This window comes from Heptranchias perlo, chromosome 29 (assembly GCF_035084215.1).
Source record: "Heptranchias perlo isolate sHepPer1 chromosome 29, sHepPer1.hap1, whole genome shotgun sequence".
Lineage (NCBI taxonomy): Eukaryota > Metazoa > Chordata > Chondrichthyes > Hexanchiformes > Hexanchidae > Heptranchias > Heptranchias perlo.
Window position 1 is genome coordinate 17,343,590 of NC_090353.1, and position 288,358 is coordinate 17,631,947.

The 288,358-nt window shown below is 46.1% G+C and overlaps 1 protein-coding gene and 1 pseudogene across 1 annotated transcript; one reads left to right on the forward strand and one right to left on the reverse strand.

Annotated features, from left to right (window-relative positions):
- The first annotated feature begins 1,874 nt into the window (after positions 1-1,874).
- Positions 1,875-32,817, forward strand: LOC137299575 (solute carrier family 12 member 2-like; annotated as a pseudogene).
- A 4,657-nt stretch (positions 32,818-37,474) lies between these two features.
- fbn2b (fibrillin 2b) lies at positions 37,475-233,819 on the reverse strand. The gene is made up of 65 exons (XM_067968183.1): positions 233,580-233,819; positions 221,630-221,712; positions 220,169-220,267; positions 213,893-213,988; positions 210,138-210,233; positions 181,249-181,446; positions 180,066-180,191; positions 168,833-168,958; positions 154,026-154,178; positions 152,064-152,297; positions 150,880-151,023; positions 141,864-141,983; positions 140,011-140,136; positions 135,755-135,877; positions 133,933-134,055; positions 132,677-132,829; positions 131,025-131,078; positions 130,322-130,447; positions 129,054-129,179; positions 128,010-128,129; positions 125,119-125,256; positions 124,020-124,070; positions 122,993-123,118; positions 121,488-121,715; positions 119,220-119,345; positions 118,689-118,817; positions 109,827-109,952; positions 106,978-107,103; positions 104,832-104,954; positions 103,915-104,040; positions 98,002-98,127; positions 96,276-96,398; positions 95,162-95,284; positions 92,728-92,853; positions 92,088-92,210; positions 91,164-91,286; positions 89,709-89,870; positions 88,764-88,832; positions 88,556-88,681; positions 86,621-86,746; positions 85,367-85,516; positions 83,515-83,586; positions 82,445-82,570; positions 82,197-82,322; positions 78,003-78,128; positions 77,402-77,518; positions 73,797-73,925; positions 70,553-70,672; positions 69,124-69,249; positions 64,731-64,883; positions 63,747-63,812; positions 62,464-62,589; positions 60,553-60,672; positions 60,184-60,306; positions 59,023-59,154; positions 56,305-56,430; positions 54,420-54,626; positions 53,718-53,843; positions 51,179-51,301; positions 48,394-48,510; positions 47,731-47,859; positions 45,608-45,727; positions 44,423-44,654; positions 42,442-42,613; positions 37,475-41,538 (listed from the first exon to the last, which is right to left on the reverse strand). The coding sequence occupies exons 1-65, from the start codon at positions 233,753-233,755 to the stop codon at positions 41,164-41,166; spliced, it is 8,667 nt and encodes a 2,888-aa protein (XP_067824284.1). The 5' UTR covers positions 233,756-233,819; the 3' UTR covers positions 37,475-41,163.
- Between the last annotated feature and the right edge of the window lie 54,539 nt (positions 233,820-288,358).

Consider the following 288,358-nt stretch of genomic DNA (forward strand, 5'->3'; position numbering starts at 1 on the left):
GAGTAATGTTGGGAAAATACTGCAATATTACTGGGGTAACACTGGGACAATTCTGGGATAAGGTAGACTCTACTGGGGAACGACAGGGAAAGTGCTGGGCCATACTAGGGTGACGCTGGGTAACACTTGGGCAATACGGAGCTATCAGGAAGTAGTGGCTTAATACATGGGTAACACTGGGTGTTGAGTTGAGTTAATGTTGAGTTAACTCAACAATTACTGGGGCAATACCAGGCAAACAGGTAACACAGTGTCAGCTGTGGCTCAGTGGTAGCACTCTCACCTACTGAGTCAGAAGGTTGTGGATTCAAGTCCCACTCCAGAGACTTGAGTACAAAATCCAGGCGGACACTCCAGCGCAGTACTGAGGGAGTGCTTCACCGTCGGAGGTGCTATCTTTTGGATGAGCCGTTAAACCGTCTGCCCTCTCAGGTGGATGTAAAAGATACCATTGAATTACATCGAGTATACAGCACAGAAACAGGCCATTCGGCCCGACTGGTCTATGCCGCCATTTATGCTCCACACAAGCCTCCTCCCTCCCTATATCATCTAAACCAATCAGCAAACCCTTCTATTCCTTTCTCCCTTGTGTGCTTATCTAGCTTCCCTTTAAATGCATCTATGCTATTTGCTTAAACTACTCCTTATGATAACATGTTCCACATTCTTACCACTCTTTGAGTAAAGAAGTTTCTCCTGAATTCCCTATTGGATTTATTAGCGATTATCTTATATTTATAACCTCTAGTTTTGGACTCCCCCACGAGTGGAAACATTTTCTCTATGTCTACCCTATCAAACCCTTTCATTATCTTAAAGACCTCTATCAGGTCACCCCTCAGCCTTCGCTTTTCTAAAGAAAAGAGCCCCAGTCTGTTCAGCCTTTCCTGATAAGTATATCCTCTCAGTTCTGGTATCATCCTTGTGAATCTTTTTTGCACTTTGTCCAATGCCTCTAAAACCTTCCTATAATTTGGAGACCAGGACTGTGCACAGTGCTCCTAGTGTGGTCTAACCAAGGTTCTATACAATTCTAAGATAAACGGGCTCAATTTTGAAATGGTGGTGGGTTGGGAGTGGGGGGGGGGAGGGGTGAAGGTGCGCGTGGCAAACCGGAATAAACAGCCCTTATCGTTTCCGACGCGATCGCATCGTAATTAATGGGGATTAACTTGCTCGCTGGGTTCCGTGCCCGGCAGCCAGCCTGATTGCCGGGGTGGGGTGGGGGGGAAGTTGGGGGGTGAAGAGGGGGAGAGGGGAAAATTGGGGAGAGGGGAGTGAAGAGGGGGAGATCGGGGTTTTAAAAAAATTCGTTCATGGGATGTGGGCGTTGCTGGCGAGGCCGGCATTTATTGCCCATCCCTAATTGCCCTTGAGAAGGTGGTGGTGAGCCGCCTTCTTGAACCGCTGCAGTCCGTGTGGTGATGGTTCTCCCACAGTGCTGTTAGGAAGGGAGTTCCAGGATTTTGACCCAGCGACGACGAAGGAACGGCGATATATTTCCAAGTCGGGATGGTGTGTGACTTGGAGGGGAACGTGCAGGTGGTGTTGTTCCCATGTGCCTGCTGCCCTTGTCCTTCTAGGTGGTAGAGGTCGCGGGTTCGGGAGGTGCTGTCGAAGAAACCTTGGCGAGTTGCTGCAGTGCATCCTGTGGATGGTGCACACTGCAGCCACAGTGCGCCGGTGGTGAAGGGAGTGAATGTTTAGGGTGGTGGATGAGATGCCAATCAAGGGGTGAAGAGGGGGAGATCGGAGAGGGAGACATCGGACATCAGGGCAGGGTGGAAAGTTAGGTTGATTTTGTGTTTTAACTTCATGCAATGGTTTTTTATGTAATTTATTTTGTTTCTTTTTGCCTGATCCGGCCTATCATGTCTGGTTTCACCAGGCGTGAATCAGAAACCATGGGAAAGCCGCCCAGGTAAGTTAAAAATCGTTCTAAGTACGTAATCTGTCACAAATAAAGTGCGTTAAGTACCTCAATGAGGTACATTTGGCTCTTTAACTAAATTTAACTTTAATTAAAGCCGGCGGGACTTCCGTATTCGGGACGCCCGCGCGCACACAGGTGCGTCGGTGGGGAACTTGGAAGTCGGAAGTCGGCGGGTTGGAGCCGGGCTCTGAACCCGAATGGGATTTCTGCGATTTTCAGAGCCCCCCTGCCCCCACGCACCCGCATTTTCCCGGTAAAATCGAGCCCAACTTCTCTGCTTTTCAATTCTATCTCTCTAGAAATCAATCCCAGTGCCTGGTTTTCTTTTTTTATGGTCTTATTAACTTGCGTCACTACTTCTAGTGATTTGTGTATCTGTACCCTGAGATCCCTTTGCTCCTCTACCCCATTTAGACTTATTATCCAAGCAGTATGTGGCCTCCTTATTCTTATGACCAAAATACAACACCTCACACTTATCTGTATTGAAATCACACTTATCTATATTGAAATCACACTTATCTGTATTGAAATCACACTTATCTATATTGAAATCACACTTATCTGTATTGAAATCACACTTATCTATATTGAAATCACACTTATCTATATTGAAATCACGCTTATCTGTATTGAATTGCTATTCAAAAAAGAGCAGGGGAGTTCTCCCCAGTGTCCTGGCTAATATTTATCCCTTAACCAACATCACTAAAATAGATTATCTGGTCATTATCACGTTGCTGTTTGTGGGACCTTGCTGTGTGCAAATTGGCTGCTATGTTTCCCACATTACAAAAATGACTACACTTCAAAAGTACTTCATTAACTGCAAAGTGCTTTGGGCTTTACACAAGGCGGGGTTCATGAGGTGAACAGGAAGGGAAAAATAAGAAGGCTGACACAAATCAGCCAAGAATATTACTGACAAAAGACTGAATCAAGTTGCCTGCCAGAATTCTAGTCAAGAACGCAGCAAGGCACTCATTTATGGTTTTCACAGAATAATGGACAGAGTCGTGGAATTTGATCCTCAAAGTACTGGTACAAACCCTGGAATAACCTAATAAAAACGGAATTCAGTAACTGTAAATTAGTGGCCTGATAATACACTGTACGTTACCCGGTCTATCACCCCTATTGTTATAAAATAGTGTATCCTTCAACTCAACACAAGGGAGATCTGCTGGTAATATAGAAATAATAAATGCACATTAGACAATTCCAGTTGGAGGCCACTAGATGGCAGAAGAAACCAACTTCTGTGCAATTGGGTTTTATGCCTCACGGTCAGTGGTTTAGAACAACTAAACTACTGAGATCAGAAAGCTAGAAAGACACATTTACTAAGTCTTCGGGCGCATGTTCCAGGTACGCTGCCCACTTCACCCTAGTTTCCGGCGCTAGACCAATTTCTCCGCCAATGATTTCTGGGATGTTGGGGCTGTGGCAGTTGTTTTTGTGGCAGACACAGTCCAGGGCTGAATTATGGAGATGTGAGGGTGAAGGGATATTCTGGACATTTGCTTGATTCCCTTTGGGGATCAGGTAGTATTTATATGGAACTTTCCAATGGGAGATTAAATAGGTGGGGGGAATTTCATGATAAGGTATCGTATACATGAGCCTATGGAAGGAGATTAAATGGATGGGGTAGAGTCTATGATAGGGTAGAGTGTCCAGGAGGTATGGAAGGGGGTTTAATGGGTCAGGTGGTGTCCGTGGGTTTTGGAAGGAGTGGGTTGTTAGGATCAATCACCTTCTCTCACTGTAAGATCTACATTCTTCTTTTGGTTCCAAACTTCTCGAGGTTTGGTTTTGTGGTGTGTGACATCGTCCTCGGGCACCCCTCCCCCGATGTTGGCAATGTGCCAGAGTTTCTGGCAGCAGGGGGCAGTCAGGAGCCTGGGAGATGCCCGCCAATCCCTTGCAAATGAGGAGCCCTCCCACTGACTCCGCAAAGCCCAGCAGGGTCAGCGCTGCATGGTCAGTGCTGGTGGGCACCAGCGGGCATGATCCACACGTTACTGGCGCTATGGGGGCCCGTACAGTTTTGGAGCTGTCATATCTGTCTCTATCATGCCCTCTCTCCTTGCTTTTTCAGACAAATGAAGTGAGAGAGAAAGCAAAAGGCAAAAGATCACTTTAAGGACACAGAGGATCGATGAGTGCATCTCCTATTCATGTTTGTTAAATAAACAGTTAAACCGGTGCAGAATCTAAAATTGAATAACCTAGTCACAGGGACAGCCTGGGTTTCAGTCCAATGGGCAGTGACTGTCACATAGGAAGGGATCAGTCTCACGGGTGCAGAGAGTCTAACTCATCCTCTTCATCCACTAAGACAAGGCTGTGGAGGGCTTGATGTGCTGTTAGCCAGTTTCCCTCTCCTTTAATTCCATCCAACCGTTCAGAGCGTGAAATAGGATTAATCCCCTCCCTTTAGTACTAATTGGACCCTGCTCCAGCCATCTGGTGTTTAAGAATAGAAGAGATTGAGAAGGGAAAGTTGTGATTGGTTTGTTTGACATGTCAATCAGAGAGGAGCCCAGGGAGCCCTGATAGTGCAATTGACATCCATTAGTGAGTGGCCGGGCCCAGAGTCGAGGGAGCTGCAGGCAGTGGAGGCAGCTTGATCTGGCCCAGGCAGGGGGCACTTTCTTTGTGATGGAAACTCTTGCATCGGTAAATAAACAGATCCTTTTACTGTGGGTTTCCAGTCACTATGCAGCGGCAGAGCCTTGCTGATGTGCAGCTGCAACCTGTTGGCAAGACTGGAGCAGCGATCTGCAGGGGGACGATGCACAGCAGGTTCCAGGTAGACGCGGTGGAGGAAACTGCCAGCCCCTGGGATCAGCCGGATGTGGGATCGCAGGGCAGATTCCGTCTCAATTTCCTGGGTTCCTGCAACCGGACAGCGCCTGCCAGAACGGAGACACCCTTCTGAGCACCCAGAGCACGGGGCACCTCGACACTCACCCCAGCACCTGCTACACGAGAAACCTCTGGGCACAACACCGTCGATGCGGTGCCGAGCATCGACTTCTACCGGAATAGCGTCAGCGGCATTGGTGAGAAGCTGCTGAGACCCAGCCTGGCCCAACTACACCTTGGATCGGAGAAGGTAGCAGCAGTGGCTCGGGCTGAACTTAGGCACTGGGATTTACTGCGGCTGTTTGTCCAGGGTCAGTCATCTTAACACTAAAAAGAAAGAACTTGCATTTATATAGCGCCTTTCACAGCCTCAGGACGTCCCAAAGCGCTTTACAGTCAATGAAGTACTTTTGAAGTGTAGACACAGTTGTAATGTGGGAAAAGTGGCAGCTAATTTGCGCACAGCAAGATCCCACAAACGGCAACGTGATAATGACCAGATCATCTGTTTTAGGTGTCGGGTTGTCAAGTTTATATAAGGTGGTTTGATACTATTTAATCTGTTTGTATAAATTTGCTCAGACCCCTTCGTATAAACTGGCACACATTAATCTTTGCTTAGTTCGATTGTAGTCAGAATTTACTCCTTGTGCAATGTTAAGGTAATGATGGTGAAATGAGAAGCCATCCTCTGTGAAATCCATCCTGTTAAGTTTGCAGCATACTCTTGGCGAGGATAACCTTTCCATACAGGAATTTAAAAAAAAAATGAGGGAGTATTTCTTTTCCAGAAGTGTTCCCTCTTCCTGCTCTTAAACATTCACAATCTGTTTCTGAAATAGTTCCAGACTGACTCAGATCCCAACTGAGGGGGGCTGCATCTTTCTGGTGTGAAGGATGTGATGCTTCCAATGTAAATCTCTTGTAATTCCCAACGAACTGTTTTCAGAAATGGAGCGTTGTCAAAGAGGGGAGACGCAAGGGCTCTAAAAGAAAACTGATAGTTTTGGAGCCAGCCTCAGTCCCGCTCAAAAAAAAACAAATCCCCAGATCAGTGTCACGCTTTACGTTATAAAGATCACGAGAGTCGAGTCACAATCCTGTCCACAGTTGCACCTACTTTAATTTCTCTGGCGCTCGTCCTGCTCAGCTCAGAAACTCCCCATTCCTCAAAAAACTTTACAGGGTGGAGGGAAAAGGTGGAATCTGGGCAAAAAGAAAAATGAAACAGAAACTGGGGGCCAGGGTCGAAGGGAAGGGATTTTTGGAGGATTTTGTAAGCAGGGAGCTGCGGAGCTGGGGAGGGAGTTTTGAGTTGAGGGGGGGTGTCAGGGACTTAGTGACTGACAGAGCGGTTGTTGACTGAGGAGCAGAGGGAGTGGGGAACGAGGAGTAAGACGGTGTCAGAGGGAGTGCCTCTGCTCTCTTCTGTTTATATAATGTCCAGTGCCTCTGTTTTCTCCTGTTTATATACTGTCCAGTGCCTCTGCTCTCTCCTGTTTATATACTGTCCAATGCCTCTGCTCTCTCCTGTTTATATACTGTCCAGTGCCTCTGCTCTCTCCTGTTTATATACTGTCCAATGCCTCTGCTCTCTCCTGTTTATATACTGTCCAGTGCCTCTGCTCTCTCCCGTTTATATACTGTCCAGTGCCTCTGCTCTCTCCTGTTTATATTCTGTCCAGTGCCTCTGCTCTCTCCTGTTTATATACTGTCCAGTGCCTCTGCTCTCCCCTGTTTATATACTGTGCAGTGCCTCTGCTCTCTCCTGTTTATATTCTGTCCAGTGCCTCTGCTCTCTCCTGTTTATATACTGTCCAGTGCCTCTGCTCTCCCCTGTTTATATACTGTGCAGTGCCTCTGCTCTCTCCTGTTTATATTCTGTCCAGTGCCTCTGCTCTCTCCTGTTTATATACTGTCCAGTGCCTCTGCTCTCCCCTGTTTATATACTGTCCAGTGCCTCTGCTCTCCCCTGTTTATATACTGTCCAGTGCCTCTGCTCTCCCCTGTTTATATACTGTCCAGTGCCTCTGCTCTCCCCTGTTTATATACTGTCCAGTGCCTCTGCTCTCCCCTGTTTATATTCTGTCCAGTGCCTCTGCTCTCTCCTGTTTATATACTGTCCAGTGCCTCTGCTCTCCCCTGTTTATATACTGTCCAGTGCCTCTGCTCTCCCCTGTTTATATACTGTCCAGTGCCCCTGCTCTCCCCTGTTTATATACTGTCCAGTGCCTCTGCTCTCCCCTGTTTATATTCTGTCCAGTGCCTCTGCTCTCTCCTGTTTATATACTGTCCAGTGCCTCTGCTCTCCCCTGTTTATATACTGTCCAGTGCCTCTGCTCTCCCCTGTGTATATACTGTCCAGTGCCTCTGCTCTCCCCTGTTTATATACTGTCCAGTGCCTCTGCTCTCCCCTGTTTATATACTGTCCAGTGCCTCTGCTCTCCCCTGTTTATATACTGTCCAGTGCTTCTGCTCTCTGTTTATATATTGTCCAGTGCCTCTGCTCTCCCCTGTTTATATACTGTCCAGTGCTTCTGCTCTCTGTTTATATACTGTCCAGTGCCTCTGCTCTCTCCTGTTTATATACTGTCCAGTGCCCCTGCTCTCCCCTGTTTATATTCTGTCCAGTGCTTCTGCTCTCTGTTTATATACTGTCCAGTGCCTCGGCTCTCCCCTGTTTATATACTGTCCAGTGCCTCTGCTCTCCCCTGTTTATATTCTGTCCAGTGCTTCTGCTCTCTCTGTTTACATATTGTCCAGTGCCTCTGCTCTCCCCTGTTTATGTACTGTCCAGTGCCTCTGCTCTCCCCTGTGTATATACTGTCCCGTGTCTCCCTGTACAGACTGTATCATGTATTGATGAACAGAGGCTGCTCTCCCTGTACAGACTGTATCAGGTGTTCGTTTCCCAGTGAGGAGAGGTGGGGGATTTTATTGCGGTGTCAGTGCCAATCACAATCGCTCCCCAAATGAAGCCTGATTTATTTGTCTATTTGGAAGCACAACTTGATGATACCTTTGAAATTTAAAAAAGGGGAAAATTCAAAGTTTGTTGATTTGGTTTCACACAGATAGCAGTGGGAGCATCAGACTGCTGATGTTAGAAAAACCAGTGCCAGTTAGAGCCACTATGAACAGTGGGTCCACCGCTGGTAAATGACACAGTGTCAGCATAGGGTGTCAGCAGGAAGTAGGTGTCTGATAACAGGAAGCAGTGTCATGAATTGTCCTTCATCTCGTTTTGTTTCCTTTGTTTAATTGTTTCCAGGATCCACAGGTTGCTATTCCCAAGGGGACAATGCTGGCGATTCCCATTACATCCGTAACATACCTGGGAGTGGCTTTTGCTGCAGGTACATTATCTGTAATAACTTTTCATGGTTTAACAACAACAACAGCAAAGTGCATTTATATAGTGCCTTTAATGTATGTCCCAAGGCGCTTCACTGGAGCATAATCAAATAAAATTGGACACCGAGCCACATAAGGAGATATTAGGACAGGTGACCAAAAGCTTGGTCAAAGAGATAGGTTTTAAGGAGCATCTTAAAGGAGGAGAGAGAGGTAGAGAGGAGGAGAGGTTTTGGAAGGGAATTCCAGAGCCTAGGGCCTAGACAGCTGAAGGCACGGCTGCCAATGGTGGAGCGATTAAAATCAGGGATATATTTTCCCAGTTTCCAACACCCCCACATTTTGTCCCTCCATGTAGGCCCCACCCCACATGCCGTCCTTTATCCAATTGGGTGGGGTTTCAAGTGGCAGAGTTCTCCAGGACCTTGGTGGTGGCAGTCATGGTTGGGCAGGTTGACTTGAAGAGGCCTCCTTGAGTAACTGTACACGTATATGATCAAGGTTGCTGGGTATAAGATCACTGGAGATCCTTGGGGTTACAGCCACACCTGCAGATCATGAATTCAGCCCCGTAACTTGTCGTGCTCCCAGCTCATTCTTTATTTATCTCTTTGTTTTTCCTCTATTCTGCTCTCCCTGAAGGCTGCATGTACTCCTTCAGATCTCCAGGATCTGTTCTTCTTGCCTCTGATATAACCAGCAATAGTCATGGGAGACATTCTGGGGAGGGCACTTGGAAGAAACACAGAGAGAGAGAGAGAGAGAGATTGAGAGATAGATACAGACGCTGAAGGGGAGAGAGAGAGAACAGGTAATTTTTAAGTCAATGGAAATAAAAATCGGGAGAGATGTAAAACAGGCTGTTGATTCACAATCACCCATCGCACAAAGTCAAAATTACCCCCAGAGAGAGACAGAGAGAGAGAGAGAGAGAGACAGAGAGACTGAGAGAGAGAGACAGGGAGAGAGAGACAGGGAGAGAGAGACTGAGAGAGAGCGACAGAGAGAGAGAGGGAGAGAGACAGAGAGAGAGAGAGAGAGACTGAGAGAGAGAGAGAGAGACTGAGAGAGAGAGAGAGAGAGACAGAGAGAGAGAGAGTGAGAGAGAGAGAGAGACTGAGAGAGAGAGAGACAGAGAGAGAGAGAGAGAGACTGTGAGAGAGAGAGAGACAGAGAAAGAGAGAGAGCGAGACAGAGAGACTGAGACAGAGAGACTGAGAGAGAGCGACAGAGAGAGAGAGAGAGACAGAGAGACTGAGAGAGAGAGACTGAGAGAGAGAGAGACTGAGAGAGAGAGAGACTGAGAGAGAGAGAGACTGAGAGAGAGAGAGACTGAGAGAGAGAGAGACTGAGAGAGAGAGAGACTGAGAGAGAGAGAGACTGAGAGAGAGAGAGACTGAGAGAGAGAGAGACTGAGAGAGAGAGAGACTGAGAGAGAGAGAGAGAGAGAGCGATAGAGAGAGAGAGAGACTGAGAGAGAGAGACTGAGAGAGACTGAGAGAGAGAGAGAGAGAGAGACAGAGAGAGAGAGAGAGACAGAGAGAGAGAGAGCGACAGAGAGAGAGAGAGAGAGACTGAGAGAGAGAGAGACTGAGAGAGAGAGAGAGACTGTGAGAGAGAGAGAGACTGAGACAGAGAGAGAGAGACTGAGAGAGAGAGAGACAGAGAGAGAGAGTGACAGAGAGAGAGAGAGACAGGGAGAGAGACAGAGACAGAAAGAGAGAGACTGAGAGAGAGACAGAGAGAGAGACAGAGAGAGAGACAGAGAGAGAGAGAGAGAGACAGAGAGAGAGAGAGACAGAGAGAGAGAGTGACAGAGAGACAGACAGAGAGAGAGACAGACTGAGAGAGAGAGAGAGAGAGAGAGACAGGCAGAGAATCATTGTCTCTTTTTAAAAAATAAACTTTGGAACAGATGTTGGTCTTTAGTGCTCCTTGTGCAGAATGCTGCGTGCTAGGATCGCACATCTCGAATTTGGGCACGGGACCCTATGATTTTCTGTGTATTCATTTTAATGGGCATAAAATCATGGGGGGGGGGGGGGTGGAGTTTCTCAAATTCCTGGTTTGTGCTCCTGACAATGGGAGCGCTGAAGTGGAAAGATTACCCCTCCGACCATTTAAAATTGTTTATTGTTTAAACATTAACGTGTATTTTAAAGTTATTCATACTCCCTTTTCACGTTACATTTTTTATCAGCCTCCTGCATTGTGCGTGTTGCTACAGGGAACCAGACTGTTACACTGACTCCTGGTGCAGGGATTGACTGTTACACTGACTCCTGGTGCAGGGATTGATTGTTACACTGACTCCTGGTGCAGGGAACCAGACTGATACACTGACTCCTGGTGCAGGGATTGACTGTTACACTGACTCCTGGTGCAGGGATTGACTGTTACACTGACTCCTGGTGCAGGGATTGACTGATACACTGACTCCTGGTGCAGGGATTGACTGTTACACTGACTCCTGGTGCAGGGATTGACTGATACACTGACTCCTGGTGCAGGGATTGACTGTTACACTGACTCCTGGTGCAGGGATTGACTGATACACTGACTCCTGGTGCAGGGATTGACTGTTACACTGACTCCTGGTGCAGGGATTGACTGATACACTGACTCCTGGTGCAGGGATTGACTGTTACACTGACTCCTGGTGCAGGGATTGACTGATACACTGACTCCTGGTGCAGGGATTGACTGTTACACTGACTCCTGGTGCAGGGATTGACTGATACACTGACTCCTGGTGCAGGGATTGACTGTTACACTGACTCCTGGTGCAGGGATTGACTGATACACTGACTCCTGGTGCAGGGATTGACTGTTACACTGCAGCCTGCACTCTCGGGTTTAACTTTACTCCCTGTGCAGAGGGAAGGTGTGAGTATGGTCTCGTCAACAACTTTCAGGTGAGTGACCAGATAGAATTTATTAATGAATCTTTTAAAGGAGCAGGAGCTCTGTTTGTGTGTGCGTGCGCACGCGTGCACGTGTGTGTGTGTACTTGTGTGTGCTTGTGTATAGGTGTGTGTGCACGTGCGCACACGTGCAGGTGTGTGTGTGTGTACATGTGTGTGTGTGTGTGTACAAAGTGCCCAGCCAGTACATACCTTTCACAGTTCACATGTTTCTGAATTGGTATGCAGGCTGTTCCTACATCAGTCTGTGTGGCTCCCTAACCTAGCATGGTGGAGTAACTGAGCTGAGTAACCTGGGTGAGAGGGAAAGGGTACAGACAACAAAAGGGAGAACTGTTACAAAAGAAACATTTCAATTTTCAGATTGTATAGCCAGTGATCCTCCACAGGTTCAATGTGGGATGTACTCTACCTGTAAACAGTTACCAATAGTTACCTTGTGCGTTAAGGCTGGCACTGGGGGTCGAGTGGTGCCATGAATTAGACACTGACCTTTCACCTCTGAGACAGGAGTTCAAATCCAGGCCAGACTGAGGGGATGGAACTCTCCTCTGTTTGTTCGAGTGTCTCAACACAGTTTCCTGTTGGTACGGAACAAATCTGTGATGCTAAATTTGCAGTCTCACTCAGAGGCAATAGAAGGACTGGTGTGGGAAATGTAAAAACATTAGACTGGTTCAGTACAGGGTGCTCTTCTGAGGTTAGGGCTGAGGTACATTGATAGATCAGAGTAGAGGGAGCTTTACTCTGCATCTCACCTGCTCTGTACCTGACCTGAGACAGTGCTCTGTATCTAACCTATGTTGCACTTGATGGGGTAGTGTAGAGGGAGCTTTGCTCTGTATCTTAACTCATACTATACTTGACCTGGGAGGGTTTAACGGGACGGTGTAGAGGGAGCTTTACTCTGTATCTAACCCATACAGTACCTGCCCTGGGAGTGTTTGATGGGACAGTGTAGAGGGGGCTATGGTCTGTATCTTAACTTGTGCTGTACGTGCCATGGGAGTGCTTGATGGGGACACTTTAGGTTTCTGAAATGGAGAGTGTTCTATCCCCCAGCACTATAATCTTTCACCTTAACGAGCACAAAATTCACAAACAAAAGTAAAGTAGACTTTACTAGGTACTGAACAATTCTCAGATAGGTTTGTGCACGCATGATAAAACTTTAATAATTGAGGTTTGTGTGTCCATGTGTAATTAACATCACTGTTTATTGAATGTGTTCACAACATTTTCCAGATGCTTTTTGTTTATGGGTTTTGAAAACTTTGAAACAATCCCTGTCCACAATGACACCCTCAGATGCCAATATTTCATTTCTCTAATTAATTTCTCTCACTTTTTGTTCCAAATGAGGTTATGACGATGTTTTCTGGATTTGGACCCCTCATCACCGCAGGCATTTTCTCGGCCACCCTATCCTCAGCATTGACGTCTCTTGTCAGTGTGCCAAAGGTCTTTCAGGTGACCAAAACAGGCAGAATGTGGATCTGGCCCAGCTGATGGCTTCCTGGCATTCCCGTGTTTGGCACGCTCGCAATGAATGGCACGCTCGCAATGAATGGCACGCTCGCAATGAATGGCATGCTCGCAATGAGATTGACATGCATGTAGTGATTGTGTTTAAGAACTGCACAGATTTTATTTTCAGATACAATATATATTATTTTGTTTTGTGCCCATATCTTGAGAAATCGAACCCTTTTTTCCATTTTGCACTGTGCAGTATGGAGAGCTCCTTACCTGGGTTAGAATCCTCGGGGGCAACAATCTCGGGGAGTTTTTATGGTTTCTTTATCCAGGAGGATCTTGATTAACTCCTTCCCACACTTGATGGCAGTAGTAATTCACAAACAGATGTGTCCATTTTGCCTTTGAATGGGTTAAGACTTCCGAAACTCATTTCACTTTGAGCCCAGGCAGCCATTGGAGGGCACAGCTCCTGATTGCTGAATATGTTTGAGGTGTGCTGTTTAAACCTGTTTGTTTTCGTCCTTGGCACTGTGTAAGTTCGAGATTTACCCTCGACTCCATTTCTTTTCAGTTCGTTATGGGGAGAATAAGGAACCTTTGAGAGGCTATCTTCTAACATTCTTCATCGCACTGGGATTCATTCTGATTGGCGTGTCAGACCCTCAGTGGCTTATATTGTTTGGACTGACCCCCTCAGGTCACAATGTGATAGCATATGGTCGCTGCTATGCATACTGCCATACAAGTCTGGAAAATCCCAAAATCCCACATCATGTTCCTCCGATGATCAAATCACTAATTACAAGAAACAAACTGTCTGGTTGGGTAAGGAACAAGTTTCAGATTGGTTGGTTTAGAGGAGACTGATCTAGCAAATGGAGAGAAAATGCCTTCAGATCCTTTTGAGAATCTGCTGGCTGGACTTAATCATCTAAAAATCAGATCAGCGTCCTTGTGTAGGAGGGAAGATGTGGTAGATCAGGAAGTAGGTCATTAAGTGATATCAAACTTGGGTTTTAAAAGCCTCCAGATCGTAGGAGGAAGGGAAGACTGAGGGAGGTGAGGAGTTCCACAGTTTTGAGGTCCTGGGAAGGAGTAAGTTAGAATTAGAATAGGTGGGAGCCAGTGAGGATGCAGGGAGAAGGAATGCTCCTCTTACTTCATTTTCTGAGGTAAATTATAACCCGCACTCAGTGAGGTCACACTGGTTTGCATGAAGGAAATTCATTTCTACAGACAGGACTGGAAATCAGATCTCTCGTTAACTGATCATTAATTAATCCTCATTCTGTGCGTAATTACCCTTTTGTCCCACAGGAGGTCTGTTGCTGTTTACTGACATAAGCTGATAACCTGAATCTTTTCTTTCCTCTGTTTTTAGCCGAACTGAACACAATCGCTCCCATAATTTCCAACTTTTTCCTGGCATCTTATGCCCTGATTAACTTCTCCCGTTTTCATGCTTCGATGGCCAACTCGCCAGGTATGGACTGTTGACTCAACTACAGTTAATGGCAAATATTGTTCCTATTTTTTCATAGAATCATAGAAATTTACGGCACAGAAGGAGGCCATTCAGCCCATCGTGTCTGTGCCGGCCAAAAAAAGAGCCATCCAGCCTAATCCCACTTTCCAGCTCTTGGTCTGTAGTCTTGTAGATTACGACACTTCAATTGCACATCCAAGTAATTTTTAAATGGGATGAGAGTTTCTGCCTCTACCACCCTTTCAGGCAGTGAGTTCCAGACCCCCCTCTGGCTGAAAAGATTTCTCCTCAGCTCCCCTCTAATCCTTCTATCAATTACTTTAAATCTATGCCCCCTGGATTTTGACCTCTCTGCTAAGGGAAACATGTCCTTCCTATCCACTATATCTAGGCCCCTCATAATTTTATGTACCTCAATTAAATCTCCCCTCAGCCTGCTTTGTTCTAAAGAAAACAACCCCAGCCTATCCAATCTTTCCTCATAGCTAAAATTCTCCAGTCCTGACAACATCCTCGTAAATCTCCTCTGTACCCTCTTTAGAGCAATCACATCTTTCCTGTAATGTGGTGACCAGAACTGTACGCAATACACTAGCTGTGGCTAACTAGTATTTTATACAGTTCTAGCATAATCTCCCTGCTCTTACATTCTATGCCTCGGCTAATAAAGGAAAGTATCCCGTATGCCTTCTTAACCACCTTATCTCCCTGTCCTCTACCTTCAGCGATCTGCGGACATGCACTCCAAGGTCCCTCTGCTCCTCTGCAATTCTCAGTATCCTCCCATTTATTGTGTATTCCCTTGCCTTGTTTGCCCTCCCTAAATGCATTACCTCACACGTCTCACACTTATTGGTCACATCATTTTGAAAAAAGCTAACCAGAATGTCGGACGATTGTGAAAGGTTCTTGAGTGCCTTCAGACAACCGCCGGGAGGCTGAGGCCGGGATGGGACAGAGAAGCACTGTTAGGAGGCCAGGCCCTTAGCCACAGGCAGTAAGTGTAGTCTACATCTGACTCACACACTTCTTGGAGGCAGGAAGCAGCAACCTACAAGCCCTTTCAGTCAAGGCTCAGTGGGTGTAAAACAAGTGTAGTTAGTGTGTAATGAGGAGTACTGGAAAAGAATATCTGATAAGAGTAAGTGAGTTGCTGTTCTTTGATCTTCCTAATGACGTGAATTCTACCAAATATTTTGGTGCAATTTCCTACAGTTGTAACTAGTAAACTCTCACAGCGGTGCTGTTTCTTCAGAATTTATTCACTTCTTGAATCTTTGTTCAAATCCCAGGGATACAAATTAAAACTGAGCAAGTTAGGAGTAAGAACGGAAGTCAGCCAAAGGGTAATCGAGTTTTAAATAGGTTACCAGGGACAGATATTGAGTAGGACGATATAAATGGTGTCAAAAGACAATTAGATGTGTTTCTTGAGAGAGAAGGGATGAGAAGACAGGTACATAAGTCAGGGGCAAGAAAGGACCATCAGGCCCATCAAAGCTTCTCCCTCTGGTATACTAACTCTTCCATTAAAGTTAACATTAAAGCCCATCCCTCTAGTACTCTAACTGTTCCATTAAAGCTAACCTCTCCTATTGAAGCCCATCCCTCTAGTACTCTAACTGTTCCATTAAAGCTAACCTCTCCTATTGAAGCCTATCCCTCAAGTGCCCATTATAACACCTGCTGCATTTTAAATGTCTCAATCTCCTAGACTCTATTATCCTCTCTGGCAGATTGTTCCCAACAGTCCTCTTTGAGCAAAGAAGTTCTTCCTGATATCTGTTTTAAATTTACTCTTCTCTAATTTGAATTCATCTCCTCTACATCTACTTTCCTGGTTTATTTTGCAGTAATGTTCTGGGTTTCCTTTAACTATTCCACAGATCACCCTTTTATACTTGAGGTCAGCCTTGTTGCTATTCTCTGCATCCTCTCCAGTGTCCTTATGTGTTTTGTGAGGTCCAAGAGCTGACCTCTACAGGTCTCCACTCACCACCTCCCCTAGTCTGACACTTACACCTCTCCTACGCATTCCTATTTTTTTAACCGGTTTCTTACTTCAAATTGCTGTGTTATTTAGTTTAATTAAAAATCTTCATGTGGAACTTAGTTAAAAGTTTTATTAAAGTTCAAAAAAAATATTATTTCCACTTTATCAGTAACATTTAAAAGGAGTCGAGGAGATTTGTTGGCTGGATCTTTTCATTCTAAACCCATGCTGGCTGTTTCTTGTTATTGCAATACGGGGTCTCCACTGATATTTTTTATTCGTTCATGGGATGTGGGCCTGGCAGGTTATTCCGAACATTTCTCCTAATATTTGTCTTAAATTTACTTTTCGTTAATTTAAATTTGTCCTCTGGTCTCACTCACCTGACTGAACTGCAATAATATTCTGCACCTACCTGATCTGTTTGAATGGGTCCTTCACTGTTACAATGTGGAGTAAGAGTGAGGAAGAAAGGACTCTAGTTGGTGGGAAAGAAAGACTTTATGCAATGGAGGCTGAGGTATAGGAGCTGATCAAATATAGAGAACTGAAGAGAGGGGGAGTGAAAACCAGCAAAACTCCAGAGGAAACAGTGAGTTGATGAAGTGAAAGGGCATCAGTTAATGATGCTGACTGTCCGTTTATATTAAACTTACCAATAGTGATTGCAATTTAAAAAGTAATTCATTGGACATAAAGCACTTTGGAATATTTCTGAAAGATGTGAGAAGGTGCTGTGTGTAAATGAAGATGCATCCACACACTCACACTCGCTCACTCACTCACACTCACACTCGCTCTCACTCACACTCGCTCACTCACACTCGTACTTGTTTACTCATGCTCAGCCACTCATTCACACGCTCACTCCACACACATTCACACTCACCCTCATTCACTCATTCCACTCACACACTCACATACATATGCTCTCATTTGGTTACCCGCTCACTTGCTCACTTTTAGGGCACAGCCCATAAACAATCACATCTAACGTGAGAGCTCCCACTGGTTGTGGATTTCTATGATGTGACTTGGATGCTTGTGTGAGTGGTCCCCCAACCCCTGCTCCTGAATATAGCAACTAGTACAATTCTATCACGCTGACAGTGAGTAGCTCACACTGATTCTCTCATATACACAGATGTGAACTGGGGCTCGCCCACCCAGGCCATGACTTATCTGAATGCGCTGCAGCATTCCATTCGCCTGTATGGAGTCGAAGATCTCAAGAACTTCAGGTACTCACACTTCTCAAGGAAGGGTTCAACGAGGAGCGAGTGTGCTCACACCAGTCTAATGTACTGTGTGTTACTGTACAAAGAGAGACAATACCAGGAGGATTTCAGGACTGATTAACCTAGCACCTCATGCTGTCTAGCCTGACAGTTTTAAACTGTTCACACTTCATATCCAAAACAAACTACTGCCAACACCATTCAGAATTTAACACAATGTTAAATAGAATTGCAGAAGTTTGCAGCCACTCAGTCCATCATGTCTGTGCTGGCTCTTTACTAGAACAATCCAAGCTGCTCTGCTTTCTCCTCATAACTATAGTTTCCCATGCCTGACATCATCCTGGTGAATCTCTGCTGTACACCCTCTGGCTTTAACAGTCCTTTCCATAATGGGACATCCATGATTGCACACAGCGCTCTAACTGTGGCCTAATCAGTGTTGTTGGAGGTGCTGTCTTTTCGGATGAGACATTAAATCGAAGCCCCGCCTGCCCTCTCAGGTGGACCTAAAAGATCCCATGGCACTATTTCGAAGAAGAGCAGGGGAGTTATCCCCGGTGTCCTGGTCAATATTTATCCCTCAATCAACATCACTGAAACAGGTTACCTGGTCATCATTTCATTGCTGTTTGTGGGACCTTGCTGTGCGCAAATTGGCTGCCATGTTTCCTACATTACAACAATGACTATACTTTAAAAGCACCTCATTGGTTCTAAAATGCTTTGGGATGTCCTGAGGTTGTAAAAGGCGCTATATAAATGCAAGTCTTTCTTTCTTTTTGTATAAATCTATTGCTGTTTCTTAACTTTTATACTCTACGTTCCTATTTATAGAACCAAGATGCCGTTGATCTTTTTTATGGCTTCATCTACTTGCACTCACACTTTTAGGGAATTAAATATTGGAACCCCTTGGTCTCTCTGTTCATTCACATCCTTCAGTGTCTTTCCATCGTGCACATACTCCCCTGCCTTGTTTTTTCTCCCAAAATGTATTACCTCTCACTTATCATATTAAATTGCATCTGCCACCAGTCTGCCTATTCTGCTAAACTATCTTTGTCTTCCCGAAGTCTTCTACAATCCTATTTTGGAGTTTGCCAAACCCCCAACGTCTGTATCATCAGTAATTACAGAGGGTGAGTTGGGGTTAATAGTAATTACTGAGAGTGGGTTGGGGTTATCAGTAATTACAGAGGGTGGGTTGAGTTTTCATATCAGTTTTTGGTTAATTATAAATCGGGTTTTACATTACAACTCAAATCTTTGTGATACTTGGAGGGCATAATTGTTCTAATATTGGGGAAATAGAAATTAATTATGGTAATTAGATCTGATTTGCATACACAAGTCTATTTGCAAATGGTTCAGTGTTATTATAAAAGTATTTTCCTGACTGGACAGTTTAATTGCATGGAGGTGCAGGGGCCATGGCGCGGAGGTGCAGTGGGCCGTGTCGCGGAGGTGCAGTGGGCCGTGTCGCGGAGGTGCAGTGGGCCGTGTCGCGGAGGTGCAGTGGGCCGTGTCGCGGAGGTGCAGTGGGCCGTGTCGCGGAGGTGCAGTGGGCCGTGTCGCGGAGGTGCAGTGGGCCGTGTCGAGGAGGTGCAGTGGGCCGTGTCGCAGAGGTACAGGTGCGGTTCTGCAATATTTATGTAGAATTTTCTTTCAGGAAATTCAGTGGGCGAGGTAGAGTCCATGATAGGGTAGAGTGTACATGGGCTGTGGAAGGAATGAGGTAGATGGGCTGAATGGCCTTTCTTACTGCAAGGTTTCTATGCTTCTGTTTTCTGCAGCCACATCTCGCCTGGTTACACTGTGGTAGTGTATCTATTTAGCTGTAGGTTCCAGAAGTTTCCATTTTGTTGGTCGGATGTTGTAATCTCTATGTCCTTCTCTAATGCAGGCCGCAGTGCCTTGTCCTGATGGGACCACCACCATCATGTCCAGCCCTGGTTGACATCACTTGCGCTTTTACAAAAAAGGTCGGCCTCATGATCTGTGGACACATTCATAAGGTACGTGCAAACTTCCTGCCTTTCTTATCCTTTATTTACCTTAATTCTCATTCGCACCTCACACATTGTTAAAGAAGGTGTGACAAAGAAAAGATTTTACACAATTGTCCCACCCAATAGGAATCCCGAAGACAGGCCCTAAAGGAAATGCTCGGAAACCAGGTGAAATACCAGTGGTAGCTGGTACACTGCAAGATGAAGGGCTTTTATTCCCCAGTCATTGCTTAAGACCTTCGACAGGGAGCACTTTGCCTACCCCAGGTGAGACGCAGCCAAATACCCCGACCCTTCCACACCCAAATGCTTGAACCTATATTCACTCTTCGACACCCAATTCAAACTGTCCTACACCCTATTTGAACTGTCCTACACCCTATTTGAACTGTCCTACACCCTATTTGAACTGTCCTACACCCAATTCGAACTGTCCTACACCCTATTTGAACTGTCCTACACCCAATTCGAACTGTCCTACACCCTATTTGAACTGTACTACACCCAATTCGAACTGTCCTACACCCTATTCTAACCAGTCTACACCCAACTTGAACCATTCTCTCCTCCTCTCCTGAAGACATTGACTCATGCTGGGGCCCAGGTTCCGTGTGCATTGGGCTGTGGTACGTTGCCTGTCTCTGTGCCCAGACAGTGGGTGGTGGCAGGATATTTGACCGTATGGTGCATCGCACCAAGCCCAATCCTGTCTTCACCCAACATTCTCTCTCACACACACACTTTCCAGCAGTAGTCACTGGATAATGATCAAGAGCAGGAATTCTGGTTGATTTTCCCCCTTTCTAACCCAAGGGCACTTATGCCAATTGTTGCATCCCAACCCCTACCTGGGCTGAACCTGCCACCTTCTTGCTATGTATGGCTTAATACCACACTGGAAGGGACATTTACCCAATGAGAATTGGGGTGCCGGTGATTATCGACCCTATCATCGTTGGCATTAGTGAAGGTTAATGGAGAGGGGGAGGCAGTTACAAAATAACAAATGATTGTGACTGTCAGCAGCTAACAAAGGTTTAACTGAGCTGGAACACACTCTCTGTTCTACAGGTCTCAGGAGGATGAGGCCCAACACTCTGGTTCTGGGCTTCAAGAAGAACTGGAGCTCGATCAGCATTAATGAATTGGACTGTTACATCAACATTATTCAGTGGGTACTGGCAGTCATTGATGGGATTAATATAAACCATTTGTTTCCGCACAAAGACAAACCTACTGTAACTCAGAATGGCGATGAACAGCTGAACCTTTAGTGAGTCTGATTGTTGGATCAGTGTGTGAGACCCTGCACTAATGCACCTGGGACTCTTTTCCTGTGCCTTGCATGCAGTATTATCAAACATGTGACAGGAGTGTGAGGCTGTGTGGGAGTGCAAGGCCATGGTGCATCAGTCTGCACCACCTTCTCGAGGGCAATTAGGGATGGGCAATAAATGCCGGCCTCGCCAGCGACGCCCACATCCCATGAACGAATAAAAAAAAAATGAGGCTGCAGTGCACCAGGTTACTGATAGAAATGTCACCTAGCAGTGAGTGTCAGCTGTGTGATAGCTTGCTTTGGTTGGCAGCACTCTCGTTTTTGAAGGTTCAAGCCCCACTCCAGGACTTGAGTGCAAAATCTAGGCTGACACTTAATATTGAGGGAGTGCTGCATTGTTGGTAGTGTCGTCTTTTGGATGAGACATTAAACCTACTTGATCAGATGGATGTAAAAGATTCTACGGCACTATTGGAATGTTCTGAGGATGTGAAAGGTGCTATATAAATGCAAGTTGTTTCTTTTAGAAATGCTTAACTTGGCAGACCCTAAACTATTGAAGGGGTGAGGTTCACGAACATTCAGAGTTGGGTAAGTGTTAGTGTTCAGATTAGTGATAAGGTTCAGGTTAGTGTCAGTATTTGGTTTAGTGCATTTGGGTAAGTGCTAGTGTCCAGGTTAGCGTTGGAATTCGGATTAGCGTAGTATTTAGGTTGGTATTAGCGTTCGGGTCAGATTCAGTATTTGAGTTAGTGTTAGTGTTGGCATTTGTTTAAGTGTTAGTGTTCAGGTTAGTATTAACAATTAGCTTAGCATTCAGGTTAGCACTAATGATCAGGTTAGCGTTAGTATTCGGGTTATCTTTAGTGTTCGAGTTAGTGTTAAGGTTTGCGTTAGTACATGTGTTTAGGTTAGCATTACTGTTCAAGTTATTGTTCGGGTTAACAATCAAGTTCATTTTACTATTTGGGTTAGCATTCAGGTTAGTGTTGACGTTCAGGGTAGTGTCAGTGTTAGTGTTTGGGCAAGTGTTCAGGTTAGCCTTAGTGTTAGCATTAGGGGTTGGGTTAACATTAGTTTCAATATTAACGTTTGGTCTAGCATTCAGTTAGTGTTAATGTTCAGACTCAGTTTAGCATTTGCGGTTGGGTTAGTGTTAATGTGTGAGCTGGTATTCATGTTAGCATTAGTGTTAGTGCGTGGTTTAGCATTCAGGATGGCATTAGTGACCAGGGTAACGTTAGTGTTCATTTTCAGGTTAGTGTTAGTGTCAATGTTTGAGTTGGCATTAACGTTAGTGTTAACTCTCAGGTTAGTGTTCGGGTTAGTGTTAGTGTTTGGATTGCCATTACCGTTCGTATTCAGATTAGCATTAGTGTTAGTATTAGCGTTTGGGTTGGTATTAGTGTTAGTGTTGGGTTGGTGTTGGTGTTAACATTAGTGTTGGGGTTTGGGTTCGTGTCAGTGTTAGTATTAGTGTTAATGTTTGGGTTAATAGTATCAACATTCAGTTAGCATTGGCATTCGGTTTACGATTCAGGTTGGCGTTAACATTAGAGTTCAGGTTATATTAGTGTTAGGGTTGGTGTTAGGGTTAGTATTTGGGTAAGTGTTAGTGTTCGGATTGGTGTTAGTGTTTTGAGCTAGTGTTGGTGTTTGGATTGGTGTTAGTGTTTTGAGTTAGCATTACTGTTCGTATTGGTGTTATTGTTTTGAGCTAATGTTACTGTTCGTATTGGTGTTAGTGTTTTGAGTTATTGATAGTGTTCAGCACTGTTCCTAGACTACTTTAATATTCATTTTAAATGTATTAATTCCTCCAGTAAAATAACTGATAAAATAATTTCTACAAACAGGGAAGGCGTTCGGTAATGTCACACAGTACTATTTCAAGGTTCAAGTGACCTGTCTCATTATTTTACATAAGAACAATAAGAACATAAGAAATAGGAGCAGGAGTAGGTCAATCGGCCCCTCGAGCCTGCTCTGCCATTCAATAAGATCATGGCTGATCTGATCCTAACCTCAAATCTAAATTCATGTCCAATTTCCTGCCCGCTCCCCGTAACCCCTAATTCCCTTTACTTCTAGGAAACTGTCTATTTCAGTTTTAAATTTATTCAATGATGTAGCTTCCACAGCTTCCTGGGGCAGCAAATTCCACGGACCTACTACCCTCTGAGTGAAGAAGTTTCTCCTCATCTTAGTTTTGAAAGAGCAGCCCCTTATTCTAAGATTATGCCCCCTGGTTCTAGTTTCACCCATCCTTGGGAACATCCTTACCGCATCCACCCGATCAAGCCCCTTCACAATCTTATATGTTTCAATAAGATCGCCTCTCATTCTTCTGAACTCCAATGAGTAGAGTCCCAATCTACTCAACCTCTCCTCATATGTCCACCCCCTCATCCCCGGGATTAACCGAGTGAACCTTCTTTGTACTGCCTCGAGAGCAAGTATGTCTTTTCTTAAGTATGGACACCAAAACTGTATGCAGTATTCCAGGTGCGGTCTCACCAATACCTTATATAACTGCAGCACTACCTCCCTGTTTTTATATTCTCTCCCCCTAGCAATAAAAGCCAACATTCCGTTGGCCTTCTTGATCACCTGCTGCACCTGCATACTAACTTTTTTGATTTTCTTGCACTAGGACCCCCAGATCCCTTTGTACTGCAGTACTTTCCAGTTTCACGCCATTAAGATAATAACTTGCTCTCTGATTTTTCCTGCCAAAGTGCATAACCTCACATTTTCCAATATTGTATTGCATCTGCCAAACCTCCGCCCACTCACCCAGCCTGTCTATATCCCCCTGTAGGTTTTTTATGTCCTCCTCACTCTCCACTTTCCCTCCTTCCTCAGTGATGCCTTTGACTTTCATTATGGAATAGTAATTGTTTGAATTTAAGGAGGACTGGACATTTCTCAGTCTCAGGAACAGGGTATAACTTAAAAAAAAAAATTAGGTGGGAACTATGATGTTTGTGCTTCTCAGGGACAAGAACAATCAGTACTGGGGGACTGAACGTCAGAGTGACAATATGGAGGGACTGAACGTCAGTAAGTGTGGGGGAGACTCACATCCATCACTGTGGTGCAGAATTGCTGAGACTGATGTTTGAGCAGGGTGTTGGTTAAGATTGGGACCCTCAATTAAAAAGTTTGTGAAGCGCAAAATCTTAATTTATAACTTGGTGCCTCTCAAAAAAAACTTAGTGATTCTGATATGAAGTGTGTGATCTTAACTTACAACTTTTTAAAAAAAAGAAATACGTGTCTCTCCGGACAAAGACACACCCAGCATGGGACAAGATAACCTGGAGTCTAAGGCAGAAAGGGGCACTACCTCCTCCTTATCCCGTACGGAAAAAGAAGGCAGCAGCTTCGGGCCCTCCCAGTATGGTAGTGGTGAGACTCTGTGGCCCCGATATTTAAGGGGAGATGGGGAGGGAGTGGGGGCGACTTGTAACGGCCGGGAAACCTGGAAGTACGGGGAATGCTGAGGTCCTGCCGAATTTTCTCCGTTTCCTGGCTGGCAGCCGGCCAGATTGAGAGGCTGGCTGTTGGGTGGGAAGGCCTGCGTTGGAATGCCGCAGCTGGGGAACGGAGGGAGGGAGAGATGGCAGGTGGGGGGAGATATCAGGGGTGGGGGGAAGGGGTCGTGAGCCGGCATCGGATAGCGGAGTTGTCGGCCTGGAGATCGCAGGGGGTTGTTGGAACGCGGGGAGGGAGGCCGATCACGGCAAGTTTGCTTGGGTGGCTGGGGGAAGCACTCCTGGCCCACAAGCAGTGCTATAAAAAGCACATACCTGCTGGATCTGGCAATTCCCGCCTTCCTTCAGCTGCCGAGTTTCCCGAGCTTTGGGAAACCTGGCCCGCAGCTGTTAAATCTAAACGGCTGATAAATCTGAGGCAGGCAGCCTCATTAACACATTTAATTTACTGACCCGCCTCTCTAGAACAGGTTACTCGCCCGCCCTCCCTCAAACCAGAATTAGGCACGTTCGCTGCGGGTTGGGGTCGGGTTTCAGATTTTTAAGAATTTATCCCCCACCCCGCCCCTTTTCCGTCCGTCCTGGGGGTTTAAAATCCTCCCCCCCCCACCCCGTCAGTCTGCAATTAAAGGGGAGATACTATCACACCGTAATTAAAGAAGGGGACACTAACTGCAATTGAAGAGGTGGGGGGAGATACTGTCACTGCTGTTAAAGGGGATTGTAAACAATTTTACAGCACCAAGTTATAGTCCAATGATTTTATTTGAAATCTACAAGCTTTCGGAGGCTTCCTCCTTCCTCAGGTAAATATTAAAGGGGAGACCTGATAACTCTGCAATTAAAGGAGAGACACTAACTTTGCAATTAAAACAAATTAAATGCATTAATAAGATTGCCTTGCACTAGGAAGTGAGGTGCAGTACGTTAGCACTGACCTTATCTCACAAGTAGATTTTTCTTTAATCCACAGAAAACCAGATGGAGGCCAGTTATATGAAAAGTCCACGATCACAGCTGCTCCTGGACAGAGGGACCAGATTTTACAACATTTCAAAAATTATTTTCTTAAGATACTGAGTTGAACTTGTAGTCTGACCCACTCTCTGACATTTGTCTGTTATGTAGGTTCAGGATAACATTGAAGCAGATTTTTCAATTATAAACATAACCAGTGATGTAATCAACAGTAAGAACACATTTTACTCCCTGGTCTGTTATCTATCAAAAAGGATCGGGCTTGCTGGGCCTAACTGCCTTTTCCTGCTGCTAGAATTGCTTCCTCTGCAGTGTAACTTTCACCTTCTCATACTCCAGTTACAATTCCCTGTTGTTCTCTGTGGCTGTTGGGCTGTGAGTGCACCTCCCTCCGACACAGACTGTAGCTGGGAAATCTTCATTGTGAGGAAGGTGCTGTTATGTCGTTAGAATTTTGCAGTTGAATAAAGGGACTGCAGCTGGAGGAAGGGTAGAGAGTTGACCCAGGCTGAGCCTGTTAGTACCTCTGCAGAGGTGATGATTAATCCAGGATCGCCTGCTCAGCATTTCCCAGACTAGGGGTGGGCCTGGGCATTTCCAAGATAGGGGGCAGGCAGGGCTCATTGCTGTTCTAACCCGTCCTGGGAATGTTTGATGGGACTGTATAGAGGGAGCTTTACTCTGTGTCTAACCTGGGCTGTATCTGTCCTGGGATTTGTTGATAGGACTGTATAGAGGGAGCTTTACTCTGTCTGTAACCTGGGCCTTTTCTGTCTTGGGAGTGTTTGATGGGACTGTGTAGAGGAAGCTTTACTTTGTATCTAACCTGGGCTGTACCTGCCCTGGGAGTGTTTGATGGGACTGTATAGAGGGAATTACTCGGTATCTAGCCTAGGCTGTATCTGTCCTGGGATTTCTTAATGTGACTGTGTAGAGGGAGCTTTACTCTGTAGCTAACCTGGGCTGTACCTGCCCTGGGAATGTTTGGTGGGACTGTACAGAGGGAGCTTTACTCTGTATCTATCCTGGACTGTACCTTTCCTGGGAGGACTTGATGCTGACACGGGGTGTCTGGTACAAACTTTCCATATCTTGATAAGTGCAAAGTTCTCTTCAAAACTTAACAAAGAGTTGGAACAAATCTGCATCTTGATTTTTTTTGTTCTGCTAACCATGGAGAATTGTTAGAGGTGTTCAAAATCATGAAGGGTTTTGATAAAGTAAATAAAGAGAAACTGTTTCCAGTTGCAGAAGGTTCGGTCACCAGAGGACACAGACTTAAGGTAATTGGCAAAAAGAACCAGAGGTGACATGAGGAAACATTTTTTACGCAGCGAGTTGTTACGATCTGGAATGCGCTGCCTGAAAGGGCCGTGGAAGCAGATTCAATAATAACTTTCAAATGGGAATTGGATAAATACTTGAAGGGGGAAAATTTGCAGGGCTATGGGGAAAGAGCAGGGGAGTGGGACTAATTGGATAGCTCTTTCAAAGAGCTAGCACAGGCACGATGGGCCAGATGGCGTCCTTCTGTGTGGTTAACATTCTATGATTGCCCTCAACCACTGTCAATGATCGAGTTGTAAAGGGGGTCAAGTGGGTTCAACAAAAAATTGTTTTGTTTATTTAACTCAAAACAAATGTACTCCTGATGAATTTATATCAAATATACATCATCAGCCCTGTGTTACAATGAGACACAATTCACATTAGATTACACTCCGGTTTTGCTCAGCGCACTCCATGGGGTATTGTGGAGTGGCCCTTGTATTTAATTGACCACAACTAGGAAATTCACTGCAGGATGCTGAGATGAAAGCTCTTGAGTTTGAGTTCCCAACAGGGAGCCGCACCCTCCATTGGCCTGTAGTATATCTGTGTGAGGTGCACAGGTCAATGGAAGAATAATGTAATCCCACCCCTACTTTCTTCATTTTATTGGCATGTCCTACGGCAGGTACCGATTCTCGATGCTTCAGGACCTTCTCTAGAATCCACCCAAACTTACCGGAGATTGAATCATCGTTTCAAAAGGGCAAAGGAATCATTGATGTTTGGTGGCTTTTTGATGATGGAGGTAGGAGGGAGAGATTTAAGGTGTATTTTATATTCTCTGTTATGTCCCTTTGCATTTTTCAGAATCCAACTATTTACGCTCTGATTTACCACAGTGGCAGCTGCCTCTGAACTGGTTGAAATATGCTCTACAAAAAGAGACACTGTTTAAAGGACCGTCAGGGAAAAGCAGAACATTTGAATAAGTTGGAAGGGGTATGATATTTACTAAAGGGTTAATATTCCAATTATTTGATTCATGTCAAAATGCCATCTCCATCCTACCATTTCTATCCAGCACTTCAGGACTTTCCACAAGATGGCCCCCAAAATGGTTGGACTCAAAATGAGTGAAGGATATCTCCATCATCTCCACCATCTCCACCGACCCGTAGGTCTCTTCTAATGTCTGGTGGAACACTGACCTCCTACAAGTACTGACTCAGGGCTCAGTTTTTGGCATGGAGCCTGAATTAACGCCTGCAACTTGCAGTTTGACACTAACAGTCAATGGGATGGCATTTTCGCCCTAAAGATGTTGATTCCCCCTCCTTAATTAAAGATGCTTCTCTTCTCAGACCTCTTGATTGTAGAAAGTGAATCTGAACCCATTGAAACGGAGGTATTGGGGCGGTGTTCAGGTTCCAGCCCCACGGCCCAGAAAATCCAGCCCCCGTGCCCAGGAAATCCAGCCCCCGTGCCCAGGAAATCCAGCCCCCGAGCCCAGGAAATCTAGCCCCCGGGGCCCAGGAAATCTAGCCCCCGGGGCCCAGGAAATCCAGACCCTGGGCCCAGGAAATCCAACCCCCCCCAGCCCAGGAAATCCAACCCCCCCCGGCCCAGGAAATACAACCCCCGGCCCAGGAAATACAACCCCCCCGGCCCAGGAAATCCACCCCCGGCCCAGGAAATCCAGCCCCCGAGGTCAGACAACCCGTTTGTATTTGTACCAATAATTTTTATTCACTGGTTTGTCTTGTTTGAATTTTGTGGGTCTGCAGGTTTGGAATGGTCTGTTCTTAGCGCTGTTACCTCATTGGTGGATGAATCCTAAATCGGAACAAAAGATCTGCTAGTATCTAATAGCTTTAGATATCTGCAAATTAAGGAGATCATGGATTTAAACGTGGAACCCCAAGGCTCTATGATATACACCTATGCCCCACGGAGACACAAATCTTAGAGATGGATTTTTTGACAAAGATGTACGTGTCACACTGTCCAGGCCCCTGACTGGCTGATCATCTACTTTCTTAATATTGTCAGATGTTTCACTGTTGCCATTGATCACATTTTGTGGGTGCCCGGTTTGAGTGTCCATCACTGTTAGGAGATTGTTCTCGTCAGACCTGCGTTGAGCTGTCACTGATTGGTGCTCTGTGTTACAGGATGATGAAACTACTCAGCAAATTCTGCATTGACTTTTCAGACATAGTGATTAGTGGGGAAATAAATACTAAACCTAGTGCTGGAAGATAAGGGCACAGTGCGGGGAGGTGAGGGCACAGTGCGGGGAGGTGAGGGCACAGTGCGGGGAGGTGAGGGCACAGTGCGGGGAGGTAAGGGCGCAGTGCGGGGAGGTGAGGGCACAGTGCGGGGAGGTGAGGGCACAGTGCGGGGAGGTGAGGGCACAGTGCGGGGAGGTGAGGGCACAGTGCGGGGAGGTAAGGGCGCAGTGCGGAGAGGTGAGGGCGCAGTGCGGGGAGGTGAGGGCGCAGTGCGGGGAGGTGAGGGCACAGTGCGGGGAGATAAGGGCACAGTGCGGGGAGGTAAGGGCGCAGTGCGGGGAGGTAAGGGCGCAGTGCGGGGAGGTAAGGGCACAGTGCGGGGAGGTAAGGGCACAGTGCGGGGAGGTAAGGGCACAGTGCGGGGAGGTAAGGGCACAGTGCGGGGAGGTAAGGGCACAGTGCGGGGAGGTAAGGGCACAGTGCGGGGAGGTAAGGGCACAGTGCGGGGAGGGGAGGGCGCAGTGCGGGGAGGTAAGGGCGCAGTGCGGGGAGGTAAGGGCGCAGTGCGGGGAGGTAAGGGCACAGTGCGGGGAGGGGAGGGCACAGTGCGGGGAGGTAAGGGCGCAGTGCGGGGAGGTAAGGGCACAGTGCGGGGAGGTAAGGGCACAGTGCGGGGAGGTAAGGGCACAGTGCGGGGAGGTGAGGGCACAGTTCGGGGAGGTAAGGGCACAGTGCGGAGAGGGGAGGGCACAGTGCGGGGAGGTGAGGGCACAGTGCGGGGAGGTAAGGGCACAGTGCGGGGAGGTGAGGGCGCAGTGCGGGGAGGTGAGGGCACAGTGCGGAGAGGGGAGGGCACAGTGCGGAGAGGGGAGGGCACAGTGCGGAGAGGTGAGGGCACAGTGCGGAGAGGTGAGGGCACAGTGCGGAGAGGTGAGGGCACAGTGCGGGGAGGTAAGGGCACAGTGCGGGGAGGTAAGGGCACAGTGTGGGGAGGTAAGGGCACAGTGTGGGGAGGTAAGGGCACAGTGTGGGGAGGTAAGGGAACAGTGCGGGGAGGTGAGGGCACAGTGCGGGGAGGTGAGGGCACAGTGCGGGGAGGTAAGGGCACAGTGCGGGGAGGTGAGGGCACAGTGTGGGGAGGTGAGGGCACAGTGCGGGGAGGTGAGGGCACAGTGCGGGGAGGTAAGGGCACAGTGCGGGGAGGTGAGGGCACAGTGTGGGGAGGTGAGGGCACAGTGTGGGGAGGTAAGGGCACAGTGTGGGGAGGTAAGGGCACAGTGTGGGGAGGTAAGGGCACAGTGTGGGGAGGTAAGGGCACAGTGTGGGGAGGTAAGGGCACAGTGTGGGGAGGTAAGGGCACAGTGTGGGGAGGTAAGGGAACAGTGCGGGGAGGTAAGGGCACAGTGTGGGGAGGTGAGGGCACAGTGTGGGGAGGTAAGGGCACAGTGTGGGGAGGTAAGGGCACAGTGTGGGGAGGTAAGGGAACAGTGCGGGGAGGTAAGGGCACAGTGTGGGGAGGTGAGGGCACAGTGTGGGGAGGTAAGGGCACAGTGTGGGGAGGTAAGGGCACAGTGTGGGGAGGTAAGGGCACAGTGTGGGGAGGTAAGGGCACAGTGTGGGGAGGTAAGGGCACAGTGTGGGGAGGTGAGGGCACAGTGCGGGGAGGTGAGGGCACAGTGCGGGGAGGTGAGGGCACAGTGCGGAGAGGTGAGGGCACAGTGCGGGGAGGTGAGGGCACAGTGCGGGGAGGTGAGGGCACAGTGCGGGGAGGTGAGGGCACAGTGCGGGGAGGTGAGGGCACAGTGCGGGGAGGTGAGGGCACAGTGCGGGGAGGTGAGGGCACAGTGCGGGGAGGTGAGGGCACAGTGCGGGGAGGTGAGGGCACAGTGCGGGGAGGTGAGGGCACAGTGCGGGGAGGTGAGGGCACAGTGCGGAGAGGTGAGGGCGCAGTGCGGGGAGGTAAAGATTTGTCACTGATGTTTGGTCTGCTCTAGATTCACTGTTGCTCGGCTCTGCTTCTTTCCTCAGTCTCACAGATTTTAATGAGCTGTTTGAGCTGTACAGGTTCCATGACGAGGATTGGGATAAGAAAACAGCAACAAAGATCAAAACCGATGTCCTGTGGCAAATTTCAGACAATGAACTGGAAATGTTCCGGGAGAAGTCTGAGCTTGCATTATCATTCCATTAATTTCTCGCTTGTTTCTTATTTTCCAATAATAATCTCACTGTTCTGACCTGTTTATTTTGAATCTCAGACCCAGCGTCAGATATGTTTGAACGAACTCTTGCAGGAACATTCCGGCTCTGCTAACCTCATAGTGATGTAAATTCCCAGATCCCGAGAGACCAGCAGCTCCTTCAGTTTTATTCATGTTTTTGGCAAAATTAGAAGCACTTGGAGAGATGCATCTCCCTTTAGAGTTGGGACGGGGCCGCAGAGGGGACAATAACAAGATTTGGTACAAGGCGGGCAAGGAGGACATAACCAATGTCAAAAAGTTTAGGGGGGACATGTCCCCTCATCCATTCCTCTCCCTAATGGTTGTAGAACTGAGAACTCATTAGAGTTCACTGCTCATTCAAACTAAATGCTACAAGAATCAAATGCTCCTGTCGGCCCAGTGAGTTACACAGAGTGCGAGTGCACAGTCCACTGTGCTACTGAGTTACACAGAGCGGGAGTGTGCAGTCCAGTGTGGTACTGAGTTACACAGAGCGCGAGTGCATTGCTGGTGTGGTACTGAGTTACATCGAGCAGGAGTGCATTGCTGGTGTGGTACTGAGTTACATCGAGCAGGAGTGCATTGCTGGTGTGGTACTGAGTTACATCGAGCAGGAGTGCATTGCTGGTGTGGTACTAAGTTACATCGAGCAGGAGTGCATTGCTGGTGTGGTACTGAGTTACACAGAGCAGGAGTGCACAGTCCAGTGTGGTACTGAGTTACACAGAGCAGGAGTGCACAGTCCAGTGTGGTACTGAGTTACACAGAGCGGGAGTGCACAGTCCAGTGTGGTACTGAGTTACACAGAGCAGGAGTGCACAGTCCAGTGTGGTACTGAGTTACACAGAGCGCGAGTGCACAGTCCAGTGTGGTACTGAGTTACACAGAGTAGGAGTGCACAGTCCAGTGTGGTACTGAGTTACACAGAGCGCGAGTGCACAGTCCAGTGTGGTACTGAGTTACACAGAGCGCGAGTGCACAGTCCAGTGTGGTACTGAGTTACACAGAGCGCGAGTGCACAGACCACTGTGGTACTGAGTCACATACAACAGGAGTGCACTGCTGGTGTGGTACTGAGCCTCACAGAACAGGAAAGTCCCAGGTTCCATTCCTAGTCTGTGCTGAATGATCTGATCTCGGCCAGGGAGGCAAGGTCACTACAATTTGCCTCTGTGTTCCTGGATTCGGGATGATGAAAACAAAATCAGCCAGGATTCCTGCTCCTGATCACTGTGGCACCTGCTGGAAAGTGTGTATCTGGATCAAGCTCAGCTGTGATACCCCCTCCAGTTAAATACCCCGCCAACACGCCTCGTCTAGCCTCACACATGAAGAATAGCTACTTTGGTAAGGTACTGGAGGATGGCCAGCACCTGAATAACCCGTACACCAGACAGCCAGAGTTTGCGGGAGAGAAAATGGAGAGAAGGAGGGTGGAAGAAGCATAGGTTTTAGAGACAGACAGATAACCTGAGTCTTGCAGTAACAGCCCAAATTATACCAGTTCTAAATTGGCAAGTTGAATTTTGGTAATGCCAACAATTTGTTGCCTCTCTTGTAGGGATGAGGCCTTACAACTCAATAACTGGGTTAATTCTCTGCCCCAGTTGCACATGCTTCCTTTGTGCGTACCCCTGTTACACATACTTTCTTTGCGCATAACCCTGTTACAAAAGCCTCCTTTGTGCGTACCCCTATTACACAAACTTCCTTTGTGCGTACCCTATTACACATACCTCCCTTGTGCGTATCCCCATTGCGTATTCTCCCTTTCCACATACTCCTGTTTGTTATCAAAGTCTGTGCTTCATTGTCTCCAATATTTTCTTTCCCTTTTCCTCAGGAGCCTGCCCATCGCACGGAAAGGGACTGTGAGCATTGCGCTCTACATGGCCCGGCTAGTGATCCTTTCCAGGAATCTGCCAACAGTCCTGCTCATCCGAGGCAACCATCAGCGTGTCCTCACCTTCTACTCCCAACGCAGTCTTGGCAAGGCTTCCAACCTGAAGCCTCATGCACCAGGCAAATCTTGCACAACATAACGGGTTATGAAAACCTCAAATAATATACAGAAGAAAAAATCGAACCGTTATGGGAGAACTGAAATCTAGCTTCTAGTCTCGATGCTGGTGTTGGTGGAATTCTGCTCGCTGTGCATGGTTCTATTTGGCTTTGTAGTATCTTCTCAAGCCAGATTCTACGCTGTTACCTTGGAGGGTTGGGAGAGCCATGCTACGGTTGTGAGTGAGGACAGGAAGTCCCTGTTCTGAGCACTTCTTTCCTGGGGATAGACAGCCCATAACGAGGGGGAATTGGTCACAACAGAACATGCCCTCCCCTCACACGTTTCCACCCACTGTTCCCCTACAACCGTTTCCAGTGTACTCTTCAGAAGTTATTTCCGAGAGTTGTGAAATAGTCTCGCACAGTCCATAGAGGGGCCAGTATGATTTCTGGGTTTATAACGGGGAACTTCTTGTTGCTAGGTTGACGGTCACTCCTGCTGTGGGCCCCCTCTGACTGACCTCAGTAAGCGGTGTGGCAATTGGCCTCAATGCCCCTGGGTTAGGAGAGAAACTCAGCTCTTGATCACCACCGAGCGTTCTCTGCTGGTAAATGCACCTGTGTGGACATTGGATGAAGATAGGATTGGGCTTCCCTGTGATGGCCATGGCAGTTGAATAGCTTGGCAACACTCCCCGTCCAGGCTCACGCCATGAAGAATGGCCACTTGGGTGAGGTACTGAAGAGCTGTTGGTGTCTGTGGAGCCTGTACCCCTGCGCAGGTCAGCACCCTCAGGAGGTGAAAGAAGATTGGGGTGGGGGAAGGGAAAGCTGGAAACTTTTATGAATCAGACTGCAACTGAAAGCTGACCTGAAATAATCAGCACACAGCAGAGGTTGGATCACATCCATTGTGCCTCACACCAAATTCTTAAACTAGAAATGGTGGCTTTCTCGCCAGTTTTCTTAACGAGCCTGGTATATTTTCCTATAAATCCCAGTGTAGAACCTATGGGTTCAACTTTTTGTATTTTTCATTTTAGGTTTTTGTTGATTGATAAAGCAATGGTCACAAATTAAGAATTTAAGGGAATTAACATCCAACTCCCCTGGCGGATGGTGTTCAGAGATCTCTAAATTAGATAATTAATTATTTTAAATAATGAAATAAAACCTCCTGAGATAACCTATCAAACCTTCAAATGGAGATAAATGTGGTGAAATGAGCCGAATTAAATCCTGCCAATGACCCCCCTGTAACGGTGTGTGTTTTTGGTTTAATTGCCCATTCTGACCCTCTACAGAATGGGTTCCAGCAGCCGTGAACCTTGAGTTGAATCCACTGATTGTGAAGACACTCACAGCCTGTAAAATAATTAACTAGATTTGTACCTGCGCAGTTACCGTGTCTGATGTTCTCCTCCAGTCTCGGGTTCTGATCACGATTTGCACTTTCAGACGGTTCAGGACAAACCTTCAGACAAATACTTCTTAATCTTTGAAGCTGATTGCTGACTGAGGTTCACTCGCCTGTCAGCATTATCTGAGAATACTTAACACGTGACTACTTGCTATTTTATTCAGGTCCTCTATAGGTGATAATGTCAAGGAGACTTTCCTCTAGGATACCAAAAGTTGCATTAAATCTTTATTGACACATTTAGTGCTGAGTTTGAAATATTCTGGATGTGTTACTATCATAGTTGACAACCTTACTGCAGATTATTGGATATTTTTGTACTTTTAAACTTTACTTGCCCTAAATGGCCACAGATATTGCTTTTTCTTTAAATTATTGTGTTTGATAGTGAACTGCCTGGTTTCCACCCTTAGCTCCCTAGGCCACAAATCAACAGGAATGGGTAGGCTGCGCTGACAGCTGTGAGGGGAGAAGGAGGAAAGTGAGGAGAGAGGCAGGAGCGCGAGGGTGGTGGAGGGGGGGGGGTGGTGGGGGTCGGGGGTGAGGGCAGGGTGGGGGGAGGGGTCGGGAGTGAGGGCGGGGGCCTGGACCCAACACTTCACCTGATTTTCCGCTCCAGTGGGAAGATCTTGCAGAGGCACAACCACGGGAGGAGGAGTATGGGTTGTGTCTTCGGATGCCCCCCCCCTCCAGATCCTGGAGTTCCAGGTCATGCCTTGGCTCCACCTTCCGCCCACCATCTCCTCAGCACTGGGAACTCGTCAGCTGTGGGGTTGACCCGTGTCCCACTTCAATCTGAGACGCCGTGTGTTACTGAACTACCTTGGCTGCCAAAACAAAGAGCAGCGCTGGGCACTGGGTGTGTACATAAAAACCAATCTAAAACAATAATTGCATCAATGAGGTGAAGCAGGGTCGTGAGGCTCTCAGGCAGATGGCGAGAGGCCTCTGGGAGCTTTTAATATTGTTTTACCTGTTCTCAGAGCAGCGGCATGGAATGACTATAACAACGGGCTCCTGGATTGGTTTCATTTTCTATTTTATTTTTTGGGTAATCCTTTCCCCCTTCAAAAGCCCGGCTTGCCATCTGGAACCAAGCTCCAGGCTGCCAGCCTGCCAGGCCACTGTACCCAGCTTTCGGGCAGCCAGTAGGCACTGGGCCGGTGTGATCTCCCCTCCAATTGTTTCTTTATTCATTGGGAGCTCGGTGGACCAAGTTTAGATTCAACATCGGTCGATGATTGCTCTGTGCCTCCACTGATCAGAGTTAGACCGTACTGTTCACCATGCAAGATCTCACAATCACATCCAGCCAGGATCTACTGTCTTCACCCCCACACATAATTTAATTAACACGTCTGCAAAATAAGTGAAAGTTTTAAGAGACTAAATCAGGCAGAATGAGCCTGACCAGAACTGAAGTCTTCATTTTTATTTGAACCCAAGGCCTAGGCAGAGAGAAAATTTATTAAAGTTTGCCGAACCCAATGGGGAGATTGGAATCTTAGAGTGAAGTGTCACCGAGTGCCTAAACAATCCGGATAATGAGGATTTTGTGTAAACCTCATTAATATGATTAAAATATGTTTTTAGTTGTGGCGTTTTCCTGGTTCTGTTATTTTCTGTTGTCTAGGACGCTATTTATTAAACTGATGTAGTTCTACATCCTAGATGCAGATCAATTACTGGTCCAGGAGTACAGTGATCTACACTGTGAGGCCGGAGGTGGGGGTGGGCTTCATATGTTGCCTTCAATATCAGTAACTGAAGCCAAATTTTTAAAAACCTGCGGATTTTATTACTGTCTCTTCCATATTGTCATCTTGCCGTCTTTATTTTACATCAATATTTGAATATAGTAGTGTCAGATGGCACATATTCTTATATTATAGCAGGGAATGCAGGCTTGTTGAATCAGAGAGAGGGAGAATATAAAAACAAGACTGGCAGAAAAAGGGTTGACTTAAAAGAGAGAACAGTTGAAAGGACTGTACCATCATTTAATAAAAAGGGAAGCAGTACAAGTCCTGCATTTAAACATGGTCCATAAACAAGACCTGTTTGGTATCAAACAGGTCTTGTTTATGGACCAGGTCTAAATCCTGTTGCAGAGATACCTGGTAAAGAAGGAAAGCTGCAGCAGAGTTTGATTTTTGTTTTGAGTATTGGGTTATTGGTTCGCACTGTAAACTCACCTTGTAGTCCGATAGAATGATCTGCTTGATGAGTGTAGTGTGTTTACTCAATTAAATCACTTCAATAGCGAATAGAAGTTGTATTTGACCACACTGGGCTGACTCCTGTTCCAAACTGAGAGTGACTATGGTGGAAGGAAAGGTGACAAATGATGAAGCATGAGGCAGAGTATCCATCAGATCCATAAGTGCCTCATCCCTCTTGTGATACCTGATTTCAGCCAGAGCAGCAATAAGGGCATTAAAATTGGCCTCAACAGCCTTAGACTCGCCAGAGTTCATGTCCTGATCACCATCCAATGAACCCATGTTGGAAAGTGCATATCCACTGGCCAAGGACACAATCAGGCTTAGTTGTCATGACCTCAGGGTCGAGTATATTGCCCACACTCACTGTTAAGGTTCACGTGTGAATTATGGCCATTTGGGTAAGCTGCCAGAGAGCACCTGGTGCTTTTGGAATAAAAGTCAACAATTTCCAGTGCGGTGGGGAGAAAACAGGCCGATAAAGGAAGAGGTTCCTCATTTGTATTGGACAAACATTGTACATCTGCCCAAAATGCCTCACACTAAAAGTTGTGAGAGTAGACATAGGGAGATTTGCTGCAGTGATTGGGACTCGTCAAGGTGGACTACTGGTGTGCAAACTCAGACAAAATTGGTTACGTAGGAACAGGAGTAGGCCATTCAGCCACTCGAGCCTGATACGCCATTTACTTAGACCATGGCTGATCTCCATCTTAACTCCATCTACTCGCCTTGGCTCCGTAACCCTTAACACCATGGCGAAATGAAGAGAAACCCAGCCCACAGGAGCCTGTTAGTGAGAATCAGCCCCAGGCCCTTTGGATGAAGCCACCATCTTGTTGCCTTAGAGTAAAAACTTCACCTGTCTCAGCTCCAGGGGAAATCACAGTGGAGACAGAGAATGTAACCCAAAATAATCCATTTTATTGCTGAGAATGTTTCTCAATACAAATCTAATTTCCCAGGTAGATGTTGTTATGCGCTGTATTCCCCCCTCCCACCCCATGCACCAAATGACGACACCAGAACACAGAGGAGAGGCTGACTTGGGCCTGTAGTATAACAGTACTTCATTATTTGGCAGTCCGGGCTTAACATCGTTAATACAAAATTCATCTTAAAAATTCAGGATGGTCAATCAACAGATGGCGAGGGTCCAGTGTTTAGGCAGAATTATTATATTCACAACCCTCTTTTCTTTGCAGTAGAAAAATCTGTATACAGTATTACAAGTTTACAATAAAAAAAATTGTTTTTCAAGTTTCTCACTAGATGATTACAGTATAAACACGTCCTCTATTTTACATGAAGTGGCAGTTTACAAAAAAAAAAGCTACAAGGTATGAACTCACAAAAAAATATTTTGACAAACAGTACAAAATGTTGGTTATACATAAATATAAAATGGGATGGACAGTGCAGGAACCCTGAATTTCGATACTAGCACCATTGTATAGGTCAATTGCACTACTGAACAACAGGACTTCAGGTAGTCTGAGGTTGAACATGTAAATCCTTTAACATTAGCACCTTTATGAAACAGTAACTTGCCTGCACTGTGCAATCTCCATGTGGAATCATTTAAAGAGGATAAGACAAACCCAATTGTTTTATCTACGGCTGAGAAAGGCAAAATAGGGGGTGGTGGAGGAAGGGGTTGGAGGCTGAACGATTCTTCTGGTCGCTGTGTCGTAACACTGTAATTGTGTTTGAGGGGATTTCCTCAGCTTGCGACTTCAAACTCATTTACGTTTTAACGTTTTTTCCAATTTTGCCGCACACAGCAACCAGAAGAAATCTTCCTCCACGATCTTTTAACTCAAATTGGAAAAGCTACCGAGGAGTGTACTTCTTGCTGTAACCGCTAAAGAAAAGAGCCAGCACAGGCACCATGGGCCGAATGGCCTTCCTCTGTGCTGTATCATTCTATGAAAGCGGGCACATTTCAAACATGGAAGAGCTGCATTATTTGTTACCTGAAAGGTTCCCCGTCGAGGGCTTTACTCCCAGACAGGACACTTCTTCGATTCAGGTCATTAAAAATAAAATCAACTAAGAGGTGTACGTGTTAAACACCCTCCAGAAACAGTAAACATAACACAAGGCTGCAAGAGCACAATCCACTGAGACTTGTACCGGTCTTTTTAAATTTAAAAGCCAGTACTGAATATTTTTTGGTTTACCTGCTGTTACTTGGAAGCAAAGACAGGAGAAGGTGAGTGAGGCAGATTGTTTACCAGCCCTGAATCTGTAGGTGAGTGATGGGGTGTCAGTAAGTGCGAGGATCGCACAACCTCAACAGTCCTGCCCAGTGAGAGCTGGCTCCAGATCCCTGCTTGTGTCTCAGTCCTTCATAGTTAAATGAGACTTTACCAAAGATGGAGAGAAACAGGAACTTCCTGTGGTTCCCCTTTAAAAGGCCCTGAATGTTTAGTGCAGTGTTATAACTGAGGATGCGGGGCTGATGAGTTATCTTTCTGTATGAACTGCTTTGCAGAAAAGCTGCATGTGACTCTCACAATCAGCTGGGTGAATGTATCAGCTACAGTACATACTCCAGTGATCATGTCTCACACAGTGTTTTATGTGATACCTGAAGCACTGAGAACCAGTTTTACCTTACATCTGTTGTGTGCATGAGCAGGTCAGGATGCACTTAATTCCAGAGATAATATTCCATGTGCTTCTCACTGATAGATCAGGGCAGGAGACAATCCTATTGGGCAGTAGGACCAGGGGGCCAATCTGGTCACTACTGGGCAGTAGGACCAGGGGGCCAATCCGGTCACTACTGGGCAGTAGGACCAGGGGGCCAATCCGGTCACTACTGGGCAGTAGGACCAGGGGGCCAATACGGTCACTATTGGGCAGTAGGACCAGGGGGCCAATACGGTCACTATTGGGCAGTAGGACCAGGGGGCCAATCCGGTCACTATTGGGCAGTAGGACCAGGGGGCCAATACGGTCACTATTGGGCAGTAGGACTGGGGGCCAATCCGGTCACTATTGGGCAGTAGGACTGGGGGCCAATCTCGTTGAGCTTCCAATTAAACAGCATGCTTAATTTTAAAAAAAATTATTTAGCCTTGTGTAAAAAGCTCTTTCTCCCTCTCACTAACCCACACACATATCCCACAGAGTTAGTGGGCTCTGCATTGAAGTCTACAGGTCTGAGAGGGTCACAGGTGAGGGAGGGGGACATGGCAGCATCCACGACTGAAATATGTGCCCTAGAATTAGGATAATGCCTTTGTCCCAGTGTTCACAGAAAAGAGCAAATTTCACTCAAGCAGGAAGCATATCTGGCTCCAGCTGAACACATCCCAGCCAAACTCCAACAATGCACATGGAGTTTGATCCAATTGGCGCAGTACAGAGAGAGCCTCAACTTTCTGAGATCCACATGGAATATTCATCATGAGTCACCCAGAACCACCAGCAAACAAGCACATGGAGAGTGACAGCTGGGATTCCTTAATCAGTTAGCTGTGGCAATTTCTGAAGATTCCTTTTATTACTGATGCTGTTTATAGGATGCGGGTTTCTCATTTGTTTGCAACCAAAAAGTGGATAGCGTTAGATACTGAGAGAAAGATGCTGGGATATAGTGCCATGCTTGCTCAACAAGTGCTTCCATATATTGGGCAGTTGGACAAACTCCTGCGGTTACGCACAGTCGCTATTAACCCCTGACAATCCAGTGATCTATAATCATTAATCCTAACTCACTGAAGCATAATAAACACCACCAGCTCCCTGCATAACAGGTTTATTATTGACTCCTTATCTTATTGAAGAGGAACATGCTTTAAGAAGATGCTGCCTTTCATTTCCTTAGTGACACCTACATGCTGTTCTAAACTGAGTTGCAGAGAATTGAGCTGGAAATTCCTCACTTACTTCCTGTTTTCACTGGTCAGATTTCTAAGTAATAGTTTATTCAAAGGTCTTCATTACAAAATGGCAGCCTATGCTCTGACTCCCATGACATTTTTGCAACTGATTTGATCTCGACAGAGATCCCTGATTAAATAAATGGTTTCAGAATCAGAAGTGAAAGATTCAGACAAATGCCAATTATACAAACTGGATTTCTCCACAACGCAACAGCACTCAGATCAGAACAGCTGATAGCAGGGTGTGCCTGAGAATACTGACAGGCCAGTCCTTGAGAGAGGACTGAATTACTTCAAAGAAAATCAGATTCCCTAATTTTTAGGATTCTTCTTTCAATTCAATTACTAATGACATTAATTATTAAAATGATGCAGAAATATAATTTATTCCTCTCCAAATACAAAGCAAATTCCTCTCCATCTTCGACTCAACAGTGTTCTTTCCCTCATATCCACTAACACCCTTGATCTCACTGACCCTCCAATCCCAATGCTGTGTGTTTATTTTGCTCCAGTATGGTTGACTCCTTCATTAAACATGTTCTAATTTAGATCACTGTACTACAAAGGAAAACTGGTCCAGCACCTTAACTTTAAATATTAATTGGTTCTTCTCAATTTGTGTCCGATCATCTGCTGTACGTGTGAAAACTGTGGCACACTCCAGAAGATGTCGTTCAGTCCCCAGTACATAGCGTGTGTGAAGAGGATTGTTGTGTAAAGACTTTGTTGAGCTCACACAGCCCACTATCCCATCATCAAGTTTAGTGTTGAGAGGTTGGTGCTGAGGTGCTAATTAAAATGGCGGGAGTTTTTTTCCGCACCAAGGGTGACAAGACGAGAACATTAAAGAAGATGAATTTGAAGCTTCATTCGGAGGGCCTCGCCGATATCACCCACGAGGTAGTCAACGTCATTCTCATCTTCCAGCTTCAGGAGATCCTTCTTCCTGTACAGAGGCATACTGGAAATCTCCAGTGTGTACTTTCCTCGCGTGGCCTTTTTGCGGCTTAGATGGAGGTAACTGAGTCCATTTTTCTGGTGGATTCGGAAGAAGCTGGCTTCATTCCCACTGGAGATGATGTAACGCACATGGTTTTCCAGGGGCTCAATGGCTGGCAGGAATTCCATGATATGGTCGTGGGTTCTCATGTCCGAGATATTCACATTCAACGAGATTGGTGCATTGATATCCAAGCTAGCCAAACTAATCTTGTGATCCTGTTATTAAAGAAAAATTAGCTCAATAAATTTGCTTTCAGGGGAATGCTTTTGTCATTTCCAAGAAATTGTTGTTTAATTATAACCTGTCAGGCCCAAAAGTCTGTTGCATTTTAATAGATCAATTCTACCTATACACCTTCTCATCATATTCCTCAACCTCACCTACCCATTTTCCCACTGCATCTCTCAATCCCTTCCCTCTTTAGAAACACATCTGATTGTCTTTTGTTCCCATCGATACTGTCCACTTGAATGATCTTCCTTGGTAACTTATTCCACAACTTGATTACCCTTTGAGTGAAAAAGTTCCCCTGATTTCCCTTCTTACTCCTAGTTTCCTCATTTTTAAGTTGTGTTCCCTGGGATTTGAACCCTTCATCATAGCGATCAATATTCTAAATTCCCTTTGTAATCTTGAAAACTACAATTAAAGAATTTTGAAATCTGCTTTCCAAAGAAAACAAGACCGACTTCCTTATTCATTCTTCCCAATTTTGGTTCCCCTGATCTCCAGAATAATTCTGCCCCAACTAATGGAGGTTGATTGACTCAGGGATCTCCTCAGTTGGAAGTTCATGCCACACTGGGGTCACCCGAGATGAGACAGTAAACCTGCTCAGGTGGATGTAAAAGATCCCATGACACTATTCGAAGACGACTAAGGAGAGCTCACAGTGTCCAGGCCAACATTCCTTCTTCAAACAGTGCCATCAAAAGGCTGATTAACAAGCCATTCATCTCATTTACTATTTTAGGGATCTTGTAATGCACAAAATGCATATGCCTACATAACAATAACTGCAATTCAAAATAGGTCATTGTATGTGAAGTGTTGAGATGCTTCTGAGAGACAAGATATGTAAACACTCTTTTTTGGTTCTGGGTCTTCCCTAAAATTACCTCATGAAATTCAGTGCCGTTTGTGCTTCTCCTGTGCCTGCCTCTCTTAGGATATCCATTGATCTTGCATTCATAGCACGTCTCAGGGGACAGCACATTCTCCTCATCCACCTCTTCCTCCTCCACGGGCAGGTAGTGACCATTCCCGAATCCCATTCCGGATATACAGTGTCTGAACAGGGAATCAACAGTAGCACAAAAAAACATTTAGTACAAATTCTAATCATATCAATTACTGTACTATAATTGTATAGAAGTATTTTGGGTAGATCGTTCTGTATTTGACATGTAACCCCCCTTCTCCTGAAGATGTTCACTGGGGTACAGTTCTGTGGGCAATCGTCACCCCCTCCAGTACCTCACCCTCTCATCCCTCTGGTACCCTAACCATCCCATTAAAGCCCATCCCTCTAGTGCCCTCATTCTCCCATTATAACATCCGTAATTTAAATTCATGTGCTCTAATTCTGGCTGTAATATTCTGGGTTTCCCTTCTCTATAATTACAATCACAGGGGATGTTCATTTGTGACTTTGAACAAGGAATTTCAGGACAGAGGGACATGGAGCAGGAGGCAATTACACACTCAAGGACCTTAGAGAGGAAAGGGAGGTTGGAGAGAATGGATCTGATGATGGTGGTTTTGAAGGGAAGAGGTGCCTGACAAAAGGGAATAATTTGCCATGTCAACTAGCATGGGGGCAGAATGGAGAGTTCAGTGGGGAGTAGATAAAATGAGCTTTAAAAGGGCAGAGTGGGAGATAGGCGAGGATTGCAAAAAGTTGGGGTGTAGTGTTTCACATTAAAGGCACTTTATTAACGCAAGTTGTTCCTGTTGCTAAGGTGAAAATAAACTCTATTGTAGGGAACTCCACTCTACCTGTAATATCCTCAAAGGAGTCAAAAAGGTCTGTCAGGCAGGATCTTCTCGTTCCAAATCCAGGCTGTTTCTTACTAGATTATTACTACCTACTCCAACCAACTCAGGACTAATTTCCATTATTTTACCCATATTGATTTTAGGCTAATAGCAACAACAACAACAACTTGCATTTATATAGCACCTTAGTAAAACATCCCATGGGGCTTCACAGGAGCGTAATCAGACAAAAAAAAACTGACACTGAGCCAAAGAAGGAGACATTGGGACAGGTGGCCAAACGCTTGGTCAAAGAGGTAGGTTTTAAGGAGCGGCTTAAAGGAGGTGAGAGAAGTGGAGAGGCGCAGGTTTGAGGAGGGAATTCCAGAGCCCAGGGCCTAGATGGCTAATGGGTCTGTAGTTACCTAGCTCAGATATGTTGCCTTTTTTAAATATAGGCACTACTTCTCCAATCATTAGTGCCTCGATGTTAGCCAAAGCTCTGCACATCTCCGTCCTGTGTATCCCCCAGCTCCTTTGATGCGGGGTATGTGCTACCTGGCTAGGTCATTTATAAGTACCTCTGCCATTTCTGTACTTTGATTCTGATAACCGCTGCCTGAATTTTGTGAGGACAAAGTAGGGAGCAGGGTGCACAGGGACATGGAGTTGAGTTGTTTGCAAAGAATGAGACTCGAAGAAACATGTTTAAGTTTGTCTCACTCTGCAAACACTCCCCATAAAGGAATTCACAATCTCTCCTCAAGTCAGTGATGGCCTCAACTTGAGATTCTCCCTTTGGTGCCTCCTACTAATAATAAAATGGGTGTTGGTGCTGGAGGAAGAGAGGGAGAAGTGTTATGTCTGTGCAGTCATGGACAGGACAGTGCTAGCAACACTTAAAGAGTAACGGCCCAAAGAATTTGGTTAAATCTCAATTTATTTTCAGTTTTTGAGAATCCTATTTGGCTGCCTAATCTTCCTCCCTTTTATATTCAAATCTCAGATTGGAATTTGTTCAACTATTCAAGTTTCGAACCTTATTATCCAACATGACCACAGTACCTCAGCTCTCCCTCCCCTCCCCCCACCCCCGAGGCAGGTCGTTGACTTGTTACTTACCCTTGGCCCACCCTGAAGTAGCCCCCAGGGCAGCCGCAGAGGTAGCCACCGTCTGTGTTTGAGCAGCCGTAGGAGCAGGGGTTTCCGGAGACCGAGCACTCATTCACATCCTGACATCCCCCAGCGTATTGGTCAAAATCAAATCCAGATGGGCAGAGACATTTGTAGCTGCCCAGAGTGTTATAACAGGATGCTGCGCCACAGGCTGTGGGATTGCTGCATTCATTCTCATCTGAAAAACAGTCAAAGAGAGATTATCGAGACAGTGTCTTCAATAATAATCTTCATCTTCCTCCTCTCCTGACAGCACTGACACTTGCTGGGGTATGGTTCCACAGGCACAGCCATCCTCTGCTACTTCACCTGTGACCATTATTTGTGTTTCGGCCTAAGCAGCCAGCACCCTTAGCCTATTCAATTGTGGGGAGACAATATCCACATAGATGGATTTTCGAGCAAGGGTCATTAGATAATGATCAAGAGTGGGAATCCCAGCTGAACTTCACTCTCCCCTAGCCCAGGGACACTGAGGCCAATTGCAACGTTCCTATTGCTGGCTTGGCTGAGGCCAGCTAACTCAGCACAGGCTGAGGGAACTTCCTGAATGGCTCACTATCACATTGGGTACAGCATTTCCCACTTGGCCCTTGGGGAAGTATCTTTCTGTGTATTGGTTTAAAGGGTTAAATCCTGAACTTCATTTCAATGATAGATGAAGATGTTTCCGAATCTAAATGGTCCTGTTAAGGGACCAGCAACATTTAAAAAGAATTGCAACTTGGATCAATTCATTTTCAAATTATTTATTTCCAATTTTTACCTCTAACTTTTTCCCCTCCCTCTTCTATCCTCCCTACTCCACACGGCACTCTGAGGCTGAAGGGGCAGGAAGGTAACCTGCTTACAGCAACTCACCCTCAGACATTACACTGCTTCATTTCCCCAAGATTGGCGAGTCACTGTTTGGGCGATAGTGGGCACCAACCCACAAGCTACCAACTCATTACAGTGCTGCCCATCAACCAACACTTTAGATGTCACAAAGTGCTATCTCTATGCCAAGTTTGCCCAACCTATACTATTGGCAATGAGCAGGTTAAGATGAAGTTGCCCTGACTCCCTCAGTTCCAATAACACTGATGAAGTCGTCCTGACCTCCTCAGTCCCAAGAGCTCTAATACTTACCCACACACTGGTTCCACTGGTAGTGCTGCATATAGCCTTGAGGGCAGCTGCATCTGTATCCACCTAACATGTTCTGGCAGCCGTGCTGGCAGCGGTGGTTTCCGTCGCATTCATCAACATCTGCGGGTTGGAGAATAAGGAAAGCAACCAGAGTCAGTGAGATGTTAAGTGACATCTGACATTGAGCCAGGATGAAGCAAGAGCTGCATATGAACCAGTGAGCTTTAGTTACAAACAGGGACCAAACATGACCATTAGAAACCTAAAGACTGGGGACTTGGGCCTTAACCAGAAACCCATATCATCCATTCAACATAAAATGGTCAGGTGTGGTCTTTAACCCAAGTGACAGTCCAAAATGGGAGCAATGGACTTCTATAGACCCTGACACCACTATTCACATGTCACTTTCATTTGCACACTAGTTTAAGAAAAGATTCCTCTTGGATTCATGAATACGATTCATTGGTATTGTTGTTGTTTATCCAATGGTGCTTTAATAGTCCTGTAAACAATATCATTTGAACAATACAAGCTTTGGAGTTTTGAATCTGGCATTTCTAAGTTCGGAACAGTTTGTAGCTAGTAAATTGCAAGCATCCTTGGGCTGTTAAAGTTATTTTGACATGGATATAGTGTCATCTGAAAGGGGGAGGAATTCAGGGCAGAACCCCTTGCCACCAAGTTTCCACCCTCCTGACCTGTGATAAATTGTATAGAGTTGGGAAGAGGCTGATGAGCTTGTCCTGACCTGAAGGTGGAACTGGTGGGATGGACCTGGGATTTGGGACAGGATCCGGATGAGGATAGAAGGGTGGGTAGAAGTCCAACCCACCACACTCTCAGTGGCGAAGTGGGGCTTCCAGAATTTCTAGGCCAGAAAAAAATATCCAAGGCACAGGAACACAAACAAACATCAAACAAATCTACAAGTCATACACTTTGTAAATAAGACCGTAGAAACTCTTCACTCAAGAAAAGCAATGAAAGGGACAATTAAGACAGTGAACTCTCTAACTTCCCAAGGAGACTTTTAATTTTTTCTCCATGTGGACTTTAAATTGACCCCAGTTTGGGTTGGGCCAGTAATGCTGACTTTCTGCCTTTGATTCTACCTGCAGCAAGATTCAACTTTCGGTGCTTGAAGCTAAATTTTCATGTTTTCATCTCCTATTCATGCTGTCGCTGTGTGTCACTGCATCCTTGGCCAGGTGTAAGCACAAGCTCATAGTTATCAGGGTCTGTCCTGGTTGCTCCACAACCAGTTGCCAGGTGCCTTGGGTGACTCTTCTGGCCTGTGGTGAAGGACGAAGCATCCACAGAGCCTCCCTCACAATAGGAGGTTGGAAACTGGAATGCAGTCATCCTGCTCTGCCTGCCATCTATCCCAGGGGCCCTGTTCCCCCCGCTCTGCCTGCCATCTATCCCAGGGGCCCTGTTCCCCCCGCTCTGCCTGCCATCTATCCCGGGGGCCCTGTTCCCCCCGCTCTGCCTGCCATCTATCCCTGGGGCCCTGTTTCCTCCACTCTGCCTGCCATCTATCCCAGGGGCCCTGTTCCCCCCGCTCTGCCTGCCATCTATCCCGGGGGCCCTGTTCACCCCGCTCTGCCTGCCATCTATCCCAGGGGCCCTGTTTCCTCCACTCTGCCTGCCATTTATCCCGGGGGCCATGTTATCTCCACTCTGTCTGCCATCTACCCCAGGGACTGGCAGCTCCTCCCACTCTGCTTGCCATCGACTCCAGGGATCTAGTCCTCCCAATCGGTCTGCCATCTATCCAGGGATGTCTCCCGCTCACTCTGCCTGTCTTAGACCCCAGGGATCCAGTCCCTCCATGATCCCTACCATTTATCTCCGGGACACCAACCCCAAACTCCCCCTATCACTGACCCCAGGGACCCTAACCCCTCCTTCTGCCATCTACCAAACTTAAACTCATCGAGATGCTCTTTATTTTACAAACCTCTTAAAAGGGTGAGGCACAGAGACGTGCCACCCATTTAAACATTAACAGTGGATCAAGGACACTGTCCATTCCATAATTAAACTCTTTTTTCAGGCTCTCTGAAATAAAATACTTCCTGTCCAGTACTCTGTCCTACAAACATTTCCAATCTTTGTACCTTCACAGTTGATACCAGTGCCATCCAAAGAGAATCCTTTCTGGCAATCGCAGCTGAAGCTTCCTGGCGTATTCTGGCATGAGCCCTTTGAACCACAGACCGAGGACTGACCCATGCATTCATTATTGTCTGTTAACAAGAGAAAGAAAAAATTACACTACTAAAAGGGCCTCGCTGACTGACTTAATTACATCAGGTGCATTCTACATTGTGGGGGGTGGGGGTAAAGCTGAGCCTGAACCTGTCCCCAACCACTGTCCACACACACGTGTATTTCCAGCAGCAGCCAATGGGTAGTGATTGGGAAAAGGAACCATGATTAATATTTCCCTAGGGACCGATCGCTGTCCCAGCTTGGATCAGCTAACTCAGCACAGCCCAGGAATCTTACCCGGGACCGTCCTGCTCTGTGTGGGTCCGTGCCACACTGGGCAGGGCATTTACCTACCAAATCAATGTGGAGCTCCACTCTGTTTATGGAGGGTAACCCACATTCCGAACTGGAATTCTTGGTGGTTTTACATGGAGTGGTTCAGAACTGCTCTGAACTGATCCAACCAGGCAAGTAAGGGATAACTCTGAACAGTTGTAACTGACTCAAACATGAATCAATCCAGATTTGGAGAAGGTGACTGTCCTTTGCAATTGCTCACGTTTACTCACCGATGCATGACGTGTGGTGTTGTGTAAAACCAGGCGGACACTTGCACGTGAAGGATCCAATAGTGTTAACACACAGGAACTGGCAGTTGTGCTGTTTAGTCGAACATTCATCAAGATCTATGGAGGAAATAAAGGAGAAAAAAATAAGAATATACCCCAGGGGATGTGCAAGAGGAATCTACTCTGGGGGGTAGGGGGGCAGGTGTGAAAAGCACATTTCCTGAATAAACATTGTGACACGCCTGTCCTAGGATGAGTTTCAATGCCTCAGTCCTTCAGTATGAGAAGGATTTTCACTATTGGTCGAGTTCTGGGTTCAGACAACTGCTGGGCTTTGAGGTTCAAAGATCCAAATCTTTTAAAATGATGAAAAGTATAGATGAGGTTAAACAAACGATTTAACGTAGTGAGCCAAGGACTGGAGGAACAAATTTACAAGGGCAAGGTTATAGATTACAAAAACAGTTCATCCCCTACTGTATAATGGAAATGGAACAGACTCCCGGAGAAGGGAATTGATTTACGGGCAATTTAAAGGGTGATCGATCGAAATCTGTTGAGAAACTGAATTGAAGATGCGAAATATATTAACAGCAGTGTTTGATTTTTTTGTCAGGAGAGATGGGAGAATGAAATTGCTGTTCCCTAAAGTAGGGGATTAACAGGTGTGGGAGGGGAGAGGGACGTTCATGATAAGAATAATCAGACAGGGGGTCCGGATGGGGGGAGTGGGGTCGAGGGGCTCCGGATGGGGGGGGGGGGGGAAGAGTGGGAGTGGGGTCGAGGGGCTCCGGATGGGGGGGGGGAAGTGGGGTCGAGGGGCTCCGGATTCTATGCTCTTCGGGGCTGATTTTCCTTCCACCTCAATGTAAGTCAGGCAGTGTCCAGCGGCACTGCGCCTGACTAGGTCACAGCTGAGCACTGATGAATTTCTGGGTTCAGCTCATTGAAGTGGTCTGGCCTTAAACTGGGGGTGAAAACAGTCCTGGAATGGGTAAGAACCTGTTCACTGCCTGACAGGCCTGCAGCAGTACAAATCCTGCCAGTTCCTGGGCCTCTAGACTCACCAATCCTTCTTGCCCCAGATGAACAGGTGCAGAAAATAATCAATAAGGCTAATGGAATGCTGGCCTTCATATATAGAGGGTTGGAGTACAAGGGGGCATAAGTTATGCTGCAGCTATACAAAACCCTGGTTAGATCGCACCTGGAGTATTGTGAGCAGTTCTGGGCACCGCACCTTTGGAAGGACATATTAGCCTTGGAGGGAGTGCAGCGTAGGTTTACTAGAATGATACCCGGACTTCAAGGGTTAAGTTATGAGGAGAGATTACACAAATTGGGGTTGTATTCTCGAGAGTTTAGAAGGTTAAGGGGTGATCTGATCGAAGTTTATAAGATATTAAGGGGAACAGATAGGGTGGATAGAGAGAAACTTTTTCTGCTGGTTGGGGATTTTAGGAGTAGGGGGCACAGTCAAAAAATTAGAGCCAGACCTTTCAGGAGTGAGATTAGAAAACATTTCTACACACAAAGGCTGGTAGAAGTTTGGAACTCTCTTCCGCAAACGGCAATTGATGCTAACTCAATTGCTAAATTTAAATGTGAGATAGATAGCTTTTTGGCAACCAAAGGCATTAAGGGATATGGACCAAAGGCAGGTATATGGAGTTAGATCACAGATCAGCCATGATCTTATCAAATGGCGGAGCAGGCACGAGGGGCTGAATGGCCTACTCCTGTTCCTATGCTGGCAGCCCCCCTCTGCCCAGTTTCCTTGGGGATACCAAGGGAATCCCCAGAAATGACGAGAGTTATGATGTCACTCTTGCATTATTTGCATACAATATACACCTGCTTCACGCGGGAGTTTCCCGTCTCTGCTGGGGATGCCCTAGGAAATGCCCCTCAAGCACAAAAAGGGGTGGAGATCTGCTATTACAGGTCTCTGCTCCAATTTCCTCTGCCCAACACTCCAGAGCCAGGTGCTGATGTATTGTTAAGCAGAGGAAAATCGCCCCCAAGATGTTTGGTACTGGCGCTGCATCCTGCTAGGATGAGGCCATTCCAATACCCACTATTGCTACAACAGCGTATTAATGAATATTAAGTTTCCTTCTATTGTAGATAGCTGTGGCATTTGAGGAGGCAGGGGGCAGATAGGAGTGTGTTAACAGTGTGGGAGACTGCGTTACCCCGTAGAGTCAACTCTCAATAAGGACACAGCTTCCAGCTCATGCTGGTTATCAGTGTGTGAAAAGAAAGAAAGTTTTGCATTTATACAGCGCCTTTCACAACCTCAGGACGTCCCAAACCATTTTACAGCCAAATAACTTTTTTTTTGGAAGTGTAGTCACTGTTGTGATGTAAGAAACACGGCAGCCAATTTGCGCAAAGCAAGGTCCCACAAACAACAATGTAATAATGACCAGATCATCTGGGTTTTTTGTTATTTTGTATGAGGGAACATCAGGGAGAGCTCCCCTGCTCTTCTTCGAATTAGTGCCGTGGGATCTTTTACGTCCACCTGAGAGGGCAAACCGGGCGTCGGTTTAACGTCTCATCCGAAAGACGGCACCTCTGACAGTGCGGCACTCCCTCAGTACAGCACCGGCATGTCGGCCTAGAGTTTGTGCTCAAGTCTCTGGAGCGGGGCTTGAATCCACAAGCTTTTGACTCAAGAGGAGAGAGTGCTACCAACTCAGCCACGGCTGACAGCCTTAGGTGTTCTGCATTGTCCCAACAAACAGAATGCGTGCGACGCTGCAGAGCCTCAGCCCCCCACCTCTACACGTCTTGCCGTCTTCCTGCAGGATGTAGCCTCGCGGACACGAGCACTGGTAGCTGCCTTCTGTGTTCTTGCAGATGAAGTTGCACGGTTTGGGTGACTGTGTGCACTCGTCGAGGTCTGTAAGGAAGCGATGAGGAAGAAGGTGTTAATGTTCTGAATTACTCTTGGTGGACCCAGTCTCATCAGAACCAGCATAAGAGTGGGGAACAATCCCAGCGTGCACAGTCCCAGACTGTCACTGCGAGTCCTGTCCTCCCTCTCTGATGGTCTATATGTTTAATCCCTGATTTGTTGGAGTTTAGGAGGAACGATAGGGTTCAGAGGAGCACTGAAGACACAATTGAATCAATTCTTCATTCACACCTTTCTCGCTGGGAATACCAAATAGTAATGGACTGATGGTACTGCATCTGGACAGTGAGTGCTGGCAGGCTATTCAACTTTGGGAGCATCAGAGTTGCGCCCGATCCTGTCCTCACTCGATGTCCATGTGTGCGCACATTTTCTAGCAGTGCTCACTGGATAGTGATAAGCAGCAGGATCACTGGAGGATTTTTCTTCCCTCCCTAATGCAGGGCACTGAGTCCAACTGCACCCTATAGTTAAGACCAGCTAATACAGCACAGATTGGGGATGGACACAGGGATCACCTTGCTCTGTGTGTTCCCTTGGTTACACACCTGGCAGTGGATTTACCCAGTGAGCCAGGTGGCAAAAATTCCATTTTCCATTCTTTAAATCTATCCCCGTGATTCCAAACCTCCAGCTAGCAATGGGAGCTGGACGCTCCTGCATAGTTCCAGTGACTCTGCTGTTCTGCAGGAAACAGCTGGGCCCAGATTCATAAACTGTGAAGGATCACCGTCTCAAACACAGTGAAACAGCCATAATTTCCAGTCACAGCAACATGTTTTAAACACAGGCAAACAAAACAGTAACTGGAATTGTGGGTCCCAGCTCCCCAAAGACTGCTTGAAACGAGCATAAGAGACTCACCATTAACTCACACATGACCGACTTCATCCTCACTTTTAGATTATGGCGATCTCAGTATTTGTCCATTTTCTAAACTATCGCTGATTTAATTTCTGCAGCTTCCTGTGCTTCTTGTTGTTGGTGCTGAACAATGAAAGGCTCCCTGTTCAGTAACCATCATTCTGTCGGCCAACCATAGTCTCACAGGAAGCAATTAACCCGACGTACTGGTCTCAATTAAAATTTAGTCTTGGGATCCCTTCTCCATCCAAAGTCTCTATAATTTCCCCTAACAATTGTCAATTCTCCATGGAGGTAAATCCCACTCAATTTTTAAATCCTAGTCCCATATCTGGAGAGGCTCCTTCCAAATGCCTCAACAGGACACAAGTAAATGTTTCTCGTGTGATAGGGATCCCTCTCTCACCTCCAGCATCTTGCTCTCACCACAGCTGGTCTTGTCTCTCTATTTTAATGACACTGCTATGGTCAGTGCTCCTCAGAACTTCCCTCTCTTGTTCCTCCTAAGCTTCAAATGCCCCATCCAACAGCACACTTCCTCCTCCCTGCATCCTCACTGTATTGAAATCAAGACTTGTCGCACTGTCTCAAACTCTAACCTAGAGCAGGTCAGAGGCTGGGTATTCTGCGGTGAGTGACTCACCTCCCGACTCCCCGAAACCTTTCCACCATCTACAAGGCACAAGTCAGGAGTGTGATGGAATACTCTCCACTTGCCTGGATGAGTGCAGCTCCAACAACACTCAAGAAGCTCGACACCATCCAGGACAAAGCCGCCTGCTTGATTGGCACCCCTTCCACCACCCTAAACATTCACTCCCTTCACCACCAGCGCACTGTGGCTGCAGTGTGTACCATCCACAGGATGCACTGCAGCAACTCGCCAAGGCTTCTTTGACAGCACCTCCCAAACCCGCGACCTCTACCGCCTAGAAGGACAAGAGCAGCAGGCACATGGGAACAACACCACCTGCACGTTCCCCCCAAGTCACACACCATCCCGACTTGGAAATATATCGCCGTTCCTTCATCGTCGCTGGGTCAAAATCCTGGAACTCCCTTCCTTACAGCACAGTGGGAGAACCTTCACCACACGGACTGCAGCGGTTCAAGAAGGCGGCTCACCACCACCTTCTCAAGGGCAATTAGGGATGGGCAATAAATGCTGGCCTCGCCTGCGACGCCCACATCCCATGAACTAATAAAAAAAAATTCTTTCCTAGGATCGGAAAATTGTGGAATGCCTCACCTCCCCTCAGCCTTCTATCCATCAAAATCTGCAGGCTTTTGAAACCCAAGCTTGGATCACCTGACTTGCCTTATCTTCTTTCCTACTCTTTCCAATATTAGTGACGTCCGGCACTTTTGGCCTTGGGCCGTCACTTGGGTTTCTCAATATAAAAAAAGAATGTACCTCTCTTTAAACAACTGCCTGAATCGGGATAACACAAAGTAATATTCAGATATAAGAAGCTTGCCTGCAAGATTGCTGTGTATCACACACTCAGTTTGTACTAGACAAGGGTGACATTCTTACCAACACAGGAGGTGCCTGTTAAATCAGTGGTGTATCCGATATTACAGAAACAGCGGAAGGAGCCCATGTTGTTGATGCACTGTCCATTCCTACACAAGTTCGGCATCACTCTACATTCATCGATATCTGTAATATATAATATATAACATCTGTAATAGTTTTGTATTTGCAATCCAGTAAATCCAAGCCACAGTGCTCTTGAATTGCACGGGTTCTGAAAGAAGAACAAGGCTGACTGGAGCTCGATTGGGACTCAACTTTGAAACAAGCTTTGTGTGAATCTTTAGTGGAGACTAGATTTTAACGGAGCATCACCTTCATGAGAAAGTGCGCAGCAAAGGTAAATCACTCGACATTCATCATTGTGGTCACAGTGCAGCAATATAATGATACTGATTCTCGGCCCTACTGGGGAGAGTGAGGAGGCTGCAAACAGGGCACTTCGTACCTAACCAGCTGTCGTTAAACAGATGGCAGTTCACTGACCCAACTGATACACATACTTTACCGGCCAGGAGCCTCGCCCACCAAGAGCGCACTTTGGAAATTCCGGCACATGGTTTTCTGACCATTATTTTACTTTAAATGGTTGGAATCCATGCGCATCACGTACTGGAATTCCCAGTGGGCTCTCAGTTGCAAAATTATTCGCGGGATGTCCACTTACAACCGAATGAGAAGACCTGCACAAATCTGCCTTACCTCTACCATCTGTGGCATAGCCAGGTCCATGCGGGCACATTTTCTTGTAGCGGGCAGTGCCAGGCAGTGGGCACAGCTCACACTGGTTGCCCCAGCCCCTGCCTCCATTGCAGCAGCACTCAGATTTGGTGACCAGGTTACGGCTGGTGGATGACATCTGGCACATGGTCTGCAAAACTTCGATGAAACAGAACCCTTGGCGATTATCTGGGATAAGAGAGGACAAAGGGTAGGATTAGAGGATTAGAGAGGCCATTCGCAGACAGCAAAAACAGGCACTATTTCATTGTTAAAAAACATAGAATAATTGCTAAATGTGTGAAAAACGATTCTGTGATCATGTCATTTTATTTCATTTATTCCGCTCTCTGATATTATAACTTTTAAAACTCCTTGAGAGTCTGGAGACTCAGTGTGTAAAATGCACCATCTGGTGTAGGACTGAGTTATACAGACCCTAGTGAAGGTCAGCGCCCGGGGCACTGTGCCCCGCCAAGGGTCAGCGCCCGGGGCACTGTGCCCCGCCAAGGGTCAGCGCCCGGGGCACTGTGCCCAGCCAAGGGTCAGCGCCCGGGGCACTGTGCCCAGCCAAGGGTCAGCGCCCGGGGCACTGTGCCCAGCCAAGGGTCAGCGCCCGGGGCACTGTGCCCAGCCAAGGGTCAGCGCCCGGGGCACTGTACCCCGCCAAGGGTCAGCGCCCGGGGCACTGTACCCCGCCAAGGGTCAGCGCCCGGGGCACTGTACCCCGCCAAGGGTCAGCGCCCGGGGCACTGTACCCCGCCAAGGGTCAGCGCCCGGGGCACTGTACCCCGCCAAGGGTCAGCGCCCGGGGCACTGTACCCCGCCAAGGGTCAGCGCCCGGGGCACTGTACCCCGCCAAGGGTCAGCGCCCGGGGCACTGTACCCCGCCAAGGGTCAGCGCCCGGGGCACTGTACCCCGCCAAGGGTCAGCGCCCGGGGCACTGTACCCCGCCAAGGGTCAGCGCCCGGGGCACTGTACCCCGCCAAGGGTCAGCGCCCGGGGCACTGTACCCCGCCAAGGGTCAGCGCCCGGGGCACTGTACCCCGCCAAGGGTCAGCGCCCGGGGCACTGTACCCCGCCAAGGGTCAGCGCCCGGGGCACTGTACCCCGCCAAGGGTCAGCGCCCGGGGCACTGTACCCCGCCAAGGGTCAGCGCCCGGGGCACTGTACCCCGCCAAGGGTCAGCGCCCGGGGCACTGTACCCCGCCAAGGGTCAGCGCCCGGCGCACTGTACCCCGCCAAGGGTCAGCGCCCAGGGCACTGTACCCCCAGCCCCCACAACACACACCCACAGTAGCCCCCAGCCCCCACAACACATACCCACAGTAGCCCCCAGCCCCCACAACACACACCAACAGTAACCCAGTATGTTGAGTGTCTATGGGATGGATAGAGTCAGTGAACTGTGGTTTCACAGGTTGATTTCTGCTCCAGATGAAACTTGGTCAATGGGAATTAAATCCGATCATTCAATATTTAACGACATTATCCATTAGCTGAATGATATAATTAGCGTTTATAAGGAGCCGACAGAGGGATAGGGTTCGAGTGATTCAGCTCTTAATTTCTGACATGTTGTTTGGAAAGCTGCACTGTTGCTGCTCGATTGCTTGACTTGGGAGGTGCCACCCAGCAGAATAAACCAGAAAAATCTAGATTATAATGAAGATCTCCAAAACTTGGATGGGGAACCACAATATAAACTGGGGAATCACTGCTCTCTCTGTTTAGTAATTGATCATGTGACACCCTTGTCTCTCTCATTACTTCTGACAATTCTCCGGTATATTTCTGAGACAATCTGATTTAATTGGCAAGAGTTTCCCAGCGGCTCCCGTAGACATTACGAGGTTTCCAACTCACCCAGACATTCTGTAGATGATGGACTTTCCAAGAATCCTTCGTTGCAATCACACCGGTAGCTGCCGACTGTGTTGATACACCGTCCGTTCTGACATATCCCCGGTTTAGTACGACACTCGTTTTCATCTGGAAATGTTCCAATAGAATTTTAACCAGTGTGTGAGAACAAAAGACCCGTATTCATAAACCGCGCTTTATCCCGTCTCTCAGCAATGCCTCACATACAATGAAATAACGTAAGGAGTCGCACAACACCAGGTTATAGTCCAACAGCTTTATTTGAAATCACAAGCTTTCGGAGATTTGCTCCTACCACTCAGAGGGTGGTAGGTCTGTGGAATTTGCTGCCCCAGGAAGCTGTGGAAGCTACATCATTAGATAAATTTAAAACAGAAATAGACAGTTTCCTAGAAGTAAAGGGAATTAGGGGTTATGGGGAGCGGGCAGGAAATTGGACATGAAGCTGAGTTCGGATCGGTCAATGCCCTGTGGGTGGCGGAGAGGGCCCAGGGGCTATGTGGCCGGGTCCTGCTCCGACTTCTTGTGTTCTTTAGATTTGTGGTTGGGATCAGATCAGCCATGATCTTATTGAATGGCGGAGCAGGCTCGAGGGGCCGATTGGCCTACTCCTGCTCCAATTTCTTATGTTCTTATGTTCTTATGTCAGGTGAAGTGAAGAGTTGCATAAAGGCACAGCATATATAGTCGGAGAACAATGCCTGGTGATTACAGATAATCTTTCTAACTGCCCTTCATCACATCTCGGCAGACAGATAATCACAACAATCAAAGGAGTGTTCAAACAGGTTAGTCAGGGAAACCTTGCATCCAAGAATACTGAGGTGGGGTCACAAGGGGACAAATGTAGCAAATGCTGGGGTTTGTATTAAAAACAGATAACTTTTTTTTGCTGGAAATCGCAGCAGGTCCGGCCGCATCTGTGTATGGAGAACAAGCCAACTATGACTTGAGTCTGGGTGACTCAGGTGGGGTTACACGTAGCGTGACATGAACCCAAGATCCCGGTTGAGGCCGTCCTCATGGATGCGGAACTTGGATGCAATGTTTCCCTGACCAACCTGTTTGAACACCATTCACTCCTTTGATTGCTGTGATTGTCTCTCTGCCGAGGTGTGATAAAGGGCAGTTAGAAAGATTATCTGTAATCACCAGGCATTGTTCTCCGACTATATATGCTGTGCCTATATGCATCTCTTCACTTCACCTGACGAAGGAGCAAAGCTCTGAAAGCTTGTGATTTCAAATAAAGCTGTTGGACTATAACCTGGTGTTGTGCGACTCCTTACATTTGTCCACCCCAGTCCATCACCAGCATCTCCACATCATACAATGAAATAATTTAACATGTAGTCATTGTTGTTATGTTGGCCATTTTACACACAGCAAAGTCCCACAATCAGCAATGAGATTAATGACCAATTAATTAATTTTGGTGGTGTTGCTTAAGGGAGGAATGTTGGCCAGGACACCAGGAGAACTCACTGCTCTCCTTTGAATACAGCCAGGAGACCTTTTATGTCCACCTGAGAGACAGACGGGGCCCCAGTTTAATGTCTAATCTAAGATACACGTCCGACAATACAGCACTCCATCGGTATTGCAATGAAGTGTCAGTCTAGATTATGTGCAAAATTCCTTGAGTGGGGCTCGAACCCACAAACTTCTGAGTCAGAGGCAAGAGTCCTACAATTGAGTGAAGCTGATAATTCGGATATTCAAGTGCAGTGTTCCTTAATGTTTAACCTGGATGTGAACTTACTCTATGATGAGTTTAGGTCAAAGATCAAATGAATGGAAACACTTCCTCTGTCGAAGAGTTCTATTCAGTCACTCAAACCTTTAATAGATCAAATTTTTGGAGGGGTAACAAATTGGCACCCCGTTTGGTGCAAAATCATTCACCACTAACCCCAGGCTTCACGCTTATCTGAATGTCAGAACATTCCTGAATTAGGCACTAACTCATAATCAATCAATTTTTTCAACAAAGCTTATCATCAATTAAATCAGAGATATGCAAAACAGATTAGACATGGTGATTTTCGATAATTAGAACTGGCTCACATTTCGCAGGTCACAAGTCTTTAATCTTCAAGTACAGAATCATTGGTCTGGATTTGCCTGCGTTAACTATTCCCAAATTGGACAGCGAGGTCTGTTGCTGCACTTCTGCCCCAGCTGGAAGGCTGCTGGCCCCCCATTCACTGCTCGCCTCAGGTAAATGAAGGAGGGGAGGCGGCGACCAGGCAGTCTGCCTGATTTTCCTTCTTGCTGCCACCGATACTCCCCCAACCCTGGGAACCGCAAGGAGAGGGGTGGCAGTAGTCCTGGGGGAGAGGGCCTATCAGTGGCCTCCTCCCCCTCCATAATAGCCCCAAATACTAATCTGCTGAAGCCCTCAGTCCAGTCGGAGGCCTTCAGTAAAAAAAAAACGTAGGGAGGTATTCGCGGCGCCCCTTTAATTGTGGCTCCCTCTTCTGGTGTTGCGGTGAGTGTCCCACTGCATTTTCCTCATTGGTGGCGGCAGGCTCCCTCTTGCTGGTGGCGATCCCAACCCGACCATCCACCAGCAGGAGGAAAATCCAAGTCATTATCTCCGAAGAGGATATAAACTTTCTGAATCCATGTGCACTGACCATAGACAGAGAACAGACAGCAGACAGGCACACAGACAGACAGACAGACAGGAAGATGTACCCATGCAGCCCTCTCCGTCTGGTCTTCGCATCATTCCAGGTGGGCAGATACACATGAAGGTGCCAATCAGGTTCTTGCACATCATCCCTCGGGACTCACAGTCGTGTAATCCTTCCGAACACTCATCCAAATCTGCAATCAGGGATAAGCACTAGTCAGCAATGCATAAACCCGCCTCACAGCCACTCGACATCTGCTCCTGCACGACCCTCCCACCTGATGACTATAATTCATACTCACTCATGGTTGAAGTACTGTGCAGTGCATCAGCCGTATCTAGCTAGTATTTTATCAAAAACTGCAAAGGGTTCTGGAAAATATAGAGGCATATCTTGCTCCCAGTGTTAGTGACTAAACCGGTGAGCAACGCAGGAATGGAAATGAATCAATAAAATACCTGAAGTTCTCGCACACTCCATTGTGCGAACATACAGGCACAAGTTCAGTCATCGGATGTATCATTCATATCTGAATGCTAACAATTATAAATTCATCATCTCTATTTGTCTGGCCTCTCCATATTAAGAAAGCCCCACTCGCCTGATGTAGTTTCTTTCAATTGAGTGTGTGAGCTGCCATCAGGAGTCGGGTCAGGTTTGCAAAATTTTTGTTGTGCCATTTGAATTGAATTCACAGCTGGATCTGGGCACACCACAGCTGGAATTGATCGTTCCACAGCTGGATCTGGTCACCCCACAGCTGGATCTGGTCACCCCACAGCTGGATCTGGACACCCCACAGCTGGATTGAAGACATGTGTGTCTGTTTTCCTGGTTAATGCCAATAGAACTGCCTGAGCGTGAGAATGCAGCACTGTTTTATGGCAGTTGTGAGTGGCCAGTTTACCTGTATCACAATTTAACAAATTCAGCAGGAAGAAAATTACAACCAGCTGTCATTTTGACTGGCTGGTGTTAAAATAATCGACCTAATCAAAGAAAATCTTTTCTTTCCAGTCTTTCATAACAAATCTCTATGAACAAACGCATTTTAATTATTAATGTGCTGGCAAATCTGTTAAATCACTGATATTTTATTTAAAAATTGCATTTCTGATCAGATTATCAAGACGGTTTACAGAAAGCTGTTAAATGGCACGTGGTCAGTGCTGCACTGGGCTGTACCGGGGATCATCGCCTCTGCTGCCGTTCCTTCAATTACCTTTGCACATCTTGCGGTCGTCTCTCAGAGTATAACCTCTAGGGCAAGTGCACTCGTATGAACCATATGTGTTGATGCAGCGGAATGCACACAGCAGGGGATTGAGGGAACACTCGTTGATATCTAAAAACAAAAACAAAATATTATACAACACACAGTCAGATAATCTCCCTGAAACTTTTTAAGCCAGTTCTTGCACAGGGTTACATTATCCAGGAGCCCCCTTATTACAGGTCATGTATTGTAAGGAGGAGGAAATTCTACTTTCTGTTTCAAAATCAAACATTATCAGTTCCCGCTACAAAATCAACAGCATCAATCTCACCTTAGAACAGTTGCGAAATTGAGTCATTACAGTGTTTGGCCTACCTTCACACGTCATCATCGGACCAGGTTCAAATCCTTCGTCGCATGCGCACTCAAAGCCTCCGATAACATTGCTGCAAGTTCCATTACCACACGGATTACCAATGGTGCATTCATCGGTATCTAGACACAACACAGATGCCACACTCAGATTTTGTAACAAATTTCATGGATGATTTTGTTCTTGTTTGACGGGCAAGGCTCTCTGCAATCTGGCGTATGTTGCAATTCCTGATCCAAAGTTTCTTCCAAAAAGAGCTCTGTGATGCTGTAATGTGGTTTGATATCCTTCTGGGATGGGCGAAGAAATAGGGAGCGAGGAAATAGAGAGACCAGCAGAGTGGGGAAATGGGGAGAGACCAGCAGAGTGAGGAAATAGGAAGAGACCAGCAGAGTGAGGAAATAGGGAGAGACCAGCAGAATGAGGAAATAGGGAGAGACCAGCAGAGTGAGGAAATAGGGAGAGACCAGCAGAATGAGGAAATAGGGAGAGACCAGCAGAGTGAGGAAACAGGGAGAGACCAGCAGAGTGAGGAAACAGGGAGAGACCAGCAGAGTGAGGAAACAGGGAGAGACCAGCAGAGTGAGGAAACAGGGAGAGACCAGCAGAATGAGGAAATTAGGGAGAAACCAGCCATGAGGAAATAGGGAGAGACCAGCAGAGTGAGGAAATAGGGAGAGACCGGCAGAGTGAGGAAATAGGGAGAGACCGGCAGAGTGAGGAAATAGGGAGAGACCGGCAGAGTGAGGAAATAGGGAGAGACCGGCAGAGTGAGGAAATAGGGAGAGACCGGCAGAGTGAGGAAATAGGGAGAGACCGGCAGAGTGAGGAAATAGGGAGAGACCGGCAGAGTGAGGAAATAGGGAGAGACCAGCAGAGTGAGGAAATAGGGAGAGACCGGCAGAGTGAGGAAATAGGGAGAGACCAGCAGAATGAGGAAATAGGGAGAGACCAGCAGAATGAGGAAATTAGGGAGAAACCAGCCATGAGGAAATAGGGAGAGATCAGCAGAGTGAGGAAATAGAGAGAGACTCCAGCTGATGCCTTCTACAGCTGGCGTTCCCACCCGGCAGAGGCCAGCCTTCAATCTGGCCAGCTGCTGGTTGGGAAACAGAGTAAAAAAATTCTATTGAGGTCCCGCCGTTAAATGCAGTATTTCTGGGTTTCCCAGCCGCTGACATGTGCCCCTGCTCCCTCCCCGCCTCCCTGTAAATATTGGGGTCCATATGTTTAAAGTCAGATAATAATAGGTTAAATAAATCTTTTGTTTTCTGCCCCTCAATTTCCATACAAACATTCTTCTACTGTCACCCAGCTTTCTACAGACAGCCGGGGCAGGCAGTCTGGGCTACAGACTCTACGTGACAGGTGATCTTGTGTCTGCGAGAGATTACACCTCAATGTTACTTAGCAACCTGCCCAGGAGTTTTTGAGGATTACACTCAACAACATCAGATGGCCAGGTGTTATGGACAGGCTGGGGATATTTGACACCTCTTGCAATCCAGCCACTATTGACGATCTCAGTGCTGTCCAAGGTATTGAGGTGAGTCCTGAGGCTGAGAATTCCTGACGTTCTTATTTATCACAGAATCATGGCGAATTCAGCACAGCGGAAGCCTATTTTACCTTTGCCAGTGTTAGCTCCACATCGGAGATATCTACTTTCATTCTATTTCCCTACTTTTTCCTGGTACCCTTTTTTCCTCTTCAAGTTTATCTAATTTTCTCTTAAATATTGTGATTGTCTTGACTTCAGTGAACCCCAGTGGTAATGGATTCTATATTCTAATAACCCTTTGTGTGAAAACATTCCTCCGTATCCCCACTTTGTGTTTCAAGCCCTAATCCTCAGTTCAAGCTCCTTTACACGGCTTTTGTTCAAATGAGACATGTCACATGAAGCAACTCACCAACGCAGTTGACTCCAGTGAAATCCAGGTTATATCCGAACGGACATTCACATCGGAAGGAACCATCAGTGTTTATACAATGCCCGTTAACACAGATTCCGGGATTCTCTACGCACTCGTTCATATCTTAAAGAGGCAAAAAAAACCAACTGTGATATCAGGAGTTCCACCATAAGCCCAGCCCGTTAGTTCGATGCAACATTTTGTCTTTGTATGTCTAATGAAAAATTACCCAGTTTCGGGAATAAACAAATCTAAGGATCAGTAGAACCTGGGATGTTGTACCTAGTCTCACTGTACAGATAGGGATTGGAGAATGATTTGAGCACTTTCTAACCATGGTGAGGTAGAGGTGGCTTGTTTGCAATCTCAAGCAAAATCAGAACTGCATTGTAACCTAGTAACACAGCAATGTGGTGGGCAGGAGATGATCACTTGTCCATCTAGCCTAATCTTCTAAACCTCCCATCAGGTTCTTTACAGTGATTCTGGAACCAAAAGCCCTGTCCCCATTCCCTGATATGAATTTATCCAGTTTAAAATAATGTCTATAAAATGACTGACTCAAAGATGAGATGTCATCTTTCTGCAGTGTTTGTAATATCACACACTCACAGAGCAGAGGAGATCTTCCTGCTATGTTTACAATGTCATTCTCTCTCATGTACGTGCAGATGCGTGCACACACAAGGCACAGACACTCCCACAGATGATTTGTGTCCTGTGTTGGTTACCTTGCAATGACTGCTACAGAACTGGCTTAATTCATTACTCATTCACACCTCTCAGCTGCACTGTTCCCTTTTTCAATGCAGTATTTTTCCATAGGATGAGCTTCAGAAAAGTCAGTAAAAATGACATACGCCTGCTTTGAAGTTTAGAAATTAGAATTTAACTAAATGTATTTATCCTTGTTAAGATGTAAACACATTATGGAATCTGTGAGAGATATGGTAAAGGACATTCAGGGTGAGCAACAATTACCTGGATCCAGTCACTGAGCTTGAGGTACAAAGACTGACCGAAAATACTTTACAAAGGAATTATTAATTGAATAAAAGGAGAAAGTGGAACAGAAGGTTCAGGGCTGATTATCGATTTAATGTGACCTGAAGGAGACAGTTTTTGTGGTGTGTTAGTGAAAGTAGGAATTGTATTTGTTTTAATAAATCCACATTCTGATTCTCTACACCGCTGTACAATAATAATAATCCTTTCTACTGAGCGGAATAAAGTAGATAGACTTGGTGAATGCTACACATAGTTACTGAAAATAGTCTAACCTTCGCGGGTATCACCGATGCCAGGGATAGCACCATGGCCGTAAGGACACAGCTCCTGGAAAGCAACTGGAAATGAAAAGTAAATTCATTAAAAGCAGAGCAGTGTCTGTCCTTACATTAGCAGTAACAATATGTGATTGTACAGAATGGGGTGCAGAATGTAATTAAACGTAAATCACAGGGACTGAACCTGCATTGGAGAGCCAGGTTGTGAAGGATAGAATACTAGAGCCTGGTCTTCAGTTGCTTCCAAGCCTTTATTCACAGAAATCCACACCGACCACACCCTAGATAAGCTCTCTTATGAATGGATACATGAGAGTCCCCAATTGATACACACCCCTGAATACAATTAACACTAATTGATGTAAATCACATGGATACAATTAACACTAGACACACAAAGTACGACAGTCTGGTTAGCAGGTTCTACAGGCATTAATTAAGCTTGAATGGAGGAATTTGCAGACCGTTCTGCAGGATACTGTAGTTTTAGAAAAGCCTCCATTACCTTTTATCTGTATCTTTTTATTTAAAACTGATATTTACACATTGAAGCAAATATGTCTTTCCCTCCAGTAAGGGCCCTTATCCAGAAGTCTATGTGTCTCTTAGTTACTGATGATGTACAGACTATACAGGCTTTATGTCTTCTCTCGCCCTTTTCTCTATTCTTTGATTTAATTAGTTATCCCGTTACATTGCTCTTAGCGTGACTTGCAATTCAAGTCCTTTATGAGTCTTCCTGATGTTTCAATCAATATGGCCTGAAACGTGCTTGGAGTTGCACCCACTCCGCAAGTGAACTGGGTTTCCGTCACATGTCCGTGAAGTGGGAGCAACTCTGAGGAAATTCCTGGCTTATATTTTATGTGTTGACATCCAATATAGTCCAGGTACGATGCAGGATGGCCATGTACTAACTTATCAAAGCCTTAGTGACACCGCTAACATAACCCAATGGACAACAAAATGGAAACCTACCTTCTTGTTCCTGAGGGCAAAGTTCACATGGGTCACCCCAGCCCTCCCCTGGCATCTTGCTACAGCAACAGCGGGCTTTGGTCGTGTTGAAGACCTTGGGTACAGAACACTTGCCGTTATCAAACCTGGTGAAGCAGAAGCTCTGCCTGGTATCTGAAAGGTTAGAATCCAACAAGTGATAAATGTCCAATAAATATTAACAGTTCACAGGTTTCACTGAACGTGATACACAGTTAAAGGTGGATGGAACTTTGCTTTAACTTGGCTCCTCTACAAGGGTAATTTAATGTAGTGCTGATTTATCTGACAGTGTTTTTTTACTGTATAAAGAAATGGAGTAACACTGAGTGTGTATCACAAAGTTTCACCTCAGATTGATCAGTCATCACTGAAATTAACTCTATCTTTTGACACTTTCATTCATCTAAACATGAGTAAAATGACAAGCAACACGCTGCTGTGGTTTGCTAATGTTTGTGGGTTAAAGGCTTAAATATGGGGAACGCGTCCACAACATGTTGCGCCCGTCGCCAGTTTTATGCCGGTGGATATCGTGGCGCCCGAGTATCCCACTGTGGAGAGGAGGGGCACTTCATTAACATATTTAAAATCGGGCTTCCACACATTGGGCAATTGGGAGCCCGATTTAAAATTCACTGCTGCTGTGCGGGTTTCCCAGGAGTCGGGAAACCCATCAGTGAAAGGGAGGCAAGTGCCTTTCTCGGCATTCCTCGAGGACCAGGAAGAGCAGGAGTGCTTCCCCCGCCTTCGGCCTCCCCTCGCCGATCGCGGCCTCTCTCTTCCCCCCACCACGGTCGCAGACCTCCCCTCCTCCAGCCCCGAGGGCCGCTCTCTCCCTCCAGCCCCGAGGGCCGCCCTCTCCCCCCCTCCTGATTGCCAGCTGTCAATTGGCCAGCTGCTGAGCGGGAAATGGAACAAAAAAGTAATAATGAGGTGCTGCCCAAGTCTTCGGCTTTGCTGGGTTCTTTGGCTGTTTTCAGCCTCAACCGCACTCTCCCCACCTCCCCAGGGGCCTTAATGTCTAATCGGGGGGTGGGGGGGGGGTAGGGGTGACAGGGACAACTAAATTGTCTCCTAAACACCACTTAACAAAGTTATAGGATTATAAGGTTCAAAATTGCAGTGGGGAGTGAGGGCGGAGAGTGGGCAGATCGACTGTGGGAAGCCACAATTTGGGGCAGAAATAGATCTTGACTGGTTTCCAACCCGTGTAACAAGCTGCCCAAATTCCAGTCTTCCACCCACTACTCCTACGCCAAAAGACCACTTTCCCAGACTGAACTGGGCATTCTGCCCAACATCCACTCAATAGAATCATAGAATCATAGAATCATAGAAGTTACAACATGGAAACAGGCCCTTCGGCCCAACATGTCCATGTCGCCCAGTTTATACCACTAAGCTAGTCCCAATTGCCTGCACTTGGCCCATATCCCTCCATACCCATCTTACCCATGTAACTGTCCAAATGCTTTTTAAAAGACAAAATTGTACCCGCCTCTACTACTGCCTCTGGCAGCTCGTTCCAGACACTCACCACCCTTTGAGTGAAAAAATTGCCCCTCTGGACCCTTTTGTATCTCTCCCCTCTCACCTTAAATCTATGCCCCCTCGTTATAGACTCCCCTACCTTTGGGAAAAGATTTTGACTATCGACCTTATCTATGCCCCTCATTATTTTATAGACTTTGATAAGATCACCCCTTAACCTCCTGCTCTCCAGGGAAAAAAGTCCCAGTCTGTCTAACCTCTCCCTGTAAGTCAAACCATCAAGTCCCGGTAGCATCCTAGTAAATCTTTTCTGCACTCTTTCTAGTTTAATAATATCCTTTCTGTAATAGGGTGACCAGAACTGTACACAGTACTCCAAGTGTGGCCTCACCAATGCCCTGTACAACTTCAACAAGACATCCCAACTCCTGCATTCAATGTTCTGACCAATGAAACCAAGCATGCTGAATGCCTTCTTCACTACCCTATCCACCTGTGACTCCACTTTCAAGGAGCTATGAATCTGTACTCCCAGATCTCTTTGTTCTATAACTCTCCCCAACGCCCTACCATTAACGGAGTAGGTCCTGGCCCAATTCGATCTACCAAAATGCATCACCTCACATTTATCTAAATTAAACTCCATCTGCCATTCATCGGCCCACTGGCCCAATTTATCAAGATCCCGTTGCAATCCTAGATAACCTTCTTCACTGTCCACAATGCCACCAATCTTGGTGTCATCTGCAAACTTACTAACCATGCCTCCTAAATTCTCATCCAAATCATTAATATAAATAACAAATAACAGCGGACCCAGCACCGATCCCTGAGGCACACCGCTGGACACAGGCATCCAGTTTGAAAAACAACCCTCCACAACCACCCTCTGTCTTCTGTCGTCAAGCCAATTTTGTATCCAATTGGCTACCTCACCTTGGATCCCATGAGATTTAACCTTATGTAACAACCTACCATGCGGTACCTTGTCAAATGCTTTGCTGAAGTCCATGTAGACCACGTCTACTGCACAGCCCTCATCTATCTTCTTGGTTACCCCTTCAAAAAACTCAATCAAATTCGTGAGACATGATTTTCCTCTCACAAAACCATGCTGACTGTTCCTAATTAGTCCCTGCCTCTCCAAATGCCTGTAGATCCTGTCCCTCAGAATACCCTCCAACAACTTACCCACTACAGATGTCAGGCTCACTGGTCTGTAATTCCCAGGCTTTTCCTTGCCGCCCTTCTTAAACAAAGGCACAACATTTGCTACCCTCCAATCTTCAGGCACCTCACCTGTAGCGGTGGATGATTCAAATATCTCTGCTAGGGGACCCGCAATTTCCTCCCTAACCTCCCATAACGTCCTGGGATACATTTCATCAGGTCCCGGAGATTTATCTACCTTGATGCGCGTTAAGACTTCCAGCACCTCCCTCTCTGTAATATGTACACTCCTCAAGACATCACTATTTATTTCCCCAAGTTCCCTAACATCCATGCCTTTCTCAACCGTAAATACCGATGTGAAATATTCATTCAGGATCTCACCCATCTCTTGTGGTTCCGCACATAGATGACCTTGTTGATCCTTAAGAGGCCCTACTCTCTCCCTAGTTACCCTTTTGCCCTTTATGTATTTGTAGAAGCTCTTTGGATTCACCTTTGCCTGATCTGCCAAAGCAATCTCATATCCCCTTTTTGCCCTCCTGATTTCTCTCTTAACTCTACTCCGGCAATCTCTATACTTTTCAAGGGATCCACTTGATCCCAGCTGCCTATGCATGTCATATGCCTCCTTCTTCTTTTTGACTAGTGCCTCAATCTCCCGAGTCATCCAAGGTTCCCTACTTCTACCAGCCTTGCCCTTCACTTTATAAGGAATGTGCTTACCCTGAACCCTGGTTAACACACTTTTGAAAGCCTCCCACTTACCAGACGTCCCTTTGCCTGCCAACAGACTCTCCCAATCAACTTCTGAAAGTTCCTGTCTAATACCATGAAAATTGGCCTTTCCCCAATTTAGAATTTTAACTTTTGGGCCAGACCTATCCTTCTCCATAGCTATCTTAAAACTAATGGAATTATGATCACTGGTCCCAAAGTGATCCCTCACTAACACTTCTGTCACCTGCCCTTCCTTATTTCCCAAGAGGAGGTCAAGTTTGGCCCCCTCTCTAGTCGGGCCATCCACATACTGAATGACCCAGCAGAAGCCACACATGCTGAGAGCAAGTGTGGCTTCCATTCTGGGTCTCACTTAGGCCCCAGAAAGGCTTGCTGGCAAACGTAATCAATCGCAGTCCTTTGGCACAATTCTTATTTCCAGAGATTTTTGGACAGTTATGCTCAGTGCCTACACCATCTCCTCCCCAACCTCCTTTAATATTCTGGGATGCAAACCACCTGGGCCCGGTGGCTTTTTTACTTTTTGTCCCATTTTAATTTTAAAAAATAGTTTCCTATTGAATATTTATCTTCATTAGTGGCCTTTCCACACCCTCCACAGGTACGCCTAAAGTCCCACCTTCCTCAGCTACTCCTGAAAATAATGTGGATGTTTTCTAACTATGTATGAAACTGATTTTAGTCAATGAAAAAGAAGAAAGATTGATCAGATGAGAGAGTATGTACCAGAATACAATTCTATGTAAATACACGCACCGAGTGCACACGCAATCCATATGTGTGCTCAGATTGCGTGCACTCAGAACTTACCTGAGTACGCGCGCTCCACCCGAGGACTCGCGCGCTCCACCCGAGGACTCGCGCGCTCCACCCGAGGACTCGCGCGCTCCACCCGAGGACTCGCGCGCTCCACCCGAGGACTCGCGCGCTCCACCCGAGGTGTGGAGCTTTAGGTCTCAGGCTCACTTACCAAAGCACCTCCTTCTGTTCTCGGAGAGGACAAATCCTGGTGGACAGTTACACTGGAAGCTTCCGGGTGTATTGGTGCAGAAACCAAACAGACAGATGTTAGGGTCCTCCTCACACTCATTAATATCTATAAACAAATAGGCAGAGAATCAGGAGCAGCCCCATCCAACCAACACGGCGCCTGACACTGCTTTCACCCAAGTTATGAATTGCAACAGAAGACTAAATTGTAATTAGAGCAGTTTAACAATTAATTCACTGTGTCCTCATGTCCAGACTAAACAATGTTGGGCAGAAACAATTAATATATTCTGATCTCTGGATACTGTGAATCTAGTCACCACATTTGTACAATTAGAATCACTCCTTGCAGACAATTCCTGTACTTGATTGCTATAAATCAGGTGTGTGTGTTTGTTGGGTGAGGACAGGATTAGTTCAGTTGTGCTACCCTCATGATGGAGTAACCTGCCACACACTTACTGTCTAGGCTCACACATGACAATAGTTACTTGGATAATGTATTGAAGAACACTGGGGGCCTGTGAAACCCCTTTCATAGAGAGGATCAGCACCTGTGAAACCCATTTCACAGAGAGGGTCAGCGCCTGTGAAACCCATTTCATAGAGAGGGTCAGCGCCTGTGAAACCCCTTTCATAGAGAGGGTCAGCGCCTGTGAAACCCATTTCATAGGGAGGGTCAGCGCCTGTGAAACCCCTTTCATAGAGAGGGTCAGCGCCTGTGAAACCCCTTTCATAGAGAGGGTCAGCGCCTGTGAAACCCATTTCACAGAGAGGGTCAGCGCCTGTGAAACCCCTTTCATAGAGAGGGTCAGCGCCTGTGAAACCCCTTTCATAGAGAGGGTCAGCGCCTGTGAAACCCCTTTCATAGAGAGGGTCAGCGCCTGTGAAACCCATTTCACAGAGAGGGTCAGCGCCTGTGAAACCCATTTCACAGAGAGGGTCAGCGCCTGTGAAACCCATTTCACAGAGAGGGTCAGCGCCTGTGAAACCCATTTCACAGAGAGGGTCAGCGCCTGTGAAACCCATATCACAGAGAGGGTCAGCGCCTGTGAAACCCCTTTCATAGAGAGGGTCAGCGCCTGTGAAACCCCTTTCATAGAGAGGGTCAGCGCCTGTGAAACCCCTTTCACAGAGAGGGTCAGCGCCCATCAAACTGTACCCTAGCAAGAGTCAGCGCCTTCAGGTGAGGAGGGGTAAACTGGAGGGGGTGGGGGGAAAATCCATCCCTCTAGTACCCACCGCTCTCCATGTATCTCTTCCCCACTAAATGGTATTTTAATTTTAATGATTATTCACAAAGGTGGCTGGTTGATTTAAATAACTAAACACCATCAATTCACAAAATAAACTCTTAAACTCCAGCTACACAAGAATAACCCAGCATTCTTCCATTTTATTCTATTTACCGATGCAGTGGTCATTCTGTACTTCGTACCCTGGAGGACAGATGCACCGGAAGGAACCATCTAAATTCTGGCAGGTCCCAGGGGCACAGGTGCCAGGGTAGCTAATGCATTCGTTGATATCTAAAGAGGAGGCAAAGAGCAGAGATGAGATCAACAGACACTAGAAGGCAATGGTGCAGCATCCCTCTGTCTGTCTATTTCAACTCTCTGCAAGAAATACAGAGTAAATAATCACACCACATTAAACAAGTGCAGAATAATTAAAATGCCTCAATGGATTTCCTGTCTATTATAATATTGAACTTTGCAGGATGGGAATACTGAACAATTAACATACTTTGCATTAATTTCCCTTTTCTACCACTTTAGCATGGAAATTGACTGCACTGATTCTATGGCAAAAATCTCAGCCACAAAGTTTGCTGTATAAATTCCTACAGGTTTATAGTTTATCTCACAGATAGCTCAGCAGGGCACTCTATCAGGGTCATGAAGTGAGACCTTAATCTGCCCCGTCCCCCGAATGCAAGATATTGGAAGGTAAGAATAACTCAAGGACAAGAAAAGGCCACTTGGCCATCGATGTCCACCCCTCTAGTACCCACACTCTTCATCAATTTCCATCTCTCTGATACCCACACTCTTCATCAATTTCCATCCCTCTAGTACCCACACTCTTCATCAATTTCCATCCCTCTGGTACCCACAGTCTTCAGCAAATTCCATCCCTCTGGAACCCACACTCTTCATCAATTTCCATCTCTCTGATACCCACACTCTTCATCAATTTCCATCTCTCTGCTACCCACAGTCTTCAGCAAATTCCATTCTCTGGAACCCACACTCTTCAGCAAATTCCATCCCTCTGGTACCCACACTCTTCATCAATTTCCATCCCTCTGGTACCCACACTCTTCATCAAATTCCATCCTCTTGGTACCCCAACTCCCTTTGAAGCCTGACTTTCCAGTTTCCTAATTCTGCAATTGATGCCCATCCCTCTAGTACCTCATCTCTCCATTCAAAATTAATTTCTCTAGTACTGCAACTCCTCCATCAAATCTTCACACTTTAGTACCCTTGCTCTCCCCCGATGCAGGACAAGGGCAGCAGGTGCATGAGGACACCATCACCTCCACATTGCCCTCCAAGTCACACACCATTCTGATGGATATATATTGCTGTTCCTTCATCGTCGTTGGTCAAAATCCTGGAACCCCCTATCTAACAGCATTGTGGTAGGACCTTCACCACACGGACTGCAGCGATTCAAGAAGAAGGCCTCCCACCACTTTCTCAGGACAACTAAGGATGGGCAATAAATGCCGGCCTTGCCAGCCACGCCCACACCCCAAAAATGAATTTAAAAAATGCCCATCCTTCTACTACACTAACTCTTCTACCTTAGCACCCAATTGTATTTTCAACATTCCTAAATCTGATGATAACTGCATCCCATGCATGTGAACTTCCAACTGGAAACAGAGGGTCAAACTCAGTAGGGCAGAGGTCAAATGGACTCCCTTGTGACATATCAATGGAAAACAATGGTAAGACATAGCAAAGGTGTCATGTGTACCTTCAATTACCAAGAGATTACAGCAATAGGCTATTTTGGTCACATTACTAGAGTTTAAAAATTGCTGAAATACTGCAGAAACATAGGATAGTCCAGGAATCTGCTGTTCATCTGGCTGATCCAAAAAATTATACCTCTCAATTGCCCATTCCCTCAAATATCTCTCCAATTCCCCTTTTCGTTTCTCCATATTCTCTGCCTCCAGTCCCTCCCTGACCAATATATTCCATGTGTTCACCACCACCTGCCTAAAGTTGTTAAAGCAAAACCTTTCTTCCTTTAGACTTGAACCTTTAGCTGTTTCTCTTGGCTGGAGTGTCTAGAACTGGGGTTCATAGTCTCACGACAAGGGTTCGGCCATTTAGGACCGAGATGAGGAAAAGATTCTTCACTCAAAGGGTTGTGAATCTTTGGAATCCTCTAACCCAGAGGGCTGTGGATGCTCAGTAGTTGAGTATATTCAAGACTGAGATCGATAGCTTTTTGGACACTAAGGGAAACAAGGGATATGGGAATAGGACAGGAAAGTGGAGTTGAGGTAGAAGATCAGCCACAGTCTTATTGAATGGCGGAGCAGGCTCGTGGGGCTGTATGGCCTACTCCTGCTCCTATTTCTTATGTTTCTTATGTTCTTAACCCATGTCCCTAGTTCTAGAGTTTGTGGCAATCTCAAATACGTTATCCAGGTTCAATTTACCTATTGCTTTAAGAATCTTGAATACTTGACTAATGTCACCCCTGAGCTTCTCTTCTCCAGAGTAAACCATCCCAGCCTCAACAGCCTCTCCCTCATAGCCTGGATACCTTAAACTAGGTAACTGTTTGGTAACTAGGTAACAGCCCTTTTTCCCCACTGCCTCCAATGCCTGAATATCCTTGCTGTAGTACAGTGACCAGAAATGTACACAGTGCTCCAGATGTGGCCATAACAGTACTTTGTGAAATCTCATTATCCCCTCTATCCCTCTGCCTGTACGTCCCAAGATCCGGTTAACTTTCCTTACTGCTGCCACCCACTGCACTGTTGGGTGCAGCTATCTATTTACCAATACCCACTAGCTTGGTGTCACCTGCTATCCCTTGTCACTATAGATGAGTTATAGGACTGGAAAAGATTTAACCAGCACCACAGATACACTGAACATTTTAAGCAAATTATATTCACCATTGCCAGTTGAACAGATTTTTTTTTGGAAAAAGTTAAATATATACAGCTTGTTGAAATAGCTGAGAACCAAGCATTCTTTTACATATTATGGGAGGAAAGCCAACTTGAAATGGGGTGAAACTGCCACTCCAAGTAGCAACGATCCCTGCAATCGAGACCTCAGGCCGCAGTAACCATTGCCCACACTGGGCTTGCAGTGCTGCAGCTCAGTACAATCCAGTGATTGACCAGGCCCCGATTACAGCGGCACACAGTCAAGGTCGTGCCTGCCCTACTGAGAATATTTGCTACTGATAAACACATCAGACTGTGCTGGAAACCATGCAAGTGTGCGTGTAGCTCACGGGTATCCCGAATGTGGAGAATGAAAGTCAGCAGTTGAGATCTGTAGAGAATCTCAGGCTTTATGGGGGATCTTTAGACAGTGTCATGTGCAGATCTGACAGACATAAAACTTGACCGATGAGGGTAAGATAGACCAAACGTTGCTCACTCACCAACACAATTCTTCCCATCGGGCGGCAGCTCATAGCCATCCTGACACAAGCACTGGAAGGACCCGATGCTGTTTATACACTGCCCGTTTCTACAGACCTGGCCAATCAGAGTCGAGCACTCATCGATATCTAAAAAGAAGATATGTGATGTCATTCTGCTTTTAAAATGTGGACTTTGGAGTTTATTAATTGATTCTAAAACTGAGCAATGGGCAGAAGCTGAATGAACCAGAATATGTAAATGATAAATAAAATACCAAGATAGAAAAAACATTGTGGTGATCATATTAAACAAATAATGTGCCACTAATAACAAAGTTACAAATAACTACAATTCACAGGCTTTTAAAATCTAAGTGTGGTGTCACCTAATCACTACTCCCTGATTTACCTCGTCTCCTCTCTCACTCTTTCCAAGCTTGCTGGTGTCCTCTATTGTGGGACTGGGCTTTCACCTGGGTGGAAATTTTAACCCTCAACAACGGGTGGGTTTGGGGGCGGCTGGGCAGTAAAAATAGTTGATTTTTGGAGCGGGACCACATCCCGGCTCCAACACACCCACACCTGGGTTTAACCCAGGCGCATCAGGATGCGCGCGTGCAACAGAAACCCAGAAGTGCAGTCTTCACTTAAAGTCAGCGGGCCAATGCTTAAAAGGGCAATGTACCTCACTGTGATAGTTCAGGCACTTAATTGTGTATTAGAAATGTCAATCAAATTTAACCTTACCTGTTCGGGTTTCCCATCATTTCTGATTCACGTCAGGTGAAATCAGGCGGGAAGGGCCAGATCATGAGGTAAGTGCCTTTATTGCACTGCTTATGGGCCCGGAGAAGCACTTCATCCAGGCTCAACAAGCTCATCTGGTGTGATCGGCTGACCAACCCCGCCCCCACCACCACCCCTCCGGGTGTACCCCAGCCCCCACCGATGGTGAAACCCCCCCCCCCGTCCTGCTGGTGGACCCCCTGATCTTCTCCAAGGCCCGTCCGATGTTGTCCATGTGCCCCCACCTCCAATTTCTTCCACGGCCCACGATCTCTCTCTCCCGCCCTCCCCCCTCTCCAATTCACGGCTCCTTTCCCTCCTATCAAGCTGCTAGCCTGTCAATCTGGCTGCCTAGCACGTGGGAAACCCGGAAGCACAAAGGCTTACTTTCAATTGTAAGGAATCTTACAACACCAGGTTATAGTCCAACAAATTTATTTTAAAATCACAAGCTTTCGGAGATTATCCCCTTCGTCAGATGAATGAGTGAAAAGGTTCTCAAATCGCATATCTTATACTAGGCTGGGACAGCATCACACCAATCAAAAGGTGTCGTTGTTATTCAAACAGGCCAGTCATGGAGAACAGCACGTCCCAGTACACTGGATATACATTGTGTCAATTACACAGACAGGCAGAAAGAAACCCAAAATGGCAGAGAGAGAGAGAGAATATTAAAAAACATAATTTTTTCCCCTTTTTTGCTGGTGGGGTTACGTGTAGCGTGACATGAACCCAAGATCCCGGTTGAGGCCGTCCTCATGGGTGCGGAACTTGGCTATCAACCTCTGCTCGACGATTTTGCGTTGTCGTGTGTCTCGAAGGCCGCCTTGGAGAACGCTTACCCGAAGATCGGTGGCTGAATGTCCTTGACTGCTAAAGTGTTCCCCGACTGGGAGGGAACCCTCCTGTCTGGCGATTGTTGCGCGGTGTCCGTTCATTCGTTGTCGCAGTGTCTGCATGGTCACCACACAACCCTGCCACGGCAACCTCTGCAAGACATGCCAGATTATTGACACGGATACCACCATCACACGAGAGGACACCACCCACCAGGTACATGGTTCATACTCCTGTGACTCGGCCAACGTTGTCTACCTCATACGTTGCAGGAAAGGATGCCCCGGAGCATGGTACATTGGCGAGACCATGCAGACACTGCGACAACGGATGAACGGACACCGCGCAACAATCGCCAGACAGGAGGGTTCCCTCCCAGTCGGGGAACACTTTAGCAGTCAAGGACATTCAGCCACCGATCTTCGGGTAAGCGTTCTCCAAGGCGGCCTTCGAGACACACGACAACGCAAAATCGTCGAGCAGAGGTTGATAGCCAAGTTCCGCACCCATGAGGACGGCCTCAACCGGGATCTTGGGTTCATGTCACGCTACACGTAACCCCACCAGCAAAAAAGGGAAAAAAATTATGTTTTTTAATATTCTCTCTCTCTCTCTCTCTCTGCCATTTTGGGTTTCTTTCTGCCTGTCTGTGTAATTGACACAATGTATATCCAGTGTACTGGGACGTGCTGTTCTCCATGACTGGCCTGTTTGAATAACAACGACACCTTTTGATTGGTGTGATGCTATCCCAGCCTAGTATAAGATATGCGATTTGAGAACCTTTTCACTCATTCACCTGACGAAGGGGATAATCTCCGAAAGCTTGTGATTTTAAAATAAATTTGTTGGACTATAACCTGGTGTTGTAAGATTCCTTACATTTGTCCACCCCAGTCCATCACCGGCATCTCCACATCATACTTTCAATTGAGTTGAGATCACAGAGTGCGACGCAGGCATATGGTTTCCGGGTTCCCCATGCGATTATCTACAGACCGGATCCGAGCTAAAATCATGCCCTTGGTGTCCTGTACTGTTATACAGGGAGTGGGATGGTGCTAATTATACAGGGGGTGGGATGGTGCTAATTATACAGGGGGTGGGCTGGTGCTAATTATACAGGGGGTGGGCTGGTGCTAATTATACAGGGGGTGGGATGGTGCTAATTATACAGGGGGTGGGATGGTGCTAATTATACAGGGGGTGGGATGGTGCTAATTAGACTTGGAGTGGGATGATGCTAATTATACAGGGGGTGGGATGGTGCTAATTATACAGGGCATGGGATGATGCTAACTAGACAGGGAGTGGGATGATGCTAATTAGACAGGGAGTGGGATGGTACTAATTATATACAGGGAGTGGGATGGTGCTAATTATACAGAGGGTGGGATGGTACTAATTATATACAGGGGGTGGGATGGTGCTAATTATACAGAGGGTGGGATGGTACTAATTATATACAGGGGGTGGGATGGTGCTAATTATACAGGGGGTGGGATGGTACTAATTATACAGGGGGTGGGATGGTGCTAATTATACAGGGGGTGGGATGGTACTAATTATACAGGGGGTGGGATGGTGCTAATTATACAGGGGGTGGGATGGTGCTAATTATACAGGGGGTGGGATGGTGCTAATTATACAGGGGGTGGGATGGTGCTAATTATTCAATTATATATTAAAGTACACAGCTATGAGTGACACATGGAATGCCTTGGTTGTTAATCCCACACCCAGTGTAGTACAAAGCTGTACAAGGCAGGAAGGTCCTGTGTTTAATTTGAGGTCCGCGCTGATCTGAGATGGGTCAAGGGAAGGTGCACGAAAATTGGCTTCAGGGTCCATGGGCTGGAGGGAGGAAAGTCCCCAGCTGATTTCAATATGTGATTATTTACATTTTTACAGTCATATAAAACAAAACTAAGAATCACAGTGTGAGGCCAGGATATGATTAGTGTTGCTGGGTATTACCCAGACACTGTTTTCCTTACCCATGCAGTCGTTGTTGTGAGTGAGGTCAAATCCAGGGAAGCAGAGGCAGTTGTAAGATCCAACTGTGTTCTTGCAGGTTCCATTTCCACATGGCTGTCGATCGCACTCGTCAATATCTACATCACAAACACACACAGGTCACTCACCATCTCACACTCATCGATATCTACAGCACAAACACACACAGGTCACTCACCATCTCACACTCATCGATATCTACAGCACAAACACACACAGGTCACTCACCATCTCACACTCATTGATATCTACATCACAAACACACACAGGTCACTCACCATCTCACACTCATCGATATCTACAGCACAAACACACACAGGTCACTCACCATCTCACACTCATTGATATCTACATCACAAACACACACAGGTCACTCACCATCTCACACTCATTGATATCTACATCACAAACACACACAGGTCACTCACCATCTCACACTCATTGATATCCATAGCACAACACGTCACTCACCATCTCACACTCATCGATATCCATAGCACAACACGTCACTCACCATCTCACCGACTCACTGAGCTGATTGGCCTCTATGGGTGAGTGGTGGAATAATGGGAGATTTCTTACCCATGCACATGGTCTGGTCAGCTGTTGCTTTGAATCCATTGTGGCAAAGACACCGATAACTTCCTTCTGTATCCAGACACTCCCCGTGACTACAGACGTTCTGGATCTCCTGGCACTCGTTACGATCTGTCAGAAAAAGACATTGGATGTGAGGCCTGTACACACCGCCCGTGGGTCAGTGAGGCCTGTACACACCGCCCGCGAGACAGTGAGGCCTGTACACACCGCCCGCGAGACAGTGAGGCCTGTACACACCGCCCGTGGGTCAGTGAGGCCTGTACACACCGCCCGTGGGTCAGTGAGGCCTGTACACACCGCCCGCGGGACAGTGAGGCCTGTACACACCGCCCGCGGGACAGTGAGGCCTGTACACACCGCCCGCGGGACAGTGAGGCCTGTACACACCGCCCGTGGGTCAGTGAGGCCTGTACACACCGCCCGCGAGACAGTGAGGCCTGTACACACCGCCCGCGAGACAGTGAGGCCTGTACACACCGCCCGCGGGACAGTGAGGCCTGTACACACCGCCCGCGGGACAGTGAGGCCTGTACACACCGCCCGCGGGACAGTGAGGCCTGTACACACCGCCCGCGGGACAGTGAGGCCTGTACACACCGCCCGCGGGACAGTGAGGCCTGTACACACCGCCCGCGGGACAGTGAGGCCTGTCCACACCGCCCGCGGGACAGTGAGGCCTGTACACACCGCCCGTGGGACAGTGAGGCCTGTACACACCGCCCGTGGGACAGTGAGGCCTGTACACACCGCCCGTGGGACAGTGAGGCCTTTACACACCGCCCGCGAGACAGTGAGGCCTGTACACACCGCCCGTGGGACAGTGAGGCCTTTACACACCGCCCGCGGGACAGTGAGGCCTGTACACACCGCCCATGGGACAGTGAGGCCTGTACACACCGCCCGTGGGTCAGTGAGGTCTGTACACACCACCCATAGTACAGTGAGATCTGCACACTTCACCCATGGGACAGTGAGCTCTGTACACACCGCCCGTGAGACAGTGAGGCCTGTACACACCGCCCATGGGACAGTGAGGCCTGTACACACCGCCCATGGGACAGTGAGGCATGTACACACCGCCCATGGGACAGTGAGGCATGTACACACCACCCATAGTACAGTGAGATCTGCACACTTCACCCATGGGACAGTGAGGTCTGTACACACATAGGGAAAAATGGGCAACATATGTACTCCACAAATGGCTTTGAAATAGATAAGGAAGGTGTTGAAAGAGAGCTAGGAAACTTAGTAGACTCTAAGCTCAATATGTCCAATCAATGCAGAGCAGGAAGCAGCAAAGCTAATAGGATACTGAGCTACATCCAAAACAGCAGCCTCCACTATTTCCACCCTTACCTCCCTCAGCAACCTAGGATGCATCCCATCTGGACCGGGTGGCTTTTCTAGTTTGAGCGCTGCCAACCTTTTAAGCACCTCCTCTTTATCTATTTTTATCCTGTCCAATTTCTCGACTGCCTCCTCCTTGACTGTGACATTGGCAGCATCCTCTTCTTTAGTGAAGACAGATGCAGAGTACTCATTTAATACCTCAGCCATGCCCTGTGCCTCCACAAGAAGATCTCCTTCTTGATCCTTAATCAGCCTCACCCTTCTTCTGACTACCCTTTTACTATTAATATGTTTATAAATGACTTTCGGGTTCCCTTTTATGTTACCCGCTAATATATTCTCATACCCTCTCTTTGTCCCTCTTATTTTTTTCTCTGTCCTCCCCTGTACTTTTTGTATTCCGCTTGGTTCTCTACTGAATTATGCACCCAACATTTATCATAAGCCTCCTTTTTCTTTTTAATTTTAGTCTCTATATCTTGAGTCATCCAGGGAGCTCTAGCTTTGGATGCTCTTCCTTTCCTCCTTGTGGAAATGTGTCTAGTCTGTACCTGAACTATCTCCTCTTTGAAGGTCTCCCATTGCTCATTTACTGTTTTACCTGCCAATTTTTGATCCCAATCCACCCGGGTCAGTTCCCTTTTCAACTCATTGAAATTAGCCCAGTTGAGTATTTTCACATTTGATTTTTCCTCGTCCTTTTCCATAACTATTCTAAATCTAATGATATTGTGATCACTGTTTCCCAAATGCTCCCCCACTGAAACATGATCCATTTGCCCCATTTCATGCCCCGGAACTAGATCCAGCACTGCTTCCTTCCTCGTTGGGCTAGAAACATACTGATCAAGAAAGTTCTCTTATACTTATTTCAGGAATTCCTTCCCTCTTTGCCCTTTACACTGTTATTTTCCCAGTCTATATTAGGATAATTGAAGACCCCCATTATCACTACTCTAAAGTTCTTGCAGCTTTCTGCAATTTGCCTGCAAATTTGCTCCTCTATTTCCTTCCCACTATTTGGTGGCCTATAGTATAAACCCAGTAGTGCAATAGCTCCTCTATTGTTCCTTATTTCCAACCAAATAGATTCTGTCTTTGACCCCTCAACTACATCATCCCTTTCCGGGGCTGTAACAGTATCTTTGATCATTACTCCTTCCGCACTCCTTTATTTTCCCTTGCCTCTCTTTCCTGAATACATTGTAGCCGGGAATATTAAGTGCTCCTTCCTCCCCTTGTTTGAGCCAGCTCTCCGTTATTGCCACTATATCATAATTCCATGTGGCTACTTGTGCCTGCAGCTCACCAACCTTATTTACCCCGCTCTGTGCATTTACACACATGCACTCTAAACCGATCTTAGTCTGCCTTGCATTTCCCTCCTGTCTGATCCCTCCTATGTCTGAACTACTCTTTATTCTAATGCTGTTTGTCTCTCCCAGGCCTCTGTGCACCTTGTATGATGAAGCATTATCTTGTATCACTTGAAATGTTTGATGTAAGTATGAATATAAAGGTGCAAGGGTCTGGCGTGTATGTTCGCAGAGGCTTGCTATGAGTTACTGACACATCACAGCTCATGGTGGACAAGCATAAACCCTCCGCCCACAAAACTGTCTTGGTAAATTCCATGAGGTAAGATTTTAAATGAAACCCTGGTTCCATTTTACAACCCCCCACCCCCGGCCTGGTGCTTTCTGAATTTCAGCAAAACACACGCATGTTAACGTGACAGATTAAGAGGAATATCAGCCATTTTATCTTGCTCTAACGTTATCTCAGTTACCAACATCATCAATCGATAACACCAATGTTCTGATGTCAGAAGTTACCATGGAGATTTAGTGCAAAGTGAATCTTGAATGAAACAAATGGTCAGGCTTAATTCTATGTTTCCGGCCGATCGATCTACAATGTGATGTACCAAGACTTCCAGAAGGTGTTCAACTAAGTTCCACATGAAAGGCTACTAGATAAGTCCAAATCGGCTTTTTGGGGATGCATAAGAAACAGGCTGAAGGGTAGAAAATAGCAGGTGTTTGTTAAAGAAGTTATGTCAGGGTGAGGGGAGGGGCAGTTCTGAGTGGGGAGCCCTAGGGCTCAGTGTTAGGACCATTACTGTTTCTCATTTACATCATTGACTTAGATTCAGAAACTCAATGCAAAGTGGTCTAATTTGCAAATGATGACAAATTAAAAGGGGCAGTGGAATCAAAGGAGGCAGCTCAGAAATTACAGAAAGAGTTGGACAAAATATGCATATGGACAGAATAATGGCAGGTAAAATTTAATACAGATAAATGTGAAGTACGGCACACTGGAAGGAAAAATGGGCAACATATGTACTCCACAAATGGCTTTGAAATAGATAAGGGAGATGTTGAAAGAGAGCTAGGAATCTTAACAGACTCGAGTCTTAATATCAACAAATGCAGAGAAGCAATCAGCAAAGCTAATAGAATCTGAACTACATAGCTGAAACAGCAGAACACAAATAGAGTGAGCTCCTCGACAGAGTGGTGGAGGTGAAAACCCTGGAATCATTTCAAAAACAATTAGGTGCAACAATGGGGGAAGCTGTAGCATCTCTTTGGATTGATGTATTAAGATAGGCTGAATGGCCGTCCGAATCCATAATGATCTTGCGACTTGTGAATAGAAGCTCGCTCAGTCCTCCCTACATTGTCCGTGGTGATGAACTCCCAGTGACATGTCCCACTCAGCACTTTTAACAACAGCTACAGACTGGCGGGAGCTGCAACATTTTTCAAATGGATTCAAACCGGCAATCAGTGGACACTGTGTCCTGCCATTACTCACCCATACAGGCTCCGCTCAGTGAAAGTTTAAAGCCCGGGGAACACTCGCAGCGGTAACTGCCTGGGATGTTGATACAGTCCGCATTCCGCTGGCACAGGTTATCCCCATTGGTGCACTCGTCGATATCTACCCCAAAACAACAGGGAAAGAGGGTTTCATTATTCTTCATCAAAATGCCAGATCATGAGATGTAACTATGACAAACTGAAATGATTCATTATAAAGATGTAGCAGTGAGGTGACTCTACCTTCACAGATCAGGAACACGTTGTTGTAGCTGAATCCCATCGGACACTCACAGCGGAAATTACCGATCTGGTTAATACAGACGCCATTTGCACAAATGCCTGGGATTTCCCGACACTCGTCAATATCTGCACATGAAACAGACACATGGACTAGAGTTGAAAATCATCCCTGACATTGTTCTGGTACAAACCCATAGTAACAGGGATCCAGGCCCACAGGGCCCAAAAACCCGACAGGCTGTGCGGCTCAGTCCAACCTGCAATCCTTATGATCGCTGTTTAGATTCACGAAAAATTGATTGATTTAAAACAGTTTTTTTTAATTGAAAAAGAACAATTTGCCATTAACAGCTACATTCCAATTTAACCTTTAAACCCTGACCTTTGATCAAGGGGAATAACTAAAGAGGCTTGTAAAGGTCTCCCAATTGGTTACCATGGAGACAAGGAGTTCATTACTGCACTGATTTATCTTTTTGTATTAATATTTCATGCCCAATATCCAGAGCTGTTTTGTTGACTATACTCGGATTGGTTGGGAGGAGCATTAAAGGGATCATTTAAAGTTCCATTCTTTGTTTATTACTTCAATACATCAATTAAACTTGAAAACTGAGAGATCCATGGCCAGGCTGCAGATAATAAGTTTTGCGCAGGAGATTGGTATTATAAATATCTAACTGGCACTGTCCCATTGGCACAAGTCTCAAAACCCACTGATCGCACTCTCCTACATCGTGCTCTCCTCGCTCTGCAAAGAGCAACAATCCAGATGATAGGGCATCAAGTCAAAGTGAAGGAGCATGCCATGGGGAGGCAGGATTCCAATGCTCCATTCGATGCCGGGACCCATAACTGAGAATACGGACAGATTGGTGCTTTAACTTGCTCAGTCTGCATTGCACCCCAGGCAGACAACAGACAAGATTCTCTGTAAATGTTCCAGTGCTCAGTTACTTTTAGAGTCTGGAATATGGTGTCTGGTTAGAATTATTTTAATTTTGCGTTTTCCATGACCCCCATTACAGTCATAGTGTGCAGGAAACCTGTAGGAAGTTGCGGACACTCACCAACTGGTTTGCCAGTATGGATGTCAATGATGAAGCCGGGAGCCTGATTCCCACACAGGAGCTGGTACTGAGCTGGAAGAGAAGGTTCAGTTGATCATTACTTCACCTCAGACACATCATCACTTACAATCAGTGTACAGTTATTGCTTCACCTTATGTACAGTTGGCACTGTCTCATACCGGCATCTCTTACAGTCAGTGTACAATCATAACGTCACCTCAATTACAGTCATCACAATAACTACTTCACCTTAGGTACAGTTATCACTATCTCACCAACAGTATTCATTTTATCTCATGTAGAGTCATCACATAGTCAACACCATCATCTATCACAGCACTGACCGTCACCATCCGCAGCACTGACCGTCACCATCCGCAGCACTGACCGTCACTATCCGCAGCACTGACCGTCACCATCCACAGCTATGACCATCACCATCCGCAGCACTGACCATCACCATCCACAGCAATGACCGTTACCATCCGCAGTAATGACCGTCACCATCCGCAGCACTGACCGTCACCATCCGCAGCACTGACCGTCACCATCCGCAGCACTGACCGTCACCATCCGCAGCAATGACCGTCACCATCCGCAGCACTGACCGTCACCATCCGCAGCTCTGACCGTCACCATCCGCAGCACTGACCGTCACCATCCGCAGCACTGACCGTCACCATCCGCAGCACTGACCGTCACCATCCGCAGCACTGACCGTCACCATCCGCAGCACTGACCGTCACCATCCGCAGCACTGACCGTCACCATCCGCAGCACTGACCGTCACCATCCGCAGCACTGACCGTCACCATCCGCAGCACTGACCATCACCATCCGCAGCACTGACCATTACCATCCGCAGCACTGACCGTCACTATCCGCAGCACTGACCGTCACCATCCGCAGCAATGACCATTACCATCCGCAGTACTGACCATCACCATCCACAGCAATGACCATTACCATCCGCAGTACTGACCATCACTATCCGCAGCACTGACCGTCACCATCCGCAGCAATGACCATTACCATCCGCAGTACTGACCATCACCATCCACAGCAATGACCATTACCATCCGCAGTACTGACCATCACTATCCGCAGCACTGACCGTCACCATCCGCAGCACTGACCGTCACCATCCGCAGCACTGACCGTCACCATCCGCAGCACTGACCGTCACCATCCGCAGCAATGACCGTTACCATCCGCAGCACTGACCGTCACCATCCGCAGCACTGACCGTCACCATCCGCAGCACTGACCGTCACCATCCGCAGCACTGACCGTCACCATCCGCAGCAATGACCGTCACTATCCGCAGCACTGACCGTCACCATCCGCAGCACTGACCGTCACCATCCACAGCACTGACCGTCACCATCCACAGCACTGACCGTCACTATCCGCAGCACTGACCGTCACCATCCACAGCACTGACCGTCACCATCCACAGCACTGACCGTCACCATCCGCAGCACTGACCGTCACCATCCACAGCACTGACCGTCACCATCCGCAGCAATGACCGTCACTATCCGCAGCACTGACCGTCACCATCCGCAGCACTGACCATCACCATCCACAGCACTGACCGTCACCATCCACAGCACTGACCATCACCATCCACAGCACTGACCATCACCATCCACAGCACTGACCATCACCATCCACAGCACTGACCATCACCATCCACAGCAATGACCATTACTATCCGCAGAATTATGAAGGCATGGTTAACTGGGATATTTCTTAGTCTAAAATCCTGTTGCAGATTTTCGGTAAAATATAAATTACAATCCCCACCCCCCCCACCACAGCATGACCCATCATTTGTCCCTGACTCACACGAAGCAGGGGTCGGGCAGGGTTCACACGGCTTGTTCCATCCTTTGCCCACGTTGTACGAGCAGCAACACATCTTCTTGGTCATGTTGAAGGAGAGCTCGTTCTCACACGTGTCGTTGAAGTTACGGTAGCAGACGCTCTTCCTCATATCTGTCACAATTCAGAGCACAGGCACGTTTAAACCCGCCCAGGTTCACTTAAAATTGGGCAGAAAAAGGAGAGGAAATTCTGTCCTATATTATTTTATGGTGGAAAATCACGACACTGTACTGGGATGCATGCTATATATAAATAAATGCTGTATAGAAATGGGGCTATATATAAGTGACAGCCATGAAGGAGTGCCCGTAATATAGGAGTGCCCGCTATAAGTGAAGGCTATATATGAGCGTGCACTAATTAGGATTGCCTAACATATAGGATTGCCTTATAAGTATTAACAGCATCATATTGGAGTGAGTGCTATATAGGAATGGCCACGAGATAGCAGTAAAAGCTATGTAGGAATGAGTGCTATGTAAGTGATTGCTATAATGGAGTGCTTGCTTTATATAAGTGAACACTATATAAGAGAGTGCATTACATTTAAGTGAACGCTACAGGAGTGCCTGCTGTTTGTAAGTGAGTACTATATAGGACTTAGTGCTACATATAAGTGAAAGCTAGATGGGAGTGCCAGCTATATATGTGAGCGCTATATAGGAATGAGCACCATATAGATGTGCCCGCAGTACAGAAAAATAGTACACACTAAGGTAAAGTGTGCATCATGCATAAGGTCACCTTCTGTACAGGTGTGTGCTACCTGTGGAAAAATATAGGCTGTCCTTTTTCTATTGAGTTTCATTAGTATTAAGTGTAATTACCAGACTGATTTCTTTAGGTTAAAGAGTCGTAGTCAGCTTGTGTTTATGATCTATGGCTGTTTCCGTGGGTCTGGATTTGTTGCACTGTAGAAGTTTCTGAGGACACTCTCCACTGAAGTAGTTTAGTGGATTATGGATATATTGCCTTACTATTACACTGTGAAGTATTAGCATTTGAAGAAGTGCTTTTGCACGGTGTAATTTCTGGGAAATGTTCTTGATTCTTCAGTTGTTTCAAATTACATTTTGAATATACCATTAATGTGCAGGAAGCTGACTCACACTCCCTCGTAGCTTTGATCCTTGTGAGTTATCATGAGCTTTTCATGCAGCTCACCACATCCTCTTATCTGTGCACTGAGTATAGTGCGGAATGCCAGCCTCTTACCCATACAGTTGTTTCCTCCATTGACCTGCATGTACTCTGGAGGGCAGACACAGGTATAGTTGCCCAGGGTGTTGTAGCATGTTCCAGGCCCACAGATTCCAATGTGAGTGGTGCACTCATCGATATCTGAATAAAGACATCCCAATAAAATTAATTAAATCCCATTAACAAAGGACAACACAGATGAAGGAAATGCAATGGATATGGTACACATGGGTTTTCAAAAAGCATTTGCTAATTTATGACATAAGAGACAATTGGCAAATATGGTAGTACATGGAATTAAGAAGAATGTGGCCAAATGGATAGAGAGATAGTTGGAGGGCAGAAAGTAAAGGGTTTGGGGTAAAAGGAAGTTTCTCAGAACAGATGTGATGTTCCACAGGTTGCTCGTGTTTACTTTATCTGGACGTGATTAGGACTTAGGAATTGAGGGAACAATGTTGAAATGCGCTGATGACAACAAATTGTGGGGGTGTGAGAACATGGCAAATATGACAAAGATTGTGAAAGACCGTGGAAGGACATAGGTGGGACAGCAGGATGGGCAGATAAGTGGCAGCTACAGTTCAATGAAGAAAAATGTCAAGTAATACATTTTGGAAATACTAATCGGGAAACAAAGTACATCTTAAATGGTAAGATTTTAAATGGAATAGTTGAGCAGGAGGTCATTGGTGTGTAGATAGACAAGTCATTAAAGGTGCAGCACAAATAGACAAGGCAAATGGAATCCTCAGAATACAAAAGCAAGGAGGTAATGTTGAATGAACAAGATGTTATTAGGATAAAAAAGCAATGGAAAAGATGCAGCATTGACTCATTAGAATGTTTATGGAGGTAAACTTGAGAAATTAGACCTTTTTTCACTCGTGCTGAGAAGGTTAAGGGGTGACCTGAGAGGGGTCTTCAAAGTGCACAAAGTGTTGCAATAAGGTAAATAGTGACAGATTGTTTTCATTGGTCATCAAGGCAGTAACGAGAGAGTCCACATTTAAGATAATCACAAAAGGAATTAAAGAGATTTAAAAAAAAAACTTTATACAGAGGGTGGTTGGAATGTGGAATTCTTTGCCACAAACTATTGTTGAATCAGAGTCCATAAATTCTTTCAAAAGGGAATTGGAAAGTAGTTTGAAAATTAGGAATAGAAAGGTTATGTTGAGCAAGTAGCAGAGTGAGATTAGACTAGGCAGCTCATGTCGAGAAATATACCGGCACAGACTTGATGGGCTGAATGGCCTGTTTCTGTGCTGGAATTTCTATTGTTCTATGAATAAAAATCCAGTTTTTAAAAATTTGCTCCCAACTAGAAGCTGGGAATCAGGAAAAAGAAGAGACAAGAAAAAGATTTTTAGGAAAATGAGTTTAAGAAAGAAAGGACAGGATAGATTACATGAGAACAAATAAAATTAAAGTTGGAACAATAAAAATTAGACAGAGAATGGGGAGAGAGAGGGATACGAGGGACAATCGGGCAAGCAAGATAAGGGGGAGATAGAGAGAAGTGGAGAGTCAGAGAGAGCATAAGAGAGCAAGAGAGTGAGATAGAGAGAGAGAGAGAGAGAGAGAGAGAGATTGGAAAATAGGGAAACCAATGGGATAGAGGAGAGAGAATGGGGGAAACAGGAACAACAGGAAGAGTGGGATTAGGGAGAGAGTAGGAAATAGGAACAATACATTTAAAGTGTCCACATTTTTTAGCTTTAGTTAAGTTGTATATTTAGTTCCATGTGTAAACTGAAAACAAACCAAATCAGTCAGCCCAGGGAGATAGAAGGTTCCCTGGACCTGCTGGCAGTCGAGGGTTAATGTCATGGATAGATAGGAACTAATCAGAAGTGACAGACATTCAGATTTCTACAATAACTGCAGCCTTCTTCCTGATTGAAGAAGTGCGAAGTTGATGCCAGGGGTTGGGGTTGTGAGCCTCACCTTCACATATGCGGGTATCCTCGTTCAGGTAATATCCTGCTGGGCACTCGCACTGGAAGCTGCCAAACGTGTTAACGCAGTTTCCACCTTGGCACAGGCCTGGTAACTCCTGACACTCATCGATATCTGCAGAGGACAATCAACAGTCACATTGCAAACTAGAGCATGCCCTTTTTATAATGGGATTTTAGTTAAATGGCTGACTTACCCTCCAGGATGACAGTGATGGGGTTTGGTCTGAAACCTTCTCCTCCTGGACACAGAGTTTTGTATTCAGCTGCAATAGAATTTGTGTTGTAAAAGTCAGCATTTAATGTAAATATGCATCAGTTAACAGGAAGCTTATTACCTGATAAATGATCCTTCCCTCATTTCCATCTCTCTTTCACTTCAAGCCTCCATAATCTCTCTCACACCTCTAACCTTCAATTTGTCTCTCTCAACTCTACCTCATCTCCAGCCTCCCATCTCTCTCTTGTCTTCTAGCCTCCAAGTTTTCTCTCTGTTGTCAACCTTTCTTATTTCACTCTATTGTATCAATACTATGATCATTGCTTAACTATGATTACCTTCATTCCTGGAAACCGAATTTGGTATTTCAGTTCTGGGCAACCATGTTATGAACGTTTCCTTTACCTTAAACTGCTTCCTGTGGTCCTGGAGCCAATCCCAAAGGAGACTGAGGTTCAAGAGGGTGAGACGCGGCTAAGAAGGTGCCGACTCATGCATGGATCTGGTTACTGGTTGGTGATGTACTGCAGGGCATCAGGTACCCGTGGAACAAAATCCCAGGGCTGCTGAGGCCAACTATGGTACACCCCTACTGCGACCACTAACTCAGGAGGGAGTGAGGATGGAAGTATCTGGACAGGTGCCAGCTTGGTCCTGTTGGACTCGATGCTGAAAAATTTCAGCATCCTGCAATACGCATGCAGTAATATTTTACTTCTTTGGCACGTGACAAGGACGTAGAACCTTTACAATCCACAGTGTTTCTCTCTGAACCACCCTGTAGAAGGAGGCTTCATGAAACGTTTGATTTCTCATTCCTTACTTTCCATTTAAACCTCCTCCTGTCTCCACGATCGCTCCCGATCTGGATGCACGATAAATACTTGGACCAAAGTACCTGGAATGCATTAACTGCACTTACTTGAGTTGACTAGAGGGCAGAATTCACAGGGGTTTCCCCAAGCCCTTCCCAGGGAGCAACAGCACGAGGCCCGAGTAACTCCAACGCCAATCTCCGCACTGCACGAAATGCCACCATCTCCCCTTGGCAATGTCTCAAGGAAGCAGTTACCAACACGAGTGTCTGTAATAAAGCAAAACATGAGCGGTGAGTTTGGACTGTGGCCACATCCATGCATGGAGGGTACCAGAGAATCATTGAGAGGAAAACCTCAGAACGCAGAGTCTTACAGAGGCAGCAGAAAAAAAATAGGATTGTCTAATATGTTTTTTGTAACACATTTAGGGCCACGCAATGTGTACAGTGTTTCACGTTGGTGTCATTTTGCATATGGCTGTTCTGGGGGATGGGTGGGGCAACCCTTCAGATGTTAGATCTTGTTTTGCGTGCGTGTGCGGGCGTGTGTGTGTGTGCGTGCGCGTGCGTGCGTCACGCGCGTGTGTGTGCGCGCATGCGTGTGTGTGAAAAATAACTGAAGATTTGATTCCTGCTTGTGTTTTTGAAGTTGTAGCAAGTTTGATACAATTATCAACCTTACGTGTAAGACAATGAGTGAAGAATGGGTCCCTGTCCCCAGAGGGACAACAACACTTTAATGTACTACAGGCTTTTTTCTTCACATGAAATAGACTCCTATAGCAGAGTGTTATCGGGAGTAACGGGCCCCAATCACCAGTGCTGGGGGTAAATCTTACCCTTTGGTTAGTGAAGAAACTGACTGGAGTGGGACAGAAACAGGCCCAAAGATAAGCTGCTTCATCTGAAATGTTCAAGACACTGAGTATGGGAGAGTTACTGGGGCACAGCTCTGGTGTGGTGGAGGGACAATTATGTCAGTAGATGGGAGGAGGCCAGGAATGAACAATGGAGATGTGAGGATGGGTGAATATCCTGGACATTTACTTGATTACCTTTAGGCTGTGTTTAGAACTTTCCCTCAGAAAGAATAAATGGCAGGAGGGGTAGAGTCCATGATGGGGTAGAATGTACATGGGCTGTGGAAGGAGCAAGTGAAGGGGGCTGTTAATGGCCCCAAGTACCACTCTATTATAGAGATGGAAGATTGGATTTAACATTCTTTAGTTCAGCATGACCCCATGGAGAAATGGAAATCGTGTAATGTTGCCAACGTTTGTTTAATACAATCATACAGTAACTTAACAGATTATAAAATCCAGCGTTCTCAGTGCAGACTGGCATTCAGAGGATTTTATAATTAACATAATATACCAAGAAGAGCCCTGTGAATTGAATTTAGGTGAGATGGTCTGCCTCTGAGGAGCACCTCTCTCCCGATGACTGAGATTTCCTGCTCTCACCAGCTCCTGCCATATCCTATAAGTCAGTGTTTCCGTTTCCATGGAAACTTTAAACGTTACTGCCAATAAATAATTCAAAAGGTAAAGTGAGACTCACCCACACAGCCGACCCCTGTGGGGTTCAGCTCGAAATCTGTCGGGCAGTTACACAGGTAGCTCCCGGGGGTGTTCACACACAGACCGTTGATGCAGTTCACAGGATCAGCACATTCATTGATATCTGTGGACATAAACCCAGCCAATCATTAATCAACAAATCATCAAACAATCGATTAGCTACCTATCATTAATCCATCACCAACCACTGAGCCACGGCTGACACATACATACAGAACACCAAATGGTTGGGGCTGAGTTACGAGGCTGTAACAGTTACAGGATTCAGGTTACATCATAAATCAAGAGAGTGAAACTTGAGTCCTTGATTACGGTTCCTGTATTACAGACAGTCTGATTTTTGATCCCTGGCTAGTCTTCTCTCTGTTGGGTGGAAATCTTGAATTACAAGATCGCTGATGTAACTGTGTGCGTGTGTGTGAATTATTTGTCTGACTGAATTATTTATTTTCTATAATTCACTGTTTCCTGACTGCAAAGTTCTGAGGCAGCACATTCATGGTGACTTATAAGATCTATGGAGAGCCTGTGAGCCCAGATCATAAGGAAACTCATAAAACAGATCAAAGTCATAACTTATTAAAGGTCAAGCTGTCTGGGATAGTCCCTGTACTCTGCTAGTACGAGATTTACAGATATTTTACAAAGATAAACTGTTTATTGCTTAGTTCTAAATGTTTATAAATCACAAAACGACCATCAAGCTCTCACATATCACGAAGCCAAGCCATGGCTTCCTTTTTTATCAGTTAAAGACCGTGGGATTAATGGGATTGAACGCTGCACTGATCAGTTAAAGGTTGATGCATTAATGGGATTGAACGCAGCACTGATCAGTTAAAGGTTGATGCATTAATGAGTCTAAATGCAGCACTGATCCAGTAAATCATTAGTTTGAACTTACCTGTGCAGTTGCCTCCACTTCTGTCCAGCTCATAGCCGTTGTCACAAACGCAGCGGAACATTCCAGGTAGGTTCTGACAAGTACCAAAAACGCAAATGTTCTGGAAGGCGCACTCATCGATATCTGAAGAAAACACACAGGAATATTAATGGAACTACGAGAGGCAGAATCTGACATATCGGCTTTGGGTTTATGCACTGAGTCATAGCAGAGATAATACAAGAGGTCTTGGAGACACGGGAACCCTGTACACTCTCTGCGTTATTTATCAATAGACGTGATAAGTAATTTGTTGCCAACAAGTTAAATTCTTGGACTGGTTACAGTTTTGGTCAATACTCCGACAGTTTTAAATACTCACAGATACAAGATTAAAACAATTAGAAAGATAAATAGAAAATGCAGCAAGCACCCAATGGGCCAATCAGCATCCTCTGTTTCCATTTCAGATAGTTTTTAAAAAATCTGATAAGTGTAAAAATCAGGAGCCTTCAATCAAAGAGAAGGCCAAAGTCAGCCGGAGTAAATGGCCCTGGTCATTGCCAGGATGTGATGGGTCTGACCTTTGCCATCTACACTATTAAGTGTTAACAACGTTGTGAGAAATGTGACCATCTTACGGCCTTTGTGTCAGCCTTACCTTGGCACGCCTTGCTGTCTTCGGTTGGTGTGAATCCCATTTCGCATTCACAGCGGTATCCCCCGGGAGCATTCAGACACTGCCCGTTCTCACAGAGGTTCACATTTTCTGCGCATTCATCAACATCTGCACAGAAAAACAGGTCAGCCGGTTGGTAACACGGCATAAACGTCACTGATATAACTGGGGCTTCCAGCTAACACTTTCTTCAGATACCCGGTTACCAGGGGCCATAGGGGGTACAGAGAAAGCCTCAACTGTACACAGGATAATACGCTGTAGATTACAAACAATCCCCCTTCACCCTCCCTACTACAACTTTGTTATTAATTTTATATTTTGACCCGTTTGGTCTCCCTAGAATGAGGGGTAATACTTGGCAAGTTCTTTTACGACCTGGAAGTAATGCTGATCAGTTTACATCACCTTGATACCCAGGGACAGGAATATCCCCAGCATTTTTGAAATGATTACTATTTATTTATAATTCTTTACAACGCATGCTACAAACAGAAGAATCAAATTGTAATCCATTGTATATGCAAAATAAAATTTATATCTTCACCTTACTTGATTGGGAGATTTCCTTTGTGTGTTAAGTAAACACATTCCTTATATACACGAGTCCAATTTCCCTATCGAGTGGAGAGGAAATCTCCCAGAAGGATTGTTTCCCAGATTCTGCTGTTCCGGATTCCTGCTGGCTTCTCTATTTAATGATTACAGCCTCTTCAAGTAGAAATAGTTCATCCACTTTTGTTGCAGGTGTTCCCAGTGCTGTGGGATCCTCCCCATTTATACTGCAGAGGGTCCCAGCACTGTGGGATCCTCCCCATTTATATTGCATGAGTCCTTGTAGAATCTGCTCTGTGTATACTGCGGACTGGGTCCCACAGCTGCAGTGACAACACAAAGTCAGCTGCCTGTGAAATTCCTTGAAAGCTGTGAGGTGTTTCAATTCTAACTGGACTCTAGACTAGGTTGCTGGAGAACCCCTGTACAAGAGAGGTGATTAAGAATCCGCTGGGACAAAAATGTTTCATTTCTATCTGTAATTTATGGTTTTGCTCTTTGTACTGTGCTTAAAAACAGATTCCTTTAGGATCCCTCAGTCAAGCCAATACTGTTGTTTACCATCAGATGTGGGAAACAATCACTGAGCACAGTCCTGTGTTAGAAGCAATGGCATAATCTAATCAGGACAGCCCTAACATAGACAACATTTGTCAAACACCACAGGTGACTACTGGCACGTCTTTGTGAATGTGTTGTGGTATTAACTGCTCATTGTTCGAGTAAAATGTCTCTATCTCCCAGGCTAACTTTTGAAAGGCAAGACTTTGTAGGATCAGATACTTTTGATAAACCAATTATTTATGGCCAGTCTCTGCTCCAAAGGCAAGCCACCTACATAATTGCAAGATGGGTTGTAACAGTAGCTACTCCATTCCGAGGCATGTCTGCTCATCTGCAAAGAAAGTCAGTCAAAGGAACTCATCTGATGGGTTTGCCTGTTTAACCTTCCAATGCACTGTTATTTGGACTGAAACAATTGCTTGTTTCTGCAGATGATTCGACTTGAATAAACCAGGTTGGTAGTTTAATCAGTGTCTGGAGTGACTGATACTAATCACGTGCTGGGCATGAGTAAAAGTGTTTGGAGAAGCCTGACTCACAGGCCCACATTTCAGGCCTCAGGATTGAGCCTGCCCAGAGATGGGAAAAACCTGCCGGCACTTTCATAGAATTACATAGAATTTACAGCACAGAAACAGGCCATTTGGCCCAACTGGTCTATGCCAGTGTTTATGCTCCACACGAGCCTCCTCCCTCCGTAATCCATATAACCCTCCCAGCATATCCTTCTATTCCTCTCTCTCTCTCATGCAATTATCTAGCATCCTCTTAAATGCATCTATGCTATTCGCTTCAATGTCTCCATGCGGTAGCAAGTTCCACATTCTAACCACTTTCTGGGTAAAGAAGTTTCTCCTGAATTCCCTGTTTGATTTATTAGTGATTATCTTATATTTATGGCCCCTAGTTTTGGTCTCCCCACAAGTGGAAACACCTTCTCTACATCTACCTATCAAACCCCTGCATAATTTTAAAGACCTCTATGTCTGGAAATATGGGGGTAAAAATACCTCTGGAGGTGGTTCCTGCAGCTTCTGGTGACAGCAGTATTTATTGTACAGTGTTGGAAGGTAAAAGATCACAAGGCCCTAAAGCCGGCACCAGAGACATGAGCAGGAAAAGTAGCCTCAAAGTCACAAAAAACAATGCATAATTCTGACAACCAGATCATCAGACACATCACCCGATTCAGACCTTCCCACACTTTCAGTGCCCGGTGCAGCCTGACATCCCAGACAGGCCGCAGCAGTTCGGTCTGCGCCTCTCTCTTTTATCTTCTCACCCGGGGACCCGTTACCTGAGCAGCTGAAGCCGTCCCCGCTGAAGCCATCCTTGCAGGCGCAGCGATACGAGCCTGGCGTGTTCATGCAGTTGGCGCTGGGGTTGCACTGATGCTCCTCGGTGGCACACTCGTCCAGATCTGCAACGGAAAGATCAACGGTGATCAGAAGTCCAATCCCAAGTGTGCACACATCCCTCACTCCAGCAGGCATTACACAGCTACCACCTGATGGTAAGGCCTGAACCCTCCTCTTTCTTCAGCACTTCACTTTAATCTTAAACAAGCGCCTCGGTTTCAATAGAAGACAGAGGAATAGGAGCCAAACACATTAAACGCCCCAACAATAATATCGCACTGCAATCTCCAAGTTATACTTACTGCAATATTCCAATCTCCAGGTTTTAGTTTTAATATTTATATAAGGCTGTGAGCATTTATTATCACCCCGGCTAATTCTCCCCCTCTCCAGCTCAGGGGTGCTGAGGCCAAACGTGGGGCCCAACCGCTGCCCCGGGCTGAGATTGGTGAATTTGGTACAGACTGGGGATGGAACCTGGAACTTCATGGCTTGTGTGGCTCGGTGCCACATTATACTGGGGGGTGTGGAGGGCATCAAGCTGTTAAATAGCCAGTGTCTTCATAAATGAGCATCAGCCTTGGTTGGGGTGGGAGGTGGTTGGTGAGGAAAGCTCCATCATTATCATCACAAGGGGGTCACACAGACGTGATGTAACCGATGTCATCACCTTATGTAAACAAATCAAAAAACAGGCTCGCCAAACTGTATTCCATAATGACGCTGGCCCTTTAAACAATAACCACAAGGCAACGGTTAACTCGGGTCTAATTAATCAGGTGTGATGATAACTTTAACCGTTAATGCTCACAAAAAGCTGGATTTAAGGAGTCTAAGAGCAGGAGATTTTCCAAACGTCAAAGAATTCTGTTATTTGTTTCTGAACACAAAGCAGTTAGCGTTAGAAACACTCAGCGGTTTCCTAAATTAGAAACCCATGGGAAACCTCGTTTAAAGAGATTGCTCAGACACAGTCTCCCCGATTTGTTTGCTCCTTTCTGAAAATGAAGTTGGGTTTCCCCATTTAAAGCGAACAATCACCGACATACTCACCGATACACTTAAGTCCGTCTCCGATCCATCCATCACGACACTTGCACTTGAAGCTCCCTGGCACGTTCACACAAGAGGCGTGCATGTCACAGTTGTGAGCTCCGATTTCACACTCATCAATATCTGTGAAAAAGTAGAAGAAGCATTGAGCAACCGAGCTTTAATGGTGTTTAGAGGCTCCGGAACATTCCAGATTACAGAATGACTCAAAACAGCAAATTTGCCTCAGAAAATGAAGGGTTATGGAACCAAATGATGTGAATATTTTGTGGAGATTAATTTGCTTCAATTGCAGAATATTCTAGAATGCATTAGAAGTTTAAAAAAAAATTCTGGGTGAAATCCTGATTCATTACTTTTTCGATATTAAGTGCTGATCTTATTCTTTCATACGGTACAACTCCTGGGACCGCTAGAGGCCTGGGCACAGAGTGGACACGTTAGAAGTTTAGAACCATAGAAGTTCACAGCATGGAAGGAGGCCATTTGACCCATTGTGTCTGTCCAGGTTCTTTGCTAGAACAGACCAAAATTAATCCCACTGTCCTGCTCTCTCCCTCGAGCCCTGTATCTTCCTCTGCTTCAAATATCTCTCCACTTTCCCCTTAAAAGATGCAATGGTCTCTGCCTCAACTACTCCTTGTGGTAAAGTATTCCATGCTCCAAAAACACTCCACAAAAAGACAGTTTTCTAATCACTCATTTATTGACAATTTAAAATTGATGACCCCTTCCTTGTTATTGACCTTCACAACCTGAACAAATAGTATTTTCCTATTCACCCTATCAAAAACTCTTTATAATTTTAAAAACCTCTACTAAATCTCCTCTTAGCCATTAGAAATAGTCCCAATATCTTAATTATCTCCTCATAACTATAGTTTTCCATCCCCGGCATCATTCCCATGAATCTACACTGCATGCTCTCCATGGTTTTAATGTCCTTTCTATTATGGATGCCCAAAACTCTACATGGGCTAAGATGAGGAAAGTTAAGAGGTCAGGAACACCTCTTCCTGCCTCATTTGGATGCTTACATCAGATTTATACCTACTGCAAGCTCAGGTTCAGTTACACTCATTTGAGGAAGCTCCAGAAATCCCTTGACAGCGTAGTGAGGGTGTAGATTTGACGGTCTGAGTGTTCCCAAGATACAGCAAAGAGGGAACTCTCCCCTCTAGTCTTAACCCAATTCTTGGTGGGCAGGAGCTAACAGCACAAAACTACCCCGAATTACGCACTAAGTCAACAATCAGACTCAGAGAGGCCCCAGGATGGCTGGTGTGGGAAATGAAAAAATATCACACTGGAGATCCTCGTCTGAGGTTGGGGGCTCAGGTACGTTGTTGGGGCAGAGCTAGGGATTACTGTATCTGCTTAGGAGTGTCTAATGGGACAGTGTAGGTTTTAGGAGAAAGGGAAAACCGAGGGAGGCAAGGAGTTCCACAGTTTTCAGATCTTGGGGAAGAGTGAATTAGAGTAGATGGTGTGATGAGCCTAGATTCCAACACGGTGAGGATGCAAGGAGGAGGAAGAGTATGCTGGGCAGTGTGTTGGCAGCTTAAACAGATTAATACCCTGCCACATTAAACTGACTTGGAAATATTTGCAAAGTCTGCATTGAACTCTGAACAAAGGGCCTTTGATTTGATTTCAGTATGGAGTTTGAGTTTTAACTTCAATGGGAAATCTGCAGGAGAACAACGTGAAGATCTAAGGTTCCCACCTGTGCACCCTGTAGTTCCTTTCTTCACAAAGTATCCCAGCTGGCAATGGCAGATGAAAGAGCCTTTGGTGTTCTCACAGTCGCCATGGAGACAGATGTTGGGATTCAGGTCACACTCATTAACATCTGGAAGGAAAGTTCAAAATAAAAGATTTTTTTTTGCAACGCTAATGAAACTGAAGCAGGACAGAACTTAATTAAAGTCACAGGTTTACAGGTTAAATCCACACTATGCTATATTAGTAATGAAGGTGTAGCAGCTTAAATTCAAATATTGTACTGTGCAATTTTAATCAGTTACAGACAGGGGTCAATTACTGGCCGCAATTCAATCTGTTTTGTTATAACTGCACAGCAAAAATCAAAGCATCAGTCCCATCCCCCACTTACCAATGGGTCCATCCCTCCCCCCACTCATCACTGGGTCCGTCCCATCACAGCACTCACCACTGGGACAATCCCTCCCCCCACTCACCACTGGGTCCGTCCCATCACCCCACTCACCACTGGGACAATCCCTCCCCCCACTCACCACTGGGTCCGTCCCATCACCCCACTCACCACTGGGACAATCCCTCCCCCCACTCACCACTGGGACTATCCCTCCCCCCACTCACCACTGGGACAATCCCTCCCCCCACTCACCACTGGGACAATCCCTCCCCCCACTCATCACTGGGTCCGTCCCATCACCCCACTCACCACTGGGTCCTCTCCCTTCACCCACCTCCACTCACCACCGGGTCCTCCCCACCACCACCCCCTCCCCCCCCAACCACCACCACCCCCTCCCCCCCCACCAACTCATCACCAGGTCTGTCCCTTCCCCTGTTCACCACTGGATCCCCCTCCCTCCATTCACCACTGAATCCTTCTTCCCCTCCCCCTCTCCTCCCCCCCACTTACCACTGGGTCCACCCCTCCCCCCACTCACCAATGGATCCAACCCATTCTCCACTCACCACCGGATCCTTCTCCCCACCCCCCCCACTGACTCCATCCCTCCCTCCCATGAATCACAGAAATACAGAACAGAAACAGGCCATTCGGCCCAACTGGTCTGTGCCGGTGTTTATGCTCCACGTGAGCCTCCTGTCACCCCTCTTCATCTAACCCCATCAACATATCCTTCTATTCCTTTCTCCCTCATGTGTTTATCTACCTTCCCCTTAAATGCATCTATGCTATTTGCCTCAACTACTCCTTGTGGTAACATGTTCCACATTCTAACCACTCTCTGGGTAAAGAAGTTTCTCCTGAATTCCCTAGTGGATTTACTAGTGACTATCTTATATTTATGGCCCCTAGTTTTGGATTCACCACAAATGGAAACACCTCCACGTCTACCCTATCAAACCCTTTCATAATCTTAAGGACCTCTATCAGGTCATCTCTCAGTCTTCTCTTTTCTAGAGAAAAAAGAGCCCCAGCAGGTTCAGCCTTTCCTGATGGGCGTAACCTCTCAGTTCTGGCATCATCCTGGTAAATAATTTTTACACTTTCTCCAATGCCTCTATATCCTTTTCATAATATGGACTGTATTATGTAATATGTGATAATAATCAGTGTCTGTCCCACCCCCCATCAATCACAGTGTCTGTCCCTCCCCCCCATCAATCACAGTGTCTGTCCCTCCCCCCCATCAATCACAGTGTCTGTCCCAACCCCCATCAATCACAGTGTCTGTCCCCCCCCCCCATCAATCACAGTGTCTGTCCCCCCCCCCATCAATCACAGTGTCTGTCCCTCCCCCCCATCAATCACAGTGTCTGTCCCTCCCCCCATCAATCACAGTGTCTGTCCCCCTCACCCCATCAATCACAGTGTCTGTCCCTCCCCCCCATCAATCACAGTGATGGTCCCTCACCCCATCAATCACAGTGTCTGTCCCTCCCCCCATCAATCAGTGTCTGTCCCTCCCCCCATCAATCACAGTGTCTGTCCCTCACCCCATCAATCACAGTGTCTGTCCCTCCCCCCATCAATCAGTGTCTGTCCCTCCCCCCATCAATCACAGTGTCTGTCCCTCCCCCCCCATCAATCACAGTGTCTGTCCCTCCCCCCCCATCAATCACAGTGTCTGTCCCTCCCCCCCATCAATCACAGTGTCTGTCCCTCCCCCCCATCAATCACAGTGTCTGTCCCCCCCCCCCCCATCAATCACAGTGTCTGTCCCTCCCCCCCATCAATCACAGTGTCTGTCCCTCCCCCCATCAATCACAGTGTCTGTCCCTCCCCCCATCAATCACAGTGTCTGTCCCTCCCCCCATCAATCAGTGTCTGTCCCTCCCCCCATCAATCACAGTGTCTGTCCCTCCCCCCATCAATCACAGTGTCTGTCCCTCCCCCCATCAATCAGTGTCTGTCCCTCCCCCCATCAATCACAGTGTCTGTCCCTCCCCCCATCAATCACAGTGTCTGTCCCTCCCCCCCATCAATCACAGTGTCTGTCCCTCCCCCCCATCAATCACAGTGTCTGTCCCTCCCCCCCATCAATCACAGTGTCTGTCCCTCCCCCCCATCAATCACAGTGTCTGTCCCTCCCCCCCATCAATCACAGTGTCTGTCCCTCCCCCCCATCAATCACAGTGTCTGTCCCTCCCCCCATCAATCACAGTGTCTGTCCCTCCCCCCCATCAATCACAGTGTCTGTCCCTCCCCCCCCATCAATCACAGTGTCTGTCCCTCCCCCCCCATCAATCACAGTGTCTGTTCCTCCCCCCATCAATCACAGTGTCTGTCCCTCCCCACATCAATCACAGTGTCTGTCCCTTCCCCCCCATCAATCACAGTGTCTGTCCCTCCCCCCCCATCAATCACAGTGTCTGTCCCTCCCCCCCATCAATCAGTGTCTGTCCCTCCCCCCCATCAATCACAGTGTCTGTCCCCCCCCCCATCAATCACAGTGTCTGTCCCTCCCCCCCCATCAATCACAGTGTCTGTCCCTCCCCCCCATCAATCACAGTGTCTGTCCCCCCCCCCATCAATCACAGTGTCTGTCCCTCCCCCCCCATCAATCACAGTGTCTGTCCCTCCCCCCCCATCAATCACAGTGTCTGTCCCTCCCCCCATCAATCACAGTGTCTGTCCCTCCCCCCCCATCAATCACAGTGTCTGTCCCCCCCCCCATCAATCACAGTGTCTGTCCCTCCCCCCCCATCAATCACAGTGTCTGTCCCTCCCCCCCATCAATCAGTGTCTGTCCCTCCCCCCCATCAATCACAGTGTCTGTCCCCCCCCCCATCAATCACAGTGTCTGTCCCTCCCCCCCATCAATCACAGTGTCTGTCCCCCCCCCCATCAATCACAGTGTCTGTCCCTCCCCCCCCATCAATCACAGTGTCTGTCCCACCCCCCCATCAATCACAGTGTCTGTCCCTCCCCCCATCAATCACAGTGTCTGTCCCTCCCCCCATCAATCAGTGTCTGTCCCACCCCCCATCAATCAGTGTCTGTCCCTCCCCCCCATCAATCACAGTGTCTGTCCCTCCCCCCCATCAATCACAGTGTCTGTCCCACCCCCCCATCAATCACAGTGTCTGTCCCTCCCCCCCATCAATCACAGTGTCTGTCCCTCCCCCCATCAATCAGTGTCTGTCCCTCCCCCCCATCAATCACAGTGTCTGTCCCACCCCCCATCAATCAGTGTCTGTCCCTCCCCCCCATCAATCACAGTGTCTGTCCCACCCCCCCATCAATCACAGTGTCTGTCCCTCCCCCCCATCAATCACAGTGTCTGTCCCTCCCCCCATCAATCACAGTGTCTGTCCCTCCCCCCATCAATCACAGTGTCTGTCCCTCCCCCCCATCAATCACAGTGTCTGTCCCACCCCCCATCAATCAGTGTCTGTCCCTCCCCCCCATCAATCACAGTGTCTGTCCCTCCCCCCCATCAATCAGTGTCTGTCCCTCCCCCCATCAATCACAGTGTCTGTCCCTCCCCCCATCAATCAGTGTCTGTCCCTCCCCCCCATCAATCAGTGTCTGTCCCTCCCCCCCATCAATCAGTGTCTGTCCCTCCCCCCCATCAATCACAGTGTCTGTCCCTCCCCCCCATCAATCAGTGTCTGTCCCTCCCCCCATCAATCACAGTGTCTGTCCCACCCCCCATCAATCACAGTGTCTGTTCCTCCCCCCCATCAATCAGTGTCTGTCCCTCCCCCCCATCAATCACAGTGTCTGTTCCTCCCCCCCATCAATCAGTGTCTGTCCCTCCCCCCATCAATCACAGTGTCTGTCCCACCCCCCATCAATCAGTGTCTGTCCCTCCCCCCCATCAATCAGTGTCTGTCCCTCCCCCCCATCAATCAGTGTCTGTCCCTCCCCCCATCAATCACAGTGTCTGTCCCTCCCCCCCATCAATCACAGTGTCTGTCCCTCCCCCCCATCAATCAGTGTCTGTCCCTCCCCCCCATCAATCAGTGTCTGTCCCTCCCCCCCATCAATCAGTGTCTGTCCCTCCCCCCCATCAATCACAGTGTCTGTCCCTCCCCCCCATCAATCACAGTGTCTGTCCCTCCCCCCCATCAATCACAGTGTCTGTCCCTCCCCCCCATGAATCACAGTGTCTGTCCCTCCCCCCCATCAATCACAGTGTCTGTTCCTCCCCCCATCAATCACAGTGTCTGTCCCTCCCCCCATCAATCACAGTGTCTGTCCCTCCCCCCCATCAATCACAGTGTCTGTCCCTCCCCCCCATGAATCACAGTGTCTGTCCCTCCCCCCATCAATCACAGTGTCTGTCCCTCCCCCCCATCAATCACAGTGTCTGTCCCTCCCCCCCATCAATCACAGTGTCTGTCCCTCCCCCCCATCAATCACAGTGTCTGTCCCTCCCCCCCATCAATCACAGTGTCTGTCCCTCCCCCCCCATCAATCACAGTGTCTGTCCCTCCCCCCCCATCAATCACAGTGTCTGTCCCTCCCCCCCATCAATCACAGTGTCTGTTCCTCCCCCCCCATCAATCACAGTGTCTGTCCCTCCCCCCCATCAATCACAGTGTCTGTCCCTCCCCCCCATCAATCACAGTGTCTGTCCCACCCCCCATCAATCACAGTGTCTGTTCCTCCCCCCATCAATCACAGTGTCTGTCCCTCCCCCCCATCAATCACAGTGTCTGTCCCCCCCCCCATCAATCACAGTGTCTGTCCCTCCCCCCATCAATCACAGTGTCTGTCCCTCCCCCCCATCAATCACAGTGTCTGTCCCTCCCCCCCATCAATCACAGTGTCTGTCCCTCCCCCCCATCAATCACAGTGTCTGTCCCACCCCCCATCAATCACAGTGTCTGTCCCTCCCCCCCATCAATCACAGTGTCTGTCCCTCCCCCCCATCAATCACAGTGTCTGTTCCTCCCCCCATCAATCACAGTGTCTGTCCCTCCCCCCCATCAATCACAGTGTCTGTCCCTCCCCCCCATGAATCACAGTGTCTGTCCCTCCCCCCCATCAATCACAGTGTCTGTTCCTCCCCCCCATCAATCACAGTGTCTGTCCCTCCCCCCATGCACCAGTGGGGCCCACCCTCCTTCCCTGTGCAAGTTGGAGACTCTAAAATCCAGTCTGGTGACAGGCTTTGTGTTCTGGTGTGAAAACAAACTGTGCTCCACCTGAGCGCCCGTCTCCAGTGAGCGATGTGCCCTCAGTGCTGCCACATTTGTAACCCGTGCCAAGTGACTCATACCTTGTGACTCGCCCGGGATCACTGTTACCAGGGAACTGAGCCCCAAATAGAAAGAGCCACATCATCATTAAAATCAACAACCAGTGGGTGAAAAATTGTCATTAATTCTGAAATATTCTCCTCTAATATTGACTGTTATCTCCAAATGCGGATGACACTATTGTAGATTTATATGTGGTTCCTGCTTATTGCATAAAGTTTTAATAAAAGTGACGAGCTCTAATTCTTACCCAGGCAGGTCCTCATGTCCATGGAAGCCATGAACCCATCGTAGCAGAGGCAGCGATATTCCCCAGGGATGTTGGTACACTGTCCACCATCACAAATATCAGGATTCTCCTCACATTCATCAATATCTGAGCAAATCAAAATCAACAAGGTCACCAAAAAGTTTTTGATTTGACACCAATTTCACCCACTTATATCTCAGATTTTGTAACCCTTTCAGCTCCATCCTGACCTCCGTCAGTCAGGGAATAAGTCTGCACATCACAGTGTTGTTAATAACCTTCCCTTCCAGTTAGCAGGGATGAGTGCTGCTGGAAGGAACAGATTTTTAAAAATTCATTCATGGGATGTGGGCGTCGCTGGCGAGGCCAACATTTATTGCCCATCCCTAATTGCCCTTGAGAAGGTGGTGGTGAGCCGCCTTCTTCAACCGCTATAGTCCGTGTGGTGAAGGTTCTCCCACAGTGCTGTTAGGAAGGGAGTTCCAGGATTTTGACCCAGCGACGATGATGGAACGGCGATATATTATAGATTACGCTTTATCCAAGATGGTCGCCCCTTTGCCGCGAGGCGCTCCAGTTATTGCTTTGCCCGATGAAAGCCCGCCAATGGGAACAGTCTAGTTCCAATCACTGCCTAGCTTGGGATTCAAAGCCCATAACGACAGTCCAACTGTCCAGAAACGGAATTACTAAGCTATCGAATCATCCATCAACAAACGAGGCCCCAGGGCTCCAGATTACCACAATGGGAGTCAAAAGATCAGTTTATTAAACGAGTCACATTAACCCTGTCAGAAATAAAAGTAAAATTACACAGGGCTTGGAAACAGTATCAGGCCCAATATTCAAAGTCAGTTGGTATCACCATGCCATATATTGCAGGATACGGTCAATGTTAAGAGTCCCGTGCTGCCTACCTGCACATGTTCTCTTGTCGGGCATCAGAGCGTAGCCCTCACTGCAGCTGCACTCGTAGCTTCCCTCCGAGTTTGTGCAGTGTGTGTCACACCCCCCGTTCATGATTGTACATTCATCAATATCTGAAATAAGAAAAAGGCAACTTGTATCTGGGTCTCCGTGTAATACAAATACACTTTGTTACTCTCATGGGGAATCAATTAAAAACAAAATGAGGATCTCCTGCAGTAATGTGAGCAGGATTAGTTATCAGTCCAGAGCAAGGCTATAAATGCCCTTGAAAGGATACAATGAAGGACTACCAGTATAATACCATATCTGAGGGATCGATGTTCTGAGGAAAGGTTAAGGAAGTTGGGATTATTTTCTTTGGAAAAGGAAGATATTCAAGTGAAAGAATTGAAGTTTTCAAAATAATCAAATTGTTCAAAAACTAGGGAATATCATTCAAAATTTAGGAGTAAGAAGGGAAGTCGGGGGAACTTTTTTACCGAAAGGGTAATCAGGTTATGGAATAAATTACCAGAGAAGAATATTGAAAAAGACGGTGCAAATGGGGTAAAGTGACAATTAGATGTGTTTCTGGAGAGAGAAGGGGTTGAGGGGTATGGTGAGAAGGTGGGGTTGAGGGGTATGGTGAGAAGGTGGGTAGGTGGGGTTGAGGGATATGGTGAGAAGGTGGGTAGGTGGGGCTGAGGGGTATGGTGAGAAGGTGGGTAGGTGGGGTTGAGGGGTATGGTGAGAAGGTGGGTAGGTGGGGCTGAGGGGTATGGTGAGAAGGTGGGTAGGTGGGGTTGAGGGGTATGGTGAGAAGGTGGGTAGGTGGGGTTGAGGGGTATGGTGAGAAGGTGGGTAGGTGGGGTTGAGGGGTATGGTGAGAAGGTGGGTAGGTGGGGTTGCGGGATATGGTGAGAAGGTGGGTTGAGGGATAGGGTGAGAAGGTAGGTAGGTTGGATTGAGGGATATGGTGAGAAGGTGGGTAGGTGGGGTTGCGGGGTATGGTGAGAAGGTGGGGTTGCGGGGTATGGTGAGAAGGTGGGTAGGTGGGGTTGCGGGATATGGTGAGAAGGTGGGTTGAGGGATAGGGTGAGAAGGTAGGTAGGTTGGATTGAGGGATATGGTGAGAAGGTGGGTAGGTGGGGTTGCGGGGTATGGTGAGAAGGTGGGGTTGCGGGGTATGGTGAGAAGGTGGGTAGGTGGGGTTGCGGGATATGGTGAGAAGGTGGGTTGAGGGATAGGGTGAGAAGGTAGGTAGGTTGGATTGAGGGATATGGTGAGAAGGTGGGTAGGTGGGGTTGAGGGGTATGGTGAGAAGGTGGGTAGGTGGGGCTGAGGGGTATGGTGAGAAGGTGGGTAGGTGGGGTTGAGGGGTATGGTGAGAAGGTGGGTAGGTGGGGTTGAGGGGTATGGTGAGAAGGTGGGTAGGTGGGGTTGAGGGGTATGGTGAGAAGGTGGGTAGGTGGGGTTGCGGGATATGGTGAGAAGGTGGGTTGAGGGATAGGGTGAGAAGGTAGGTAGGTTGGATTGAGGGATATGGTGAGAAGGTGGGTAGGTGGGGTTGCGGGGTATGGTGAGAAGGTGGGGTTGCGGGGTATGGTGAGAAGGTGGGTAGGTGGGGTTGAGGGGTATGGTGAGAAGGTGGGGTTGCGGGGTATGGTGAGAAGGTGGGTAGGTGGGGTTGAGGGGTATGGTGAGAAGGTGGGGTTGCGGGGTATGGTGAGAAGGTAGGTAGGTGGGGTTGAGGGGTATGGTGAGAAGGTGGGTAGGTGGGGTTGAGGGATATGGTGAGAAGGTGGGTTGAGGGATAGGGTGAGAAGGTGGGTAGGTGGGGTTGAGGGGTATGGTGAGAAGGTGGGTAGGTTGGATTGAGGGATATAGTGAGAAGGTGGGTGGTGGGGCTGAGCGATATGACAAGAGGTTGGGGCAGTACCGAGTGGCCATTATCTGACACGCTTCCCTTTATTCACCACCTTTGACCTCAGACATGCAACAGTCCACTTGTCCAGAAGGAGAGCTGAGCAGGTTAAATGGTATTTCGGGAGAATAACGTCCCCAAGGTTAGTCCGTATTTTACACTTTAGTGCACCGATTAACGTCAGCTCCACAGCTGCAATACAATTCAGCCAGAGATGATGCAGCCCTTACCCACACAGCCCTGTCTGTCGGCGGTGGCCTGGTACCCCGAGTCACAGGCACACTGATAGGTTCCAACCATGTTCACACAGCGGCCATTCTTGCAAAGGTTGTCACTCAGAGAGCACTCGTTGATATCTGTATCAGGGAAGAAAGGTGTGAGTGTACAAGAGACACAGCGCATTCAGCAGAGAAAATAAACACCAGACGACATGTTCAACTCAGAACATCCCAGCTTAGTTTTGCAGCCTTCGGGATCAATGATTGCTGGGGATTGGGGGTGGGAGGCGGTGAGGAGAGAGACAATGCAAATGCCCCAGGCCTGGGCTCCGCACGGGGACCTGTCCCAGAGATGAAGCACTGGACGCTTCTGATTATGGCTGTAAATTTGGTTTGTGAGTTCCACACCCCTTTCACCAAGTGGTCCTGAGGTCTGGGTATTAGACACTCAGCCTCAGGCCTCAGATTTGAGACATTTAAACATTTCATGGTCCTGAATGATTCACCACAAGGCACTGTTTTATGATTCCCGGCTCCTCTGCACCTCAGAGTGAGTCTGACACTGGGGAAACGCGAAGCTGACTTCGTTCTGTACCCCTCAGTCACGAGAGACCACTCTGGGGCCCGACAGCTCTGAGTTGGATCCATGGCAGGTCCAAAGCTGCAGCCCTTTGTAAAATGAAGGGAATTGACCCAAGCCTCAAACATTGCTCTCTGTCTGTCACACCACGGAACCGATTCTGGAGGCTCTAAAAATTGGAGGAAATTTTATAACCAGCAATGGATATTTTTATTACCTTTTTATTCAGACGGGCATAAAGGAAGTTACTTGAACAGAGAACACTCAACCTGGGCTTTCCTGCCCCTCTGACTTCCCTAAGTATTTCTTAGTCATTTCGTACCAGCTCTGTGCTCAGAGTTTGGATTAACACGTTGGGGGGGATTTTAATTCCCCACAATGGGCAGGAGAGGGTCGGGGGAAGGGGGTTAAATTGTTAAAAATGTGAAACTCGACTCCAACCGGCTGCATACGAGCCTAGTTACGGGTTAACTGCGGCGGGTTTGGGGGCAGCTAAGTAACCCGCTCTGGAGAGGCGGGTCCGTCATTATAATATGTAAATGAGGCTGCGTTCCTCATATTTTGGCAGCCAGTTGAAATTAATGGCTGCGGGCCGGGATTCCCAGGGTTTGGGAAACCTGGCAGCTGAAGGGAGGCGAGAACTGCCCGATCCAACACGTAAGTGCTTTTCCAGCACTGCTTGTGGGCCAGGAGGAGCAGGAGAGCTTCCCCCCGGCCCCTCAAGCACATCTTCTGCTGAGATCTCCTTCCTCGCTATCGGCTGACCCCTCCCACTTTGATCTCCCCCCTCGATCTCTCCCTTCCTCCTCGCTGCTGCTCTCCGAGCAACCCCCCGACCCCCACCACCCAGGACCCCTGATCTTCTCTATTGCTGGGGACCGTCCCCAGTGCTCCCCGGCTGCTGCCTTGTAGGGCAGGCTTTCTCATCCAGCAGCCAGCCAGTCTTCAATCTGGCCGGCTGCCAGGCAGGAAATAAAAACATTCTAATGAGATTCGGCAGGACCTCCGCCTTCCCAGTGTCTCCGCGTTTCCTGGCCGCTGGCACGCGCCCCCGCTCCATCCCTGCCTCCCTGTAAATATTGGGGCTGTTGTTAATGTCGATGAGGGGGGGGGGAAAGGACGGCGGGAGGAGTCTATACTGTGTCACTGGGGAGCTCCCACAATCCTCAACTCAAATCAAGCAGTGTACTACAGGCAAAAAACACAGGAACTCACCCCCCCACTACACAAATTATACAGACGACCCTCCCCACATGCACGTCACGCAAACAGGAACACCCCCATATTTTGCAAACCGGAAACTCTCCCCCATATTGTGCAAACCGGAAACTCTCCCCCATATTGTGCAAACCGGAAACTCTCCCCCATATTGTGCAAACCGGAAACTCTCCCCCATATTGTGCAAACCGGAAACTCTCCCCCATATTGTGCAAACAGAAAACTCTCCCCCATATTGTGCAAACCGGAATCTCTCCCCCATATTGTGCAAACAGAAAACTCTCCCCCATATTGTGCAAACCGGAAACTCTCCCCCATATTGTGCAAACCGGAAACTCTCCCCCATATTGTGCAAACAGAAAACTCTCCCCTATATTGTGCAAACAGAAAACTCTCCCCCATATTGTGCAAACCGGAAACTCTCCCCCATATTGTGCAAACAGAAAACTCTCCCCCATATTGTGCAAACCGGAAACTCTCCCCCATATTGTGCAAACCGGAAACTCTCCCCCATATTGTGCAAACCGGAACCTCTCCCCCATATTGTGCAAACCGGAACCTCTCCCCCATATTGTGCAAACAGGAAACTCTCCCCCATATTGTGCAAACAGGAAACTCTCCCCCATATTGTGCAAACAGGAAACTCTCCCCCATATTGTGCAAACAGGAAATCCACCTCCCCCTCGCACGCACTGAGCAGAGAAAATCCCTTCCCCCACATACACAAAACATCTCCCCCTCCTCAAACACGGCTTTGAATTGGCTCAGAAGGCACAAAAATATAGATATAAAAGTTGCTTCAGCTATATCCTAATTCTACGAATTGATATTGCGCTCTGTAGGTTGAGAAACTGCAGGGTTTGGATTTATAACTCCGACTTTTATTAACATGGACACTGGGCTCATCTCAGGTTTGTCCCCCTCCTTTTTCAGGCCCTGGAGATAATATTTGTTTGCAGGAGGTAGAATCTTGCTTCGACTGTCACATCTGTTTAGAAATGGCTGAGGTGGAAATGTAGCATCTGTTAAGAGTGTTTTAAAATGGATTTGTAAAACTGCTTACCCACGCAGCCGTCTCCCTCTGAGGTCAACTCATGACCCGGCGGACAGATACACTCATAGCTGCCGTCTGTGTTCACACAGGTTCCCCCCCGACACAGCAAGGGGTCCCTCTCACACTCGTCAATGTCTGTACAGAGAAATGGAAGTACAGCGATCAGAAACTTCACTTCAATTCACCCTCACACGCACCAATTTAACGTAGCTTTAAACGCTTGGACTAATATCAGCAGCAGCAGCGAGCCTGCAGCACTCAGTGTCGGACTGAAGATGATCTAACTGCTCCGCAATCTGTATAAACACACTCACACAGAGACATATTGATCGCTTCATAAACACAAATAACAACACAGAATTGATTACAAAATGTGACAAAGTGTTGAAGATTGAAAACAGCCCCTAAACACTGAATAGGAGAGTCTGTTTCGGGTCGGCTCTGAGAGAGAGTGATGGTATAAGAAGGAGGGTCTGTACAGGATTGGGTATAAGAAGGAGGGTCTGTACAGGATTGGGTATAAGAAGGAGGGTCTGTACAGGGTTGGGTATAAGAAGGAGGGTCTGTACAGGGTTGGGTATAAGAAGGAGGGTCTGTACAGGGTTGGGTATAAGAAGGAGGGTCTGTACAGGGTTGGGTATAAGAAGGAGGGTCTGTACAGGATTGGGTATAAGAAGGAGGGTCTGTACAGGATTGGGTATAAGAAGGAGGGTCTGTACAGGGTTGGGTATAAGAAGGAGGGTCTGTACAGGGTTGGGTATAAGAAGGAGGGTCTGTACAGGATTGGGTATAAGAAGGAGGGTCTGTACAGGGTTGGGTATAAGAAGGAGGGTCTGTACAGGGTTGGGTATAAGAAGGAGGGTCTGTACAGGGTTGGGTATAAGAAGGAGGGTCTGTACAGGGTTGGGTATAAGAAGGAGGGTCTGTACAGGATTGGGTATAAGAAGGAGGGTCTGTACAGGATTGGGTATAAGAAGGAGGGTCTGTACAGGGTTGGGTATAAGAAGGAGGGTCTGTACTGGGCTGGGTATAAGTAGGAGGGTCTGTACTGGGTTGGGTATAAGTAGGAGGGTCTGTACAGGGCTGGGTACAGGTAGGGGGGTCCGTACAGGGCTGGGTATAAGTAGGAGGGTCTGTACTGGGTTGGGTATAAGTAGGAGGGTCTGTACAGGGCTGGGTATAAGTAGGAGGGTCTGTACTGGGCTGGGTTCAGGTAGGGGGTTCAGTACTAGGCTGGGTATAAGTAGGAGGGTCTGTACTGGGCTGGGTACAGGTAGGGGGGTCCGTACAGGGCTGGGTATAAGTAGGAGGGTCTGTACAGGGTTGGGTATAAGTAGGAGGGTTTGTACTGGGCTGGGTACAGGTAGTGGGGTCTGTACTGGGCTGGGTATAAGTAGGAGGATCTGTACTGGGCTGGGTATAAGTAGGAGGATCTGTACTGGGCTGGGTATAAGTAGGAGGGTCTGTACTGGGCTGGGTATAAGTAGGAGGGTCTGTACTGGGCTGGGTATAAGTAGGAGGGTCTGTACTGGGCTGGGTACAGGTAGGGGGGTCCCTATAGGGACACGTTCAGCGACTGCACCTAGTTCTGTGCTCCATAATTTAACAGAAATTGCATCTTACCCAGGAGTGTAGGACCCTTCGTGCATTGTGGGACTGAGGAAACTGTGGCAGACCTGTAGTGAGGTGTGAGGTGTGTAATGAGGTGTGAGGTGTGTAATGAGGTGTGAGGTGTGTAGTGAGGTGTGAGGTGTGTAGTCGGTGTGAGGTGTGTAGTCGGTGTGAGGTGCGTAGTCGGTGTGAGGTGTGTAGTGAGGTGTGAGGTGTGTAGTCGGTGTGAGGTGTGTAGTGAGGTGTGAGGTGTGTAGTCGGTGTGAGGTGTGTAGTGAGGTGTGAGGTGTGTAGTCGGTGTGAGGTGTGTAGTGAGGTGTGAGGTGTGTAGTCGGTGTGAGGTGTGTAGTCGGTGTGAGGTGTGTAGTGAGGTGTGAGGTGTGTAGTCGGTGTGAGGTGTGTAGTCGGTGTGAGGTGTGTAGTGAGGTGTGAGGTGTGTAGTCGGTGTGAGGTGTGTAGTCGGTGTGAGGTGTGTAGTCGGTGTGAGGTGTGTAGTCAGTGTGAGGTGTGTAGTCGGTGTGAGGTGTGTAGTGAGGTGTGAGGTGTGTAGTCGGTGTGAGGTGTGTAGTGAGGTGTGAGGTGTGTAGTCGGTGTGAGGTGTGTAGTCGGTGTGAGGTGTGTAGTCGGTGTGAGGTGTGTAGTCGGTGTGAGGTGTGTAGTCGGTGTGAGGTGTGTAGTCGGTGTGAGGTGTGTAGTCGGTGTGAGGTGTGTAGTCGGTGTGAGGTGTGTAGTGAGGTGTGAGGTGTGTAGTCGGTGTGAGGTGTGTAGTCGGTGTGAGGTGTGTAGTCGGTGTGAGGTGTGTAGTCGGTGTGAGGTGTGTAGTGAGGTGTGAGGTGTGTAGTCGGTGTGAGGTGTGTAGTGAGGTGTGAGGTGTGTAGTCGGTGTGAGGTGTGTAGTCGGTGTGAGGTGTGTAGTCGGTGTGAGGTGTGTAGTCGGTGTGAGGTGTGTAGTCGGTGTGAGGTGTGTAGTCGGTGTGAGGTGTGTAGTCGGTGTGAGGTGTGTAGTCGGTGTGAGGTGTGTAGTCGGTGTGAGGTGTGTAGTCAGTGTGAGGTGTGTAGTCGGTGTGAGGTGTGTAGTCGGTGTGAGGTGTGTAGTCGGTGTGAGGTGTGTAGTCGGTGTGAGGTGTGTAGTCGGTGTGAGGTGTGTAGTGAGGTGTGAGGTGTGTAGTCGGTGTGAGGTGTGTAGTGAGGTGTGAGGTGTGTAGTCGGTGTGAGGTGTGTAGTCGGTGTGAGGTGTGTAGTCGGTGTGAGGTGTGTAGTCGGTGTGAGGTGTGTAGTCGGTGTGAGGTGTGTAGTCGGTGTGAGGTGTGTAGTCGGTGTGAGGTGTGTAGTCAGTGTGAGGTGTGTAGTCAGGTGTGAGGTGTGTAGTGAGGTGTGAGGTGTGTAGTGAGGTGTGAGGTGTGTAGTGAGGTGTGAGGTGTGTAGTGAGGTGTGAGGTGTGTAGTGAGGTGTGAGGTGTGTAGTCAGGTGTGAGGTGTGTAGTCGGTGTGAGGTGTGTAGTCGGTGTGAGGTGTGTAGTCGGTGTGAGGTGTGTAGTCGGTGTGAGGTGTGTAGTGAGGTGTGAGGTGTGTAGTCGGTGTGAGGTGTGTAGTCAGTGTGAGGTGTGTAGTCGGTGTGAGGTGTGTAGTGAGGTGTGAGGTGTGTAGTCGGTGTGAGGTGTGTAGTCGGTGTGAGGTGTGTAGTCGGTGTGAGGTGTGTAGTCGGTGTGAGGTGTGTAGTGAGGTGTGAGGTGTGTAGTCGGTGTGAGGTGTGTAGTCGGTGTGAGGTGTGTAGTCGGTGTGAGGTGTGTAGTGAGGTGTGAGGTGTGTAGTCGGTGTGAGGTGTGTAGTCGGTGTGAGGTGTGTAGTCGGTGTGAGGTGTGTAGTCGGTGTGAGGTGTGTAGTGAGGTGTGAGGTGTGTAGTCGGTGTGAGGTGTGTAGTGAGGTGTGAGGTGTGTAGTCGGTGTGAGGTGTGTAGTCAGTGTGAGGTGTGTAGTCGGTGTGAGGTGTGTAGTCGGTGTGAGGTGTGTAGTCAGTGTGAGGTGTGTAGTCAGTGTGAGGTGTGTAGTCGGTGTGAGGTGTGTAGTCGGTGTGAGGTGTGTAGTCGGTGTGAGGTGTGTAGTGAGGTGTGAGGTGTGTAGTCGGTGTGAGGTGTGTAGTGAGGTGTGAGGTGTGTAGTCGGTGTGAGGTGTGTAGTCGGTGTGAGGTGTGTAGTCAGTGTGAGGTGTGTAGTCGGTGTGAGGTGTGTAGTCGGTGTGAGGTGTGTAGTCGGTGTGAGGTGTGTAGTGAGGTGTGAGGTGTGTAGTCAGGTGTGAGGTGTGTAGTCGGTGTGAGGTGTGTAGTCGGTGTGAGGTGTGTAGTCGGTGTGAGGTGTGTAGTGAGGTGTGAGGTGTGTAGTGAGGTGTGAGGTGTGTAGTCAGGTGTGAGGTGTGTAGTCGGTGTGAGGTGTGTAGTCAGTGTGAGGTGTGTAGTGAGGTGTGAGGTGTGTAGTGAGGTGTGAGGTGTGTAGTCGGTGTGAGGTGTGTAGTCGGTGTGAGGTGTGTAGTGAGGTGTGAGGTGTGTAGTCGGTGTGAGGTGTGTAGTGAGGTGTGAGGTGTGTAGTCGGTGTGAGGTGTGTAGTGAGGTGTGAGGTGTGTAGTCGGTGTGAGGTGTGTAGTCAGTGTGAGGTGTGTAGTGAGGTGTGAGGTGTGTAGTCGGTGTGAGGTGTGTAGTCGGTGTGAGGTGTGTAGTCAGTGTGAGGTGTGTAGTGAGGTGTGAGGTGTGTAGTCGGTGTGAGGTGTGTAGTCGGTGTGAGGTGTGTAGTCGGTGTGAGGTGTGTAGTTGGTGTGAGGTGTGTAGTTGGTGTGAGGTGTGTAGTGAGGTGTGAGGTGTGTAGTCGGTGTGAGGTGTGTAGTGAGGTGTGAGGTGTGTAGTCGGTGTGAGGTGTGTAGTCGGTGTGAGGTGTGTAGTCGGTGTGAGGTGTGTAGTCGGTGTGAGGTGTGTAGTGAGGTGTGAGGTGTGTAATGAGGTGTGAGGTGTGTAGTGAGGTGTGAGGTGTGTAGTGAGGTGTGAGGTGTGTAGTCGGTGTGAGGTGTGTAGTCGGTGTGAGGTGTGTAGTCGGTGTGAGGTGTGTAGTCGGTGTGAGGTGTGTAGTCGGTGTGAGGTGTGTAGTCGGTGTGAGGTGTGTAGTGAGGTGTGAGGTGTGTAGTCGGTGTGAGGTGTGTAGTGAGGTGTGAGGTGTGTAATGAGGTGTGAGGTGTGTAGTCGCTGTGAGGTGTGTCGTCGGTGTGAGGTGTGTAGTCGCTGTGAGGTGTGTAGTGAGGTGTGAGGTGTGTAATGAGGTGTGAGGTGTGTAGTCGGTGTGAGGTGTGTAGTCGGTGTGAGGTGTGTAGTGAGGTGTGAGGTGTGTAGTGAGGTGTGAGGTGTGTAGTGAGGTGTGAGGTGTGTAGTGAGGTGTGAGGTGTGTAGTCGGTGTGAGGTGTGTAGTCGGTGTGAGGTGTGTAGTCGGTGTGAGGTGTGTAGTGAGGTGTGAGGTGTGTAATGAGGTGTGAGGTGTGTAGTGAGGTGTGAGGTGTGTAGTGAGGTGTGAGGTGTGTAGTGAGCTGTGAGGTGTGTAGTCGGTGTGAGGTGTGTAATGAGGTGTGAGGTGTGTAGTCGCTGTGAGGTGTGTCGTCGGTGTGAGGTGTGTAGTCGGTGTGAGGTGTGTAGTGAGGTGTGAGGTGTGTAGTCGGTGTGAGGTGTGTAGTCGGTGTGAGGTGTGTAGTCGGTGTGAGGTGTGTAGTCGGTGTGAGGTGTGTAGTCGGTGTGAGGTGTGTAGTCGGTGTGAGGTGTGTAGTGAGGTGTGAGGTGTGTAATGAGGTGTGAGGTGTGTAGTGAGGTGTGAGGTGTGTAGTGAGGTGTGAGGTGTGTAGTGAGGTGTGAGGTGTGTAGTCGGTGTGAGGTGTGTAGTGAGGTGTGAGGTGTGTAGTCGGTGTGAGGTGTGTAGTCGGTGTGAGGTGTGTAGTCGGTGTGAGGTGTGTAGTCGGTGTGAGGTGTGTAGTCGGTGTGAGGTGTGTAGTCGGTGTGAGGTGTGTAGTCGGTGTGAGGTGTGTAGTCGGTGTGAGGTGTGTAGTGAGGTGTGAGGTGTGTAGTCGGTGTGAGGTGTGTAGTCGGTGTGAGGTGTGTAGTCGGTGTGAGGTGTGTAGTCGGTGTGAGGTGTGTAGTTGGTGTGAGGTGTGTAGTGAGGTGTGAGGTGTGTAGTCGGTGTGAGGTGTGTAGTGAGGTGTGAGGTGTGTAGTCGGTGTGAGGTGTGTAGTCGGTGTGAGGTGTGTAGTCGGTGTGAGGTGTGTAGTCGGTGTGAGGTGTGTAGTCGGTGTGAGGTGTGTAGTGAGGTGTGAGGTGTGTAATGAGGTGTGAGGTGTGTAGTGAGGTGTGAGGTGTGTAGTCGGTGTGAGGTGTGTAGTCGGTGTGAGGTGTGTAGTCGGTGTGAGGTGTGTAGTCGGTGTGAGGTGTGTAGTGAGGTGTGAGGTGTGTAGTGAGGTGTGAGGTGTGTAATGAGGTGTGAGGTGTGTAGTCGCTGTGAGGTGTGTCGTCGGTGTGAGGTGTGTAGTCGGTGTGAGGTGTGTAGTGAGGTGTGAGGTGTGTAATGAGGTGTGAGGTGTGTAGTCGGTGTGAGGTGTGTAGTGAGGTGTGAGGTGTGTAGTGAGGTGTGAGGTGTGTAGTGAGGTGTGAGGTGTGTAGTCGGTGTGAGGTGTGTAGTCGGTGTGAGGTGTGTAGTCGGTGTGAGGTGTGTAGTGAGGTGTGAGGTGTGTAGTCGGTGTGAGGTGTGTAGTCGGTGTGAGGTGTGTCGTCGGTGTGAGGTGTGTAGTCGGTGTGAGGTGTGTAGTGAGGTGTGAGGTGTGTAGTCGGTGTGAGGTGTGTAGTCGGTGTGAGGTGTGTAGTCGGTGTGAGGTGTGTAGTGAGGTGTGAGGTGTGTAATGAGGTGTGAGGTGTGTAGTGAGGTGTGAGGTGTGTAATGAGGTGTGAGGTGTGTAGTGAGGTGTGAGGTGTGTAGTGAGGTGTGAGGTGTGTAGTGAGGTGTGAGGTGTGTAGTCGGTGTGAGGTGTGTAGTGAGGTGTGAGGTGTGTAGTCGGTGTGAGGTGTGTAGTCGGTGTGAGGTGTGTAGTCGGTGTGAGGTGTGTAGTCGGTGTGAGGTGTGTAGTCGGTGTGAGGTGTGTAGTCGGTGTGAGGTGTGTAGTCGGTGTGAGGTGTGTAGTCGGTGTGAGGTGTGTAGTCGGTGTGAGGTGTGTAGTTGGTGTGAGGTGTGTAGTCGGTGTGAGGTGTGTAGTCGGTGTGAGACTCTCTCTGATGCTAATGGTACATTTCTTTCACACCTCTAATTATGGCTCAGCCAATATAAGTCCTGGAATGTTCTTTGAATCTCAATGTCTACTGTGTGGGATTTATTAAGTGTTCTACTGCTGCTCCCAACTCCTGTGAATAAAGGATTATTTGGCACAGATCAGCCCCTTCTGGCAGCTTTCCTCACAATCCCACTCAAAGTGACATGTGGAAACCATTAAAACGGGCCACCAAGAAGGGCGGCTGAGAGAGAGATGGGCTTTACTCTGTACTTCCAGTTCTGGCAGTATCCGTGTGTATACAAGGCCAAGTTGTGTGTGTATAAAATGGACTCAAAGCGGGGTGGCATTCTCAGTTTAGACCATGCCATGGTGTAGTGCCAAACCCATTACTGCACAGCACACATCCCACGGCTTCAAGTTATTCAAACCGACAGACCACAGGAATCTCTTTTTTATATATATCTCCTGGACATCTTTAGTAATTATTGAACAGAGGCACATATTGTGGAACATAGTGGGAGGTAGTCAGGAGCAGAAAGGGGAAATGATGGCCACTGGGAGTCATTGCGGGCAGTGAGGAGCAGTGAGAGATATTGGGGTCAATGACAGGCTATGTAGGCAATGGGGACAATGGGAGGCAATGGAAGCAAAAGCCAGGGGGGTCTCTTGACCCATGAGATGATGAAGACACAGCACAGCTCTGGAAGATTTACTCGAGCAAGATAAATAATGAGCCACAATCCTCAACTACAATGCCAGAGGGACAGGTTACAAATATACAGAGGCCGTACTGTTGCTTTTAGATAAGGTGTTGGTTAGACCTCAATTGATGTACTGTGTGCAGCTCTGGGCATCTAATCCACAGGAAGGACATTACTGCCCTTGTGAGGGGGCAGAAGGGGCACAAAAGGTAAGTTCGAGTATCAACAACTTAAAAAAAGAGAATTCAACGTGGAATAATTGAAGCTTTTCTAAGTCTGAAAGCGATTTCCAAACTGATCCAGGCAAATTGTCCATTGTGCTGGAACTCAAATCCCAGAGAACACAGGTTAAAAATGAGGAGGTTAAGAGTAAGAAAGGAAGTTAGGGAGAACCTTTTCACCCAAAGGATAATCGAGCTGTAGAATAAATTATCAGGGATGGTAATTGAAGTGGACAGTATCAATAGGGTCAAAAGGCAATTGGATGTGTTTCTGGAGAGAGAAGGGATTGAGGGATATGGTGAGAAGATGAGGTTGAGGTATTTGGTGAGGAGGTGGATAGGTGGGATTGATCCATCAAAAACAGATGGGGGCTTAATTTTAAAACGGTGCCGGGAAGGGGGCGGGGGGTCAAATTGAGGTCAGGAAACCCATTAGTCAGGGATCGGGGGCCCGCGATCGTTGGGGGGGGGGTCGGAGCAGGTAGGCTTGTTGGGCCTGGGGAAAGACTCCTGCTCCCCCGGGCCCACAAGCTGTGCCTCTCTAGGCACCTACCTGTTAGTCTCGGGCCTTCTTGCCTCCTTTCACGAGGCGTAAAACAGAAGGCCTGGGAATCCCGGCCCCCCGGGGTTGAAATCGGGAATTGGAGAAAAATGGAGGCCTGAAGCCTCCTTGAAAGGTCCGACCCGCCTCCTGGGAGCAGGTTGGTCGTCTGCCCCTTGTCCTGCCCTGGTGAAAGCCGGAAATGGGCGGGTTGGAGCCGGGTCCGAAATGGTGGCAATTTTCAATGCCTCCCCGCACCCAACCCACCCATTTTTTACAGTGAAAATTGAGCCCATGGACTTGTTGGGCCTGATGGGTATTCCAGTTCCTCTATATTCTTCAGTCCTTTTGTACCTGAAGTACATGGTTTAACTCGGTCCCTTCAGCCTCTAATATGGTCCTCAATTCTGAGCTGTTGCTGTGATTCACTTCCACCTACTGAACAGTTTATCCAATGAAACATTGGTCTTGGTTATTAAATGCCTAGTCAGCAGTAATGGAGCTGGTAGTTGTCACTTACCCATACAGTTCTTCATCATCATAAAACCACTCTCATACCCGTCAAAGCATTCACATTCAAAACTGCCCGGTGTGTTTACACAGGTACCGTGTCCACAGAGGTCTGGTGAAATACGGCATTCATCGATATCTACAAATAAAGGACAGGAGAGTGAGTAAGTGAGAGAAAGAGAGAGTGAGTGGGAAAGAGAAAGAGGGAGAAGTCAAAAGAGAGATGGAGAGAGAAAGATAAACAGAAAAGAAACAAGAGAGACAGAGAGATACAAAGAGAAGAAATGGATAAATAAAATGAGACAGGTGGAGAGAGACAAAGTAAGAGAGAGACAGAGAGAGTTAGTCAGAGGGAGAGACAGAGAGTCGGAGAGAAAGATAAACAGAAAAGGAAAGAGACAGAGTGAGCTACAAAAGAGAAAAGACAGATAAACAGAATGAGACAGATAGAGAGAGAGAGAGAGAGATGGGAGAATGTTACTTATATTTGTGTCCCAAATAATGAGCTGTGATTAGTCAGTCTCTCCTGGCGGTGTCATACCTGTACAATTCCTCTCCTCCATGTTTAGGGCAAAGCCGCTCTCACAGCGACACTTAAAGCTGCCAATCGTGTTCCGACAAGTTCCATATGTGCACAGGCTGGAGAACACCTTACATTCATTGATATCTGTAAAAGAGTGAGACATTTAGTGTGGCCATTAAGGACACTGGGAAAATCCCACGTGGTAAATCTTCATTCATACCCCAGAAAAGTCCCTTGTAACAAAAGGTGGCAAGCTGTCTATACACAGGCCGCAGGGCAGACTGATCGCATTTGACCTGCATCCGCACACAGGGGATTGAATGTGATTAACCTGAGTCCATACTCAAGGAGGGGAAGGGAGAACTATATTCTACATCCATAATACTGGCATGGAGACTGACCGTGTTTAACCTGCGTTCGCTGTCCTGGTAACTATAGGAAACAGCAAATTAGGCCAATGACCTGTCAGAAACCACCTGGAAGAGGTGGTTTCACTCCAAGAAGGATATGGAGTGACTGCAATCTATAAGCAGCAGGTGTGAAGCCCCGCCTCAAAAAGGTAAACTTACAACTGAGACAAACTCTGCTGTGTTAACCATCTCAGTGCTGAACATCACTCTGGTGAGGGGGAAGGCCGATTCCAAGTGCTCCATACATGGAGCTCTGTTATCCACAACCTCACCGTGACACGCACTCAGTGAAAACACGGGTCTTGCTGGCATTGCTGGAAAAATACAGCTGCATCCCTCCTTTTACCCGCTCAAATCTTCTTTTGGTCTCTGTCCCTCTTTTCTTTCTACTCCTCCCATCACAGTCCACCTGGCTCTGGGTGCGAATGTCGCTGCCCACTTTGCTCTTGCTGGAGAGCAGGAGAAAGCAAGAGAGCACCATGGAAGTGAGGCCATCCCAGCATTCCAAGTGCTAGTGAAAGGGCTCTATTTAAACCACAGCTGCATACTTAATCAAAGCTTTAATCACTAAGGTACATCTAATACCAAACATCTGTGAGATGTGCTGGTTTAACATGTTTCATTTATACCAGATGCAACAACACTACTGGAACAGAGTGTGCCAGAGACACGTCGAATGACAGAGACAGACATTAAACACGGGGGACAGAAAAAGACAGTGAAACTGAAAACACCATGAACAGTCCACGTGATCCAGGGGACAAAATATTCAACTCAGGATCAACGATGAATATTCAATTTATGGAATCAATTATTTCTTGATTTTGCAATATTTTCTTTTATTTATTGAAACATTGATAGTAAATTGTCCATGGCGTTTCCCACAATTTGTAGATGAATATAATTTTTTAATATACAAGATGGTGACAGGGTTGGGAGAGACACTTCTGAAATTTCAAATCTGCCATCATTCAACCCCATATCCGCTCCATCATCAAGACTGCCTACTTCCACCTCTGTAACATTGCCAGTCTTCGCCCCTGCCTCAGCTCATCTGCTGCTGAAACCCTCATCCATGCCTTTGTTACTTCTAGACTTGACTATTCCAATGCTCTACTGGCCGGCCTCCCATCTTCCCCACCCTCCATAAACTTGAGCTCATCCAAAACTCTGCTACCCGTATCCTAACTTGCACCAAGTCCTGTTCACCTATCACCCCCTGTGCTCGCTGACCTACATTGGCTCCTGGTCCAGCAACGCCTCAATTTTAAAATTCTCATCCTTGTTTTCAAATCCCTCCATGGCCTTGGCCTTCCCTATTTCTATAACCTCCTCCAGCCCTACAACCCTCCGAGATCTCTGCGCTCCTCCAATTCTGAACTCTTGCGCATCCCCGATTTTAATCGTCCCACCATTGGCGGCCATGCCTTCAGCTGCCTAGGCCCTAAGCTCTAGAATTCCTTCCCTAAACCTCTCTGCCTTTTTACCTCTCTCTCCTCTTTTAAGACACTCCTTAAAACCTACCTCTTTGACTAAGCTTTTGGTCACCTGTCCTAATATCGCCTAATGTGGCTCAGTATCAAATTTTATTCTATAATGTTCCTGTGAAGCGACTTGGAATGTTTTACTACATTAAAGGTGCTATATAAATGCAAGTACCAACTACTGGCCAGAGCCTGCAACTACATTGTTACAGGTAACTGTTTACATACGGAATTTCCATTCTAAATGTTTACATAGGCAGCTTCACTGTTAAATGGTGACATAAAAGCTTAACCAAAAATCAAGACAACAGGAAGTCAGTCCTGGACAGCATGCATGCACAAGATTTTTAATAAAACATATGGATTGAAATATTTATTCATTGAACTGTTACCTTTGTAGAATGGTCTGCCTGTCAAAACATCACCCCTGTTGGCAAACCCTGGTCCCCTGGGGCAAATGGTCTCATATTCCCGTGTGCCAGGCTGTGGGCATTCCTCACAGTCTGCGCCCCAGGCACGGCCGATCGAACAGCAGCAAGCATCAATACGGAAGCGGCCACCCATTGGCTCTGTGCACTCGTCCTCCTCCCACTTGAGGTAGCAGTGCTCCAGGCGAACATCTGTCCAGAGGAGAGAGACAGCTTGAGGTCAGCACTAGGGAAAGGCACATGAATCACCCACCCATGGGGTAACTACACTGACAGCTGCCAAACAGTACTTTTATACTAAACACCAACAATGCTTCACATTAAACTCAGAGACAGAAGGTGCCGGAAATAAACAGCAGGTACGTCAGCACCCAAAAGAGAAAAGAAAGATTAATGTTTCAATTGAACAGCGGCAATCTAAAAAGGAATTTCCTGACTTGGTTGGAATCTATCAGATACCAATTGTAAGTTAATTGGCTCCATCAGCGATTATCAAAAGATTGGAGTTAGTCCACGTGGAACACCCACTGTCCACCTTCAGTGGGTTTGCTGCGTTCTGAATGCAGTGTGAAGCTCACTCAGTGCAGACACTGGCAAACATCGAATGCCAAGTTTGCTGCGGCAAAAAGAATGGCTGCCACCAGCTGACTATCTTCTTGGGAACATCATGAGGGGAAGGGGAGGGAACACCATGAGGGGAGGGGGAGGGAACACCATGAGGGGAGGGGGAGGGAACACCATGAGGGGAGGGGGAGGGAACACCATGAGGGGAAGGGGATTGAACATCATGAGGGGAAGGGGATTGAACACCATGAGGGGAAGGGGAGGGAACACCATGAGGGGAAGGGGAGGGAACACCATGAGGGGAAGGGGAGGGAACACCATGAGGGGAAGGGGAGGGAACACCATGAGGGGAAGGGGAGGGAACACCATGAGGGGAAGGGGAGGGAACACCATGAGGGGAAGGGGAGGGAACACCATGAGGGGAAGGGGAGGGAACACCATGAGGGGAAGGGGAGGGAACACCATGAGGGGAAGGGGAGGGAACACCATGAGGGGAGGGGGAGGGAACACCATGAGGGGAGGGGGAGGGAACACCATGAGGGGAGGGGGAGGGAACACCATGAGGGGAGGGGGAGGGAACACCATGAGGGGAGGGGGAGGGAACACCATGAGGGGAAAGGGAGGGAACATCATGAGGGGTAAGAGATTGAACATCATGAAGGGAAGGGGATTATGATGAGGGGAAGGGGGTTGAATATGATGAGGGGAAGGGGAGGGAACATCATGCTCTGTTGAAGCTGCTTGATTATTGTTGAAAAAATTACCAGTTTCTGTGTGAATTATTCATCAGATATACAAAAAAACTTAAAATATTGTTTATTGTTTCAATTTCTTGTTTTTTTCAGTGCAGTGGTTCCGTTAAATGTTTTCTCCCCTTCCCCGTCCCCTCAGTGATCAGTACTCACCCACACAGGTTCGCCCAGTCCCATCAAGAGTCAGTCCTTCAGGACAGTCACACTTGAACGAGCCCTGCGTGTTTACACAGCGTCCATTCGTGCAAACACCAGGGAATACGTCACACTCGTTCACATCTGGTGAGAAAAGAAACATCACTAATTATTCATTTCTTCATTATCCTTAAAACAAGCAAAAATAGGCCAATGGTGTAGATGTATTAAAAGTAATTTAGAGTGCCAACATGTAGAGGTGAAAGGACCAAGAGAATTTGAGTATCAGATCTTAAATTTGATGGAAAATGGAGCTAGATAACTGTATCAGTCGACTACATTTGAATCAGGCAAAACTGGATGTCTTCCATTGTCAGCTTATACTTGATAGAAGGGTAAAAGTCTGCAAAGTATCAACGTGGAATCATACTAGTTACAACTTAGGGTTATAATTAGATTTGGCAAACGGACGTGTCTATGTGGTGAGGAGTCCCTCGTGGTCAGTCTGCATTTGCTGGATTTGCATTGGCTTCATTGGAATTGAAAATCGGGAGAGATGTATATGGGGCGGCTGATCCGATATCGCCTGATTCACACCATTGCCCAAAGTCAAAATTACTCCCTTGTGCAAAGGATTTCTTGATATCTGTTCTAAATATGCCTTTTACTAGTTTGAACCTGTTCCCCTAGTTCTACTCCCACGGTTTAATTTAAAGTAGTATTCTGGGTTAACTTTCTCTCCACCCTTAACAATCTTATAGATTTCTACAAGATCACCTCTCAGGCACATCCCACTTTAATTGTCGTATGAGGTTGACATTAAAGGCTGTACAGCCCCTTCCCCTGTAGGCGAGTATCAGCTACTGTCTGTGATAGTGTTGTTTTTGCACGCACTGTGGGATAGATCTTAAAGTCAATGGAAATATTGGTAGAGATGTAAAATGGGCACACTAGCACACAAAGTGCATTTATGTAATTGTTTGGGTCAGTTCTGGCTGATTTAATCCTTGTTACGGTTGCAATGAATGAACAGATCTGAGCTGACCTTCGCAGGTAACACCCTTCACCCTGGCGTAGCCTCTGGGACAGGTTGGATCTGCAATAGAAACAAACAGCGACTCACATATTCAGCTCTCGGCATTCGAACGTCACTTCCCTCCGTGCCTGTGACAGGCCAGTGGAACGGCACAGGTCCAGACACACGGGCCTGATCTGAACACGACTCTACTCACGGCTTTATGTCCAGTCGATATTAGATCTAATAACTGAATGATCCGTACTAATTCTGGGGTTTCATTTCATCTGGTTAATGCGTGAAATCCCTTTATTTTGAATGGAATACTGACCGAAATGTCCGCAAAAAAGATTCCATGGAAACACTTAGCCAGCGCGCACTGGAGCAAATCAAACCCTCAGAACAGGAACAAAGCAGAAAAATCAGGTTTTTTGTGAAATTTGGGATGGTGTATTATTTATGCTAAAAAGGAGGCCATAATAATAAATTATGATAGTCATGCCTAATTTGAATGTGTAAATCAGACCATTTAAATTATGGTAATTGTGTCTGTGGTGAATATGCAGTTTTAGTTAATTACACTCCTGGCACAAGCTCCTTGGAGCCAAGGGCACTGCTGCTCCACATCTGATTCTCGTGATGTCAGGTCTCCCTTATTCTTCATTATTTGACAGCATTGACCGCTGCCTTGACCCCATCCCCAATCCTGCTGTGTCCCCGTGCCCGTCAGCTGGAGGTAGGTACCAGCCGACATACATCAGACATGCGCCTGCCCACTGACACTTTAAACACGCAGGGCCAGTGCGCCTCCTTCATCCCTTCCCATCATGTCTCTGGACACTTCCTTCAGTTCAATTACAAACTGGTCCAAATGCCCAAAACCCTGTTTACACAACTCATGTCGAGTGAGTGGTTAACTAACACTCAGCAAAAGCCTTTTCATTAGTAGTTTCAAATAAAACTAATTGGGGAAAAAAGGACTCAATCGCCAAATTCTAAAACAGGTACCCCTGCCAGGTTTTGCGTACAGTGCGCTCTTTAAAGTAAATGCAGTATCACAGTCCCAGCTTTGAGAAACCAGCCATCCCCCCCCACCCCCCATCCCAAGCCCCTCGGACAAGGTGAGTACCCAGCTCGCAGTGTTCGCACGGGCTGCCCCAGGCCGCTCCCAGGGTGGCACAGCACTCCGACTTCAGCGTAGCTCCGTTGATGTTCACTTCACAGCGCCCATCCTGAATGTTCAGCCAGCACGTCCCCTTCATGCTGTCTGTTGGAAGAGAAGCAGCGAATGGGATTTGTCAGATCACCCATCACACACACCCACCGAGCCGCCCCCTAACCCCACAGACTCGGATTAGACTCGCAGCGAGTACCTGCCTCTGGTACAGCTTGAAATGGAAAAGATACCACAGAAAGTGAAGGATACTCCAGTTCGAGAAACCCACTGAACCGCATCATCCGCCAGCACCAAAGTAACTCCCAACGCACCACAAGCAACTCTATTCTATCTACAAAACATACATTTTTGACCAGCCAGCGGGCAGGTCAGCTCCTGTAGTGGCCTACAATCTGTGGTGATGGCCTAAAGCCCCACTGATGACCTATGGCCCCGGCGACGGCCTGCAGCCCTAGTGACGGCCTGCGGCCCCGGTGTCTTAGTGACGCATGGGAATGCCGGCAAATGACATTTAAAAAATCGTATTGTAGTCAATAAAAGTTTCTCTTTACTAAATCTGATCCCACAATATTACTCAGCACTCAGCAGCCTCACTACCACCACTCTGACCACTTGCAGCAATAGTTTCCTTCCCAGTTGCTAGTCGAAGGCCTCTGCCCTCCCCTGTCTCTCAGTTTATATACAGGAATATAGTAATAGGAATAATGAAGATATCAAGTGTAAACAAAGGAAACATCCTGAACCTCACCGAACCTGCAGACAAAATACAAATTTACATTCCAAATTGACTTTATCTTAAAGTGACAATCCTGGCCTCCCCACTGGCTCAGCAGGCTTGTCCAGTGAGCGACTGAGCCATACGTCCAGAAATGTCCCAGACTCAATCTCCAGTCTGTGCTCAGTTCGTTGGAGCTACAGTTGGTCCCAGTACCCCCGGGTTAGGGAAGGAGATGGGGGATGGGTGAGGAGAATCAGCTCTTGACGGCTAGCCAGTGACCTTTGCTGGAAAGTGTGCGTGTGTGTGTAGACGTCAGATGAAGAGGGACTGCGATACCCTCTGCAGTCTGAGCTCACACAGTGGGTGAGGTATAGGGAGGCAGCTGGAGCCCTTGGAACCCATGCCCCGCCCAAGGTGAGGATCTTCAGGAAAGAAGGGGGGAAAACTGGCACACAAAAATTGGCAATATTGGCAGTGTAGTACGGGTGAGCTCAGCACCAGCGCCCAGTGCCAGGGCAGTGCTAGGCATAGATTTCAGTCAGGCTCCGCTGAGCTCCCAGTCTGAACCACGTTGGGTGGGGGGACTGAGAACTGGAGGGCGCTCTCTGCCACCTTATCCCAGCTAGCTACAGCGGGGGTTACTGTTAGCAGCCTGGGAGTAAGCCATTCAGAGGCATCAGGCCAGGCAGATGAAGGGATAACATTTACAGAAATGTACCCCAAAATAATCCATGAATAAAACAGGTTCTCAGTCCATAACATAGCTTCTCGGCCCAAGCAAATCATTCCTACGGTGCTGACAGCGAAGGGGCCTGCGGTTGCTCACTGATCCCCAGGCTGCCTCTTCCATCAGGGAACATTGGCACTGGGTAACAGTGGGTTATTTCAGAGAGATCGCTCGGACTGCAGTGTGTGCTGCAATGGTACCACATGACAAGGTGCCACATAAAAGATTATTGCTCAAGATAAAGAATCACTGGATTGAGGGTAATATTCTGGCATGGGTGGAGGATTGGTTATCTAACAGGAAGCAGAGAGTTGGGATAAATGGTTCATTCTCGGACTGGCAACCAGTAGCCAGTGGTGTTCCGCAGGGGTCGGTGCTGGGTCCCCAACTCTTTACAATCTATATTAACGATTTGGAGGAGGGGACCGAGTGTAACATATCAAAGTTTGCAGATGATACAAAGATGGGAGGGAAAGTAGAGAGTGAGGAGGACATAAAAAACCTACAAGGGAATATAGACAGGCTGGGTGAGTGGGCGGAGATTTGGCAGATGCAATACAATATTGGAAAATGTGAGGTTATGCACTTTGGCAGGAAAAATCAGAGAGCAAGTTATTATCTTAATAGCGAGAAACTGGAAAGTACTGCAGTACAAAGGGATCTGGGGGTCTTAGTGCAAGAAAATCAAAAAGTTAGTATGCAGGTGCAGCAGGTGATTAAGAAGGCCAACGGAATGTTGGCTTTTATTGCTAGGGGGATAGAATATAAAAACAGGGAGGTATTGCTGCAGTTATATAAGGTATTGGTGAGACCGCACCTGGAATACTGCATACAGTTTTGGTGTCCATACTTAAGAAAAGACAGACTTGCTCTCGAGGCAGTACAAAGAAGGTTCACTCGGTTAATCCCGGGGATGAGGGGGCAGACATATGAGGAGAGGTTGAGTAGATTGGGACTCTACTCATTGGAGTTCAGAAGAATGAGAGGCGATCTTATTGAGACATATAAGATTGTGAAGGGGCTTGATCGGGTGGATGCGGTAAGGATGTTCCCAAGGATGGGTGAAACGAGAACTAGGGGGCATAATCTTAGAATAAGGGGCTGCTCTTTCAAAACTGAGATGAGGAGAAACTTCTTCACTCAGAGGGTGGTAGGTCTGTGGAATTTGCTGCCCCAGGAAGCTGTGGAAGCTACATCATTAAATAAATTTAAAACAGAAATAGACAGTTTCCTAGAAGTAAAGGGAATTAGGGGTTACGGGGAGCGGGCAGGAAATTGGACATGAATTTAGATTTGAGGTTAGGATCAGATCAGCCATGATCTTATTGAATGGTGGAGCAGGCTCGAGGGGCCGATTGGCCTACTCCTGCTCCTATTTCTTATGTTCTTATGACTTACCAATACAGATGGTTCCGGTTGGATCCAGTTTGCTGCCCGGTGCACATTCGCAGAGGAATGAGCCAGCCATGTTTCTGCAGTAACCATTCACACATGGGCTGGATTCACACTCGTTCACATCTGGAAATACAGAGACAGGGTTATTCACACTCATTGACATCTGGAAACACAGTGATAGGAGAATTCACACTCGTTCACATCTGGAAATCACAGAGGCAGCGTTATTATAGTGATGCACATTCTGTACTATCCTATCAATGGGCCTCCTTAGACCACTAATAATAATAGTGTCAACCCACTCCTTGTGCCATTTGGTTCAGTCTAGCCCATCCACCCAGAAAGAACCTATTGCTTTATGATCCTGTAGTAATGATGCAGCTCACCCAGGAAGGGGAGTGGGGGAGAGTAGCTACTCCTTCATAAGTTGGTGACAGCAGCTGCCACGTCCCCCTGATATGTGGGCGAGTGGTTAGTTTGGGGGGGTGGGGGGAGTGGATATTTTAGTGAGGACTTTTGGGACTTGTAAAAATCACCATTTTCCAATCTCCCCTCACGGGATGCTCTGACTAGCCTGTGCTGCATTTACACACTGCGCGTGCTGCATTTACACACTGCGCGTGCTGCATTTACACACTGCTCCACAACAGGTATCAGCTGCATGATCACCTCGATGTCTGGCAGCTGCACAGCGGGCTCGGTACAGTACCCGAGATTCTCCACCGTGGGTTCTCACCCCCGAACTGTGAGGGGGTGGATTCCAGCCTTTGCCCACAGGCCCACCAGAGGGGGAGTCCGCACGCACTGCGCCCTCAGCACCATGGTGATGGGGGCTGGGTTATTACAGACGGGGTCTGCCCCACAACGTGCAGGTCAAAAAAAGCGTCAGCCTCAAAGCTGCTCTCGACGCTTCCCATTGTAAACACGGCACTGAAACCACATTCTGTATCCTGGAATCAGAATTTCCGACACTCTGGCTAATTAATATTGCTCGGCAGCTCCTTCTGGTTGTGTAATGAGACACCTGAGCAGTTACTGGATTCTCACCTTCACAGGTTTCAGTATCGGGTTTGAAGATGTAACCCGTGGGGCAGGTACACGTGTAGCTGCCCGGTGTGTTACGACACAGTCCGTTGTCACACAGCAGCATGTTGACAGCACACTCGTCGATATCTGGAGAAAGAAGTATTTTTTGTAATCGATCATTCTAGCAAACATGGGAAACTACGTGGCACACATTACTCGAGTGATTATCTATCTGTCGTTACACTGCCTGATGCTGGCAAATCTCTGAGAAGTAGCACAGTTCAGTGGTCTCCGCTGACCTCCCAGTGCCCCCTCGCATACCCTCTGTTCATTCCCCCCTCCCCCCTCTGTCCTCTCCTCCTTTACTCACCCTAGCCACACACTCACCACTCTCCATCATCATCCCCCCTCCTTTCCTTCCCCCACGTTCTGGCCCGTTGTGTAATTGCATGACCAGCATGGTCTGGAGCTGAGAAAGTTCGTTAGGCAGCAGACAGGATGCCGATGTCTACGTTTTGATGGGAAGAGGGGGAGTTTACATGACGTTTACGGAGGAGGCAGAAAGAACTGAAATGTGTTTTTTGTGTTTTTACGCTAGATATTTTCTCAGATTCGGCATCACCGGCCACTCTTGTTAGCAGACCTCCTGGCCCTTATGATCTGGAGTATACCCCTTTCTGCCTAATACACAGGGAAACAATAGTGTTACCCAGAGATTGCAAGAGAGAACCCTTACAGTACACCAGCAACTGGAATGTAACACATGACATTATGTGATTCTCCCCTCTACGACTAGTGCACTGAAGGTAAACTCTTCTCCAACCGAGGCTGGGGCTTCGAACCAACAAATGGTTTTATTTATAGAATGCAGATCAATGAACAGTAAATGGTATAACACAGTGAAATATACATTCCCATACCCTCTTCAATTCATCAAGTACCAGACAGACCACATGCTTTCAGGGAGCGGGATATAAAATGAAAACCTCTCCGCCTCTCTACCTTTCTCGCCTCCATTAAGTCACTCCTTAAAACCTACCTCTTTGAACAAATTTTTGGTCACCTGCCTAATATCTCTTCATGTGGCCCGGTATCAAATTTTGTCTGATAATGCTCCTGTGAAGCGCCTTGGGATGTCTATACTATGTTAAAGGTGCTATATAAATGCAAGTTGTTGTTGTTAATTCACAGTGGATCAGGGAGCGTATTTTATGAAATGCTGATCCACAGGAGTTTGTTTGTAATCAGATTCTGCCTTCCAACCTGTAGTAATGCGGTCCCACACTCACCGACACAGTTCTTGCCACTGACGTCCGACTCGTAGCCAATATTACAGATGCAGCGGTAACTGCCCCGCAGGTTCTCACAGATCCCGTTGGCGCAGATATCGGGATCAAGAGCGCACTCATTGATATCTGGAAGCAAAACAAAATGAATTCGAACCAATCCTTTTATTGGCGTTCCTACTCATTTTCAGTAGACATTAAATGTACTTCAGCACTCGTTGTGAAGGTAACTGGTTTACAGTGACTCAGTAAGACAAATTCCCCTTTTATTACATGAGATTACAGCCTAGACCTGGAGTTTTGGGGTCACATTCTGTCGATTTTTCAGAGAAACTGTAAATCAGTTGGTTTGGTTAATGGGATTCTGAAGATATACTCTCCTGTTTTGTTTATTAAAAAAAGGTTGGAATATATTGAATTCGAATCTTTATCTCAGCCTCTGCGGGTGTTTAATGAAGAACGAGCTCATCATTTTCACATGGACTCTCGATAAATAGAAAAAAAATTGCTAAATCTGTTACAGAATGACACTCATCAATATCACAAATAGCTAACGTTAGTCTGTCTTTTACACATGCTCATGAATAAAATCTGCTTCTGATGAGATTTGTGGAAAAGAAAATGAAACATAATATAACTTAATAATCACATGACGAAGATCCAGTTTCAAGTTTTGCCAGTAATACAAGCCGATTCTTTTCCCTACCTCGTCCATCAGCCGTGATCCCGATGCCACTGCTGCACAGAGCCTGGAACTCAGCTGTGAGAACAACAGGGTGAACAAAATAAATCAGACACATGGTATTCTGAATCACATGCATCAACTGCAGAAAATAACAAAGGGGCTGACTCTCCACTCAGCGTTCCCGGCAAGGAATGTCGCTGGCAAGGAATGCTGGTTGGGAAATCATGGGTCTGTAGTCCTTGGTTTCTCTGTACATTAATTTAAATGGATGGAACGATCAGGGACTCCAGGTCTGTCATTTCCAAACCAGCTCTCCCTACAAGTGCTGCTCCTCACCGGAAGTGCAGGATTGGGGACTCAGTGCTCTCCTGTTTAAAACTGCCAACGTAACAAGAGCGACTGCACATCAAAAAGTAATTAATTGGCTTTGATGTGCTTTGGGACGTCCTGAGGCTGTGGAACATCCGACAGTCCCCACCACTTATAGCAGGCGTGTTGGTCATAATGCGATTTGCCCGCGATACTCGGTGGACGGTAAAGCCAAAAAGGTAAGTAACCAACATATTTTTTTTTAAAAACAGGAAATCTCACTGAGCAACTGCCTCTCCTAATTGTGAGCAGTTGCATCCGGAATCTCATCACACACGGACTGCAGCGGTTCAAGAAGGCGGCTCACCACCTCCTTCTCAAGGGCAATTAGGGATGGGCAATAAATGCCGGCCTCGCCAGCGACGCCCACATCCCATGAACGAATAAAAAAAAATCACACTTTAACAAGGTGTGAACAGATGATTGAAACTGCTTGTAGACCTGACTTTGCCAGAAATCAGCCAGAACCTTTTAAATGGGTAAGTATTTATTGAACTGCCCGAATAGTCAGTGTGTTTAATATGTTATAAGCGGTGTCTCTGTAACTGACAAAACGGTTAGCGTTATTTGCCCGATATAGGTGGCTGCCCGCACTAAGTATGGATGGTGTAAGCAGTGGGGACTGTACATAAATGCAAGATCTTTCTTTTATCTTTCTAGAGGTTAAAAAAGTTTCTATTATTCCATTATCAATTCTTCTGATTGATTTTATCATTTAATAAATTCAGTTTAATGATCTTAGAATTTTTTTTTAGAAACAATTGAATGATTTTAATTCCTCTTCTCATGACTGCGGCAAATCATTTATCATCGCAATCTGCTCAGAACCCACTCCTGTGATGCTTTTTGTGTGAACTTGTGGCACAAAAGAACAGCTGCAAGCCTTTCTTCACACAAGTGGTACAAATTCACAGGATTTGTGGCCCCCCCCAAATCCCTCAGCTGAGTCCGAAGCATTTTTTTCCCTTCTGAGGCTGAAGGCAATATGTCTGGCCAGCCAGCAGGAGGAGCTCACGTCCTGCTCTGCAGCCTCTCACTCAGCTGATTCTGTCTCTGGCTTAGGCCTCAGAATATAACTCTTCGTGTGCCTACAAACTAGTGTTCAGATGTAGTAAAGGGGCAGTGTTTTTTTTTAAAGTTGCAGAAGAAAATTGCAATAAAAAAAATCAATAAAATACACAGACGAAGGCAACCGCTGTTTATTTGGAAGTTGATGATGTGACGCTCAATTTGAATTCCACTTGGTTTCTCTCCCAACAACTCAATATTTGTGTTGTTTCCAAGTACAGAGAAGATGAACCTACCGGATGTCCTGGCAGGGCAGGGCTGGCACGGCTCTCCAAAGCCATGGTCCGGGCTGGCACAACAACACTCCGATTTGGTCACTGCACCAGGAAAAGGTCGGGCGCAGGTCCCTTTCTTGATGGCTCCATAGCAAGTGCTCCGCATATGGGTATCTGAAAGGAATACAAAATGCCATTGCTTGCCGTTGAACAACTTGAGGAGAATCATTTATTTTACTGTGCTGACAGCACATTACTGCAACAACAACTGCTTGCATTTATATAGCGCCTTAAGCATTGAAAAACATCCCAAGGTGCAGGACAGAGGCAGAGGAAAAAAATGGGCAGTGAGTCAAAATTGGGGTGACCAAAAGCTTGGCCAAAGCAGTGGGTTTTAAGAGGGATCTTAAAGAGGGAGGTGGGTTGGTGATGGGGCTTAGGGAGAACATGGGACCTAGGCAGCTGCAGGCATAACCGCCAATGGTGGGACGAATGCAGGGGAGAGACACAAGAGGCCAGAGTCAGGGGACTGGAGAGTTTGGGTGGAGTTGTAGGGCTGAAGGAGGTTCCAGAGATCGGGAAGGAGGGATTTAAACACAGCAACCTGCATTTATATAAAGCTTTTAACGTAGAAACAAGTCCCCAGGCGCTTCACAGAAGCGTAATCACAAATAAATGGACGCAGAGCAAAAGGAGATATTAGGAGGGGTGACCAAACGTTTAGTCAAAGAGATGAGTTTTAAGAAGGGTCTTAAGGGCGGAGAGGAAGCTGGAGAGCTAGAGGGGCTGAGGCAGAAAATTTGAGAGATGGCTGAAGGCACAGCTGCCAATTGTGTGGCAAAGTGAGGGGGGATGCACAAGAGGCTGGTCAGAGGAACAGAGAGTTCGTGGAGGGGTTGTAGGGCTGGATGAGGTTACAGAGATAGGGTGGGTTGAGGCCAAATTTCAATGTTAGAAAGCAATTTACAGGCAGGTTAAGATGCTTTATGAACCGCTCCAAAATTGTGAAGTAACCAGTGCGTTTGTGTCAATATCTAAAGGCCAGGCTGACTATTGAATGTGGTGCGACAACAGCATTGAGAATTGAAATGGAAGAATTCAACTTGCTTAATGGGGATTCTTACAACGGTGCAAGGCTGAGTGGAGACCACACATGTGGAGCAGGATCTAAAGGCAGGTGCCATAAGTCACAGGATACCCTCAATCTACACACGCATTTAATAGTCATCACTGCAGGGGATCTCGGTAATGGTTAGTTACTAGTTAAAGCTACTTACCAACGCACACACGTCCGTCCACTCCAATGGCCAAACCCGGCGGACACTCGCACCTGAAGGAACCTTCTGAGTTAATGCAGCGGCCATTCATGCAGATACCAGGTGTCTGACACTCATCAATATCTGGGAATAGGCAAGGGGACCATCAGGGACAACGCCAAAGTTCAGTGTAAGTTAAACTGCAACTTGTGAGAAACAGAATATAGAAACCTATTCAAATCTGTGACACAGTCTCCCGAAGGAATTGTGAGTTTATCCAGAGAGCAGAAATGGCCCAGGTTCAACTATGCTGAGTGAACTGATCTGACCTGGGACAGCAGTAGAGGCAGTGCAATTGTCCTCAGCACCCTTGGGCTAGGAAGAGTGAAAAAATGAGTCAGGGATCCCGCTCCTGATCACTATCCAGGGATTCTGCCATAAGGTCCCTGTATGGATGTCAGGTGGGAAAAGAATCAGGCTCGGCTGTGATGATCTCCATGGTCCATCGTCCAGCTGACACTTGCTATCCAGGCTGATAAAGAATGTCCACTCAGGTGAGGTACTGGAGGACGGCCTGCACTTGTTGAACCAATCCCAGTAACTGTCAGCGTCTCCCGGAGAGGAGGAGAGGGAAGAAAAATGGCAGAAGGGGAGGAAAACAAACAAAGTATATATTTGCTCTGTGATTGTACATGTGCAGTGTATTTTTGTCCTGTATTTGTACATGTGCATTATATATTTGCCCTGTGTTTGTACATGTGCAGTATATTTCTGTGCTGTATTTGTACACGTGCAGTATAAATTTGTCCTGTGTATATGTGCACTATATTTTTGTCCCGTGTTTGTACATGTGCAGTATATTTTTGGCCTGTGTTTGTACATGTGCACTATATTTTTGTCCTGTGTTTGTACATGTGCAGCATATTTTCATCCTGTGTTTGTACATGTGCACTATATTTTTGTCCTGTGTTTGTACATGTGCACTATATTTTTGTCCTGTGTTTGTACATGTGCAGTATATTTTTGTCATGTGTTTGTGCATGTGCAGCATATTTTTGCAGTACGTTTGTGTGTTGTTGAATTCATCCCACAGTACAAACTAAGCAAATGTGACATTAAAGAACAACTTGACTTTGGCTGCTGTCACAGAGCGACAAGGGGGCAGTACTGAAGGAATCGGTGCTTCTTACTCCCTCAACTGGGGAACAATGTGGGGCGGAGGAGAGAAATAACTGAGGACAAATGAGTCATTTTGTACAATGAGGCTGCCCCCTCTGTACTTATTGCACATGATAATGGGAACTTACTGTCCTCTGTCACCAACACCATCAAAAATACATCAATGATCATTCATCTCATTGCTGTTTTTGTGATCTTGCCGACTACAAAACTGTTTTATCAGCATTTGCTTACATAACAACAGTCGTGCACTTCAAAATAACTCACTGTATATCAGGCACTTTGGGGCATTCTAAAAGATGTGATAAGACACTCTATAAATACAGAGGGATGGACAGTATGTTTATCCCAATATTTTCTAGGTCCTTGCATACATAATAGGTCCATTAGGAGCAGGTCCTTATATACACAGTAACACTCATTAGCAGATACTCATCCACATAAGTAACACCAATTAGTAGGTCCTCATCCACATAGTAACACCCATTAGTAGGTCCTTACCCACACAGTAACACCCATTACGGATCCTTACCCACAAAGTAACACCCATTAGTAGGTCGTTACCCACATAGTAACACTCATTAGCAGATACTCATTCACATACATAGTAACACCCATTAGTAGGTCCTTACCCACATAGGAGCACCAATTAACAGGTCCTTACCCACACAGTATCGCCCGTTAGGAGCTAGGACGAAGCCATTCTTGCAGATACACTTGAAGCTACCATCCTCATTGATGCACATTCCATTCAGGCACATGTTCGTGGTGGCACATTCATCATGATCTGCGGGTAAGATCCGTTACTTGCCAGTCTCTTTAGTCATGACAATTAACTTTGGGAGAATTATAGGGGACACATGAGTTTTAAAAGCCTATATATTGCAGGAAAGAGGAAGGACTAAGGGAGGGGAAGACTTCCATAGTGTGAGGACCTGAGAAAAAATGAGTTAGAATGGGAAATCATGTGATGAGTCTAGATTTCTACATATTAAAATGGTATTTAGAGTTTAGGAAGAACAATAAAGGAAAGTTTAGAGCTGCACCCGCAATAGTAGCATCGATAGTATAATATATATATTAGAGAGCGAGAGAGAGGATTGTGACTGAGAGAGAAGTTGGAGTGTAGAGATAAGAGAGGATGACCTATTAGCCACAAGCTGCAATGTGTATCCTGTCTAACAATTAAACAACTAAGAGTACCATGTAACACAGCAGACCAGCATCAGAAACACAACAGGGAGAACGTGGATGGCCAATTGGAAAATTATAAACAAAGAATTAATATAAGAAAATGTCAAGGACAAGAATAGGGCATCATTCTAGCACCCTAACTGTCCCATCCAAACCCATTCCTCTAGCACCCTAACTGTTGCATGAATGCCCATTTCTCTAGTACAGTAACTGTCCACCAATGGGTTTGACATTGCAGTAATATATTAGGTTTCATATCGCAGTAATATGCTGGGTTTGATGTGGCAGTAATATACTGGGTTTGACATGGCAGTAATATACTGGGTTTGACGTGGCAGTAATATACTGGGTTTGACATGGCAGTAATATACTGGGTTTGACATGGCAGTAATATACTGGGTTTGACATGGCAGTAATATACTGGATTTGACGTGGCAGTAATATACTGGGTTTGACATGGCAGTAATATACTGGGTTTGACGTGGCAGTAATATACTGGGTTTGACATGGCAGTAATATACTGGGTTTGACGTGGCAGTAATGTGCTGGGTTTGACGTGGCAGTAATGTGCTGGGTTTGACGTGGCAGTAATGTGCTGGGTTTGACATAGCAGTAATATACTGGATTTGATGTGGCAGTAATATACTGGGTTTGACGTGGCAGTAATGTGCTGGGTTTGACATAGCAGTAATATACTGGATTTGTCGTTGCAGTAATATACTGGGTTTGACGTGGCAGTAATGTGCTGGGTTTGACGTGGCAGTAATGTGCTGGGTTTGACGTGGCAGTAATATACTGGGTTTGACACAGCAGTAATATACTGGATTTGACGTGACAGTAATATACTGGGTTTGACATAGCAGTAATATACTGGATTTGACGTGGCAGTAATATACTGGGTTTGACGTGGCAGTAATATACTGGGTTTGACGTGGCAGTAATATACTGGGTTTGACGTGGCAGTAATATACTGGGTTTGACGTGGCAGTAATGTGCTGGGTTTGACGTGGCAGTAATGTACTGGGTTTGACGTGGCAGTAATATACTGGGTTTGACACAGCAGTAATATACTGGATTTGACGTGACAGTAATATACTGGGTTTGACATAGCAGTAATATACTGGATTTGACGTGGCAGTAATATACTGGGTTTGACGTGGCAGTAATATACTGGGTTTGACGTGGCAGTAATATACTGGGTTTGACATAGCAGTAATATACTGGATTTGACGTGGCAGTAATATACTGGGTTTGACGTGGCAGTAATATACTGGGTTTGACGTGGCAGTAATGTACTAGGTTTGACGTGGCAGTAATATACTCGGCTTGACATAGCAGTAATATACTGGGTTTGACATCGTAGTAATGTACTGGATTTGATGTGGCAGTAATATATTGGGTTTCATGTCGCAGTAATATACTAGGTTTGATGTGGCAGTAATATGCTGGGTTTGATGTGGCAGTAATATACTGGGTTTGACGTGGCAGTAATATACTGGGTTTGACGTGGCAGTAATATACTGGGTTTGACGTGGCAGTAATATACTGGGTTTGACGTGGCAGTAATATACTGGGTTTGACGTGGCAGTAATATACTGGGTTTGACGTGGCAGTAATGTACTGGGTTTGACGTGGCAGTAATGTACTGGGTTTGACGTGGAAGTAATATGCTGGGTTTGACGTGGCAGTAATATGCTGGGTTTGACGTGGCAGTAATATACTGGGTTTGACGTGGCAGTAATATGCTGGGTTTGACGTGGCAGTAATATACTGGGTTTGACGTGGCAGTAATATACTGGGTTTGACGTGGCAGTAATATATTGGGTTTGACATGGCAGTAATATACTGGGTTTGACGTGGCAGTAATGTACTGGGTTTGACGTGGCAGTAATGTACTGGGTTTGACGTGGAAGTAATATGCTGGGTTTGACGTGGCAGTAATATGCTGGGTTTGACGTGGCAGTAATATACTGGGTTTGACGTGGCAGTAATATGCTGGGTTTGACGTGGCAGTAATATGCTGGGTTTGACGTGGCAGTAATATACTGGGTTTGACGTGGCAGTAATATACTGGGTTTGACGTGGCAGTAATATACTGGGTTTGACGTGGCAGTAATATGCTGGGTTTGACGTGGCAGTAATATACTGGGTTTGACGTGGCAGTAATATGCTGGGTTTGACGTGGCAGTAATATATTGGGTTTGACATGGCAGTAATATACTGGGTTTGACGTGGCAGTAATATGCTGGGTTTGACGTGGCAGTAATATATTGGGTTTGACATGGCAGTAATATACTGGGTTTGACGTGGCAGTAATATGCTGGGTTTGACGTGGCAGTAATATATTGGGTTTGACATGGCAGTAATATACTGGGTTTGACGTGGCAGTAATATGCTGGGTTTGACGTGGCAGTAATATGCTGGGTTTGACGTGGCAGTAATATGCTGGGTTTGACGTGGCAGTAATATGCTGGGTTTGACGTGGCAGTAATATGCTGGGTTTGACGTGGCAGTAATATACTGGGTTTGATATCACAGTACTGTGCATAGTTCTGGTTTCCATTTTAATAAAAAGGATATCGTGACATTGGAGAAGGTGCAAAAAGATTCACAAAGATGAGACCAGAACTGAGAGAATATAGTTATCAGGAAAGGCTGAACAGGTTGGGGCTCTTTTCTTTAGAAAAGAGAAGGCTGAGGGATGACCTGATAGAGGTCAATAAGATAATGAAAGAGTTTGTTAGGGTAAACGTAGAGAAAATGTTTCCAATTGTGGTGGAATCCAAAACTAGAGGTTATAAATATAGGATAGTCACTAATAAATCCAATAGGGAATTCAGGAGTAGTTGAGGCAAATAGCAGAAATGCATTTAAGGGGAAGCTAGATAAGCACATGAGGGGTAAAGGAATGGAAGGGTATGCTGATAAGATTAAATGAAGTAGGGAGGGAGGAGGCTCGTGTGGAGCATAAACGCCGGCATAGACCAGTTGGGCCAAATGGCCTGTTTCTGAGCTGTGGACTCGATTTAACTCAATATAACTTGATGACATTGCAGTAATCTACTGGGTTTGACATTGCAGTCATATACTGGGTTTGACATCACTATCCACTTAATATTTGTTACACCTTAATGAGGTCCCGCTAAACCATCTTCATTCCAGATTGTAGAGTCTTGAATTTCTCTAACCTTCCCCTCCAGTCAATTCCCTTTACATCTAGTTTATGTTTGATTAATGTGGCAGGTTTGGATACTAACACTTTGAATAATGTTATTATTCCTATAATAATTTAATTCGCTCTTTTTCCCTTAGAACTGTGCTTACACTGACATGTATGAGATTATGTATTAACCTGGATGAATCTTACCTTGCTCTTGCACTCTTAATCTAACCAACGGAAACTCTCCTTTTTCCCTCAATCCACATCTAGATGATTTGGTGAAAGAAACAGTACTCAGAGAGTTTGGGAACAGCAATGCCAAACCAAAGAGCTGAATCTAGGTCAGATGTGACCATGTGCTTTCTACCTCTCCAGGAATGGGGTGCAGGACAGACTGAACTGTGCGCATCAGAGACAAGACTGACATGGCCTTCCTTCCAGCTCAGAGTCCTCTGTAAAGGATGTAACCTCATTCGTTTGGTCTCTGTGAGTTATCTGTAACTAAATGTGTCAGAAATTGGCTCTCGATGGTTGCAGACAGGTCGGTGTGTATGAAGCGTACTTACCAACACAGTTCTTTCCATCGGGGGTGAGCTCGAAGCCAGCATTGCAGATACACTGGAAGCTTCCATCAGTGTTAACACACCGGCCGTTCCTGCATAAAACGCCATTCTGGATACACTCGTCCATATCTAGGAAGCAAAAAGGAACCTGGTTTTTGGGCTGTCACCCACCGAATCATCGACTGCACATTCCTGTCAAATTACCAACTTGAATGGGTGTTACAGTCGATCCCATATTCACGTGGTTTGGGCTGGTCCTTGACATGAGGGACCCATATTCCTGAAGAAAAGTTCACTAATGGTTCTGCTTTACCAGAGGACTGCCTCCGACAGCAATGTAATCTGAGAGAGCTTTGTAAAGGACCTTACTGTCAGAGGCAGCCCTGTATGTAAAGGATCTGGCACACACTCTGGATCTGAGGGAAAGTGAGGGCAGCAGCTAAGCTAACCAGCTTCCACCAGTGTGGCTTGGGGATGGATCCCCCCCTCCCGAGTCTGGCTGTGGGCAGGTTGAACTCTCAAGCTCCTAATACGGGCCAGTGGTGCAGGTTTCACATTGCTGGCCTGTGGGGAGCCCCCTCTAATATCAGCAGAAGTCCAAACATGACTGGAACGTCACAAATGCAACTCCACTAACTATGCCTCTGTGAGATACATTACTCCACGTGTAGTCCCAAATGCACCTTCAGAGTAACTACGCCTGTATAAATCTCAAAGATGCTCAGCTCCTTGTTATCCGAGAAACCATCAGAAGATGTTCAGTGGCTTCCAACTGAACCAAACCATAGCCAGAACAAAACGGTGGCCCCTGCAACATGTGACGGCAGTGCCAGTCACTTTTGGCAGTGGCACTGGTAACTCTATGGAGGCAACAGTGAAATATGGATGCCCATCATGTCAGGGGCATGCCCTCTCGCCTCCAGTCCCTGGATTTGAATCCAGTCCAGACAGACGCTGTGAACGTCTCTTGCCAACATCTGTTTAGATTTCTAAGTAAAATGGATCTGGAAAAGGGCAAATTCAACTCTCAGCGGCAGCAATCTAAACAGTACAAACCACAGCGGCTATAAATTCTAAATGAAAGGATGCTTGTGTGAGTTTACTGCATCTGGTATTTTGGTGCATTAACTCCACTCAGCACATCTCTCCATGGGGTCAACGTTAAGAAGAGGTCCGTGTAATTACTGGGCATCAACCCAGGACAGTTACAGCGGCCCGTGTTATCCCTGCCCGTGTTATCCTCGCCCACGTTATCCACATACTGTTGCTTTCCGCGCCCATGATATCCGTGCCCGCATTAATCACATACTGTTGTTTTCCATGCCTGTATTAGCCGCCCCTGTGTTACCCGCATACTGTTGTTATCTGTGCCCGTGATATCCGTGCCCGTGATATTTTCTACGGGTCGCCCAATTTTCTGCAGGCCGGCATTTCGCTTCCCACCCGTTCTGGGCAGGAAGTGAACTGACGTCATGTTAATGAGGCCCGGGAGATGACATAGCTCAGGCCTGATTTCTGCTGCAGTGGGTGAATGTTTTAAACTCACCCCGCCACCCACCCACCCAGAGTTAAAATCAGGGCCAGACTGTTTCTCAGGTTAAAGGAAGGGGAGGGGAAGACATTTGATTCGTGTTGTATTAGTTGCGGCAGAGATAGAGTTCACAAGGGATTTTAAAATTGTTCCGAGTGTATTATTTTATCATTGCTGTTACAATATAACATATTAATATTTCTATTAATATTCAGTTAATATTAAGATTAGCATGTAACCTGAGAGCTGCAGGACCAAACAGAATGCACTCATTAGCTGATTTACAGAGAAGAAAAGGAGGTTGCGAGTTGTGTGCTGGACTCACCGATACAGGCCTGCTTGGTGGCGGTACTCTGGTAACCGTCATGACACTTGCAGTGGTAAGCACCGGGGGTGTTAACACAGTCACCATTCACACAAGGGCTGCTGGAGCATTCATCAACATCTGAGGAAAAGTAAATACAAAGCAGTTAAACGTTGAAATTAACTGGCTCATCGAGATGAGGGAATGCAACAGCAAAGGAAATCCAGGCTCTCTAATTACTGAGACTGGCTACTCACTAATTGAGACATGTTTCTGTAAAATGACGGCCCTGAATGATTAGAGAGTACGTGAACAATCCCCACAGAGCTGGAGCCTCATGTTATGGAGATGTCTGCTGCTGTGGTCACACAGTAAGTTCTAACCAATCTTTAGCTAAGTTGTATTTAATCAGATAATTGCAAAGAAGCTCAGAGGTTCCTACTTCCTGGCACCCTTTAGTGGCCTGAGTCCTGCAGCAACTTCATGTCTGAACAGTCTCAACATTTAATCCCAAATAAAACCACTGCTGTTGGAGACATTTGGCTTAATACAGTCTCAATCCAAATCATGCATCTAATCATAGCCTGTCTACTGAATTCAGAAGTCTTGAGGTTAGGTGGTAATATAGGGGATAAGAAGATGGAACTTAAAATCTGACAGTTTGTTATTACTAATAAGTACAAACCTTCTGTTGTCCTTATTATAGGCACTGCCACAGGACCTGAAGGTCATCGTCCCATTCCTCCCACAGCCCATGCACTCTCTACCTTATCATAGATTCTACCCCAACAATTTAATCTCCTTCCATGGCCCATGCACTCTCTACCCTATCATAGACTCTACCCCAACAATTTAATCTCCTTCCATGGCCCATGCACTCTCTACCCTATCATAGACTCTACCCCAACAATTTAATCTCCTTCCATGGCCCATGCACTCTCTACCCTATCATAGACTCTACCCCAACAATTTAATCTTCTTCCACAGCCAGTGTACAATCTATCCTATCATGGACTCTCTCCCAACCATTTTATTTTCCTTTCACACCCCATGTAGAATCTAGCCTAACATAGATTTCAACATCCTGATCGGGCTGGGTCTGGTCTCTAAGGGGAGAAAGTATAAACAAGTGGAGAGAGAAATTACAGTCACTTGAGGAGTCTAACAGACAGGCTGAATCTCCCGAGGGAAAGTTCTGTATAAAAACTTCCTGATTCCCAAACAGAATCAAGCAAAACCCCAGAATATTTAGCCGTTCTCACATCACTGGCTGCTGGTAACGTCCAATATTTTGGTAATATTGCTTTGTGAATGCTCTGGAATTGTTGGCATCCTATCTAAACATTACATCAGCAATCTAAGTGATTTTGCTAAAATACATAACTAGGGAACAAGATTAAACCAATTGTGGAATGAATGCAGGAAGGCAGAGGAGCACGGAGTTAAAAATCAGCTCCATAACTTGCAGCTCTGTGTGGGTTATTAATGTCTCCCTAAAGGACACACCCACAAACACTACAGTCCCTGGGCCCGCTACAGTCCCTGCGTTGCTATAGTCTCCGGGCACGCTACCACGCATGCTACAGTCCCCGGGCACGCTACAGTCCCCGCATTGCTACAGTCCCCGGGCACGCTACAGTCCCCGCGCTGCTACAGTCTCCGGGCATGCTACAGTCCCCGCATTGCTACAGTCTCCGGGCACGCTACAGTCCCCGCATTGCTACAGTCCCCGGGCACGCTACAGTCCCCGCATTGCTACAGTCCCCGGGCACGCTACAGTCCCCGCATTGCTACAGTCCCCGGGCACGCTACAGTCCCCGCATTGCTACAGTCCCCGGGCACGCTACAGTCCCCGCGTTGCTACAATCCCCGGGCACGCTACAGTCCCCGCATTGCTACAATCCCCGGGCATGCTACAGTCCCTGCGTTGCTACAGTCTCCGGGCACGCTACCACGCATGCTACAGTGCCAACGCACGATACAATCTCCACGCACGCTACAGTCCCAATGCACACTGGTCTCCATGCATGATACCACCCATGCTACAGTCCCCACGCACACTACACAGATATTTCACCATCCCCAGCGGCACAGGAATCATCATGTACTGTCAAGTATTTGATATTTTCAGTCTGCAATTTCCAATCACATTCCCAACCTGATATGCATCCAGCTCCTTTTTGAAGAAGGATTTCGGCTCAGTATTGAGTTTGCTGTTGCTCTCAAAATTATATTGTTTTCATGTGAAGACTTGGTATGTGCCTGCTTCAAAATCCCCTTCACTATGACATAAAAAGTCACTTCTCTTTTAACTTTTTCTTTCCATCAGTATTGTGCTCCACCCCTTACATTGTGATTTATTCATGAATATACACCTAGTGTCATTCAAGTAATGTAATCGTTGCCTCTTCTGCTCCTGTCTATTCTTTGCTATGACATTTGTGAGGGAATGCTATTTATCACCAGCCCTATGATGTTCTTCTGTGAGTTGGCTTACAGTGGCACTGCGTAAGAGTGCAAGAGATGGGACAGTTACAATCTCATCCTTGATCGACCTGCTCTCTCTCTAATCCTCGAGGCTGCACTCACAGCCTCCAGGATACTCAGAATCCTCAAAAAGTTTGTTTATCACCTCAGTTCTCTCCATGAATACAGATTTGTTCTGCCTGGAACACAATCATAGAATCTTATAGCACAGAAGGAGACTATTCGGCCCATCGTGCCTGTGCTGGCTTTTTGAAAGAGCTATCCAATTAATCCCACTCCCCTGCCCTTTCCCCATAGCACATTTTTCCTTTTCGATGCCGAGTGTTGACCTCTAGGGGCCCTGCAGACTACTCTAATGGTGGACATAGGTGGCTGGAACTTTCTCAGGGTACAGGGTTGCTAAGTGGGCGACCAATTGTGCCAATTAAAATCATTGGAAGTCAGCTAGAAGTTGTAGAACATGTTTAAGTCAAAAGACGTCTGAGTTCCTTTCGTTCCCTAACAGTGTACAATCTCTTAGCTGCGGCCATGCCCTTGACTATGAAACAGGAAATTCCAATCAGCCTGGTTTTGAGTCCCACTGTTTTCTGAAGAGATGAACAGCTTAGCACGTGCGCTGGGGCTGGTAATTTAATATCACCCAGCATATGAACTGGATCAGGCCAGTCAGCGGTATAAACCCTGGGAGATTTCAACAGCCTGATCAGGCTGGGTCTAATCTCTGAGGGGACAAAGTATAAACAAGGAATAAGAAGTGGAGAGAGAAATTACAGCCACTCGAGGAGTCTTAACAGACAGACTGCATATAGCAGTGAGTTTGAATAAGAGACGTCACTGTTAAATGAGTTCATTTATTGTGCACTCTCTGCTTGGCCTGTTAGATATACAGTACTCTAAATGGACATGACCTGTCCTGGTGCATTCCCAATAGAATTGGAAAACTAGGAATAATCAGTCAGTCACTTCTCTCTTTAAAAATAAGTCATGCCCCTGCCCCCTCCCCCTCCCCCTCAACATTGCTTAAGGGCAATATCATGACCTGGGCTGTCCCAGGTAATGAGAAATGCAGACCGAAAGAGTGCCAAGCTTAATGTTGAATCTGGCCTCAGTGCCCATGGGTTAGAAAAGGGAAAAAAATCATCCAGGGTTCCTACACATAAGAACATAAGAAATAGGAGCAGGAGTAGGCCATTTAATAGGATCATGGCTGATCTTCGACCTCAACTCCACTTTCCCACCCGATCCCCATATCCTTTGATCCCCTTAGAGTCCAAAAATCTATCCATCTCAGCCTTGAATATACTCAATGAATGAGCATCCACAGCCCTCTGGGGTAGAGAATTCCAAAATTCACAACCCTATGAGTGAAGAAATTTCTCTTCATCTCAGTCCTAAATGGTCAACCCCTTATCCTGAGACTGTGTCCCCTAGTTCCAGATTCTCCAGCCAGGGGAAACTGCCTCTCAGCATATATCCTGTCAAGCCCTCTCAGAATCTTATATGTTTCAATGAGATCGCCTCTCATTCTTCTAAACTCCAGACAGCATAGGCCCATTCTACTCAACCTCTCCTCACAGGACAATCCTCTCATCCCAGGAATAAATCTAGTGAACCTTTGTTGCACCGTCTCGAAGGCAAATATATCCTTCCTTAGGTAAGGAGACCAAAACTGTACACAGTACTATAGGGTGTGATCTCACCCTGTACGATTACAGCAAGACTTCCTTACTCTTGTACTCCAACCCCCTTGCAATAAAGGCCAACGTACTATTTGCTTTCCTAATTGCTTGCTGTACCTGCATGTTAACTTTCTGTGTTTCGTATACAAGGACACCCAAATCCCTCTGAACACCAACACTTAATAGTTTCTCACCATTTAAAAAATATTCTGTTTTTCTATTCCTCCTACCAAAGTGAATAACCTCACATTTCCCCACATTATACTCCATCTGCCACCTTCTTGCTCGCTCACTTAACCTGTCTATATCCCTTTGCAGACTCTTTATATCCTCCTCACAGCTTACTTTCCCACCTAGCTTTGTAACATCAGCAAACTTGGATACATTACACGCATCTAAGTCATTAATATAGATTGTAAATAGCTGAGGCCCCAGCACTGACCCTTGCGGCACTCCACTAGTCACAGCCTGCCAACCTGAAAATGACCCGTTTATTCCTACTCTCTGTTTTCCGTCCATTAACCAATCCTCTATCCATGCTAATGTATCAACCCCAGCCCCATGAGCCCTTATCTTGTGTAACAACCTTTCATATGGCACCTTATCAAATGCCTTTTGAAAATCCAAACATACTACATCCACTGGTACTCCTTTATCTACCCTGCTAGTTACATAAGAACATAAGAACATAAGAAATAGGAGCAGGAGTAGTCCAATCGGCCCTTCGAGCCTGCTCCGCCATTTAATAAGATCATGGCTGATCTGATCCTAACCTCAAATCTAAATTCATGTCCAATTTCCTGCCCGCTCCCCGTAACCCCTAATTCCCTTTACTTCTAGGAAACTGTCTATTTCTGTTTTAAATTTATTCAATGATGTAGCTTCCACAGTTTCCTGGGGCAGCAAATTCCACAGACCTACTACCCTCTGAGTGAAAAAGTTTCCCCTCATCTCAGTTTTGAAAGAGCAGCCCCTTATTCTAAGATTATGCCCCCTAGTTCTAGTTTCACCCATCCTTGGGAACATCCTCACAGCATCCACCCGATCAAGCCCCTTCACAATCTTATATGTTTCAATAAGATCGCCTCTCATTCTTCTGAACTCCAATGAGTAGAGTCCCAATCTACTCAACCTCTCCTCATCCCCGGGATTAACCGAGTGAACCTTCTTTGTACTGCATCGAGAGCAAGTATGTCTTTTCTTAAGTATGGAGGCCAAAACTGTATGCAGTATTCCAGGTGCGGTCTCACCAATACCTTATATAACTGCAGCAATACCTCCCTGTTTTTATATTCTATCCCCCGAGCAATAAAAGCCAACATTCCGTTGGCCTTCTTGATCACCTGCTGCACCTGCATACTAACTTTTTGATTTTCTTGCACTAGGACCCCCAGATCCCTTTGTACTGCAGTACTTTCCAGTCTCTTGCCATCAAGATAATAACTTGCTCTCTGATTTTTCCTGCCAAAGTGCATAACCTCACATTTTCCAATATTGTATTGCATCTGCCAAATCTCCGCCCACTCACCCAGCCTGTCTATATCCCCTTGTAGGTTTTTTATGTCCTCCTCACTCTCTACTTTCCCTCCCATCTATCACAGTAGATAAGCAATGGTGAACATTTAAAGAAATATTTCATAATTCTCAATGAATATACATTCCATTGAGAAATAAAAACTCCACGGGAAAAATGATCTATCTGTGGCTAACTAAAGAAGTTAAGGATAGATTAAAAGATGAGGTTTATAATGTTGCCAAGAAGAGTAGTAAGCCTGAAGATTGGGAGAGTTTTAGAAACCAGCAAAGGATGACCAAAAAATTGATAATGAGGGGCAAAATATAATATGAGAGTAAACTAGCAAGAAGTATAACAACAGATTGTAAGAGCTTCTACAAGTATGTTAAAAGGTAGAGAGTAGTGAAAGTAATCGTGGGTCCCTACATCCTCAAAAAACTCTAACAGATTGGTCAAACACGATTTCCCTTTCATAAAACCATGGTGACTCTGCCTAATCATATAATTTTCTAAGTGCCCTGTTACCACGTCCTTAATAATGGATTCCAGCATTTTCCCGATGACTGATGTCAGGCTAATTGGCCTGTAGTTCCCTGCTTTCTCTCTCCGCATTTTTATTTCTCAATGGAATGTATATTCATTGAGAATTATGAAATATTTCTTTAAATGTTCGCCATTGCTTATCTACCGTCATATCTTTTAATCTAATTTCCCGATCTACCTTAGCCAACTTGCCCCTCATACCTATGTAATTGGCTTTGTTTAAAATTTAAGACTCTAGTTTCGGACTTAAGTACGTTACTCTCGAACTCAATGTAAAATTCTATTATATTATAATCACTTTTCCCCAGAGGATCCCTTACTATGAGATTAGTAATTAATCCTGTCTCATTGCACAAGACAAGATCTAAAATAGCCTGTTCCCAGGTTGGTCCCATGACGTATTGTTCTAGGAAACTGTCTCGAATGCATTCCGTGAACTCGTCCTTCAAACTATTCTTGCCAATTTGATTTGCCCAGTCTATATGAAGATTAAAATCCCCCACGATTATTGTATTACCTTTGATACAAGCTCCTCTTATTTCTTGATTGATACTCTGACCAACAGTATAACTATTGTTAGGGGGCCTATAAACCACTCCCACCAGTGTTTTCTGCCCCTTGTTATTTCTTATCTCCACCCATACTGATTCTACTTTGTGATCTTCCGAGCCAAGATCCTTTCTCACTACTGTCTTTATGTCATCCTTTATTATCAGGGCTACCCACCCCCCCCCCCCGCTCCTCCCCCACCACCCTTTTCCATTTTGCCTATCTTTTCGAAAAGTCAAGTATTCTGGAATATTTACTTTGCAACCACGTCTCAGTAATGGCTACTAAATCAAACCCATTTATCTCTATTTGTGCCATTAATTCGACTACCTTGTTACGAATGCTTCGTGCATTCAGATAAAACACCTTTAATTTTAATTTTTTACTACTTTTCCCTGATTTGACCTTGTTCACTGATGCACTATTGCTGTTAAACTCTCTGTCCCTTCCTGTCACACTCTGCTTATCTTTACCCAAATCGCTACACTGCTCTAAGGCCTTGACTTTTCTCTTTAGATTTATAAATTTCCCCTCACCTGAACCCTCCCCCTCCCCCTTTTGAGTTTAAAGCCTGTAGTTCCCTGTTTTCTCTCTCCCTCCTTTCTTGAATAGCGCACCTGATCACTATCCAGTGATTCCCGCTGGAAGGTTGTGTGTGGATGTTGGTAAGGACAGGATCAGGCTTTGATGTGATGCCCCCAATGGGCAAATAGCTAGCTGACACTCACTGTGTCGGCTCACATATGTATAATAGTCACTTGGAACAGGTACCAAAGGAGGGTGGGTACGCAGGGGACTGTACTGCAATGACAGTCAGCATCCGGGGAACTGTATCCCAGCCAGAGTCAGTGGGTCACAGTCTCAGAATAAGGGGTTGGCCATTTAGGACTGAGATGAGGAGAAATTTCTTCACTCAGAGGATGGTGAATCTTTGGAATTCTCTACCCCAGAGGGCTGTGGAGACTCAGTCATTGAGTAAATAGAGATCGATAGATTTCTAGATATTAAAGGCATCAATGAATATGGGGATAGTGCAGGAAAATGGTGTTGAGGTAGAAGATCAGCCATGATCTTGTTGAATGGCGGAGCAGGCTCAAGGGGCCTATGGTCAAATCCTGCTCCTATTTCTTATATTCTTATAGTGCATAGGGAACTGTACCCCAGCCAGAGTCAGTGCCCGGAGAACTGTACCCCAGCCAGAGTCAGTGCCCGGGGAACTGTACCCCAGCCAGAGTCAGTGCCCGGAGAACTGTACCCCAGCCAGAGTCAGTGCTTAGGGAACTTTACCCCAGCCAGAGTAAGTGCCCGGGGAACTGTACCCCAGCCAGAGTTAGTGCCCGGGGAACTGTACCCCAGCCAGAGTCAGTGCCCGGGGAACTGTACCCCAGCCAGAGTCAGTGCCCAGAGAACTATACCCCAGCCAGAGTCAGTGCCCGGGGAACTGTACCCCAGCCAGAGTCAGTGCCCAGAGAACTGTACCCCAGCCAGAGTCAGTGCCCGGGGAACTGTACCCCAGCCAGAGTCAGTGCCCGGGGAACTGTACCCCAGCCAGAGTCAGTGCCCAGAGAATTGTACCCCAACCAGAGTCAGTGCCCGGAGAACTGTACCCCAGCCAGAGTCAGTGCCCGGAGAATTGTACCCCAACCAGAGTCAGTGCCCGGAGAACTTTACCCCAGCAAGAGTCAGTGCCCGGGGAACTGTACCCTAACCAGAGTCAGTGCTCGTGAACTGTATCCCAGCCAGAGTCAGTGCCCGGGGAACTGTATCCCAGCCAGAGTCAGTGCCCGGGGAACTGTATCCCAGCCAGAGTCAGTGCCCGGGGAACTGTATCCCAGCCAGAGTCAGTGCCCGGGGAACTGTATCCCAGCAAGAGTCAGTGCCCGGGGAACTGTATCCCAGCCAGAGTCAGTGCCCGGGGAACTGTACTCCAGCCAGAGTCAGTGCCGGGGAACTGTATCCCAGCAAGAGTCAGTGCCCGGGGAACTGTACTCCAGCCAGAGTCAGTGCCCGGGGAACTGTATCCCAGCAAGAGTCAGTGCCCGGGGAACTGTACTCCAGCAGGAATCAGTGCCCGGGGAACTGTACTCCAGCCAGAGTCAGTGCCCGGGGAACTGTACTCCAGCAGGAATCAGTGCCCGGGGAACTGGACCCAATTGAGAGCATGTGACTTCATGAGAGATGTGGTGATAAATGGAAAAAGAAACACTCAGTAAAACCCCAACCCCAATGTAGTCCGAGCTAAGCTGATGGAGTAAGGACTTACCAATACACTCCCCACGCACATCCTGTTTGAAACCCATGTTACATTCACAGCGATAACTGGATGGTGTTGGGATACAACGTCCGTTCAGACACAGGTTGGTGAAGTGTTTACAGATATCGATGGTCTGATTCAGGGTGACTGTACCTGGAAAGAGGTAAGAAAATTAATCAGGATTCAATCCCTTGATTGGTCAGCTGCACATTTCTCCACAATGGGCTCAATGCTCCCTGGTGGCCATGGAAATATTTACTATTTTCTTGACATTATAAAAACCCAACCGACTCATCCTTTCCACAGACTGAAATCTTGTGGAATCCTGATCCCCCTCAGTTTGCCTTTGCTCATGTAATTTACAGGTTTTTAAGAGCCACTTCTTGTTTTACCCATCGTTGCTTTTACTCTTTTCAAGCTTGGTGTTGATCTGAGCGATGGCCCTCAGCCCTTCACCTGGGTTTCTCAATAAAATACACAGGACACTCACACTATCCCAGTGAAATCTTAAATTTCTACTCACGAGGCCAAACTTTACCTCCTCTTCATTTTGTCACTGACTCACAGGAATCGTGTTCAAGGAGCTGTTGAGTATCAGATTTTTAAGTCTGCCCTCCCTACAACGGAAGACCACTCAGCGCTGATATATTTATGTCATTGGATACCATCTGAAAACGTGAGGGTAAATTCAGTGCTCCCGCACCCCCAGTTACAGAGCCTCACTAAGTACAAGCACAGGTCAGAGGCATGGCTACAATACTGCAGCATTGATTCTCCAACTGGCACTCCTGCTGGGAGGCCAAGACTGCAGAATAAACCCTGTGGCTTTGTTACATTATTTCCCCGGTAACTACTGTTGCCCACAGACACGATGGGCCGAGTGGCCTCCTTCTGTGCTGTATCATTCCATGATAAATTATGTTCCTATTTTGTTTTCCGAGTCTTCGCAACAGAAAACGCTGTTTCTGGCGCATTGTGAAACTTGGATGCTCGTAAATCAATCTTCGTCACTGCAGATATGAACCTGTTCCAGAGGAAAGCAAATCACTTACACAGTAGATGGGAACTGCCAATTCTGTGAACTCTGAATGAGATGGAATAAACTAACTGTTCCTTTCCTTGAGTTTACTTATACACTAATACACAAATCGCTACCAAATACGATCCTTCTCTTTGTTTAATTCACCACTTACCAATCCCTGGTCCAGTTCCTGGTAGGCCTGAGAAACCTGTTCCAATCCCACCTGGTCCAATCCCACCAGGCCCAACCCCACTAGGCCCGACTCCACCAGGTCCGACCCCACCGGGTCCAATGCCACCGGGTCCGATGCCGTTGGGTCCAATTCCACCAGGAAATCCTGGATATCCTATGCCAGGGTAACCAGGTCCAAAGGGAAGTCCCTCAATGCAGAGTCTGCGATATTCATCTGAAGAGGAGCAGAAAAACATACTGTTGAGAGTGTTGTGAGAAGTGCTGGAAAGAGCAGGGGCAGAGTTTACAAAATGGTATTTATAGCACGGTGCTTCACGTGTCAGGAAGTGCACATTGCGAATTCGGGAGCAGAGGTCAGCTCCCCTGCACACCTTCCCTTCCACCTTCCCTTCCACCTCCACCTCCCCCTCCCCCCCCAACCAATGCTGAATTCCCAATACATGCTCCCAGTGCAATGTTTTGTGCCAGGAGCGTGGATCTGTAAAATCTGCCCCATGAAGTGCTGACTTGAGGTGACTGAACTGATCCTGTTGGAAGATGGTTTTTATTTGCCTCTGGAGGCAGGTCCCTCCTCTGCTTTTCTGCTGGTTTAGTAGCGGCACTAGAGCAGGTGGGTGGGGGCAGAAAATTGGACCAGGACTCGTCACGCCAGATCACCACGCATTCTCACAACCATTCTGGATTTTCGTTGTCACTGCCACTGGGTGCCAGAAGGGCCGGCCCACTGGGCAGATGTATTTAAATGAAACGATATAATAAGTGATATCACACTTCATATTTCCCCTCATTATCACCTCAGAAACCCCGGATGGTAAGAACGCCAGAACAGAACAGGTACCTGGGAGAGGCGCAACACCAGCAAACATTTGAAGGGCCAAAGCAGGTTTGGCACGGAACGGAGGGAGGTGATGGATGCCTCGCCTGTCTCACTTTATCACAGACTGTAAAATCTATTCCACTCTTTCACGTGCCAGCCCCTTCAGGCTGCTGCAGTCATCTGGGCTTAGAAATTTGTTCACGTCAGCCTGTCGGCGAGATTGTGCTCCACACCACTTCCACTCTACTTCATCTAACCCTATCAGCATATCCTTCTATTCCTTTCTCCCTCATTTACTTATCTAGCCTCCCCTTAAATGCATCTATGCTATTCGCCTCAACTACTCCATGGAGTTCCACACTCTAACCACTCTCTGGGTAAAGAAGTTTCTCCTGAATTCCTTATTGGATTTATTAGTGACTATCTTATATTTATGGCCCCTAGCTTTGGACTCCCCCACAAGTGGAAACATCTCTACATTGAGCCTATCAAACCCCTTCATAATTTTAAAGGCCTCTATTAGGTCACCCCTCAGCCTTCTCTTTTCTAGAGAAAAGAGCCCCAGCCTGTTCAATCTTTCCTGATTGTTGTATCCTTTCAGTTCTGGTAGCATCCTTGTAAATATTGGGCCTCAGGCCTCATTTAAATGAGACCATCGAGCAGCAGAAACCTACTGGGTGTCCCCAGGCAGTTCGCCAGTGAACAGACTTTGAAGGGGATTTCAAACAGGCGCTAAGCCCCTTATTTGCATAAAAAAAGAACCTTTCGGACGTGGGCCATGGACGCCTATTTTTTTTGCCTAAACCAATATGGCGGACGGTGCACTTCCAGCTCGTAATGAGCACATGCTTCCTGTCTGCCATTTTAGAGGTTTAGGCGCCCATTTAACACCCGAAAAATGGGCACAACGCCATCGACTGTCTAGGCCCGAATTCCTGCAGAAGCGGCCATTTCCCACTGCCCCCCTTCACCTACCCCCCGTGGCGAGCTCCCAAGCACAGGCAGGAATACTGCTGGGAGCACGGTGATAAACCCTCAGAAAGACAAAAGCCTGACCTTTACTCCGCCGGTGCTCAGTATCGCCTCTTGTGCACTTGGCTGGCTGTTTGCAGAAGGTTCACTTACCGGACCCCCTGACGGGACACATCTCTGGAGTGTGACCTGCCGACCAGCAGCGCCCAGACTCACAGCAGCACTGCATCTTAGTGTAATGTCCATGGAGATCTCCCGCGCATCGACCGCTCAGCAGGCTGGAGAAGCAGGTACCAGATCGCTGGTCTGGAAAACAAAAAGGAGGGTCACAGGATGTGTACTTAGGAAGGGTTAAACCATTCCAAAGTTTCCTTTTTCTGCTAGGTTATCAACAAGCAACGTATCTGGTCGGAGAGAGCATTGTTTTAAGAGATCACTAGACAATGGTCTTTCTGTCTCACAGGGTTCCATCAACTTCCCGAGATTTTTAAAGGAATTCTTGAATTCATGAATGCCTTGCTCCTGGGAAATTCTTCCCTCTTTAGGTTCCTGTCCACAACGTACAGTTCCAGTCCCTGCTCCAGTCCTTGGACGCTGTTTATAACACAAGAGTGACCCAGATCCTCCTGGTCTCCTCCCTGACCCAAGAGACACCTAGGCCAATTGTAGCACCAGTACTGCCACCCACCCAGCATCCCCATGATCAAATTGGCCCTGGGACCTTCAAGTCTGCGAGGCTCAGCCACTGACTGAGTAAACTCCAAGCCCTGGAGCATGACTCCCTAATGTGGGTTTTATATTTTAGTTTTCATTGTTTAAATTTATCTCCTATTCTCTTTCCTAGTTTACTTTGCAATAATATTCTGGGTTTCCCCTCTCTTCCCCATTGAATATTTTATATCCCTTGATGCGATGCCCCAGTTCCATCTTCTCTCTACATTGTAGAGTTTAAGCTTCTCAAATCTTTCCTCCCAGCCCATGCCTATATACTGTACTCCGACTTTAATTCATTTCAGAAAGTACCTTTCACTAATGTACATCTCTGTGTGAAGCATAGCTGCTCCTCTCTGCGTCTGTTTAACCCCAATGTCTATCTGCAAAGCATCGCACAATTCAATGCCTGGAAGTCTCCCCGTCATTCAGTGTGCAGGGGTCCTGAGTTCAATTGCTCCTGACAAGCAACCCATTGTAAACTGTCTGGGATTAATTTATTCCAGATGGGAAAACAAAAAAACACATCAATATTTCTGTTGCAATACTTCACAGCTATGATTACCTCGGCAATGTTCCCATAGCTTGCTGAGCTTTCCTAGTTACCCTAAGAACTTCCAGGAATATTTCAAACAATTAACTACATTCTCTGGTAGTCTTCTGAGGGGGCCTCAACTATCCTTTAATTCATAAATTATTAAGTGTGGAATGGTGCCACTTTGAACACTCTCCAGCTTGCAAACAAACGAGATTGCACAGTGAGAATCGGCAGTAAATTGCTGCAGTGTCACCTCCTGAGAAAAGGGAGGCACCAGTAGCAAGAACCAGGCAGATTTCTTCCAAATTACTTGTGCTGATTCTTAAACCTTGGGGTGTAACTGTACATATATACTTGTGTGCATATGTACATGTTTGCACACAAATGTGTCTAGATGTACATACCAGTATACATGTGACTGCACATAGACACCTGCACATTTATGCAACTGTACATACGTGCCTGTACACAACTGTGACTGTATGCACACTTGTGACTGTACATACATGTTTGTACATGTGTGCAACTGTATGTACATACCCATGCCCACATGACTGATATGTTCACAACTGTACACATATGCTGTTGTTCGTAGATGACCATACACCTGTGGCTGTACATATACTCCTATATGTGTACGCAACAGAATACATGTATGACTACACGTACAAACCGACTGAGAAAATGAGCAACAACCGACCAACAGAAAAAGCTCACAACAGCCCTAAATATAGATTAGATATATAAATAAAGGCCAATATATTATTTAGTACCACAGGTCAGAAGGTGATACATAGGCTTGTATGTATACACATGGGGACAGTGCCGGAGGACTGAAGGATTGCAAATGTTCAAAAAAGGGGAGGGGGATAAAATCTGGCAATTACAGGCCAGTCAGCCTAACGTCGGTGATAGGGAAACTTTGAGAGACAATAATCCGGGACAAAATTAATTGGCACTTGGAAAAGTATGGGCTAATAAATGAAAGGCAGCACGGATTTGTTAAAGGAAAATAGTGTTTGACTAACTTGATTGAGTTCTTTGATGAAGTAATGGAGAGGGTTGATGAGGGTGGTGCGGTTGATTTGTTTCTGGACTTTCAAAAGGCATTTGATAAAGTACCACATAATAGACTTGTTAGCAAAATTAAAGCCCATGGGATTAAAGGGACAGTGACAGCATGGATACAAAATTGTATCAGAACAGAAAGCTGAGAGTAGAGGTGAACGGTTGTTTTTTAGACTGGGGGGAAGTATACAGTGGTGTTCCCCAGGGGTCGGTATTAGGACCACTGCTCTTTTTGATATATATTAATGACTTGGATATAGAGGGTATAATTTCAAAGTTTGCAGATGACACGAAACTCGGAAATGTAATAAACAATGTGGAGGATAATAACAGACTTCAGGATGACATAGACAGACTGGTGAAATGGGCAGACGCATGGCAGATACAATTTAATGCAGAGAAGTGTGAAGTGATACATTTTGGTAGGAAGAATGAGGCGAGGCAATATAAACTAAATGGTACAATTTTAAAGGGGGTGCAGGAACAGAGAGACCTGGGGGTGTATGTGCACAAATCTTGGCAGGACAAGTTGCGAAGGCTGTTAAAAAAGCATATGGGATCCTGGGCTTTATTAATAGAAGCACAGAGTACAAAAGCAAGGAAGTTATGCCAAATCTTGATATAATACTGGTTAGGCCTCAGCTCGAGTGCTGTGTTCAATTCTGGGCACCACACTTTAGGAAGGATGTCAAGGCCTTAGAGAGAGTGCAGAAGAGACTTACTGGAATGGTACCAGGGATGAGGGACTTCAGTTATATGGAGAGATCGAAGAAGCTGGGGTAGTTCTCCTTAGAACAGAGAAGGTTAAGGGGAGATTTGATCGAGATGTTCAAAATCATGAAGGGTTTTGATAGAATAAATAAGAAGAAACTGTTCCCAGTGGCAGAAGGGTCAGTAACCAGAGGACACAGATTTAAGGCGACTGGCAAAAGAGCCAGAGGCGATATGAGGAAACATTTTTTTTACGCAGCGAGTTGTAATGATCTGGACTGCACTGCCTGAAAGGGTGGTGGAAACAGATTCAACAGTAGCTTTTAAAAGGGAATTAGATAAATACTTGAAGGGAAAAAATTTACATGGGGAAAGAGCAGGGGAATGGGACTAATTGGATAGCTCTTCCGATGAGCTGGCACAGGCACGATGGGCCGAATGGCCTACTCCTGTGCTGTACCTACTATGATACTATGATGATATGACTGAGCATATATACTTAAATGTATATGTAGCACAGCTATAGTAATGAAGGAAATAGCACTGGAGAGTGAGGCTTGCATATAAACATAATGAATGAAATAGGCTTAGAAATAACAGGCTAAGTTAGTAAGAATAAGAGACTGATGTGACAAACAGAATAATTAGACAGACTAAGGTGACTTTTAAATGTTTTTACATGGTCAGCCACATCTAATCTGTATGCTGATTACGAACAAATTTATTTTTTGTACAGAAAAGAGCAATCTTATGTTCTAAACATTCACTCCCTTCACCACCGGCGCACTGTGGCTGCAGTGTGTACCATCCACAGGATGCACTGCAGCAACTCGCCAAGGCTTCTTCGACAGCACCTCCCAAACCCGCGACCTCTACCACCTAGAAGGACAAGGGCAGCAGGTTCATGGGAACGACACCACCTGCACGTTCCCCTCCAAGTCACACACCATCCCGACTTGGAAATATATCGCCGTTCCTTCATCGTCGCTGGGTCAAAATCCTGGAACTCCCTTCCTAACAGCACTGTGGGAGAACCTTCACCACACGGACTGCAGCGGTTCAAGAAGGTGGCTCACCACCACCTTCTCAAGGGCAATTAGGGATGGGCAATAAATGCCGGCCTCGCCAGCGACACCCACGTCCCATGAATGAATAAAAAAAAGATGCACAAATCATCTGAGGATGTTCGACAACGAACCTCATCCCTAACACAGTGTACCCCAATTGATCATTTGAGTGTTGGTTATTTTGTTTGGACTATTTGTTGCTTCTTTTGTTTGAGTCTGGCTTTAATCATTGTTACTGCGTAAATTGTGAACTTCTGAAGGAAAAAGTAACTGGGCGGAGAAACAGCAGCAAAGATGCGATACGACATTAATAAAAGGAACGTGTTAATCGTTCTTTCTTTCTGATTTTCTCCCCCTGCTGCTCCTTTCCATTTACTTCTTTTGAATCCATTTTTCTTGTGAAGCTTTTTTCTGATAGATTTTTGTTGCGCTGTTTCTTTCGAATCTCCAGGTAGTTTCTGTATCTCAAAGTGATAAACAAGCACAAACTGCACTCCTTCTCATGGGAAATCCTGGGAATGAAAAGTCCCCAACTTGAAAAATAATTCTGTAGAAATATATAAGGATTTCTATATAGTACAACTCTACACGATACTAAATAAATTAGCCCAGAAATCCCACACCCTCTCTGAAGGGGGTGGAAGTGCATGGAGGTGGGGCTTCTTTCTACTGCTGTGCCCCAGTGTTCACCCTTTCCAAAATCCTAGAAGTGGAGTTATTTGAATATTTCAGGTGGGAGCCCGCACTGATGGTGATGCAAATGAGGAGGCGGAAGTCAGAATGGCATCTTCCCATTCCGAAAGGGGGCTCCGGAGGCCCAAAATAGGTTGAAGATGATGATGGAAAACTTCTTTCTAAAGAGCCAGATCTGAAAACCAGAGGAGTGATGACCAAGAACTCTCTGATCCTGTCCAACTTGGGGATGAAATCCTGTTTTTGTACTTGGTTGAGAAATAAATGCATCTTTCATTGAACCCACTGATAGATAGACAAGAGAGAGCTTATTGAACTCTATATGTACTCAGGAAGAACACAAGTTGGAAGGCCTTGGATACACAGAACATGGAGGTTCATGGCTGGCAGTAAAGAAAGAATATATAGCGCCATTCACAATCTCAAGATGTCCCAAGGCGCTTCACGGCCAATGAAGTATTTTTGAAGTGTAGTCACTGGTGTAATGAAGGGAAACATAGCAAGGTCCCACAAACAGCAATGAGATAAATGACCAGATGTTGACTGAGGGATAAACGTTGGCTAGGACATCGGTAAAACTCCCCTACTCTTCAAATAGTGCCGTGGGTTCCTTCACAAGCACCCGAGAAGGCAGACGGGGCCTCGGTTTAATGTCTCATCTGAAAGACAGGACTGGAGTGTCAGCCTAAATGATGTGCTCAAGTCTCTGGAGCAGGACTTGAACCCACAGCCTCCTGATTCAGAGGTGAGTGTGTTACCAATTGAGCCAAGGCTGATACTTTAATGTTGCAGAAGAAGTCTGTTACCCCTGGGTTACCGAGCCTGTTGAGAATGAATGGCTACCATCATCTGGCTTCTGCTGTGGCCTTTTTGCAAATGCAAATACACACACAACAGCAGAGACACCGAGCCGGCATCCATCGGTCCAGCTTTTACCCTTGGAGAGGTGATGATTATTTTGTTATTGCGACTTGTTACAAATACCACTGACTGAAACTTCCTTTAGATTTACTGAGCTAGGGAGCTGGTCACAGCAAGAGCGAGTTTGGCAGATATTACAGTTCTATCTGCTGGGACATGTCTGGACTCACTGCCTGGGCTCACACATAAAGAGTAGTAGTGGACGGTGTGGACCTTGCTCTAGAAAGGAGACAGCGCCTTCAGCAGAGGAGGGGAGAAAACTGGCAAAGAAAAACAGACTCAGCAGAGACTGGGATTCAAATCTGGCATCTTCTGATCTGTCTGACTTAGTAACCTACCTGGAATTGGACTCTTCCCACTCAGCTCCAGATAACCCTTCAGGCCAAAACTCTAGTGGGTAGGGCGGCCCTAGCTGGACAGGCTTACCAGTGATCTGCACTGGTAGGTTGTGTGGTTTTAGCTAGTTAAACTAAAGCAGTATCTCTGCAAACACTTGGAGGTCCCTATGCTTTGAATCTTCCAATCTGCCTCTAAGGTCTCTGGCCTTGGGTAAGTAAGGTGCGTCCATCCAGGGAAAGAGTGTACATTCTGTATTAGGCAAACAGAAACTTTACTGGTGGGTGTAGATTACTGAGTAGCTTTATTGGAGTCTCTTCTACGTGGTGATGGGTTTCCACACGTCAGACACTCAGTTGATCAAAAAAACAATCGCACAAGGTAATGCATTTACCATGGTGGAGCTGGCTGATGCCATCATTTACCATGGTTGAGCTGGCTGATGCCATCATTTACCATGGTGGAGCTGGCTGTTGCCATCATTTACCATTGCGGAGCTGGGTGATGCCATCATTTACCATGGTGGAGCTGGCTGATGCCATCATTTACCATGGTGGAGCTGGGTGATGCCATCATTTACCATGTTGGAGCTGGCTGATGCCATCATTTACCATGGTGGAGCTGGCTGTTGCCATCATTTACCATTGCGGAGCTGGGTGATGCCATCATTTACCATGGTGGAGCTGGCTGATGCCATCATTTACCATGGTGGAGCTGGGTGATGCCATCATTTACCATGTTGGAGCTGGCTGATGCCATCATTTACCAAGTTGGGGCTGGGTGATGCCATCATTTGCCATGTTGGGGCTGGCTGATGCCATCATTTACCAAGTTGGGGCTGGCTGATGCCATCATTTGCCATGTTGGGGCTGGGTGATGCCATCATTTACCATGGTAGAGCTGGCTGATGCCATCATTGACCTTCGATGGAAGCTGCTGCCCTTTATCATGGAGAGAGCAGGAGGCTGCTGCCATTTCTAAGCACAAATGCCTGGTCTTCTCACCAAGGGAGACACATTGTCTTCAAGATTTGAGTTGAATTCCACAATGTGGATCTAAGTTGGATCTGAACAATGTGAATTCACATTCAGAGATGGCCTTGGAACTTCCTCAAACTTATCAAACTCACAGGGTAAATTGTGTTGTGTAAAACAATCTATAAGAGACCAGGGAAACAGCATTGTCCAGAGCAGTGCAAACTTAGCTGTACTCACTGTAAGGAAGACAGGTACTCACTTGGGGTACTCAAATTGGCAGGACGTGACCAGTGTGTCCCACAGGGATCTGTTTTGGGGTCTCAACTATTCACTGTATTTATTAACGACTTAGATAACAGGATAGAGAGCCACATATCCGAGTTTGCCGATGACACAAAGACAGACAGCATTGAAAGCAGTGTAGATGGAAGCATAACATTACAGAGAGATATTAATAGATTAAGTGAATGGGCAAAACTGTGGCAAATGGATTTCAATGTAGGCAAGTGCGAGGTCATCCACTTTGGATCTAAACCGGATAGATCAGAGCACTTTCTAAATGGTGAAAAGCTTGAAACAGTGGAGGTCCAAAGTGTCTTAGCGGTCCATGTACATAGATCATTAAAATGTCATGGACAGGTGCAGAAAATAATCAAAAAGGCTAATGGAATGCTGGCCTTTATATCTAGAGGACGAGAATACAAGGGGGTAGAAGTTATGCTACAGCCATACAAAGCCCTGGTTCGATCACACCTGGAATACTGTGTTCAGTTCTGGGCACTGCATCTTTGGAAGGATATATTGGCCTTGGAGGGAGTGCAGTGTAGATTTACGAAAATGATACCTGGACTCCAAGGGTTAAATTATGAGGCGAGATTACACAAACTAGGGTTGTATTCCCTGGAATTTAGACGATTAAGGGGTGATTTGATCAAAGTTTTCAAAATATTAAGGGGAACTGATGGGCTAGATAGAGAGAAACTATTTCCGCTGGTTGGGGAGTCTAGGACTAGGGGACATAGCCTAAAAATTAGAGCCAGGACTTTCAGGAGTGAAGTTAGGAAACACTTCTACACGCAAAGGGTGGTAGAAATTTGGAACTCTTTTCCGCAAACGGCAGTTGATGCTAGCTCAATTATTAATTTTAAATCTGAGATTGATAGATTTTTGTTAACCAGAGGTATTAAGGGATATGGGGCTAAGGCGGGTAAATGGAGATAGGTCACAGGTCAGCCATGATCTCGTTGAATGGTGGAACAGGCTTGAGGGGCTAAATGGCCTACTCCTGTTCCTATGTTCCTATGAAAGGGGATCAAGCTGCATCTGTCCAGACATATTATTGCAGATTTGAAAAGGCTTCTTGCACATTGTGCTGTGGTGTAACAGTGACACTTGGACATCAGTTGTCCTCTTGGCCTTCTGAATGGGTTAACAGCTCCTGACATAACTGAAATATTTGGCAGTCAGCACACCTAGTTGGAGGAAGGGGTTCAATCTCTATTACACACTCATATCCTGCACTGCATAGGCTGCACTACAGCACAGCATGGCCTGGTACAGCATGGCACAGCCCGGCACACATCTGAGCACGGCAAAGGCACAGCATGACCCAGCACAGCACAGCCCGGCACAGCACAAGGCACAGCACACATCGGAACATCGCACAGCACAGCATGGATCAGCACAGCACACGGCACGTCACGTCACAGCAGATGGCACGGCACGCGGCACGTCACAGCAGATGGCACGGCACATCACAGCAGATGGCACATGGCACGTCACAGCAGATGACACATGGCACGTCACAGCAGATGACACGGCACACGGCACATCACAGCAGATGGCACGGCACACGGCACATCACAGCAGATGTCATGGCACACGGCACATCACAGCAGATGGCACACGGCACGTCACAGCAGATGGCATGGCACGCGGCACGTCACAGCAGATGGCACGGCACATCACAGCAGATGGCACATGGCACGTCACAGCAGATGGCACATGGCACGTCACAGCAGATGGCACATGGCACGTCACAGCAGATGGCACGGCACACGGCACATCACAGCAGATGGCATGGCACACGGCACATCACAGCAGATGGCACGGCACACGGCACATCACAGCAGATGCCACAGCACATGGCACGTCACAGCAGATGGCACGGCACACGGCATGTCACACAATATTCTTCAAGTTCAAAGTCGAACCCTGTTCAGGAGTTTATTCACACACACGGCAGCATTGGTTCACAGCCACTTATGGCTGGTCTCTGGGGAAGAGACTGTTCCTCAGAATAGCAGACGGTTAGCTCGGCCAGTGAGAGCATTTCTTTTCTGATAATTTTCTTTATCCTTTTGCTTCTGTACAGAACGTTTCCTGTCTAGCAATGAAACATGCAGTCTGGCTGAGATTATCACATTCTGAAATGACCTATGACTTAAATTATTTCAGATTGGAATTGATGAAATATTGATGAAAAAGCATAAACGAGCTGGACTAATGCTGATCCAGTCAGGCCGCTCTCTGCAAACGCCATTTCCTTCCTCTCTATCCTTTCCATTTTTTTGGATCTGCTCATTTGATCTATCGGCCTTACTTCAAATCACAAACAACCTCTCCCAGCACAAATGTCATTGCTTATTGTGACTATATTAGTAATGGTTGACAGGCAGCAGAACCAAACAGCAGTGTTTGATTTTGCATTAATCTACACTGGGGTAAGTCTTCAAACACACTAACTACCTCAAACCTTTACAGAAAGATACCAGACTAAAGGCACAGTCAGTATCACCCCTGTCTTCACTGAGGGCAGTAGGGTACAGTTCCTCGAATGCTGACTCTTACTAAGGTACAGTTCCTCGGGCATTAACTCTCACTGGAGTACATTTCCTGGGCACTCTCCAGTACTTCAGTAAGTGCCCATTTGTGACCCTGGACCTGGATTGTCGGCAGGACATTCAAATTCAGGGATATCGCAGCCAATCTTGATTCTGTCCTCAACAGATATCCACACACACTTTCCAGCAGGGACCAAGATTTCAGTTGGATTTGTAAATGAGTGTCAGTGGGATCTGTTGTCTCCCTCTCAATGAGGGAGGAGCAAGAAATTTGAAAGTTCCTCCATTTAAAATATTCCTTCCGTTGTCTTTTGACTATTTCCTGTTGTGAGAAGTTACACCACATTAAATAACTGCTTGACTTCATTGCATGAGAGCTCCCTTCATGTTCAGATATGTCCCTCATGTTCGACATGATGAATTCCACACATATAGAGAGAGAGAGAGGTGTGGTGAAGGGTGACCCACAATCCTCTCTACTCCCAGACAGCTTCAAAAATATCCCATTGGACTCAGACATCTGGTAACATGTAACTGTTACAGCCCCGGACACACTTCAAAAAAAACTTTTGTTCCGATTCATGAACTCTGTGGTATTGTACATTTAATCTGACACAAGGATCAACAAGATTTCTGAGAATATTGTATACTGATGGATTACAGACACACAAACTCTCTTAGTTTATGGGAACAGCAGAAGTATTGATGTGTGCAGTTCGTGTTAGTCTGGCTCTGATGGGAGTACAGGCACCCCCTCTTGTTTTGGCTTTGAACAAGGACTAAAGTTCAGAATGGCATTCTGACTCTGGGGCAAATTGTATGTTTGATGTTGTGCAGCAAACAGTCACAGCCAGGCATCTCAGGACACTCGCTGCTAACTCGAGGCAGATTCTCGCTTTGACTTTTGAAGGGCCTAAAACTTGGATTCTTAAACCTGCACCAACATGTAGGGGCCAACCTCAGAAAAATCAGCTGGGGTCTCCCCTCCTCATCATTGTCCAGGGATTCCCACCCCCGGAACACAGATGTGTGTGGATATCAGTTGAGGACAGGATTGTGTTTGGCTGTGACTCCCAAAGTACATCAACAGTCACTGTCCAAGTTCCCAGCTACTTAAGCCATGTACTGGAGGGCAGCCAGCATCAGTGGAATGGCAAGAGTCAGTGTCCAGGGAACTGCACCCCAGCGAGAGATAGTCCCTGGGGAGCTGTACCCCAGCGAGAGATAGTGCCTGGGGAACTGTACCCCATTGAGAGATAGTGCCTGGTGAACCGTACCCCAGTGAGAGATAGTGCCTGGGGAACTGTACCCCACTGAGAGATAGTGCCTGGTGAACCGTACCCCAGTGAGAGATAGTGCCTGGGGAACTGTACCCCACTGAGAGATAGTGCCTGGGGAACTGTACCCCATTGAGAGATAGTGCCTGGGGAACTGTACCCCATTGAGAGATAGTGCCTGGTGAACCATACCCCAGTGAGAGATAGCGCCTGGGGAACTGTACCCCACTGAGAGATAGTGCCTGGTGAACCGTACCCCAGTGAGAGATAGTGCCTGGGGAACTGTACCCCAGTGAGAGATAGTGCCTGGGGAACCGTACCCCAGTGAGAGATAGTGCCTGGTGAACCGTACCCCAGTGAGAGATAGTGCCTGGTGAACCGTACCCCAGTGAGAGATAGTGCCTGGGGAACTGTACCCCAGTGAGAGATAGTGCCTAGTGAACCATACCCCAGTGAGAGATAGTGCCTGGTGAACTGTACCCCAGTGAGAGATAGTGCCTGGTGAACCGTACCCCAGTGAGAGATAGTGCCTGGTGAACCGTACCCCAGTGAGAGATAGTGCCTGGTGAACCGTACCCCAGTGAGAGATAGTGCCTGGTGAACCGTACCCCAGTGAGAGATAGTGCTTGGGGAACTGTACCCCAGTGAGAGATAGTGCCTGGGGAACTGTACCCCAGTGAGAGATAGCACATGGGAAGGAGGCCTTCACTAATGATTAAAGTTGGTGGGGCCGGCAGGATAATTTGCTCCATAGATAACCTGATTGTTTGATTTGAAGTTTGACTTTTGTAAAGTTTAACAGAGTGCTTGCGTGTGGTGGGAAGAGAATGAATTGCTGGAGTCCCCAACCACTTACATCACTGGTCCTACCTCAAGGCCAAGGAGATTGTGGAAGTTAGGCTCAGCTCCAAGTCCCCATTCCAATACTGGGAGGAGAAATATTTGGAATGAAAACGTTCCAGCTTTATCCAAACTCAAACCTGCAAAGAGTTTGATTCTTGGCTCACTTTGAAATAATTATGTTGGAAAGTTTCAACCCTTTCACTGGCCCAGTGTGCTTCCTGAGCAGTGTTAGCAGCACCAGTGGTTCTCAGGCTGAATCACCATGTTTAGATAGAGGAGATATTGAGCCAGGGCCTTTAAACAATGTAGAACTCTGAGGGCTTGGAGTTAGAAATGGCTGTGACACAAGGGCCCCGATATTACCAGGGAGGTTGGTTGGCAGCGGGGGCGTCGACTGGGCGCGTGGGTAACCCGCCCAGTAAAATCAGTCCGTTCCCCACGTGATCACGAGTAAATTGAAGCCACTTACCTTGGCTTCCAGGAAACCTGCGCAATGGCGGACTGCGCACCCGCATCACAGGCTGTCAGCTGGAGGAGCCCTATTTAAAGGGGCAGTCCTCCAATGCTGCTCCTGCAGCAAACAGCCAAAATTACAGCACGGAGCAGCCCAGGGGAAAGGCTGCTCCCAGGTTTAATGATGCCTCACTCCAGGTCTTACTGGATGGGGTGAGAAGGAGGAGGGAGATCTTCTACCCGGCGGACGGGAGGAAGTGGCCTTCCTCTGCCACCAAGAAGGTCTGGCTCGAGGTGGTAGAGGAGGTCAGCAGCACCAGCAACATATCCCGCACCTAGATACAGTGCAGGAAGCGCTTCAATGACCTAACTAGGTCAGCCAAAGTGAGCACACTTACTCATTCTCCTACACTCTGTCTTCCACATCACCGCCCCCACCCCACAACTCCTTCTGCACTGCCAACACTACTCTATCACATCACTCCTCACACCCACTCAAACCTCATCCCCAAATTACCTGCACTTACTCACCTCCCCAGTACTCATCCCACCACTACCATTCAACCCAATCCTCATACAATCTCATGGTTCTGTCTCATATTCAGCCTCTGATGTATCTCTTTCATGGTCACCCTCACCCAACCTGCCACTACCTCTGCTGCAGCCACAGGGGATGCATTACGTATGAGTAGTAGGAAGCGTAAGGCAAAGGTTTCGTGAGCACAAAGGGGATGCACAAGAGTGTTTGACGGTTTGTCATGTTTTTTATTTATATTTGATTTTGGTTCAACTCACATTAAATATTATATTGTCACCACTGCTGCCACGTCTTGGCCATTCTTGACTGGTTTGTGCAATAAGTCCCTTTCATGAGGTTCTCCATGAACACCCACACTTGATGCCACCCATTGGGTCACCCTACAGTAGGTGTATGTGTAGTTGCACGACTATTTTGTGCAGGTGCCTGTGGCGCAGCACTGTGTTGTGGAGCTCCACGTGGCGGAGGTGGACGGAGTGCCTGGTGAGGCTGGTGATGTTGCTCGTCCTCAGATGAAGTGGTGAATGCAGCCATGGCGCCCCCCATCCTGACGGTGTGAGTTTAAGGGGGTCCGCAAAGTAGGTAAATGTGTTTGCACAGCAGAGTTTAGGGTATAAATTAATAATTTTGAGTGGAAAGACAAAGGTGTTGCAGCTAAAAGTTTGTCTGAAGTGACAGAGTGCCCTGCTGCAATAAATGAGGTTTTCCCCCACAACTGTTAAAAAATCCTTTGCCTCTCCCACTGGCTGCTGACTGAAACACGTCTGCTCCAACAGGGAGTGTTTCCCACAGCACGGGAAACACACTGAGGATCCATGAAAATTGCACCCCTGCCAAAATCTCCTGTCAATGAGGTCTGTCAAGTACCTCAACTCGGTAAGTAAGTATTTAAATTGTCATCCCGCCGGCTTTAATTGCCGGTGGGAGTCCCGCATGCGGGAGCTGCGCGCGCACCCGAACGCGTCACTGGGGAACCCGGAAGTGGGCAGGTAGGAGCCAGGCTCCGGACCCGCTCTGGGATTCCCTAATTATACGAGTCCCCCAGCCCTTGACGCACCCGCTCGGCCATCCTAAAATTGACCCCAAGGGGTTTATTTTTAATAAGCTACCCCTCCCTGTTTAAGCAGGTATGGAGAGTGAACAGATAGTTTGATCATTGTGGACAGTGATCGTCTCTCTACAGTGACCGGGCTCCCTACAGTGACCGGGCTCCCTACAGTGACCTCGCAGCTCCAAGCAAGGCCAGTGGGGTAGGACGGGACGTGGCTGTGAGGGGGGTGCGGTGGTGAGACCTCCAAGGCTGAGAATTCCCGTGTCTTCAGCCTGGTGAAAGAACAGTGTGCTGTGTGGGACCAGACATACTGACCCATCCAACAGCAGATGTGAGGCCTACCTTGGGGTCTAAGCCTTGGACACGGCCATACCCTGAACATTTTTTTGTATGGTGAAAGTTTCTGTGAACTCTTCCTTCAAGAGTGGGGGAGGCGATGGGCCATCTAGACAATGTTTCTAGCGGTGGGCGGGGGGGTGGCGGAGGCGGTGATGGAGCCCCCACCCCGGAACTAGAACACTCCACGGCAGTTTGTAGCCTCCCCGGGTGCCCAAGATGTGCCCTTAGTGACATGGGCACCTGCACATCACATTTAAACGCTGCAACCTCCCCTGGCCCCACAGGCTTTGGCAGCATCAACGCTGGAGGTCACAGGCAGGCACATCCCAGCACTTACACTAGCTTGCTGGTGATGTGGATTTTCAGCACCAGAGTAAGGCTTCCTCTACATTGCACAATCAAACACTCCCAGGACAGGTACAGCATGGGTTAGATACAGGGTAAAACTCCCTCTACATTGCCCCATCAAATACTCCCACGACAGCCACAGCACGGATTAGATACAGGGTAAAGCTCCCAATTGGACTTTTCTGGTCAGAGCTCATTAATTTTCAGGCTGGTGTTTCTTTAAATTGAAAGGTCTGTCAGACTTACCAATACACCTGGAACCATCCAGGCTCGTGACAAATCCACGAGGACAGGTGCAGACGTAGCTACCGACTGTGTTTGAGCATTCGCCTCCATCACAGACTCCAGAAATGGTGCTGCATTCATCAATGTCTGGGAGGAAAAAGACAGAAACGTCAAAATATGGACAAAGAGCTGGAAACTCATTGACTGAAGGCAAAGAGTATTGAGCATTCATTTAAGGACTTTGAACCCCACTGAGCCATCTCAAAATGTGTCATCAAGACAAACTGCTTGGTGTTTTGTTAAAAAAAATTCCACAAAAATATAGAAATTGCCAGTTGGTGCACTGCAGGTCAGTGGGGTGAAAGTTGAAACCTGTTATTTCACACCGAGTGAAACCAGAACCTCAGCTGTGTCATCAGGGAGGTGACAAAGTGAAGTGGCCAATTCCCCATGGGGACAGAATGACCCTGGACTGGTTTGTGTGCCTCCTAGTGGCCTTCCACAGAATAGCATTGGCAGAAGTTTCTAATCATCTGGCTTGTTGGGCAGGGATACGATCCAAGGAAGGAGGAGAAAAATCTACACAACACCAGAAACCAACATGTGGTTGAACAGGGTACTGCACTTAAAATGACCGACCCGTTTGTAAACTGCCAGGACAGCACCAGATCATCAACAAATGTTCAACTAAACACCCTTTCCCCAGAGAAATTCTTGAGTTTAGATCAGTGGGTCTCAATTTTTGCTTCTGTTTCTCGCCCCAGAGTCACACAGACATACACACCCTCACTCACTCTCACTCACATTTACACACTTATCTCCAGCTTCTCTGCCTCACCCTAATCCTCTCACTCACACCCTCATACTCACCCTCTTATCCTCACAGCCTCTTCCTCACACTCTAATAGGAACAGGAGTAGGCCATTTAGCCCCTCGAGCCTGTTCCGCCATTCAATGAGATCATGGCTGATCTGTGACTTAACTCTATATACCCGCCTTAGCCCCATATCCCTTAATACCTTTGGATAACAAAAATCTATCAATCTCAGATTTAAAATTAACAATTGAGCTAGTATCAACTGCCGTTTGTGGAAGAGAGTTCCAAACTTCTACTACCCTTTGCGTGTAGAAGTGTTTCCTAACTTCACTCCTGAAAGTCCTGGCTCTAATTTTTGGGCTATGTTCCCTAGTCCTGGACTCCCCAACCAGTGGAAATAGTTTCTCTCTATCTAGCCCATCAGTTCCCCTTAATATTTTGAAAACTTTGATCAAATCACCCCTTAATCGTCTAAATTCCAGGGAATACAACCCTAGTTTGTGTAATCTCTCCTCGTAATTTAACCCCTGGAGTACAGGTATCATTCTAGTAAATCTACGCTGCACTCCCTCCAAGGCCAATATATCCTTCCAAAGGTCCAGTGCCCAGAACTGAACACAGTATTCCAGGTGTGATCTAACCAGGGCTTTGTATGGCTGTAGCATAACTTCTACCCCTTTGTATTCTAGTCCTTTAGAGATAAAGGCCACACCCTCACACCTCACCCTCACCTTTATCCACACCCTCAATCACCTCATCTTCAAGCCCTCACTCCATCCCATACTCGCACACTTCACCCTCACTCTCAATCTCACCCTCAGTCTCTCACCCACACACTCACTCTCACCCACCTCACCCTCTCCCACTTCACAAAATAGAATAAAACAATATAATACAATATTATCTGATACCCTTTCACCCAATAAGAAATGTTCAAGATAACAAGGCTGCACTGTAATGTAGAGGCGATGACAGCTCTGAGTAAGATTTTCAAACTTAATCTGAATGCTGCTGATCAGCATGGTTTATAGTATAAAAGTGGGATCACAGTAAATTCAGAATACATCTGAGTTAATGTAATCAACAGGACACGAATGGGTAAATGGATACCGCAATCACAGAACTGCAGATAGACTTCTCTTCAAGGACAGTCTGAAACAAGGGAACGTTATCTGCAGTCCTCAGGAGCCCAGTTGAGTGATGTTAAGTATTTGTACATTTATATGGAAAAAACACCAGCTCAGCGAATGTGCACATCGGAAGTGTTTATGAGAAAGTCCAGAGTTTGACTGGTGGTGACAGACTAATGTTACTCAATGGAAAAGTCTGAGGCCTTATTGTAGGAAATCCGGCCTGGTGGCTCACTTACACAGTCTGAGGCTTACAGTACTAATTTATATAGAGTAGCCAATTCTTGTTGGAGATATTCATGGAGGTTTGATCACGTGATATCTGGCAACATGACATCTGATCATGTGACGTCTGCAAACATTATTGAATTTACCTTATAAAGGTTGGGTCCCCTCTAGTGGTTCACGCCAGCAGCTATTGTTCCGAGAACCAGGAGGCCACCTGTGGGCAGGCGAGAAGGGGAAACCAAGGGAGTGGAGAAGAGGGGAAACCAAGGTGATGGGGGGGGGGGGGGGGGGGGGAGGGGAAACCGAGGGCGGGGGAGCGATTTACAGAGGGGAAATCAGAGGTGGGAGGAATTTTGATTCCACTAGTAACTAGTAGTAATTCACTAAAATTGCACCGATAACTAATAGCAATACTGGTAACGCATAGATTCCCTTCATAACCAACAGTAATAAAATAACTCGCTGATAGTCCATGTGTAACTGGTAGTAACAGATGTAATGCTCTATGTCCTACCTGCAACTAGTAGCAATCCTATAACCCGCTGATATTCACCCTGTAACTTCAGCCAGAATCCCCCTGCACTGCACAAGGTGCGGTCAGGCTCCCTTGTCAATGCCATTTTTAATAGGCCTGATCTCTCTCCCTATCTCCTTTGACTCTGGCTCTGGGCGAAGGTGACAACTCTGAACTGAGAGCCTCAGTCAGAGCCAACCTCTACTTGGACTTCAAATATCAAAACTGGCCGGCACAGACCAACCTGAATCAAACCGAGAGATCGTACAAAGGACAGTGGGTTCAGTGTTTGGGGCATTTGTCACAGGGCATATCGTTCTAAACTCAGTTCAGCACCAACATTTCTAAACTACTCCCTGGGCTCGGGCTCAATAATGGAGAGTTTTTGACCCCCACCTACTGCTCCTCAGAGATTGACTCTCATCCCCATTACCCCACTCACTTGCTCCTCAGATAGAGCAGTGAGCACAGAAAACAAGGTAAAGAAGGGAAAGCCATTCTGTGTCTTGGTTCTTGATGTGATCATATTCCTGCCCCAAACTACAATACTTCTACTTCCTGTTTAAACAGGAGTTGATCCAATTCACTGTTGAATGCTTTAACAGTGATGGTATTTTCAAGGTGACGGTTAACTGCTGAGGGATGTCAGGCAGGTCCGGCTACACAAGAGGTGCCTTGTGCCCACCCACGGGTGCCCTCACACCCACATCTGCAGACAGAGGTGAACATATCTTGCTTGGTCGATGATCAGCACATGAGGAGGCTCCTGTTCCCAAAGGACGCTGGGAGAGCAAGCCCAACAGCATTAAGACATGCGACGCCTGACTGACTGACCATCCTTGGAAGATCCCACATTCAATGCTTGCTGGTCATTTCCAGCTCTGAAGGTGTTGTTACGCACATGTTGTGGTGCGCGGGCCTCTTTCTGCTATGGCCACAATCTGAACGTATAAAAGGTAAACTCCACACTTTCAACCCAAATTTTCATGGCACCCAAAAGTGCAAACACCAGGCTCCTTCCCACTGGCACTCCAACAGACCCAAACAGAACTGGCAGCAAGTGAGTAAAGAGAAAGCTGAGATGGGAGTAGGGTGTTTCTTCTTAAGCATCGCTCTCTGGAACTTCAGCAACAGCAAGAAAACACCTGAAACGCTCAGAAAAGTAAAAAGGGACAGCAAATATTTAAGGGATAAGGAATAGGAATAGGCCATTCAGCCCCTTGAACCTGTTCCACCATTCAATTAGATCTTGGCTAATCTGTACCTCAACTACATTTACTCTCCTGTACAGGCACGATGGGCCGAATGGCCTCCTTCTGTGCTGTATCATTTCTATGATTCTACCCACCTTTGTTCCATATCCCTTGTACTCTTAACAAAAATCTATCAATCTCAGTCTGGAAATTTAAATTGACTCAGCAACCATTGCCTTTTGGGCGAGATAGTTCTAGATTTCCATCACCCTTTGTGTGAGAAAGTGCTTCCTGAATTCATTCCTAAATGGCCCAGCTCTAATTTTAGAGTTTCTCTGTCTATCGAATCCTTTTATCATTTTAAACACCTCGATTAGATCACCTCTCAACCTTCTAAACGCAAGGGAATGCAAGTCAAGTTTACGTGAAGATAATTTAACCCCTTAAGCCTTGGCATTGTTTTGGTGAATCTGCGCAGTATCTCCTCCAAGGCCAATGTATCTTTGCTGAGGTTTGGTGCCCAAAACTGAACGCAGTAGTCCAAATGGGGTCTGCCCAAGGCTGTCTACTTTTTTTTTACAATCAAGTCAAGTTGACTGTTGTGAAGACTCAGCTTCCCCATGGAACCCTTTCACCCTCCTGCACAGACGTTGTCCTAATGGTATGTGGGTATGTGACGATGCAATGAGTCCAGCAGTGTTCTTCGTGTCTGAAGTGTTTGTACATGTACGTGTTTGTTTTAAACATTGCTCAAAGCTCAGACGAGAGCAGATGTCAATCACACAACTCCAATTCTAAATGATGAACACTTTTTGATGTAATGTGTAGAATTATACAAGTGATTGTGCTTTTAATCACTGCCCCAAACTTTCATAACACAAACGTTTTTAATCAGAACTCAATTTTTTTTTGCATACAGCTTTTAAAAGATCCCATTTCTAGCGGCCTGGCATGTCTGACACGTTTGTTCTTGGCTTTGACGTAATTTTTGGCCAAATACCAAAAAAAATGTATTATTTTGTTCCCTGATGTTTTAGCTAAATTGGAACTGATTCCAATCATCTCTTTGCTCCTTTGCCAGAGCCTGGTCCACATAGATATCATCTCCAATCCCAGCCAACACAAACATCATCACATTCCATGTATTGTCCACTTAAGGAACTCACTCCCTGTGAGTCCCCTACCCGCCCCTCCCCAACCCATGATCCCTCAGCCTTTAAAGATGCTGGAAACTCTCAGGACTCTGGCTTCTCTCTAATAGTGTGTGCTATTCCTATTTCTCACCCAGGCTCATATTTTCACATGTTAATCTGCTTTTAATTGTTCGCCTAAACGGTTCCATTTAACAGCTCATTGCTCAGCGTGCACCAAACCTGCCACGTTGAGCTGAGTTGGGATTCCTACATGAAGCTACTTGTGTGCTAGGTACAATAATGAGGGATATTCAAAGTCTAGATTCAGCTACTCCATTGGCCTAAATTTTCAGGAACCTCACTAGCAATCAGGCAGACAGCTCCCCTCTCCCACCACTCTCTTGGACACATCTTACCAATTACCAAGGTGGTAATTCTTACTCACTCTCCTGATGGAAACCAAGTGGCAATAGATAAGAGGGAAAGAACTTGCGTTTATATATCATGTCCCAAAGCACTTCACCTCCAATAAATTAGTTCTGAAGTCACTTATGCAGGGAAATGTGACAGCCAACCTGTGCACAGCAATGTCTCTTAAACTATAAATGAGACGAATGACCACTTAAATGGTTTTTGGTGATGTTGGATGAGGGAGGAACGTTGGCCAGGACACCAGGAGAACTCCCTGCTTTTCTTCTTTTAGTGCCATGGAAATTTTTACATCTATTAAAACAGACAGACGTGGCCTGGATTATGCGCTCAAGATCTGGTGGGGGCTTGAACCCACAATCTCTGACTCAGGGTGAGCGTGCTATCAACTGAACCAAACTCACACTTAAGAGTGATGGGTGAGGATGTACGGGCCACACTCATTACTGTGGATAAAACTGCTCCAAAGACTGCTGAGACTGTGATAAGGAGTCTGGCTATTGAGCTGGGCCTGAGACTATATCATTTCTCCTAATACCTTGGCACAGCTGGGAGACTCACCAGAAAGCCATGTACCCACTTCCCTTTCTAAGAAAAGAGAGAGAGAAAGAAAACAAAACTTGCATTTATATTGTGTCATATCACATCTGTCACACACATTCACAGTGCTTTGCATTCAATGAATTACTTTGAAGTGCGGTGACTGTTGTAACACAGGCGAGTTATGAGGATAAGACAAATAATAAACACATTGCAGCTCTGGAGACTACACCATTGTCTCAGTTACAGGATCAGATCACTTTGAACCCAAACTGGAAGGAACTGTGTCAAGTTCTCAAATGTTCTGAATGAATCCAAAATAACTCATCAGACTTAGGACTCAGCCTCCTCGGCAGCTACTCGATGATATCAGAATTCCAGCAGCGTTTGTTTTAAATATTGTTTATTCTCCAGCGAACTCAACCCCTCTGCATCAGAAACCACAAAAAGCAGGAACAGGAGAGCTGACCACTGCTAGCCCCAAATGCAATATTTGCCTCTGTCACTCTTTCCCAAATCTCTCTCACACACCTACACACTATCTCTGTCTCTGGACTACAGTTCCCTGCATGTTGACTTTTGCTGGACTACAGTTCCCTGCATGTTGACTTTTGCTGGACTACAGTTCCCTGGGTGTTGACTCTTGCTGGACTACTGTTCCCGGGGTGTTGACTCTTGCTGGGTTACAGTTCCCTGGGTGTTGACTTTTGCTGAACTACTGTTCCCTGGGTGTTGACTTTTGCTGGACTACAGTTCCCTGGGTGTTGACTCTTGCTGGACTACAGTTCCCTGGGTGTTGACTTTTGCTGGACTACAGTTCCCTGGGTGTTGACTTTTGCTGGACTACTGTTCCCTGGGTGTTGACTTTTGCTGGACTACTGTTCCCTGGGTGTTGACTTTTGCTGGGTTACAGTTCCCTGGGTGTTGACTTTTGCTGGGTTACAGTTCCCGGGGTGTTGACTTTTGCTGGTCTACTGTTCCCTGGGTGTTGACTTTTGCTGGGTTACAGTTCCCTGGGTGTTGACTTTTGCTGGACTACAGTTCCCTGGGTGCCGTGTCTTGCTGAGGAACAGTTTCCCAGGCACTGATTCTTATTAGCGTACGGTTTCCCAAGCACCTACTCTTGCTGATTCAACTAGACTGTGGTGCGACAGGAAATTTAAATGTAGAGGCATTATAGCTCAGTCTGTTCCTGTTCTCACCCAACATCCACAGATGTGCGCTGGAGCCCAATTTACCCTTTTCTATACCAGGATTCTGGGGCTAATTATAGCCCTCTCTCCCATTTGTGCCAACCTGACTAAGATCAGCTAACTCAATACGGACCGAGTATGGAACCCGTGACCTTCCTGATCTATAAGGTTTTGCTCTCCAGTAGATAAATTTGCTGTGCTGTTGGCAAGTCGGGTGGGATCTCACAAACATCTGAACAGTGATGGAGTAGGCGTTGTACATTGAGGGGGAGTACAGTGTGTGTCCATTCATTGTATTGCTGTGGTTTATGTATACAGGAGTTCTTTAATTACTTTCCTCCCACTACCCCTCCACAACCCCAAACAGCCAGCTCTGTGTGATGGGATGTTACCATCTGGAGCCTCCGATTTCTAAATTAAGTTAATAACAGAACCTAAAACAACTGCTCCTTTGAAAACAGAAAATGCTGGAAACACTCAGCGGGTCAGGCAGCATCCCTGGAGAGAGAAACAGAGTTAAAGTTTCAGGTCGATGTCCTTTCATCAGAATATTCAGGTCATTGACCTGAAACGTTAACTCTGTTTCTCTCTCCACTGATGCCGCCTGACACGCTGAGTGTTTCCAGCATTTTCTGTTTTTATTTCAGATTTCCAGCATCTGCAGCATTTTGCTTTTGCTCCTTTGAAAATTTTGTTTACAATTTTAATATATAATCTATCTGATGTTTTGAAAACGTTTCTGGCTAGATCGACAAAGAAACTCAGTGATCGGAGGCAGGAAGAAAGGATTTTCTCCAGCACTTTTTTCCCAGTTCTTTTATTGCACTAAATAACTAAACAGTGTCAGCAGTTGGACACACAGCTGGTTTGGCCATTTCAATGGAGGCAACTGCTTAAAGGCCAAGCCTTGTTAATTTGGGCTGCGTAGCTCAGTGAACTTGACTGGGATTCTGCTGCACAGCAGGTTTCCAACAGATAAGATGTGTGGCGAGTCCTACAAAAACATCATCCGAGCTTCTTTCTCGGACTCTCTGCCCCTTCGTGCGCTGCAGCAGTGGTCCCACTGCAGTACCATCCGATTTCCCTCCATTGCAGTGATGGGCTCCCTCTTGGGGGCAGGAATCCCGCCGGCGGGAGCCCGCCCTGCATTGGAAAAGACCACCAACCCAGGAAAATGGGTCAGAATTCCGACAGTACCACCCTGCCGTTAAGAGGGAATTCCACTCCGACTATTTTTAATGTATACAGGATGAATAATGGGTAATATTATCACCTGGTCATTGTGTTAGCGCTCTTTATGAATATCTGTTCATGTGCCATTCACAAGGGACCTGTTAAATGACCAAACCTGCCAGAACAGAGTGAGGGAGAGCATTTTAACGTGCCAGGAAGGGCCTCCAAGTGGAACGGGAAGTTGTACAATACTATCCAATTTGGTGTAGATCCTGTTGCTGTGTCAGAATTGATGACATCGGAAGGACTGAATCTAAACCACACTATTGAAGTAGTTTTTGTGTTATCAAACACTACTGGGTACTCAACAGGTCACCCATGACCTCTGAGTCCCATCCTCCCCATCTTCCTTTCCCAGTGCTGCCAGGCTACACTGGGCATGGTTAAGAGGAGGGCTTGTGCTTTGCGCTACCCCCGATGACAGTCCTTGGGTCCCGTAAAAATGCAGGTCCCAGACACCACCATACTGTGGTGGTCGGGGTAGGGGGGAGGGGTGCTGCTGTTAGTGTGGAGGGTGGGTGGGGGGTGGATAGGGTGCCTTATAGTCACCACTGACAGCAAATAAAGAGCATTGCATTTCTCGTGATTATAGAGGTGCCAGTGAGCTTCACCCATTATAGATTCTGCTGCACATTACACAAAGTTCACATCCAGTGGGTGTTTGTTGCCATTATAACATTAACTGGGCAAGACAATGAGTAAAAACAAGTAAATGACTCTTAAGCTTGGGGAACACATCCTGCTTCTCGAAATTGGAAAAATGCTGATCCTGTCACTTTAAGCCAGAGGCTGGCCTGGCGCTGAAGAGGTCAAACACAAACTCAAAGCGTTTTTGTTGCGGCAGCCAAATTAAACTGGGGTTTAAAAAGCAAAAAGATTAAAAGTTTTGTGTTTCTCAAGCACACTCAGATGACAGCCTCTTTGTTCTGCCGCCTTCTCGGCAAAGAAAAGATCCAATTTTAGCTGAATAACCTGCAGCCTCAGCGGTTTGGATAAATGGCTGTTGACAGGATTTTGGCCAACTGTCGGCATTCCAGTCTGTGTAATTATCATTCTAAATTACAAAGAAATACTAGATAATAGTTATTAACCAGCTGGAAATGTAAGGAACCCAAATTAATTTGTAAAAAGGCTATTCACTTTAACAAGCTATTTTAATGTTAGAACCTTTCTGTGGTCAAGTCCCAGTCTTAAGGCAATAATGACTGCACAGGCCAAGAATTCTACATTAAATGACCAGGCCATAAAAACCTACATTAAATGTACAGGCCAATGAATCCTGGATTAAATGCGTAGACTCTTGTACAGTTGGCATGTCAAATGTGATAGCTGAGACTATTTGCATGCACATTGCATGTGTGTGTACATTTGTCGCAATGTACATGCACGTGTACAACTTTTTGCTTTTGTACAACTTTTTCTCCTTGATTTTCAATGAGGAGGGTTTGTGGGTCTCAGTCAGATGCAGCAGGTTGAAAAGGGGGTGGGTGCAGCTAACAAAGGGAAACATTCACTCACAAGCCTACATCCAGTTTATGATGTGTCCAAATTGCTACCCACATACAACCTGCGGGTGGGGGTGGAGGGTTGCGTGAGCCTCGTTGAGAGGTGATGGTTCAGACTGTGTAATTTAGCCAATTTCAGTTCTCAAGTGGAGTTAGAATCTGGTTAATTTCACTCCAATTTGACCTCCGTTTGGTAACAGAGACCTTCAATGTGACCTGAAGTGAAAGTGAATTGTATGGTCTGTTTCTTTCATGTATTAAGTATTAAAAGTAGGGAAGCAGTGCCAGCCTCCTCTCTCAAAATGGAAGAACATTCCCCAATAACTACACCATTGAGGAGCCTGCTCAAGACTTAGCCAATAAGAAGTGCAATGTTTGAAGCACTGTTAAGGCTGATTAAGGTACTGCCCCTAACTGGAGCCAGCAGCTCGCTCATACTCGGACTGGTTATACAATCCATGGAAAATGTGGTTCCTTGTTATTCCTAATACTGGTTATGTCACAGTCTTGTACAGAAGGACACAGAAGCGTGCAGCACTTGTTAAATCACAATACGCTTGGAAAAATAGCAAACTGGTTATTTTTTTTTAATGATAAAAGTTCCTCTTGTTACTAGCTAGTGACATTGTAATTGTGTTTGTGAAACTTTCCCCTAGTGTGTCTAGTGAAATCTGAAACACTCAAAAACAAATAGAAACAGTGAACAGCGGCAATCTCCATAAACACATTTACAATGTCAGGACACACAGTGAGTGGGCAAACTCTTTGCCGGGATCAGTGATCCGGTGTCTCACACAATTGTTAGTGCATTTTCTGAATTGAGCTTCTATCCAAACACTGCTAATGTATTCAAATTTGCTCCATATCTTGACCAAGTCTGTGCTAATACTGCAGTATAAATGGGCTCCGTGCACCTGCAGTTTTCTGATATAAACTGGTAATGAGTGAGGGACCCAACAGGTATACAGCAAATTACTCCCTTAACCACATGTGCTGAGGGAGGGACAAATAAATGGCTGCTTAGATACAACTACAGAGAGAAAGGGTGGGATGTGACAGTAAGCTGTTTACATAGAATTACATAGAAATTGCAATACAGAAGCAGGTCATTCAGCCCAACCAATCTGTGTTGGTGTTTATCCTCCACACAACCCATGGTCCTAATTCCATGTGCCTGCCTGTTCCCATATCTCTTTATCCCACACTTTTATTTAATCTTATATCTATGTCCCCTCTATGTAAAATCTCACTTTGAATTTAGATTTTTCTAGATCCTGCTGTACAATCGGAGTTAGAAATGTAGAAGCAATTGTTTTCATTGTAACCTAAATGGACTCACCTTCACACTTCTGGGTGTTCTCGCTCTGTTTGTGCCCAGCTGGACATTTGCATTCGTAGGATCCCACGGTGTTGATGCAGTTTCCTCCCTGACACAGGCCTGGGATCGCTTGACACTCGTCCACATCTGCCAAAGAAAACACATCAGCTTCACGTCATTGTTTAACCCAGAAGGATGTTTTGAGGTTCATTTGTCTGAACAGAGGCTGGACAGTCCTGTCGGTGACAGACTGAGAGATGTCTCATGTCCACCCTGATCTCTGATTATCCATAGACACAGACTCTGCATTTACTCTACACCCCATCTCTGATTACCTGTGTACACAGACTCATTTACTCTGTCTCTGATTAGCTGTGTACACAGACTCTGGGTTTACTCTGATTCTGATTACCTGTGTACACAGACTCTGGGTTTACTCTGTCTCTGGTTACTTGTGTACACAGACTCTGGGTTCACTCTGTCTCTGATTACCTGTGTACACAGACTCTGGGTTCACTCTGTCTCTGGTTACTCGTGTACACAGACTCTGGGTTCACTCTGTCTCTGATTACCTGTGTACACAGACTCTGGGTTCACTCTGATTCTGATTACCTGTGTACACAGACTCTGGGTTTACTCTGATTCTGATTACCTGTGTACACAGACTCTGGGTTCACTCTGATTCTGATTACCTGTGTACACAGACTCTGGGTTTACTCTGTCTCTGGTTACTCGTGTACACAGACTCTGGGTTCACTCTGTCTCTGATTACCTGTGTACACAGACTCTGGGTTTACTCTGTCTCTGATTACCTGTGTACACAGACTCTGGGTTTACTCTGTCTTTGATTACTCGTATACACAGACTTTGGGTTTACTCTGTCTCTGGTTACTCATATACACAGACTCTGGTTTACTCTGTCTTTGATTACTCATGTACACAGACTCTGCACTATCCATCCTGGCGGCCCTTAGCATCAGCTGCGCAAGGCGGGGAAACGGGGCGACCTGCCAGGCCCCACTTTCCGCCAGCACTTACATGCAGTGAGGCGGTGAAGTGGCCGCCATATTGGTGGGGGCAAGGGGTGGAGAACAGAGTTCGGGTGAAGACACAGCAGTAACCTCACTGGCCAATTTGGGTCTGCATGGAGAGGAAGTTCCAGCCCAGTGCATCAGTAATTTAAACAAATAATGAAACCGCTCACCTTGACAGGCACCGCTGCGAATGTTAGGGATGAAACCACGGCGACAGGGGTGAGGCTGCGCAGGACACATCTCACACGGATGACCCCAAGCTCGACCAATGGTGGCACAGCAGAGGGTTTTGGTGCAGACGATGCCACTCAGTTGCCCTTGGCACATTTGGTTATTGACCTGAGTGAAGCACGGTCCAGTCCGGTAATCTGTAGAGGAAAACAAAACTGGTGAAAATGACGCCAATTTTCCAACATGGAGTCGGGGGTGGGTGGGGGGGGGGTAACTGATGGCATTGGTCCATGATGGAGAATATTACAGCCACTCACTGATCTCCAAAGTGTAAATAACATCAGTTATACTTTCTCAGTAAAATACTAGAGCACTGATTTTCCTGTTTGGCACCACCAGCCACACATATTGGGAAATCGCAGGTGCCTATTATGGACTGGAACCGAATCAGCATGCCATCATTTCCTGATGTGCCCAAATAGGGGATGAAGCTCCCCACCGGTAACGCAACTCCGAAAATCAGCCCTTAAAGCTGTACCTCTCATATGTTCTGTTTAGATTGAGACGTCCTTAGATTAACCAGGGCCTCCCAATGCAAGGTGAGAGGTAAGACTAGACCAGAGTATCATCATGGGGGTAGGGGGAATACTTACAGGAAACATTTATTATGTCAGGGAGACCCTTAAACATGCTCTATAACAAGACACCTCATGCTTTATACACCTGTACTCATTATAGAGTGACACACACAGCCTTCTAGGGGATAGCTGTGCTTATTATCAGATGAATCATTCTTATATCAGAATGCTGGGATTAGGATAGTTTCAACACTACCCACAAACTCTTGGAGCAAGTGTGCAAGCTCTCAGATCAAAGTTACCAAATCTAGAGGATCTAAACAGCTCCTCCAAACTGAGAATTATATCTTGAAACCAAACAGAAAAGAAAGCTTCCAATCCCAGTCGATGAGATAGAGAAGTAGCTTAATCCTGCTGACCATCCCAGCCTAGAGATGGCTCGGTGATAACAGCAGCCAAATGTTTGACACATTTATGTGATGTTCCTCTGTCTGTTTTTTTACCAGAAGAAATAGCTGCGTTAAAATGGCGGACAGAGGAATGTCAGATGAATGCGATCAGTAATTGGCCGCCAACATCGCACACAGTCACTTCTAGGCTTTAGTTTTGTTGAATTAGTTCCAAAAACATACTGGGATGCTGACAGGAAATTAAATAGGTGGGAAAATGATCTCATTGCTTCACTTCATTAAATCTTTTGAAGCCCACACACCTGGATCAGATTTATCATGAACTTTAACTTTCAAATCATTAATGCGCCTCAAGTGAAAATGTTATACATAAACAGACGTGGCAAACACATCACTCATTTCAGGTGAAACTTTATAGCCCAAACAGGTTTACAATTAATTAACTAAATCCCTGGTACTCTGGGACATGATTTGATGAGATTGGAAAGTATTTTTGAAAAAAATCCCAGATAATCCATTATACCCCAAGCAACTGAAACAAATTAAACAAAGTCTTGAATGATTTCAATAGAAACACATACACACAGACAGAGGCACACACACAGAGGCACACACGCACGCACGTATACAGAGGCATACAGATAGGCGCGCACACACACACACACACACACATATACAGAGGCACACAGATAGGCACACACACACACACACACATATACAGAGGCACACAGATAGGCACACACACACACACACACACTCTCTCTCGTGGGCTCAGCAGCTGCTCTGAGTCGGACGGATAATCAACAACAGGACATCTGAACTCTGTGTTTAATGGTATGTTTTGCAAAGCATTATCACCTCGTAAATAAAACAGAATCTCCACTTGCTGGATCTTGTATCGTATGTAGACGAGAGAATCACTTCCTTCAGTAAAGTACTAAAATCCTGTTTACATCACAAATGACTCCACAGGCCCAACAACAACGGGCAGACACCTGCACCTGAGCTGCTGTTGAAAGTCATGATTCCCAACTTCATTCAATGCTTCATGGTAGGGGCACTAATAGAACCCACACTGCAGGCCTGTTAGAGAGTGGAACTGGACCCAGCATTCGTGGAACAGGAGCCTGGCACCCGTGGAACCGGACCCAGCACCAGTCAACCCATCAAACTGGACCCTGGCACCCGTGGAAACGGGACCCCGGATCGATCAACCCGTCAAACTGCACTGGCAGCGGTCAAACTGGACCCAGCCCTGGTCAACCCGTAAAACCAGACTCAGCACTGGTCAAACTGGACCAAGCACCTGTGGAACTGGACTCCAGCACTGGTCGAACTGAACTCCAGCACCGGTCAAACTGGACCCTGGCACCCGCGGAACTGGACTCCAGCACCGGTCAAACTGGACCCAGCACCGGTCAAACAGGACCCAGCACCAGTCAAACTGGACCCTGGCATCTGTAGAACTGGACTCCAGCACTGGTCAAACTGGACCCAGCACCAGTCAAACTGGACCCTGCCACCCGCGGAACTGGACTCCGGCACCGGTCAAACTGGACCCAGCACCAGTCAAACTGGACCCTGGCATCCGTGGAACTGGACTCCGGCACCGGTCAAACTGGACCCAGCACCGGTCAAACTGGACCCTGCCACCCGCGGAACTGGACTCCGGCACCGGTCAAACTGGACCCAGCACCAGTCAAACTGGACCCTGGCACCCGCGGAACTGGACTCCGGCACTGGTCAAACTGGACCCAGCACCGGTCAAACTGGACCCAGCACCGGTCAAACTGGACCCTGGCATCCGTGGAACTGGACCCTGGCATCCGTGGAACTGGACCCTGGCATCCGTGGAACTGGACTCCGGCACTGGTCAAACTGGACCCAGCACCGGTCAAACTGGACCCAGCACCAGTCAAACTGGACCCAGCACCAGTCAAACTGGACCCAGCACCAGTCAAACTGGACCCAGCACCAGTCAAACTGGACCCAGCACCAGTCAAACTGGACCCTGGCATCCGTGGAACTGGACTCCGGCACTGGTCAAACTGGACCCAGCACCGGTCAAACTGGACCCTGGCATCCGTGGCTCAACCACGATTTGATGTCATATAGCAGAGTGATGTTCGTGGATTTGACAGAGGTAGGATCAGCAACATATGGCAACCAACTGGGCAATGTTGCTGAGGGGCAGCCATTACACTAGACATGCTGGCTATGTTGCGGCAGTTAAGATTGGAGCCAGGCGAGGGTGGAGCCACAAAGCTGGACCACAGAGAGAGACGATGAAGTAGGATGTCAACTGTGCTGACCACTGCAGGAAGGTACTCGCAATACTAGGGTGTTGGGAGATGAGGATCCCGAGAGTATTAGGTGGTAAGGATCCCAAGGGTGGTATTGGAAGAAGATCTGACGGCGTTAGGGGTTGAGGATCCCGAGGTTGGAAGGAGATGAGGGCCTGATGATGGTTGAGAATGAGGACCGTGAGGGTGTTAGGGGATGAAGACACTGGGGGTGGTAGGGATAAGGACCATGAGGGTAGGGCTGAGGATCCCGAGGGTATTGGGGGTGAGGACCGAAGTGCAGTTGAAATCCATCCTATAATAACAGGACTATTCTTCTCACTGATCAGTAAGGAGCACTTTTTACATCTCTCCTACTAATGCTGATCTTCATGCTGAGGACTCAAGTATGAGAAAAGTCACATTAACACCTGTCAACGATTGAAGACTCCTTTTTTGGAGAATTTTGGTCCTGGAATGCAATTCCCTGAAGTCTTGCTGACCCTTTGTGTGGGATTTGGGACATCTGGAATTTATCAAGAGTCTGGAATCCTAGAAGTTCGCTCCCCAGAGGCGGGGGTACAACATGCACAGATGTCTTACTCTTTCTCAGGAACAGCCACCTTTGACTGCAGTTATTTATTTATTTTGCTTAAAGGGATCCTGACTCAAATTCCTTCATTATCCTTTGATTGAAGGACTCAACAGCGCAGAGTTTCCTTAAAGGCACCGTGTGGCGTCTCATTTTTAAAAAAAATGTCTGAAGAAAACATATTTATAGTGGTAACTCAAAGCAGCCCCAAGATACTGACAGACTCTAGCTTCACTCTGCCATTCACCATGGACAAAAATGTCACAAAGAAACAATGGTGACTTCCTTTGTGTCCTTTCAGAGAATGAAGGAAATAATGATAAGCCTTCCCAGTGTCCCCAACAATCACTTATTTCACTCATGTACAGTAGGATAGGGCTTTGTCCCTTGTTTTTCATCCCGATTTTTGTCGATCCACCATTGGCGGCCGTGCCATCAGCTGCCTAGGCCCTAAGCTCTGGAATTACCTCCCTAAACCTCTCCGCATCTCTACTTCTCTCTCCCCCTCTAAGTCACTCCTTAAAACCTCTTTGACCAAGATTTTGGTCACCTGTCCTAATATCCCTTTAAGCGCCTTGGGATGTTAAAGGCGCTATATAAATGCAAGTTGTTATCGTGCTGATGTGTTATTGTAAGGGTGAGCGTGGACAGGAACACAATAAAACTCCATTTCCTGAACTTCACTTGTGACGTTGAGCAGATCAAACAAAGACAAGTTGTCCTTAGTTAGGGATTCAAAGGGGTTTGATGTTTTTTAATGCCAGTGGTTAGTTTTCCCATCATACTAAGTTGAATGACGGAGTAGCATGTTTAACAGGACAGGGCTGGGTTTGCTGGGCCTGCCCAAGTTTGGCTCGGTGGGTCAGGTGTCATGTCACTAAGCTCCGTGAAGCTAAACCATCAGATAAGGGGCTGCACTTTATGACATTTATGACTTCTGGCAGATTCTTATTTACAAAGAAATTTCACAATGAATCACACTATGATGTGACTAGCGTGTGATGTCATTGTGACATGACATTCCCCTCCCAAAAAAAACATTAACACACAAACTGTGCCACTTTAAAACAAATTCCCGTCATTCAACAAAAACTGTTTAAATGCTGGTAAGAAATGGATTCCTTATCAACTAATAATGTTCTAAGATTTCATATTAAAGCTTCTGTGTTTGTGGATTAGATTGAAGGACACACTGCATCAGATTTATGCTGGAATTGCTTGCAGCAATGCAAATAAACTTTCTTTTAAGAACCTAAATTCCAGACAATTGGAACTTCTACTGTCAAGCCAAATGAATCAATTCACTGTTTCAAATATCTTCATTGTCATTGTCTTCCTGATGTACAGAGTTGCAATTAAAACAATCAGGCATGGACTTGTTCCCTAATTTTCATGCAATTTTCTCATTCTGTTTCAGCTCCACCAAAATCCAGTTCAAAGTTATTTTTTGCTGATTCTAAGCTCCTTGGAATACTTTTCTTCATTAAAGGCACTATATCAATGCAAGTTGTCATTGTTGATATCTGTGATTATAAACTCTGTCGAACATTCTGCTGCCTCCATCTTCCCAAGTACTTCTATCACAGAAAGCAATAAAGGGCTAATCTTTCATTGACAGGGATGTGGGTGTTGCTGTTGTGCCTCACCTGATCCAACTCCCGCTTAATCCGGTCCACACCTGATGCCCGCAGACACACAGGTACTTTGTAGCAGGGAATCATTGGAAAGTGATAGGACCAAGAACTGTGTCTGATGCAAGGACAGGATGAGGTGGGGAGAGGATCAAATTCAGCTGTAACGCCCATCCCATCATCAGTTTTATGAGGTGCAAGTTGGCACCTGATTCAGAGCACTGCAGACACAGCTTCATTCATTTCAATTATTCTATCCAGCACAGAATCATTTTTAAAGCAAGTTGCAAGAGATTCAGATTAAGAACACACAAAATGTAATTTCTCAGGAGTTCGTGCTGCATTTGTCCACAGATCTGTATTAACATCAGGACAAGAGTTTGGAGTTTTGGTTAGGTCGGAGATATCGTAAAATTAAATGCCTTGAGCTGCAGTCACATTGTGAAATTGGTCATTAGTTTCCACTAGAAAGTTGCATTCCTAGTTACACAATACAACTCACTGAGACCAAGAGCTTGGATAGGTTGCTTTTTATCAGTTACTTCCATATATGGTCACTTTTAAAACTTATCTAGCTCACCTGGCTTCATTGTCAATTTTATGGGAGACCATCATTCAGAAACATTGGAATATTCCCCTGATGGCTCTACTGATAAGTGCACTCCCCAGTATAGTGCTAAGCACACAGATACATGCCTCTGGTTCATTGCCCCTGCTTACCCTGGTTAAATTGCTCATGATTGCTCTCTTCCATTGACTTATGGTCACCCTGTTCCATTGAACTATTGTTAGCCTGCTCTAATGACCTATAGTTTACCTATCCCAATACCTATGGTTATCTTGTGGTAGTAACATATCGTTTCCCTGTTCCATTGACCCAAAATACCTTGTTCCATTAGTTCATAGTTGTCTTGGTCTATTGACTCATGTTTACCCTGTCCCTTTGCCAATGATTACTCAGTCTATTGATCCATGGTTACACTGTTCCTTTGGCTATGGATAACCTCTTTAATGAACTACTGATCCATTGCCCATGGTTAGTTTCTTGGATTGACCCATGTTCCGTTGCCTCACTTTGTGGTGCTGACAGTTGTAATAGTCTGGGTACTTTTAACGAGTGAAAAGTAATCATTCAAATCTTATTGTTGCCAAGAAAGTTAATCTTCCCAGTTGTATGTAAATGGAGAATCAGACACAAACTGGTTGTGTCATATCATCATCTGAGCTGGGGGACAAAGTGACGATCTTAACTCTCAAATGCTTATCATTGTGTCAATAATGAACACTGTTGTTTACTAATCTGGGCGTGAATTAATGAACTGCACTGAAACATTGAAAATAAATAGCTCAATACTTCCTCCAGCTTAACATTCCAGAATGATATACCAATTTTTAAAATATTAATTACACGTTATTTGAACATCACAGGAATCCATTTACTTTCACACCTACGGCTAAAATGATGGTTCAATGATAATTTTACAATTATAAAATTAGTCTGAAATTGACAAGCAAATCAAACTGCACTTTCAGGCCACATATTGAGTTGTATTTGATTCAAGGAAATATTTTGAGCTGATTGACTGATCAGCAGCTTCATTGTGTGTTAAACGGAATGACGGGAGAGTGCACTGATCAGGAGAGACATCAGACTGTCAACACAGTGCAGTTAGATACATTTTTGAAGGGAGAAGAGATTAAGGAATATGGTTAAAAGCTAGGTAAGATGGGGCCAGAGATCTTTCAAAAAGAAGTGGGTTTCTTGGGTCTAATGTTCTTTTCCTGTTCCTAAAAATTGTTCTGTGATTCCTCACCAGTTTTGGATTTTATCCGAATCAATTGAAGAAACAAGGTCTGTTCTGCATTCTTCTAGCTCCCTACCAGGCATCTGGTTTGTATATAATGTAGAAAATCAGTCTTTGAAAAGCCACCACAAATTGTCCTTTCATGTTGTTATGGTGAGATCACCATCTTAGCAGTTACCAATCCACTGTCACATGACAGGAAGCAAGTAATAACTAACTTTGTAGCAAAAGTACTTGCAATGTTCTGGTGTTACATGACAGGGAGAAGCAATGGTAGATGGAAATGTACATCGTACAGTACATTACAGTGCTGTGATATATTGTACAGCAGTGTTGTCCAATATGTTCGCCACTAAACACGTGACTAATTGGGAATCCAGAAGTGGTTAATTGCATTTTTGATTAGTAAATAAAAAATAAGTAATAGACACTGCTGTTGGGCATGTGATCTCAGTACTCATGTTGACATGGTGTATGCAGGTGTCCTTTAACCTTTCCAAATTTTGGTGAAAGGGAAAGACTGCAAGTTTCGCACAGAATGGTAGTAGATATTTGTTAAGTAATTATACAAGTGAAGTAAATTTACCCGTGTTGTGTGTAAGGAAGACGTTTGACTAAAATGAGTGCATGTGGCTAAAACGGTGTTGTCGTAGGCATGCCTGTGACTAGGCTACGATTTCTACTGGACAACACTGTTGTACAGCATATTACTGTGCTAAGGAATTTCACTGTTAGATGGAGATATATATTGTAGTACAATAGTTTCCAGTATTTCATTGTTAGGTGTATTGTAGTATATTACCATGCAGGGGTATATTGTGCAGTTCATTATACTGCTGGGGTATTTCACTGTTAAGTGGTAATGTATATTGTACAGTTCATTACAGTGCAGACAGCGCGTAAATGGAAATACAAAACGGGCTCCAAATGGCAAACACTGCCCTACACCACTTTTACATTACAGCAAATAACATTTAAATAATGTTTGCAAAATTCAACTATTTTCTGGCCGTTTATCATATCATTGAAATGTTGGATTAAATAACTGTTTTGTAATGATGCCTCTTTATCTACTACTCTCTATGTGTAGTGCTGTTACTATCAGGGTCGGTTTGAGTCACAATAATTCTGGGCTATTGAGTGACATCTGTTAGGAAACACCTGCCAATTTCTCATTTGCAGTTCCAGGATAAACCTGTACAGATTGTATTAAAGCTGTGATGCAAATAGATTGGGGTTCAGAAACAGACTCGTGGAATTACATTGAAATGACAACACGGAAAGAGGCCGTTGGGCCCAACTAGTCTGTGCTGGTGTTTATCCTCCACTTGAGCAGTAGTGCTAACCTCATGTGCCCACCCTGTTCCCATATCTCTTTACTCTCTTTTCCTTCAACCATGGCCTAGAGGTTTCTCCATGGACGCAATCCAGAAGTTGCAACCGAAATTGCGCCCATTTTGTCGATGTTAAAAAACATCCATGTATCCCCCAATCTCATGAGAATACGCCCGAACTTAAAATGGGCACAAATCAGCGTAAACAATTGGGGCCCAAGGAAACACCGATCCCACACCAGTAGATTTCTTCTTTGAGTCTTAAGTTTCAACTCATTGCACCATCATTCATGCACATCAGGCACAGCATGTTTAAAAACCTGCAATCGGCGAAGTGGGTTTCTTGGGTCTAATGTACTTTTCCTGTTCCTAAAAATTGTTCTGTGGTACCTCATTTTGTTTCCTGCTGTGCCCGAAAATCTGGTCGTAGTGTTGAGAGACACCCCTGAACAAGCACAATTGGAGGATACTCACATTTGCGAGTCGGGGGGGCGTGGCCAGTTTTGTGGGCGGAGATTTGTTTGAACCGTGTGTTTGATGGCCAGGTGTAAAAGATCGAGGAGACTTGGATGTATTGTAGTTACGCGGATAACTCACTTAGGCCCAAAATTCTGCAATCTTTTAAGCCACGTAATTGGTTTGCGCTCAGATTCCGTGTGTAGCTAGGAGCAAATGCAGAGGAAACTCCAGGCCCGTGTATTTAACCTATTCTTAAAAGTAACGGTATTCTGTTAGCTTTTAGTAATGGCTTTAATCACTTGAGGTGCTGCTTCAATGTCCTGTGAACCTGAACCTCCAAATCCTCTGCTTTTCCACATCATCCAGTTTTCCTTCATTCAAAAGTATAATTATTACTTTTTTTTTAACCAAAATGTACCACCTCACATTTACTGACATTGAATACTATCTGCCATGTTTTTTCCCGTTCCACCATTTTATCAATATCCTCTTCCAGCTTCCTTTATTCCTCAGAATTATTTACCATGCCCCCCTATTTAGTATCATCTGCAAATTTGGACACTCCTTCCTCTGGCCCCATACTAAAGTCATTGATGTAGACAATGATCAGAAGCAGTCCCAGAACAGAACCCTGTGGGACACTGCTACCCACTTCCAACCTCTCTGAGAAACTGCCCTTAACTCCTACTCTCTGTTTCCTCCCTTCAATTTGCCACCCTCCCCTTAATTCCCTACCGCTTAACGTTCTCCAATAATCTCCGATGTGGTACGTTGACAAAGACCTTCTGAAAGTTCATGTAAACCTCATCCATTGCATTTCCCTCATCCACCGTAACTGTCACCTCCTCAAAGAACTCTGTAAATATCTCAAGACATTAATGCCCTTTTGTGAATCTCGCAACACATCGAGGAGTTACTGATGCCTGGCACAGAGAGATGGTCAGCCTAAAACAGAATTTTAAAATCCATGCACAATCAAATAGGGAATAGAAAAATTGACAGCACAAGATCAGACTCTGGGGTTATCTTACAATCCAGGACTGTAATCAGACTTGGGTTATTTTATAATCCAGGACTGTAATCAGACTTGGGTTATTTTACAATCCAGGACTGTAATCAGACTGCGGGATTATCTTACAATCCAGGACTGCAATCAGACAGCGGGATTATTTTACAATCCAGGACTGTAATCAGACTGTGGGGTTATTTTACAATCCAGGACTGTAATCAGACTGCGGGATTATTTTACAATCCAGGACTGTAATCAGACTGCGGGATTATTTTACAATCCAAGACTGTAATCAGACTGTGGGGTTATTTTACAATCCAGTCTCACAATTTCTGCCCTGGGAACTCCTCACCTTCAATAGTTTTCTCTTCCTCTGACAATCTACAGACTTTCAAAATCGAAGCTTGGTGTCAACTAACTATTACTTCCTGATTTATCTCATCTTCCCTCTTGTTCTTTCCAACCTCCTTCTCACGTCTTGGGCTAGGTTGTTGACTTCAAATCAGGGCAAACTTTAGACTGGGAATTGTACAAAATCGTCCATGAAGATCAAACCCCAATTGGATGGGTCCCAGCTCCAAACATTTACCCAGATAGGCTGCTAAACGTAAAGAAAAGTTTATACCATGAGCTCCTGCCTCGGGCTCTCACTAATGCCTGAACATGCTATCTCCTTACCATCTCTTACCCCATCTCTCAAAACTGAACAAAATTTAAATCCCGGCTGCCGAGTTCGATGAGCTGGGACCCATTTTCGGACTCTTAATAGTCTTTTCTCAAGTTATTATTGTTATTATGTGGGAAAATACAAATGGAATTTTCTGACATCATTGTAAGTGCTGCACACTACATCAACAACAATCTAACGGCTGGAAAAGGCCTGTGGGACACTCAGGCTTGTTCCCAAGTCACTCATTTGAGCAAATGCTTTATTTTTTCAGGCGTGGCTTTCGATGTTGCGAGACTATCCAAATTGGAGAGCGAGGGTGCGAGTCAGCACCACATTGTGTTCAGATTCTAACGTTTATTTGAGCAAATATTGGAACTTTTTAGGCGACTGGATTATAATCTCTGTGGAGACTTTTGTGCATTTCGCACTCTAAAAGTTTCTTACGATGGTTTTCACGAGCAAAGTAAAAGTTAGACTTCCTGTTCAGGGAGGGCTGCGAGATTTTCCTTGGCTGTGCTGGGAGGGGAAGTTGCTGTTGTGGGAACTTGAGTCGGCTTAGCATGGCTAGCAGTCAAGTGAGCCAATGCTAGCAGCTGACTAGGTTTTCTTTAAAAGGAGAGAGGGGGAGAAAGAGAGAAAAAGAGAATGAAAAAAGGAAAGGAAAAGACTTGCACTTATACAGCATTTTATCACTGCCATGAGAAATGTTGTGTTTTACATACAGTAAAATACGGTGAAGGGCAGTCACTATTGTAAAGTAGACAGAAACACAAGTATTTTACACACCGCAACATCCCACAGACAGCAATGAGATGAGGAGCACTGTACACTCTGGACACAAAACTTCCTACAGAGTCAGTTCATTCAAAACTCTGCTGCCCGTATCCTAACTCGCACCAAGCCCCATTCACCCATCACCCCTATGCTTGTTGATCTACATTGGCTCCCAGCACCCAAATTCCTCTTGACGGGCCTGACTGGGAGGACTATGACCGAAATTTATGGACTTTGTGCTCTACATAAGCGTCAGTAGTGGTGGCACTCAGAAGGTTGTGGATTCAAGTCCCACTGCAAAGACTTGAGCACCAAATTCAGGCTGACATTCCAGTGCAGTACTGAGGGAGTGCTGTACTGTCGGAGGTGCCATCTTTTGGATGAGATGTTAAACGGAGATGTCTGCCCTCTCAGGTGGACGTAAATGATCCCATGGCACTATTTTGAAGAAGAGCAGGGGAGTTGTCCCTGGTATCCTGGCCAATATTTATCCCTCAATCAACATCTAAAAACAGATAATTGGGTCATTATTGCATTGCTGTTTGTAGGATCTTGCAAGTTGGCTGCCACGCTTCCTATATTACAAGAGTGACTACACTGCAAATGTACTTCATTGGCTGTAAAGCGCTTTGAGACATCCTGAGATTGTGAAAGGCGCTGTAGAAATTATTTCAATTAGACCAATTGAATGTAACTGGCTACATTCACACATACCTATAATAACTCACATTGCCACATACGCAGGTGCAGGGTATTATTGTGGCAAGGTCAGAGGTCAGCAGTCCCCTCCACAACAGCACTGTGAGCTCCGGGGTGGGAGGATTGAACATGGCCCCAGCACAGTGAGGTAGCAGGGGTGGGGTGGGGGGGAAACATAGGCCAGCACTGTGAGCCTAATTAGGTGGGGGGAACAACATAGTCACAGCACTGAGTCCCAGGCAGGGGACTCACAACAGCAACTCCTTCATGTTGTAGTGCAAAGAGAGCTCAGTGTTACACCTGGAGGATGTAAGGTACCCACAAGGTATTTATCCTGAGCAGGTGACTCCAATAATAATTGTAACCAATACTATTTACTTCAAGGGGTTTGTAGATTGGGCGATCTCCAAGTCATCAAATTGCTGTTAATTAGTAACTCTGGGAGCCAGTAATTACTTAGGATGTCACAGCTGAATGCACTCTGCAGACTGTCAGCCTGTCACCATGGAAACCACTTAGCGTCAAATTAAACGGCACCCTGCACCCCACTTGGTTGTGGTTGGTCACAATGAAAAAACTTCAAATGTGAGTTTATTAAACTTTTACTGAACTCCAATTGAAAATACCATACAATGGAAAGTCTATTATTGAATCTGTTTCCTTGAATGCAAGCAAAATAAAATGACATGTAAACATCACTTTCAATGATGCCATGACCCACAGAGAGCATTTCCTGTGTTGTTTTCTGCCCAACACTGTATCGGCCGATGCTTTCACTGCTGGGGATACCCTGACAGTGTAACCCCAGCCAAAATGTCTCGCAGAACAACTAGGCCATTCAAGCATTGGGTTTTGGGGTGAATTTAGTGCTTCTCAATTTGAAGGATGGGAGAGTGAAATGATGTTTTAAAAGATTTTATCATCCAGTGTTAATACTCCCCCTAACTTGGCCCAACACTCTGGATCCCAGCTGTGACACAAAGATCCCACTACTAAAGTTTCTTTAATTAAATATTTTACGACCATACTTGACCATCAATGATGCGGCCAACCTGTCGATGACCACCAACTTAATGAAAACATTTTTTGGGGAGCAAAAACCATCCTTCATTTGTTTCTAAACACACGTCGCAAGAAGAAAATTTCCTACGGAACGCAGGTGAAATTATGTCACCTATTTGAGGTCATGGTGACGAATATTGCACCTGGTTCTCCTCCCTCACCATAAAGGATCAGCAGAGACTTTTTCTTGAAGACCTGGCCTCTGTAATCCATGTTTATGAGCTTAAGCAAGCCGTGCTGGTACTGCTTTGGCCAGGACAGGGTTAAGAGCCTCGATGTGTCCACACAGCATATTTCTGACATATTTTTGCACATAGTGCAGAAATTGCTGCCCCAGGAACCCCTAAAGCTTGGCCACATTTTGAAACAATTACTTCTGATTACCAGCCCTCAATTTAAACCACATCTACATCATTCTTCACTTAGTAATCTGTTTAAATGTAGCTTCACATCAAAGTTATTTGGGCAAAGTTTGAAATCTGAGTGGAGCTCCTATACCTTGAAGGCATTCCATGTACTTTCAGCATCATTCCATTTCCTGCGTTATTGCCCGAGTATACACAGGGAAAATCGGAGGTGCTTTAATCCTGCTTCTTTTTCCCTGACGTCTACACAAAAGATATTTCATTTTTTTTAAATAAAATGTTCCACAATTTAAGGTTAGAAAAAGGGTAAAGGCCCCCCTAGTGTGGTACTGCGTCACAGAGGTTCCAGATTTGGTTCTCGATCTATGAGATAACTGATCTCAGTTGGAGATACTAAAATTGGCCTTCATGCCACCCCTTTAACACACATAACGAGAGAACAATCAACCAGAGTTCTCACCTGATCACTATTCTGTGACTCTTGCTGGAAAATGCACTTGTTTGGGCGTCGGGTGTGGGCAGCATTGGGCTCAGCTGTGATACCCTCTATGATTGAATACCCTGTTCAACACTCACTATTTAGGCTATCAGAGCACATGAAGAATGGCCACTCAATCAAGCAAATGGAAAGATGCAATGCCTGGGGGAGCTGTACCCCAGTGAGGGTCAGTGCCTGGACAACAGTACCCCCGCAAGAGTCAGTGCCCAGGGAACTGTACCCCAGCAAGAATCAATGCTCAGGGGACTGTCACTGCGCAAGAGTCAGCACCTAGGGAATTGTACCCCAACAAGAGTCAGTGCCCAGGGAACTGTATTCCAGCAAGAGTCAGCACCTAAGGAACTGTACCCCAGCAAGAGTCAGTGCCCGGGGAACTGTACCCCAGCAAGAGTCAGCACCTAAGGTACTGTACCCCAGCAAGAGTCAGTGCCCGGGGAATTGTACCCCAGCAAGAGTCAGTGCCCAGGGAACTGTACCCCAGCAAGAGTCAGTGCCCGGGGAATTGTACCCCAGCAAGAGTCAGTGCCCAGGGAACTGTACCCCAGCAAGAGTCAGTGCCCAGGGAACTGTACCCCAGCAAGAGTCAGTGCCCGGGGAACTGTACCCCAGCATGAGTCAGTGCCCGGGGAACTGTACCCCAGCAAGAGTCAACGCCCAGGGAACTGTACCCCAGCAAGAGTCAACACCCAGGGAACTGTACCCCAGCAAGAGCCAGCACCTAGGGAACTGTACCCCAGCAAGAGTCAATGCCCAGGGAACAGTACCCCAGCAAGAGTCAATGCCCAGGGAACTGTACCCCAGCAAGAGCCAGCACCTAGGGAACTGTACCCCAGCAAGAGTCAACGCCCAGGGAACTGTACCCCAGCAAGAGCTAGCACCTAGGGAACTGTACCCCAGCAAGAGTCAACGCCCAGGGAACTTTACCCCAGCAAGAGCTAGCACCTAGGGAACTGTACCCCAGCAGGAGTCAACGCCCAGGGAACTGTACCCCAGCAAAAGTCAACGCCCAGGGAACTGTACCCCAGCAAGAGTCAACGCCCAGGGAACTGTACCCCAGCAAGAGTCAACGCCCAGGGAACTGTACCCCAGCAAGAGCCAATGCCCAGGGAACTGTACCCCAGCAAGAGCCAGCACCTAGGGAACTGTACCCCAGCAAGAGTCAACGCCCAGGGAACTGTACCCCAGCAAGAGCTAGCACCTAGGGAACTGTACCCCAGCAGGAGTCAATGCCCAGGGAACTGTACCCCAGCAAGAGTCAACACCCAGGGAACTGTACCCCAGCAAGAGTCAACACCCAGGGAACTGTACCCCAGCAAGAGTCAACGCCCAGGGAACTGTACCCCAGCAAGAGCTAGCACCTAGGGAACTGTACCCCAGCAAGAGTCAACGCCCAGGGAACTGTACCCCAGCAAGAGTCCAACCTGGGAAACTGTACCCCAGTGAGAGTCAGTGAGAGGTAACTGTACCCAGTGAGAGTCAGTGAGAGGTAACTGTACCCCAGTGAGAGTCAGTGAGAGGTAACTGTACCCCAGTGAGAGTCAGTGAGAGGTAACTGTACCCAGTGAGAGTCAGTGAGAGGTAACTGTACCCAGTGAGAGTCAGTGAGAGGTAACTGTACCCAGTGAGAGTCAGTGAGAGGTAACTGTACCCCAGTGAGAGTCAGTGAGAGGTAACTGTACCCAGTGAGAGTCAGTGAGAGGTAACTGTACCCAGTGAGAGTCAGTGAGAGGTAACTGTACCCAGTGAGAGTCAGTGAGAGGTAACTGTACCCAGTGAGAGTCAGTGAGAGGTAACTGTACCCAGTGAGCATCGGTGCTTTCGGGGCAGCTGGGGAGAAAAACTGAGTGCACAAGAGGAGAAAAGAAAAAGGAAAAGAAAGGTAATGGGATTTAAAGGAAAGATATGTTTGACAATAGCAAATAATTGTATAAGCATACTCGCTGAGAAGGGAAGTTGTTGCCTGGGTGATAAAATAAATTTCTGTAATATTAATGAACGTGCTTTACACACTCAAGTTGTCATCCTGTCTCCAATACACTCCCATGTCACTGTTGGCCTTAACCGTGCAGATCCAATGGGATCTGTCATATACTACAGAAAGCAATAGTATACCCAACATATTCCATTCTAATTCACCCAGTAACAGGCCAATTGTCTCTCCATGTACCCAAAGTATTGCATTCCAATTCACCCCGCAATAGGCTTCATCCTCCGATTGCCTCTCACACGAATCCCAGTAAAATGAACAGGAACATTCAATGACAAAAGCTGCAGGTTAACCAAGTTATAGTAAAGCAACTCATAAGACCATAAGAGATAGGAGCAGGAGTAGGCCATTCGGCCCCTCGAGCCTGCTCTGCCATTTAATGAGATCATGGCTGATTTGATTTTTACCTCAACTCCACTTTTCTGCCCTTTCCCCATATCCTGTGACTCCCTTGCTGATCAAAAATTTGTCTAACTCAGCCTTGAATGTATTCAATGACTCATAAAGGGCAATTTATGCCAATCCACACACACATCAATATTTTAATTTAATATATACTCAACTCTGATTTTAACACTTTGCTACATTTATTTCGTGTTCATCAGTAAAGAGTTTCACTCTTGTAGCTACATCCATTCCACATTCTTAAGAAGCTGTTAATATTGCACTAGGTTCTATTGGAATAAACTGAGTCACAGATACCAACAGAAGCACTTCATTCCCAGGTGCACTTCAGTCTCCCCTCCTGGTGTGTTCTTGCCCTAACCAGGCCTCTGGTTCTGCACGGTCTCCCCTTCTACTTTCACTCAGGTCTCCCCTCACTGTCTTTTCTTACATCACGTAGAACTGACTTATGACTTCTCATCAAATCTAGATAAGCCTAATTGGGGAGCCCAGCTCGCAGGCAACAGGCTTCCTCAGACAGCCTTCTGGCGAGGGGACAGTTCTGTGTGTCTTGGCATAAAGTGTCACTGTGTATACAGCTGTGTCTTGTGTTTTGTCTCTCCCATGCAGAGATTGGCCAAAAAACAGAATCCCTCAAGTGACAGAAAGAAAAGAAGCCTTTTTTTCTGAAATGTTTGGAAAGAGCGTGCGATGCTTTTGAATAAACACTGTTTTATTGGACCCTTGTGTGTGTTAAAGGGGCAAAATTATCCTGGAACACATAAACTCCATGATTCATTTTCCAGCTGGTCAACATTGTAGTGCTCATGGGGACTGTTGTAATTTTAATACACCTGACATTTTTAAAGGACTCAAGTCTAGATTATACGTGTTCCAACTATTAGGAACAAGAATTGCTGAGTAGGTAGCACCATCATAATGGCTTTCATTAAATTCCTTTCATTAAATGGCCTTCAATAAATCCCATTTGTTAAATCCTGTTCGTTACATCCCGTTCAATAAATGGCATTGATTAAATCTTGTTTACTAAATGGTGTACATTTAATAGTGTTCATTAAATAACTTTCGATAAATCCCATTGGTTAAATGGCCTTCATGAAATCCCTTTCATTAAATCCCATTTACTAAATGGCATGCATTTAACTGTGTTAATTAAATGATCTTCATTAAATCCCATTCATTAAATATTGTTCATAAAATCCTGTTCATTAAATGGTGTGCATTAAATCGTGTTCGTTAAATAGTGAACATTAAATTGTGTACATTAAATTCCCATTCATTAAATGGTGTTCATTAAACGATCTTCATTAAATTCTGATCATTAAATAGCCTTTATTAAATGACATGTGTTAAATAGTGTTTATTTACTGGCATGCATTAAATGGCCTTCATTAAATCCTGTCCTTTAAATGACATACATTAAATGGTGTTTAATAAATCTTGTTCATTAAATCCCATTCATTAAATTCCATTAATTCAATGGCCTTCAATAAATGACCTTCATTAAATGGAGTTTATTAACTGACTTTCAATAAATGTTCATTAAATAACCTTTCTTAAATGGCAATCATTAAATGACCTTCATTAAATCCTGTTGATTAAATGGTGTTCATTACGTGGCCTTTATTAAATCTTGTTCATTAAGTGGCGTTCATTAATGACATTTGTTACATCACTTTCGTTAATGTCATTCATTAAATAGTGTGCATTCAATTGCATTTATTAAATCCTGTTCATTAACTGGTGTGCGTTAATTCATATTCATCAAATGGATTTTATTAAATTACGTTCATTAAATGGCATGGATTAATTTGCATTCATAAAATCAATTCATTAAATCCTTTACAGCCAATTTTTTTTGAAGAGAAGTCACTGTTGTAATGTAGGAAACGCGGCAGCTAATTTGCACACTGCCAGATCCCACAACACTGCAATGAGATATATAACCAGATAACCTGTTTTTTTCAGTGATGTTGGTTGAGGGATAAATATTGGCCAGGACACTGTAAGAACTCCCCTGCTTTTCTTCGAATAGCGTCCTTGGATCTTTTACGTCCACTTGAGAGGGCAGACAGGGCCTCGGTTTAACATCTCATCCGAAAGACGGCACCCCTGACAGTGCAGCACTCCCTCAGTACTTCACTGAAGCGTCAGCTTGGATACGTGCTCAAGTCTCTGGAGTAGGACTTGAACCCACAACCTTCTGACTCAGAGGTGAGAGAGCTACCAACTGAGCCAAGGCTGACACCCTCATCATTATTTCTAGCAATAAACTAAATGCGAACATCAAATACCAACCAGAGGCAACCTTCATGAACATAGTTAGGGCATTAAGGCAGGCGGTGTTTACACAGCACCTCATCTCACCTCTCAGAAGCGTCCCAAAACACTTCACATACAATGAGCTGTATTGTACGCTGTTCCTGTTGTTTTATGGGTACCCAGAGATGGCATTAATTCCCCCTAGAGAGTTACTACAGTAATAGTGTGATGGCTGCACTGACCACAATCATTGTATATCCTGAAACTGTCCCTGGCAGTGTCTGTAAGTTTTATGGCCTAAACCGAGGGGCTATAGAAGCTTAGAGCAGCATCTGGTATTTCCGCAGTAACAGTGTTGGCTCAGTGCAGTCACAGATGGTGCCCGCAGTGTCTTCACATCTATAATAAAGGAAATTTACTGGGAAATTTACACAAAACCTTTTACATATAGATTGAACTTTACAAACTCCCAAAACACCTTCACTGTAAAAATCATGGTGGACATTGAATTTCTGACGCCAATTTTAATAACCTAACCAGCCTGCCTTTTCACGGAGAGCAATCTCTGGGTCCCTGTGCATTTATGAATCATCTCAGCCCAGCATCACACATCTTGGACTTTTTGCAGTTCTGTCTCTTACATTCATAAATCTAAAAGTACTGCTATTAACAGACAAACTGTGATAACCAGACAGGGTGAAGCCTCTGTTAAAATAGTGGGCAGAGAAATGTTACATGAATGCACTAAGAGTCCATACACTAATATCGCAAACAATCCAGTTTGAACAGATCTCGAGCAGCAGAGACAAACAGTAACATCTTCTTCCAGTTCTGATGAAAGTTCATCGACCTGAAATGTTAACTCTGTTCCTCTCTCCACAGATGCTGCCTGACCTGCTGAGTGTTTCCAGCATTTTCTGTTTTTATTACAAACAGTAAGATGTTTAATGTGGTAAATTGTGTCCCATCCCATGCACCCAGCATTCAATCTGATCTCTAAGATCCCAGGGAGAACAGGTTGTTCTTTGCTGACAGCGGGGGAAAATGTGAACTTTGTCAGTTGGCCTGACAAGAGATTAGATAGGGCCGGGCTCTATTACACTGAACGGCTGACCACCAGAGATTGTGAAGCAAGTTCCCAGTATAAAGCTGCAGTTACTGTCTTTCATTTGACCGGACTGCACATTCCCAACATTTTTCTGGAATTACGACTCAAGCCCATTCTTTTGGTATCAGCAACTTCACTTCTGGAACTCGGCCAATCATTCTGGTACAAACTGGAATGAATAAGACAAACCCTATCCTGCCTGATCTCTGTCCCTGCGCAATCTTGGTGTAGGAACATCCTGGCAGAGTCCTGATACACACATCCTTTATCCCAGTCCTAATCTGTCTCTGCTATAAAGCTAACAATAGGGTAATGAAACATACTGGTTAATGCAGGCTGGGTTCCAGCTCAATGAAACACTGGGGACTATGAGCAAACAAATTGCATCAGCCCTTCAACAGGCTTTGCTCCAACGCATGCACAGCCGTGCTGACAAACTAAATACACCGATGCACACCCCCGCATACAGGATCAGGAAAACATCCGTCTGTATGTAGAATCTCGCAATCTTAGCACATTAAAGTGAGTAATGTCACATCTTGGCAGTTATGTACACTTATTTTGCCTGTCCCATTCTATTGCATGTAGGATCTTACTGCAGTGATTTGGAGGACGGAGAGACAGAGAGAGAGACAGAGACAGACAGAGAGACAGAGACAGACAGAGAGAGAGGGGCAGAGAGAGTAGGTCAGCATCCAACAATTATTGTAACAGCAAATTTATACTCCGCTGCAATGTCCTCAAAGATGCTTATCCCCGAAGTAATAATCCCTGGATTGAGCCCCACCAGATGCAATAATCCCTGGAGTGAGCCCCATCAGATGCAATAGTCCCTGGAGTGAGCCCCATCAGATGCAATAGTCCCTGGAGTGAGCCCCATCAGATGCAATAGTCCCTGGAGTGAGCCCCATCAGATGCAATAGTCCCTGGAGTGAGCCCCATCAGATGCAATAGTCCCTGGAGTGAGCCCCATCAGATGCAATAGTCTCTGGAGTGAGCCCCATCAGATGCAATAGTCCTTGGAGTGAGCCCCATCAGATGCAATAGTCCCTGGAGTGAGCCTCACCAGATGTAATAGTCCCTGGAGTGAGCCCCATGAGGTATCAATGTTAAAGCAGAACAGGACAAAGTAGCACAGAGACATTCCTGCTGAGTTACCAGTGCCCTCAGGTTACAGATAAGCACTTGTGAAGAGGCAGCTGAACACAGTCTGCAGCTTCAGTATAACAATGAGACCTGTGTCTCACCTGAAACCCAGAAGCACAAGCAAGTACTTGCAAGAAGTCAAATGAAGGCAGTCCCTGCACCTCTGAAACACCATCCTTTACCACAATAACCCGTTGGATATCTCAGTCACCACTCCGACCAAGTGCTGGATATCCATGTGGGTTTGAAACACATTTATTGTACACTAGTGGATCCCCCATCACATTACTGACAGGACGTCAGATGGTCCAACTCACACTGACAACTTATTAAATAAAGATAAAAATTGCAGCCATTTACTGCAATGGGGTTCCCCAAAGTTTATTAAATAGCAGTGGGGACTTAATGGAATGGTCATCAGCGGGCAGTCAGCAGAACTTTCAGAGGGTGGGGAGGCAAGTGGGAGGAGCATGGGAGACTCCTGGTGCTGGGCCAGGCGCAATTGGGGAATTAGGGCAGTAGGGCAGAGCATAGAGAGGAAGGAATAAAACACTAGCAGAGACAGTACAGCCAAGAAGGCCACTGGAGACAATAACAGCCAGGAAGAACAGCAAGGCCGAGAGGCCACAAAGAACAACTAGGCAGAACAGTTGACATGAGGGTGAAATAAACAAACATATATACATTTAAAAAGAAAGCTTATCTACATAAAAGAGGAAAAAATGGCAGCTGGAGCTGGGGACTCACTGGGTGAATTCTGCCAAGTGGCTGAAGCCTGCAACTACAGCGTGACAGGCAATTGTTGACATACAGGATTGTCATTATAAATGTTTATATAGCCAACCAAACTCTACCTCTGCACCATCTCTCTTGACCCCTCCACTGCCTCTGTGCTGTTAGATTGCTATCCGACATCCAGTCTTGGATGAGCTGCAATTTCCTCCAGTTAAACACTGGGAAGACCAAAGCCATCATCTTCACCGTCCCGCCACAGACTCCATATCCTTGCCACAGACTCCATATCCCTCCCCAGTCACTGTCTCAGACTGAACCAAACTGTTTGCAAATTTGGCATCCTATTCGGCCCTCAGCTGGCTTCCATTTGACTCCATATCCTCTCCATTGCAAATGTTGCCTAATTCCACTTCCGTAACATTGCACACCTCCATTACTGAAACCCTCACCCATGCCTTTGCCACCTCCAAACTTGACTATTTGCTGTCATTTTATCCGAACTCGCCCAACGGAAAACTGACGGGATCGGATCGCCCATTTTACACTTCGCCAGATTTTACTTTCTGATCCGGTCCTGTTAGTTTCCCACCGGGCAAGTTAGGTTAAAATTACCCCCTTCCAATGCTGGCCAGGCTGGCCTCCAATGATCCACCCTCTGTAAATGTCAGCTCATCCAGAACTCGATTACCAGTATCCTATCCCGCACCAAGTCCCGCTCACCCCTCACCCCATCCTTGCTGACCTACGTTGGCTCTGGTCCCTCAACACCTCCCATTGAAAATTCTCATCTCTGTATTTAAATCCCTCCATATCCTCCAAATCCCTCCTCTTCCTTACTCTAACCTCCAACGCATCCGTTCTGCTGACTCTGGCCTCTTGTGCATTTGCTCGTTTCCCCTTTCTTTCAACACTCATTGTCGGACGTGCCTTCAGCTGCCTGGTCTCCATGCTCTAGAATTCCCTCCCTAAACTCCTCTGCTTGTCCGTCTCCCTCTCCTCCTTAAAACCCACCTCTTTGACCAAGGTTTCAGTCACCCTCCTAACATCACCTTCATTGCCTTGGCATCCATTTTTTCCTTATTGGGTTAGAATACAATTCACAATGGAGCCAGTTGCTATGTTGCAAAGCATCACTGCGCTGTTTGCACATGATGTCACTGCAATGGAAGTTACATGAGGCTGTTCCACCTGTTGCCTCCCCTCTGCCCGAGCAATCCAGATATTGAGTGCTTCCTTAATATGGACAGGTGAAGTTCAAACAGTACCTTGACCAGTTAATCCATCTCCCTTGCACTGTGAGGTTCAGTAACTGCTCCCTGCCAACACCCTGTATTACCGACTGCACCTCGACTGATATTAATCCAGCTCCCTCACACAGTCCAGTTTAGTAATTTCTCCCAGTCAGCACCGTGTGTCACTGACTAAATCCCACTGATGCTGATCCAGCTCCCTTACATGATTGGGCTCAGTAACTCCTCCGAGATAGAGCCCTATGTCATTGACTCTATCTGTACAGGTGTTAACCCAGCCCCCTCACACTACAAGGCTCAATAACTGATCCCTGCCAACACTCTGTGTTACTAACTGTACCTTGACTGATGTTAATGCAGCTCACTCACACTGTCAAACTCAATAATCCCTCCCAGACAGCATCATGTCACTGACTCCATCTCTACTGACACTAATCCAGCTCCCTCATATTGTCAAGCTCAGTGACTCCTCTCCAGTAGTGCCCAGACTGTACCTCAACTAATACTCACTATTGAACAGAGCAATGCCACTCTCATCCAGTTATGAGGCGACCCCACTATTCATGGATAAAAAAGACGAGACTCACTTCCTAATGACATAATTTGTGTAAGAAAATGTCATGGGTATAATTGGATGACAGACACCAGGCTTTTCTCACCTCAAAGGGTGCCAGTCCTTCTTTAAAGTAGGAGGAGGAGACACAGCTGCGTCATTATGGCTGCATCTGCGGGCTTGATTACATTTGAGTCACATTTTCCAATTTGATGCAATTTAGCAGTTGTCTGCTGTAAAGAGTCAGAAGTCAAGGTGCAAAATGATTCGGTGCAATTATCCATGGTAAAGAGTGTCCTTCTGGACCTGCAGCTGACCTTTGCTGCAAATCAGAAGACTCCCATTTGGCCAGGAAACACAACTGATGGGAAGAAGGAAAACTCATTTCAGGTGTTGGGCTGAATTGTAAAAGTGCATGAATTGGGCCTGGGTTAAGACACATAGAAATCCCGGGGAACTGAACCTAGGCATCAATACATAGAAACCCCAGGGAACTGAACCTAGGCATCTACACATAGAAACCCCAGGGAACTGAACCTAGGCATCAATACATAGAAACCCCGGGGAACTGAACCTTGGCATCTACACATAGAAACCCCAGGGAACTGAACCTAGGCATCTACACATAGACACCCCAGGGAACTGAACCTAGGCATCTACACATAGAAACCCCAGGGAACTGAACCTAGGCATCTACACATAGAAACCCCAGGGAACTGAACCTAGGCATCTACACATAGACACCCCAGGGAACTGAACCTAGGCATCTACACATAGACACCCCAGGGAACTGAACCTAGGCATCTACACATAGAAACCCCAGGGAACTGAACCTAGGCATCTACACATAGACACCCCAGGGAACTGAACCTAGGCATCTACACATAGAAACCCCAGGGAACTGAACCTAGGCATCAACACATAGAAACCCCAGGGAACTGAACCTTGGCATCAATACATAGAAACCCCAGGGAACTGAACCTAGGCATCTACACATAGAAACCCCAGGGAACTGAACCTAGGCATCTACACATAGAAACCCCAGGGAACTGAACCTAGGCATCTACACATAGAAACCCCAGGGAACTGAGCGTAGGCATCAACACATAGAAACCCCGGGGAACTGAGCCTAGGCATCAATACATAGAAACCCCAGGGAACTGAGCGTAGGCATCAACACATAGAAACCCCGGGGAACTGAGCCTAGGCATCAATACATAGAAACCCCAGGGAACTGAGCGTAGGCATCAACACATAGAAACCCCAGGGAACTGAACCTAGGCATCAACACATAGAAACCCCGGGGAACTGAGCGTAGGCATCTACACATAGAAACCCCAGGGAACTGAACCTTGGCATCTACACATAGAAACCCCAGGGAACTGAACCTAGGCATCTACACATAGAAACCCTAAGGAACTGAACCTTGGCATCAATACATAGAAACCCCAGGGAACTGAGCGTAGGCATCAATACATAGAAACCCCGGGGAACTGAACCTAGGCATCAATACATAGAAACCCCAGGGAACTGAACCTAGGCATCAACACATAGAAACCCCAGGGAACTGAACCTAGGCATCTACACATAGAAACCCCAGGGAACTGAACCTTGGCATCTACACATAGAAACCCCAGGGAACTGAACCTAGGCATCAACACATAGAAACCCCAGGGAACTGAACCTAGGCATCTACACATAGAAACCCCAGGGAACTGAACCTTGGCATCTACACATAGAAACCCCGGGGAACTGAACCTAGGCATCTACACATAGAAACCCCAGGGAACTGAACCTTGGCATCTACACATAGAAACCCCAGGGAACTGAACCTAGGCATCTACACATAGAAACCCCGGGGAACTGAACCTAGGCATCTACACATAGAAACCCCAGGGAACTGAACCTAGGCATCAACACATAGAAACCCCGGGGAACTGAACCTAGGCATCAACACATAGAAACCCCGGGGAACTGAACCTAGGCATCTACACATAGAAACCCCAGGGAACTGAACCTTGGCATCTACACATAGAAACCCCAGGGAACTGAACCTAGGCATCTACACATAGAAACCCTAAGGAACTGAACCTTGGCATCAATACATAGAAACCCCAGGGAACTGAACCTAGGCATCAACACATAGAAACCCCAGGGAACTGAACCTAGGCATCAACACATAGAAACCCCGGGGAACTGAACCTAGGCATCTACACATAGAAACCCCAGGGAACTGAACCTAGGCATCAACACATAGAAACCCCGGGGAACTGAACCTAGGCATCTACACATAGAAACCCCAGGGAACTGAACCTTGGCATCAATACATAGAAACCCCAGGGAACTGAGCGTAGGCATCTACACATAGAAACCCCGGGGAACTGAACCTAGGCATCAACACATAGAAACCCCAGGGAACTGAACCTAGGCATCAACACATAGAAACCCCAGGGAACTGAACCTAGGCATCTACACATAGAAACCCCAGGGAACTGAACCTTGGCATCTACACATAGAAACCCCGGGGAACTGAACCTAGGCATCTACACATAGAAACCCCAGGGAACTGAACCTTGGCATCTACACATAGAAACCCCAGGGAACTGAACCTAGGCATCTACACATAGAAACCCCGGGGAACTGAACCTAGGCATCTACACATAGAAACCCCAGGGAACTGAACCTAGGCATCAACACATAGAAACCCCGGGGAACTGAACCTAGGCATCAACACATAGAAACCCCGGGGAACTGAACCTAGGCATCTACACATAGAAACCCCAGGGAACTGAACCTTGGCATCTACACATAGAAACCCCAGGGAACTGAACCTAGGCATCTACACATAGAAACCCTAAGGAACTGAACCTTGGCATCAATACATAGAAACCCCAGGGAACTGAACCTAGGCATCAACACATAGAAACCCCAGGGAACTGAACCTAGGCATCAACACATAGAAACCCCGGGGAACTGAACCTAGGCATCTACACATAGAAACCCCAGGGAACTGAACCTAGGCATCAACACATAGAAACCCCGGGGAACTGAACCTAGGCATCTACACATAGAAACCCCAGGGAACTGAACCTTGGCATCAATACATAGAAACCCCAGGGAACTGAGCGTAGGCATCTACACATAGAAACCCCGGGGAACTGAACCTAGGCATCAACACATAGAAACCCCGGGGAACTGAACCTTGGCATCAATACATAGAAACCCCAGGGAACTGAACCTTGGCATCAATACATAGAAACCCCAGGGAACTGAGCGTAGGCATCTACACATAGAAACCCCAGGGAACTGAACCTTGGCATCAATACATAGAAACCCCAGGGAACTGAACCTTGGCATCAATACATAGAAACCCCAGGGAACTGAGCGTAGGCATCTACACATAGAAACCCCAGGGAACTGAACCTTGGCATCAATACATAGAAACCCCAGGGAACTGAACCTAGGCATCTACACATAGAAACCCCAGGGAACTGAACCTTGGCATCAATACATAGAAACCCCGGGGAACTGAACCTTGGCATCAATACATAGAAACCCCGGGGAACTGAACCTTGGCATCTACACATAGAAACCCCAGGGAACTGAACCTAGTCATCAATACATAGAAACCCCAGGGAACTGAACCTTGGCATCTACACATAGAAACCCTAAGGAACTGAACCTAGGCATCTACATATAGAAACCCCAGGGAACTGAACCTTGGCATCTACACATAGAAACCCCAGGGAACTGAACCTAGGCATCTACATATAGAAACCCCAGGGAACTGAACCTTGGCATCTACACATAGAAACCCCAGGGAACTGAACCTTGGCATCTACACATAGAAACCCCAGGGAACTGAGCCTAGGCATCTACACATAGAAACCCCAGGGAACTGAACCTAGGCATCAATACATAGAAACCCTAGGGAACTGAACCTCGGCATCAACACACAGAAACCCCGGGGAACTGAGCGTAGGCATCAACACATAGAAACCCCGGGGAACTGAGCCTAGGCATCTACACATAGAAACCCCGGGGAACTGAGCCTAGGCATCTACACATAGAAACCCCAGGGAACTGAACCTAGGCATCAATACATAGAAACCCTAGGGAACTGAACCTAGGCATCTACACATAGAAACCCCGGGGAACTGAGCCTAGGCATCTACACATAGAAACCCCAGGGAACTGAACCTCGGCATCAACACACAGAAACCCCGGGGAACTGAACCTCGGCATCAACACACAGAAACCCCGGGGAACTGAGCGTAGGCATCAACACATAGAAACCCCGGGGAACTGAGCCTAGGCATCTACACATAGAAACCCCGGGGAACTGAGCCTAGGCATCTACACATAGAAACCCCAGGGAACTGAACCTAGGCATCAATACATAGAAACCCTGGGGAACTGAACCTAGGCATCTACACATAGAAACCCCGGGGAACTGAGCCTAGGCATCTACACATAGAAACCCCAGGGAACTGAACCTCGGCATCAACACACAGAAACCCCGGGGAACTGAGCCTAGGCATCTACACATAGAAACCCCAGGGAACTGAACCTTGGCATCAATACATAGAAACCCCGGGGAACTGAACCTTGGCATCAATACATAGAAACCCCGGGGAACTGAACCTTGGCATCTACACATAGAAACCCCAGGGAACTGAACCTAGTCATCAATACATAGAAACCCCAGGGAACTGAACCTAGGCATCAATACATAGAAACCCCGGGGAGCCCACCTGGTCTGTAATACATAAATAGTTTTCGATAGCGGTTGGACACCTGAGGATGACTTTTTCTTCACCTTCTGCAGGATTATTTTGCGATTCCATTTTGTTTTCCTTGTAATTTTTTTCTCTCTTACAACAGTAACTACACTTTGAAAGTACTTAATTGGCTGTAAAGCACTTTGGGACACCTTGAGGTGATGAAAGGCACTATATAAATGCAATTTCTTTCTTCTTTCTTTCTGTTTTTTCGCAAATCACATCCATGCATCACAATTACACCCCTGTGACTCTAGTTTTAGAAAAATAATTTGCTCTTAAAAAATGATTTTAAATGACTTTCAGCCAGCCAGAATTGAAGTGGACCTGATTCCCTGGGGTCCTCTACAGCTCCTATCGCTGTAAACCATGGGGAAAAAAAGAGTCCCACGCATGATGATAAAGAATTGTAAGGTTCACCCCAATACAAGTGGGTGGTCCTTAACCTTAGAACTTAACAGTCCCTCAGAAGTACATAGAGACGTGGCCTACCTCGCTCACACTGTGGCCCAGTGAACCCGTACACACATGCACAGCGACTCGGCCCGATGCACCGTCCTCCGTTCTGGCAGCCATTTTTACACACAGCTAATAAGGAAAAGAAGAGATGACATCTGTTGGCAACGTGTCCTCATCATTGCTTTGGAGAATGACACCAAGAGTGATTTTTTTCTTAACATTTCAATTACAATGAACAACTTTTAGATGAAATACCATTTTTGAAGGAAACAAACATAGCCCCTTACAGATTCCCATCATAAGTCAACGTGAAATTGCCCTGAACCTTCATGCAGCACAAACTGGCTTCTTGGATGGATCATGGCTTCCTGGAAACTACAGGAGAACTTTCCAACTTTGTTCAACGAGGGATGTGCCAAAATAACTTCAAATGTTGTCAGGAAGATACCTTAAAATATGACTTCAATTAATTCCATATGGGTCACTTCAATGGGAAGTGTAATGGGCCTGCCATTATGGATGCCATAGTCGCTAGAATGTTCCACCCAGGCCTTATTTCCAATATCTAGTCTATGCTTAAAATTATCAGTGACCCTTGTGAATAGTTCCTGCTGGTATGAACAGATGTTGCCCCAGTTTCACGATTATCCTGTATACAACCTGATATCTGACAGCTAGAATCTGGGATCAACTTCAAAAAATCTGAGCCAGTCAACTGGAGGTCTTAGGTCAGGCCTGACTTGACATCTTACATTTTGCACCTGTGTTCCGTATTGGAGAAGGATCCTCTGCCACCAAGATTTGCCTGCACTCTGTATTTGATTAGGGCCCTCTGCCACTAAGATTTGCCAACGTTCTGTATTTGAGGAGGATCCTTCTGCCATTAAGATTCATAAATTGTAATGTCTGCAATGCAGGCAAAGTTGGTTTGGGCACTTGGCACCCAAGACTGACGATGGTGCTAATATCCAAAGCCAGTAAACACAAATGGGGTGTCAATAAATGAAATGATGTTTCACTGGGGAAAATTCACTTCAGTTTTGGCTGATTGTAATTTTTTATGGCTAACAACACAGCCAGTGGAGCTATTTGATATTAAGGCCAGAAATCAAGATCAACCCAATTTGTACAGGATGGCGACCGGCAACCTCCACTGCCATCGGCAATCACGCCGGGCATTTATGGCAAACAGGCGTCTGGTGGAGGAAACACAATAGGCAGGATTTTAACCGTGATAAAATGGTGGGTTGGGGGGTGGGGGGGGCATTGAAATTGGAATAATTTCAGACCCGCCCCCAACCCACCTATTTCCGGTTTTCACCGGGGTGGGACGAGGGGCAGGCAACCATCCCGCTCTCAGGAGGCGGGTTGGTGACTAAAACCTTTCAAGGAGGCTGCGGGCCTCCATTTTGAAAGGTTTTGCAATTTCAACCCCTGAGGGCCGGGATTCCCGGGCCTTCTTCTTCATGCTGCGAGAGGAGGCGAGAAGGTCCGAAACTGCAGTTAAGTGCCTTTATGGCACAGCTTGTGGGGCCAGAGGAGCAGGAGTGCTTCCCCCAGGCCCAATTAGCCTACCTGCAGCGACCCCCCCCCCCCAACAATCACGGACCCCCCCAATGATTGCAGATCCCACCCCCAAAGATAGCAGTCCCCCCCCCACCACAGCGATTGTGGACCCCCCAAGGATCACAGACCACCGCGATGACCCCCGATCCCAAAACCCCTCCTCCTCGGTGACTGACCCCCCTCCCAGTGACTGGCACCCGGTGATCGCCCCCCCATGACCCCCAATCCCCCCCCCTCCATGACTGACTCGCCTGGTGACTGACCTCCCCTACTCCCCCCCACCCGATGACTGACCTCCCCCACGACCCCCATGCCCCCCCGGTGGCTCCCCCCCATCCATACAATCTAAGACTTACCTTTTCATGTCCTCTTCCTTGCTCTGCTCCCATCCGACTGAGACCAGCCTGTCAATCAGGCAGGCCTATCAGACGGGAAATCGACAAAAAAAAATAAAAGACGTCCCCCCTCCCGGCTCCGAGTCAAAATCCTGGCCAATGTAACTGCAGTCAACCCTCTGAACTAGTTAAAAGTGCAAGAGGTGGTCGTGGATCACTGCAGTATAACTATAACCCCAGACAGTTGGTCTCACATCACCTGCAGTATATTATAGTCCCAGGGAGGGGTGGTCACACATCACCTCCAGTATAACTATAATCCTGGCAAGGGATGTGTCACATCATCTACAATGTAACTAGAAAGTGCCAGGAAGCTGAATTTTTAAACTTGGACATTGAAGATTAACGAGAGTATGAGCTCTGATGACAGATTACCTTGATTTATTTTTTCCAACTAGTCACTGGCAGTTGGAGGTTGAAATGCAAAGCTGTTTACAGGCGTTTAAATCCTCGAGCAGAAAGTTCTACTTTCCCTGACTTGAGAGGGTACAAATGGGAAGTATAAACTCCACAGTGTGTGGTAGGAGAACTGGCTTTAACAATATCACTGAAATGTTAAGGAATGGACGGGAGCCATCCTGCAGAGTTATGGAGCACAGTGAAAGAGAGGCTTTCCCATACCAATAACCACCTCACAGGTCCAGTACAGGTCCTGGTTCCTTCGGGAACACCATTTTCAGTTCCATGAACATATTTACAAATAACATTAACTATTTAGTTCTAGTTTAGAATGAGAAATTTAGCATATTAAAAATGCAAAATCCATGAAATAAAACATAATGTAACAACATTCTTGATTCATTCTAGTTCCATGGCCCATATTTTCACACTTTAATACACCTGTAATTAAAATTGCATTCTCGATACTCGAAATGAAACAGAACTCCTTTCACCAACAAACAAATAGTGGTTTTAGATCCCTTCCCTGTTCACGATGAGTTAGCTGATCTCAGTGGGGAGTAGGGTTGCTACCATTGGCCTCAGTGGCCATGGTCTAGGGAGCAGAAATTCAGCCAGGTTCCCATTCCTGATCAATATCCAATGACCCCTTCCAGAAAGAACATGAATGCATACACCTCAGAAAGACAACACTAGGCTTGGCCAAGAGACACTCCCCATGTTGATTACTCTGCTGAAACTCACTGTCTAGGCTCACACGTGAAAAATGGCTGCTTGGCTGAGGTGTCGGAGGGCGGCCAGCACCCATCAACTGTACCCCAGCAACAGGCAGCACTTTTGGGGGAGGAGGAGGAGAAAGTGAAGGGCACAAGGCAGTGATCTCATCGAGTGGCTCAACCATCATCTGAACCCTGAGCTCGGATAACCTCCTTGAAATCATTCCCATTCACTGTTCTTTTTGCTCCAGCATCCACAGTTGACTTGGCAGGAGGGCTTTATTTCTTTTTTTGCTGCTGACAATGTCTTGGCTGACACCAAATGTTTTGGGCAGTTAATAGAGGATGACGCCCTCCACCAAATGGTTAACGATGATGTTATAATCGGTGCCAAGTTTATTGAGCAGTAACCTAGCAACTGATTACCCAGAGACTGACAGTGAGTATACAAATTATGTTCAGATATGTCAGTAATGGTCATTTTCTCTTGGGGTGAAGCCACACTGCATGATATTAGCTACAGACTACTGCTATTTTCTAGATGATAAACAGGCTATTACTCAATAATTACACTGCTGTTTCTATAAGGAGTGGGCGACACTTACATTATTGGTTTGCCCTGTTTATCGACCTACTTAGCCCCTAACCCTTCTGTCTGTGCGCTGGGATCCAATATAAAGTCTATTTGCTGTAGTGTGATGTTGATACTCACGCTGCCCGCAGTGTGTCCCGATGTAACCTTTCTGGCAAACACAGCTGTCATCCGAGCAGGACCCACCGTTCATACACCTGACATTGCACTGCTGAACTGTAAAGAGAACAGAGAGGATCAGATGTCTCTGCATTTTTAACTGAATGAAAAAAAATCAACTTTGACTTCTTCACATGTGGCATTTGTTGCAGCTGCGCTCGAATATGGCTCGCAGGCCACACCAGCAATGAGTTCAGCAATGCTCGAAATCCCATTCACTTTATTACAAGTTCTTCCGACTCAAGGGAGAAGATTAAAGAAGAACTAAAAGCTCACCTCCCACCTCTTTGCTTCTAACTGTGTGACTGTCTCAATCGCGTCTGATTGTGTGCCCGACTGTCTCACTCGTGTTTGATTGTGTTCCCGACTGTCTCACACGTGTCTGATTGTGTTCCCGACTGTCTCAATCACGTCTGATTGTGTGCCCGACTGTCTCACTCGTGTCTGATTGTGTTCCCGACTGTCTCAATCACGTCTGATTGTGTGCCCGACTGTCTCAATCACGTCTGATTGTGTGCCCGACTGTCTCAATCACGTCTGATTGTGTGCCCGACTGTCTCAATCACGTCTGATTGTGTGCCCGACTGTCTCAATCACGTCTGATTGTGTGCCCGACTGTCTCAATCACGTCTGATTGTGTGCCCGACTGTCTCAATCACGTCTGATTGTGTGCCCGACTGTCTCAATCACGTCTGATTGTGTGCCCGACTGTCTCACTCATGTTTGATTGTGTGCCCGACTGTCTCACTCATGTTTGATTGTGTGCCCGACTGTCTCACTCATGTTTGATTGTGTGCCCGACTGTCTCACTCATGTCTGATTGTGTGCCTGACTGTCTCACTCATGTCTGATTGTGTGCCCGACTGTCTCACTCATGTCTGATTGTGTGCCCGACTGTCTCACTCGTGTCTGATTGTGTGCCCGACTATCTCACTCATGTTTGATTGTGTTCCCGACTGTCTCACTCGTGTCTGATTGTGTGCCCGACTGTCTCGCTCGTGTATGATTGTGTGCCCGACTGTCTCGCTCGTGTATGATTGTGTGCCCGACTGTCTCGCTCGTGTCTGATTGTGTGCCCGACTGTCTCACTCATGTCTGATTGTGTGCCCGACTGTCTTGCTCGTGTCTGGTTGTGTGCCCGACTGTCTCACTCGTGTCTGAATGTGTGCCCGACTGTCTCACTCATGTCTGATTGTGTGCCCGACTGTCTCACTCGTGTCTGATTGTGTGCCCGACTATCTCACTCATGTTTGATTGTGTTCCCGACTGTCTCACTCGTGTCTGATTGTGTGCCCGACTGTCTCGCTCGTGTATGATTGTGTGCCCGACTGTCTTGCTCGTGTCTGGTTGTGTGCCCGACTGTCTCACTCGTGTCTGAATGTGTGCCCGACTGTCTTGCTCGTGTCTGAATGTGTGCCCGACTGTCTTGCTCGTGTCTGGTTGTGTGCCCGACTGTCTCACTCGTGTCTGAATGTGTGCCCGACTGTCTCGCTCGTGTCTGATTGTGTGCCCGACAGTCTCACTGGTGTCTGGTTGTGTGACCCTGATTTCAATGGGGAGGCGGGGGTGCGTACGGTGCGTGCGAGCCCCATAGCAGGCGGCGTATCCGGCGACGATCTTAATGACCGGGCCTCATTTCCATAAAATTTCTCGGTGACCCGCCCAATCCCGGCCAGATCCAGATCCACTTACCCAGATAAGTGGTGAGGGGGACTCTGGACACAATCAGGGGAAGGGGCGGCGGAGGCGGGGGGGCCGGGGTTAAGCGAGGCCCGGAGGAGTATTCCTGCTCCTCCTGGCTCACAAGAAAACCTCAAATAAAAATTTAACGCTTACCTGCCTGGGCCTTTTCTGGCCCATGATCCACGTCCTGGTAGGTCTGGCCTGATGGAGAAGCCATCACTGCTCCCTCGCTCCAGCCTCCAACTAAAATTGCAGTCGGGTCCCGACAACATAATCGGGATCCGATCTGCAGATTTAGAGAAGGATCTCACTTACTTCCTGCAGGTGTCCCGTCGCCTGTTCATAAGAGCCGGTTAATACGGGGACACAGTGGGAAGGCAGTGAGATCAGAGGAGGTAAGCCACTGCCTCATTTTAACTGCACCCCTCCCCCCTGCCCTATTTCCTTCCAGGTGGGGGGGGGGGGGGGGGGGGGGGGGGGGAGTTAAAATCAGGGCCTGTGTCTCATTTGTGTCTGACTGTATCACTGTATGTCTGATTTTCACCTGAGCAGCAGGACACAGCTTCAGTGTCTGTGGCCTCAAAAAACCCATTCATATTTGTTGGAGAAGAAAGTTAAATTAATCAGCCCTTAATTTAATTGATCTCACCAGGTCTCCTTATATCTATTCAATCAAAGGGTGATGAGGGTGTTGATACTTACACACAAACCTGAAACAACTCATCAGGTAATATCTAATACCTGGTTAGAAATATTCCTGAGCTGAGGGCCTTTATTCATACAGTACTGACTGTTGATGAGAAGGAAAGGAAGGAATTTCACAGAGTTGGGTAAGGGGTTGTCTGTAACGGCCTGTGCCTGTTCCTCAGAATTCAGCACTCTCCCATATTTGATTTTCTATAATCGTAGACTGAGGTGTATTTTCAAAAAATCAGCTTAGGCAAAGTGTAACTGTACAGAATAAATTAATATTAAAGATAATTTAATATCACACGAAATGGGAACGGTCCAATCAGTGGAAGATTGTTTCTCTCAAATGGAATCATAGTGTTGATGGACAGTAAAACTGCCTCTTTAGAGGGGGATTTACTCCTCTCAGAGTTCATCTGAACTAGACTTCCCTCGTGGCACTGTTTTCAAACTCTTAATTGGCTTCTGGGTGGGCACTAGGCAGAAAGGTGATCTTCAGTGCCGTAGGGAGGAGCCACCTGCACTAGCTTCAGTTGTGTTATTACTAACCAACCACAGAGACATATGAATCCTCTTAATCCTGAGACCATCTGTCCTCCTGACTAGAGCACAGTGGAGTGAACTTTCACTTTTACCAACTGGACAGAGCGCAGAGAGAGAATTTCACAGGGACGTTTACATACTGGTAACAGAAGTCGACTCATTTTCCTTTCATTCAAATTAATGGAAGGAAAATTGGGAGAGTTCCATAAGGGGCGTGCGATCCTCCCCACCTAATTTTCCTCCCTGTGTTCCGCCCAGGCAATGCTTAACACACAGGCTTTAAAGACGAGAGTTCGCCCTGGTGTGTCCTCCAACTCAGGAGGGGGGTCATTGAAAGGCGGAGAATGAAATAGAAACAAATGATGCAAGATAAAGTTTGGCAAAAAAATCCAGGGGGGAGATGAGAAGAAACTTTTTTCTTAAACTCAATGAGTTGTTATGATCTGGAATGCACTGCCTGAAAGGATGGTGGAAGCAGATTCAATAATAACTTTCAGAAGGGAAGTGGATAAATACTTCAAAAGGAAAAATTTGAAGGGCTAGGGGGAAAGAGCAGGGGAGTGGAATTAAATGGATAGCTCTTTCAAAGAGCTGGCACAGGCATGATGGGCCAATGATTCTATGAAAGTTGATGGTGCTGGTTTTGGATACAGCTGTGAATTGGCTATTTGAAGCCATTTGTTGGCCTCTACTCTGATGAGCTTTCTGTTTTCTCATCCGGCTCACAAACTTTGTGTTTATTCATTTGAAGAATTATTATTTCAAAGGCTAAAGGCCATGCCCTCTCCCCTTGCTAAAGGAGAAAGTGTGGATGCAGGAGGCCTTTGGTGGGGCGGGTGGGAGGGTGTTGGGTGGAGGGAGGTATCGGGAAAATGAGCGAAAACATTAACATACTTTTAAATCCTTGAGAAAACAGTATGGGTGCCAGCTGTTGTAACAGAGAACAGAATCAGCTCCCGGGTGACTCACATCTAATAATTAATAATGAAACCATTGCCCTGTCCCTCTATATGTGCACATGGTTGTTGGGGTGATGGGGGGGGGGGTTCAATTAAGGGTAAAAGAAAATATTAAAGAGAGCGGTTGAGAATGTCCCGCTCAGGGTTTATTTTTTTAAATTAGGACTAATTATCCGCCAGATGACCACACTAACCAAAATGGAACCATTTGGAAATATTCCTTAAATATTGATTTAGTTTCTAAGATACAGCTGTTTAAAAACACACTAGGATCGAATTTCTGTGGGGTAATTTCTCCCAATCTCCCGCTATAGTTTTAACTCCAGGAAATGGAATAAATGACCTTTTCGCGGTTTCTCCCGATCTTCCGATGAAGTTATGCAGAAATTCTGCCCCACAATATCTTATTTCCAGATGTTTGTACATTTTTAAATGATACTTTACTAATTTTGCATGGTTGTATCCTGGAATAATCACTGAATATTATATCATAATGACCAAAGCAAATTACTATTATCAATTGAAGAGCAGGAAATATTACCGCAGTAACAGGCTTTAAAATCACAGACACCCCAGATGGGACAATGTGCCTTGCTGTCAACTCTTAACTCTATCCTGTTGTGATCTCCACAATTATTGTGATTATCCCAATGGGACTGAGAGAGGCAGATTACAGATCCCAGGGTGTAGTCATGAAACAGTCACAGCCCAGTGATTTTTTACAGTGTAAAATAATACTCAAATGGCCATCCTGTTTAACGATAGGTGAATTTATAGTTCCAGATGGGCATCCTGAGAAACAAACTCTCTCCCAGTGACTTCCAGATTGTTTGTAATTTACATGAAAATCCATCTTGGCCTGCTCGCTACACCAGTCCTGGCAGGTTTTGAGCATCTTCTGCGCTCCTAATTTACCACTGACAAGAGATTCCTCAAATACCAGCAATACACAAAGCCAGTAGCCATGGGGCTGTTCTAATTAGCTGTGCAGTTCCAGTGAGTGCAGAACATGCCCTGCGCTGATATCTCGATGCAGGCGTGTGACTCAGACTGCTCTATGCTGTCAGTAATCAGAGAGATAATTCACAGAGCTCACCCATTAACCCTCTCACCATGCCTCAGGACCATGAGCTTTGAGCCACCCAATCTAAACAGAGTGATTATCTGACTGACATTGTTCATTTTTAAATGAGACAAATTCTTCTTCAGCTGGAATGAGTTTGGAACTGAAGATCAATAAATGTTAACTTTCTGACTGCTCATCGGTCTCTCTCTCTCTCTCTTCTCTCTCACTCACTTGCCGTATAGATCTACTGTCAAATCCTTGATATAATGAAGTCAGAGCAGGACTAAACACCAAAACAACTCGGGATAAAAAAGGGGGAAAAATAGGTGTTTTTCATCATCTGATCCTGTAAGATCTGGAACCATCATTCCCCATTGAGAACACAGGCAGGGCCTGCTGTTACAATCTGCTGCTTAAGGAAAGCATTGGTGATATCAAGGCTGATGGCAGCCAGTCATCTGACGGCATATTCTGTACAACATGCAAATACCTTATGTGGAAAGTTGGAATTTGATCTGGTTCCTGGGAAGATGAAGCTGGGATAGCCCAGTGTGTTACTGGCATGAGATATCTAATGCAGGACAGCAAACTCTAGATATTTACCTGCAGGTACATTCAGCACCAACACTGCCCAGAGGTCCGTGCAAAGCTAATTATAACAACCTATTGACCGATGGCTGCATAGCATCCCAAAGTTTGAAGAATCTCATGAGGCTGGTAGTTAGTTAGAGCTGCAAGGAGTGGCAGAGTCTGTCAGGTACTTGTCTCTGAATCCTTGTGCACCTAGACCCTACTAAGTCAATCACTCTGAATTTATGGCCTTCTTTTACTTTCTGCCTTGATTCATTTTAATTTCAAGACATTCCCAGTATCCTGAATGAAGTCACCGAGCTATGAGAGTGACACTATAAGCATCCTCATACCCCACACTGTTGTTCAGCTATTGCTATATTGGGAGGACTGAGTTCGACAATAGCCATACCTCTCGAGTTTCAAATTGGGCCCAGGATGAAAATTTCCGATGTCTGCTGACTGAAAGGGTCCCATATAAGGTGAATTTTGACAGGCAGTGTAGAGGAAGCTTTACTCTGCATCTATCCCATGTTATACCTGACCTGGGAGTGTTCAATGGGGCAGTATAGATGGAGCTTTACTTTGCAACTAACTTGTACTGTACCTGATTTGGAGAGGTTTGATGGGCCAGTGTTGAAGTAGCTTTACTCTGCATCTAATCATTAAATTGATTAAATGAAGGGGTCTGTAGAGTTTAACTTCAGTCAATGCAATGCCACTTACTTGAACCAGATCCACAACCTGGGGAGAGTTGCCCGTTGGAACAAGTGCACATGTTTGGTCTGGAGCAGAACCCATCACCACACGTATTTCGACAAATGGCTGGACAAAGACAAAAGGAAATGCACTTTAGAAACTGCCAGTTTGGTGTAAAGCAATCAAAGATATAATTGGCTGTTGCTAGGTCACCTTTAACTCAGTTGAAGCTAAGACTCATCCATTCATGGTCATGTTATACTGTTACATTTAAGTGACATTACCCTGTTACATTTAGAAAGATGTTACCCTGTCACATTTACAGTGACATATTGCTGTTACATCTACAGTGAGATTGTAGATATATTGATAGTGACGATACCCTGTTACATTTACAGTGACACTATGCCATTATGTTTACAGTGATGTTATGCCGTTATGTTTACAGTAAAGCTACACTGTTACTTTTGAAGTGACACTAAGCTGCCACACACTGGGTGACAACTTTTCTGGGTTTGAAATGGTTTTGCATTGTCAAAGATTGGCTTGCAGTGTCCATGCCACAGGAATGTCAACCTTTGACCTTTTGACTGGCTGGAATTGCCCTTTTGAACTGGTTTCAGTCAATCAAAACCCTTGCAAGTTGTGCCTACCTTTAAATGAATGGGAGGAAGAAGTAAAACAAATCAGAACAGATACATTAGGTCAGCTAGATAGAGAAGAACAAAATTAAAATGGAAGAGGAAAAGAGTGGAGGAAAAGGGAAGAAAAGTGAGCAGAAATAAACATTTAAGTTTTCATTTAAAATGCTTGGGCAAGTTTGAGTGTTCACGTTGGGGATATTTGAAATCTGAGTAACTGTCTTACTATAATATTAGTGTCTGTTTCAGTGTTAGATTTCGTGAACTGAAAACTTAATTAAAACACTGGCTGGACTGGGGACGCTGTTATTTCTTTGGAGGCAGTAGGGTTGCTAACTCTGGTTGGACGTATTCCTGAAGGTTTCATCACAAGACCACACACCTCCAATGGCCCTGCATAGTCAAACAGCCATTTTGCCCATTTCCAATATTTCTATAATTAGTAAACAAAAATATTCAATGAAAAAAAAAATCATTTTTTTTAAAGCCCCTATGATTTTTCTCTCAGGTTGCTTGTAGCAGTATCCAGGGGATTAATCTTCAATTCCTGGAGACATCCAGGCAATCCCGGAGGGCTGGCAACCCTAATGGGCGGTCTAAGGGCCGACATGTGCTACAGCACAAAAAACTAATGCAGTTGGAAAAATGATGGGTTATTTTGGGAACATTATGGCAGTTGAGTGAATCAGGAATTCAAAGTATCAATCGTCAGTTCAACATTAGATGGTCTCCAGTACAACAATTAAATAATGATAGATTTCAATCAGCAACGATGAAAAAAAGAATATAACCTAAAGAAGCCCACAATAAAATAAGTTTCCCCATGGATAGAGTTGGCTGTACTTACGCACAATACATTGGTTACCACCAGGTAATGTTTTCCATCCAGGACAACAATAGGAATGAAATCGAGATCCGCACACATTTGGCCTAAAGGAAAATGAAAGATATTGGTTACACAGTTTCATCTGACCTCAGCGACTCCTGTAGTGCTAACCATACTTAATGTAATTCTTGTCACGATCCTGTGTCTATAAGAATATTGTAAACAATTTTACAACACCAAGTTATAGTCCAGCAATTTTATTTTAAATTCACAAGCTTTCGGAGACTTCCTCCTTCCTCAGGTAAATGTACCTGAGGAAGGAGGAAGTCTCCGAAAGCTTGTGAATTTAAAATAAAATTGCTGGACTATAACTTGGTGTTGTAAAATTGTTTACAATTGTCAACCCCAGTCCATCACCGGCATCTCCACATTATAAGAATATTGGTGCTATTTATTTACAGTGTTATGATATTAATACCACAATAGTAAAAGGATGGAATAACTTTTTCCCTGCAATATTGCTTTTTTGTACTCATCTCTTGAAAGTTTCATTCTGGATTTTGATGGAACACTGCTTGTGATAACAAACTATAGAAAATTATAAAAATGTGCAAAAATGCAAGAACATCATAATTTCACTTCAAGAACAAATACAATGACCCCCCCCCCCCCCGCCCCCACCAAACTCATGATACCCATAGTTTAGAAAGCTTTTAGTTTCCATCCCTGAATCCACATGCAGCCTCCCTGCTTGAGACACTGCATGGTCAGTCCTGCGTTCACTTCAATACGGTTCCTTGGTCGATTCAGTCTTTCAGACATTCATCATCCCTCACCTAGCCTTTCCGCCCTCTAATGTTTTGAGACTAGGAAGTTTAACCTCTAGGGGAACCCAAATGGGAGATTGACACTTGAGTCTAACAGTCAGAATCTCACTCAAGGTTAACAGGAACATTAATGGCACCACGACCACATGGCAGTGAGCTTGAGCCCCTCACCTGCTTGACACTTAATCCATTTGGAACAGAGAAGCAGAGGAATATAGGAACACGAGTAGGCCATTCAGCCTCTTGAGCTTGTTCTGGCATTCAATTAGATCATGGCTGATCTGGATCTTATCTCCATCTACCCGCCTTGGTTCCGTAACCCTTAATACCCTTGTCTAACAAAAATTTATTAATCTCAGTTTTGAAATTTTCAAGTAACCTAGTCTCAACAGCTTTTTGGGGGAAGAGAGTTCCAGATTTCCACGATCCTTTGTGTGAAGAAATGCTTTCTGACATCACCTCTGAACGGCCTAGCTCTAGTTTTAAGGTAATGGCCCCTTGTTCTGGACTCTCCCACCAGAGGAAATAGTGTCTCTCTATCTACCTATCAAATCCTTTAATCATCTTAAACACTTCTATTAGATCACCCCTTAATCTTCTATATTCAAGGGAATACAAGCCTAGTCTTTGTAACCTGTCCTCATAATATAACCCTTTTAGCCCCTGTATCATTCTGCTGAATCAGCGTTGCGCCCCCTCCAAAGCCAATATATCCTTCCTGAGGTGCGGTGCCCAGAACTGAATGCAATACTCCAGACGGGGTCTAACCAGGGCTCTGTACAGCTGTAACATAACTTCCACCCCTTTGTATTCCAGCCCTCTTGAGATAAAGGCCAACATTCCATTAGCCTTTTTAATTATTTTTTATACATGTCCACTAGCTTTTAGTGGTTTCTGTATTTGGGCTCCTAAATCTCTCTGCTCATGCACAGTTCCTAGCTTTTTGCCATTTAGAAAATACTCTGATCTATCTTTCTTAGGTCCAAAGTGGATGACCTCACAATTTGTCAATGTTAAGATAGATCTTTGTGGCTCTCATTCACATCACTTGTTAGACTCCCCACCTCAAGCAGAAGATAAAATTGAGATGTTGCCTCACTGGAGGCTACGTCCTGTCTCCTGACCACTCCAGCACTTGCAGTCGCCGCAATATTCACACATCATGCCCTGACCCCTTGGATGGTTCATTCTCCTGCAGTTATAAGCTTCTTGTTAGGGAATGAGAAACATTCCCAAAATATCAGCAATTCCAGGCAATCTGATGGTGTGGAAGGATTTCCAGACTCACGGAGCATCATCGTGTAGAGCTGAAACGTCCTTTCACTTCCCAGCATACAGGTAGTCAGTTAAAGGTCAGCCTGGCTTTCCCTACATTCCACAGTACTTGTCTGGTCCAGGTCAATAAGGTAAACTCCAAATCATCCACAGATTATTTGAGCCAAGTAAATCAGTAAATAAATTTATCACAAGGAGAGTTCAACAACTCTGGTGGGATTTATTGATATTGAATAATCCATGTAAATGGTTCAAACAAGAAACGGTGAAAGGTTCCTCTAATCTGACTTGTACAGATAAAGCAAAAGAAATATTCAACCTGCCTTGTGATTATGTGAGTGCCGGTGTTCAGAAGAGAGACACTAACATGGCCCCCTCTCTAGCAGGATGTCAGGCAAACGGGAAATGTCTTCCAGGAAAGGTTTGATAACTAGTTTCAAATATTTATTATAGCTGGTGTGTGATTATGGATTGGGAGCAATGACCTTACAGAAGGAGACATATTGCCCTAGCACTCCTCTGGTCTCAATTACCCAAAGGGCGGAGGTAGGCAGAACCGAATTAGTACGAGTGTGAGGCATAGACCCAGCGAACACAATAAGACCGACCTGTCAGAACATTATATCTACACATTGAGTTGGTAGATGAAGTTTTGTTGGCAATTTCCTGGTGCTTGGAACGTTGCGTTGTGTTGTTCACATTTTGTCACTAGTAAGCTACTGCTTCTAAGGATCAATTCCCACTTAAATCGATACCAAACCTAGTCAAGTCCAGATAAACAAACAGATACCCAATCCAAAAAGGAAATTCTAATCTTCCCCCCAAAAAACACTTGCATTTATATCGCACCTTTCAAGATCTCAGGACTTCCCAAAGTGTTTTACAGCCAATGAAGTGCTTTTTAAGTGTGGTCACTGTTGTAATGTAGGAAACATGGCAGCCAATTTGCATGCAACAAGGTCCCACAAACAGCAATGTGTTAATGACAAGATGATCTGTTTTAGTGATGTTGGTTGAAGGATAAATATTGGCCAGGACACCTCCCCTGCTCTTCTTCAAATAGTGCCACAGGATCTTTTACATCCACCTGAGGTCTCAGTTTAACATCTCATCTGAAAGACAGCACCTCCAACAGTGCAGCACTCCCTCAGTGCTGCATTAGAGTATCAGTTTAGATTTTGTGCTTAAGTCTCTGGAGTGGGACTTAAACCCACAACCTTCTGACTCAGAGGTGAGAGTGCTATCACTGAGCCACAGCTGACATACTATAGCCATTGTATACAACTGGTGTCCAAGCAAGACATTTCAACATAAATTCCAGATCCAAAGAGAACATGTTCTCTAATTATCTGTTTCAGTTGAAGCTCACTGCTCTAAATCCAGGCAATCTGCTTTAAAAGTCCAGTCATTTTTGTATAAAATGGACAGTCTTATTACTGCATGGTTTTATTTAGGTTGAATTATTGGAAGGATGATTGATTACACCAGAAGAATCAGCCAGTGTGCAGTAGTCTGTAACAGGAACAGAACAGGAATTAAAGGACAGGCCGCACATGCTCAGAGATACCTGATCTTACATTGAGCGATACCCTGGGAATGGCCAAAGCCCACAGGGCAGGACACCCACAAGGTTGAAAAGGTAGGATGAGGTAAATCACATAGCAGCAATTACGTGACATCAAGCTTGGGTATTAACAGGCTGTAAATTGTTGGAGGAAGATGAGGGAGGTGAGGATTTCTACAGTATTGAGGTCCTGGGAGAGAATTATTTATAGAGTAGAAGGTGGTGTGTTGAGTTATGATTTGAGTACATTAAAGATGCAGGGAGGAGGAAAAGTGCAGTAGGAAAGAATACTTGGAGCTCAGGAGGAACAAAAGAGGAGTGATCAGAGGAGCACAGACCACTGTTATATCAATCTCCTATTGCACCACGAAACACACTGAATCATTTAGTATAATCACTAGTCACACACAGAGGACAAAGGTAAGCTAGGGCTAGTGGAGACAGCTCTAAAATGGGTGGCTCTGCTTTGTTCTGCTAAACTCATTCTAAGTTAGATTAATGGAAGGAGTCGCACAACACCAGGTTATAGTCCAACAGCTTTATTTGAAATCACAAGCTTTCGGAGCTTTGTTCCTTCGTCAGGTGAAGTCTGGTTTAGTTCACCTGACGAAGGAGCAAAGCTCCGAAAGCTTGTGATTTCAAATAAAGCTGTTGGACTATAACCTGGTGTTGTGCGACTCCTTACATTTGTCCACCCCAGTCCATTACCGGCATCTCCACATCTAAGTTAGATTAATGTCCCATCGCCTCTTTTATAATAACTTGATTTTACCAGGAGTTTATAGACATTGATGACCAAGTAGAATCTTTCTCGTCAAACAGGAGAGTACCTGTGGGACGGTACCCTCAGTACCACAACTGGGGAACTGTACTCCAGTACAGGAATGTATCCATACCTGTGTACCCCGTACAGGAGAGTACACCCTCCAGTTCCTCCCGCAGTATACCTGTGGGATTGAGCCTTAGTAAGAGTCAGTGCTTTCTTGAGAGGAATTGAAAAGAAATCAATGAATCCAGAATAAATGAAGCCTCACACTGTGAAATCTTACAACATCAGCAAACTCTTGGAAGTCGTGTTGAGAGCACAATGCAAGTCCCTGCACAGCCACTGTGATAAGTTTTCATGTGTTTCATCCTAATCTGTAAAATGTCCTTAACCTGGCCACAGAGAGTTCACGGTCATCGTAGACTTTACTTTACATGGCTCATTAATTCAATTTTCCATTTGGTCTCCTTCCTGGCTCCATGTTGTCCCCTGTGAAGGGCAGGAGTCTGGGCCACACATGTGATTTTCAGAAATCTTTGCATTTCAGAAACTGCCTCTGAGTTCTTCAGTTCGCACTGTATTAACAATGTGTTCAAGCAGTAGATTCTGGGAAATTCAGACTGGCAGGTGGGCACTGCACTATAGACACCACAGGCTGGTACCCTTGCTTCATAATACCTAGCTTCTGGAAGCACAGGATAGTCCCAAGATAAGGGATCACTGAGCTGGGTAAGTGTGAAGCTCACCCATACAGGGTAGCAGCTCAATAGCTGAGAATCGGATTGGAATTTTGGCCCTAGAATTGAGAATCCAGCACTGTACCAGGATTGAAACTAGACCAGTACCAAGACTGAAACTAGGCCTGTACCAGCATTGAAACTAGACCTGTTAAAAGACTGAAACTAGACCAGTACCATGCCTGTAACCAAAGCTGAAGGCAGAACTAAACCAGTTCTGTCCCTGGCCTGAAATAGGTTGAAACTAGGCATGCACCATGTCATAGCACAAAAGGCTTTTTCCCTTCAGCTAGTTATAGAGAAGTTCCAGCTTTACTTCATTAAAAACAACATTGACAATGATTAAAATCAGACATTTTGTGACATCCATCCACCAAATGGGTTGCCCTTGTCTTTCTCTCATTGTAATAACCTGAGAAAAATTCAATAATTTATTTTTCCTTGCCAGCTTCCTTCACCAATCTTCTTCCCTCTTCTCTAGCATCATAGGAACATATGATGCTATAGAAGAGGAACATAGGAACAGGAGTAGGCCATTCAGCCCCTCGAGCCTGTTCCGCCTTTCAAATAGATCATGGTTGATTTGTATCTTAACTCCATCTACCTGCCTTGGTTCCATAACCCTTAATACCCTTGTCTAACAAAAATCTAGCAATCTCAGTTTTGAAATTTTCAATTGACTCCCGGCCTCAACAGCTTTTGGGGGAGAGAGTTCCAGATTTCCACTACTCCTTGCGTGTGAAGATGTGCTTTCTGACATCTTCTGACATGAACGGCCTAGCTCTAATTTTAAGGTTATGACCTCTTGTTATGGGACCTCCACCAGAGGAAATAACATTAACTTCCACTGGGGTACAATTCCCTGGGCACTTACTCTCGCTGGGGTACAGTTCGCAGGACGCTGGCTCTCGCTGGGGTACAGTTCCCCAGGACGCTGGCTCTCGCTGGGGTACAGTTCCCCAGGACGCTGGCTCTCGCTGGGGTACAGTTCCCCAGGACGATGGCTCTCGCTGGGGTACAGTTCCCCAGGACGATGGCTCTCGCTGGGGTACAGTTCCCCAGGACGATGGCTCTCGCTGGGGTACAGTTCCCCAGGACGATGGCTCTCGCTGGGGTACAGTTCCCCAGGACGATGGCTCTCGCTGGGGTACAGTTCCCCAGGACGATGGCTCTCGCTGGGGTACAGTTCCCCAGGACGATGGCTCTCGCTGGGGTACAGTTCCCCAGGACGATGGCTCTCGCTGGGGTACAGTTCCCCAGGACGATGGCTCTCGCTGGGGTACAGTTCCCCAGGACGATGGCTCTCGCTGGGGTACAGTTCCCCAGGACGATGGCTCTCGCTGGGGTACAGTTCCCCAGGACGATGGCTCTCGCTGGGGTACAGTTCCCCAGGACGATGACTCTCGCTGGGGTACAGTTCCCCAGGACGATGACTCTCGCTGGGGTACAGTTCCCCAGGTGATGACTCTCGCTGTGGTATAGTTCCGTAGGCACAAGATACCCTAAGACCCTCCCCCCAAGGTGGCCATCCTTCATGTATGAAACTAGACAGTAAATATCAACAGAGTACTCAACTGCAGGGTGGGCTCCACAGTTGAGCCCAAACAAGTCCTCACCCAATGTCCACGAACAGGGAAAGTGATCAGGAGCAGGAATCCGGCTTGGTTTTGCCTTCCTTAACCCATGTTCACTGAGGCTAATTGTAACCTCCCACCCCACTACTGTCACCCCAATTGAGATCAGACCTGGAACCTCAACACTTCCTGATCTGAACAGTTACTCACTGATACATTCTCTGGGCTCGGGGCCATCAGAGAAGCTAAACGAGAAATGTCAGTGCAGCAAAGAGTTAAATATGCCTGGCTTCAGGATGAGTCAGGAACATAAACACTTCCTGTTGGTCAAAAACCACTTGTTGAAGCAAACCCGCAATTTAAAATGTTGATTCTAATTGCTGTCTCCTTTCCCAGAGTTTCTGTAGCAATAAGGATTCACTTGAAAATCATAGCTTTTGGCCAGAAAACAATGACAATAATTTTCCAGCAAATTAGACAAAAATTTCAGCTGCAAATAGTAAATACAAACAGTATCTATTGTAAGTGAATATAGTCCTTTAAATCTGGAATCACTTTACATTCTGTCTGTCCATACAGAATGATAGGAATGACTAAGCTGCCAGTCAGACAGTTTATACACAGAACACATTTATATCAACACTTCTGCCTGACATATGTGAGCATCATGTTGAAATAACCAAAGAGATAATGGGCTGTAAGTGCTGGCCTCCAATAACCCAAATTTCCTCCCCTACTCTGCAAATCCCAACCGGTTAGAATTTTAATTGAAACAGGAAATTAACATGGCTTGAATTCATTCTGGTTTAAACTTACCAAACTTGGGTCCAGTGGTTACATAAGATAGTCTGAACCTATAGTTTAACCAGTCTTTCACCATATCAGTGGACACATTTGACATGGGAATCAGACTAACAGTTAATCTCCTATCTCATAGTCGGTCTGTGTCAGTAGATGAAGCTCATGTTGGCCATTTCATTCTGGCCAGTGTGATTCAGTGATGCAGTAAATAGTTCAGCCAGCACAGCTGTGTGGAGAGGTGCAGATGGACAGGTATTCTGGAGAGTTACTGCATTGTGTTTGAGAGTCAGCGAGAGATTATACAAAATTTTTCCTCAGGAGATTAAATGAATGGGGTAGAATCCACAATATGGTACATTGTATGTGGGCTGTGGAAAGAGATGAAATGCATGGAGTAGAGTGCATGATAGGATAGATCGTGCATTGGCTGTGGAAGGAGATTAAATGGGTTGGTAGAGTCCATGATAGGGTAGATTATACATGGGCTGTACAGGGAGTGGGGCAATGAGCTAAATGATCTTGTCTTGCCCCTTACTTTTTTTTGTTATGATATTTTTACAGACAATATATAATTTGGGATAATTTATAACTTGTGCTTTGGTGGCCTTAAGACCCCAGAATTTCACAACAGCACATATTCCTCACCCTTGTGGACATGCCATCTCTACATAGCATGTCTATTTTTTCCCCAAATTTCTCCCCTCTCCTTTGCGGGCTTTTGTTCCAGGGACACCACCAGCTCCTGGTATGTCACTGACCTGGCCATTTTTCATGCGAGTGTTGAGAGGATATTTGGCTACGGGAAGCTTCATGGTCATGTTCGATCATGCCCTCCCCTGGCCACCCATACGCACACGTGCACACGCATACATGCACACACTCTCAATGATGCTCTAGGAGCGGTTAGGAGCTTGAAGGAAGAGTTGTGAGAGTGACAAGGTTTAAGTCCCCCTCCAGTTTTTATCCTGCCCCATCTCACTTATTCCTAGACTGGCTGGCTGAAATAGGGAGCTCATTGTGTGGGGCATCACAAGAGCTTTGGACTATCATGAGGGCAAATTTACCTAGAACGCAATTGCCCAAAGAAGAAGCTTGATGCAGTGAAGTGCTACAGACTTATTATGGATTTATTTATAGATCAAAGCAATGGCCTCAATCTTTACTAACTCCCATTGTCAATGAATCAACAACAACTACAACTTGCATTTATATAGCGCCTTTAATGTAGTAAATCGTCCCAAGATGCTTCACAAGAGCGTTATCAAACAAAATTTGACACTGAGCCACATAAGGGGATATTAGGACAGGTGACCAAAAGCTTGGTCAAAGAGGTGAATCAGTTTACAAATCTGTAGCAAAGGGCGATTCCTGTAACACAAAATTACACCCTCCTTACAATGATATTTCATTGGTAACACTTACAAATAATGATGTCATTTCAAACTCTGTCGAGCTGTGCTTATATTGCAAAAATTACAGCACAACTTGAGAGTCAGGTCCTGACCTAACTCTGGACAGGACCATTGTGAAACCCCTCTGGAGAAGGCAGTCTCTCACTCCTTGGGTTTGACACTGCATGGAATATAACTGCAGTGTGGTTTAAACCAGGTTTAAAACGTGCTCATGTGGGGGATCCTGGAGCAGATTTCTATGCAAGTGTGTAAACTTCCAAAACACAGAGCTCTCTCCTGACCAGGATAGTTTGAATCAGAACTGGGCAGAAACCAGGCAGTATAATCAAGGTACCACATAGCTGTCATCAGACCTTTTGCTACAGTATAAACGCACTCTGTATTGTTGTATTGAATTTATATATGGAGTGCTGTGTAGAGCATAATTTAGCACATTGCAAATTGGGTGAAAGAATTATGGTGTAACAGCAGAAAAAAGCTGGTCTTTTAACTTGTGTTAATTGGTGATTCAAGGGGAGATGGGCTTTTGTATTCAGTTTAATTAAAAACAGATTCATTCCTGTGATGTAATTACAATAATATATTCACACAGGGAGTGTCTGAACCCATCCAGCTTACTTTGTGTTGTGTTTTACTTATTAAATCCAGAGGAAGTATTTATTGGACTGAATGGTCAGAGAGAGACGACACTAGAGCATTGTCAAACCGACATTAGAAATTAATAAAATTCTCCTTTATTAAATATATTCATTGTTACTATTCAAATCAGATTATCAATTGTGAATTTAAAGTCACTGCAAAAAGAATTTTAAAAATTCAGTAATATTTGCAATAACCAATGTTTCAAACATGACACCAAGGAACGTCTGTCCCTAAACATCTGGAGGTTGTATATGAACCCATAAACTGCAATGTACAGATTTATAAAGCTAAGTAAACTCACCAAACTTACTAAGTATAATAAACCATCTATTATCTCAAGACTTCTTTCAAGATAAATCAAACGAAGACACTAAGGGTCTCCATGCTGCAGTCTCACCTAGTGGGCATTACAGTGATTCCATTACGTAGAAAATGGAGTGAGGGTCCCATACATACACAACACCGTCTTCGGGCTTAAATTCAGACACTATATTTGCGACGGTGGCCTTGAGTTAGTTAGAAGTACACTCGAGATTATTGGGGGGAAAAAATCTAAAAAAAAGTTGACCTTTCATTGGGTTTTAAATGTCTATAAAAGAGATGACTTTTGCTGCTGGCTGATGCATTGTACGGGAACTATGAGAATAGAGCAGCTTTACTCCTGCATCAGATTGTAAATTACACTCTGCACGTGTGGCACTCAAAAGGAATCATACTTGGTTCAACCGCTAACCAAAAGAATGAATTATTCATGGCGATTTAATCTGAATTGAGGGTCTCAGTGGTGTGTATGTTTCAACTCAACCAACACTTTAAAGTTAATTGTAACTGAATTACAAAAAGTTCATGGAAAATCAACTCGTGGAGCTATGACAGGCTGGCCACCAGCAACACACCATGCTCATTGTTCCGTCATAGTCTAGTTTCGCAACTGCTGGGTGTCTGCCAGTAGTGGCTAAAGACATAACATCTCCATCCTTCAGTGGTATACATGCACAAGGCAATTTTGTAGACCACTTAAAAAATTAACACTGATTTCTGTGAAATCTTCACACAAATTAATTCAATTCCCGTGTACTTTCTGGGTAATTTTGTAAGTTTATGATTTATTCAAGATCCAGACTAGAGGCCAGCAGAAGAAACATTACCTTCAAACTCAATTCATTCAGATTGTATCTTTGACAATAATCTCAATACAAAAAACCAGCATCGCCAACATCTGCTCACTTTCACTGCCTCGGCCCTGCTCACTCCCCATTTAACCCTACTTACAGTCAGCTCGTTCGCTGCATTTCTCATTGTTCTACAGTTTAAACTCATCTGCATTGGCCGTATGGGAATTCTATTAATCAGACCTGTGTCTCGCTAAGTTGCAATCCAGGCCACTGCGTTTTTAAGAGTAAAAGGGATGGAATCATAGAAAGTGATCCCAAAACAATGATATAAATCCTGGAATCCCATGTAATAAAAATGGAATTTGACTTATTCAGTCACTATAAACCATTCCCCCTGGTTTCCAGAGAGGCATTCTGAGGTGATTTCATGTGCTGCCTTACTATTTGGGGCTCTTTGTTTATAAGGGCTGTTAAATGCATGGAAGGAAATTCACACATATGCAATAAAGTTCAAATGCATGTTTTTCTTTTAAATACAGATTTTACAAGTAGGTCCTAAAAACTCTCTCAAAGTCTTGACGTTTTCCCAGTCCAGTCCAGAACTCACTAAAAACCCCCCTTCACATCTCTGACCCCTCCCCAAGTCGCATTCCAACCAAGACAAAGAACTGGACTCCTCTCTTAAGAGCATAATCCAAAATCTCAACCCTAAATGAATTCAAATCCTGCCTTTATTAATCGATACATCGCTATCCCCTTCAAACTGAAAAACTCAGCACTAAACATCCCTTCACTCTGAGCCAACAGCTAGCTCTCACTTTCAACCGCATTCCTAACACAAAAGCAAAAAGTTTGAAGGAGACAAGCTCGACTTGGGGGTGGGGGCGTCAGGTTTCGGGTGGAACTGAGAGCGGATGAGTGGCCGAATAGTGGAGAGGAACACAAACTACAATCCCGAGTCCTTCCAACTTTTCATTTATTAAACGAACCTATTACCGGGATAATTTCAAAATGGGGTTCAATCTTCAGATGCAAAGCGGCGTTGTTGAGGAGCATTTGTGTTTTATACAAAAAATAAATTAAATATAATAGATATATAAATTATATATATTAAATATAAATATTGGAGAACTCTTGATTCGCTGGTATGACCAGGACCACATTTAGAATGAGATGGGTTGTGGACTCCATCTCTATTTCGTCTATTAGATATTTGACTGTAGATTTTTTCGGATTATTTGCAATGACTGAACTTTACCCTCTCAAGTTGTCTTGACCTCGTCTCCTGACCCGCGATTGTAATTCTCTGTCCCCGGTTCCCGTGAATCTTGCCGCTCCAAACTCACTCTCTTGTTGGGTCAGCGCCTCTTCAATGGAAAGGCAGATCAGAGCCGTACATCCCAGCACAAACTTGGCTATCCACCGTGCCCCCATGCTACAACCTCCTGGAAAACGCTTCAAAACTGCTGCAGACACTCAGCCCCCCGATCCACTCCTATTGGGCTGAAGAGAGAGAAAATTAAAGAGTTGTCTCAAACTCCCACTCCTCTCACATCAAGTCCTGACACAGGCAGCAGGCGATTCCGAGGAATGGAGGGGTAAGCACTGTGTACACAAGGGTTTTAAACAAAGAGGCAAAAGTTTACCATCAATGGGAGCGCTCTGCTAAGCAGCGGGAAAACATCTGCTTTTAATCAGGACACAGAGAATTCCTCCAGGGTCGGGAGATCCTGATCAGCCCAGAGCTCTTTGTTTGGTGGGGGATCTGGGCCGAAGAAAGGGAATAAAATCCTAACCCGAGGAAGGGGGGGAGGAGGTGGAAGCTGGATCCAAACTGGGCAAGGAGGCGGTCCTTCGTCGACAGTGGTGAGGGGCTAATAGACAAGCCCAGCACATTCCTGAGCCAAACGTTTCTCAACTTCCATGGGGTCTGAAATTAACAAGGAATAACAAGGAACAGTTAAACACTTTCAGCTGTAAGATCCCTTTCCAGGGATCTACTTGTCAATTTCAGGTCAATTTCAAACACTTCAAACTCTCCCAACAATCCGTGACTTTAAAAATGCGACCTCAGGTATTAGAAAAATGGAGAAAGAAAATAGCAGAAGTGATCAGCAGAAAAGAGCAGATCTGGAAGTGGCTGTAGAAAACATCCCTACATCAGAATCAAATCATCAATTCATTTGGAGTGCAGGCTCACGATGACTACATCAGAGCTTGAGGCTGCTAGATGTTACATTCCTAGTCAAATAGTTTACATTTAACAGATGATCACAGACTGCAGTCAATAAAGTCCCTGCTCCAAGGGAGAAAGGCAGCCCAGCAAACCGAAGTGTTTGTTCTCCAACCATCCAATTCCAATTCTTACCCTTCACAGGCGTTCCAAAAAACTCCAGCTTTCACTGGTCGGTTGAGAAGTGAAAATCTGGCTTTGATTTTTTTTTATAACCTCATTTCTAAATTCTTCCTTCCAACTGAATCTTTAGTCACAGCGATTAGAAAACATGTAAGTGTGTCACACATTGCATGTTTTGTGAAAATCTTTGTGTTCGCTCACGGAGGCACCAAGATACCCACACACTTGTAAACGTTATCAGCCTGCCTGCACAGGGCAAATCCAAACAAACAGATGTGGCACACAATGGAAGTGACAACCATCTTTATTAAATAAACCCAGTCTGACGCTGCTCTCAGCTCTTTTCCTATAATAACAATCTTTGTTCAAACAATGCCTTTGCCTTTTTTCCCATTGATTTCGTTCACCAGATACAGAATAATATTGTCGACTATAGAGAAGAGTACACAGATTCAGAATAAGAAGGCAAGTCAGGGGAAAGTTTTTCATTCAAAGGGTAATCAAGTTGTGGAATGAGGGCATTGAAGTGCCGGCATAAATGGGGTCAAGAGACAATGAAGCGCATTTTTGGACAGAGAAGGAATCGAAGGATATAGTGAAAAGGTAGGTAGATGGTCTCCATATTATAAAATGGATATAGAGGCACTGGAGAAAGTGCAAAAAAGATTTATAAGGATGATACCAGACCTGAGAGGTTATACCTATCAGAAAAGATTGAATACACTGGGGCTTTTTTCTCTAGAAAAGAGAAAGCTGAGGGGTTAACTAATAGAGGTCTTTAAGAGTATGAAAGGGTTTCATAGGGTAGATGTAGAGAAAATGTTTCCACTTGTGGGGGAGTCCTAAACTAGGGGCCATAAATATAAGATAGTCACTAATAAATCCAATAGGGAATTCAGGAGAAACTTCTTTACTCAAAGAGTGGTTAGAATGTGGAATGCGCTACCACATGGAGTAGTTGAGGCGAATAACATAATGCATTTAAGGGGAAGCTAGATAAGTACATGAGGGAGAAAGGAATAGAAGGATATGCTGATAGGGTTAGATGAAGAGGGATGGGAGGAGGCTCGTGTGGAGCATAAACACTGACATGGACCAGTTGGGCCGAATGTCTTGTTTCTGTGCTATACATTCTATGTAATGGGGTTTAGGAATATGGTGAGAAGGTGGGTAGGTAGGATTGAGTGTTGTATGGTTAGGAGGTGTGCAGGTGAAAATCCTTGAGAAGTTCGCTCACGGATATATAGTTAGGAGGTGGTAGGTGGAATTGAGGGATAAATGGTTAGAAGGTGGGATTGAAGGATAAGGTGAGAAGATGGTTAGGTAAAATTGATCAATCAAAATAAGACAAGTATGTTGGGGCTAAAGACTTTTTTCCATGGTTAGAAATTCTACTACCTGTATTAAATTTAGCTTGGAGGAGTAATCATTATGACGGTTAGTGTGAAACCTCAAGACTCAACATGCCTGCAGTGTCAACACCATTACTGGGTGTAGCCAAATGGAAGTGCTCAATGTACACATGCTGCCATTATTACTGGGAGTGGCCAGGGTAGGATGGGCTCAATGTGTCTGCATTTTCATTAATACTGGGAGTGCCCGAGATGGGATGGATTCCATGTTAAAACGTCAGTATTTGAGCGTTAGTCACCTCTGCTTCACAGATGAAGCGCCTGATTTTGTGTCCCAAAACACTCAATTGGCATTTCCAACTGTGCACATCCCCAGAAAGAAACTGTGTCCTGGTAAAATAGCAACAATATGGCTAAATCAAGCAAGCTTGAGGCAATTAGGAGCAGGTCAGGGCTCACACCTCCCCTTTTATCATCACATGTTATAAATCAGTGAGATAACAAACTGCAAGTCTCTAACTCCCCCTCTATTTTTCTCCTCTAAGTCCATTTCCTTCACTGTATATCTAGCTCCCTTTGTCTCTTTCTCTGTTTATCTGTATGTATCTCCATCTCCTCCTTTCTTTCTCTCTCATTCCTTTCTGTTTCATTCTCTCCCTGTCTCTCTCCTCAGTCTGTCTCTTTCTTTCTATTTCCCTGTCCCTCTTCGTGTCATTTCCCACTCATTGTATCTCTGGCACACTTTTTCACACTCTGTCCCCTCTCATCTCTCACTCACTTGCTGTCTGTCTTTCTCCCTCCCTCGTATCTCTCTTACTTTCTGCCTCTCCGTCTCCATTTGTCTGTCTTTCTGTCTGTCTCTCTTCCTCCCTTTCCCTCTCTCTGTTTCTTCCTCCCTTTCCCTCTCTCTGTTTCTCCCTCCCTTTCCCTCTCTCTGTTTCTTCCTCCCTTTCCCTCTCTCTGTTTCTCCCTCCCTTTCCCTCTCTCTGTTTCTCCCTCCCTTTCCCTCTCTCTGTTTCTCCCTCCCTTTCCCTCTCTCTGTTTCTCCCTCCCTTTCCCTCTCTCTGTTTCTTCCTCCCTTTCCCCTCTATGTTTCTCCCTCCCTTTCCCTCTCTCTGTTTCTTCCTCCCTTTCCCTCTCTCTGTTTCTCCCTCCCTTTCCCTCACTGTCCTCCTCTCCATCTCTTTCCCTCACTGTCCTCCTCTCCATCTCTTTCCCTCACTGTCCTCCTCTCCCTCCCTTTCCCTCACTGTCCTCCTCTCCATCTCTTTCCCTCACTGTCCTCCTCTCCCTCCCTTTCCCTCACTGTCCTCCTCTCCATCTCTTTCCCTCACTGTCCTCCTCTCCCTCCCTTTCCCTCACTGTCCTCCTCTCCATCTCTTTCCCTCACTGTCCTCCTCTCCCTCCCTTTCCCTCACTGTCCTCCTCTCCATCTCTTTCCCTCACTGTCCTCCTCTCCCTCCCTTTCCCTCACTGTCCTCCTCTCCATCTCTTTCCCTCACTGTCCTCCTCTCCATCTCTTTCCCTCACTGTCCTCCTCTCCATCTCTTTCCCTCACTGTCCTCCTCTCCCTCCCTTTCCCTCACTGTCCTCCTCTCCCTCCCTTTCCCTCACTGTCCTCCTCTCCCTCCCTTTCCCTCACTGTCCTCCTCTCCATCTCTTTCCCTCACTGTCCTCCTCTCCATCTCTTTCCCTCACTGTCCTCCTCTCCCTCCCTTTCCCTCACTGTCCTCCTCTCCCTCCCTTTCCCCTCTATGTTTCTCCCTCCCTTTCCCTCACTGTCCTCCTCTCCCTCCCTTTCCCCTCTATGTTTCTCCCTCCCTTTCCCTCACTGTCCTCCTCTCCATCTCTTTCCACCCTTCTTCATCCTCCTACCTCTCTCTGTAGATTTGGTATCTGCTGAATTTCCTGTGTCGTATGCAAAATAAATCAATTTGAATTGCAAAATAAACTAGAAATTGCTGCAATTTCTGTATAAAGTTAAACAAGAGTTTGGTGTTTGAAGGATTTTTTTCACTGCTTTCTTCAGCTCAGACACATAAAGAATGCAGCTGGTTCTCTGGAGCTGCCCAGTGTAATTTTTCACAGATTGGAATGGCATTCCTGCAAGTCACCAGACTAAAGAGGAAGTGAGCACAGACCCACAGAGAAGGTGCAATTCTTACTGAGCTGTCAGCAAATGTTAAGCCAGTGATCCCAGGCTGTTCCTGGAATGTCAGGGAACCAGCATGTGATGAAGTGTTGCAGCCTGACTCTCACTTTCTGCACCACTCCAAAAGCAGCATAGATGACTGTGCAACCTTGACATCTGTCACTCCCGGCTTCTCACAAAGAAAGTGCACCAAACTGTTCACAACTGCTGAGCGACTCAGACAGGACACAGCTGCCACAGTTAAGTGGGGCAGGGGCCGCACGTTTACTGTTACCATGCTCCGTGCTCGTATCTCTAACCCCAGAAAGTTTCTGTGAAGAGCAAATAAAGCGAAGAGCAGAGAGATTGTAGCACTGGGCGGAACCGTGTCAGGCCTTTGGAAATAAGGAGTTAACCAACCACAACACAGTTCATACAGCTCTCCAGTTGCGATTGGATAATGACTCAATCCCGGGAAAAGAGTTTGTCTCTGCCGCTGATTTCACAGAAGTCACGTGCTCCTTTCTCAGTCTGATCACATGGTCCTTTCTCAGTCTGATCACATGGTCCTTTCTGCCTGGTCACGTGGTCCTCTCAGTCTGGTCATGTGTTTCTTTCTCAGTCTGATCACGTGGTCCTCTCAGTCTGATCACGTGGTCCTCTCAGTCTGATCACGTGCTCCTTTCTCAATCTGGTCACACACCTTGCTCACCTGGTTAGGTGCTCCTTTCCTAGTCTGATCACGTGCTCCTTTCTGCCTGGTCACATGTTCCTCTCAATCTGGTCACAAGCTCCTTTCTCAGTTTGATCACACATTCCATTCTCCTCTGGCCACATAACTCTCTTGCCAGGTCACATGCTTCTTTCTCAGTCTAGTTATGTACTGCTCTCTCAGTCTGGTCACATGTTCTTCTCTAATAATGTGCTGCTCACTCAATGTGGTCACACGCTTCTTTCTCATTCTGGTCATGTGCTCCTTTCTTAGAGAGAAAGAAAGAGACATAGCGAGAGAGTTGCTTTATATTCCTTACAAATGTGTTTATGATTTTGCTACAAACTGCACACAGGAAATCTCTCTCTCCTAAAGGGAAAATGAAGAAGAACAAGGCATGGGGAGCAAAAAAGAACAAAAGCCCTGAAGGCTGCAAGCCCAACACTGTGAGCTCAACACTGCGAGCCCAACCACTGCAAGGCCAGCACTGCAAGGTCAACACTGCGATCCCAACATTGTGAACCCAACCACTGCAAGGCCAACACTGTGAGCTCAACACTGCGAGCCCAACATTGTGAGCCCAACCACTGCAAGGCCAGCACTGTGAGCCCAACCACTGCAAGGCCAGCACTGTGAGCCCAACCACTGCAAGGCCAGCACTGCAAGGTCAACACTGCGATCCCAACATTGTGAACCCAACCACTGCAAGGCCAACACTGTGAGCCCAACCACTTCAAGGCCAGCACTGCAAGGTCAACACTGCGATCCCAACACTGTGAGCCCAACCACTGCAAGGCCAACACTGTGAGCCCAACACTGCAAGTCCAACCACTGCAAGGCCAGCACTGCGAGTCCAACCACTGCAAAGCCAACACTGTGCGCCCAACACTGCGAGTCCAACCACTGCAAGGCCAACACTGTGAGCCCAACACTGCGAGTCCAGCCACTGCAAGGCCAACACTGTGAGCCCAACACTGCAAGTCCAACCACTGCAAGGTCAACACTGTGAGCCCAACACTGCAAGTCCAACCACTGCAAGGCCAGCACTGCGAGTCCAACCACTACATGGCCAGCACTGCGAGCCTGACACTGCGTACCTGACACTGCGTGCCCAACACTTTGTGCCCTACACTGCGAGTCCAACCACTGCAAGCCTAACCACTGCACGGCCAACCACTGCAAGGCCAACACTGCAAGAAAAACTACTGCAAGCCCAACCACGGCGAGCCCAACCACTGTGAGCCCAACCACTGCAAGCTCAGCCGTTGCTGGTAAATCTAAAGCCACCAAAATTTGACATTTTCTCCTCAGGGTGGTTGGGATTATTTCATGGTATTTTCTGTTGAGTGGATTTTATGCTTTGTCGTGCCAGTGACCAGCAGAGTGGAATGTGTTCTGTCTCATCTTTACTTAATATTAGATGATTTTGCACTCTGTCCCCAGGGTCCTGTGCCACTGTGATTAGGTCTTCAGGCTACTGCAGCTTAAGGAGAAAACAATCCCTATGCAGAGAAGAAAGCAGCAGCTTCCATTTGATTCTGCTGCTGCCACACAACATTGGATAGTGAGCAGAGGGCGGGTTATACTCGAGCAAAGGTACTTTGCATAAAATTACAGTAATTAGGAAAGTTTGCCCTGGAGGCTCCAGTGCTGACCTGTGCTCCCTGGAATGTCGGAGCTGGGGCCGGCTGGTGACATCGTGGTGCTGCCAGGGGCAGGATCCTGCAATGTGTGAGGATCCAGTTGCACTAATTTCACTGGGAAATGCAATGTCTGACTTCAGCATACCAATCCCATCACCTGGTTAGAATTTAACTCGTGTTCTGCTGCAAGCACCCTCCAGAGTTCATGAAGCAATAAGCAGCCACAGAAGCTAAGCCAGAGGACCAGCTTTGAAAGAGATCCACTCTCCATTAACATCATCAGAGAACAGTTTATTGGGTTTTGAGGCCTACATTTTGTGCACACTGAGATGGGTGGTGATCATGTTTGAGTGCAGGACACTTTTCTCCTCCTACCGAACATCTCCCCGCTATGAGGGGCTCCCGGATCAAATAGATGAGGGTCACAGTTCTTTGACAACAACCCCAACAGTTAACTCAACCCCAAATTCCACAGATCTCCTGCTCTACTTCACACTGCAACAGGCAGACCTTTCCATTTTCTACCTGGTTCCCGAGTTTGGATTGTCCAGTCAGCATTGATCACTGAATTCTGGGTGGGTTTGTGGATAGTGAATGTAAAGGGCACGACTGACAGTACTGGGCATGGGCAGGCTGGATGATCACTGTGCCTGGATCACACCAGTAGTATGATGTTTGCATGGCTGGCCTGGATGGGCCTTCCCCTAGCAATGGGGAGGGTCAGCGACAAGAAGATGAAAGTCAGGATTGTGCCTTTTAAAGAGCTGCATCTCAGTTTCTGATGGTGTTGTGAGTCCAGCCACATTACAAATCAGCTAGATTCCTGAGCACTGCAATCCTACCATCTCCTCCTCCCTCCCCCACACGTGCTTCAAACAGAACCAGCTCTGCAATATAACGAGGGAACAGACAATTCGTGAATCCGACTATACAAAGTGTCACCAAATAGAATGTCGGAGCTTGCAGTAAAATCTTAGCGAGGAGCAGTTACTGCTTTAAATGTTTTCTTCCCAGCAGTAATTTCTTTTTTGGCATACAGTCCTTTAATCAGCACACAAAGTCCAGCTGTTTAGGAAAAGCGGACGTCATATTTCAGACAGCGCTAATCAGTCGGTGATGTTCGGGGTCTTAAGGGACCGCTGATGACTGATGCTCTCAGGCTCATAATTAGAAAAAATCCAAGGGAGCCTGGTGGTGTGTACGAGGGAGGTTTTAGTACAATTTCAGCAACAAAGTGTTCTGGAGACAGCAAGCTAAAGACCAGCTCTGATTCTTGTCTGACCCCGAGGCCGGGGAGCAAATGTGCTTTTTAATTTAGCGTTGTGGGGGAGATTAAGTGAATTACAGGACTATTTACTTTGATGGCTCACTCATGAAAACAGGTACTGTGTATCACGGAACAGAATCTAAAACATCTGCTCTGTGCCCTTAGGATCGTCTGAAGAAAAAATAAATAATCTAAATGTGCATTAAAGCTTTCAAATCTGGGTAATAAATCAGTAACAATAATTTAAGATGGCATGATCATTTTTATTGGCCTACACAAGTTAGCTACACGACTGTAACATTTTTTTTTAAATAATGAAACTTCCCAAAACCTATACCAGGTTCCAAGGAATCAATGTTCTAAACGTTAACGTTCAATTTGAACTTCCTTTGTTGTAGGTCAAGAAAATTGCTTAAAAGGTTTTGAAAACATGGACAATCTTTAATTTAATAACTTCTCAGTGTGAAAATATTCCATTATACTCAAGAAAAAAAATCACAAGGAGTCAGGTGTCAGTCAGCACGGTCCTCAAGCCAGCACCACACAGTACAGTGAGGATAGCAGCTCACTGCCGAAGGCCCCAACCTTCAGACAAGGCCCCATCTGTCTGAGTTGCGGGTTGGTTAAGATCCCACGGTGATCGTCATAAAGAGCTGGTATCCTGGTTTTAATATTCCCACAAGAAATACTCAGAGTATCCTGGTTTCCCGAAGGTCCTAATCTAAATGAGATGTGGTACCTCACGGGAATACTGTGGTTAAGAGCTTTCAAATAAATAGTCTTAGTACTGTGCCAAGAGGGGTTTGGAAAACCTCAACCAAACTGAATAGGGCCAATGTGAAGCAGAGTGGAATAAATGACTGTACCAGACTGCAGTCATTCCCTAGCTGTTCCATGACACAGCAGGTAGCTTATTGTGGGTGAGAAGGTGCTGTCTCAGTAATCACGTACCAGGAAACCTAATAGGAGGCAGCTTCACCCAGCTCACCCCCAGCTCTGGCTAGAAAAACATTCCAGAGAGCAAGCTGTGAGGACAGAGAGCCACTAATACTCCAATCCTCTGTAACTCACTCGTACGACCATGTTTGGAATAGCGTGTACAATTACGGGCATCCTGCCGGCTACAGAATTGGACAGAGACCAAAGGCAAACAACGAGGATTTAACGCTCTGCCCTTGAAATTACGCTGTAGGACATTAGCAATGGAATGCTTACTATATTCCATTGAAATTTCCTCTGTCACTATTTTAATGGAGGATGTAACCAGTTTAATCTCAATGGTTAACAACTGTTAAAAGTAACAGACAAATTGGTAGGGCGTTGGGGAGAGTTATAGAACAAAGAGATCTAGGAGTACAGATTCATAGCTCCTTGAAAGTGGAGTCACAGGTGGATAGGGTAGTGAAGAAGGCATTCGGCATGCTTGGTTTCATTGGTCAGAACATTGAATGCAGGAGTTGGGATGTCTTGTTGAAGTTGTACAGGGCATTGGTGAGGCCACACTTGGAGTACTGTGTACAGTTCTGGTCACCCTATTATAGAAAGGATATTATTAAACTAGAAAGAGTGCAGAAAAGATTTACTAGGATGCTACCGGGACTTGATGGTTTGACTTACAGGGAGAGGTTAGACAGACTGGGACTTTATTCCCTGGAGAGTAGGAGGTTAAGGGGTGATCTTATAGAAGTCTATAAAATAATGAGGGGCATAGATAAGGTCGATAGTCAAAATCTTTTCCCAAAGGTAGGGGAGTCTATAACGAGGGGGCACAGATTTAAGGTGAGAGGGGAGAGATACAAAAGGATCCAGAGGGGCAATTTTTTCACTCAAAGGGTGGTGAGTGTCTGGAACGAGCTGCCAGAGGCAGTAGTAGAGGCGGGTACAATTTTGTCTTTTAAAAAGCATTTGGACAGTTACATGGGGAAGATGGGTATCGAGGGATATGGGCCAAGTGCAGGCAATTGGGACTAGCTTAGTGGTATAAACTGGGCGACATGGACATGTTGGGCCGAAGGGCCTGTTTCCATGTTGTAACTTCTATGATTCTATGATTCTATAAATGTACCAAGTGTGCCTGAGCTAAAATTCCACAGGGCAATTTCAAGGGTTCCAATTTATAAAGAGACTTACAGATCCAAAGTTCTAATAATAGGAGACAATATCATTGTTAAGGGCACGTGTGCCAGGTTTTTAAAATGTTGAGAAGAATGCACGAGCTAGAATGGAGCAGGTTATTTAACCACGACTGTGAATGCAGAAGGAGGGGACTCGAGGGGAAAAAAAGAGCTGAAGTGAACTCGAGATCAAAGAATTGAGCCAGAATTTGTTGTCCAAATATCGGGGAGGCGCTTGTCGTTATTTATGCGCAAATGCTATAGCAAGTTCAGGCGAGGGACAGATGCGCAGTCAAACGAGGAATTCCAAAAGTTGCTGTCCGAGATGCGCCACTCCACTGTAAGCTTCGCGATAAAGGCATCTCATTGTCTGCCTCACCATTAAAATGCATTGAACGGCGTGAAGTTCCAGTATTTGTGCGGTAGATTCGAACTAAACTCACCACAGAAAGTCTTGTCCATTTCAGTCTAAATACCCTTTTAACTATGTGATAAGTGTTAGTTACTGTCAACCTCTCTGGCACTGAAAATTAACTATTACAAATGTGGAGTCCCATTCCTTCAGGTTTTAATTGTTGTTGGAGATTTTAAAAATGTAAAATTTAAAATTTAAAAACTTTTTTTTATTTTTCCTTTCTGTCTCTTTTTCCTCTCTCTCTTAATCCAATCTTTCGTTCCCTCTCTCTCTTAATCCAATCTTTCGTTCCCTCTCTCTCTTAATCCAATCTTTCGTTCCCTCTCTCTCTTAATCCAATCTTTCGTTCCCTCTCTCTCTTAATCCAATCTTTCGTTCCCTCTCTCTCTTAATCCAATCTTTCGTTCCCTCTCTCTCTTAATCCAATCTTTCGTTCCCTCTCTCTCTTAATCCAATCTTTCGTTCCCTCTCTCTCTTAATCCAATCTTTCGTTCCCTCTCTCTCTTAATCCAATCTTTCGTTCCCTCTCTCTCTTAATCCAATCTTTCGTTCCCTCTCTCTCTTAATCCAATCTTTCGTTCCCTCTCTCTCTTAATCCAATCTTTCGTTCCCTCTCTCTCTTAATCCAATCTTTCGTTCCCTCTCTCTCTTAATCCAATCTTTCGTTCCCTCTCTCTCTTAATCCAATCTTTCGTTCCCTCTCTCTCTTAATCCAATCTTTCGTTCCCTCTCTCTCTTAATCCAATCTTTCGTTCCCTCTCTCTCTTAATCCAATCTTTCGTTCCCTCTCTCTCTTAATCCAATCTTTCGTTCCCTCTCTCTCTTAATCCAATCTTTCGTTCCCTCTCTCTCTTAATCCATTCTTTCTTTCCCTCTCCTTATTTCTCTTTCTGTATTTGATTTGACATTGAATTCACTCACTTTTATTTACACTTCCTTCTCAGTCCTTGTGCTGTTAATTTCACAATCCATCTATCTGATTGGTTAAGGAGATACCCAGTTGCTTGCCCTGTTCACTCAGGTCCCAGATGCCCTGTTTCCCTCACTGTGACGTTATCAGCTCGCACTTTCAGCAACTTGCCACGCAAATAATTTTAAAACCTAAATAATGGCAATAGTGGAGACAGTGGACAGGCTGCTGGACCAGCAGCCTGTCCACTGTCTCCACTATTGCCATTATTTAGGTTTTAAAGTTATACGGTTATGGACAGACATAATCAACTCCTGTGCCAAAGAGATGTTTTAACCGTAGTTTGGATCAGGCATGAGTTTTCTGTGGAGAGTAGCCAGCCAGAGGCCAGAGACCACTTTGATAACAGATGGTGGGTGACCACAAGTTTGGGAACCTCACAGGAGGGCAGGGTGAAGGAGGGGGAGATAAACAAAGACATAAAAAAGGGAAACTCAAAAGAAATGCTTGAAGTGATGAATGAGATGACAGCAGCTTACTGATCTGAATGGTTTTTAGTTTCTAATTTTATCTGAAATTACAAACAGATGTTTATTACTGGTTTCCCCGACTGTGATCAAGTTTATTTTGGGATGTGAGAGCTTCCAGTCGAATGAAGGTTCCCGTTGAGGTCGTTTTCTCCAGGGTTTTGGCCGTTTGTCCTCAGCCTCCTCCCCCCACCCCCTGCCCCCAGCTACAGGCTCCCATTTACAGTTTAGCAGTGCAGAACAGATCTTGGCGCCCACCCTAGGATTGGATTTGCGACATAGCAAACGTGAGCCCAATACCAATCCACTGACTCATCTAAAGTCCAGAAACCATCTGAGTTCAGTTAGTTTTTATATCCTGAAACTGTATAGACTGGCAAAAGCATAAATGACGTTTTCTTCCAGATATTTCCCAATCAAAGCCCTGAATCTCACTTTCCCTAATCATAACCCAATCTTACTTCTTTCTTATCGATTTTCTCTACCCCCTGCTCCCCCACCCCCCACTACTCCATCCCCCTTTTCCCTGAAATCACTCTTACTGAAATTCAGTTCCAAAGTGGCCATTTTTCATGTGTGAGCCTAGATAATGAGTGCCGGAAAGTTATTCGACACAATGGGCATCACAGATAAGCCTGATCCTGTTCTTGCTTGTGTCCACACATGTACACATATTCCAGCGGGGATTATTGGATGGTGATCAGATGCAATAATCCTGGCTGATTTTTTTCAGCCCCCCCCCCCCCAGTTCAAGGGAGCTGAAGCCAATTGTAGCATCCCTACCATTGCCCTGGTCAAGGTCAACTAACTCAGCACAGACCTGGGGCCTTCTGATCTGTGTATCTGAGCATCTAAGCGATAGAGACAAAGAGAGAAGTGATGGGGGGAGAGAGAGAGTGGGAGGGGGAGAGAGGGAGGGAAATAGAGAGGGGGGGAAGAGAGAGAGTGGTTGAGAGAGAAGGGAAGAGCAAGAGAGGGAAAGAAAGAGGGACGGAAAGAGAAAGCCAGAAAAAGCGAGGGGGAAAAGAGAGAGGGTAAAGGAGGGGGAAAGGGACAGGGGAAAGAGCAAGAGAGTGAAAGAGAAAGAGAGAGGAAAGAGAAAGAGAGGGCAAAAAAGAGAGGGGGAAAAGAGAGAGGGATGAAAGAAAGAGAGGAAAAGAGAGCAAGGGCAAAAGCGAAGGGGGAAGAGAGAGGAAAAAAGGAGATAGGGGAAAAGACTATCCCCTAGAGCTGTCTCTCTACACATCCACCCTGCTGTCTCTCTACACCTCTTTACCTTGATGTGCTCTAGGACAATCTCCACACACCTCTTCACCCTGCTGCACTCTGGAAGGTCATCATAGAAGCACCATCACCATAAGGACTACAGTGGTTCATGGAGAAGCCCATCACCATCACCATCACCTTCTCAGGGCAACACACAACAGGCAATAAATGTGACCTTGCCAGTGTTGCCCACATCCCAACAACGAAAAATAAAAAGACTTGTTTCCTTCTACCTCTTCACTCTACCTCTATGCTAGAACTGTATAAAACACTAGTTAGGCCACAGCTTGAGAACTGTGTACAGTTCTGATCACCACATTACAGGAAAGATGTGATTGCACTGGAGAGGGTACAGAGGAGATTTACGAGGATGTTGCCAGGACTGGAGAATTTTAGCTGTGGGGAAAGACTGGATAGTCTGGGGTTGTTTTGTTTGGAACAAAGGAGGCTAAGGAGAGATTTAATTGAGGTGTATAAAATCATGAGGGGCCCAGATAGAGTGGATAGGAAGGACTTATTTCCCTTAGCAGAGAGGTCAATAACCATGGGGCATAGATTTAAAGTAATTGGTAGAAGGATTAGAGAGAAGCTGAGGAGAAATTTTTTCACCCAGAGGGTGGTGGGGGGTCTGGAACTCACTACCTGAAAGGGTGGTAGAGGCAGAAACCCTCAACGCATTTAAAAAGTACTTGGATATGCACTTGAAATGCCATAACCTACAAGGCTACGAACCAACTGCTGGAAAGTGGGATTAGGCTGGATAGCTCTTTTTCGGCCGGCACGGACACGAAGGGCCGAATGACCTCCTTCTGAGCCATAAATTTCTATGATTCTATGATTCACCTGGCTGCTGATCTTCCCATCCTCAACAACCTGCTCAATATTTACCTCTTTGAACGTAACCTCCCCCAATCTCTCACCTAAACTCCTGTTCCGCATCCACCACTCTTCTGACACCTGGAACAGGTGGGATGGAGGCTATGAACTGAGGGTCTCCCAAGTGCTTCAGGAATTAATGGCCTTAGAAGCATTCATGAGCAGGTGGAGGCGATGGAGGTGGGAGCTTCAGGAAGTGGGGTGTGAGGAGCAGGAGAGGAAGGAGCAGAGGAAAGCAGATTTCTGCTTTTACTGAGGTTATAGGCGGTTTTTTTGTTTCGGAAGTTTTAGATTCTGCTGGTGGAAGGAGCAGAAATGTCAGAGCTGGAGGTATCTTGAGAGTATTTGAGGCATCTGGAAGGGTCCTGTGTGAAATGAGTTTGGAAGAACAAGGTGTGGCAGGCTCTCATCCAATGGGATGGCCATACATATGGAATAACCTGGCAAACATTCAGCTCCGAGGGAGACAGAAATTACAATTACTCATGGGCATCTTCGAAAATTAAATTTGCAAACTGCGGTTAAACATAACACCATCAAATCTCCAGGAATACATAGAATTACAGCACAGAAACTGGCCGTTCAGCCCAACTGGCCTATGCTGGTGTTTATGCTCCACACGAGCCTCCTCCCACCCTACTTCATCTAACCCTATCTGCACATCCTTCGAATATGTCCAACCAGAGTTGGCAGTCCCAGCCAAGAGTCAGGAAGCATGTCAGTCTCACAGAGGCACCGTGTCTTGTAATGTGAGCGGAAAATGTTTGGCATTGTTGGCTAGTTATGTTGGGCAAAACATGGGCTGCCTGAGGGCTTGTTCCAGAGCCAAAACCTTCCACCTAATTCTTTCTTTAAACAAACAGTGGTGACTATTTGAAAGGCGAACAGTCTGTTGTAAATGTTTTACCAGACGGCCAAGCTCACAAGCTGTTCCACAGGGAGAGCTGTCTGCTCAGCAGAACATGCCGTTAACTTCAGTTTTTAGTGTTTCGGAGAACGCTGGTACTGGAAAGTAGACTAGCATTCCTGGGAAGTGTTGTAATATTTGCTTGCAGTGCTAACACACCGGCAAACTCATTTTTGGAGTGGGGAAGTTAATGTTGCTCCTGGAATGTATACGTCTCAAGTCGGAGCTTCACAGATCACACACCACACACACACCTGGCCACTCGCAGCTAATCCTACGCAGCAGCACTCTGCAATTCCCATCAGTCCTGATAGTGAGATTCAACGTAATTACACGGAGCTGCAACCAAGCAGCATTAGTATTGTTTTTATGCACACAGCACTGTGCATTCTCCTTACACGTGGCAAACGCACACAGTACTGTGTACTCTACTTTCACATGTGGCAAACGCACATTGTGCTATATACTCTCCTTACACATATGGCAATGCACACTATACTGTGTACTCTCTTTACACTCATGGCAAATGCACACAATACTGTGTACTCTCCTTACACTCATGGCAAATGCACACAATACAGTGTACTCTCCTTACACTCGTGGCAAATGCACACAATACTGTGTACTCTCCTTACACTCGTGGCAAATGCACACAATACTGTGTACTCTCCTTACACTCATGGCAAATGCACACAGTACTGTGTACTCTCCTTACACTCATGGCAAATGCACACAATACTGTGTACTCTCCTTACACTCATGACAAATGCACACAGTACTGTGTACTCTCCTTACACTCATGGCAAATGCATACAGTACTGTGTACTCTCCTTACACAAATGGCAAATGTATACAATACTGTGTACTCTCCTTACACTCATGGCAAATGCACACAATACTGTGTACGCTCCTTAAACTCATGGCAAATGCACACAGTACTGTGTACTCTCCTTACACACATGACAATGCACACAATACTGTGTACTCTACTTTCACATGTGGCAAACGCACATAGTGCTATATACTCTCCTTACACACATGGCAATGCACACAATACTGTGTACTCTCCTTACACTCATGGCAAATGCACACAGTGCTGTGTACTCTCCTTACACTCATGGCAAACGCACACAGTGCTGTGTACTCTCCTTACACACATGGCAATGCACACAGTACTGTGTACTCTCCACACATGACAAATGCGCACAACACTGTGAGCTCTCATTATACACATGGCAAATGCACACAGTACTGTATACTCTCCTTACACACATGGCAAATGCGTACCATATGGCGTACTCTTCTCACTCATGTGACAAACAGTTGCTTGCAATCTCCGCCACGTGTTTGCCCCAGGCTTCAGATCAGCTCCCTGATTTACACCTTTCCATTCACACCATTACCCAGCATGGAACATAATGTTCTCTGCTAAATCCTCCCACACTCAATGCCTTCAAATGTCCTTCCCAGACTTTGAGGCAGTTTGATACAGTGAGAAGCAGGTCTGTTGAATCTGTTTACAGCCTGTCACCACACACAGCTCTGTCTGGAGTGCTAGAAATTGGTACATTAGATTCAGCTTCAGAAATGACTGAACCCACCCTCCCCCCCGACAATATCCACTCTGATTCCGCACCCTGAAGAAACACAAATTCCAACACACACTCACTCACCTGGAAACACAAGCGATCCCAACATTGGTGGACAGAATCCCACCTACTCCACCCATATGGATTGGTCCCACAACCCCTGGTGGGCAAAATCCAACCTACTCCACCCACACCGATCGGCCCAATATACATTGCTGGACAGAGTCAACTCATTGTCCACAACCACACAGTTTCAGATTGGAAAATAGGCTACCAAGGAAACAGACATACGCTAACATGCCTGCATTGGATGGACCCCACTTAAAAAATAATACCGCAGTCATTTCCGTCAGTTATAAATGAGCCTACTTTATTGCTGTGATCCAGTCACCAGCAAGTTTCTGGCTCAGTGCCCACTGCTGCAGCACAGAAACAGTGTGATTGGGGAAATGGCAGAGCGCCTGCACATGCTCAGCAGGGAAGTTTTAAAGGGAAAAGCAAACTATTGTGAATTGGGCAAACCTCACATATTCATTAACACAAAGAATCCCAAATGACCTAATTCAGACAAATTGGGGTTTTAAATTTTGAACGGACATCAGACCTGACAGATTGCTTTTTTATCAGGTATAGGTAATCTGGATCAGGTATGGGTAATCCAGGGATCAGGTATGGGTAATCCAGGGATCAGGTATGGGTAATCTGGGGGTCAATTACGGAGGGATCAGTTATGAATAATCTAGGGATCTGGTATGTGTAATATGTGGATTAGGTAGGGATAAATTGTGGGTGAGGTATAGGTAATCTGGGGATTAGATATGGATAATCTAGGGATCAGGTATGGATAATGGGGGATCAGATATGGGTAATCTAGGGATCAGTTGTGGGCATTCAAGGGATACGGTATGGATAATCATGCGATCATGTATGGGTAATCTAGGGATCAGGTTTGGGTATTCGAGGAATCAGGTATGTGTAATCTAGAGATCAAGTATGGGTAATCTAGAGAGCAGATATGGGTAATCTAGGGATCAGGGCTGGATAAACCAGTGATCAGGTGTGGGTAATCAAGTGATTAGGTGTGGGTAATCTAGGGAACGGGTATGGGTCATCTGGGAATCGGGTATAGTGGTTTAGGGATTAAGCATGGGTAATCCAGGCCAGGTATGGTAATCTGCGGATCAGTTGTGTATAATATAGAGATCAGGGTAATTTAGGGATCCAGTATGGTAATCTGGGGATCAGGAAGGATAATCTGGGGTTTGGGTATGGTAATCTGGGGATCAAGTATGGTAATATGGGGATCAGGTATGGGTAATCTAGGGATGAGGTATGGTCCACCTATACACTCCCTGAGGCTCCATGGTACACACCATATACACTCCCTGAGGCTCCATGGTACACACCTTATACACTCCCTGAGGCTCCATGGTACACACCTTATACACTCCCTGCGGCTCCATGGTACACACCTTATACACTCCCTGAGGCTCCATGGTACACACCTATACACTCCCTGAGGCTCCTTGGTACACACCTTATACACTCCCTGAGGCTCCGTGGTACACACCTATACACTCCCTGAGGCTCCTTGGTACACACCTATACACTCCCTGAGGCTCCATGGTACACACCTATACACTCCCTGAGGCTCCGTGGTACACACCTTATACACTCCCTGAGGCTCCGTGGTACACACCTATACACTCCCTGAGGCTCCATGGTACACACCTATACACTCCCTGAGGCTCCGTGGTACACACCTATATACTCCCTGAGGCTCCATGGTACACACCTATACACTCCCTGAGGCTCCATGGTACACACCTTATACACTCCCTGAGGCTCCATGGTTATCACCTATACAGTCCCTGAGGCTCCATGGTACACACCTTATACACTCCCTGAGGCTCCATGGTACACACCTTATACACTCCCTGAGGCTCCATGGTACACACCTATACACTCCCTGAGGCTCCGTGGTACACACCTATACACTCCCTGAGGCTCCATGGTACACACCTATACACTCCCTGAGGCTCCATGGTACACACCTATACAGTCCCAGAGGCTCCATGGTATACACCTATACAGCTTGCCGAGGTTTGCATGTTTCTCAATTCCAAAGATATCCTGCCGATGCACCTTCAAGGCCTGGAAACCCCTGAGCTATGCCACCTGTCGGACGTCTGGACACCTTTGGAGTTGTGAAATTTGATATATTTGAACTGATTTGAATCCCCATGGTAAACAATCATCCCCGAACCAGCTGACTCTCCCACAGCAGCACAATGAGTCATTAAGTGAACATCTGCAGGTAACCAGCACTGGGAGGATCAGTCAAATCCTGTCTTCACCCAATACACGCAGGCATTTTCCATCAAGGGCCATTGAATACCAATCAGGAGAAGGAAGCCTGGCTGATTTTTTTAAGCCTTAGCCCAGGGTCCCTGGAGCCAATTTTAGTGCTCCTATCCCTAGGACCAAGGTCACATAACTCTGTACAAAGCAGGAATTGAATTTGGGACCTTCCTCATCTGCATGGCTCAGTTCTACACTGGACAACACCCTATTTAGCCAATGGATGAGTTGGAGATCTCAATTTTCAACATGAATAATGAAAGTCAGCTTGCTGTTATACAGAAGAAGAAAGAAAGAGAGTAAGTGCAAGAAAGAAAGTGCGATAGAGAGAGAAATTGGAAAAAAGAGAAAAAAGTGAGTGAACATGAGAGAGAACACAGACTGCACACAAAGTGTATTTTTGGTTGTTGCCCACTGTTCTTGTATCCATACCATCAGAAATTGTGAGAAAATTGCAAACCACAAGCTCTTTTTCCTCTCACAGCCACCTTTGGCTGACTATTCTCTCTCCAGAATTGCTTACAATTGGGAATTCCAATCTAAAACCAAATGAAAAAACAAACTAACTGTGCATTTGTGTTCATAGATGTATGTACAGCGATGTGTGTACAGTGATGCATGTGCAGCGATGTGTGTACAGTGATGTGTGTACAGCGATGTGTGTACATAGATGTATGTACAGCGATGTGTGTACAGTGATGCATGTGCAGCGATGTGTGTACAGTGATGTGTGTACAGCGATGTGAGTACATAGATGTATGTACAGCGATGTGTGTACAGTGATGCATGTGCAGCGTTGTGTGTACAGTGATGCATGTGCAGCGATGTGTGTACAGTGATGCGTGTACAGCGATGTGTGTACATAGATGTATGTACAGCGATGTGAGTACATAGATGTATGTACAGCGATGTGTGTACAGTGATGCATGTGCAGCGTTGTGTGTACAGTGATGTGTGTACATAGATGTATGTACAGCGATGTGTGTACAGTGATGCATGTGCAGCGATGTGTGTACAGTGATGCATGTGCAGCGATGTGTGTACAGTGATGTGTGTACAGCGATGTGAGTACATAGATGTATGTACAGCGATGTGTGTACAGTGATGCATGTGCAGCGTTGTGTGTACAGTGATGTGTGTACAGTGATGTGTGTACATAGATGTATGTACAGCGATGTGTGTACTGTGATGCATGTGCAGCGATGTGTGTACAGTGATGTGAGTACATAGATGTATGTACAGCGATGTGTGTACAGTGATGCATGTGCAGTGTTGTGTGTACAGTGATGTGTGTACAGTGATGTGTGTACATAGATGTATGTACAGCGATGTATGTACTGTGATGTGTGTACAGCGATGTGTGTGCAGCATGAAGCAGGCTATAACTTTAAAAGCTTCTACAGATCCAACATTTTTCATTCAGTTTTGAGAGTCCTTGTACCAAAATGAAATGTTAATCGGCAAGTCTTCCATAAAGTTGTCTTGACTGCTGTCTGACAACTTGAACTCATGTGCCGATGCCTTTAAGGCAGGAAACTGGTGCTGTGTGAATTACAGAATAACGGGCCTCCCCAATGTGATTTATATCAACGGATCATGTGTCAGGAGTTAACAGTTCATATTGTGCTGAGCCTAAGGGAGGACAAAAGACAGAGGAAAGAATCAAAAATTAAACAGATGGACACATTGCAGAGGAAGAAGTGTGAGGGGCAGAAACTGCGATATAGGTTAATTTAAACACAAAAAAAGAAAAATGAATAGAAGGAAGGGGCAGGAGGGAAATGGCTAAATCAGAACATAAGAAAGAGGCAGAATAAATGTGTGAGATGAATTAGGAGACACAAAAAGCATGAAAAGTTGGCAAAGGACTTAACTATTACAATAGGCTCTCATTTAGTCAATTCAGGAAATATATTCCAATATGTTGTTTAATATTCTAAACCATTTATGTTCACAATTATTCACTGGACCCATTACATATGGATGTCAGTTCTCCAGCTACTGACTGTCATTGGGGTACAGTTTCCATGGCACTGACTGTGAGAGTCACTGGGGTACAGTTCCCTGGGAAATGACTCACACTGGAAGTACAGTTCCCATGGCGCTGACTCTTGCTGGGATCCAGTTACCCGGATGCTAACTCCCATTGGAGTACAGTTCCCCAGCCACTGAATCTCTGTGGGGCACAGTTCCCTGGCCACTAACTCTCACTGGAGTACAGTTCCATGAGTGCTGGCTCTCACTGGGATATAGTTCCACAGGTGCTTTCCAGTATTTTGCCCAACTGGGGATTCTTCATGTGTGAGACCTGGCAGAGTATTGGCCAACTATTTGAGAATGGAGAGCGAGCCCAATTATGTATTCACCTGGACTGATCAGGGGCAGGGTCCTGGCTGATGTTTCTCCTCCTTAACCCAAGGGCACCGAGGCCAATTGTAGTGTCCCAACCACTGTCCTGCCTGAAATCAGTTAACGGAGCACACACTAGGGATTGGACCAGGGAAGTTCAGCTCCCTATGGTGAAGTACCACGCTGGGTGGTACAGTTATTCACTGGACCATTGTAGAAGCACAATCGAAAGGTGAGTGTTGAAGGTCACAGCATTTGGTTGAATTTTAGTAATCTATCTATCAAATTTTGTCTCTCAAGAAACATCTGTCCATCGCATCTAAACATTTTAATATTCTCCACAGCCGAGCAATGATTCCAACTGGCTCTGGGCTGCACCACAGGAAGATATTCTGCATGTTAACATTTTGTTAGCATTACACTTGTACAGGACAAAATCATTAACATCTGACTAAACAGTGTTTGTTAGTTTACGAGGCAGGAATGTAAAATCTGCCAATAAATTCGACACATTCCAGCTTTCTGATACAAACTCAGGCATTTTAAACAACAGCCAAAAGGTGGCACAAGCAAGTCACGCAAATACAGCCTGCACCTGTTCTTCAACTCCCCAGGAATATTGGGCCATAGGGTTTAAACTGAACTTCAGGTGAATTTGAAGAGACACAGAATCCAATTTAGTGTAATTTGCATTGAATCTTCCAAAAGTCAGTTTGGCCCAAATTGGGAGTTTGGTTTCAGGGGCACTTTAAAATAATAGCGGCTCTGAATCAGCCCTTTCAACTCACCACTTCCCCTGAACTTTTACTCACTTTAAAACTCTCTTTAAATGACCAGGGCTCACTTTGCCAATCTGCTCTCTTCATCCCTGGAACTCTTGTTTGTTTTGTAAAAAGTTCATAGAAAGGGATGTGTCAGCAACTGGAAGGCAGTCTGACAATTCGTTTTTGATTTCTTTCCCCATATGGCGCACATGCATCCATCTGCTTTCTCCATTTCTTTCCCCATATGGTGCATGGGCTTCCATCACACTCCCCACCGGTTAGTGGTAGATGTCCATCACACTCCCCACCAGTTAGTGGTAGATGTCCATCACACTCCCCACCAGTTAGTGGTAGATGTCCATTACACTCCCTGCCAGTTAGTGGTAGATGTCCATCACACTCCCCACCAGTTAGTGGTAGATGTCCATTACACTCCCTGCCAGTTAGTGGTAGATGTCCATTACACTCCCTGCCAGTTAGTGGTAGATGTCCATTACACTCCCTGCCAGTTAGTGGTAGATGTCCATTACACTCCCTGCCAGTTAGTGGTAGATGTCCATCACACTCCCTGCCAGTTAGTGGTAGATGTCCATTACACTCCCTGCCAGTTAGTGGTAGATGTCCATCACACTCCCCACCAGTTAGTGGTAGATGTCCATTACACTCCCCACCAGTTAGTAGTAGATGTCCATCACACTCCCCACCAGTTAGTGGTAGATGTCCATCACACTCCCCACCAGTTAGTGGTAGATGTCCATCACACTCCCTGCCAGTTAGTGGTAGATGTCCATTACACTCCCTGCCAGTTAGTAGTAGATGTCCATTACACTCCCCACCAGTTAGTGGTAGATGTCCATTACACTCCCTGCCAGTTAGTGGTAGATGTCCATTACACTCCCTGCCAGTTAGTGGTAGATGTCCATTACACTCCCTGCCAGTTAGTGGTAGATGTCCATCACACTCCCTGCCAGTTAGTGGTAGATGTCCATCACACTCCCCACCAGTTAGTGGTAGATGTCCATTACACTCCCCACCAGTTAGTGGTAGATGTCCATTACACTCCCCACCAGTTAGTGGTAGATGTCCATTACACTCCCCACCAGTTAGTGGTAGATGTCCATTACACTCCCTGCCAGTTAGTAGTAGATGTCCATTACACTCCCCACCAGTTAGTGGTAGATGTCCATTACACTCCCCACCAGTTAGTGGTAGATGTCCATTACACTCCCTGCCAGTTAGTGGTAGATGTCCATTACACTCCCCACCAGTTAGTGGTAGATGTCCATCACACTCCCTGCCAGTTAGTGGTAGATGTCCATCACACTCCCCACCAGTTAGTGGTAGATGTCCATTACACTCCCTGCCAGTTAGTGGTAGATGTCCATTACACTCCCTGCCAGTTAGTGGTAGATGTCCATTAAACTCCCCACCAGTTAGTGGTAGATGTCCATTACACTCCCTGCCAGTTAGTGGTAGATGTCCATTACACTCCCCACCAGTTAGTGGTAGATGTCCATTACACTCCCCACCAGTTAGTGGTAGATGTCCATTACACTCCCCACCAGTTAGTGGTCGATGTCCATCACACTCCCCACCAGTTAGTGGTAGATGTCCATTACACTCCCCACCAGTTAGTAGTAGATGTCCATCACACTCCCCACCAGTTAGTGGTAGATGTCCATCACACTCCCCACCAGTTAGTGGTAGATGTCCATCACACTCCCTGCCAGTTAGTGGTAGATGTCCATTACACTCCCTGCCAGTTAGTAGTAGATGTCCATTACACTCCCCACCAGTTAGTGGTAGATGTCCATTACACTCCCTGCCAGTTAGTGGTAGATGTCCATTACACTCCCTGCCAGTTAGTGGTAGATGTCCATTACACTCCCTGCCAGTTAGTGGTAGATGTCCATCACACTCCCTGCCAGTTAGTGGTAGATGTCCATCACACTCCCCACCAGTTAGTGGTAGATGTCCATTACACTCCCCACCAGTTAGTGGTAGATGTCCATTACACTCCCCACCAGTTAGTGGTAGATGTCCATTACACTCCCCACCAGTTAGTGGTAGATGTCCATTACACTCCCTGCCAGTTAGTAGTAGATGTCCATTACACTCCCCACCAGTTAGTGGTAGATGTCCATTACACTCCCCACCAGTTAGTGGTAGATGTCCATTACACTCCCTGCCAGTTAGTGGTAGATGTCCATTACACTCCCCACCAGTTAGTGGTAGATGTCCATTACACTCCCTGCCAGTTAGTAGTAGATGTCCATTACACTCCCCACCAGTTAGTGGTAGATGTCCATTACACTCCCCACCAGTTAGTGGTAGATGTCCATCACACTCCCTGCCAGTTAGTGGTAGATGTCTATCACACTCCCCACCAGTTAGTGGTAGATGTCCATTACACTCCCTGCCAGTTAGTGGTAGATGTCCATTACACTCCCTGCCAGTTAGTGGTAGATGTCCATTACACTCCCCACCAGTTAGTGGTAGATGTCCATTACACTCCCTGCCAGTTAGTGGTAGATGTCCATTACACTCCCCACCAGTTAGTGGTAGATGTCCATTACACTCCCCACCAGTTAGTGGTAGATGTCCATTACACTCCCCACCAGTTAGTGGTAGATGTCCATCACACTCCCCACCAGTTAGTGGTAGATGTCCATTACACTCCCTGCCAGTTAGTGGTAGATGTCCATCACACTCCCCACCAGTTAGTGGTAGATGTCCATCACACTCCCTGCCAGTTAGTGGTAGATGACTGACAGACACGTCAAACACTGACCGCAATCAGAGAAACTCTTGGGATAGTTTGGGACTGAGAGTGAAAGGAATCAGGGATCGTTTGCGACTGAGAGTAAAAGGAATCGGGGATAGTTTGGGACTGAGAGTGAAAGGAATCGGGGATAGTTTGGGACTGAGAGTGAAAGGAATCGGGGATAGTTTGGGACTGAGAGTGAAAGGAATCGGGGATAGTTTGGGACTGAGAGTGAAAGGAATTGGGGATAGTTTGGGACTGAGTGTGAAAGGAATCGGGGATAGTTTGCGACTTTTTTTTATTCGTTCATGGGATGTGGGCATCGTTGGCGAGGCCAGCATTTATTGCTCATCCCTAATTGCCCTTGAGAAGATGGTGGTGAGCCGCCTTCTTCAACCGCTGCAGTCCGTGTGGTGAAGGTTCTCCCACAGTGCTGTTAGGAAGGGACTTCCAGGATTTTGTCCCCGCGACGATGAAGGAATGGCGATATATTTCCAAGTCGGGATGGTGTGTGACTTGGAGGGGAACATGTTGGTGGTGTTGTTCCCATGCACCTGCTGCCGTTGTCCTTCTAGGCAGTAGAGATCGCGGGTTTAAGAGATGCTATCGAAGAAGCCTTGACGAGTTGCTGTAGATGGTATGCCCTGCAGCCATAGTGCACCGGTGGTGAAGGGAGTGAAATGTTTAGGGTGGTGGATGGGGTGCCAATCAAGTGGGCTGCTATGTCCTGGATGGTGTCGAGCTTCTTGAGTGTTGTTGGAGTTGTACTCATCCAGGCAAGTGGAGAGTATTCCATCGCACTCCTGACTTGTGCCTTGTAGATGGTGGAAAGGCTTTGGGGAGTCAGGAGGTGAGCCACTCGCTGCAGAATACCCAGCCTCTGACCTGCTCTTGTGTCCACAGTATTTATGTGGCTGGTCCAGTTAAGTTTCTGGTCAATGGTGACCCCCAGGATGTTGATGGTGGAGGATTCAGCGATGGTAATGCTGTTGAATGTCAACAGGAGGTGGTTAGACTCTCGTTGGAGATGGCCATTGCCTGGCACTTGTCTGGCGGGAATTTTACTTGCCATTTATCAGCCCAAGCCTGGATATTGTTCAGGTTTTGCTGCATGTGAGCATGGACTGCTTAATTATCTGAGGGGTTGCGAATGGAACTGAACACTGTGCCATCATCAGCAAACATCCCCACTTCTGACCTTACGATGGAGGGAAGGACATTGATGAAGCAGCTAGAATCATAGAATCATAGAATCATAGAAGTTACAACATGGAAACAGGCCCTTCGGCCCAACATGTCCATGTCGCCCAGTTTATACCACTAAGCTAGTCCCAATTGCCTGCACTTGGCCCATATCCCTCTATACCCATCTTACCCATGTAACTGTCCAAATGCTTTTTAAAAGACAAAATTGTACCCGCCTCTACTACTGCCTCTGGCAGCTCGTTCCAGACACTCACCACCCTTTGAGTGAAAAAATTGCCCCTCTGGACCCTTTTGTATCTCTCCCCTCTCACCTTAAATCTATGCCCCCTCGTTATAGACTCCCCTACCTTTGGGAAAAGATTTTGACTATCTACCTTATCTATGCCCCTCATTATTTTATAGACTTCTATAAGATCACCCCTTAACCTCCTACTCTCCAGGAAAAAAAGTCCCAGTCTGTCTAACCTCTCCCTATAAGTCAAACCATCAAGTCCCGGTAGCATCCTAGTAAATCTTTTCTGCACTCTTTCTAGTTTAATAATATCCTTTCTATAATAGGGTGACCAGAACTGTACACAGTACTCCAAGTGTGGCCTCACCAATGCACTGTACAACTTCAACAAGACATCCCAACTCCTGCATTCAATGTTCTGACCAATGAAACCAAGCATGCCGAATGCCTTCTTCACCACCCTATCCACCTGTGACTCCACTTTCAAGGAGCTATGAACCTGCACTCCTAGATCTCTTTGTTCTATAACTCTCCCCAACGCCCTACCATTAACGGAGTAGGTCCTGGCCCAATTCGATCTACCAAAATGCATCACCTCACATTTATCTAAATTAAACTCCATCTGCCATTCATCGGCCCACTGGCCCAATTTATCAAGATCCCGTTGCAATCCTAGATAACCTTCTTCACTGTCCACAACGCCACCAATCTTGGTGTCATCTGCAAACTTACTAACCATGCCTCCTAAATTCTCATCCAAATCATTAATATAAATAACAAATAACAGCGGACCCAGCACCGATCCCTGAGGCACACCGCTGGACACAGGCATCCAGTTTGAAAAACAACCCTCTACAACCACCCTCTGTCTTCTGTCGTCAAGCCAATTTTGTATCCAATTGGCTACCTCACCTTGGATCCCATGAGATTTAACCTTATGTAACAACCTACCATGCGGTACCTTGTCAAAGGCTTTGCTGAAGTCCACGTAGACCACGTCTACTGCACAGCCCTCATCTATCTTCTTGGTTACCCCTTCAAAAAACTCAATCAAATTCGTGAGACATGATTTTCCTCTCACAAAACCATGCTGACTGTTCCTAATTAGTCCCTGCCTCTCCAAATGCCTGTAGATCCTGTCCCTCAGAATACCCTCTAACAACTTACCCACTACAGATGTCAGGCTCACCGGTCTGTAGTTCCCAGGCTTTTCCCTGCCGCCCTTCTTAAACAAAGGCACAACATTTGCTACCCTCCAATCTTCAGGCACCTCACCTGTAGCGGTGGATGATTCAAATATCTCTGCTATTTCTCCGCAATTTCCTCCCTAACCTTCCATAACGTCCTGGGATACATTTCATCAGGTCCCGGAGATTTATCTACCTTTATGCGGTGGTAGTGCCACACAACACGATGAATGGTGTCCTCAGTGTGAAGACGGGACTACTTGTCCACAAGGACTGTGCAGTGGTCACTCCTACCAATACTGTCATGCACAGATGCATCTGCGACAGGTGAGGTCGAGGTCAAGTAGGTTTTTCCCTCATGTTGGTTTTCTCACCACCTGTCGCAGGCCCAGTCTGGCAACTATGTCTTTCAGGACTCAGCCAGCTCGGTCAGTAGTGGTGCTACCGAGCCACTCTTTGTGATAGTCATTGAAGTCCCCAACCCAGAGTACATTCTGTGCCCTTGCTACCCTCAGTGCTTCCTCCAAGTGGTGTTCAACATGGGGGAGTACTGATTCATCAGCTGCGGGAGGGCGGTAGGTGGTAATCAGCAGGAGGTTTCCTTGCCCATGTTTGACCTGATGCCATGAGATTTCATGGGGTCCGGAGCCAATGTTGAGGACTCCCACGGCCACTCCCTCGACTGTATATCACTGTACTGCCACCTCCGATGGGTCTGTCCTGCCGGTGGGACAGGACGTACCCAGGGATGGTAATGGAAGAGTTTGGGACGTTGGCTGAAAAATATAATTCTGTGAGTATGGCTTTGTCAGGCTGTTGCTTGACTAGTCTGTGGGACAGCTCTCCCAATTTTGTCACAAGTCCCCAGATGTTAGTGAGGAGGAATTTGCAGGGTCGACTGGGTTTGGTTTGCCTTTGCCTTGTCCAGTGCCTAGTGGTCCGATGCCGGTGGTCCATCCATATTATGACTTTCTGTAGCTGGGTTGTACAACTGAGTGGCTTGGTTGGCGACTGCAGAGGGCAGTTAAGAATCAACCACATTGTTGTGGGTCTGGAGTCACATATAGGCCAGACTGGGTAAGGACAGCAGGTTTCCTTCCCTAAAGGGCATTGGTGAACCAGATGGGTTTTTACAACAATCCGGTAGTTTCATGGTCAACATTACTGATACTAGCTTTATTAAGGTGAATTCAAATTCCCTAGCTGCCCTGGCAGGATTTGAACTCATGACACTGGATTATTAGTTATTGCCTCTGGATTACTCATCCAGTAACATAACCATTACCCTACTGAGTGAGTGAAAGGAATCGGGGGTAGTTTGGGACTGAGAGTGAAAGGAATCGGGGATAGTTTGGGATTGAGAGTGAAAGGAATCGGGGATAGTTTGGGATTGAGAGTGAAAGGAATCGGGGATAATTTGGGATTGGGAGTGAAAGGAATCGGGGATAGTTTGGGATTGAGAGTGAAAGGAATCGGGGATAATTTGGGATTGGGAGTGAAAGGAATCGGGGATAGTTTGGGACTGAGAGTGAAAGGAATCGGGGATAGTTTGGGATTGAGAGTCATAGAGTCATAGAGTTATACAGCACGGATAGAGGCCCTTCGGCCCATCGTGTCCGCGCCGGCCATCAAGCCCTGTCTACTCTAATCCCATATTCCAGCATTTGGTCCGTAGCCTTGTATGCTATGGCATTTCAAGTGCTCATCCAAATGCTTCTTGAATGTTGTGAGGGTTCCTGCCTCCACAACCCTTTCAGGCAGTGAGTTCCAGACTCCAACCACCCTCTGGGTGAAAAAGTTCTTTCTCAAATCCCCTCTAATCCTCCCGCCTTTTACCTTGAATCTATGTCCCCTTGTTATAGAACCCTCAACGAAGGGAAAAAGCTCCTTAGTATCCATCCTATCTGTGCCCCTCATAATTTTGTACACCTCAATCATGTCCCCCCTCAGCCTCCTTTGCTCCAAGGAAAACAAACCCAATCTTCCCAGTCTCTCTTCATAGCTGAAGCGCTCCAGCCCTGGTAACATCCTGGTGAATCTCCTCTGCACCCTCTCCAAAGCGATCATATCCTTCCTATAGTGTGGCGACCAGAACTGCACACAGTACTCCAGCTGTGGCCTAACCAATGTTTTATACAGCTCCATCATAACCTCCTTGCTCTTATATTCTATGCCTCGGCTAATAAAGGCAAGTATCCCATATGCCTTCTTTACCACCTTATCTACCTGTTCCGCCGCCTTCAGGGATCTGTGAACTTGCACACCAAGATCCCTCTGACCTTCTGTCTTGCCTAGGGTCCTCCCATTCATTGTGTATTCCCTTGCCTTGTTAGTCCCTCCAAAGTGCATCACCTCGCACTTTTCCGGGTTAAATTCCATTTGCCACTGTTCCGCCCATCTGACCAACCCATCTATATCGTCCTGCAGACTGAGGCTATCCTCCTCGCTATTTACCACCCTACCAATTTTTGTATCATCAGCGAACTTACTGATCATACCTTTTACGTTCATATCCAAGTCATTAATGTAGACCACAAACAGCAAGGGACCCAGCACTGATCCCTGTGGTACCCCACTGGCCACAGGCTTCCAGTCACAAAAACAACCTTCGACCATCACCCTCTGCCTTCTGCCACTAAGCCAGTTTTGTATCCAAAGTGCCAAGGCACCCTGGATTCCATGGGCTCGTACCTTCTTGACCAGTCTCCTGTGGGGGACTTTATCGAAGGCCTTACTGAAATCCATGTATACCACATCCACTGCGTTACCCTCATCCACACGCCTAGTCACCCCCTCAAAAAATTCAATCAAATTAGTCAGACATGATCTTCCCTTGACAAAGCCATGTTGACTATCCCTGATTAATCCTTGCTTCTCCAAGTGGAGACTAATTTTGTCCTTCAGAATTTTTTCCAATAATTTTCCTACCACTGATGTTAGGCTCACTGGCCTGTAGTTCCCCGGTTTTTCCCTACTCCCCTTCTTGAATAATGGTATTACATTAGCGGTTCTCCAGTCCTCTGGCACATCCCCTGTAGCCAGAGAGGTTCTGAATATATGTGTTAGAGCCCCCGCAATCTCCTCCTTTGCCTCACACAGTAGCCTGGGATACATTTCGTCCGGGCCTGGGGATTTATCCATTTTTAGGCCTGCTAAAACCGCCAATGCCTCCTCCCGCTCGATGTGAAAGGAATCGGGGATACTTTGGGATTGAGAGTGAAAGGAATCGGGGATAATTTGGGATTGAGAGTGAAAGGAATCGGGGATAGTTTGGGACTGAGAGTGAAAGGAATCGGGGATAGTTTGGGATTGGGAGTGAAAGGAATCGGGGATAGTTTGGGACTGAGAGTGAAAGGAATCGGGAATAGTTTGGGACTGAGAGTGAAAGGAATCAGAGATAATTTGGGACTGAGAGTGAAAGGAATCGGGGATAGATTGGGACTGAGAGTGAAAGGAATCGGGGATAGTTTGGGATTGGGAGTGAAAAGAATCGGGGATAATTCGGGATTGAGAGTGAAAGGAATCGGGGATAGTTTGGGATCGAGAGTGAAAGGAATCGGGGATAGTTTGGGACTGAGAGTGAAAGGAATCGGGGATAGTTTGGGATCGAGAATGAAAGGAATCGGGGATAATTTGGGATTGGGAGTGAAAGGAATCGGGGATAGTTTGGGACTGAGAGTGAAAGGAATCGGGGATAGTTTGGGACTGAGAGTGAAAGGAATCGGGGATAGATTGGGACTGAGAGTGAAAGGAATCGGGGATAGTTTGGGATCGAGAATGAAAGGAATCGGGGATAGTTTGGGACTGAGAGTGAAAGGAATCGGGGATAGTTTGGGACTGAGAGTGAAAGGAATCGGGGATAGTTTGGGACTGAGAGTGAAAGGAATCGGGGATAGTTTGGGACTGAGAGTGAAAGGAATCGGGGATAGTTTGGGACTGAGAGTGAAAGGAATCGGGGATAGTTTGGGACTGAGAGTGAAAGGAATCGGGGATAGTTTGGGACTGAGAGTGAAAGGAATCGGGGATAGTTTGGGACTGAGAGTGAAAGGAATCGGGGATAGTTTGGGATTGAGAGTGAAAGGAATCGGGGATAGTTTGGGATGCCAAAGTTGCACATTCCTCCTTTATTTTGTTGATGGACAGGTTACTTGTGTAAATCAAATTCTAAGGAAATCCACACTGGTGACAAACTTCCATCTGTTCCTCATAATCAGAATCCGACACACATTCCGACAAAGAGGGACAGCACTAGGACTGGCACAGCCCAGGATAACTTGGAACACGGAGACTAACCAGGCCTGAGGCAGCAGACCGTTGCAAGCATCCAGTTCTAATTCTGTACATTTTTGAAAATGGGGTAATTTTTGAAAATGGTCCATTCTCCCCACTACATTTTTTTACCGCTTTTATTATAAACTCATTATTTTGCAAACATGCCCCGACATTAATTCCAGCAGCTCGTTGATCTGCTTCATGTTCTTCATCTATCTTTCTCTCTTCCCTCCAACCCTTGTTCTTAATGATGGCCCCAGGTAGTGTTGCAGTTTTCAGCTGAAAAGCATTAGGGGATAATATTTAAATCACAAAGCCCTAGCATTTTGTTTTCCAGAATGTAAACTCCAGACGGATCCCATTTGATGTGCAGTGACTGCTTTAGACCTGGAGGCGCATCAAAAGACCTATTTTGTTTTTGTAAATTGTGGTCTGTGAAGCTTCAGGAGGTTAAAAAAAAATACTCACACACTGGAACGATTCACTGAGAGATACGCACAGTGTCCGAGGAAATAGTTCCACCCAAAGGCGACGCAAGGGGTTCCACATTTGCAGCTCAGTGACACCAATGAACCAGTCAGGAAGGGTACAGAGTTAGTGGAATTAATGAACTCTCCGGGGACGCAGTCTATCACAAGAGCCTTTGGTTCTTTAGAGGCTGGGCTCTTGGGGTCCCCCCATAACACATTACATTCCCTGTACAGCGTCAGTCTAAACACATCCTGACAGGCTCCACCACCACTGCTCGCAGCCTGAACAGAATGAATCTGCAGACAGTCAAGGACTGGACCTGTTAGCAAATTCCTTGCAGTGTCACATGAGTTAACGGGGAGAAACAGTGATGGTTAAATAGGTAGCATATCCGAAAAGGATTAGGAGAGAGATCGATATATGATAAATATTTATAAATAAAAGAAACAAAGTGAGAGAGGAGCAGTGAAGATGTTTAACCGAATGAAACAGAAAGAACATTGGAACAAGCAAACCCAGACAGTGACCCTGGTCACTGGGTACTGAAAGAAAGACCAGAACTGTAAATTGAAATATTTGCATTATCTTTTATATTTCCAGACTAGGTAGCTGCCCTGCAATCATCCCTACCAGTTTTATCCTGTTTGTATCCGTGTCTCTTTGTTTGCAAGTTGTTGTTGTTGAGGAGCATATGTGTGTTGCTGGGCGCAGGGGGACAAGGCCAGCTGAAGAATTGCCACTTTTCCATGTGCACCCTTCCGAAGTGTCAAATGCAGGGAATTCAGGGGGAACCTGTACTCAGCGAGGCTCAGTATCTACATACCCTGGCGAGGGTCAGTATCTACAGGGGACCCTGTACCCCAGCGAGGGTCAGCATGTACAGGGGACCCTGTACCCCGCCGAGAGTCAGAATCTACCCAGCGAGGGTCAGCATTTACAGGGGTACCTGTGCCCCAGCGAGGCTCAGCATCTACAGGGGATCCTGTACCCCAGCGAGGGTCAGCATGTACAGGGGATCCTGTACCCCAGCGAGGGTCAGCATCTACTGGGGATCCTGTACCCCAGCGAGGGTCAGCATCTACAGGGGATCATGTACCCCAGCAAGGCTCAGCATCTACTGGGGATCCTGTACCCCAGCAAGGCTCAGCATCTACAGGGGATCCTGTACCCCAGCGAGGGTCAGCATGTACAGGGGAACCTGTACCCCAGTGAGAGTCAGTATCTACAGGGGATCCTGTACCCCAGCGAGGCTCAGCATCTACTGGGGATCCTGTACCCCAGCGAGGGTCAGCATCTACAGGGGATCCTGTACCCCAGCAAGGCTCAGCATCTACTGGGGATCCTGTACCCCAGCAAGGCTCAGCATCTACAGGGGATCCTGTACCCCAGCGAGGGTCAGAATCTACAGGGGATCCTTTACCCCAGCGAGAGTCAGCATCTACAGGGGATCCTGTACCCCAGTGAGAGTCAGAATCTACAGGGAAACTGTACCCCGCCGAGAGTCAGAATCTACAGGGGAGCCTGTACCCCAGTGAGAGTCAGAATGTACAGGGGAGCCTGTACCCCAGTGAGAGTCAGAATCTACATTGGAGCCTGTACCCCAGTGAGAGTCAGAATCTACATTGGAGCCTGTACCCCAGTGAGAGTCAGAATCTACAGGGGAGCCTGTACCCCAGTGAGAGTCAGAATCTACATTGGAGCCTGTACCCCAGTGAGAGTCAGAATCTACAGGGGAGCCTGTACTCCAGTGAGAGTCAGAATCTACATTGGAGCCTGTACCCCAGTGAGAGTCAGAATCTACAGGGGAGCCTGTACCCCAGTGAGAGTCAGAATCTACAGGGGAGCCTGTACCCCAGTGAGAGTCAGAATCTACAGGGGAGCCTGTACCCCAGTGAAAGTCAGAACCTACAGGGGATCCTGTACCCCAGTGAGGATCAGCATCTTAGGAGCGAAAATTGGAGAGAAAAAAAAATGAACAGGAAAGGGCTGCTGCTGGCAAACTGGGTCGTGCTGTAAATCCTGGAGTTTTCATCTGATCCACATGGATGTGACAAAATGCATCCTGAGTAAAACATCAATTTACAGAACTCCTCTGATATAATCAAAGAGACACAGCAACATGCAAGGGAGGTTTTAACTTTATTTAAACTACTCCCACTGTCATGCTCAGTTTGTTTGCTGTACGCTCTTCCAGTTTCACAGGATATCGCATTCATGGATCCTGCTCAGGGGAGAATATTGTTCTCACACACCATTTATTGTTCATATCACTGCCGAGCACTCATTCTCACTTTACCAGACACCACATTTGTCATGTTGCAACTTCCTGTTTATTCAGCGGGATGATGGTTAAATCTGAGAATATGGTTTAAGCTCCGCTTGGAATTTGAATCTTTCCAAATTCAGAAAGTTCACACATTTATTTCAAAAGAGTTAAATGATATCAGTTTGGCTCATTTGGTTAGCACCTCATCTCCGAGTCAAAAGGGAGTGGGCTCAAGGCCTACTCCAGGACTTGGGCCAATAATAATCTAGGCTGGCACTTCAGTGCAGTACTGAGGGAGTGCTGCATTGTTAGAGGTGCTGCTTTTCAGGTGAGATGTTAAAGCGAGGCCCGGTCTGCCTATTCAGGCAGATGTTCTTCCAGTGTCCTGATCAACATTCCTATCTCAATCAATACCATCAAATTCAGATTAACTGATCACTCTTCTCGTGTTATTTATGGAATCTTGCGGTGTGCAAAACGGCTGCTGCTGTATTCAGCTACACAGTAACTAACTGCACCTTAAAGTAAGTAATTAGGTTGCAAATGGATAGTGCCAGCCTGCCGTCCTGTCCATCGCCTGGTTTGAGGCTCGAGTTGTGGCTGCAGCGGGTGATGTAGCTTGGTGACAGCCTCCCTGGTGAAGCAAAGGTGCCTCATACATTTCTCCTCGGTAAAGTTAATGTAGGAGAAGTGCTCCCTGATGACCCTCTGTGGATATGGCCTCCTATGCAGTGCCCTCCTCCTCCTCCCTCTTCAGGCAGCTGTTCCTCCTCTGTAGTGTCTTTCCTTGCTGGGTCCCTCTCATCCTCCAGCTCCAAAGGCAGCCCCACCAGACCACCCATGACTGCAGCCAAAAACAGTGCAACACCTGCAAAATCTTATTCTGTTCAGACAAAGTGAACTTTCCAGGGTGATAAAACACACCAAGAACTTCCCAAAGTCAACCAGCAGCCAGAAATGATAAGCCAGAAACTAAGCTGGAAGTTCTGCATGATCCCTTTAGATAGCGTTAGTGAGGGGGCCTTCATGCTGGTTAGCGCCGCGTTATGCTGTGAGGTCAGCACATGGCAAATGAAGCAATGGGTATTCGAAAATGTAAAACGGATCCTGCAAGAAGTGCAGGACATTAATTTAAATAAATTACTCTGCTCTTTAAACGTTCCCGGCGTCTGCTCCTTTTCCACCTATGGCGGGCAGCACACATCCAGCCAAAAGTGTGCACGCACTTCCTGTCCACCATATTGGGGCCTTAGGAGACCGGTTAGCGCCCGAAAAATGGGCGCTGCATGAACAAATTTCTAGTCTGTTACTCCTTAATGCTCTCTAATCCATTGTTACTCATTCCCAACCTTCACCAGTCCATTGTTACTCTTTAATGTTCCCAACCCTCACCAGTCCATTATTACTCCTTAACGTTCCCAACCCTCACCAGTCCACTATTAGCCTTAATGTTTAGTACCGATATCCCTTTGCATCTCACACTAGGCCTTACGGCTTTGTCTTTGTGGGCTGCACAGTGCATTGAGCCTCGGTCACATATAAAGTTTAAATGCCTATTCCCATTCATTTGCATTTATCTTGGGTTACTGATGCTACCAGAGCTTGGTCTTCTCATATGGGATTTATCCACCAATGAGGCCTAAAAGCAACCCATTCCAATCCACCAGGCCGACAAAATCCAAAAAGGTCAAACCAGCAGGTAAAATGTATAAGCACAAATATGATCAAGTTGCCCGGGCTTCGAGGCCAGATTTCCAGGGCTTCAGGCCCATGTGTGGCCCATGGACTGCAGTTCACCTAGCCTTTCTATAGTGTTCATTGCTCTCATCTCTCCTTAGTCCATTGAAGCTACTGCACTGGGCAGACTGGGGTGAAGTCTGGCAGTTTCAGCTCCCGGATACAAGATGTTGGAATGTGCAAGGACTCAGTAAGAAACACTAAACTAAGTGTCGAGCTTTTTTTTTTACATTGTTGTTACTTCAGCTGCATTTTGGACATATACTTATTTCTAATCCCCTCTTAAATGTCACCCCTCTTTTGATCAATAGCTGGATCTATACAAAGGGGCCTCCACAGAGGTTTATTGGAGGTTGAAGCAAAAGTATAAATACAGGCAGTTCTGACAGGAACACTATACAAGAAACACATAGGGCCTCAGCTGGGCTCCCCCAAACAAATAGAGATCTGTGACCTTCGACCTTTGGCCTATTGTTCCCTCCTAAACGGTCACCAATTATTGGCCAACAGGGAAGGAGTGTTCATCCCTCCTGAAAATTGTACGTAATTCAATGCACTTTTGTCAAGTGAAACTTTATTGATCTGTCTCCAGAGTCATTCTGCAATCTATCCATCTCCATGGTAATCAGTTGTAGATCATTTTTTTATTTCCTACCTGTCCCCTCTTTTACAAATCAGACCATTTATCAGAACATTCACCACAAGATATTTTTAAAAGCCATAAATACCGAACGGAGTTTCCAAATTTAGGTTCCTACTTTTTGAGATTTCCCACATACTAAAGCATCAGGAAGGTCACCGATTTATGGTTTTCACTGAAAAATGGATAAAATCGCAAAATTGAAACAGTAAATTTTCCGATTTTAACCCTGCACGCCCAGCGGAAACCACCCTGGTGGGCAGTTAAAATCGGGGCAGCGACATACCCTCTCCGATCCCGATGTCTTCCTGCGGGATGTAATTGTAACCTATAGTTTTTAGCAGATGAGTGGAACATCCACCAAAGAGAGTGGGGTCCTGCTTCAAATACGAGATCGAACTCTGATGATGTCATCGGGGCCCGACTGCAATTTTAACCACAGGCGTGACTTCCCCATCAGACCAACCTGGCGGCAAGAGGATCCGGGGCCTCAAGAGATTTTAATTTTTTTTTGTTAGCTTGTAGGCCAAGAGGAGCAGGAGTGCAGAACAGCAGCCAATCCGTTCACCAAAATACAGCAAACGTGGAATGTAATTCTGATTTTATTTATGGACAGAGAAGGATCTTGGCTAAATGGAAAAGAGCGAAAGTTCTTTTCTGAAATATAAAAAACAAAGTTAAAATACCACATTTGAAAAGTCTTTGCAAATTTACATTGTGTTCCATCAAAAGCTGGAGGTGGTTTTGGACTGGAAGCTAAATCTGAAATGAAGGAGGCCAGAGGACAGAGGCCTGGAAACGGGAACAGCCCGAGGCTAGGGTTGCCAACCCTCCAGGATTGTCCTCGAGTCTCCAGGAATTAGAAATTAATCTCCTGGACACTGCTGTGAGCAACTCATGATAAAAATACCATTGGAGCATTAAAAGAAAGTGTTTTTTTCATTTTCTTTTAACATTTTTGTTTATTAGTCATTGGAGATGAGAAAAAAGTCTGTTTGTTCGGGTGGGGCTGTTAGAGGCAGGAGGTCATGTGATGAAACCTCCAGGAATACATCCAACCAGAATTGGCAACCCTAGCTGAAGTGCAGAGTAGTCAGGGGGAGGCCTGGAAACAGGAACGGCCAGAGTCACAGGGTAGTCTGGGGGAGGCCTGGAAACAGGAACTGCCAGAGGCACAAAGTAGTCTGGGGGAGGCCTGGAAACAGGAACGGCCAGAGGCACAAAGTAGTCTGGGGGAGGCCTGGAAACAGGAACGGCCAGAAGCGCAGAGCTGCCTGAAGGAGGCGTCTGATTAGAAGACTCTGAAACCTATAATCCAGACTGTCCATTGATCAAGGGCCTGCACCAAGTTTTATTATGAACAAAGGGGAGGATTTTGTTTTAAGAAATAAAGATGAAAGGCAGGACACCATTAAGGTTGGAAAAAAGCGTAGGATAGTGAGACTGATTGCAGAGAATTTGACATTGGTTGCCACCTTTAAAAGAAGTTGGGTCGATATCTGTTCAATCATTGTGCAGCGAGTTTAATGGGCAGCTAGTGTCAGGAGTTTGCACTAACCTTGTCCCAATACAACCTTGCGAGGTTTGTTGTGGATAACAGGCTTGAGAGAAAGTCTAATACACAGACTTTATTCAGTTTGTATTTAACTGACAGTTCCCTTTTGAATTTTGGGAGATCAAATACTCAAAATCCAGGATGTCCCAGTTACTTTTTTTCAGGATGTGAAAACAGCACATTTCTGGTTAATAGGGAGTAGTTGGAAAATCTTCTGAGGAGAGGGTGGTTTAAAATCTCAGAGGAACTAAGAGGCCATTTTAAAATTTCAGAACAGGCAGGTTGATATTCCTGAAGATGTTAAGAACAAGGCACAAGGGGATGAAAAGGACACTGAGCCAAAGAAGGAGATGTCAAAAAGGGGTGACCAAAAGCTGAGTTTTGAATGAAGTGAAGTTTATAGCAGGTGGAGGATGGAAGGCCAGTCAGGAGAGCATTGGAATAGTCGCGACTGGAGGTGACAAAGATGTGGATGAGGGTTTCAACAGAGGATAGGCAGAGGCAGGGGCGGGGGTAGTTAATGAGCTATAATTTACTGTAGCAGGGCATCTAAAGGCATCTGCCATTATTTAGACTTTCCCTTGCACGTTTAGGTGTTTAAATTATTTCCATGGCAAGTTACTGAAAGTGCGAGCAATAAAGTCGGAGTGAGGGAAACAGGGTATCTGGGACCTGAGTGAACAGGGTAAGCAACTGGGTATCTCGTTAACCAATCAGATAGAGAGCAGGTCAGAGGCTGGGTATTCTGCGGCGAGTGACTCATCTCCTGACTCCCCAAAGCCTTTCCACCATCTACAAGGCACAAGTCAGGAGTGTGATGGAATACTCTCCACTTGCCTGGATGAGTGCAGCTCCAACAACACTCAAGAAGCTCGACAACATCCAAGATAAAGCAGCCCGCTTGATTGGCACCCCATCCACCACCCTAAACATTCACTCCCTTCACCACCGGCGCACTGTGGCTGCAGTGTGTACCATCCACAGGATGCACTGCAGCAACTCGCCAAGACTTCTTCGACAGCACCTCCCAAACCCGCGACCTCTACCACCTAGAAGGACAAGGGCAGCAGGCGCATGGGAACAACACCACCTGCACGTTCCCCTCCAAGTCACACACCATCCCGACTTGGAAATATATCGCCGTTCCTTCATTGTCGCTGGGTCAAAATCCTGGAACTCCCTTCCTAACAGCACTGTGGGAGAACCGTCACCACACGGACTGCAGCGGTTCAAGAAGGCGGCTCACCACCACCTTCTCGAGGGCAATTAGGGATGGGCAATAAATGCCGGCCTTGCCAGCGACGCCCACAAAAAAAAAAGATGGATTGTGAAATTAACAGCGCAAGGACTGAGAAGGAAGTGTAAGTTAGAATGGGTGAATTCAATGTCAAATCAGGTACAGAAAGAGAAATAAAGAGAAGGAAAGAAAGATTGGATTAAGAGTGAGAGATAAAAAAGATACAAAAAGGAAAAGTAAAAAAGAAATTTTTTAATTTTAAATTTTAAATTTCCAACAATTAAAACCTGAAGGAATAGTTCATTTTCAGTGCCAAAGAGGTTGACTGGCAGTAATTAACACTTCCCACGTCGTTAAAGGGGTACTTAGGCTCGAAATTACTTGACTTAACTTTCTGTGGCGAGTTTAGTTCATTTCTACCGCGCAAATGGAGCAACTTCACGCCGTTCAATGCGTTTAAATGGTGAGGCAGTCAGCGAGATGCCGTTTTCGCGAAACTAATGGTGGAGTGGCACATCTCGGACAGCAACTGTTGGATATTTGAGTTTAATCGCGCATCTGCCCCTCGCCTGAAGTTGCTGTAGCATTTGTGCATAAATAATGGCGCGCACCATTAGCCTCACCGTTATTTTGACAGCAAAATCTGGCCCAATGTTAGAGGTGGAGAAAGTTGGTCTTTGTGATGGAGAGGATATGGGTTCAGAAGCTCAGCTGCACATTGAGTGGGACATCAAGTTTGCAAACAGTCTGGTTCAGGCCAAGACAAAAATATTTTGTGTATTTAAAAGTTACCTACAAAAGCTGAGTTTAGATCTTAGTGTTGCTATCTTTTATTATTTTATTTACTTGCAGTTAGATAAAAGGCATTCTACTGTTAATATATCACTATGTTACAACTGTTAGATTATTCACACGTTGATTTAATAAATTTGCTTCATGTAACTTTAAATGAGGACTGCTGTGAGGCTTTTATCACTTTCGAATACTGAAGTGGTTTCTTACAGAGGTGTATAATAGTCCAGTACCTAAAGGCCAGGTTTGCTGTTCATTTACCCAAACACACCTAGCCCTCAAGGCAAGGAATAGACACTCTCGAAAGCTTGAAGAGTTCAGCCTCAGTTCTGAGAGTGATGTAAGATGCAAATTATGTAAAATAATCCGGGGTAAGGTTAAAACAGATCCAAAATGTAACGAGAGAGTTACAAAGATATTAAGAACACTGCCAGATTTTATTTTGCAGGGAGGGGAAGGAACTTAATGGCCCAGATTTTGCTGCCAAAATAACGGTGAGTTTAATGGCGCTTGTCGTTATTAATGTGTAAATCGTCCAGCAATTTGTGGCGAGGAAGAGATACCCCGTGAATTGCGAATCACCACATGTTGCTGCGCGATTTGTTTCACTCCACCTTTATCCTCATGAAAAATAAAAGCTCGTCCTCAGCTTCCCTGAATTTCATATAGTTGCTGTATTTGTGCATTAATTGCCAACTAAACTCACCGCAGAAAGTTAGGGCTACTACTTAATAGCATAAGTACCTTTTTAATGAGGAGATTTATGTTCCTGCAATGCCAATTCACCTCTCTGGCCCAGAAAGGGAACAATAGACTGTTGGTCCCATCGTTCACCAAAGTCCCAGATGCCCTGTTGCCCTCACCTGTTATCAGCTTATACTTCCAGCAAGTTAAGAGGTTTTTAATAGGGAGGCTTTAAAGGAGGACTGAGAAGTAGAGCGGCAGAGGGATTTAGGGAGGGAGTTCCAAGACAGTAGGAGGTAACTTAAATCTCTGCCACTAAGGATGGGTTAAAGAGCGGATGATGGCTTTGGGAAGGCATGCATGGGGGTTGGAGGACCAGAGGTTGTGGGAGGGGATGTAAAGCTGGAGGAAGTTGCAGAGATCTGGAAGTGCAAGGCTGCGGAGAGATTTGAAAATGTGGACTTTAAATTGGATGCACTGGGGAAGGGGGAGCCTGTGTAGATCAGCCAAGACAGGGATGATGGGAGAGTAGGACTTAGTGTGAGAAGGGATGTGGGAAGTTGTATTTTGGACAAATGGGAGTTTATGGATGGTGGAAGGTCAGTAAGGGCAGCATTGGAGTAATCAAGTGTGTCGGTGACAAAAGCACAGATAAGGATTTGAGAGTGCAGGGCTGAGGTAGGAATGAACATAGGCAATGATACATAGGTGGAAGTAAGGTGATTTGGTGACAGAGAGAATGTAGGGTATGAGGTTCCCATTCATAGGGCCAACTTCTGTCGTTCTACCATTCCATTCAAAAAGCTCGATTTAAAAACCTCGTCTGGAATTTCCATGGGGATTCTCCCAATCGTCCACCCTCACATCAGGTGGAGACCTGGAGAAATGATGTTAATGGCCCATTTATGCCGCTTCTCTGGGGTTTCTGCTGAAGTCCCGGCTGATGATCAGGAGAGCCCCCATTGGAAAATCAACCCCCCATGTCCACTCTCTGAATGGTAATATAAGGATGGGAACACCGTCTCTGACAATGTCCAAGGAACCATTTGCCCTCATTTCCAAACCGTGGTTGTTGGGGCAATTGAAAATATGGTCCTCGTTCCCACTCTCCCTCCAACAGGGCCAGGTATCACATCACGGGTCATGCGTCACCACCGCGCTCCCACCACTTCAACAGATGACGTAAATGGGCCTACACGTTACGATAGCAACATGCCGTCCCACCAGCTCTCTTTACAGTATGCAATTTCCTGCCTACCTCAGCAGGACTGGGAAGACATTGAGAGGCGGTCTAATGAGTAATTGTTGGTCATATCAGCGGCATTTCATTTACAGAAGTTTGGCAGGAGCACAACTCGTGTGGACCTCGCATTGAATGGGTTCCTGCAGCCAAAGCTGCTCAGTATCCCCACTTAAAAGAATGTTCTGGAAACTGTCAGGAGGAGTGATAGGAGCCCTTACTGTTATTACTTTCACCTTGTTGCTGCCAATTTCAAACAGATTTAGACTAATAGGACTCAGTATCTGCCTGAAACAGTGAAATGGCCAAAGGGAGTTCTTTATAAATCACAGGACTGTTTGAAAATTACTCAGTGAATGTCAGATGTTGATATCCCAATATGCAAAATGCAGTCTCTGTGTTTATTTCCATATTTAAACTGGAGGATGCAATGTGTTTATACCCAGTAATATAAGGAGGGTGCAGTGTGTTTATACACAGTAATATAAGGAGGACGCAGTGTGTTTATACGCAGTAATATTAGGAAGGTGCAGTGTTTATTTTACCCAGTAATATAAGGAGGACGCTGTATGTTTATACCCAGTAATATAAGAAGGGTGCAGTGTGTTTATACACAGTAATATAAGAAGGGTGTAGTGTGTTTATACACAGTAATATAAGGAGGGTGCAGTGTGTTTATACCCAGTAATATAAGGAGGGTGCAGTGTGTTTATACCCAGTAATATAAGGAGGGTGCAGTGTGTTTATACCCAGTAATATAAGGAGGATGCAGTGTGTTTATACCCAGTAATATAAGGAGGATGCAGTGTGTTTATACCCAGTAATATAAGGAGGATGCAATGTGTTTATACCCAGTAATATAAGGAGGATGCAGTGTGTTTATACCCAGTAATATAAGGAGGGTGCAGTGTGTTTATATCCAGTAATATAAGGAGGGTGCAGTGTGTTTATATCCAGTAATATAAGGAGGGTGTAGTGTGTTTATACCCAGTAATATAAAGAGGGTGCAGTGTGTTTATACCCAGTAATATAAAGAGGGTGCAGTCTGTTTATACCCAGTAATATAAGGAGGATGCAGTGTGTTTATACCCAGTAATATAAGGAGGGTGCAGTGTGTTTATACCCAGTAATATAAGGAGGGTGCAGTGTGTTTATATCCAGTAATGTAAGGAGGGTGCAGTGTGTTTATACACAGTAATATAAGGAGGGTGCAGTGTGTTTATACCCAGTAATATAAGGAGGGTGCAGTGTGTTTATACCCAGTAATATAAGGAGGGTGTAGTGTGTTTATACACAGTAATATAAGGAGGATGCAGTGTGTTTATACACAGTAATATAAGGAGGGTGCAGTGTGTTTATACCCAGTAATATAAGGAGGGTGCAGTGTGTTTATACCCAGTAATATAAGGAGGGTGCAGTGTGTTTATACCCAGTAATATAAGGAGGGTGTAGTGTGTTTATACACAGTAATATAAGGAGGGTGCAGTGTGTTTATACCCAGTAATATAAGGAGGGTGTAGTGTGTTTATACACAGTAATATAAGGAGGGTGCAGTGTGTTTATACCCAGTAATATAAGGAGGGTGCAGTGTGTTTATACCCAGTAATATAAGGAGGGTGCAGTGTGTTTATACCCAGTAATATAAGGAGGGTGCAGTGTGTTTATACCCAGTAATATAAGGAGGGTGCAGTGTGTTTATACCCAGTAATATAAGGAGGGTGCAGTGTGTTTATACACAGTAATATAAGGAGGGTGTAGTGTGTTTATACCCAGTAATATAAGGAGGGTGCAGTGTGTTTATACCCAGTAATATAAAGAGGGTGCAGTGTGTTTATACCCAGTAATATAAGGAGGATGCAGTGTGTTTATACCCAGTAATATAAGGAGGGTGCTGTTTGTTTATACCCAGTAATATAAGGAGGGTGCTGTTTGTTTATACCCAGTAATATAAGGAGGGTGCTGTTTGTTTATACCCAGTAATATAAGGAGGGTGCTGTTTGTTTATACCCAGTAATATAAGGAGGGTGCAGTGTGTTTATACACAGTAATATAAGGAGGGTGCAGTGTGTTTATACCCAGTAATATAAGGAGGGTGCAGTGTGTTTATACCCAGTAATATAAGGAGGATGCAGTGTGTTTATACCCAGTAATATAAGGAGGGTGCTGTTTGTTTATACCCAGTAATATAAGGAGGGTGCAGTTTGTTTATACACAGTAATATAAGGAGGGTGCAGTGTGTTTATACCCAGTAATATAAGGAGGGTGCAGTGTGTTTATACCCAGTAATATAAGGAGGGTGCGGTGTGTTTATACCCAGTAATATAAGGAGGGTGCGGTGTGTTTATACCCAGTAATATAAGGAGGGTGCAGTGTGTTTATACACAGTAATATAAGGAGGGTGCGGTGTGTTTATACCCAGTAATATAAGGAGGGTGCAGTGTGTTTATACCCAGTAATATAAGGAGGGTGCAGTGTGTTTATACCCAGTAATATAAGGAGGGTGCGGTGTGTTTATACCCAGTAATATAAGGAGGGTGCGGTGTGTTTATACCCAGTAATATAAGGAGGGTGCTGTTTGTTTATACCCAGTAATATAAGGAGGGTGCGGTGTGTTTATATCCAGTAATATAAGGAGGGTGCGGTGTGTTTATATCCAGTAATATAAGGAGGGTGCTGTTTGTTTATACCCAGTAATATAAGGAGGGTGCGGTGTGTTTATATCCAGTAACATAAGGAGGGTGCGGTGTGTTTATACCCAGTAATATAAGGAGGGTGCAGTGCGTTTACACACAGTAATATAAGGAGGGTGCAGAGTATTTATACCCAGTAATATAAGGAGGGTGCTGTGTGTTTATACCCAGTAATATAAGGAGGGTGCAGTGTGTTTATACCCAGTAATATAAGCAGGGTGTGGTCTGTTTATACGCAGTGCACAGAGTGCAGCAGAACACAGAGTGAACACTTCAGAGTTCGGTAAGTGTGGGAGTTCGGTAAAGTGGGGGAAGGAGGTGCTGCTTTGCCTTGCTTTTCCTAACTTTTTTCCACAGAGCGGCGGCGGACTTGAGCAGCAGAAGACTGAGAGTGGGGATAGAAGCAGCAGCAGTCCTGCAACAAGAGACAACTACTGTGCGACGTCGCAGGTGAGGCAGGAGAGTCCGAGAGGTGCGGACAGTATAAAAGGAGAGACCGAGAGCGGGAGGAGAGTCTGAGAGGTGAACGCAGGGTAAATCTAAGGCAAGTCATGGCAGCAGAGCTCGCACCCGTGATGTGCTCCTCCTGCACTATGTGGGAAGTCATGGACACTACCAGTGTCCCTGGTGACCATGTGCGCAGGAAGTATGTCCAGCTGCAGCTACTGGCAAACCGCATTTCGGAGCTGGAGCTGCGGGTGGATTCACTGTGGAGCATCCGCGATGCTGAGACTATCGTGGATAGCATGTTCAGTGAGTTGGTCACATCGCAGGTAAAGATTACGCGGGCAGAAAGGAAATGGGTGACCGCCAGGCAGAGTAAAAAGACCAGGCAGGTAGAGCAGGAGTCGCCTGGGGCCATTTCCCTCTCAAACAGATATTCTGCTTTGGATGCTGTTGGGGGAGATGGCTTATCAGGGGAAAGCAGCAAGAGCCAAGTTCGTGGCACCACGGGTGGCTCTGCTGCACAGGAGGGGAGGAAGAAGAGTAGCAGGGCTATCGTGATAGGGGATTCAATTGTCAGGGGAACAGATAGGCGTTTCTGCGGCCGCAAACGTGACTCCAGGATAGTATGTTGCCTCCCTGGTGCTAGGGTCAAGGATGTCACGGAACGGCTGAAGGGCATTCTGGAGGGGGAGGGTGAACAGCCATGAGTCGTGGTCCATATCGGTACCAACGACATAGGTAAAAAAAGAGATGAGGTCCTGCAAGGTGAATTCAAGGAGTTAGGAGATAAATTAAAAAGCAGGACCTCAAAGGTAGTGATCTCAGAATTACTACCAGTGCCACGTGCAAGTGAGTACAGGAACAGGAGAATCGACAGGATGAATGCATGGCTGCAGGGATGGTGTAGGAGGGAGGGATTTAGATTCCTGGGACATTGGGACTGGTTCTGGGGAAGGTGGGACCTGTACAAGCGAGACGGGTTACACCCGAGCAGGACTGGGACCAATGTCCTCGCTGGGGTGTTTGCTTGTGCTGTTGGGGAAGGTTTAAACTGGAGTGGCAGGGGGATGGGAACCTTAGCGGGGAGTCAGAAGGGAGTAAAGTTGAGAGCAGCAAGAGAGGGGAAGATCCAGGGGAAATTTACAATACAAATAGTGCAAACAGTTGTTCAAGAACAAGTGAAAGGGAAAAGCGTAGAGCAGCGGAAAGAAAGTGTACTTTAGATATTACAGATCAAGTGAAAACTAGAAGGCGTAAGGCGATTATCCCAGCATCTAAGCTGAAGGTCAGACTAGGGTGTGTGGCCCAACTAAAAGTTCTATATACAAATGCACGGAGTATAATGAATAAATTAAATGAACTACAGATTCAAATTCAAATTGGAGGGTATGACATGATAGCTATTACTGAGACATGGCTGCAGGATGGTTAGGATTGGGAACTATAAAAACCGGGTTATAAGGTCTACAGGAGAGATATGGAAAATGGAAGAGGGGGAGGAGTAGCCTTAGTGATTAGAGATGAAATCACTTCAATGATAAAGGAGGATATAATGAGAGGTAAGCAGCCAACAGAGATCTTATGGGTTGAATTGAGAAATAGGAAAGGATCTAAGACTACAGTGGGAGTTGTATATAGGACCCCTGGCAGCAGCTCTGAAGTGCTAGATTGTATAAATGCAGAGATTAGACAAGCGTGTAAGAAAGGCATAGTGGTCTTAATGGAGGACTTTAATCTTCACATAGATTGGGAAAAGCAGACTAGCAACTGTCAGAAAGGTAGTGAATTTCTTGAATGTGTCCGGGATAGTTTTCTACAGCAGTATGTCCCAGAGGCAACAAGGTGGCAAGCCATACTAGATTTAGTAATGAGTAATGAACCAGATTTAGTTAACAGCTTAACTGTGCGTGAACATCAATCCAACAGCAATCATAACATGATCGAGTTCAATGTAGTGTTTGAAAGGGAAAAAAGTGAGTCAGCTGCTAAGGTTCTAGACTTGGGTAAGGCCGACTTCAATGGGATGAGACAGAGACTGTCCACAGTAAACTGGGCAAATCTGTTAATGGGTAAAACGACTGATGATCAGTGGGAAATGTTTAAAGAAACATTTAACGAGATACAGAACAGGTTTATACTCCTGAGGGGCAAGAACTCTACTTGCCAAAAAAAACAGCCATGGACAACAAAAGAGGTAAGGGACAGTATAAGACGTAAGGAAAGGGCATACAAAAAGGCAAAAAATAGCACAGATTCTAGTGAATGGGAAAGATACAAAGATCAACAAAGGGTCACAAAACAGATAGTAAGAGCTACAAAAAGAGAGTATGAAAAGAAACTCGCAAGGGATGTCAAAACCAATACAAAGAACTTTTATAGTTATATTAGGAAAAAGAGGGTGGTCAGGAGCAGTGTTGGCCCCTTAAAAACTGAAAGTGGGGATATTGTCATTGACAATGGGGAAATGGCGGACATGTTGGATAATTACTTTGCGTCAGTATTTACAGTCGAAAAAGAGGATAGCAAGCCGGAAATCCCAAGAAAACTAATATTGAATCGGGGACAGGGACTCGATAAAATTAACATAAGTAAAGCAACAGTAATGAAGAAAATAATAACACTAAAGAGTGACAAATCCCCAGGACCAGATGGTTTCCATCCCAGGGTTTTAAAGGAAGTAGGTGAGCAGATTGCAGATGCCCTAACTATAATCTTTCAAAGTTCTCTAGCTTCAGGAACTGTCCCTTTAGATTGGAAAATTGCACATGTCACTCCGCTTTTTAAGAAAGGAGAAAGAGGGAAACCGGGGAATTATAGACCAGTTAGCCTAACATCTGTTGTGGGGAAATTGCTGGAGTCTATAATTAAGGATAGGGTGACTGAACACCTCGAGAATTTTCAGTTAATCAGGGAGAGCCAGCATTGATTTGTGAAAGGTAGGTCGTGCCTGATAAACCTGATTGAATTTTTTGAAGAAGTGACTAAAGTAGTGGACAGGGGAATGTCAATGGATGTTATTTATATGGATAAGGTCCCACATAAGAGACTGTTAGCTAAGATAGAAGCCCATGGAATCGTGGGAAAAGTACGGACTTGGTTCGGAAATTGGCTGAGCGAAAGGCGACAGAGAGTAGGGATAATGGGTAAGTATTCACATTGGCAGGATGTGACTAGTGGAGTCCCGCAGGGATCTGTCTTGGGGCCTCAATTATTCACAATATTTATTCACGACTTAGATGAAGGCATAGAAAGTCTCATATCTAAGTTTGCCGATGACACAAAGATTGGTGGCATTGTAAGCAGTGTAGATGAAAACATAAAATTACAAAGCGATATTGATAGATTAGGTGAATGGGCAAAATTGTGGCAAATGGAATTCAATAGAGACAAATGTGAGGTCATCCACTTTGGATCAAAAAAGGATAGAACAGGGTACTTTCTAAATGGTAAAAAGTTAAAAACTGTGGATGTCCAAAGGGACTTAGAGGTTCAGGTACATAAATCATTGAAGTGTCATGAGCAGGTGCAGAAAATAATCAAGAAGACAAATGGAATGCTGGCCTTTATATCTAGAGGACTAGAGTACAAGGGGGCAGAAGTTATGCTGCAGCTATACAAAACCCTGGTTAGACCGCACCTGGAGTACTGTGAGCAGTTCTGGGCACCGCACCTTCGGAAGGACATATTGGCCTTGGAGGGAGTGCAGCGTAGGTTTACTAGAATGATACCCGGACTTCAAGGGTTAAGTTACGAGGAGAGATTACACAAATTGGGGTTGTATTCTCGAGAGTTTAGAAGGTTAAGGGGTGATCTGATCGAAGTTTATAAGATATTAAGGGCAACGGATAGGGTGGATAGAGAGAAACTATTTCCGCTGGTTGGGGATTTTAGGAGTAGGGGCACAGTCTAAAAATTAGAGCCAGACCTTTCAGGAGCGAGATTAGAAAACATTTCTACACACAAAGGGTGGTAGAAGTTTGGAACTCTCTTCCGCAAACGACAATTGATACTAGCTCAATTGCTAAATTTAAATGTGAGATAGATAGCTTTTTGGCAACCAAAGGTATTAAGGGATATGGGCCAAAGGCAGGTATATGGAGTTAGATCACAGATCAGCCATGATCTTATCAAATGGCGGAGCAGGCACGAGGGGCTGAATGGCCTACTCCTGTTCCTACATTCCTATGTTTCCTATGTAATATAAGGAGGGTGCGGTGTGTTTATACACAGTAATATAAGGAGGGTGCTGTGTGTTTATACCCAGTAATATAAGGAGGGTGCAGTGTGTTTATACCCAGTAATGTAAGGAGGGTGCAGTGTGTTTATACCCAGTAATATAAGGAGGGTGCAGTGTGTTTATACCCAGTAATATAAGGAGGATGCAGTGTGTTTATACCCAGTAATGTGAGGAGGGTGCGGTGTGTTTATACCCAGTAATATAAGGAGGGTGCAGTGTGTTTATACCCAGTAATATAAGGAGGATGCAGTGTGTTTATACCCAGTAATATAAGGAGGGTGCGGTGTGTTTATACCCAGTAATATAAGGAGGGTGCAGTGTGTTTATACCCAGTAATGTAAGGAGGGTGCTGTGTGTTTATACCCAGTAATATAAGGAGGGTGCAGTGTGTTTATACCCAGTAATATAAGGAGGGTGCAGTGTGTTTATACCCAGTAATATAAGGAGGGTGCGGTGTGTTTATACCCAGTAATATAAGGAGGGTGCAGTGTGTTTATACCCAGTAATATAAGGAGGGTGCAGTGTGTTTATACCCAGTAATATAAGGAGGGTGCTGTGTGTTTATACCCAGTAATATAAGGAGGATGCGGTGTGTTTATACCCAGTAATGTGAGGAGGGTGCGGTGTGTTTATACCCAGTAATATAAGGAGGGTGCAGTGTGTTTATACCCAGTAATATAAGGAGGGTGCGGTGTGTTTATACCCAGTAATGTAAGGAGGGTGCTGATTTACCTTTTTCACATCGTTTGCCATTTTATATACTTCTATAAGCTCACTCTCAAGCTCACAATGGAAATATAAAGCTGTGGTTTTCTGACAATATTAATTGTTTTCCGTGCCAATATCTCACACACCTTTCAAGGGTGAAAAGTAAAAGTTTATCCAGTCTTTCCTGATAACTCAGCCCTTTGATTGGAGAGATCAGCCTTGATGCTGTTCTCTGAGCCACCTCTGCTCTTAGTGGCCAGAATTGTACTCAAATTGTGGCCTGACCCGAGTACTATGCAGTTCGAGCATAAATTCCTCTGACTTGCATTGACCCAATTGTAGAGGTCAAATCATTATCCATTTTTTAAACACTAACAAACTCTACATTTGCAACAGTTGGGGAGTTAGTGAAATCTCACTGGAAATAATGATTTTGCCTGCTTGTGCATGTAAGCCCAAATGCAAAGGTAGTGCAGTCAGGCTTTGATGTTTAACGCGGCTTCTGACTGCTGACCAGAGTACAGTGGGGCTCTGTGTGAGAGCACCAGTGAATGCCGTGCTTTGGGAAATGAAGGCATTCTATTCGATGTCCTAATAAACTGCTTTGCAATTTTTCTGGTTCGATGTTGTCCAGTTCAGTTTGAAGCTAGATGGAATTTTTTTTGTAGAATGTCAAGAAAATTTCTAAAATGTGTGGTCAATGCCCCGTTTTAACTCTGCAGCCAGTTCCAGGCTGGTTTTTCCCTTCTTCTTGTAGTCCTGATGCCATCTTGATGCTACGCCATTGTATGGGAGATAAAGAGTCTTCTCCAAATCCCCTGTGTTCCTACAGCCTGTAACTGACTTCCACAGATTTGAAATCCTCAGGCTCTGTCATATTTTATACCATCCCCACTTGTGTCTTAAAAGCAACACAGCCAAAGTCCAGCATCAAACTTTCCAAGAAGTTGTAACCCTCAAGCTCACAATGGAAATATAAAGCTGTGGTTTTCTGACAATATTAATTGTTTTCCGTGCCAATATCTCACACACCTACTCAACACAGAATTGGTTCCTTTTTTCAAAGTTCAAAGGTCTCTCTTCCAGCCCTTCTTGGAGGTCCCACTCTGTAGTACTGGCCTCCCCTGCTGTGTAGCATTGCCACAATCACTCAGGATTGTGATGGATCGCACAGTGCTCAAATTACTTCACTTTTGTTTTTATCTGATTAAGAGTTTCCAACAACGATTTGCTTTCCTTGTGACTCCTTGTAGGAGTATTTGGTATTAGTGGACTGGCAGCAAATTTAAACAGGAACGCAAGCAGCAGGCTTCCAGATCTAAGTTCCAGTTGTGTATCGATGGAAGTACCTTCACCACATAGACTGCAGTGGTTTAAGAAGAAGGCTCACCACCACCTTCCCAAGGGCAACAAGGGATGGGTAATAAATGCCAGCCTTGCCAGCGACGTCCATATCCAGAGAATGTTTTCGTTTAAAGTACAACAGCGAACCTGGACAGGGAGGTGTGTGACATCATATGACCAGACAGACTTTTACAAGGTGGATCTAACATTGGCTCAAATATTTCATTTCTGTTCAGCATTGTTAAGTGCCATTTTATGCCAATTAATGTATTCTTGGCACTTTTCAGCTACTGTGCCAGAACTACATGTAGTGAAGAGCCAGTGACCTCACCTGGAGAGGAGGGTTAACAAGTCTATGACATGGCCACAAAATTAATTTACTTCAACTTCTTGCCCATCTCTCTTAAATGTATGACTCTTACTGGAGGACAGTCCTACATGCACCAACCTCATACCAATTCCTTAGGCTAAGTGGCCCTTCTTCATGGTGGGCTATTTAATCACAGAGAGCCTCATCCTAGCAAGAGTCAAGAGTAACAGAATTTCTTTTTTTAAAAAAAGAGAAAAATGGAGATGAGAAAAGAAATGGAGGTAGTTACAGCATTTGATCTTCCCGAGGGGGGACAATAAGATGATAAACCAAGCAACTACAGGCCAGTCAGCCTAACGTAGGTGGTGGGGAAACTTTTAGAGACAATAATCCAAGACAAAATTAATTGTCATTTGGAAAAATGTGGGTTAATAAATGACAGCGAGCACAGATTTGTTAAAGGCAAATCGTGTTTGACTAACTTGATTGAATTCTTTGATGAAGTAACGGAGAGGGTTGATGAAGGTAGTACGGTTGATGTGTTTATGGACTTTCAAAAGGTGTTTGATAAAGTACCACATAATAGACTTGTTAGCAAAATTGAAGCCCATGGGATTAAAGAGGCAGTGGCAGCATGGATACGAAATTGGCTAAGAGACAGAAAGTGGAGAGTAGTGGCGACTTGTATATTTCAGACTGAAGGGAAATATACAAGTGGTGTCCCCCAAGGGTCAGTGTTGGGACCACTGCTCTTTTTCATATATATTAATGACCTGGACTTGAGTATACAGGGCATAATTTCAAAGTTTGCAGATGACATGAAACTCAGAAATGTAGTAAACAGCGAGGAAGATAGTAACACACTTCTGGAGGACAAAGACAGGCAGGTGAAATGGGAAGCCACATGGCAGATAAAATTTAACGCAGAGAAGTGTGAAGTGATACATTTTAGTAGGAAGAATGAGGAGAGGCAACATAAACTGAATGGTACAGTTTTAAAGGGGGTGCAAGAACAAAGAGACCTGGGGTATAGCTACACAAATCTTTGAAGGTGGCAGGGCGGGTTGAGAAAGCTGTTAAAAAAGCATATGGGATCCTTGGCTTTGTAAACAAAGGCATAGAGTACAAAAGCAAGGCAGTTATACTGAACCTTTATAAATCAGCGGTTAGGCCCCAGCTGGAGTATTGTGGCCAATTCTGGGCACCACACTTTAGGAAGGATGTCAAGGCCTTGGAGAGGGTGCAGAGGAGATTTACTAGAATGGTACCAGGAATGAAAGACTTCAGTTACATAGAGAGACTGGAGAAACTGGGGTTGTTCTCCTTAGAACAGAGAAGGTTAAGGGGAGATTTAATAGAGGTGTTCAAAATCATGAAGGGTTTTGATAGAGGTAAATAAGGAGAAACTGTTTCCAGTGGCAGATGGGTCGGTAACCAGAGGAAACAGATTTAAAGTAATTGGCAAAAGAACCAGAGGCGACATGAGGAGAATTTTTTTACACAGTGAGTTGTAATGATCTGGAATGCACTGCCTGAAATGGTGGTGGAAGCAGATTCAATGATAACTTTCAAAAGGGAATTGGATAAATACTTGAAGGGGAAAATTTTGCAGGGCTACGGGAAAGGGCAGGAGAATGGGACTAATTTGATAGCTCTTTCAAAGAGCCGGCACAGTCACGATGGGCCGAATAGTCTCCTGTGCTGTATCATTCTTTGATTCTATGATTCTTTTCCCTTTAGGATTTTTTTTAAAGTCTCATTTTTTCTAGGTGTTGAAGTTTGCACTTCTCCCATTTCACTGTTCCCATGTCTCTTTTCATTTCCATAAACAGCCTTTTTAAAATGTGGCATCAACATGCAATTATCCCTAAACTTAATACAGCCCTATATTAAAATCTAATAATAGAGGGGCCTAGAGTTTGCAAAGTGTTCCACCACCTAGAGGACACCTATCAGCCGTGGCTCATTAGTAAATCCAAGAGATTGTTTCCTCTGGTACATGTTGAGTATAAAATAATCATTGATTGTAGCAATAAATGCCTCTTGTGGGGGTGGGGGGTTCCATCTCTTATACCTGCACTTCATTTGTTCACCTTATGAGTGGATAATTGGAATGTCCCATCACAACTGCCTTTCCTTCATTGCGATCTTATTGATTTGGTTGCACAACTCAGATCCTCATCACTCCCTTTGTTTGCTGGTGCAAAACACAGACACAGAAACACTCTGGGATTTCCGCTAATCTCCATTTGGAGCCAAGCTGTTTCTCACTATTTACACCCCAGCCCCCCCCCCCCCCCAATCCTTGCAATATCCTCCCGCTCAACTATAGTTATTCCTGTCTAAGATAGCCACTCCTCCCCCAACCCTGTGCCAAATCTATCTTTGCTAAATGTCATATACCCATCCCAGAGACCAGCCATAAGAACATAAGAAATAAGAGCAGGAGTAGACCATGTGGCCCCTTGAGCCTGCTCCG

What these genes read in the sequence shown, in the direction of transcription:
- fbn2b (XM_067968183.1), bottom strand. Translation starts at nt 233,755, where the DNA reads ATGGGGGCACGGTGGATAGCCAAGTTTGTGCTGGGATGTACGGCTCTG. An exon ending in GAAGGGTGTTACCTGCGAAG is followed by an intron (nt 123,119 to 124,019) that starts GTCAGCTCAGAT and finishes TTTTCTCACCAG; the next exon opens with ATGTGAACGAGTGTGACGTA. An exon ending in TGGAGGAAACAACTGTATGG is followed by an intron (nt 85,517 to 86,620) that starts GTAAGAGGCTGG and finishes GAATTGTGACAG; the next exon opens with ATATGAGGAAGAGCGTCTGC.